General features: G+C 44.4%; 1 protein-coding gene and 1 pseudogene across 3 annotated transcripts; one reads left to right on the top strand and one right to left on the bottom strand.

Moving 5' to 3' along the window:
- Positions 1-1,564: 1,564 nt before the first annotated feature.
- On the bottom strand, positions 1,565-1,981 carry LOC149997262 (large ribosomal subunit protein mL42 pseudogene; annotated as a pseudogene).
- An 83,024-nt stretch (positions 1,982-85,005) lies between these two features.
- Positions 85,006-212,241, top strand: ETS1 (ETS proto-oncogene 1, transcription factor). Of its 3 annotated transcripts, XM_090290785.1 has the most exons (10): positions 85,006-85,068; positions 99,079-99,161; positions 116,506-116,650; positions 182,748-182,867; positions 184,456-184,656; positions 187,399-187,476; positions 188,397-188,645; positions 192,926-193,186; positions 209,812-209,930; positions 210,901-212,241. In XM_090290785.1, the coding sequence occupies exons 2-10, from the start codon at positions 99,093-99,095 to the stop codon at positions 211,114-211,116; spliced, it is 1,458 nt and encodes a 485-aa protein (XP_090146911.1). In that variant the 5' UTR covers positions 85,006-85,068; positions 99,079-99,092; the 3' UTR covers positions 211,117-212,241. The 3 variants fall into 3 exon arrangements, with proteins under 3 accessions (XP_090146911.1, XP_090146913.1, XP_090146912.1); XM_090290786.1 differs by lacking the exons at positions 85,006-85,068; positions 99,079-99,161; positions 116,506-116,650 and adding an exon at positions 150,637-151,100; XM_090290787.1 differs by lacking the exons at positions 85,006-85,068; positions 99,079-99,161; positions 116,506-116,650; positions 192,926-193,186 and adding an exon at positions 150,636-151,100.
- Positions 212,242-283,248: the final 71,007 nt, after the last annotated feature.

Raw genomic sequence — 283,248 nt, 5'->3', positions numbered from 1 at the left:
ATTATGTTGTTACAATACTTCCAATTTTTTCCCCTTTGCTCCCCCCCGCCCAGTACTCCCCCTCCCCCAGCAATCCCATCTCCCTTAGTTCATGTCCATGGGTCGTGTATACAAGTTCTTTGGCTTCACCCTTTCCTATATTCTTCTATTTTTTAAATAATTAATTAATTTTTATAACAATAAAAAATAACAATTCCCCCCTCTCAGACTTAAGTAAAGTTCATTTCTTAAAGCCCTCACCCCAGTACTGTAGAATGGATAGACTCCTTAAAGAGATAAATAAGATACAATGCATGGGCCCTGATGCATTAGGACTGGTGTCCTTTTAAGAAGAGGAGATTGGGATGCAGGTATGTGGCAGCATGAAAGGACACAGTGAGAAGGTGACCAACTGCAAGCCAAAGAGAGGAGCCTTAGGAGAAACCAGCCCTGCTGACCCTTTGATCTTGGGCTTCTAGTCTCCAGAACTGTGAGGCGTAAATTTCTGTTGTTTAAACCACTCGATAATTTCTATTTTATTATGGCAGCCCCAACAAACAAATACATCTGAGATATAATATTTTGCCATGATTTAGTTTCTCCAAGGAAGTAAAGGAAATTGACAATGTTGATCTTCCAGAACCTCCTATGGTGATGAATATGTATCATGTATTCGCAGTGTTTTGGGCCATGTGTGGCCTTGTGTGTAAATCAGCATCCCTGTCTTTGGAGTGCCTTTCACCCCAGATAAAGTCCAACGCCACATTGAGTTTCAGCCCCTCTTGTTTTCCTATTTTTTTGCTGTTAATGATGGGAAAGGAAGGAAGTTGCTTCTTGCTCTTCCAACAAGCAATTTCAGATTTTAAAGGGTAGTCAAAAGATGTCACCATCCTTATCTCTCATTATCTCTGTGGTCATGTAGTCACTGACAGTCTGCAAACCTAGACGGAGCTCCTGGAAATGACAAGGAAGGCGTAGTGGGAAGTCTGCTCAGGGAGATAAATCCAGGAAATAGAGGTGGTGAGTAGAACAGGGTCCGTGAGGAAGAAGAGCTATCAGACTGTGCTCTTGAGATTCCAACACGTGTGTGACCTGGTTAGTTCCTTGATTCCCATCACATCACACACACACACACACACACACACACACACACTTATCCGCATCCTCAGCGCAAAGAGGCTCTCAGGATGGTAGCATGATGTGCAAAATAGGGAACATTCTGATAGACAGTGAAAACTACTGGGGCAAGAGATTTGCAATCTAAACAGGAGTAAGAGAAAGGACCTCTCCCAAGCTAACAGTAACTAAATATATGTAAAAGTTCCCCAGGATTGGGGAGGAAGAGGTAAGGTTATTGGAGATTGAATGAGACTATGCTTAAGGCAAAGAGAAGCTCTTAATACTAAAGATTTTAATGTACTTTGTGTTCATTCTTCCAACTCCCTTAGCAAGTATTTTTTAGATGAAAAGACGTTATCATTTTACTATATAACATACTTGTGAATATACACAATTGCATTTTCTCAAATGGCAAATGAGAGCCACGATATCATTTCTCTTTGATTACTGAAAACCTCAATATTGTCTATCTGTCTTCAGGAAGATTCCATTTTCTGCTACATCTATGATACTGTTCATGAGGATCCCAACAGTGCTTAGTACTTAAGAACATTTTGCTAAGTTGTTCTGTCACGTGTCCTTGATCCAAGTGTTCATTTTTCCCTTCTAATCTGGTTTTCAGCCTTCAATCCTGCATTTTTTCACAGCTCTGAACAGCATCTGGCCAAGGGATAGGTTTTGTGTGTTCATATGGAATGCTCACAGGATGGCAGCAGACTGTCGTCCTGCCTTCAGATGTCAAAGCTTTGCAATTACGGTTATCTGGAAGAGAAAAATATGGGGATCTATGACAAACACAATATAAAGCTCCAGGTTGAATTGGAAATAAATACTTCAAAAGAGTTCTGGTTGATAACACCCATTTTACTGTTGCTACCGCCATGGCCAATCAAGATGTGTATCAGGTGGTATGAAAAAGATGATTCGAAGAGAAAATGCTTTTAAAATTTGCTTCTTGTCCTGGCTGCTGTGGCTCAGTGGATTGAGCTCTGGCCTGAGGACTAAACGGTCTCCAGTTCGATTCCCAGTTAGGACACATGCCTGGGTTGTGGGCCAGGTACCCAGCTGGGGCTGTGCAAGAGGGAACCATTAATATTTCTCACCCTCTCTTTCTCCCTCCTTTCCCCTCTTCCCCAAAAATAAATAAATAAAATATTTTAAAAGCAAAATAAAATTTGTTTCTAAGCATACCTATTTTCATTCCGTCATTTTGCCCCCTTACTGCATCTCCTCGTGAATGTCAATTACTTTTATTTTATTAGGTAATCCTTGAGGCCTATGCTAGCTCAAAGTTTCATAATTCTAAAGAGCATATTACTACTCTCGCCTATGGTTATTTATTTATTTTTCTGGTTAGTGGGAGATATTCCATCTCTGTTCCTGTTTAAAACAGTGCAACTAATCCTTAATGATTCCAGTATGATTCTAGATAAGGCAATGATTTTCTGATCGAATGGAGTAACTTATTCATTTATCCATTCATTCATTTTTTTGCCACAGTTTGGGGAGTGGGTCACGGAAAGAACCTGAGTAATATCACTCTGCTATCTCTGAGAAGGCAAAGGTTTGCAAAGACTATGGTATCTTTGCTTCGTCCATCTAGGCTTATTCAACCCTAGCAAGGAGAAAAGAGAACAGAATTAAAAGAAAGCATCGGGTTCAGGGCCTGCTGCAGAAAAGTTGCCATCACAACCAGAAGGTGAATGACTCAATGACGTTAAAGTATTCTGACGTTATTGCACAGAGCGGGACACTGGTCTGTCCACCACAACTTTGAAGTGGAAGATGATTAAGAAAAACAAACAAAACTCCCCCCAAAACCTTTCAGACTATTGAGAAAAATGCCACAGAAATAAAAGCGTGCTTACTCTGGCAGAGCTGTCCGAAGCAGATATGTTGTATTCTTTGCCTCCTTCCTTCCTTCATGACCCCAATTTGAAAAAAAAAAAGAAAAAAAAAAGCAAATAAAAGTCAAGCCCTGCCAATGCCAGTCACATCTGACCTGAAGGTCTTTGGGGTGTATTTTTTAACAGAGCTGGTAGGAGTAGCGTGAGGTGTGGGAGACGGCTGAGCGAATAGAGGTATAAATGATGTCCCTAATGCAAACGTCTGAGGGGAGCCTTGCAAGAACTGAGATGCTTCTGGCCGAGTGCTTCCAACTTCTAGAGGGAGAAGAAGCTATGCAAATACTTGCCTGGTCAAATACTGGCCTGCTATATTATTATTATTATGTTGTGACCTTCAGTTTTGACAAACAGGGGACAGTCGGGTCCCAGAAAGAGCATGGTCACTCAGTGTCACTTTTCCGTACTTCACAGCCGCACACAAAACAATGCAGCCCGTTTAGCACAAGAAACACCGGGACACACCGCCTTGGGAGTTCCTCTGAGGGAACCTGGCTTCCCAAGATAAGAGATCAAAAGTGCAGGGTATGTTTTTATTTTCTTGGCGCATGTTTTGAAATGAGACTTTGTGAAGTAAGATGGCCCCCAGATATTTGGCTGAGCAAAAGGGAGACACAGATTTATTTCAAATCCTATTTTCCCTTCTTAAAATGTCAGACTTGTGAGTAACACAGAGAGGGGTGGTGTGTTTGACTCTGAACTTGTCACTGCTTCAAAATGACAGATAATGTGAAGATGGGAAGACTGGGACATTGTATGTCACTCTCCATGCAGCCTGCATGTGCCTCTTTGGGTGAGGTTTTGGTTCTGTTTTATAAAAATTGAGTAGAAGAGTAGGGGTGGAATGGAGTGGACTTTGAAGATGTGGTGTTCTCCCTAATGCGTCCCTCCAGCCCCATCACTCCAGCCCCCCGGCGGCCAGACCATTCTTGTTTTAAGTTGAGCTAGTCCTGCTCGTCTTTTATTAACTCAGCTAGGCACCCTGGCTGGCTCTTGTCCTTTTGGGGATCCCATTTTTTACATTCTACTAAACTTTATGTGTAAGTGGCACCAGCAGGGTGACATCAGAACCAAGGGAGGAGTGTTGCCCTGGAAAATGTCACAGGTCAGCTGAGTACCATGAAGTCAAGTGGGAACCATGACTTTGGCAACCACAGGCTCCAGTGTTTTTTATAGCACCCCTAGGTGACGCCAGTGAGCAGCCAAGGTGGAGAGTGGTGTTCTCTTCATTTGTGTAGAAAGTCCCAAGGCGGAATATGCTCCTCATGGTAAAAATTCAGCACGTCGTTTGGAGTGCTTTCCTTGCACAGACTGACAAGTGTGGATGGTTATATTTTTCCGTAGGGGAGTCCCTTCGATGTGGAAGCAACTGAATGTTGGCCTGCAGCTCTAGAAGACAAAGTGGCCATGGCTGTGGGGCCCAGAGCCCTGGAGGTGATAAGCGCTTGCAATCTTGAGCGCTTATCACCTCCTGTATCTGGCCTTCTTGCATGTATAAAGTAAATCGGGAAATCTCACCACAACAGGCTTTCCTGTGAGGAGGCTGGCATTTCCTGCCTGTCCCCAGTGGGGACAGGCAGAGAAGGGACACTGTGCATGGGTCTTCTCATTTCAGCTCCTACACCAGGGCCAGGGCAGGGAAAGCTGATGTGCACCAAGGTCGGCGATGGTGTGAATAACAGTGAAGGATGCAGGTATTTGCCAGCGTGGTTTCCATGCACAGCTTTCTAATACATAAAATATCATAAAAAGAATCTATAGTTGCTTCTTCCAATACATATACACATGCACATATACGCATTGCATGAATACTCTGCAGACATTAATTGATAAAACTGATATGCTTCTGACAAGCTACCATTAAATTGATTATATTAGAATTAGGTCACATTTTAATGTATGAGGACACATTATAAGTTTCATGGTTTAGGATTTTAAAATTTGTGTAAGCAGATTATGCTTTCCTAGAGAGAATTGCCTCTCTCCACCTCTCACATTTATCTTTAGGGTAAATTTTATTTTAATTTTAATACATGTGCTATTGAAAAGGTTATCCATGTTAATAAAAGATTTAACATATTACTTCTATGAAAGGAAGATATTGGACTTATGTACAAAAAACCTAATCTGTTCTATTATTTTATTTATATGACATACTTTATGTAGCACTTAGAATCATATGAGAAATTCATGCTCAATTTCCAGATGAAGAAACAGAATCTGAAACAGAAATTACTTCTTTTTTTTTTCACGGTAAATTTTAAATGTTATTCCATTAAGTGACATGCTTATTGTTATCACCACCTTTTACTTGGTGAAACGGAGTCATACACGAGAAACCTGAGTGTCTTGGAATCATCTTTTATACATTATCTAAGTAATGTGTTTTAGGTATTATCTAAGTAATTACGTAAGCGATTTGTCAAACTTCGCCAGGTGAGCCACGGGCCCTGACTGGAACCCAGGTCCTTTAGCTCCTCACCTCATATTTCATTGAGTTTCTATCAACACAGCCCATGAAACAGGTTAACTTTCCATCTCCTTTAGGTGATGGTGGGGTTGTTCACTAAGAAGGCCAATTCACTGATTTCGTAACTCCCATCTCTCTTTTCATGTTTGAAACATTCCATGATGCTTTCCATTTCCCTTCCTTGCCTCCCAGAGGAGGAGGAGTTGCAACGACAGTAGAGATAGTTCATGCATACCCTTCACCCAGCTTCCCCTAATGTTACCATAGTTTATAACTATGGTATAATTATCAACACTTAGCATTAGTGCAATACTATGAACGAAACTACAGACTATTCGGATTTCACAGGTTTTCCTGCAATGTTTTATTTTGTCCCAGGGTGCAGTGCAAGACCTCGCGTGGCACTTAGCTGTCAGATCTACTCCATCTCTAGTAGTTCCTCAGTCTTTCTTTCTGCTTCATGACCTTGATAGTTTTGACAGGCATTGGTGAAGTGTTACATAGAATGTCTCTCAGTTTAGGTTTGTCTGACGTTTTATCAAGATTAGACTGAGGTTTTGTATTTCAGGGAAGAATACCACGGGGGTAATGTGCCTTTTGCAACACATCACTCCAGAGGGTCCATGACATTAATATGTCTTTTTTTAAAAATAATTTATTTGTTTTTTTGTTTATTTATTTATTTTTAGAGAGAGGGGAAAGGAGAAAGAGAGGGAAAGAAACATCACTGTGTGGTTGCCTCTCACTCGTGCCCCCAACTGGGGACCTGATGTGCAACCTAGTCATGTGCCCTGACTGGGAATCGAACCAGTGACACTTGGCTAGCAGGCTGACGCTCAAACCACTGAACCACAGCAGCCAAGGCTAATATGTCTTATTACTACTGGTGATGTTGACCTCGTGCACTTGATCAAGGTGGTATTGGCCAACGTACTACACTATAAAATTACTGTTTTTCCCCTTTGCAATTGACAAGAATTTGAGGGAAGACACTCTGCAATTGACAAATATTTTGGGAGGAAATACTTGGATGCTATGCAAATACCCTGCTTCTCCTTACTCTTTTGTTCACTCATTTTGGCACTCATTGGTGGATCTCATCTTGAGCAATAATTACTGTGGTGCTTCAGTGATGATTTCACCCATTCCTTCTACATTGAAATTGAAATTATCTTATAGGAAAGAGTTGTCCCTTCTCCTTTCCCCCTTTCCCTTCCTCTCTCCTTCTTCTCCTTCTTCTTCTCCTCCTCTTCCTCCTCCTCCTGCTTCTGCTTCTTCATCTTCTTTTTCTCCTTCTTCTTCTTTCTTCTTCTGCTTCTCCATCTTTTCCTCCTCCTTCTTCTTCTGCTTCTTTTTTTCTCCTTCTTCTTTCTTCTTCTTTTTCTCCATCTTTTCCTCCTCCTCCTCCTCCTTCTGCTTCTGCTTCTTCTTCTTTTTCTCCTTTTTCTTCTTTCTTCTTCTCCATCTTCTCCCTGTCCCCCTCCTCCTCCTCCGCCTTCTTCTTCCTCTGCCTCCTCCTCCTCCTCCTTCTCCTTCTTCTTCTTCTTCTTCTTTTTCTTCTTCTTCTTCTTCTTCTTCTTCTTCTTCTTCTTCTTCTTCTTCTTCTTCTTCTTCTTCTTCTTCTTCTTCTTCTTCTTCTTCTTCTTCTTCTTCTTCTTCTTCTTCTCCTCCTCCTCCTCCTCCTCCTTCTCCTTCTCCTCCTTCTTCTTCTTCTTCTTCGTCTTCTTCTCTCTCTCTCTCATCAGTATAGACTCATGGATATTTATTTTATTCTTTAGATTGTAATCCATTGCTTCAATTTATTTTGTTGCTCAAGTTGTTTCACTTGGGCCAATAAGAGCTTTTCCAGGTTGACTCCTGAATCCTTTTGATATGTCTTATCTCTTTTGATCTATTTCCTGTAGTATCCCCTTACTTTCTTGCACTACATGAAGCTCTAGAATTATCCTGTATCTTCCCTGCCCAGCCTTGGATTCGATGGTTTCTCCAAGGGTCTGTGGCTCCTTACACTGGAGAATAGTATTGAGAAACCAAGATTGAGGAATTAGTTTTTCTTCTCACTACTAGCTGAACTGTGCTTATGCACGGTTCTCTTTGTTTCTAACTTTACTATCTGGTCAACACATGGTTTCCCAAAGTTACCTAGGTAACCTTTTTTCTAAACCCTTCAGTGTGGTGATGCCATTCATTTCTAATGCAGAGTAAGTTATCATCATCTGCATTCTGTCTTGAGTGTCCCGATTTCCAGGGTGGAGTATTAACTTTACATACAACACAATTCACTCTTCGTGGTGTACGGTTCTGTGTCTTTGACAAATGTAGAGCATCACCATAGCACTCTACAACAGTTCCCTCCCCTGCCCCCCCATTCTCTTGTGCTGCCCTTCCTTCTGCCCCCAGCCCCTGACAACCACTGGGATTTGCCTTCCACCCCACAATTTTGCCTGTTTCACAATGCCACATAAATGGACTCATACAATATGTAGCTCTTGGGTTTAGCTTACCAAAATGCATTTAAGATTCATTTATGCTGCTGTGTTAATTAATAGCTTGTTCCAGAGGTGGATTTAAAAGTAGGAGCATCGGACATGTGCCCCGGACCCCAACTTCTGAAGGGCAAACCCCAACTTTACACTTTTTTCTAATGACACCAAGTTTGGTTTCATTAGTATGCTGCAAAAAATATGGTTAACATGTATTTTAATTCTCCCTGTCTCTCTCTTTTTTTAAGGGGCCCAATATTTTCCCCTGCACCTGCGGCCTCAACCGACCTTAATCCGCCTCCACTTGTTCCTTTTCCTTGCTGAGTAGTATTCTATTTGTGAATAGCACTCATTGTACGGTGTCCACTTTTTGATAGATATGAATAAAGCTATAAATATTTGTGTACAGTTTCTGTTAAGTTTTGAATATCCTTGGGTTAATATCTAGGAGAGGGATTTCTGAGCTCTATGATGGGTGAATGTTTAACTTTACAGTAAACTGACAAACTATTTTCCAAAGTGGCTGTGTCTTTTTTTTTTTTCCTACTAGTAAGTTTGAGAGTTCTGCTTCTTTTTAATACTTACCAGCACTTGGTTTTAATTTGCATTTTCCTAATGACTAACGATGCTAAACATCCTTCCATATGTATGCTCGCATCCATACATCTTCTTTGGAGAAGTGTTTTTTCAGATCTTTTGTCCAGTATTTTACGGTTTTGTTCTTATTGTTGAGTTTTGAGAGTTCTTCATATACTCTGGAAACACTCCTTCCAGTCTCTGGTTTGTTTTTTGATTTTCTTAATAATGCGTTTCTTGAAGAAAAACTTAAGTTTTGATAAAGTTCAATTTATATTTTTCTATTATGAATCTTGCTTTTATTGTCCTATTCTAAAAGCTTTTACTACACCCAACGTCATGTGGATATACTCCTATATTTTCCTCAAGAAGTTTGATAGTTTTAATTTTTTACAATTAAGACTATGACCTATTTTAACTTAATTTTTGCATAAGGCACGAGGTATATGTGTTCTTCATTATTGAATTGCTTAAATTTATCTTACATATTGACATTTAAATGTTTTCACCCCATTATGTAAAAACTATTTTTTCTTCATTGGCATGGCTTTGTACCCATGTCGAAAATCAGTTGACTATACTTCACTTGTGTGTCTATTTGCGAGTTCTCTATTCTGTTCAACTGATCTACTCGTCTAACCTTTTGCTAATACCGCATTATCGTGACAATGGCATTATAGTAAGTCTTGAAATCACAGTGTAAAAGGAGAGCACACATCCTGGGAGTGTCCTTTCAGAGGATTGTTCCTTCCATGTACATTTTAGAATCCTCTTGATAGCTTAACAAGCCTGCTGTGCTGTGATTGGGATTATGTGGTATCGATAGATAAAAAGAAGAGAACTGACTGCAACAATATTGAGAAACATACAAATTTGAGTGTGTCTTTTTTTAAATCTTATTTATTTTTAGAGAGAGAGGATATTTATTTTTAGAGAGAGAGGAAGAGAGGGAGAAAGAGAGGGAGAGAAACATCAATGTGAGAGAGAAACATCAATCGGTTGCCTCTCATGCGTGCCCAAGGGGCCAAACCTGCAAACCCAAACATGTGCCCTGACCGGCAGTCAAACTGGTGACCCTTTGCCTCGCACTATGATGCTCACCCAGCTGACCCACACTGGTCAGGGCTTAGTGCATCTTTTAAAGAATTTATATTTACAACACTGCTGTTTATTGCTGCATCTGACCTTATGGTGTTGTTGTTGCTCAAGTTTGTCAGTAGTGGCTGAATCTTAAATATCAATACTTAACATCACATAAATGCTTTAGTACTGAGATACAAAATATAAACATAAATTTATCCTAGTTATTAAGTAATTATGGGTAATAAGTTTCCAAAGTGAGATGTGCATGGTCATGCAATGCTATCCATACACAGAAACTTAGTATACCTATATTTTAATTATATTTGTAATTAAAAAGAAACTCTCATTTTTTTTTCCTACTGGAAAACTCTTTGACAAAGAAAGATAAGTAGAAATTTGTGAATATATTAAGGGTTCGAAAATTTGATTGAAGAGTAGTGCTATCAAGTATGATTTAGAAATTGCTATTAAACTAGCATCACTAACAGTGCATTGAGGCAATAGAGTTTGGGGGTGAAGGTTCCAGGTTTGGGTCAAATAGACATGATTTGTGTAATGGCTGCCTTACATACTGGTTGCATGGCTTTACCAGTTACTTAACTTTCCTAAGCCCCAGTCTCCCCCTCATTAAAGTAAGTACAACAACAGCAAAGGGTTCTAATATCGTAAAGGGTATTTATAAAGATTAAGTTATTTTATGTATTATACTATGCTACTTAGCATAGTGCCTGGAACTTACTTCTCGATAAATATTAGCTATAGTAATAAACAGCTTTTAATCTTAAGTGTTACACATATTTTTATGATATTTGATGAAATTTGGCTACACCAAACCCTAAAGAAAGAATTCAGCAGCTGCAGTTGCCAAAAGTATACCTATTCTAAAATGTAGTAACATGCCCAGAAACACTTGTAATTAAAAAAAATCACTAAACTATTTCCATTGAACTCAGTCTACATATAAAGAATGTATTTACAAATTCTCACTTATCAGAAAAAAACAACTGTACAGTAGTCCCTCTCTATATCGTGGTTCACTTATCGCAGACTCACAGTATCACGGGATTTTTAAAAATATTATATTTAATTATTTATCGTGGATTTTTTGCTATATTGCAGGATTTTGTGGTACTGTATACGTATGTTGTTAAAGTTACATAGGTTTGAGTGTAGAATATGTCTAAGAACATAAGAAGTGTTTATAAAAGTGTGGAAAAGGTTAAAAAGGGACTGGGAACGGTTTATAAGTGTGTGGGAAGGGTTTATAAAGCCTTAAAATATATATAAATACTAAAATAAATGTAAGGTTCCTACTTCGCGGATTTTCACCTATCGCAGGGGGTCTAGAACATAATACCCATGATAAGTGAGGGATCACTGTATAAGTGACTGACTGCTGACTGATTTTTAAACAGACCTGGCAGCAATGTAAGAAAACTGTCTTCAACCCTGACCGGTGTGGGTTGAGAGTTATCCCGCAAACTGTAAGGTCACTGGTTTGATTCCCAGCGAGGACACATACCTGGGTTGTGGGCCAGGTCTCCGGTTGGGGGTGTTCGAGAACTAACTGATCTGTCGATGTTTCTCTTTCACATGGACGTTTCTCTCCCTCTCTTTCTCCCTCCCTTTCTCTCTAAAAATAAATAAATAAAAATTTTTAAATAAAAAAAGACTCTCTTCATTTCAGGCACACACACATACACCCATTGTGGTGGGTTGAAAAGCAAGTTGTGTGTGGCTTTAAGAATTCATCCAGTTCAGTTTATAAACGGTCTTGTCATGCTACTCAAAAACCATCCCTTATACTCTCTCTCTCATTACTGTAGCATGATTGTAGAAAAGCTGCCTCTCCTAAGCCCCAAATCGTCACCACTTGGGTGTTTATGTGTCATCCTACCGCTTCCACACATGTGCAGTATTTGATCAAAGGCAGCACTAGCCACGGAAAAGCATCTTTGCATGTCAGGTGTTGGTGAAAGTAGACTCCATCACCAGCTCCACAGGACGCTCTCTGTACTTGTACTTTGAGATCCATAAATGTCAGTGTTGGTGAAAACTGAGGACAAAGGGAAGCGATGTGCATTCAGAGGTCATCATCTGGTCAGGAGCGAGGCTGGGACCACCCACCGCACCCGAGTTTTGTGCATTATTTGACCCCATGGATCAGTTTTTCAGGAAGCTCAGGACACCCCTTCCAAGGTGACCGGGGAGCACCAGCTAGCTCGTGGGGACACTGACACAGGTGCATGAGGAGATGCAGTGGACCATCTGAGCCCTTGAGGCTTTGTTCAGGTGCAACCCCGCTGGGGGCTCTGGGACCTGAAAGAGCTGGCAGCACCAGGGGCTCTCCATGGTGGGTAAGTTTAAGTCTCTTTTCTCCGATTCCATTTCCTGCCTCTAACTGCCACAGCTTGATCGCTGAGACTTGGCCACCCGTGACTGTTGAGGGAAATGGAAGGAAAATTGAGTGTCTGCTTCCATCTCCGCCCCTGGCACAAGGGGCAGGGCCGGAGACAGCTGAACCCCGGCCGGAGCCTGTCACTCACTGTCGCCCACAATGCTAAAATCATTCTGTGAGGATCCGGAGGAAGGGATTCTGACAAACTTGCAAGTGTGCTGTTTCTACACTTGATTTTTTTCTTTGAGCGTAGAGGTGAGGATCTCAGTTTGGTGATGGAGAAAGACAAAAGTAACATAGAATAAAAGGACAATACTGAATTCTAGGGAGGGAGCCAATGCTGAGAAATGAAGAGCAGGAATGATGGAGGTTAGAGTCTGCCCTAAGAGGTATTGCTATCAAGGGGTTGGCCTGTCTAGACATTCATCTCTGCTCTTCAATCACTGGGAACTTAGGCAAGTCATTCTCCCCAAACGTGGGCCTTCATTTCCCTAGTCTTTTAAGTGGGGATACTATCTACTGTTGGAAACAAGGTGAGGATAGCAGAGGTCCTAAAAAACACACCGTAGGTCCATGTGCAGAGAACCATGCCTTAAAACTTGATTCTAAAAATTCACTGATAGCTAAAAATACCCTGTTGACACAGGCCTGTCTGCACCCTCTGGTTTTTCATTTTACGTGCAAAAATTTATGTTTTTCCATTTTCGTTGGCGAGGGTTCTGTTATTTGAAGGTAAGGTGTGGGAAGTCCTTCAGAGGTTCAATGGGAGACAGGGAATCGGATATAGTTTTTCTCTCTGGAAGGAACTTTCATCGAGACTTAAAAAAATGTTTAGGCTCTGCTTGCTACTGTAACCTCTAGTCTTCTGCCAAATGGCAACACAAGAAAGAAAGCCCCCTTTTCAAGTTTCTGGTTAATAAAACAACACAAGGCAAGACAAATAAACAGAAACAGAAGGCTTGAGCGCGCATAACTTAGTGAGCGCATGTGTGGAGTGAGGAGTCACCGCTTGGCTGGGCTGGGCTGGGCTGGGCAGGCAATGTCTCCGGTGGACTGCCAGGCCTCGGGGCTGGGCCTCAGGTCCCAGACCCGTTGGCAGGTCCCCAGAGGAACTAACCCATGGGCCTGGGACAATCTCACAAACAAGTGGCTTCTTTTTGTTCTTTTGTCCCTCCACCTCATCTCCCACCCCCAACTTTGTTTTTTTTGTTTGTTTGTTTTTTTGCTCCTGGAGATTTGAATAGGTGACTGACTTTCCGGGGGTTGGGACCACAGACCTGCTGGTTGAACAGGTATTAACTTAGTGTGAGAACAAGTGGATGTGACTGGAGGGACGTGGTGACTTAGTCATTCGCAAGAGTTTGGGTAAAACTTAAGGGACAGCCCACTTACTGAAACTCTAGGATCAGCCTTCTCTGGGCTCTGTTCTTTCCTAGTGACATTACCTATGAGGACTCACCTGGGGGTACGTGAGGACTTGGGACCTCACGCTGGAATGAACGGAGGTGGAGGTGGTAGAGCCACCGGCGCGCGCAGCGCCCGGTGTGGGCGCCTGGCGCGGACCCGGAGGGCTCCCAGCGCTCCTGCAGCTGCGCCTTCTGCCAGCGTGGGTCCTGACCCATTCCCTGCTTCTCTCTCTTGTCTTCCTCATCCTGTAGCGACGCTGTCTCCCCTCTGGCTTCCCCTGCATTCCTTCTCCGCGCCCTCCTCTGGGGCGCGCAGACCGTGGCTTTTACCGCAGACTGAACAGACGCCCCAGGTCACGAGGACAGCATTTCTAGCGGTCATTTTTCCTAGGCGGGCAGAGAAGGGTTTCCAGCTCTTCCTCAGGGGACGTGTCCAGGCCAATGCGAAGCAGGATCTGCGGATCAGCTGCTGCTAAAACCTGCAAACAAAGAGTGAACTCAACCCTTGAAGAACTGCTAAGGATTTACGATGTTTCAAGGGAGACACTATTCACACAAAGCCGATGAGCCAACTTCTCTACAACCTGTTAAATCACAAACTGAGGGTGTGGAGCTACTCTGGTCACTCAGAGCACATTAAAAGGCAGGGAGGACCAGGAAGCTGTTGTCTGAGTCCGGGGGAATCAACTAAAGAAATTTTCATCGTTTTGAGGTGCTGTTCTTCATTCGGGCCTGTGGCTTTTCCTGTTTTTGGTAAATGTCTCCAGGAGATCTTCTGGGGTGTAGGATTCCCTCATTTCTCTCAGAACACTCTTCAAATCTCACTTCCTTGTTGGGGGCTTTATTAGATTTATCTAAAACTTTGTGGGGTTTTTTTTATGGTCACCACAAAGAAAGAAGCTGAGTGATACCCCCCCCCCCAATAGGAAGCCTTACATCTTAAACACCAGAAAGGGTGGGATAGCTGCCTACCTGGCTTCCTTTCCCTCCTTTCTGCATGAATCTTTATTTTTATTTTTTTATCCTTACCCGAGGCCATTTTTTCATTGCTTTTTTTTTTTTTTTTTTTTGAGGAGGGGTGGTGGTGGAGGGAGAAAGAGAGAAAAACATTCGTGTGAGAGAGAAACATTGATGGGTTACCTCTCGCATACGCCCCAACTGGAGATCCAACAGGGATCGAATATGCAATGTTTGGGTTTAGGGGACCATGCTCCAGCCTACTGAACCACACAGGCCAGGGCCTTCCTGTCTGAATGCTGGCATGGCGCAAACCACTTTCCTGCACTGCCCGAGTTTCTCGGGGACAGTTGAGCCATCATCAGCTCCAAGGATGGGCCATGATTTGACTACATGAATCAGGGTACTTCCATCTTTCTTGAACACATGTGGTTCAGGAATGGTCATGGGACCTTATTCTGTTTGAGGCAAAGATTGCAGAGACTTCTGGGAATGTTCTTACTTTTAAGAGGAGCAATAAATAGCCAGTTTCTCTCTCTTTCTCTGCCTCTGTTCCTGCTGGTGGTCCTTTTATGACCACGCAGGGAGCTGCTCTGGGAACAAGGCTGATGCTCCAGAGAATCCTGAGGAAATGTAGCCAAAGTCTTGACTGCCTGTGGTTGGAACCCACTCAGCCTCTGGACATCCAATCAGTTGAGCTATACAATCTCCAGTTGGTTTAGCCGTCTACGTCAGCTAAAATCATCCTAACTGATCCAAGGTGTAGGACTCAGCACCGTGCAGGGTGGGCCTGGTGAAAGAGAGCTCAGGTGGGACTCCCAGGATCTCACGGGGAGCCTTAGGCACTCATGCACTAATTACGTGTCCAGGGGCAGGTCTGCTCAGCCTTCCATTCTGACTCCTGCGTTAAACGGGGGTGATGCCCACTGTGTCTCTATCACAAGGATGAGCGAGGATCTGATAAGTCAGGGCTTCACAACGTGTTGTGTAGCCCTGGCCCGGTGGCTCAATTGGTTGGAGCACCATCCTGTACACTGAAAGGTTGTGGGTTTGATTCCTGGTCAGGGCACATACCTGGGTTGTGGGTTCGGTCCTGGGTCAGAGTGTGTACGGGACACAATCGATCCTCGTTCCTCTCTCACATCGATGTTCCTCTCTCTCTCTCTTCCCCTCTTTCTTCTCTCTCTAAAATCAATAAAAATATATCCTAGGGTGAGGATTTAAAAAAAAAAAACAATTGTGTAAAATGTCATTACCATCATTTGTCCCTTCAACCACTATTCTGTTATAATGAAAATGATAGTGGCTAACTTTATGGAGAGATTTTAAAGTGTCAAACCCCGTGCTAATGTTATAATGACTTAGCTCATTTAATCTGTATTGCAACCCTATAAACTATGCTATTATAACCCTATTTTGCAGATGAAGAAAAAAGCATAAGAAAAATTAAGAATTTCTCTTAATATTATATATCTGGAAGTGGGAGAGGGGCTTACTAATAAATATTTGAGGATAATGATGATTGCTCAACATGTGTTCAAAAAATTGTCAATTCTACAAAAATTGCTACCGGGCCCTAATTCTGTATTAGACTTGTTCCCATTTTCAGTTCCTCTTTGAGCACTCTAAGTCTTTAAGCTAGCACAAAATTTCCCTTCACAGCTAACTACTGTACTTATTTACTGCACTCAGAAAAGAAGCTGTTTGTGCTGGCGCTGGTTTATACCACACCTCTCAAAGTTTGTGTCACGTATGTGTGTGACTGTGTTACTGTGTGCTGTGTTGGGGTGTGAGTGGAAGTAGTGGGGGCTTCATATATGTTGAGACTATGGAAATAAATGCAGTTACTGGGATAGTGTCTGAGGTAATGGCCTGCTGGTCACAAACTATAGCCGTAAGGAACCTAATAATGTCTTTCCCTGCCACACTGAAGACAGGTACAGATTCAGTGTAATGAGGGAGGGGCTCCTTGCTGTCTGCCCCAGTATTCTCAGATGGGGACAGCTTTGTAGCCCCGGCCCACAGGGGACTGTTGACCATGAATGGGGACATTCTGAGTGTCACAACTAGGAGGAGGTATGTGTGTTATTGGCGTCTAGTGGGTGGAGTCCAGGGATGCTGCTAAACATCCTCTAATGCACAGGGCAACCCCCACAGCAAAGAATTATCCAGCCTCAAATGGCAACAGTGCTAGGTTGAGACCCTGCCCACAACCAGTGCCGAGCGGGACCATTCCTGCTTGGTTAGGGGCCAGGCAGCCCATCCTGTGCTAGGAGGTCTGTATGAGCATCCTGGAGTGTTCACAAATCCACACCCACGTGGAGGCCCAGCAAAGCTCCACGTGTCTTTCTACTGGAGGTGTCACTGGCCTCTTGCAAGAAACTGAGGAGTTGGGGTCAGCTGGTATGCATCTCTTGATAGGCGTCAGGCGGTCTTCAGGTTTTCATTTCTATGGGGGCCTTCATGCAGTTAGCTGCTGGTGATGCTTGCTCATCTCCATGTGACTCCTCTCTCTCCTCAGGTTCATTTCCATTGTCTCGACCCCTGATAGGTTCCTCTACTGCTACCCAGGTTATCATGACCAAGTCTCTTTAGGATAAAGAGTAGGATCATTTTCTCTCCTTCTTATCCTCGCTCATCTTTGCTCTGGCAGACACACTCTGTAGGGCCTTCCCTTCTGATTCCCAGGCACTTGAGGTAGAATTTTGTAAAGAATAGAAGTTTAGAATGTTTCTTTTAATCGTCTTGCAATAGAGTCAACATTTTTTTCTTACAGCCCTGTGGATGTCTCTGAATAATGAGGAGAGAGTCAGAACATACAACAAAGCAAAAAAAAAAAAAAAAAAAAAAAAAAAAATCACAAAGATGAATATGTCAAGATCTTATTTCACTACATCAGAGATTTCATAAGTTTTTCCCCCTACACTTTGGAGTTAGGAAGGAGGTAGTGGTGGTAGAGGATAGTTTTATGGCTTTAGCCAGATGTTAAGGACATCTGGTGACTGGATGTTTGTTTTCTAAGCATTTCTGAATGTTATACTCAGAGGACGGGAATTGGGAGTTGAACGGCGGTTGCTCTGGCCACTCCAACAGCGTTTGCTTTCAGAGAAGAAATTAGAGGCAGCAGTAGAAGGGGCGGTCCGGGCCTGGCTGTAGGCAGCTTTTCCCTCTCTGTGCCTCCATTTCTTTATTTGAAGATGATGCTTCACCTACCTCTGACATAATAACCATAATGAATCTACCTATAATTGATGGAATCCTTAATGTATGACAAACACCACATTAGACTCTTTACTTATAGTTTCTTATTTCAGTTCTCATGTGCGAGAGTCTGTGAGGCTTTATAGAAATGGCTCCTAACTCTTCTAGCATTTATATCATTTGTTTTCTCGATTGTGTGGGTAGATAATCATTCTTTAGACTTAAACATACTTTTCTCATATTTAGAAATTTTGCTGGTATCAAATGCAGTATAACACTTTTTGTTTGCTTCTTTTCCTCGTGGTGTCAATAGATTATCTTAATTTATCTACATCTGTTAGTCAACTTTCTTGGAGAAGTTGCTAGGTTAATGATACTATTTGTGGCTTTATGTAAAATGAACTTGCCCAACCCAAAGTCAAACCTTGGGAGCTTTGTTTCAAAACTCTAGTCTCTAACCAGCTGAATCAATCAATAGCTTTGAAGAAAGGGTTACATTTTCTGGAGCTATATCTTTTGAACTAGAGTCTTAGTGCCACCAAAGGCAGCCTAACGGAATAGAGGATGGCATTCAGTGCTCTAATTTATTCTTCAGGAAAGGAAATGCCTCTGTGTGAATGTGCTGGATGTGTGTGGATGGTGAATAAAATTCTTTCCATGGCCAACAGCTTTTGACTGCTGTCCGAGCTAAATAAAGGGTTACCTTGTGGAAACTTTCTTGAGTTAGAGTTTATCAGAGGCAGTAGGGAGAAGGTTCTGAGGTCAATAAGGAAGAAGCAAAGGTTTTTTTGTTGAGGGAAACAAAAAATCCAGAGACATTTAAGAAGAAGAATAGTGGGCTGAGTAGGAGTAGGAGGGAAAATATCAAAGATTCAGGAGGCGGAAAAAGATCTTGACCAGTGGTTTAACTAGGGTCTAGAAGAATCTGGGAGATGCAGATCCAAAATAAAACCCTGGTCCAGATCATGTTGGCCTCCCAAATGTACCTCCGCCATCCACTTGGTGCGGCGGTGCAGCCCTGGACAGACTGAGCCCGGAGCCTGCTCTCGGTGGTGGTAAAGGGCTGGGGAGTGATCCAAATGAGCAAGCCTGGAGACTGAGGGCTATCCTTACCTATCTTCCCCAAGAGGATCTGTCCATTGCTCGAAGACTAGTGATTTATCACAGCTCAGGGGATTTGCCAGGGATTTGGCTGCTGCATTTGGAGCAGGAGGCTTATTTGTGCTCAGATGGGCACCAGCAGGCCATGGCATCTTGTTTTTTTAAACTGCAGGGAAGGGTTTGATGCATCAGGAGAGGGCTCAGATTTAGAGTGGATTGGGGAGGGGTAGAGAATGGGGTTAACAGGAATAAGGCAGTGGAAGACAATGTATTTTGAAAATTTCTCTGCACAATGGCGTGTGCATAGGTTCTCTGCTTTTAGAAAAGAAAGGGAGTTTTGATAAAATTTATAAAATAACTTTTTAGATCAAAGAGACCCCAAATAATTCACATCTTACTTCTCTCTTTTTTCTGTGACCCTTGCTTTCAGGTTTGAGCAGCCAGAGATATAGAGAATTGACAGGGAACCAGGCCCTATCCCTTGTCATATCCTATAAAGGGGAAAACTTTTTTAAAATGTGGAAATCCTAAAATAAAAAGAATAGTTTGTGAATAGATCCTTATAATAAACAAAGAAAACAGAATGGTTGCCTTTTACGATATCAAGTTTTATATACAGTTTAAATATTCTTACCACTTAGGATCAACCAAATACTTTCAACTCTATAAAGTTTTCATTATTTTTAGCCAGAGAAATCTGCCAAATAATACTTTACCAAGCTTGAAAAAATTTAACTAGCCATTTCCATATCTATCAAGTTCAAAGATAAGATTTAGTTCATGTATCAATAAAGTTTAGTCCTAAAAATGTGGATTATACTTTCAATATTTATTACAATTTTTTTCTTTGCCTATTGGCTGACTTATTTGAGGCCCATGGGGTTTTGTTTTTATTGAATGGTAGGCTTAATTCATATGCTCAAGCCTAGATGATTCTAACCTAGCCTCTCTCTGTTCATGAAGATCATTTAAGATGAAAGGCATTAAAATAAGGTAGACTTTAGATAGCTAAGCATCTGTTTAATACAATCCCTCTCTATATTACTTATTTCTGGTGCTGGGCATCAAAGAAAAAAATGAAAAGTCGGCACTGTTCTCTTAAAAATACGTCAAGGGCCTCCAACTCTTTAACAACACAGGAAATGTCAAATATTATATGGATATAAATAACTCAGTAAAACAGGGTTACAAGAACATCTGGCTTTGCACAGCTCCACGCACTCGGCTGGCGCAAAGATATTTCAGTAATACTATCCAGTCGCTGGGGTGTGTGAGACTGCGGGGCACAGGAGGGAATTTGAGTGTCAAGTGAAAAATGTGCTTGTAAAAGGGTCTGAGTTGTTATCTGTCTAATCCGTCCTAATCTGTTCAGTCATTTGCTCTGGGGGCTCTTAAGAGGAAATACTGACCCCCTCTGGAAGCTAGTCTCTTCGAGAGATACCCCCAGAGCCCCAGGGTTAGGGCCGGAGGGCAGAAGGTTAACGGCCCCTGAGACACTAGCTGCCCCAATGATAACTGGAGAGATCATTTTTAAAGGGACAGCTCAATTTTCGGAGGGTCTCGCCGCTTTATTTTACTTCTGACACCATGGAAACAATCTGGAGGAAAAATGGTGACGTGCATCCCTTTGTTCTCACCGGTGTTGCCTCTCACCCTCTTCAGTTCCAGTGTTTGGTTTCCCTCCTCTCTCTACGTCATCACGGTCTCCACTGTAGGCTTTAGTTTTGTATTTCAGATGTGACTTTCTTGGGCGTTGGACATTCTACCATTTGGGGAAGGTGATTTATACAATTTGCTGTCTATTTAATTATAAATTGAAATTTTATCTATTTGGCATTCATTTATTTATGCACTTAAAAAATAAAATAAAACCCCCAAAACCAATAAACACAAAAACTTCACACAAGATACTTAAGGGTTATAGTTTTCTCACAAATCACAATGGTCAGCCTTATTGAAGATAATGAAGAGCAACATCATCCACCTCAAAGGAAGGCAAGACCAAGTATAAATAATAGGTACACCTTAGATCCTTTAGGACTTGTTCTCAAATAACTCTCTTACTTATTTACTCTACAAATATTGAGTAACTACTATGTGCCAAGCATTGTGATAGGTAAAAACTCAAGGTCCTTTCTTGTCTTTAAGGAACTTACACTCTAGTGAAGAAGACTACACATGGAAGTGAACAGTACCAGTCCATTCCAATTTGATCCATTCCATTCCAGTCCAATCCAACCCAATCCAATTTGATCCATTCCCTTCCAGTACATTCTAATCCAATCTATTCCAATGGAATCGGGTCCTATCCAATCCATTCCATTTTAATCCAATTCAGTGCAGTTAAGTCCAGTCCAGTCCAGTCCAATCCAAACCATTCCAATCCAATACAGTATAATTCAATCTAAAATAACCCAAACTCTTGACAGAAAGTAAGTACCAGCTAAAAGTAATGCTTAAATATTTCTTATGAACACTTGACTATCTAGTTATACTGGTATCTTTTTATTCCAACAAGAGTCTTTAGAAATCAGCTGATCCTTTGTAAAATCCAAGCTAAGTGGGGAAAGCACAGGGAAATAACAACTGAATGACAATGTTGCCCTGCAATGGAAGAGAAAGTGGAGGTGAAAGCTAATTTCTCTCTGAGGCAGTTGGGGAAATTGTATTGAGGTAGAAGAAAAGCCCTTTTTGTTAGGTAAGCATACATAATAATCTGTTCTTATAGTAGTTCCTGGAGACTCCAAAGTGCTACCCTTATGGCATTTTTGTGTGTGTTCTTCCTCAAATACTTGATTCTTTTCATTCATTCATTGGCTAATTCAATTATTGTGTACCTACTGAGCATCCAAAACAAGGAGTGAATGTCTGTGGCAGATGACAATTCCCTGCTTTCAAGGAGCTCAGTCGGGGGAGGGGGTGGGAAGCCAGGTCAATGGACAATCACAACACAACGTGACAAGCATTGAGAGTTTGTGTGAGAGAGAGAAAGATCTGGTTAGAAGGCAAGCCCCTAAGGTGGATGGGTTCAAAATCATCCAATGGGTCAAAGTAGTCCCACAAATATTTGTATGTTAACTTGTATTTTTATTCAAAATTATCCTTGATTGCATTATTAGGATAATTTTCCAATTTCCTTTCACTGTGTTCTCTGCAGACTTGACTTGAAAGGAATGACCATTGGGTCCCCTGAATTACGGACTCTGCCTGGACTGTGTTTGGGTCTCTAGAACCATGAGAGGGTGGGTGACTTTGCAGGTTTATTTACTAGCAGGGTCTCAGCCCCAGCACCTCCAGCCCCACCCCAGATGGACACTGTTGAGCAACACTTGCCAACCTGCTTTGCCTGCACTTACTTTCTCCTTTCGCTTTTCATTCTATTCCAGGGATTTGACAGAACAAACTGCCCCCAGACACCATTGAGATCGTGACACAGGCAAGTGCATTTCAGGAAATTCAAACTGACAGAAACTCCTGCCTTCTGCTATTGCAAAAGGGCCTTGGTGTAGCAAGACGCCAGCTCCGAGCCATGGGCTGCAGCTAAGGTTCTTGACCCTTTCTGCAGAGATGGGAGGGCCTGGGGAGCTGAAAGCTTTGGCAGGGTTGAGATAAACACTCAGGTTAAGGCATTTTTCATCTGTTTAGGCAGACCTCATTATATTGTCAAACAAGACCGCAGTGCTCACAAGAAACAGCTATGGTATTCTTGTTGAGAGTTGGGTTGAGAGGTAAGAATTTATTTTTTCCACTGAGGTTAATTTCCCTGATGCTCGGATGCCAGACAAAGTTTTTATTGGGATGGAAGTGGGGGTGAGGGGCAAAGAGGATAAACTTGTGGAACCTTTGAAGAAAAGTCTAATGGCACTTCATATAGTCCTGCCCGGCCTGGTATTGGGTAGGAAAGAGGACTTTGGCAACAGTCTTGCCCACATCCTGTGCAGAGGACCCCCTTCTCTAGGTCAGCGATAGCACCTAGCTTAAGTCAAATTTTCTCTTGCTATGTCATTTTCTTACACTCTGTTGACTCCAGGGAAATGCCACTTTGCTTTCTTTAAAAAAATTTTTTTTCTTATCTTTTCTAAATTGAGTTTAATTTAATAATTGCTTTGCCCTGATGATGTTCAAAAGTGTGGTAAGTTACCATGCTACCCAGCCATAAGACCACAATGTATAGGAATTAGTGTTGATCCCTGTGAAAACAGTTATAGTCAGTGCTATAAAGTGGCCCCACTGAAATACAGCATCAGCATTTTAAAAAATCCAAAGCAAACATCTGGTGAGTAAATAGTTTTATTAACCACTCACTTTTATCCTAATCTTATTTTCTATTTGTATCGTGCATTTCACCTTTAATAGCTCGTCGTGTCTTAATCATGAGGTTCCATGATACAACTTAAAATATTTAAAGCATTCTTTATTTATCCAGAAGATATTTACTGAATTACTCGCTTGTGAGGATAACCTTACTCCGTTCTTCCTCCACTTCTGCAACAACCACTTGAAGTCTTCTCCGACCCCCTCACACCTCCAGTTCTCCTGCTGCACCTCCTGCCCCGCGGAGGAGCTTGGGTCCTACTTCCCTGAGAGGAGAGAAGCCACCAGGTGGGAGCCTCTCCAGCTTCCTGCCACCAAAACAGGCATCTTCTATCTGCCTCCGTATTACCCTTCTTCCTTCCTACGACAGTGCAGAGAGTCCCTTGAGTAATGACGTCACAGAGCAGGAAATATGCAGAAGGACCCGCGGAACTGTCCAATCCCGTACACCCAGTGAAGGGCAGCCACAAAATCTGAGCGCAGGTCTTCTGATTCTTGGTCCCAATGCCCTTTTATTTATTTTTCCATTTAAAAAAAATCCTGACCCGAGGATTTTAGAGAAAGAGGAAAGGGCGGGGGCAGGGAGGGAGGAGGGGAGGGGGGGGTGCGTCTATGTGAGAGAGAAAGAGAAACACTGATTGGTTGCCTCCCCCACTTACCTCAACTGAAGGTCGAACCTGCAACCTAGGTATGTGAGACCTTCTGGTGTAGAGGGCGGCCCTCCAACCAACTCAGCTCTTGCTCCAATTTTTATAGATTTTCTTTTTTTAAAAGCAGCTTAAGGTTTACAACAAAGTTGAGAAAAAGGTACAGAGATTTCCTGTACACCCCTTGCCCCCACATGCAGTCGTCCCCATTGTTAACATCACTCACCAGAATAGTACATTTAATTACTTTTTTTTTTTTTTTTTTTTTTTTTTTTTTACCAAGGATGTGCCTTTACTGACACATCATAATTACTCAAAGTGTATACTTTCCCTAAGGGCTTATTCTTAGTCCCGTACGTTCTGTGGGTTTAGTGGGTACATAATGGCATCTCTTCGTCATTATAGCATCGTGCAAAGTGTGATGCTGTCTTCTCTGCCCTGGTGCTCTCTCCAGTCACCTCGCCCTGACCCTGCCTCCTGGCAACCACTGATTTTTTATTGTCTTCGTAGCTTTGTCTTTTCTGGAATGTCACATAGTTGAGAAATCGTAGCATGTAGCCTTCTCGGATTGGCTTCTTTCACTTGGAAGTATCATTTAACTAAGGAGTTAACATGGACTTTGGAGGCCAATAAAGGCCCCTTAGAAAACAGCCTGGTAACTTGGTCCCATGGTTCACAGCTGTCTTTCCAGGTAAGGAGTGAAAGCTGTTTCCTGGGGAGATGACAAATGACATTTTGGGGGGGGGCATGCAGAGAATCTGAGAAATTCGTCATGTCTATAGATATTGCATAGGATGATGACAGCCATGTGACTCGACTTGTTTTATTTATTTTTAGAGAGAGAGGAAAGGAGGGAGAAAGAGAGGGAGAGAAACATCAATGTGCCTCTCACGTGCCTCCAGCTGGGGACCTGGCCCGCAACCCAGGCATGTGCCCTGACTGGGAATCAAACTGGTGCCCTTTGGTGCCCTGAGCCACACCAGCCAGGGCTGTGACTTGACTTCTTAACCCTGAGAGGCTAGATAAGGTTCAACCTGGAGGTGCCTTATGAAATTCCAGCAAAACATTTAAAATAGCCTGTATGATCAATTGCTATTCTTGTCGCACTTATACAACTAACAGGTCAAATTTTTTGAAACTAGACTTATGCCACTAATTAGACTTTAACCTGGCTATCTTTGATAAAATGAGGGTTATTTTAGAGAGATACATTGTTTCAAGGGAGACCATAATGCCCAGTTGTGGATATTAGATTCCAGTTTGGTTTATAGTCTTTAAAGTTTCATTTTTCACCTGTGGACTGGGCTGGATTCTGAATTTTTCTACTGAAAGTGTTTGGCTGTGGCCCTCTGAACTAGTGTTTTATTTTTCTCCCATCCTTGGCCTTGGAATTATTGAAAACTAAAACTGTTTTCTTAATTTTTTTCAGAGACTTGTGATTGCAGACTGCAGCTAGATGACATCATGCAAATTTGGGGGAAATTATTACAACAGCTTATGCTTGGCCAGTTTCAGTGACTGACGAGCTTGCTTGTGCACCCGATGACATCATCAGGAACCATCTGACTGGGAACCAGGGGATTCTGTCAGATTGTCACTGCCTGCATTCATTCCCGCAGAAATGAAGCTCTGAGCCTTTCATCTGGTCTTCTTGACTGGCAGCCTTACAGACACAGGCTGGCTTACGGTTTGCCCTGATCATGACTTAGGGTACAGGTATCCTGGCCAGCTGCTCCTTCCACCATTGCTGTGGTCTCGGCTTGCAAACTGAACACGCACAATGCCTCCTCTAAGGCTCAGGGAATGTCTTGGAAGAGGCGGGCATATGAACTTGTAAGAGGCAGATAAGAAGGGCACTATGGGCAGGCAAATCTGACTCCATCCTACAAGCAGATTCTCCCTCTTGGTTGAACGTGGACCCAGGTGCCTGATATCTCTCACGACTGAGGGGTGAACAGACAGTGACGGATTTAATGGCGGGTGCACTGGGTGCACACCTGGGGCCCCAACTTCTGAAGGGCCCTGCAAAAGCCCAACTTTACACTTTTTTCTAATGAGACCAAGTTTGGCTTCATTAGTACAATGCATAAAATATAGTTAACATGTATCTTTATTTTCCCTCTCTCTCTTTTTTTTGAGGGGGGGCTAATATTTTCTTCTGTGCCCAGGGCCTCAACTGACCTTAATCCGCCTCTGTAACAGAAAAGGGGGAGACATAACAAAGTGAAATGTTTCCTCTTTCTGGTGGCCTCTCCGCCCCTCTCCAGGTCTCCGCTCCTCGTACCCATCTGGATGAATGTGGCTTCCTTAAATCCCTGGTTGTTGGACTTCTATACAGTTCGATTTCCTGACAGTTCTGGGTGTTATTTGTTTTGAGAGTTAGTTGCAATTCTTTCTATGTTTGTGTGAGGGGGCGAAATGTGTCTACTGTGCCTCCATCTTGACCGTAAGTCCCTTTAATTCATTTTGAGTTCATTGTTGCAAAGGGTGGAAGGCCTGTGTTTAAATTTATTTATTTATTTTTGCTTGTGAATGTCCTGTTGTTTCACACCATTTGTTGAAAAGGTTGTCTTTCCTGTATAGTTTTGCTTTTCCTCCTTTTTTCAAAGATCAGTTGACTATACTTATGTGGGTCTATTTCTGGGCTCTTTATTTCATTCCATTAACTAATAGGTCTTTCTTTTGCCAATACCATCCTGTCTTGATTACTGTAGTTTTATAGTAAACCTTGAAGTCAAGTAGTGCCAGGCCTCCAGCTTCGTTTTTCTCCTTCCATTCTGGGTCTTTTACTTCTCTGTATAAACTTTAGGATCCATTTATTGATACTCATAAAATAACTTTGCTGAGATCTCGCCTCTCTTAAGGATTCTGGGATCTCCTATATCACCTAAAATTATTCTTTTCCTTCTAGTAGTGTGTCTTAAAATGTGCTTAAAAATTAGTGCTGCTGGCTAATTATGTGGGAAGAAGTTAAAGGAGAGGCTACTGGCCAATTAAGACTTTTGCGTGGGACGCTGGAAGACAGATGGGTGCTCACCAGACATCGCATAGCCTTCTGGCTCTCTGAGAGCAATACCATGGCCAGCAGAAGGGAAGAGCTTGGAGGTCTTGTTAGAGTATTGGCCAGCGGCACGTAGCGTGTTTGGAAGCCATGGGAGCACGGAGGAGAGGTTCCTCCCCAAGACTTGGGCAGTCAGAAATTATTTCGTAAACAAGTGAAGTTGTAACTGTGATAGAGACCCTTTATGCCTCTCGAGGAAGGTCATCATGGCATCAGATTGTATTTGCTTGAAATAGTGTGGCTCAAAGGGAATATAAATGGGGTGGTGTTCATCTATCTAGATCATTGTCTCAGTGCCCCTGTTTGTGGCGCAAGAGTGACAGCTGCCAAGACCGGGGTCCCCCCTTGCGGAGGCCCGCCACACTCTGTTTCAGGGATCCACTTGGTGACCTGCTTTATTTATCTTAGCCTGTGTCCACCCCGGCACCCTCTCTGGGTTTGCAGGGAATTGATTTATCTTTGGAAACACCCCTTCCTCCTCTGGGCACTTCCTCACGAGGTCCGGTTTCCATCAGCACCTGCGAATCCTGCGAGGCCTCCAGCTGATGGGTGAAGCAAAGCATGTGTAACAGCAGAGTCCGACTCACCGAGCACTCACCCAAGGAGCTCTTTTTCCTCCCTTTCTTCTTCTCCTTATCTCCCCGCGCCGTTCCCCACTTGCCTCCAATCCTCAGACTTCCTCTGTCGGTTCCAAATGAGGATTTTGGAGAAAGTGAGGTCCAGGCCGTGGGAGGGGCAGGGCCAGCAGGGCCCACTGCAGCTTCGTAGGAAGCAGTTATTTCATTGCAATCATACAAACCATAGGAAATTCATAGGCAACTAAAAAGCTCCAAAGTCTCCCTTCTGCCCTAGAAATACACCCCCCAGCAGAATGGACATTTCACAGCCTTCCCTCGTGGACGTTAAGGCAATCAATACTGCTGCCATTTCAGACTGAAATAAGAGGCGGTAAATATCAGTTATGGACACCGAAATATGAATCAGCCTCTCGGCCAGCCCTGGCCCCCTGAAGGCGTGGGACCGAAGCATGTGGTTTTTCTAGGCACTCCTGTGTCTGGAGAAGGGGGCTATCACCTGAGGGACAGAGGTACATGCCGCAGAGGAGGGTCCCTGTGGGCATAACCTTCGCGCATCTGCAAATGGAAACAGCCCAGTTTTCGCTCCGTCTCTCTGTCTCTGTTCTCCCCCGCTCCTATCTCTTTGCTCACCTGTCTACAGTATTCCCTCACTTACCGCGGGGGGTTACGTTCTGGACGCCCCCCACCCCAAGACAGGTGAAAATCCGCGAAGTAGGAACCTCACATTTACTTTAGTATTTATATATATATTAAGGCTTTATAAACCCTTCCCACACACTTATAAATCGTTCCCACTCCCTTATTAATCTTTTCCACACTTTTAGAAACACCACTTATGTTCTTAAACATATTCTACACTCTTAAACCTACGTAACTTTAACAACACATGTATACAGACCACGAAATCCCACGATATAGCAAAAGATCCGTGATAAATAATTAAATATAATATTTTTAAAAATCCCGCGATACAGTGAGGCCGCGATAAGTGAACCGCGGTGTAGAGAAGGACGACTGTATTCGTTAGACAAGGATTGTGAGTGTCTGCCGCAGCCCCGCAGTGCTGTGTCTACATTCTGGGGACTCAAGGTCGAACACTGCCCATGAGGAGCTCTGTGCGGTGGGAAGGACAAAGCAAACAGACAACCCTACTGTACAGCAAAAGGGAGTACGAGAGCTGCAGACACCGCCCAGGACATTTAAACAGGAATTTGAAGGTGAACACAGATTTTTCCAGGCGAACTCGGAGGGGGAAGGAAAGGCAGCTCTGTGGGTGGGGGTGTAGCATGCGGGAGGGAGAGGCAGCGTGAGAAGGGCTCTGTGTGCCACACGGGTCCAGTCACTGTCTTAGGTGGCAGAACCATCTGGGAAGTTAAAGCAGAGAGCCCAGCTGATGTTGTAGTAAACACGCTGCTGTATAGACATCAGGCCAATGGGCGCTCATCATTTTCCTGTAGAAGGGAGTTGTGAATTATCCTTTCAGCTGGGTATCTTGGGAGATGCCACAGCCTGTGGAGGATGGCTCATTGCAGCCTGTGACTGTGTCAACACAGTCACCCAACGGTGAAAATGTGACAAGTAAGGGACACGGTCAATGTGGGAATTAAACTCCAGATCTAATCATTTGGGTTTTAGTTTTCTTGGATTTTCTCGTGTGGCCTTGGACAATGATTGAATGAACCTGCTTGCTCTGTGGACTGCCTGCCCCAACCTTTGCCTCCTCTGCATTCATCCTTTCGCAGGAAAGAGAAGAAAATGAGGCTTAAAGACTCTCCCTGGCTAGCAGCCAGCATTGGTGAGGGGACGCTGCAGTGGGCATGGAGATTTGTCTGTGGCGGCCAGTTCTTAGCAAGTTTATTGCCTTTAAGGCATCACAGCCATTTTTTCGAAGGTCAAAACTGATTTATTTCTTATTTATTTATTTTTTTATTGTTGACACTATTACAGATGTCCCCGTTTCCCCACCTTTGCCCACCTCCACCTACCCCCTACCCCATCCCCAGCCTTCACCATATTATCTGTGTCCATGGGTGATGCATATATGCATATATGTTGTTTGGCAAATCTCTTCCAGGCCCCCCACCCACTGCCCTCTGAGAGCTGTCAGTCTGCTCCATGTGTCCATGATTCTGGTTGTATTTTGTTCATTAGATTCCACATATAAGTGAGAATCCGACTGGCCTATTTAGTTTAGCATAATATTCTGCAGGTCCATTCATGCTGTCACAAAGGGTAAGATTTCCTCCTTTTATACAGCTGCATAGTATTCCATTGTGTAAATAAATGTACCACAGCTTTTTTGTCCACTCATCTTTGATGGGCACTTAGGCTGCTTCCAGATCTTGGCTGTTGTAAATAATGCTGCTATGAACACAGGGGTGCATAAGACATCATCAACTTGTTGCAGGAGAACTCTGAGGGGCTTCCAAGGGTGTGCGTGGAGTGTGCGGGAAGATGACTCAAGTATGCTCCGTTCCTGAGCTTGTGAGTGGTCCTCCCTGGGGCCAGGCAGGGGGTGGGGGAGTCCCTCTGTAAAGCCGCTGTTAAGACTGAAGGTGATGGGGAAAGAATGCAGAGGGAAAGGAAAGAGAAGAAGCAAATGTATTTCCAGTCAGCAGCTCCTGTTGTTTTTGGCACTTTCAAGGTGAGGTTCCCAAGCTGCCTGTGGCATCTCATATGGGCAGGAAGGCCCAGGGAACACTTGGGACAGGTCGGGAGAAAGGAAAAGGAAAGGGAGGCAGTGTAGAGGAGGAGGCTTCAAGGTCTTTCGGAAGCACTCAGCATTTGCACGTGGTTGGGTGGAGGACTGGGATGCTGCAGGCCCAGCATGTGGCCACCAGGCGGCGCTCTCAGTGCAGATGAGGCCAGTGTGCCTGCAAAGGACGGTAGCAAGGGGCCTCAGGATTGACTTGGCACACTGAAAACTTCAGAAACTAAGAACCCTAGAGGCATGATCACGTCTGGCACATGGGAGGTGTTCATAGATGCTTGTTACTGGGGCTAGGAGTAAATTCTAGAGCCCAAGTGGTTGGTGGTTCAGGTTTGCCCATCACTTATAGACATAGCTCCTCTCCTGGACAGAGGAGGACACGTTTGTACCACAGGGATTCTGCCCTTTGGAGTCTGTTCAGTTGTCTTTTATGCGTGTTTCTAAGATCCTGTGGTGTCGTCTGACTGTTCCAAGCTTGGGCAGTGTGTTGGTTTCCTTCATTCTGCATAGACGGAGCACAGATGGTCGTTTTTGCAGGGAAACAGGCAGCAATGACCCAGCTTGCATGTCAGTGACAATGAGTGCTGTTGTGTGTTGCGCCCTGAGCACCTGATTTGCTTCGTCTCCACCCTGGCTTCTCCCCATGGGGAGCTAGCGTACCGGAGTTCGATGCTAGGAGAGAGAGCCTGTGGAAAATGGGGGACACAGGCAGCTGTGACAGCGTTTTTGCTTCCCAGAAGCCAGGCCTAATTCTGTCCTGGACCCTAGGTCGGTTTTGGCTCAAAAATAATTTGAACTAAAGCTCAGGTGTTTAAGGTCAGTGACATTAAACCATGCTGTGTAGCCCTAGGACACTGGGTCACGCAAGAAGGCACCTCTGTCCCCACCCCACTGCCAATTTTCTTTCTTGCCCCTCAGCCTCCTGCTCCTCTGCCAGACGCTTGCATTGCAGCCTCAGGAACCCTCAGTCCAACTTGTCATTATCCGTCTCCATTTTCTATGACATTAAACTGCCCCCCCCCCCCCCCCCCCATTTCACGACTAAAGTACGCGGCGTTCTAACCCAGCTAGAACTCAGAGCTTCCCACCACGTCTCTCCCTTGCTTTCGGTCAGCACCTTCTACAACCCTCGCTGCCTGGCTCAAACCTTCTCCCCTGTTGCTTGAGCTTCCTTGGAATATTTCAGTCCCTGAAGCTCACAGCTGTTCTCATTCCCATTTAATGGAAGAAAAGTGAGAACATCAGGACTGATCCTCCAATGTGCATACTGACCCTGTATATACGTCTCCACGCCTGCCTCGTCCTCTGCTGCCCGGCCCCTACTCTGCTCGGAGCAGCAGCCGGCTGTCCTCCTGTAACACGGGGCTGTCATTCAGCTGCGCCCGGCTCGGTGGCCACCTGGCCCCGGCTGCATTGTCCCGGAGTCACACTCCTCTGGTGTGTCCTGACCACTCCCCCTGCTGCTCGTGCTCCTCCGTGTATAAATGTATAAACTTTGTTCACTTCCTTAGACTCCCTGTCAATGACATGCCCACCCCCGGAGGCCATCAAATTCCTCTTCCTCGTTCACGTCCCCAGGGCAGTTTTCACTTGCTGTCTCCTGACATTTAATCCCTGACCTAGTCCCAACTGTTTTACCCCAATGGATGCACCAAAGGGGAAGTTACTTGACAGATGTGAGCTGAGGCTCAAGAAGTTCATCAAGCAGTAAATGGGGTCTTACTTGTTCTAATTTCTGTGTTTTTCCCGTGGCTTGATGCTGCTGGCAGGGGCTCGCTGTGGGTACCCCGATGTCACGCTGGAGGTCACCTAGAAAGGCAGTCTTTCAGGGTGGGTGGGTGATGGTTGTGGGGAGGGCGAAGTTAGAGGCAAGGAGGCTGGTTAGAATGAGGTTCTGGTAATTTATTCTCACTCTTCCCCATACTCACTCCCTCTCCCCTCTGTAACACACACAGATGCACACCTACAAAGACCCCGACGTGTCCTGTTTACTAAGCATCTCGCCCACCTAGCCGAACCCATTATAAGCATCCAAAGATTATTTGCTAAGTGAACAGAAGACCAGGCAGAAAAGGAAATGTCAACAATATTTATCCCCCCACCCCCACCCCACCGGGCTTGCCAGTGAAGAACCTCCCTCCTGGCCTGGTCACCTGGAAGGAGAGCATTCCTGAGGCACCATTCCAGGGACCACTGAGACCTTGGGTGGGGTGGGTGATGATGGGACTGCCTTTCAGAGGCAGCACGCCTGTGCACGTGTGACAGGACAGTCAGGCCCAGGGTGCAGCCCCACTCTACTGGCCACTGCTGTCACCTGGTAAATGGACGACCATGTGTCCACCTCATGGGGTTGCCAGGGGCTTTAAATGAGCCACAGCAGCACAGTTCCTGGGACACGGGCAGCCAGGGGGACCTTCGGTGCTGTTTTGGTGATGAGGGTGATAATGGTGATAAAGACAATGTCACTCCGCTGCCCACACAGTGCACTCAGGACACAATGATTGAGCGCCTACTGCATGCCTGAGCCGTGCCAGACAAGGGAAGTGGAGGGAGAAACAAGACATGGCCCCTGGCCTTAAGAGGAAGGAGCCTGGACTCGGCGGCCTGAGTGGGCTGGCCCTGCCTGACAAGGGGACACCTCGACTTGGCAAGAGGCTTTGAGGAGGAACTACCCCTGGATCTCAGGGAGCCCCATTTTTCACTTCTTCCCAGAAAGAAGACTGTCAGCAGGGCTTGAGTCTGTCTGCCCCAGGGCAGCCAGGGTTATGAGAAAGCCGTGGGGTGGGCCCCGGGAGAGATCCAGTTACAGACTCGGAGCTCCTGCTGGGGAACCAGAGCCTCTGCGGCCATCACTGTCCTCTGCGGAGCCTGGGGGAGAGGGCAGGCGCTCGGGGCCCCTGTGGGTGAGGCAGCTTCCAAGCCCTCCCTGGGCTCCTAGGCAGTTCAGTGGCCCCAGGAGCCCCAGGGCAATGGTGCTGCTTTCGTGGGGAGAAGACCAATCTTCCCATTTGTGAAAACAGGCTTTTCACTTTTTCTATGCACCCAGGACACCCAGAGGGCAAGAGATGAAGCCCAGAGCCCTGGGCAGCAGGAACAAGCAGCCCCGCGTCTGTCTGGGGCTGGAGACCTGCCAGTGGCCGGGCTCCGTAGGGGCTGGGACTGAGGCTTCTGCCTCCCAGTCAGTGCATCCCATTCGGCTCTTATGGGACCATTGTTTTCGCGGGCATTTTAAAGAGTTACAGGGAGGCCAAAGGCCTGGACCTTTTGGGATATGTGTCATTTCTTTACTGGCTCAGCTGTCACCTTTTGCGTCCCGAGGGTCACCAGCGTGGCTGGGGTGATGTGAATTATTGTACTTAAAACTGTATATTCTCTAATGATGAATTTAGTAACGTTCTTCTTTCTTCACATACTTTTTTTTTTTTTTTTTGTCTCTTCACCTTTATTTTGCTGTAAACTTCCTCTGAGTTGGATTCTAGTTGCCTCGCAAGTTGCACTGGGGGCAGAGGCTTTTCCTTGTGGTGACGGTGATGCTTTAGATCGGGAACGAACACAGGCCCCCATAGCCAGCCCCGCTGCCATTAATGCAGCCTGTTGTCCTCAGAAAAACAGAGATAAGTGACACTTAGACAAAGAATAACCGAGGTTAAGGGAACGTGTCCCAGGCTCCTCGGGGGGGCCACTGCTCTGTCACTTTGTCTCTCTGTCCTTCAACCCTGGAGGAGTTTCCATTTCCCTCGTAAATCGTCATCATCCTCTAAAAGCCAGAGGCTATGGTGACTTATGAGCAAATGGAAAACCTCAGCCCGGCATGCAGGGCCCTTCCTGACCCCCTCATTCTGCCTTTGCAGCCTTGGCTCCTGCCCTTACCACCGCATGTCCTTGCCCAGAAAACCCCCGGCCCCCCCTTCGCCAGACCCCTGCCCCCTTGCCTCCGTGGCTTTGCAATCCCAACTGTGCCCACCTGCTCTTTCTCTGTTCTGTTTGGTGAATTGTCCCTGTTAACAACTCAGATAGCTCCTGTGTGTTCCTTAGACGAGGCATCACTGCCTTACTACGCAACCCCCCCAAGACCCTCCATCCACATTGTAGTCACTCGCCCCCAGCTGTCTCCCCCCGTGGGCCCCCTTGCTGAATAAGGAGGGGTGCCGCCCAGGCCCCGAGGGCTGGGTTTTGGCAGTTCCCCCCGTCCCAGCATCTCCTGTGAGACATCAGCAGCGGGCTGCGTTGCACTGCCACCATCTGAGCAGAAGGGGTCTCTCTAGGCGCAGAACACAAGTTCCCAAGGCTGAGGCCAAGGGAGGCTGCTAAGAGGGGCTTCCTCCAGTGAGAGGCAAGGAGCAGGCTTCCCTGAAAATTCGGCTGGGGCTCATTAACTGCCACGCGGAGAGGAGCTCAGCACCTCTCCTTTCTCAGAAAAAATGCCCCGCAACTCAGGCCTCCTTCTGGAAGGGCTAGTTCAAGATCCCGATAGAAGACTGTTTCTTGCCTCTGCGCTCCCACTCCTAAACCTACCTGTCCTTGTCTTTAAAGCATGCAGAGAAGTGGTTTCTCTTCCTAACAAAGTGTGCACGTGTGTGACACTTGTCACTGGGAAGTCTTCCCTGAGCTGAATTTCTCTCCTATTGTCACAGGTTAATATCCACAATGAGAATATTAAGAACGTGCCCTGACAGGTGTGGCTCACTTGGTTGGGTGTCACCCCGCAAAGTGAAAGTTTGCTGGTTAGATTCCCTGTCAGGACACATGCCTGGGCTGCGAGCTTGGTCCCCAGTCGGGATGGGTACAACAGGCAGCCAATCGATGTTTCTCTCTCACATTGATGTTTCCCTCCCTCTTTCTCTCCCTCCTTTCTTCACTCTCTAAAAATAAATAAATAAAATAAAAAATATATATATATATATATACCAAGAATTTGTATTCAGTAAGAGTTGAGTGAATTTTTGATTTATGCATAATTTTTAAATATGTGGTAGGCCAATTGTCCAGTATTAGTTATTGATGCCTTTACCCATTAATCTGACACTTCATTTTCAGATTTTATTTCTCCACAAGAAGGTGGCACCTCACATCTGTCAGAATAGCTGTTATCAGGAAGACAAGGGACAGCCATTGGTGGGAATGCAAAAGGGTACAACCTCTACAGAACGCCACACGGCGTGGCTCAAACAATGGAACTGCCATATGATCCAGCGATCCCACTTCTGGACACTTATCCCAAAGAATAGTAATCGGGATCTTGAAGACACATGTGCACTCCCACGTTCATGGCAGCACGATTCACAGTTGCCAAGATGTGCGCACAATCTAAATGTCCATTGATGGATGAATGAATAAAGACCATACGGGAATACACACAGTGCAATATTGTTTAGCCTTAAAAAAGGAGATTCTGCCACGTGAAAACACAGGGCAGCCTGAAGACGTTATGCTTAGTGACACACACGCGCTCACAGAAGGTTAAAATGCTGTCAGTGTCCTGTAAACTGTCGCTGCAGGTAGGCTAACATGTGTAGCTGCATTATTTTGAATTCTCTCTCCCACCAGACAGCGGGTAGCAGCACTCAGCCCAGCTAACTGGAGACCCCTTCACACCACACTATGTGCATTGTTCCTTCTTGCGCCACGGCTGCGTGAGTGTGACGGAGAACATAAGCACTGTGTGGCGGGAGGACAGGGGCGCTGAGAGCCTCCGCCCCATCTCCTTGCCCCCCAGCCTGCTCCGAACCAGCCTTCTGGGTGAGAAGGCCCCCAAGCAGCCCAGCAAGGCCAGAGCTGAGGGGAGACCTGCAATCCATGGTGTTCTTTATCTCTCTCAATGGTCAACCGGAAGGAATTAAATGTCCTTCAACCCGAGGTATCCTTACAGATCACCAACCTCTTCTATTCATCCATGAGAAAATGTCCTGAGAGGTGAAGTGATTCGTTTGTCTCATAGATTTAATGAGACTCTTAAGTGAGCAAAAATATGTATGCTAGAAAGTGCCTTGGAAGGCATTTGCACGGACCCATTTTCCAGATGAGGAAACCGAGGCACAAAGACATTAACATCTTTTGCCTACAATCGGGCATATGGAAGTCGTGCCTGAGAATGGAAACCTAATAGTGATGAATGAGCGTCCAGCCTGTGCCAAGCTCAGATGTCGGCAGCTGACGTATTTCTTCTGTGTTTGCCAGGGACTCCGCTGGGGAAAAACGGGAGGCAGTGTGATGTGCCATTGAGCCCAGGCTCCCTACCCCACCACCAGAGTTCAAACCTGGCTCTGCCAGGTATGAGCTGTGGCGGTTTCTACCCCGCCCTCTGGGCCTCAACTTTCTCATTTGTACAAAGTGGGTAATAGCAGCACCTAAATCATAGGGCTTTCATGAGGGTTAAATGGGTTAACACATGCTAAGCATGTTGAGAAGAGCCTGACACACAGCAAGCAGTCCAAAAGCATTACTTTCCGGTAAATATTATATAGAAAGGGAAACTGAGACAGAGAGGTTAAGTAACTCATCTGTGCTGGAGTTCAGTCCGAAGCCTGTTTCATGCCAAAGCCTAATCTTTTTTCAACTATGCAGGCACATCCATAAGCAGCTTGCTGGTAGGTGTCAGAGCTGGAGAGTAGCGCAGCCCCTTGGTTTTGCTGACCCTGCCCTTGGGCTTCTGCTGGTCAGAGGGCGCCTGGGCCCTCATTTTTCCAGTTTTACGGCAGTCCTCCCTGTTGGCCTTCAGGGGGCACCCTTGAGCTGCACACTCACCAAGTTCCAGGCCAAAGGACCTCAATCCGCACAATTGGAAATTACACACGATGAAAAGAAAAGACACACTCGAAGGCTGAAATCCAAACTGCTAAGACTTTTATCTTTCATGACAAAACAGCCCTTAAAAATGAAATTTACTCCCCTGAAGGAATGAGAGGACTTTTCAGAAGTCAGGGTTATTTCAATGTGTGTTGTGTCTTTTCTTTGCTCCATGGACTTGAAAAAGAAAGCTATACAGCTCCGTTAACACACACACACACACACACACACACACACACACACACACTCATGCACACACTCACACCCACAGCTCTGGTGTCAGCCTCTGCAGCCTTCACCTTGTCAGGGCCAGTGTGTCCGCCTACAGGATAAACCAAATGTTTGACTGATTCATGCTCTCAGGAATCTAACCCACCAGAGGAGATGGAAGCCCTGGAAAATAATCGCAACTCGTTTTCCTTTGCTTATTTGCTAGAACCCAGGTTGCAATCTGGGCTACTTCCCCGGAACCTTTCAACAGGAAAGGCCCAGTGTCCTGATGTTTGGCAGGCCGCTGTGCCCGCCTGGGCCGTTGCTCTGTCCTCAGCCCTGCTCCCTGGCCAGACCCTGCCTGTAGCAGCCCCTACAGACAGCCTCTGGCGGTCACGGTCTGTGCTCTTAGAGAACTGTCAGAGGTCCCGTGGTACCTTTCACTCCATGAATAGTGCACACTCAGGTGGTCGCTGTTTCTCTGTCTCTCTCCCCTCTCAGACAGAAGCTAGGTGTGCAAGGGAGTTACCGTGCTCTAAAGAAAATGCTTCCAGTACCCCTGCTTCTGAAGGTCGCCTGGCAAACATTTTCCAACCATCGTTGAGTGGAGGCACCTGGCAATCTCTTGTGGTCATGCCTGCTTTCCAGGGTACAGAGGGAACGGTGGCCTAAATGTCACACAGGTGCTGGAGGGGCTCTCTGGAGGCTCTAGTTCTTGTGATTTAAATCCAGGGGTCTCTCTCTGACCAGATCCCCAGCTTTTGCTGAGCAGCAGCCAAGGCTGAGGTTGGCAGGCGCTTGGCTCCAGCAATTGTTTCTCTTCGCCTTCTGCAGAATTTCCAATGGTGTGTCAGTAAGACCCTCCTCGCTCTGCACAGCCCCCCACCCCCACCGCACCCCTCCACCGCCCAACCCATGCCCAGCTCCTCACTGTCCAAAGTTCATCTTTACCAAAAGGGCCCTCACGGGTAGCAGCAAGATCAGGGCCAGGCTGGTGGGATCTGGGGTGCACTCAGAAGGCCTGTCCAGATCTCCCCAGGGGCCCCACTCTGGTCCTAGCCTCCCTGCAACCCTGGTCGGAGGTCTTCTGCTCCTCAACATGCAAACGTCTCCATAAAAGGAGGGCTAATACAGTTCCTAATGCCTTCACACAACCTAGTTTACAGCTCCTTTCTGTGCTGAAAAAAACAAAAGTAGGTGTAGGAAGCAGATGAAGGCTAGTCAGGGACCAAGACAAGGGATGAGGGCGCTGCCTTTTCGGGCACAGCTGATCATGAGAAAATGGGTTCGGCGGCCGCCCTCAACGACGTGAGCCGCGTTCAGAGGCAGGGCGTCGATGCTGATTTCACAGCAAGCCTCGCCCTCCGCACATACCCGCCCGCGCACGCAGGTCTGCACAGGGCAAGGTGGAGACCTGAGCTGATGGCAGCCTGCACCCCCGCAGCCCCGGGCGGCATCAGTGCGTTCTGTTTTCTGCCACGTGAGGTGGGTGACCGCTCAACACGGCCAGGCGGACAGAACCCGACTCGGCTCCAGGAAACACCCGCTCTTTTTCTCAGAAGGGCCAGTCATGGAAATGGAGGTTTCTGAAAGGAGGCTTCAAAGAAAGAAAAAAAAAAAAAATCTAACCCTTTAATTTATTAAAAACACATCAAGTCCCCCTCTGCTTTTTTGAAATAAACAGCGGTATAGCTAACAGTTTATAAACGTTGGCTGGGGCTTTCCTCTCTCATTTGTACGTGACCTGTTTTTGCTCCTCGTGTTAAGAAGAAATGTCACACCTCCCTCTGAATTTGTCGTTACTTTGATTGCTGAGCTAAAGCTTACATTCAATTCAGCTTGAGGAAGCCTTCCCAGAATGGCAACAAATGCAATCTTCAGAACTCACTGCCGGAGAATCTCCGAAAGGCAAATACCTCGGCCCTGCATCAGGAACCCTAATTCAGAACGGATGCTCCTCCGATGGCCGTGGACGCATGACCACGTTTGAGACATCTGAGCATGTCCAGGGTCACTGGGCAACCCCAAACGCGCTGGGGCTGGCCAGAGGTGGCCTGGTGTCTTTTTTTCCCCCAGGCAGGAGGCTGCTGGATTCTAACTTACTGCAAAACAGGTCCCCTTCGGTGACTTGGAGCACAGACCAGGCGTTACAATGCGAAGTGGCACTTTCCTCCCCACTGTCCCCAGCTCTTCCCTCAGTGCTCAGCTGGGTGGTCCTGATAAGAGCTCTGTTGCCAGCATCAAGTCAGCTCGGTAGGAGGGGTCTCCAAGTTCACTGTGCAGGGCGGGGGTTGGGGGAGGTGGAAGGAGGAAAAGAGACTCCTGGAGGGGGAGGGTGGCCTCCCCCATCATTTGTCTTTTTTCTGCCTTCCTTTCCCACTGCTCCACAGGGCAGCTTGTCTCCTTGGTCCCTTCCCCCATAGGTGATAAACCCCTCCCCCAACATTTCCAACGAATGGGATGAAGGTGAGCTGCTCCTGGTGGTGGTCATGCTTTTCGGGATACCAGCGAAGACTTACTAACATTAGTAAGAAAGGTGGGTTTTCTTTGATCTCTGGGGTGAGCAGGAAAGAATCCGGCCGGCCTTCCAGACCCTGCCAGGCTCACCGTCTCCACCAGGTCCCAAGGGATGCCCAGATCCCTGCAGACCCCACCGTGACCCACCAGTAGCAGCAGCAGCAGCAGCAGCAGCAGCAGCGGAGGGGCCGGGGGTGGGGGGAGAAGCGGAGCATGGGGTAGGGCTGGGGGTGGGGGGCTGGCACACCCCAGCACCTCGCTCTTGCGTTTCTTCTGTCCCATCTGCTAGATTAAAGCCTTGGCAACCAACCCCACCCACTTCACAACAATTCATGGCATCTAATTGCTCTTTTCCTTTTCATTTTATTTAGTAACTGGGCTCAGCCCAGGAAACTCTGGCTTCCAATCCTTGAGTGTTTTGACTCGGGGACCGTAAACTGTCTGATTTCTTGGACAAGCACAATCTTGAGGAATTTTTCTCTTTACACAATGGCTGGGCTCTGTGAATGTCATGGTCCCCCATTCAAGCCCTGGTAGGTTTTTTTTTTTTCCCCTCTCCCCTTCCTACAGACGTCAATCTACTTAAAATAAATATTCCCTTTGGTTTTGGGGACCCTTTCCTTTGCATTACTCACCTTTATATCTGAGATTAGAAAGCAGCTGGGAAGCAGAGATAGGGTTTACAGTGAGACTCACCACAGGGCAGGAGAAATAGACCCTGCTGAGCAACCCAGCTCACAGGGCAGGTTTCAGTGACCCTGGATTTCATGGTGGCCTTTGAAGCTTATTCTCTTTTGCTATGTGGGTTCTCTACTTATTTAATTTTCCCACCCGGAGTGGCTACTAACTTCCTGCTGCCATTTTTCCCTCCTCTGTGAGTCCCACCCACACCCCCACAGCCACCTGAGCCATCTTTCTGGATCAGATCTGCTCAGGAGTCCCCATTCCCCCTGCTGGAAACTTCTGAGGACTCAGATGAAGTCGCACTGCTCAGTCAGGCGCACCGAGCCCTTCGTGACCCTGCCTCACCTGTCTTCTGGGTCTCGTTTCCCCTTGTCTCATGCCCTCCAAGGGGTGGCCACCCAACCCCAGGGCTCTCCCCTCACTGCCTTGGCACATGCCATTCCTTCTGCCTAAGGTGCCTCTACTTTTCCTGGCTGGATTGTCACTTTCCCCTCCTTGACCATAAAGACCTGTTTCAAATTTTACTCAGGGAGGCCCTCCTGCACAGACAGTGTCTCTCCCTCCTTCACAGGCACCTCTGAATTGGCACCTTCAGTGACTTTGTGGTTCACAGCTTTTTCATCCATACAAATAGCTGCTGTCTCCTTGGGGCGGCGCTTCTCACTTTGTTGGAGTGTCATCCCATATACAGAAAGGTCGCGGGTTCGATTCCCAGTCAGGGCCCCTACCTGGGCTGTGGGTTCAATCCTTGGTCAGGCTGCATATGAGAAGGCAACCCATCTCTCTCTCTCTCTCTCTCTCTCTCTCTCTCCATTCTCTTCTCTCTAAAAGCAATGAGAAAAGAAGTAAAAAAATAACAACAACAAATAGCTACTGGCTTTCTAGTATTATTACCATTTCAATCCAAATAGATTGTTAATTCTTAATTCTTAATTCTTCTTTTTCTTTTTCTTCCTTTTCATCTATTCCTCCTCTCTTTTGGTAGCTAATAATGTTATCTTTGAAATCTCTGCTGGGTCTTATATGGTACCTGACATTTTACTGCCCCCCCAAAACAGGAAAAAATGAAAATAAAAAAAATCCAAAGGTTGACATGCTAATTTTTGCATTATCAAATATCTGCAATGCCCAGAGACCTGCCAGGCACCTTATGTTTACTATCTCACTAAAATATCACACTACCTTGTGAGTTAGATATCATTATCTCTTGTTCCCATGTGATAGACTGAGACTGTTACATTTTTAAGGTCCCACTGCTAGCAGATGGCATAATTCATACTCAGGTCTCTCTAACCCCAAAGCCTGGGCTTTTTGGGACTGCCCCTTAGCAGCTGCAGTGACTCTGTGGCTGAGGGGACCTGGGCTCCAGGTCTGAGTGTCCCTATAGCTCACTGTCAGCTCATGAACTTGGTGGCCTCCATCCTCTGGGTATGAGATGCGGTTCTGCAATTGTGAGGAGTGACAAAAAGTGAGATAATGAGGAGTCTTCCAGCTGCCCCATGCCTGTTTCCTATCCCACTCCAAATGTATTGTCCTGGCCCAAGAACTATCCTGGGGAAAGGTGGCTGCGGCTGGCCTGGGTTGCTGGGCATGGGTGAGTCTGGGGGTGGGGACTCCCAGAGACAATGTGGAGACCAGGTAACACTGAGTGTAGAGAGGAAAAGTTACGTGAAGAGTATGAGAGGAAAATGGGAGTCGGTGGGGGAGGGGGAAGTGGCAGCAACACAGTGCGCTCTGCTCTGGAGCAAGAAGAGCCTCAGGCAGGAGATGCGGCAGGTGAACCCCAAGCCCAGGGTCCCAGGGGGTGTGTGTGTCCTTGCCTGCTCAGCAGAAGCCATTGTGGGGCTTCCTGCCCTCTTGTCTCATGTTCTTTATCCCTCCCCTTCCTTCAAGAGATAGAATCCCCTGAATCAGTCCTGCATGTTTATTAGAGCACCTACTGTGCACAAGGCATGAGAGAAGTACAAAATTGTTGGACACAGGCCCTGTCCATAAGAAGCTTAGGCTCTGAGGGAATTAAAAATAAAAGAACCCATACATGGACTCACTCTTCTAACCACTAGCTATTGAGTGTTTCCCTACGTTTCAGGGGGAAGGCGGGGGAAGACCAATAAGTAAACAATATGGTAGGTGGTGATCGTTGCTCTTACTGGGAAAAGGCCAGGTAGAGGGCCAGTGGGAACGGGAAGGGGATGCGTGCTGTTCTCTCTGGAAGGGCCAGAGCAGGCCTCACTCCGTGGGCGGGGCACGCCTGACCCACAGCCAGACCCAGCCAGCCCAACTCGTGCCTTCCGTGGTTACGGGGATGCCACTTCGTCCTTGGAACAGGACATGTGGGCACATCTGGACTGGTGATTTGAACCTGGGTCTTGCCCGGAACATCCCATGTGGGTTGTCATCCTGCTGACCTCATAATGCCCATGAGCCCCACGGCACCGGCCCAGTCACCTCTGCTCCCCATTTGCTCTTTCCTGCGACTGAATGAGGACCATGCCAGAGGCTTGCGTGCATCTCTGCTTCCCGGCTGCCCGCTCTCATGCTGAAGGAAGGTGGCTGAAGCTGGTCACCTGTGAGCTCACTAAGGGCCTGTGCCCAGCGTCTTCAGGCCTCTGGAGCCTAGCCCCCAGGTTGGCAGTCGCCCCTCTCCTAAGCACACGGCCTGCCTCCTCTAAAAACTTGTTTGGAGTAATTCTGTCTCCTTATATCTGCCCAGTTATGCTGAAGTCAGAAGAGGGCTCTTTGTCAAAGCTGACTGGTGCCCAGAATATGTCTCTGAGCTCCTACCCACCTCTTTTCTTCAAAAACAGGAAGCCATCTCAGGCCGGTGTAAATCAGTCCCAGCACCCAGGGGTTTGCGTTAGCAATCAGAAAGTCTGTTTAAAACTTGGCAAGTGAGGTCTCTTGAGGGCCCAGCCATTTTCTGTCTGTCTGTCCTCTTCCAGACTTGCTGAAGTCCCCTGATGCTCTCACCCTCGGATCTTTGGAGTCAGACTCCAGCTTCGGGTGACACCTGGACCACGGGGCAGAGGTGGGCTGGGAGACGCTCCCTCCATGGGAGACGTGGAGCACATTTACAGCTTTGTCCTGGGACATTTGCTAAGTCATGTTTTAAGACACAAATCACATCGGATGCAACGTGAGCCCCCTGCCAGGCAGTGCGAAGCAGAGGTTCTCAGGCTCCGAGACCCTATGGGACATTGTCTATAGGACCTCCCTAGCCTGGGAAACAGGCCTAGTGGCTTAACAGCGTGACTAATGTCCTACAGGGACCAGCTGGGTCCCAGGACTTGTATCAAGGTCAGGAGACCCGCGCCTCTGTGAGCAGCACCCTGGGGATTGTTCATGTCCATCTGGAAGAAACTAGTTTCTGGGTCTGATTTGGGACTTATTTGCTCCCTGCCTCTCACCCCAGCCATGTGATTTACACATCACTTAATGATTTACACATCATTCAATATTTTTTGGTCAGGAAATCCCAAAGCATCTGAAGAGAAGCAGTGGTACTGAAGTTGCAGCCAAAGGTTTATCTGCGTGTCATGTGCTTAAATGTCTAGTCGGCCGTCCTGGACCCAGGACTTGCTCCCCATTGCCCAGCCAAACACGGCACCTGCTTGGTTTTGTTGTCCCGAAGGCAAAGGATCGCCAGTCTCTGATCCGTGTGAGCTCCTCAAACTAATCCCACGTGGCCAGCCTGCATCCCTGGCAAGCGGATAAAGTTGACAAGACCTGGTTGTTATTCCTCTGCAGTAAGAACGGGTAAAGCTTGGAGCTGGAAGGGGCCCAAATGGCCGCATGGTGAAGCCGGAGTACCCAGGACTGCAGAACACGCAGATGAGTTCAAATGCGGACTTGTTGGCTGTATGGCTCTGTTTCCCCCCTCTGAGATTCTGTTCCTCTCCGTGGATAATGTGTCTCTGAGGGCTATAGGTTGCATTGCATGTGGAAATTGCTCACCAGAGAGAAGCCCTTCTTATAACCTAGAATAATGTCTCGTTTTGTCAGGTGAAACTGTAACCCAGACTGGTGCTCCACGCAGAGGAGGGTTCTGGAAATACTTGTTGAGTGAAATTGACAAGCAACTGAGGGCCCCGTAATCCAAGTCTCTGCAGGCATATCCAAGGCTCTTTAGAATCGACTTCACCTTGTTACTCCTTTGAACAGGCTTCTTCTTTGCTTTCAGTCACAGACAGGAGAGGCTCCGCATGGTCCCTTGGCTCGGAAATGGCTCCGTGGAGAATGTGACGTGGACCCAGTGAGTTTAGCTCATGTTGCTTCCTGGGGACCAGCAGGGCAGCTGCTTCTCTGACGAAGAGGCTGAGCTGGGGGTCCCACCCAGAAGAGGAACTGGCAGAGCATGCTCTCTCTCCCCTGCAGGCCTGGCTAGAGGTTGATAAGCGATCTTCAGAGACTTCGAAGGAGCTCTCTGCCCCAGCTTCCTTGCAAAACCATGACTCAGGAATAGTGTTCACATCCTCAGGGTGGCAGAGGGGCTAAAAATAAACCATGACCCAAAAGACCCTGGCGCATGGGATGGAGGCCATGGGGCGTTCGCGAGAGAGCTGAGAGCCGGGAGGGGGAGGGACATCAGTGGAACTGGATGGAGGAGGGAAGGACAGGAAAGAGGGAAAGAGAATGTAAGTTGGACAGGTCACAGGGCTTGTGCAAAAGGAGAGGGAGGGATGGAGCCAGAGCTGTGAAGCGGGAGAGAGGGGAGAGGAAGGAGAGCCCTGGAGGGAAGATATGTCTACTGCACACGGACATGAAATTAACATCTTAAACGGCAAAGCGACCAGCTGGAGGCGTGGCTGAAGGTCACTGCTGCTCTCTTGCCTTGGAATGGAAGTGTCTCTCCAGCTCAGCAGGGGGCTCTGTCTTCCTGAGAGGTGTCACAACTGCCTTATCACTTCTGTGCTGGGGTCCTCGCATCTTCACTCTGACTCTGAGCTCTCATCGAGTTTGGTCGGTTTGGTCGGTCTGGTCGGCTGCTGAGAGCAGTGGGTTTCCACGTAATTCTAGTAACTGTACGAGAAGCAGGGTACCGTGGGATGGGCTCCTGGCACGTCTGGTTTTAAACAGGTGTGTCTCCCTTTTTACTCTGTTTTATGTGTCAGGTTCTTCCTAAGACTTTTTCTACTTACAAAAAGTTTGGCAACCATTGACTTTTAGGTTGAAACTATTTGCTAAAACGTAAAATGTCCTCCCCAGTTCCATGTGTCCCTCCCCCATCTGTTCCCCATCCCCCCACCCTCCTTTCCTTTGGTTTTGCAGCCCTCCTCCCATCACTCAGACTCTCGACCCAGGAGTGCACTGGGGAGGTGATGCCCACCTATGCCTGGGACCTGGATGCTGCCTCAGAAATGCCTCCGAGACTGGGCACCTTCTCATTCCACCTGCCATGACCCTCGAGTTCCCATCCTGATTGGGCCTAGGTTGCTGTGGAATCTAACTAGCTTTTCTCTCCTCCCCTTTTGCACATCACCGTCTGACCATACTTCTTTTATCCACTTATGTTATTCTCTTTTTCTAAAGTTTTTAAATTTATTTTTATTTTTTAGAGTGAGAGCGGATGGGGGGGGATTTGTCATTCCACTTATTAATGCATTCATTGGTTGATTTTTGTATTTGTTTTGACTGGGGATCAAACCCACAACCTTGGTATATCAGGACGATGCTCTAAACAACTGAGCTACCTGGGCCAGGCCCCACCTACGTTATTCTGATGCTCACCTTTCAACCTTCTTCAGTGCTCCCCTGGCCTCTTCAGAACTTGAAAGGCCCTTCTGGCCCTGTGCCTGGCCAGTAGCACCCATTGCTCCTACCCCTCACTCTCTCCATCAGGGCTCCCTCCACGGGGGTGCAGACCTCCTCTGTCTGCTCTCCTCCTCGCTCCTTTCTAAGTCCCTCCATCTTGCCCTTCCTTTGGTTTTCTTCAAGTCCAACCTTCTCTCCTTCCTTCTCCATGACTCCCCTAATGATTTCAGCCCACTCCTTTTCTGACACCTTGCAATCTTTGGCATCTGTGCTGCATAGCTTAGTATTTGTTCACACACAGGTTAACCCGCCGCCGGGCCCAGGGCCTGGCCCATGTCCTAATGCCGCAAATGCTGCTCCCCACCCTCTCACTGGTGGCCCTTGGGCCCCTGGCTCTGTAGAGCTCAACTCCCTTTGCTTAGGCAGGCTCACCTTGCCCCTGAGCCACAGGCATCAGGCGGGGGCAGGCCTCAAGTTCACGTAAGTGCACATCTGTTGCTTTTGATTCCTTTCAACAGTCAGGGCCTTGAGTCTACAGCAAGAGTGTGTTAGTGCCCCAGCCCTTCTATTTTCCTGTCCTCAGAGGAGCTTCCTGGGCGTGTTCTTTGTTGTTTTTTTTTTAAGATTTTATTTATTTATTTTTAGGGAGAGGGGAAGGGAAGGAGAAAGGGAGAGAAACCTCAATGTGTGTTTGCCTCTTGCACGCCCCCAACTGAAAACCTGGCCCACAACTCAGGCATGTGCTCTGCCTGGGAATCGAACCGGCGACCATTTGGTTCTCAGGCTGGCACTCAATCCACTGAGTCACACCAGCCAGGGCCTGGGCGTGTTCTTGCTCGCACGCTGGCCTCTTGGTCCCTTGGGCTGGGCTACTTCCAACCAGGACCTTCGCATGTTGACACTGCTTTCCCCTCTCTTCGACTGGGTTGCTCCTCCTCATCCTTTGCGTCCCAGGGAAGCGCTGACCCTCACTTCCAGGGGACACCTTCCCTGACTGGGTCTGACTGCCCTGAGATCTTCCCTTGGGGCACCCTGGGCTGTCCCTTCATTGTTCTTTGCACAGCTAGAACGGTGCAGTCAGTTCCTGGTTTGCACACTTTCCTCAGTGGTCCATATGCCCCTTTTGGGCCTGGGCCTCGTCTGTGTTACTTTCTGCTTTGTTCCTAGTACCACATACTGGCCAGTGTCTGGCTCAGAGCAGATTGAAAAGCTACAGAAGATGTACTTTGGATTTGACTTGGGAGCCGGGGGCTGGTGATCACAGGGCCCGTGGACTCTGCCTCCCCCACACACTGCTGAGGGCATTTGCCTTTGACTGCCCGTTGAGCCAACAGTCAGCACGCAGAAGACATCCCTGCCCCGCTGCATTTTCTCTCACCCCTGTCAGTACAAAACTGGTCTCTGACTTGACTTCTCTGCTCCTTCAATACCCACAGCAGAGCTCCTTCTCCAGTCCCACCTGTGTCCTCTCTGCACTGCCCGACCCCTGTGCAGATGGGAGGCTGGTAGAGAGGAAGGAGCGTGAAGACAGCATTTCTGCCTGTCCTGCCTGTCTCATCTCCAGGTCAATTTCCTTCTGTGTCCCTGCTCCCGGGGAGACTCCTTGCACTCCTTGTGAAAGAGGCAGTGTTACAGAAACAGGGGAATCCAAAAACAAACCCCAGAGTTTGCGGCTGGGAGATAGGCAGCAGGAAGCAGCTTTCAGGATGCCCTTGCATGCCTGGAGCTAGTGGCTGGAAACATTGTTGCAAAGATCCGCTTTACTTCCAAGACTCAAGAAGATGGGAGGGATCTTGGACTGTGGGCTGGTACGGAAGAAGCAGACAGAGCCTCCGTAGGGTTCTGTGAATGGTCAGAACTCTTTGCAACACCCACTGCTGAGAGGACGCAGGGGGAGAGAGGAGGCAGGGAGGAAGAGAGAAGCAGCGGGGACATTTTGGGCTGGCTCTGGCTCTAGGAGGCTCTCTCTCTCAGGCTCTCTCTGGCCCTCACGCCCTCACTCTCTGGCTCTTGTGGGCTCCCTCCATCTGGCTTGGAGGGGCAGGGGTCTCCATGCGGCTTTAAGAAGAGGCTCTTGCCAGGCTGCTTGGAGAAGGAGAGGAGATCCATGCGGTTTGCAGGAAGAAGGCAGTTTACAAGGAGGCTGAGAATCCAGGCGGTCCTGCATTGAGAGCTGGAGGGCACCACAGCACAGAAAGGACCTCCCCAATCAGAACTGAGTGATTGGCAGCTACCGGTAAAGCTGAACTGTGCCTAGGAAGTAGGGAAACGGTGTTTCTGACTTTCCTAAGACTGGCCAGGTCTGGGAGGGGGAGGCAGGACTATGTGTAAATAAACAATTCTTTTTCTTTTCACCAAACTCTGGTATTCAGAGTTATAATTCTGGCGGCGGGCAATCGGACCCCTAACTAAACAGCCCATGGGTTGTTACAGCAGGGCCAGATTGGAGGCAGAGCTAGAGATCGGGAAGGGGAGGAGCAGTCACCCCAGCAGCTGGGAGCCCAGGGGACAGGCTGGGACCTCTGAGAGAGACCTGCAGAGGATCAGTCAGGCAAAAAGCTCTGTCACGTATCACTCATCCATTCAACCAGTGCTTACCGCACGCCCACTGTCCTTTGTCCTCCAGACCCCCGAAGTGGTCGGCAAACCCCAGCTTACATGTGGGTTTTAGGGTAAGAGGGAACAAACAAGGTGCTGTGTTACCCTTGCTTTGGCCCTGAAGGTCAAGGACAGGAATAAGGCTAGGTGAGCAGATTCCCTTGCTTCCCACGTCCAACCCACTGGTTATTCTGGGCTTCAGTGATGTCTTTCTTCACTCATCTCTGATCTGCTCTCACTTTTCGCATCCCTATTTACTGCTTTCCAAGTTCTCTCTGTGCTGGTCTTTGTCTACCTTTGGTTTCGATTTGTCAGGAAGTCTGAACACCCAAAAACTTTCCCTTTTTTTTCACTCGTCCCCCCCTCCAAAGCCCAAAAGTCCCAAGTTCTGTCAAACCTCAAATCACCAAATCTCACAGACTCAGAGGGTGCAGAGAGACCTTACAAGTCAGTGTGCCCAGTCCTTCTTTCTTCTGGGTCTCTGTCTGTCAGTCTGTCTGTCTGTCTCTCCTCTCCTTCACCATTGCTCCCTCCTTTTCTCGTCTCTGAATCTTTCCTCACCTCCTGGTATGTATTTCTACCCCAGGTGTCCTGAAGGATGCCAAGTGGTCACGAGACAGGAAAGAACCGCTCTCCTAGGGCAGCGTGTCTTTTCCCACCGCCAGTGGAAAGACCTGATCTCCATGATCACCTTGTTGAGGTGGGTCACATTGATCTGCTTCAGTTCCCAGCCTGTCACTTCCTCTTTCCCCCTTCTGTCCTATGTTCTTTGTCTGTCAAACTGACAGGAGAAGAAACTAGGCAATTAACTCTTTCTTTTCTGGAGAAGGGAATGCAGGGATGGAAGGACCCAGAAATGACTGGACTGGGCTCTTGGGTACGTGGTATCTAGCTTTGTTACATCCTCCCTCCCTCCCTTCCTGATGTCAAATACTTTAGGGGTAGAAACGTGCATGTGTGGTTTAAGGGTTCTTTTTCCCCTGGTTATCAAGGAAGCTAGGCTCAGTGGCTCTCTAAGTCGGCAAGCCTAGGAAATTGTATGGGCTGGGTGTGAACCAGTATGGACATTTGTTAGCCGTGCAACCTTCGGAAAATTACTTGGTTTTTCTGAGCCTCATTTTCTCCTCTGTCCAATGCACACAAAATAGTCATTACTTCACAGATCGTGCGTGAGGATTGAATCTATTAAAGTACCTCAGGTACCTGGCAGGATGCCAGACACATACTCCTCATTTCAATTATTAAGCACGAAGTAAGCACCTCACATTTGATTCTGCACATTCTATAGAGCGTGGACCTTGCCTTTGAGGGGTGCAGAGAAGAAGCAGCTGGGACTGGGGAGATCGGGTTACAGACACGGTCCCCTCCCCTGCCTCAGGCCTGGGTCTGAGCTGGGGACGGATGGGAGGGCTTGCAGACAGGCCCTCTCCCCAGGAGCTGGGGCGCACAGGAAAGCCTGTCAGGCCTCAGGAACCGGCCGCTGCGCCAAGCATCTGGATGTCCTTAGATCTCTGTCTGGATTCCTTCTGCTTGTCTTGTAGAATCACTTATCAGCAGCAGGCAGACCAGGGCTTTGGCCTTCCTCTCTGCGGCCCAGCCCTGCTGCCTTCCTCTCCGTAAACACCGTGGAGCGGGGGGCAGCAAGGTGGCCTCGGGGTCGGCAGATGAGAGACCATCCTGTGCTCTTCAACCCCCCAGCCCCCGGGTCTGGCTGCCTGAAGCTCCCCACACCTTGGGTTGAAAGGTGCTTAGGGATCAGACAGAAATTTTGAAATTTTTTGGAAAGTGTTAGTGGTGTGGGCTGTCTCCAGTCTCAGCTGCTCCCATTATTCCCATCAAGTCCACCTGCTACCAACCCCGTCCCTCCGGGTTCAGCTCCACTTCTGAGTTACACCAGCCCTTCTACTCCTGATGTTTGTGAACGTGTGAATGTGCCTAAAGGCTGGTTGTGGCCTTGGAAGCAGACTTGTGTCTGTGGTGTCACCTCGGCCTCTGTGGTTCTGTCCCTGGTTGGTCCTGCAGGCGGGAACACCAGGCTGGGGTGGGGAAGATACTTCCCAGAACAAGAAGTGATTTTGGGGATGAGGCCTTGGGACACCCTTCTCGTCCCTCTGAAATAAGAATGGTTAATTCTCTGTTCTGGTTTTGGATTCTCACTCAAGTGGCCTGCGACACCGTACCTCCGCCCCCCCACTCCCCCCCCCCCGTCCCCCTGTCCCCTGCTTTTCTCCCTGGGCCTTCACTGGGCAGGAGCCTTGGTTCTTGTTCTTTTTATTCTCTCTCCTCCTTGGGAAACTCCGCCAGTCATGACTTTAGAAAGCATCTGAGAGCGGGCAACTCCACATTTATAACTCTAGCCCGAAGTCCCTCCATCACCAGACACCTTGGAATTCAGTGACCACTCCAGATTCCTGGTCTCCTCTGCCCACGCCTGGTCACCTACCTCCCCACACCTACCTCACAGCAGCCTCTGCTCCGACAACCCTGCTGCCGGCTTCCTGGTCCTGATGCCCACCCAGATCTTCACAATTCGGCCCATCTCCCCTACTTCTCATAACCATATCCTCCTTGTCAATAGTTTCTGTGGGTTTTATTTTTAAGCCATGCCCCATACCAGCCACTGTGTCCTCTGCACTGCCACCCGCCCTGCCTGAGCTACATCTGGTCTCACTGAAGGTCTGTGATGGCTTCCTCACCGGCCCCCACTCTGCCCTGGCTCGCCTGCCGGCTGTGTGCCCCAAAGAGAAGCGGGAGTGCACAGACCCTGGCTCTCTTTTTCTCTGTCCTCCCCCAACTCTTTTCCCAAACCTCCCCTCTGCCACACAGGCTGCTCTGACCCTTCAGTCCATAGGAGAGAGCAGCCCCCGCCCCACTGCGTTCCAGCCCAGGCATCACTGTGTCCTCAGAGGGCGCACGTCACTGTTGCTTACACGCTTTGTTCCCCACCTCTCTGCCCTCACCAGGCGTAAGCTCCACTAGGGCAGAGTCCTTTGTCTTTGGGTCCCAGCAGCCTGGTGACGCATCACAGTTTCTCTGTAGCAAAGGTCTGCTTCATGTAAAGGGAAGCCCTTCTCACATGCAGGTTGTGGCCCAAGTGCCACTTCAGGGACCATCCCAGGGAGAGTGGGAGGCTCCACCCCTTCCTATTGCTCTTTGTTGGGACCCTTCTTCAAGAGCTTATGTGACAACCTGTAAGTACGTACTTACTGAGAACTCACCTGTGTGCTGTCTACGTGCCTGGGAGGTGTAGCCTCATCGCAGCGTGTGTTTTATTCCCCGTGGGGCTGCAAGTACTGGGCATAGGCCTGCAAAGGAGGGTGCAGGCTTAATGTTGGTTGAATACACATTACATATTTTTATATATTCTCTTTGAAGCCTACAGCAATCTTGTAAAATAAGTATTATATTATAAAACCTTTTTTTTTTTTTTTTTTTTTGGACAAAGGGATTTGAAGCTCAGAGAGGCTGAGTAATGAATTGGTCTATAGATACAGAGCCAGGTGGGGCAGCCGAACTTGAACCTGGGTCTTTCAGACTGAGTGTGTGGGTGTGAGAGTGTGAGGATCCGTGTTCTTTCTCCAGCATTGCACTGCGGTACCCACAGTGCCTCCTTGTGCTGAGGGCTGGCCTTGGCTCCTTGTCTGGTTACCCAGTCCCGTGAAACGCTGCCATAAGAGACTTCTCTACTCTTTTAGGGTTCCTTATTCTCAAGAAGCCTATTTTGGGAGCCCCAGTGTCCAGCACTGTGAGGTCCCCTGACTGCCTGCTGCCCTATCAGCCCTACCAAGGTCAAGGCTTCCCAGAGGACCACCGGCCCAAAGTCCTGTCTCTCTGTACACAGAGCACACAGCCTTGGGAAACTGAACACTGCCTGGCAGGCACAGCCTCCTGAGCTACCTCCAATGGCACAGTCAGTTCTGTCTGGATCTTGCTGCCTTGCTCAGTACTCTGAGGCCACTGTGGGCACAGCTGAGACCCAACGGTCCTTCCTGTTCCTTTCCACCCACAGCAGGTGTCACGCTCACATCTGCATCCCACAAGGAATACACTGCTCTTTTCTACAGGAAGGCAAAGGGTGAGGCGGAAGCAAAACAGGGGGCTCTTTAAAACAGCTGGGGCTGCACTCCCAAGTCAAGTGGAAAGTGCCCTGAGCATGCTGCCAAGGAAAGACGGGGGCGGGGGAGGAGCGCCCCTCCCAGTGCCCGCAGCCCCGCACAGATGGGCTGGCCGTTCCAGCTGCTTCGCAGGCAGTCGCCCCAGAGCAGCAGCAGCAGCAGTAGCAGCAGCAGCAGCCTTTCCAGATAGGCCCAGGCCTGGCGCTGGGAGGCCAGTCCGCCTGCACCTCCCGCAAGCAGCAGTCACCTGTTTGCTGCAGGACCGGCCTCCCAGGGGCAAGGATGGCAACAGGCACCTGATGGCAGGACTCTGTTGGTCATTGTCCAGCCTTGTTGGTGACGCATGGCCTGAAACACACAGCCGAGGGCATCTCTTTTGTCCACCTGGCAGGCAGGGCGAGACTCCAATGACAAGTTAAACGGAATCAGTTAAAAACTAGTACCTATGATGCTTTGTTCCCCAGTTACAATGTTGAACACAACCAGGGGACCCGTTAGAGGTTACGTGACTGTCTCTTCCCAGTTAAGCACGCTGTCGCCTCACTGGTAGCTGATACGCTTGGCTCATCAGCTGCACCACAGAAGGGCATCCCCAGGTCTGGGCTTCTGCGGCCCAGGGCTGCAACAGAGTGAGGGCCAGCCTTTGAGTGGGTTGGGGACCCAGGAGCTGTGAGCGCAGCCCGAGTTTTGCATTGCTGCTTCCCCGTTTGATGGACAGAAATGAGTGCATGTGTGCACACGCGCACAGGCCATCCCTAAAGCAGCCCATTCAGTGCTATTGCTATTCTATCAAAGAAATGCAGATTTCTAAGTAGACCTCACATTTTGCTTCCAAAGCGGACAAGTGTGCAGAAGCGATTTTTCCAACAAGCTAAAATGTTGGCTGGCTTCAGGCTGGTTGCTCGGATGTGGTAGGCCTGTCCCGGATCATGGGTCTTCAGGCAGGTTCTGTGAGGGTTTGCAGCTTTGCTGGGGTTGCTTCTTCTCCTCAACTGGTGTCTGGCTTCATTGTTGTGGATAAAATAGTAATTGATATACTTTCTTATTAAACTCTCAGAGTGCTACAAATACTAGTTTAGTACCAACTGGCATTGAGAGAGAGGTGGGAGGGAGAGAAAAAGAAAGGAAGGAAGGAAGAAAGAAAAGAGAGGAAGGAAGAAGGAAGGAAAGAAGGAAGGAACGAAGGAAGGAATGGAGGGAGGGAAGAAGGGAGGGAGGAAGGGAGGAAGAGAAAGAAATAAAACAAAGTGAGCCCTGATTTTCTGTTCTCATGCACATGCACCGTCGGGTTACGTCCAGGGCAAGCCCACGAGCAAGGATGAGGCTGCCCCAGCTCTGGCTCCTGTTCTGCTCGCACATCACAGACATGGCACCCACCTAACCACCCACAGCTGAGATGAGCTGGGCTCCACTGCCTTCGATCCAGCCACAAATTACAATGGACAGAAACCTGGAGAAACCAGTTTCTAACCAAACCGGCCATCATCATTCTCTACCGAGAGATGGCACAGCGTCGTAGTGAGCCAAGCCTGGGAGGAGGGTCGTGGCTCATCAAGTCCAGCCACATGGCAGCTGCGCCCTATTGGCTCCTCTCCTCCCCACCTGTCCACACCTGTGCTTACAGGTGGGTCCCAGGGCCATCTCCATTCTGAGCTGATGCTGACAATAGCACTGAGAATGTCGTGGATTTGGTTTCATCACTCATTTTGAGACAGTATTAAGTCGGGGCCAAAAGCATGTGGTGTGTGAGGCCAAAGGCACAGGCTGCAGATGAAGGAACGAACCCTTTGTCCTCTGTGATCTCGGGTCCCCAGTCCCATCACCTACCGCGCCGACCGCTCCTTTGGCACCAAGAGGTTGCCTTGGTTTATCTTGCCTATTCCTCAAGCCGAACACACAGACTGAAAGCCTGTCCTGGAGAGAGGTGGCCCAGGCCTTCTCTCCCCCTGGAGGACCGGATCCAGCTTCCGCGGTTGCCCAGCCCCTGGTGCGGTCTTGTACATGTAGGGTAATGGTGTCGCAGCTCCTGGCACTTCCAGCAAAGCAGGCTCTGCCCAGACTGGTCCCTCAGCCGACCTCCAGTACCACGTGGCGCTGGAAGACCAACAGCTCTGCTGCTGGGCAGACTGGCTCTGGGCAATTTCCCAGACTACATCACTCTACGCCCTGGCTTCCTCCTCCTCCTGCCGTCTGCCTTGGTTGCAAGGCCCAGAAGTTCCTCCATCAATGCTTGCTCACATTAGGGAAGCCTGCAACTCAGAGGCGAGGAAGCTTGGTGTGGACTATACCTGCTGGGTCTTTTGACCTTGTGTATGTGATTTCTTTCTGCCTAGACCAGCAAACTCCCATGTTCCGTACCATGTAAACAAATCGGAGCCCTGGGAATACTCAGACACAGCACAGAAGCCAGCAGAGCAGATACCAGCTGCCTCGCACTTGGGCTCTGCAGAGGGCCGTGTGCAGAGCTCAGAGGTCTGCACTCACCAAGCGGACTTGTCCTGTCCTGCAGGTGGTGATTTGCATGGGGCGGCGAAACCTCCCCCCTGAGGTTTTGCCTATCGAAGTTTCTTTTCTGCTCTGGGGAGATGAACAGCCTCTGTAAAAAGAAAGAAAAACAAGTCACCGGTAAATCTCTGCTCTGACTGAGGCTTAAGGTGTTTTCAGAGCCTCTCAGGGCTATTTCTGGCTCCATTGTCCTGGGGTCTGAGAGGAAGGCCTGGTGGCCATTCTTTGCTTTAAAGGCAGAAACAGAACATTGTTTCTCCTGGCTTTGATTTAATGGCCAAAAACAGTTATAGGAAACTGTTCAGCAGATGTTTTATGAAACTCAGAAAAGATTGGGTCTTTTAGAAAGGCTATTTTTAGACAAATGCTTCCTACCATTGGGGGTTTAGTGCTCACAGAAGGGACAGAAAACGGGTGAGATAGAGACTCGGAGGGCGCTTTGAACATTTTGGTGATCACGTTTATTTTTCCTTCCGTTTTCAGCAGGAGCGAAGGGGGCCTGGGACGCGTTGGAGGACCATGCAGAGGCGGTGTCGGGGGCAGGGGTCACCGCACAGTTTCCAAATGAAGTTTACCGGATGCAAGAAAAATCTTTCTTTTTGGTTCTCCGGCTCCCACTTAATGTTGCAACAATTCAAACTAGTTTTTTTCTTTCACACTTTCTTGCCCCCTGTGTCTGAATTAACCTTCCTTTCTCTGTTCCCTTCCCTGCCTTCCTTCCCCTTTCGCCTCTCCTATCTGTTGCTCTCTGAGCTATCATCACACCCAGGCAGGCGCTTCCTCCCCCAGGGAGCCCTCCGGTGCTTTCCAGGATGAACTACTGCCACTCCTTTGTGACAAACCGGCATGTTGCAAACCCTACATTGACTGCCTGGCTCCACAGTCTGTGATGTGGCTCCTCCCTTGGGCTGCAAGCGCGAGGAAGTTGGGGACCCTGTGTCGATCACCTTCTTGTGCTCAGCATCTAGCCCTGTTCAATATAAAAATGGCACAGGATAAATGTTTATTGAGAGAAAGGATTGATGGAAGAATACATGGAGTGAGCAGCTTAGGGAATTTTATCCAGTTGAAAAGGTTTTACTTCATCAACAGGAGCAGGAATTAAACTTTTTTTTTTTTTTTTAAATCTCTGCTGTGCAAATCAACCCCAAATCTGTTACTATCATACTACAATATAACAAAATAATTACTATACTCCGAGGTAGTTATTATTATTTTCAGGAACCAGAGTTTGGGACAGTAAGTTAATGAGCTGATGTAACAGTATTTAGATTCAGATCTTTAATTCCAAATCTTTTGTTTTCTCCCCTTGACCAGGGAGAATAATGTTCTCAGGGCCGAGCTTTGATACAGCACCAGGTTCTCTGGTAAGATCCCTGCAAGGCAGTGGGCACAGCTGGGGCACATCCAGCTGGAACAAGAGGGCAAGGGGGGCTGCCCCAGGTGAAGACCAGCAAGTGCCCTTCTTTATTCTCACTTGTCCGGAGGCTTCTGGCTGATGTGTCGAAGCCGGGTGAACGGAACAAAGGCCAGTGACCTCCAGCTTGGTGGAAAGTCCTGGAACTGAGTCCAGAAAGAATGAGGCTCTTACTTAATTTCACCCTCACTTATCACGGTCTCCCTGGTTTCTTGAGTCCTTACAAGACACTCGGCAGAGGGTCCCTTTAAATGGCTGAGGTTTAGGCCAGTTCTGATATCTGGAGAAAGAATCATCATCCCTTGTGTGAGAGCCAATGACCACATCACTGTTTTCTGGGCAAAAGTTTTAGAATTTCCTGGAAGCTGAACCTGGGCAGAGCTCCCTTTTATGTTCCAGGGCCCCGTGGTGAAGTTTCCATAGCCATTTTTTTTTTTTTACATCTGTCCTTTATTTATGTATGTTTTGAAGACCTACTATGTTGTAGTTCCTGTGCTAAGTGCACTGGAAAATGACCTCACTTATCGTTAAGACTTTTTTTAAAAGCACATAAGATGCTTCTTTATTATTAAGAAACATTATCTTATGTCCTCAGTAACCCTAAGAACTGACTTACTGTGTTACTCTCGTTTTCCAATGGAAGGAATCGGGTTGGTTAGGAAGGTCGGGTAACGTTGCTCTGAGTGACCAGCGGGTGAACAAAACGCTGCAATTCAAGCTCAGGATTCGCTGACACCAGAGGCCGAGCTTCCAAAAGCTTCACCATTGACTTCAATGTCCCAGTATATATACATATATATATTTATATATATTTAATCATCACCTGAGGACACGTTTTTATTGAATTTGACAGACAGAGAGAGAGAGAGAGACGTGGATGTGAGAGAGAAACATCAATCAGATGCCTCCCGCATGCTGCCCCCATCGGAGATTGAACCCTCAATCCTGGCATATGCCCCGACCGGGAATCAAACTCACAACCTTATGGTGTACGGGATGGCGCTCCAACCAACAGAGCCCCCCAGCCAGGGCTCCCCAGTGGTTTCTGACTGAGGTGCCTGCGAAGCCCTCAGTGAATCTTTCCCTTTCCAGTCTTTACACACTCAATCAGACAATCTCTGTTTCTAACTTTCCCCAAGGTTCTCCACCTCTTTCCGGGACACTTCATGGCATTTCTTATTTTAATTATTAGGTTCTGAGGCAAAGATGGACATTCCCTGCTAAAGAGAAGTGGCTTCGAGTGGAGAGCAATGCTAACATGAAGGGAACGCCAGTGGCTTTGAGTGGTGCTGTTTTAGAAACAGGGACAAGAGCATATTAGGCAGAACTAGCACAGTATTTTCCAGTAGAGGTGGCCTTTGTCCAGGCCATTGCCAACCTAATTTATTGACCTCCTACTTACCTGCCACAAGTAAGCCATTGGGCCAGAGCTCAGCAAATATTCTCCAAGCACTTCGGTCACAATCAGGCTGGGCTAGGTTATGCTGGGGTGACAAGTGCCAAACCTCAGTGTCTTGAAGCAGTTCTTCCTCCTGTTCCAAGAACATCGTGGGTTGTCAGGGTCTTTGGTCCTTGGTGTCTGACTCGCTCTGGGCCCCAGGCTGATAAGCAGCTGTCACCTGACGCGTGCCAAAGAGAAAAACAGAATGGTTGAAACTATTCCCTGGTTCTCTAAGCTTCTGCCAGAAGTGTTCTAATTTCGTCGGTGAAGGCAAGTCCTAAGGCCTCTCCCTAATTTCAAAGACAGGGCTGTGAGATTCTGCCATGTATGCAGACTGAGGTAGAACTGCAATGTTTGGTAAACGAATTTGATGTGCTTAATATTCGGTCAAGTAGCATTGGACAAACAAAATCTACATGGGTCTCAATCCTGCCCTCAAGGAGATTATTTTTACGTAGTTGGGGAACCAAAATTTACCACACATCAAACGGTTAGAGAATATTCTGAGTTGATAAAAAGTAATGTATCCTGTAATGTAATCACAAGGGAAAGAACGGTAGGATTTCAGATGTGTTTCAAGACCTGAGGAGGTAAATGAGGAGAATGTGGTCTGTGAAAAATGCCCTAGACAGTGTGAGATTCAAATACAAAAAGAAATAATGCAAATTTTGGAGATGAAAGGACCCTCAGAGATTATCAGATTTAGTTTCCCTAATCCTTCCCTCATCTAACTCTGTACCAAAGGAGTCTGCACTAAAAACTTAGAGTGCCTTCTCCTTGTTCCCCTGATAAATGACAATATCTAAAAACAGATGTTTATCTTTTATTTTCAGTTCTTATCAAGTATCTGGAACACAGAAGGGCTTATTACATGTTGTTGGATGAGCTAATCCTGCGGAGCCCATTTTGTAACAGGTCTCTGAGGAGAGAGAGCTTGAAGGCCACCCGGGGAGAGTCCCCAGCATCCTCAGCTGGGGTCAAAGGGCTCTTTCCTCAGTGATGGTGACGGTGACAGTGACGGTGAGACTTTCTCAGCATTGTTCCTTCCACAACAGACCAGCTTGCTCTTACTCAGCTCTGCTGTCCACCTTCCGTTCCTCGAACATCTTCTTACCCATACCTTTGCCTGGACCTCCTAGGAATAAAACATCATGGCTTTCTACAATAGTAGCTGTTTAGAACAAATATACTTTCCATTCTCAGATCAGGGTCAGTATAGCCAAGAATGCAAAAAAAAAAATTTTTTTTTAATGTTGGGCTTCATAAGGATCCTCTAGTCCACCATGGTTTTCTTCGCAGAAACTGAAGCCTGAGGAGCTTAGGAGACCCTCCCAGAGCTTTCTAGAATTCAGTAGGAGGTCTGGGGTAGAATCCTGGTCTTTTGACTCCCATTTCACTGCTTTTTATACTCTGTATTTATAGATGCATATTTCTGTTTAGACTTGTTGATAAACTTCACCTTGATACCTACAACCTTACACTTTTCCCCTTTCTACCAAATCAGTGTTCCATGTAGAAACGACTGAAAAGTAAGATTAATGCAGTTTGCGTACAAGGAGGAGAGCAGTCCTACACGCAGCAGAACCTCTGCATCTCCTAGAGCAGCGGTCACCAACCTTTTTGGCACCAGGTACTAGTTTCAGTTTCGTGGAAGACAAGTTTTCCACTGACCTGGGGGCGGGGGTGAAGGTGGGTGGGGATGGGGGGGGTGACAAGAGGTGGAGTTCAGGTGGTAATGCAAGTGAAGCTTTGCTTGCTCACCTGCTGCTCAATTCCTGCTGGGTTGCCTCGTTCCTAACAGGCCACGGACTCGTCCTGGGCCCAGGGGTTGGGGACTCCTGTCCCAGAGCACCTCTGCCCACCAAGCAAACTTCAGGTGCATGAGGGGCATCAGTACTGCAGGGGGTGGATCTGGAAACCCCTGATGGAGCTAGACCATCTCTTTAGAGTGGCGTGGATGAGCAGGCCCTGATTTGCATTAAAGGTTCGTATAGTTTTGTGGAAAACAGACGAGATTGGGAACCAGGTTTGACTCAAATCTCAACTGTATCTGATTTCTGGGCTTCAGTTGTATTATCTGTAAAACAGGTTAATAACCCTGCCTGGTTGAACTTATACGGCTACTTGTACATCAATCAAGACAATAAGAGTCAAGGTGCTGGATGAACGGTGCACAAACACGAATTGGTTCAGATAAGCTGGCACCCACAAGATTATTTCTTCTCCTGAGCTCGGGCAGGCAGGGAAAGAAAGTGGAGCTATTCAAGGCCGTTGAGCACGCCCATGTTTCCTAGCTCACCCACCACTGGGGGTGTCACAGCAAAGAGGCTAAAAAGAGAAAGTAGGGGAGTTGAGCAATGCAAGACACAGCGAGGGGTCAGTTGAGGTGCGAGCAGATTGAGAAAGGAAAACAACTGGGTCTCAGAAATGGGGGTCGAGTTAAAATTATCTGACCAACAACAGCCATGATATTGCTTCTCATTTCTCTTCATGGAAGGCACTTGCTCTCCAAAAATAAACCAAGAGCAGAAGGGCAGTGTAACACTGTATGGCTTTACAGGTCAGACTAATTTGAATTTGGATTCAGATTTACTTGTATACTACCTTAGACAAATTACTTAACCCTTTGTAGCCTGAGTTATATTTTTCTTTCAGAAAAATGGGAATAGTGATAACAACACTCTTAAGGATTTTAAAATGAGATAATACATGTCAACTGGATACTGTTGGTTTTAGCTCATTCATTTAATTTAATTTTTAAAGTATATTTTATTGGTTATACTATTACAGTTGTCCACATTTTTTCCCTTTGCCCCCTTCCACCCAGGGCCCCCTTCCCTCCAGCAATCACACCCTTAGTTCATGTCCATGGGTCATGCATATAGGTTCTTTGGATTCTTCATTATCTACCAATTATACTTCTTAATCCCTGTATCTTTTCCCCCCATTTCTCCCCCTTCCCCCTCCCAGCTGATAACCCTCCAAATGCTCCCCACACCTATGATTCTGTTCCTACTCTGGTTGTTTGCTTAGTTTGTTTTTGTTTTTTAGATTTAGTTGTTGATAGTTGTGAGTTTGTTGTCATTTTAATGTTCATAGTGTTGATCCTCTTTTTCTTAAATAAGTTCCTTTAACATTTCATATAATAATGGCGTGGTGATGATGAACTCCTTTAGCCTTACCTTGTCTGGGAAGCACTATATCTGCCCTTCCATTCTAAATAATGGCTTTTCTGGATAGAGTAATCTAGGTTGCAGGTCCTTGATTTTCATCACATCTTGCCAGTTCCTTCTTGCCTGCAAAGTTTCCTTTGAGAAATAAGTTGATAGTGTTATAGGTACCCCTTTGTAGGTAACTCTCTGCTTTTCTCTTGCTGCTTTTAAGATTTTTCTCTTTATCTTTAACCTTTGGCATTTTAATAATGATGTGTCTTGGTGTGGTCCTCTTTGGATCTAGCCTGTTTGGGAGTCTCTGTGCTTCCTGGACTTGTATGTCTATTTCCTTCACCAAATTAGGGACGTTTTCTTTCATTATTTTTTCAAATAAGTTTTCAATTTCTTGATCTTCCTGTTCTCCTTCTGACATCCCTGTGATTCGGATATTGGCATGTTTAAAGTTGTCCCAGAGGTTCCTAATCCTCTCCTCATTTTTTTTTAATTGTTGTTTCTTCATTCTGTACTGGTTGACTGTTTATTTCTTCCTTATGTTCCAATTCATTGATTTGAACCTGGCTTCCTTCCCATCACTATTGGTTCCCTGTGGATTTTTCTTTATCTCATGTAGTGTAGCCTTCATTTCTTCCCTTATGAGCTTGTTGTACTCAATGAGTTCTTTGAGCATCCTTACCACCAGTGTTTTGAATTCTGCATTTGATAGGTTGGTTATCTCTGTTTCGCTTAGTTGTTTTTCTGGAGTTTTGATCTGTTCTTTCATTTGGGCCATATTTCTTTGTCTCCTCAATTTGGCAGCTTCGCTGTGTTTGTTTCTGTGTATTAGGTAGAGCTGCTTTGACTCCCTGTCTTAGCACACTTGTTACATCTTAAGGGGCAGAGCCTTAGGTATTGGTTAGTGTGGGGCAACCAGTTTTACTGATTCGTGGTGCTGTATGTGGGAGAGGGGTCAGAGAGGGTACAATGCCACTTGCTTGGCACTTGCCCATTTTTCAGTCACTTCACCCACATCCTGTGTAGCTATTTCCCTGGTTGTGGTTCCCAGAAAGGGTGGCCTTGTGGACATTCTAGGACTCTGGGGGCCCTCTAAACAGACTCTCCTGAGAGACAGACAGGTAGTTTCTTCTGCTGCCCCAACCCTTACTGGTTTTCACAGCCAGAAGCTATGAAGCTTTATTTTCCTGATGTGGGAACCCAGGGCTGTGCGGTCTGGCCTGGCACTGGGATCTCTCCCCAGGTGTTCCTCCCGGCCTTTATCTGCCACACGTGAATGTGGGGTTGTCCATTCTGCCGCTGCCACCTTGCCACCACCACACCATGTCCTCGCCACCCTGGCTCCCCATCTCTGCCCCTCTTACCCATCTGGATGGATATTTCTTCTTTAAATCCTTGGTTGTTGGACTTCCATACAGTTAGATTTTCTGGTAGTCCTGGTTATTTTTTGTTTTGAGATAGTTGTGATCCTTCTTATGATTGTGTGAAGAGGCAAAGTGTACTTACCTATACCTCCATCTTGGCCAGAAGTCTAGCTCATTATTTTTAATGATGTAATTAAAAGTAGGGGAGTTGTTTCTTTTCTTCTTAAAAAATTGTTGTTCTATTACAGTTGTCCCAATTTTTCCCCTGTTGCTCAGCCCTACTCCTCTTACCCCTCCTTCCCCTCCCATCCCTGCTCCCACAGTCAATCCTCACCCCGTTGTCCATGTCCATGAGTTCTTTATACATGCTCCTTGACTAGAGCCTTCCCATGGGAATTGCTTCTTGAACTTGAGCTGAAACATTATTCACCTAGACTCACCCCCTACAAATGAACCCAGAATCTTTGTGTACTTTCTCTTTCCTCTCCTTCCTAATAAGCTTGGGCTCCTTTTCAAGCGGTCTTAATTAATAATATTTTATTGAGTGTTTTTGAAGTGTTGGTCACAATTGAAGGCATATGAGACAATCCATTTGCTCATAAGGAGCTCAGTGAATTAGGACCAATTTAGGAACTTTACAAGCTGATATAATTTTCTTTATTACTGATGGCCCCATGGAATATACAATACACTTAGGGTCCCATTAGGATTGTCACAGAGGCACAGTCCAAACCCCAACAGGTGAAGTTCCACCATCTTGTACGGAAATGCCAGCTTTGCTCCAAGAAAGCCTCCACTACATTGTTATAACTGGTATCATAATTAACTAAGATGAGACTCTGTTTCCTGTTTTTCTGAAGCCATGTTTGCTGTAACCTAGGATAAATAAATGCTGAAGTGGTTGTTAGACCAGGAAGCATTTTTCAGGCCCTTATCCTGTCCTGGCAGGGAGTCAGGGTCAGATGAGGTAATGGGTCTTTCCGTAGTTAACTGCTTTGACAGCTGCCATATTCATAATGGCAGGAGCATCACCCATCCAGCTGTCCAGGGAGAGAAAGGTTGAATTTTAGTTGCCATCAGCACAGGGAAATGAGAGATCAAGGCAGCCATGTTTATTCTGCTCATGTAAGAATTAAATTTGTATGATAGTTGAACCCACCTGTTCTAGGATGTGTAGTGGACGCATGACCAGTAACAAAAATAACCAAAATAAAACATCGTCATCATCATCATCATCATCATCATCATCATATTTTAAAAAACTCCTTGAAATTATGTTTTAGATTCGGAGGAAAACCTGTAGTCCAACACCTCCATAGTTTTTGGTGGCCATGCTTCAGTGAGACAGAAGGTCTGAATGTCAGTGAGGCATGATTGAGTGTCTCTGAAAAAGGAAGTAGTCTCAATGTTCAGAGGTAATGTGAGATCTAGTCTTCCAGTTCTGTGTGGGGAAGACAGGCCTCAAGACTCTCCCGCTTTCACAAAGTTCCCCCCTGAACCTTAATTTTCAGCAAAGTGGCTAGAGTTTCTATTGTCAAGCATTTGTCTGCCGGTCGGATAATGACATCTACTGGTAATGTGGTCTGGGGAGAAGGCCACGGACCAGCACGTAGTCCTCCTCACTGCATATTGGTCCTATGGCATATAGTTCATAGCAAATTGCTTATGATCCAAATCGAATCTGAGCTTTGATTTTTTTATTTATAAAATGGAGAAAATACAATTCACCTCACATGAGGCAAATGAGTTAGAAGTGCAAGCGTTTTGAACTTAGAAAAGAATCTACACATGGCTGAAATGATTCACTCTTTCAACCCCACGGTCTTGCCTCCAATCAAACTCCTTTGCTTCCCTGGACTGTCGAATTTTCTGGCTGTCTTCTCAAGCTACATTTTGGCTGCAGGATGACTGGGAAGGGCAGGCTTGGCTTTCAGAGAGAGTATCAAGCCCATGGATGTGGGTGGCATATAACAGAGCCAGGAGAATTATTACTCTTGCTGGCTCCCTTTCCCCCTCCATGGGACCGTTTTCGCACCTTCCTCTCCGTGTTTTTGGGAGTGCGTAGGCACTGCATAGACTTTGCCCCTTTCATAAGCCTGACCACAGCAGATCCAGCTGTGTGGTCACCCTTTCTTACTCCTTCTGGCCCGGTGGGAGGAGAATGGGTGTTGGGTCCATTTTAAAGCCATTTCTATAAAATCGATGTTGCAAGTCAACGAGAAGCCTGCACGCAGCTTTCCAGGCAGGACTTGGCAAAGAACAAAGATCTGATTCATGCTAACTCATTGACTGGCTTATTTGTAATTTCCCCCCTTAATATTATAAATGCAGGCAACCAGGAATGCCGGCTTCCCAGATGAGGATTTGCACAAATCATTTTTGTTTTCTATTTTCTGTGTATTTCCTGCCCACCCCCACCCTTAATCCAAGGCACCCATGGAAACGCCATCACTCCCGGGAGAGAAACTGGAGAGCTCTTTGTTTAGAAGAGAGGAGAGCCATGCACACGTGACGGGGGCACCTTCCACTGTCTTCTCAGAGCGCGATGCAGTCAGATGGGTGGGTGCCCAGAGTCTGCTGCAATGCCTAACACCCAGGTCTTGGAGACAGGAGGAGGAGGAGGCTGGTGGCAGGTCTCTGTGAAGAAACCCGTCCACGCACTGCCTCGTGCCCCCGCAGTGTTTCTGAGGTGTGCTGTGCGCTGCGTGGAAGGCTGGCTGCAGAGTCTTCAGTAAGTCAGTAGCTTCCTGAGAAGATCTTGATGCAGAAATTAGATTCTGCCACAGGGAACACTGGAGCTGTTGACTTAGAAATCACACTGAGCCCTTTCAACGACACCTGGCACATTCGTTTGCGTGCCAGAGGCTCCCCTGCTCTTCTCCGTACCTCCTGGTTCATACAGGCTGAAAGCAAGCACGGGCGCACTTTTCTGGGATGCAGGGTTCCAACTGCTCGTCTCCTTGGGACTCTGAGTGAAGGAGAAAGCATTTTGGGCAAGGACCCTGTGGAAGGGTAGAAAGATTGGCGCATAGGAATTTGTTAAAAGATTTGTCTAGGATTACTGCTTCTTTTTATTCCAAAGTCTAGTCCTTCCACAGCTTCCTTGTAAACTCTAATGGAAAAATAAAGCCAGCATTTCAAGTTTAGATTTTTCTTGGTGAGATTGATCTATTCCGACCCACCAAATATCATAGGGGAAATGATATAGGCCAGCACTTTCCAATAGAAAGAGGTTTCTTCTTTTAAAAACAGAGATTTTAAATGAAAGTATAAAAATAATATATTCACGTAGTAATGAAAAGTCAAACAGAAGAGAACATTATAAAGTGAAATGTGAAAGTTGACAATCCCATCCCCCAACCAGGCACATTCCCAAGAGGTTACCACTTAAACTATTTTTATTTGTATTTTCTACTGTTATGTCCGGATTTAATCACTTAAACTGTATCAGTGGACTAAATGAATACAAAACATAAAATATGTAGCTCAATTACACTACACCCAACCCCATCACTTTTCCAATCTTTAAGTGATTTTTAATTTTTGTTTTAGTTATCATTATAACTTTGAACAATACACCTCAAACTTTTATTTCCTGATTCATCATCTTTAGACAACTTTCATCTTGTGCCACGTGAAATGAGAAATCAGCGTTTCCATGTGTCTTCCACCTTTTCACGTGCTCTTCAGATTCTAATATCACGAGTTATAACATTTGCAATCAATTTTGTGACCATAATTAAGTCATTCCTGCTTTGTCTGTAGATTGATTCCAAAAATTGTAATCCCATTTGTATTAAGATAATTATGTATTCACATTAAGGTGGTTCACCACAGAACCAAATTGTGTAATTAGACTTTATAAAATGAGGTATAATTTATCACTAAACCTGGGTACCAATGACAAATACTTCAAATTTTAAGATTAAATGATTCTTATATTTCATGAGCTGGTTAAAATCAGATCACATTCTATTGATATTTCTCATCATATGACTTTCTTATATAGCCTCCCCCACCCACTGGTGTTTCTGATTGCTTTTTAAAAAATTATTAATTAAAGCAGTTTATGTTTTCACCTACCATCCATCTTTTAAAAATAACTGTATGTTATAAGGAAATCTACTTCCTTTTAAAGACATTCTTCTGTTCTGTGGTTGATTTTCATCGCTACTGTAAACCTACCTATATCCTGGGTTAGCTCCACTGTTTCCTGGGTCTTATTTTCTCCTCTTTCTTTGTTTCTATTTTCATTTTGCTAAAGTACATCTTATTTCTCCAGGAAGACTCCAGGAGGGGTTAGCTTTCTCATTCTTTGCGTGCCTAAATCTGTTTTATTTTGCTATAATATTTGATGGATAGTTTAGGTATAGAATTTCAGGGTGAAAATAACTTTTCTTCAAAAATTGTAAGACATGACTTTATTATGCTTTTGCATGAAGTGCTGCTAATTTGAAAGATGTTGCTAATCGGATTCTCAAGCTTTTGTAGATAACTCTCCACCTTCTTTCCAGAAGCTTTTGTATCTTCTTTTATCTTTGGATGAAACTTCAGTTTTAATATTGCTGACTTTCTTCAGCTCCTAATATTTTTTTCCTCTATATTTTCTCTCTTTTGGGGGAAACCTCATGAGGTAAATGTTGGGCATTCTGGATTGATCTATGTCTCTTAACTTATATTATTTATATTTTGTATATCTTTATAATTTTGCTCTTTATTCCAAGAGACTTCTTTGACTCTCTTTCAGACATGTTATTAAATTTTTATTGGGCAATTATATAGTTTTATTTCCAATAATCCATTAATTAATTCATCATTCACTTGTTTAGAAGTGGTTATTGGGCCTTTTTAATATGGCAGGCAGCTAGGAAGGGATACAGAGCATCTTTCCTCTTGATGAGAGAAGAGGCAAAAATAAAATGAGCAAATAGATATGTAGAATGGCAGATGGTGATAAAGGCTACGGGGAAAAATAAAGCACAGGAAGGTGGGTAAGTGCACTAAGGGTGGGGATGGATGGTTCTATTTTATACAGGATGATCAGACAAGATCTCATTCATATGTTAACATCTTCATGTAACAAGTATGAAGTGAGGAAGGAAGCTATGTAGAACTGCATCAGGAAGATCAAGTGAAAGGCCTAGAGGTAGCAGCTTCCTTGCTCTCTGTCCCTTTCCATAATAACTACAAAAGGCATTTGGGGAGATTTTTTAAAGTATATTTTATTGATTATGATGTTACAGTTGTCCCAATTTTCCCCCTTGCCCCCCCTCTGCCCTGTATCCCCCTTACCTCCAGCAATCCCACCCCCTTAGTTCATGTCCATGAGTCATGCATATAAGTTCATTAACTTTATCTTCTTCTGTACTATTCTTAACATCCCCCTGTCTATTTTGTATCTACCAATTATACTTCTTGATCCCTGTACCCCTTTCCCCATTCTCCTCCTTCCCTATCTCAGCTGATAACCCTCCAAATGCTCCCCACACCTGTGATTCTGTTCCTATTCTGGTTGTTTGCTTAGTTTGTTTTTGTTTATATTTTTTAGATTCTGTTTTTGATAGTTGTGAGTTTGTTGCCCTTTTAATATTTATAGTATTGATTTTCTTTTTCTTAAATAAGTTCCTTTAACATTTCATATAATAATGACTTGGTGATAATAAACTCTTTTAGCTTTACCTTATCTGGGAAGCACTTTATCTGCCCTTCCGTTCTAAATGATAACTTTGCTGGTTAGAGCAATCTTGGTTGTAGGTTCTTGCTTTTCATCACTTTGAATACTTCTTGCCAGGCTCTTCTTTTGAGAAATCATCTGATAGTGTTATAGGCACCACTTTGTAGGTAACTCTCTGCTTTTCTCTTGCTGCTTTTAAGATTCTCTCTTTATCTTTCACCTTTGGCATTTTAATTATGATGTATCTTGGTGTGGTCCTCTTTGGATCTAGCCTGTTTGGGACTCTCTGTGCTTCCTGGACTTGTACATCTATTTCCTTCACCAAATTAAGAAAGTTTTTACTCATTATTTTTTCACATAAGTTTTCAATTTCTTGCTCTTCCTCTACGTCTTCTGGCACCCCTATGATTCAGATGTTGGCATGTTTAAAGTTGTCCCAAAGGTTCCTAAACCTCTCCTCATTTTTTTCAATTCTTGTTTCTTCCTTCTATACTTGTTCACTATTTCTTACTTTCTTGTGTTCCAAATCATTTATTTGAACAGTGGTTTCCTTCCCTTCAGCACTGGTTTCATGTGGGTTTTCTTTCATTTCACTTAGCATAGCCTTCATTTCTTCCCCGATGTGTTTGTCATACTTAATCTTGTCTGTCAAGTCTGTGAGCATCATTATCATCAGTGTTTTGAACTCTACATATGTTAGGTTGGTTATCTCCTCATTGCTCTGTTCTCCCACTGGAACCTTGATCTACTTCCTCTTTTGGGCCATACGTCTCTGCCTCCTTAACTTGAAAGCCTCCTGTGTTTGTATCTTAGGTAGAGCTGTTGCACCTGTTACCTTGTAATGGGTGGAGTCTTAGGTATTCATTGGCGAAGGGCGACCTGTTTCACCACCTTGTGGCATTGTGTGTGGGGGAAGGGTCTGAGAGGGAAAAAAGCCACATGCTCAGCACTCGCCCCTTTTCCAGGCAATTCTCCCGCTTCCCATATGGAACTGGCGCCCCTCTAGCTGTTGTCCTGATTATGGTTCCCAGCGTGTGTGGGTTTATGAACATTCTAGGACTGTGGGGGCCCTTTAAACAAGCAGATTCTGCTGAAAGACCAGCAGTTTCTCCCTCTGCCCCAACCCTCACTGGTTTTCACAGTCAGAAGCAATGAGGCTTTATTTTCCCCCGTGCTGGGACCATGAGCTTCGCGGTCTGGTCTGGAGCTGGGATCGCTCCCCAGGTGTCCCTCCCGACTTTTATAATGTGTGATTGCACTTTCTGCCAGCTGGCCACAGCCACTGCCCTGCTGCCACCGCCGCTGCCACTGCCGCTGCCACCGCCGCTGCCACCCTGCTGCCTCACTGAGTCCTCTCCTGCCCGGGTGAGTATTTCTTCTTTATTTCTTTGTTTGCTAGGCTTCTATGCAGTTTAATTTTGTGGTACTTCTGGTTGTTTATTTATTTATTTATTTATTTATTTATTTATTAGCTTCGAGGTAGCTATATTCCTTCTTCGTTGTGGAGGGAGTTGCAGTGTGTCTACCTACACCTCCATCTTAGATGGAACTCCCCAGGGAGATTCTTAACTGTATTTAAAAGTTTAAGATACTCGTGTTTGGTTGCATTGAAGGCTGTCACATGATCCATAGGCAAGTAACCTTCTAGGCTTGAAAGAAAGATGACAATCTATGAATACTTTCAATTAAATTAACTTAAATAAAAAGAAACTCCTAGGGGCCAGGCACCAAGTAAAATACTGGGGACACAAAGAAAAATGAGTCTTAGTCTTTCCCCTGGAGGTAATTGAATAACTACTTGTGAGGCAGTAAACACTTATTGGATTTATGCTTAGAGTAATTGGGAATGTGAATATCTCATCCCACATTGCTGCTGCTGGTGGTTTTCGGAGAAGGTAGAGTCAGACACAGAAGTTGCACAGAGGAGAGGAATTGAAGACTGAGTAAGATTCTGCTACAAAGGCAAGGTGGAAGAGGACATCCAGATGCTGGTAGCCACACTCTATACCCAGCATCTGAGAGAAAAGTCCAGTCAAGAGTTTTCATTCAATTCGATTTAGTTGCTGAATTTAATATTTTGAGAGAGAGGGGGGGGGGAGGGAGAGAGAGAGGGAGGGAGGGGGAGAGAGAGAGAGAGAGAGAGAGAGAGAGAGAGAGAGAGAGAGAGAGACTAAGAAATAAGACTAGAAGAGGATTCTCAGCAAATGGTCACAACACATGGCTTTCCTCTCATTTTTAAAATATGAGTTTGCCAGGTATGCACAGCCTTGGATTGGAGGAGGCACATGAGATAGGAGACCCAGAACTAGATTAAGAATCAAAGATATGGTGGTTTCAGATCGAACACTGGTGGGTTAGTCTTGGTTAGATTATTATTCAATTGTTATGTCTGCCTGAATTAGATTATATGACATTTCTGAGTGTTAAAATATTGTTCCTGTGTTGTGCCAAAGCCTACCTTCTTATAACGTCTATCAACTCAGTCGAGTTTGACACTTTTGAAAAAAAAAAAAACACTTCCTTTTCTACATTACAGCCCTCTACATATTTGAAAATGACAGTAAAGATCATCAAAATAGTGGATTCCCAGATTCTTATTGCTGGATGGGATGTTAGCTGTTGTCTGGTCCAAAGCAAGAAACTGTATACAGCATCCCTGCTGGGTAGTCTTGCAGCTCTATTGCAGGTTATCCAGTGCTTTTCCAGGCACACACTGCTTTTTTGAATGGCTCTAAATGTTCAAAAGCACTTTATCATTTTGATCTGAAATATGCTTCCCTGTCATGTTTATCTACTGATCCAAGTTCTGTGTCACTTGTCTATTATGAGGCAAATTCAGTTTTAACAATGAAATATTATCACATGCTGCTGCCAGTGTTGAGACAAGGTAAGATTCGTTAGAACTATCATAAACAACCTCTCCACTTCCTTTCACATGCAAGGCATTTTACTTTCAAAGAATTTTCTCTATTATCTCATTTTATTTCTCAACATCTCAATGAGAAAAAACCTGCTAGGAGTGTAGGCAACAGTAGGGAGTGGTGCCTAGTTCAATGGAGATTATTCCTGTGTTTAGTAACATTGACAAGGACAGGAGAGGAAGAGTCAAGAAAGAAATGTCTCAGAAGATGCTCAGTGATCTGATGCCTTGGAATCCTGCTTGCTGATAGGTGGGAGTATCAGCACCTGAAATGTTTCAGGGCTATTTCCCACTCCCCTTCCACTTCACACCAGAATTACAAGTCTCTGGGGTCAGTGGAATCCAGGATAAAAGGAAAACATCAGAACCTTCCTTCTATCTTCTCTGTGGCTGTGCTACAGAAGGCTCTCTGGGGAGATGTTGGCTCTTCTTGAGACACGCAGATTGACAGACTCCAGAGATATACAGAGATAAAATCCAAATCTGTACTTAATCTTCTCGTCTTTGTTAGTCTTGGGCCAGTAACACAAGCAACTTGGTTAGACCTGAGGAGGAGAGGAGGGCATCCTTTCTTTCAGGCGATGAGCATGAAAAACATCTTAAAGAACTTAGTGGTGACGGATTGCCTGTGGAAGTTTCAGGAGACCTGGCAAATCTTTCTATAAACTGCTGTGTCATATCTCAGGGGTTCCTTTAGATCCTAAATTATGGGCACATTGATTCCTCCATCCATTTTCATAGGCAACCATGGAAAAACATGGTCTCTTCCTAGTTTCTCTTTGATGTGCAACACAAAATCCTTACTGGCCTCTTTAAAAGAGGAAGAGATTACCGTTTCTGTTTGTGGTCCAAAGAAGACAAATGCGCCTTTCACATTTTCTCATAGTCTCTCTGGCTGGAGGCTTCAAGGAGGCAGAGACTGACTTGAAGTTCCAGGAGTCCGTTTTCTACGCCAGGGACACAGAGCCCAGACGAGCCCCGTGGCAGGCACAGACACAGAGGTACCTGCCTGTGCCCGCGGCTCCAAGCAGACCTTGCACTTCACAGCAGGAGAGTGGTGCCGAGTTCTCAGACGTGTGGAAGAAGAAGCCAACCATCATCTTCTGAGCAGCAGATCAAAGGCATCACACTTCATTGTTTCAGGAGAAAGGAAATGGAAAAATAAAAGGAAAACAAATCAAAGAATGAAGGAAAAGGGAAATCCCTCTCCTACGGGGGATACATAGTACGCAAAGTGGACCAGCGAAGAAACTGCATTATATGATTTATGTATCAGAAGCCTTCCCCTTGGATTTTCTAGAAATCAGCAATGTAATGTTTACTTTATAGATGAGAAAACCAATGTCCACAGACCTTTCCCCAAAATGAACAACTAGTTAGTAGAAGTGGAAGTTGAATCCAGGTCTCATAGTTCTTTTCATTACTAGAAGACTCAGTATAAAATGAAGATTTAGTTCTATGCTAAATTTCTAGACTTCTTAAGAATACACGTGAGAATTCCAGGCAACTTCAAAAAACACTGTATATAGAATCATTTAATGACATTGAAAGGAGGTTAAAATATATAACTAAAAAAATAGATCAAAATACCTGTGTAATATGATCTATTTTATTTTATATAAAACAAAAAATACCTATCTACATAGAAAGACTGGAAAGAAATTACCCATTGAAATGTTATCACTGGCTATTACTGGATGGAAGATAAAAGATGAATTTAATCTTCTGTTTTTACTCTTTCTCTATTTCTCAAAATTTGAATAATAAATATATTACTTTTTAAATTAAAAAAAATAATGATTATTTGGAATCTTGGGTTCAAAATTAAAGCCCTTGAATTTCAACTGTGGAAAGTGAATTTAGAAGAATTACTGATTTTGTAACTTTCAACATAAATTCCTCACTCTAAGCTTCCTTGAATTTTGATCACCTTTAGAGCTGACCTCTAGAATCTGGAGAAGTACCAGCCCTCCTCTGACCCCTTAGAAGATGTTGTCTTGCTCTAAGCAAAGAGCAACACTTTTTTTCACTATTACACCTTTGTTTCTTTTGGCCCTGTTTAGAAACATCTATTATCCGAACACCCAGAATTTCTAAACACTCCTTTTTGAAATGCCACCAAAATGAGATAAAAGCGCTGTGCTGTATCATGCGGTGCCTTGGCTGGGGAGTTGCAAGAGCAGCCCTAATGGGGAGTACAGTTTCATTAGGTAATGAGCCAGATTCTCTTCCGTCACAAGTCTTTCCCTGGGAACAAGGTCAGCATCTTTGGTTATTTCAGCTGCTTTTGTGGTTGGTGAAAAGGTTGATTTGAAGCTTATGTGATATTTTGAGCTGGCTCTATTTTTTTTTTTTTTAATAGTGCTGCAAGTAACTGATTTAAATGCTTATTGGGAAGTTAAAATACTGGATTGTACAACCCAAGTGTTACTTCCCACACTCTATGTTTGCCCCAAATCACTATTTGGATCTCGTTTCTATATACCTGTACATTGGGAAGGGTTTTCTGCAGCCAATAGCCATTGAAGAGAATGAGTGATGTATTTCAGGGCTTTTCTTCAGGAAAACACACTAGGAGGAATATAAAACCAAGAAGTTTGGTATCAATTCAGAAATCACATGTTAATTGCTTCTATTTAGTGAGGGATGTATTGAGGCAACTCTTCAAGTAGTAAAAAAAAAACAAGAAAAACCCCACTCAGTTGTAGACGAAATTACCCAGAAAACAGACAAATAAAATAAAATTCTGTCTGTGTGCACAGCCTGAATTTCCCAGTTAATTGACAGTTTTCCTTCCTTCCTTCCTTCCTTCCTTCTTTCCTTCCTTCCTTCCTTCCTTCCTTCCTTCCTTCCTTCCTTCCTTCCTTCCTTTCTTTCTTTCTTTCTTTCTTTCTTTCTTTCTTTCTTTCTTTCTTTCTTTCTTTCTTTCTTTCTTTCTTTCTTTCTTTTTCTTTCTTTCAATCTTCATTGTATTCTTTTCCATTACCATTTGGTCCTCTTATACCCCCCTCCCCCCAGCAATCACCACACTGTTCTCCTGTCCATAAGTCCTTTTTCCTTTTTGCTCAGTCCCTCCACCCCCTCAGCTCCCCCCTCCTCAGCTGTAGCGTTATTTACAATCACCAAGATATGGAAGCAGCCCAAGGGTCCAACAGTAGATGACTGGATAAAACAACTATGGGACATTTACACAGTGGAATAATATTTGGCCATAAAAGAAGAAAATTTTATCCTTTGGGACAGTATGGATGGACCTGAAGAACATTATGCCAAGTGAAATAAGCCAGTCAGTTTTTCACTTTACTGTTTACTCGGTAAAAAATACATTATTCCTCTGACAAGTTTGTTTTTGTATTGTTGACTGGGAAAAAGTTTATGCTAAAACAGTGGTTTCATGTGTACTCTAGGGTCAGAATTGGGTGGCATAATTTGGTATCATGCTGTGTGACAACAGAACTATCACTGGGAGAAGGATTAAGAACCAAAGAGCCAGTGTTAAGAAATTATAGGTAAATTAGATAGTATATGGCCAACACTCAAATATCCATCTTTACATTTCTTCATTCATTCAACTCTCTGTCCATTGTATGTCCATCCATCCATTCATCCACTCATTCATCCATCAGATATTTATTTAGCCTTTACTTCAGGTTTCTGGCACAATGGTAAGAGTTGCAGAAACCATGGTAAACAAGGTTGATCCATTTCTTGCCCCCTGTAACTTTACAATAAACAAAGAAAATGGACATACACAAAAAGCTACAATATAATTCTTGCTAGGAAAGAAAAAATAGTACATTACTAAAACATGTAATGAGTGACATAATCTAATGAGAGAGGGAGATGTGGTGGTCGGAAAAAGCCTCCTTGCAGAGGTAGAATTCAGGTTCAAACCAGATGTATATAAATGCCAGAGACATCTGGATCTTCTTAGTTTGTCTCCCTGGTCCCTGAGTTCAGGGATAGTGCTGGCTATGTTGAAAGAAAGGGAAGTATCCAGGATAGCAGCAGACTTGGCACTTGGTTGAAATGTGTTCTAAAAAGGCTCATAACAAACCAACCAACTTCTTTTTTTAATATATCTTATTGATTATACTAGTATAGTTGTCCCAAAATTTCTCCCTTTGCCCCCCTCCACCTAATACTTCCCTTCCCCCCAGTAATCCCTCTGCTTAGTTTATGTCCGTGGGTCGTGCTTATAAGACTTTGGCTTCTCCATTTCCTATACTGTTCTAAATATCCCCCTGTTTATTTTGTACCTACCAGTTATGCTTCTAAATACTTGCACCTTTTCCCCCATTCTCAACCTTCCCTCTCCCAGCTGATAACCGTCCAAATGATCCCCATACCTATGATTCTGTTCCTGTTCTTGTTGTTTGCTTAGTTTGTGTTTTTAGATTCAGTTGTTGATAGTTTTGAATTTGTTGCCCTTTTAATGTTTATAGTTTTACTCTTCTTCTTTTTCTTAAATAAGTTTCTTTAACATTTCATATAATAAGGGCTTGGTGATGATGAATTCCTTCAGCTTTTCCTTGTCTGGGAAGCACTTTATCTGCCCTTCCATTCTAAATGATAGCTTCGCTGGATAGAGTAATCTAGGTTGTATGTCCTAGCTTTTCATGACATTGAATACTTCTTGCCAGCCCTTCTTGCCTACAAAGTTTCTTTTGAAAAATCAGTTGATAGTCTTATGGGAACTCCTTTGTAGGTAAGTCTCTTCTTTTCTCTCGTTGCTTTTAAGATTCTCTCTTTATTTTTCACCTTTGGCATTTTAATAATGATGTGTTTTGGTGCGGTCCTCTTCTGGCTCAACTTGTTAGGGACTCTTTGTGCTTCCTGGACTTGTATGTCTATTTCCTTCACCAAATTAGAGAAGTTTTCTTTCATTATTTTTTCACATAAGTTTTCAATTTCTTGCTCTTCCTCTTCTCCTTCTGGCAGCTCTATGATTTGGATGTTGGTATGTTTAAATTTGTCCGAGAGGTTCCTCAGCCTATCCTCATTTTTTAGAAAATAATTTTTTCCCCTGATGTTCTGATTGAATGCGTTTTCCTTTCTTGTGTTCCGAATCATTGGTTTGATTCTCAGCTTCCTTCTCTTCACTGTTGGTTTCCTGTAGATTTTTCTTTATTTCACTTAGTGTAATTTTATTTCTTCTTTTATGTTTTTGCTGTACTCAATGAATTTTTGAGCATTGTTATTATCAGTGTTTTGAACTCTACATATGATAGGTTGGTTATCTACATTTTGTTAAGTACTTTTTCTGGAGTTTTGTTCTGTTCTTTGACTTGGGCCATATTTCTTCTTCTCCTCAATTTGGCAGCCTCCTGGTGTTTGTTTTTTGTGTATTAGGTAGAGATGCTTTGACTCCCTGTAAAAGGCACCCACCTGGATGAATGTGGCTTCTTTAAATCCTTGGTTGTTGGACCTCCAAACAGCTCAATTTTCTGATGGTTCTGGCTGTTATTAGTTTTGTTAAATAGTTTTAATTCTTTCTATGGTTGTGTGAGGAGGTGAAGCATGCCCACCTATGCCTCCCTATTCCTAACCTACTTCTAATCATTCCTCAGCACCAGGCCAAAATTATGAGTATATTAACAAATAATAAGTGTGGCTTTCTGTGAATCTCTCAATACACTCATGGCTGCAGCTCACTGTGGTTACTGGACCCTGGTCCTATGCATGTTTTGAAACAGCAAAACTCATAATGGTATTTTGTGGTCCATTGGTTTGCTGTTTTCTCTCCTGGTCTACTGGGGACTGGGTTATTCACTGAGTCTGCAGAAATTTGTTGTGAAAATGGAAGAATTACTCCATCAACTGTTCAATTGATTTATATTTTACTTCTTTAGTACTGGTTACTCTAGCTCCAAACACAGCCCTTTGGACTGACTCAGGATGCTCAATATGGAGCTGACAATGGTTTCTACAGGTAGGTAGCCATTTAGCTTTGAAGCGATATGGTAAATTTATTTATCATCTTTCCCTCAAACAAGAAATTAATCTTTCTGATTCTCGTTACTTATCTGGAAGGTGAAAAGATTGCAGAATCCCTAAAGACTCTGCCTAGTTTGCCCACTCATGCCTTCTAGAACTATGAGTTATGATGGTCTGCCTTGAGAAGCATATCTTGTCTGAGTAGATGCTCCAATGTTAGTCCAGGCCTAGGTCACAGGCAGAGAGATATCAGAGGCACAGAGAGAGTGTTTAGTTGGGGCTGCAACAGTGACTTTCTGAGTTTGTTAGAGAAAGCAGAGCTCCCAGAATCCCTGACAGCCTCCCATCAATTATGGGGCCTGTAGGATCCCTTTATCCAGTATGGATCAGGAAATACATAAATGGTCTCAGTGTCCCTTCAATGAAGGTGAGCTGTACCCCAAATCGGGATGAGAGAACATGCTTGGGGAAATTCAAAGTGTTGGCCCTCTTGTATGCCATCTTGGGAGGAAGGCCTGACTCCAAGGCTGGACTTCATGTGAAATCAGTGGACTATTTCAAAAGGAAAAATTAACACAGTCAATATTACTTGGTATGAGCCACAGAGACACAGCTGCAGCTGTCCTTCTCCAGACTCAGCAGGACCCCTTCTCTTGGCCAGCTTGTCCCAACTCCATGACTGGGTGCTGCATCCATCTCTTTACTCATCAAGCCGGCCCTCTGTTGGCGGGAGGATCGGCGTCTGGCTCCTCCTCCTCTGAACATTCATGCAGGGCGGTGGGATGACCCTGGATGGGAAATAGAAGCCTTGGGTCTAGCCCTGGCCTCACCATGGCTAACAACGATTAGTATTGTAGAGTCCCAACTAAGTGAATCACTCAGCACTCACTGCCTCCGTCATCCACACAACAATCCTTGAGGTGTAGTATCATCGTCCTCATGTCACATATGAGGACACTGAAGATTAGGAATCTTAAATAAAATGCCCACGGTTACATGGAAAGAAGCAGGGCTGGGGTTCAAGTTGAGGCAGTTTAACCTCGGAGTCTGTGTGAGAACACTGTGCTCTACTGCAATCTGAATCAAGCCAATAAAACCTCACATTTAAAAATACAATTTGCTTTTCTAGTTACAGGCGGAATACAACGTTGTCTGAAAATCAGAAAACACTAAACATAACAAGAATAAAACAACAACAAAAACTCTCCCCTACTGCCAGAAAGGATCACTCAATACTTGGGAGATTTATACTTTTTATATTTCAAGAAAAATGGTGTCATGCTGTACACACTCTATTTTGGCCTGTTATCTAGACCGTATTAATATGCACTGTGCTTGAGGGAGTGCGGTGGGGAGCACTTTCTGTGACTATTGCTGACGTGAAAAACACCGAGGGGAGATAAGGCAGGAAAGACACAGGAAGGAGATCATGGAAACTCAAGTAGCACATTGTGACGACGTATGAATGACACATGGCTACACGAAAAAGTGCAGGAAAAGAAGCCCGAGGTGTTCGGAGAGATACAGAGGGAAGAGGACTTGAGCTGGGGTTTGTGACACATGGCGGAGGGTCATCACTTAGTTGCTGAAATTAGTGAGGGTGCTCTGACGGGGGCTGACATGGGAAGATGGCACCAGCAAGGGTCCTGCTGAACACTTGATAGTGGCATGCACAACAGTACGTACGGCACTTGGCTGTTGTGAGTAGTGCCGCTGTGAACAGAGCAGTGCATAGGTTCTTCTGAGTTAGTGGTTCAGGGTTCTTAAGGTATACTTCCAGCAGTGGAATCACTGGATCAAAAGGCAGTTCCAGTTTTAATATTTTGAGGAAATCCCATACTGTTTTCCACAGTGGCTGCATCAGTCTGCATTCCCACTAGCATGTGCACTAGGGTTCCCCTTTTCTCCCCATCCTCACCAGCACTTAGTTTGTTGATTTATTAGTGATGGCCATTCTGATAGGTGTGAGGTGATATCTCAGGATGAGTGGATCAAAAAACTGTGGTACGTTTACACAATGGAATACTACGCAGCAGAAAGAAAGAAAGAACTTCTGCCTTTTGTGACTGCATGGGTGGAACTGGAAGGCATTATGCTAAGTGAAATAAGCCAGGCAGTGAAAGACAAATGCCATATGATCTCACTTATAAGAAGAATCGAAGGAACAAAATAAACTAACAAGCAAAATAGAACTAGAAGCATGGAAACAGGCGACAGACTGACAGTGACCAGAGGGAAGAGGGGTGGGGCATAATGGTGGAAAGAAGGGGAAGGGACTAGTCAAAGTCCATGTGTAAATGACCCACGGACATAAACAACAATGTGGGGACTGACTGTGGGAGCTGGGGTGGCCTGGACGAAGGAGGGCAAAGAGGGAAGACTTGAAACAACTGTAATAGAATAACAATAAAAGTTGAAACAAAAATAAATAAAATAGCATACTAAAATTTTTAAAAAAACAGACAAAAGCAATACATGCAACATAAAAAGATGAAAGGAAAAAGCATAGGAAAAAGTCAAAAGCCTGCATATTGAACTTTAAACAGTAGTTAACTTTCTGGTATGAGATTGAATAAAAGGGGGCATGGGTGGTGATTTCAGTTTTTAAAAAAGGTTTTATTTATTTGTTTCTTAGAGAGAGAAGGGAGGAGAAACACATCGTGTGAGAGATACATCGGTTGGTTGCCTCTTGCACTCCCCAATCTGGGGACCTGGCCCGCAATCCAGGAACGTGCCCTGCATAGGAATCGAACCTGCGACTTTTTGGTTTGCAGGCCAGCACTCAATCCACAGAGCCACACCAACCAGGGCTGCTTTTAGCTTTTAAATCAAACTCTTCAGTATTGTTTGACTATGCTATCACCACATATCAATTTTGTAATTAAAAATTGAAATTTAAAAATACTTTGTAGGAGTTAGACTGCCAGAGAAAAGAAGTGATGGTATTTTGAGGGAGGAAGAAATGGGAACCCCCCCCCCGTCAGAGAGGCAAAAATACAGACAAAAACATGAAGTCAGAGAAGGTGGTAGTTAGAGATGGGCTTTCAGCGGGCTGTAATCCCTCCCACAGTGGGCTGCTCTGTTGGCAGGCTTTGAATGTATGGGATCTAAAGGATGCTCAGCAGCCTCCAGAGGACCAGGATGGAGAAGTGTCTTCACCAAGCTTGTCTAAACTACCTTTCAGGGTGGAAACAGCAGAAAGTTGGTCCAAACAATGATGGCGCAGCTCACCGTGGGGTCCCAGGAGACCATGTGAAGAGCTCGAGCATCTCCCTCGGCTCTCTGTCACACACAAGGACCAGCACCTGGGTGCCAGATGTGCATGCACACGTATGTGTGCCACTTCTGATCCATCTGGGGCTCAAGACAAAGGCTTGGCTTTTGATCATGGAAAGGAGATAGATTCATTACAAAGTACAGGATAAGAAGTTCCAGAGCTGGAGCGTGAATAGACAAAGGTTCTTCGCTCCTTGCTTTCCTTTTATCTTATCTTCTGGGGCCTCTCCAACATCTGGTGACGACTGCACTTGTAACAGGATCTGGATTTTATCCCCACTCGGTTTTGGTAATTTGTTTAGATACTGCTTTCCTGCATATATGGCGTCTTCTGAAGCATCAGAAAGAAGAGAGAATATGCGAAACACAATAAGTGGCTGATATTTTGCCTTGTTTCTCATTAAATTTAATGTCATTGTTCAGTTCAGATTTAACTCTTATTGTGTGCTGACAGTGCTTTAAAGAGCATTATAGGTCCCTGAGAAGGCAGCACCTGTATTTTGGGGTTTGGGGTGGGAGTGCAAAAAGGCTGAGTGTGGAAGGGCTCCCCTCCCTTGGGCTAAGATTCTGGAAATTTATCTTCTCCATTTTTTCTCTTAGGAGATATTAACTTGCCATGTATCCTGTTATACAGAGAAAAAGAACCAGATTTCTTCACAGTAAGAACAGCAACTAGTGTGGTGGTCGTTATTCTAGAAATTAATTCAGGCCTGATTCTAACTGTGTCTAAACTCCACTCAAACTATCATTCCCCCTGCTGTGGAGATACTCCTTCAGAGCAGCAAACCACTCTTTGTAACTCGCTCACGTGGGAGCCAAAAGATCACATGTCTCCTAGGCCGCTGGCTTTTAATTTCTTTTCTCCCCGATCTTAGAATATGTGGTCACTTCAATGGAGGTCTTTCTCCGTAGTCTAATATTGCAGAGGATGAAAAAGAACAACCAGTGCTGCCTTTTCAGTTGACTGTGGTCGCAGCCACACAATTATATAGTGATCACAACAGCCTTGTCAAGTTGGGCCGCTATGATTATCCCAGGGACAGAAGGACTCTGTGTGGTGAAGGGAGGCCCCGTCCTCCTTCCTGTGAGTTCACACCCTCTTCTTTCAGATTATCCCTTCCTTTGCCCTGTAAATCCACGCAGGTCAGAAAGCATTCTTTCTGTGGCTTGCCTACGTAACCCCAATGCTGCACAGTTTTTCCTCAGGAAGTGTTTTTTGTCTGTGTGTGGTGTGTAAAATACACATAACTTAAAAGTTATCATTTTAACCATTTTTTCAGGTTTTTGCCATCTCTTATTATTTTTTAAGAGATTTTACTTATTTATTTTTAGAGATAAGGGAAGGGAGGGAGAAAGAGTGGGAGAGAAACATCAATGTGTGGTTACCTCTTGTGTGCCCCCAACTGGGGATCTGGCCCACAACCCAGGCATGTGTCCTGACTGGGAATCAAACTGGGACCCTTTGATTTGCAGGCTGGCACTCAATCCACTGAGCCACACCAGCCAGGGCTCCATTTTAACCATTTTTAACTGTATAGCTCAGTGGCATTCAGTAACTATCACCACCATCCATCTCCATAACTTTTTTTCATCACCTCAAATTGAAACACTGCCCCATTAGACACTAACTTCCCATTCTCTTCTCCCCTCCAGACCCTGGTGACCTCTATTCTACATTCCATCTCTAAGAATTTGACTATTTTAAGTATCTCATATAAGTGGAATTGTACAATACGTGTCCTTTGGCTTATTTCATTTAGTATGCTGTCTTCAAGTTTCCTTCCTGTTGCAGCATGTATCAGAATTTCATTCCTTTTTAAAGTTAAATATTCAGTTGTTTGAAACATAAACATTTTGTTTATCCATTTATCTGTTCATGGGCATTTGGGTTGTTCCTACCTTTTGACTAATGTGAATAATGCTACTATGAACATGGGTGTACAAATACCTTTTTGAGTCCCTGCTTTTCATTCCTTTGGATATATACCTGGAAGTGTAATCTCTGGATCATATATTATTCTGTGTTTAAGTTGATGAGGAACTGCCATACTGTCCTCCAGCGAGGCTGCATCCTTTTACACTTTGCCAGCAATATGAAAGGGTGCCAATTTCTCCACATCCTTGCCAACACTTAGTTTCTCTTTTTTACAAAATAGCCCTCTTAATAGGTGTGAAGTAGTATCTCACTGTAGTTTTGATTTGCATTCCCCTAATGATTAGTGATGCTGACCATCTTTTTATGTGCTTATTGGCCACTTGAATATCTTTGGAGAAAAGTCTATTCATGCTTTTTTCCCCATTTTTTCAAATCAAGTTTTTGTTGTTGTTGAGTTGTAAGAGTTCTTTATATATTCCGAATACTGATCCCTTAACTGATATCTGCTTGGCAAATATGCCTCCCCTTTGCTTTTTTAATAGTGTCCTTTGATGTACGAACGTTTTTAATTTTGATAAAGTTCAGCTTATCTACTTATCCTTTTGTTGTCTGTGCTTTTCATGTCACAGCCAAAAAATCGTTGCCAAATCCAATGTCATGAAGCTTCCTTCTATGTTTTCTTTTATGAATTTTGTGGTTTTAGCACTTATATTTAGATTTTTGGTCCATTTTGACTTGGTCTTTGTATATGTGTAAGGTAAGGGTCCAAATTCATTCTTTTGCATATGGACACCCATTTAATGCTATATTTTTGAAGATACTATTTAAAACAAAATGTACTGCTTTCTTGGGCATTTTCTAGGCAGTTGACACCAGTGGTGGTTTATTTTGCACCATTCACATTTCTAGCTTATGCCTTTTCACACCATGATAGGTAGTAGTAGAGGTCAGAGTCAAGGTCTTCAAAGGTTGCTATTTATATGAACTCTGTGTAGACAATTGCAGATGCTAAGAGCTCCTCACTAATCACACTGTACACCTTTACAGGACAAGAATCCGAGTCTTCTCTAGTTTTTCAACTCTCTTGCAAACATGGCGAATGATGCAATTATAATGAGCTGTGATTGGTTTTATTGACTTGGGCTTTTAAAAATATTTTATTTATTTATTTTTAGAAGGAGGGGAAGGGAGAGAGAAATAGAGGGAAAGAAACAGGAATGTGCGGTTGCCTCTCACACGCCCCCAACAAGGAACCTGGCCTGCAACCCAGGCATGTGTCCTGATTGGGAATCGAACCAGCAACACTTTGGTTCACAGGCTGGTACTCAATCCACTGAGCTACACCAGCCAGGGCTTGACCTGGACCTTTTAAATGGAACTGAGTGACATATAAGGGGACAGATCAAACCTTCCATAGCTTTCCTCACAGACTTCTCTCATAATGTGTGTTGTACTTGATTGAGATGGTTGATTTATGTCTGTCTTCACACTACAGTGTAAACTAGCTATATTCCTAGTGCCTAGCACAGTGCTTGGCACAGACGTTTATTAAACTAAACTGAACCAACAGCACTATCTCTTCCTTTCTTGTAAGCCGTTTTAATTTGCAAAGGCAAAAGATAAGCAGTAAAATCTTGTTTTAATTACAATACCATCTTAAACTGCCCTGCTAGCTCTATACATTAGAGGATGATGATGATGTTGCTCCGAATGACATTTAGCTTTTCATAGACTTTCAACCTCAAACATTTGTGTCTTCATTAGGAAAGGAAAGAAGCCAATTATGGCAAATTGTAACTCCCATCTATTACTTAAAAAAAAAAAAAAGGATCTTTCAGGATAAAAGTCTTAAATTAAGCAACCAAAGAGTGACTTAAAAAAATTCTGTAATGAAATAGCCCTATTACACTATAACATTCTTACCACAGTTCTGACTATGTGAATAGAAGATGCTATCCGTTTTCAGATAGAAAGAACAGATGCAACATTTTCATATTGTTTACATTTTCTCTAAATGAGGAATATATATATATTTCCGCACTTTTATTCCCACACCAGGAACTTTGACTCAGGACCACTAAACTAATCTATTTTAGAAGTGTCCTAGAACCAGGCTTATAAGAAGATCATGTTTTAACTTTATTTTCCAGAAATCACAACTTGTTATTTGGTCAGCTCCGTTCTGTAGAGCTATTTTCTTTTCCTCAAGAAATATCACATTTCACATCAGGTAACTAGAGATACATACACCAGAAGCCTGAGCAGGTGTCTGGGTGGGGGACATCCCCCTTCTGACAGCCTCTCCAGGCCTCTCCCTCCCCTACCTCTTGCCTAGGTTAAATGGGGCTCTACTGAGTGTCAAGAAATGTGAAGCGTAAACATTCGCGCATCCGTAGACAGTGAAACCTAACGCATCAGCAAAGGCAGATGGGGTGCTGTCCCACTGAGCTGCTTCCCCTGTGCTTATGTCCCTCCTCATCACTCCCCTCACCCTTCCCCGGCTGAGTTCTATGTTAATTGAAGGATAATTTGAAGGATAGGAAAAAAGGTGTGATTCGATGTGATCTCAGCCCGTACCATGATCTGCTTTCCCTCCCAGACAGGAAAGCCGGTCGTAGAGGCTGTCTCTGTGATGTCAGAGGCTAGCAAAATCCTGCTTTTTCTTCAGTTTTCCTGGGCGTGACCACACCCCCCAATTCAAGGAGGCAGCTCTATTAGGAAAATTATGGTCTTTGCATCCTCTAGCCACTGAGCCTTGGATTCCTGCAGGTAGTTGGAAAGAGACCACGGACGTTGAGGGAAGCTCACTCAGGACCGATTCATCACCCAGTCTCTCCGGCAAAGTAGTAAGTAAGGTGTGAGTTTCTGCCTAAAACTTTGCAGTCCATTTTCCTTTTCCTTAAAAAAAAATTCTGTGTAATTAAATGGTAAATTGAGGGGACTTTAAGGATACAAGTGGGTTTTCTCTTTTCACATATTCCTGTGTTTTCCATTCAATCATTTAATAACAATTTTCAAAAATATTTTCTTATCTTGTTCAAAGAGTTTAAAATCAAGTCTATGTTTCACTTCTTTTCCTGGTTTGTAAAAGCAAGTCATATACGTTTTAGATACTCACAGACTACATGTCAGAAACTAAGTTTTCCTTGCCTCTTGGAGCATTTCCAAAGCACTAAAGCTGTAGTGAAACATAGAAATTTTTTCATTTTTCCCTCTTTCACTCCTAGTGAGCCTATTGTTTTACAGCTTTTTGTTTTTTTCCTAACAGCTTAATGAGTTGCTTTTATAGAGAGGAAATTGCTGCAGGTTTGAATATTGCAAACCAAACTAGCCTTCTTGGTGATTTTTCCTTGACTTGTGACTCCCGGTGTTCCAAGCTTCTCCCTGTCTGCTGGCTTGTAGCTGAAACAGGGGTCTCTGAGTTGGGGGGCATCTCCCCTCCACGGCAGAGCTGGACTCGAGGGGAGTGTGGATGGCCAGCCCCCCCGCACCCCCCACTCGGTGGTTTTATCCAGCAATTCCACTTTGTGGCATCTCGTCTACTGTTAAAACGTCTCTGCTATCTACTTTAAAAGTAGCGTTTTATGTGGGCGAACTGTTGAAAAAGATCCTGGGTCATGGGTATGGAGATCAAGGCATTCGATTGCAGGTTATCCTTATTATCTTTTAGGTAAACTTATTTATTTTTTAATCTCAAGGCCACTTTCTTCCTCCTTTATACCACTACTGTGCAACTGAAAAGGTAGATATTTGTTAAGCAACCGTAAATACAGATGCTAAAATGATAACCCCAGCAGCTCCACTTGATTTGTAAAATGCCTGACGCTTTGACCCTTTCATCAGTTGTGGTTCTGGATTGCATCGTCTCCTTTTATCTAAACAGAAAAAAACCCTTTTGCTTCTGCAGGCGTGGGCTACTTAGGCATGATGGGGTGCTGGGTGGCCACCAAACGCCACTGAGAGTCTTACTTACCTGTAGTTCCCGAATGGAGGGGAGGGAGAGCTAATGAGTTAATGTCTTCAAAGTGCTTTGAAGATGAAAAGACCGTTTCATGTGTTCAGCATTGTAGTTATTAATATTAATATTTGAAGAAGCATGCTGCTTCTAATTGTAAATCAACCACGTCCCTCCTTGCCAACTCAGTAGTGAAAAAACAAACAGTGGAGGCAGCCACGCAGGCTCTTCCGTCCTAGTTCCGCTGCTGAGGATGTGGGAAGTGAGAGTCTGATTACAGAGAGGGCATCTCTGTCCTACAGGCTCCTTGCACCGAGGTGCTGGTTGGCAGAGGTGCTGGGAAGTCCAAGAGCAGAGCCTGCGGGAGGGTGGGTAGCAGGGTGCGATCCTTCAATGTCTGGTATCTGTGACCTTGGAGAATTGGTTGAGGGCATGAACCTGGGCCCACTTTGCCTGCCTCTGACTGAGTACATTGTAGTTCACAGGCAGTGGGGTCAGCACTGGCACCGGCGCTGGCTTTGGACTCAGGGAGGTGCATCCATGTGCCCTTGGGTTCCATTAGAGGTTGGCTTTGTGACTGAGAACAAGTTATTTGACTTGATTTTACCTTATTTTCTTCATCTCTAAACTGTGAATATTGGTTTGCACCTCACCTATTTCGCACAGATGACAGACTAGAAGTAAATAGCATAGAACTTGGAAGAATAAAAACACCAATGTGGTGGAGAGAGCCTGAAGTAATGCTGTAATAAGTTGGGCGTGTGGATGCTGGTCCCTAGGGGAGATCCAGGCAGAAGACAAACACATGCTCAGAAACAAATACTCAGCGCTGCCCTTTCCCTCCTGGTGGCTTACCAGGACAATGGCCGAATTTCTTACCGGTCATTCAAGTTCTGCTGTATCTCATGCTTTCCTTGTTGAACAGACCTGTTTGTCATGGCAACTCTCTTTTCCTAATTACCATTCAGGACTCCCATTTCTGATCCAATAGCAGAAGGAAGGGTTTCATTCCTGAAGCTGGGGCATTTGTCCTGCATCCTCCCTCCCTCTCTCCATTTTTCCTCTCTCTCTCTCTCTCTCCTTTATGACAATTAAATTAAAAAGTCTTCAGTATTTGAGCAAAATAAGTGTGGTGTACAGCAACTGAGAGTCATTGGAGGCAAATCTTGTGAGTTTCTTTAATCCTGGGGAAACTTAGATGTGAAGACAACTCATTTCTTGCTTTTTCATTACCTTTGTTCTCGCTTTACCGGAAATGTAGCTTCAGAGAGCTCACTTTTTAAAATCCAGAGGATTGTTTGGATATAATACCTGCTTTCCTCCACTTTACCCGAGGAAAGATAACTGTCCCTCATGTTTACTGAGCACATGGTATGTTGCTTGTCCAGGTTGTTCCAGGGACCATGCTAGGTGCTTTGCACAGACAGCTTCATTTAATGTACAATGAAGTCTTTGAGGTGGGCACTCTGATCATTCCCTTAACCAATGAGGACCCTGAGGCCTGCTAATATGGCCAGTTTAGTGGGGGGACCTGCTTAGAACCAAAGGAATGTGAACCCAGGGCTCCTGGCTGCAGCTGTAGCTCCCAGGAGCCTGAGTAGCTTTGAGACACACAAGTTGAGGCTGGATTTTGCAGTTTAGACCCATGATTTCCTTTTTTTCCTGGGAGAATACTGTGAATTAGGCCTATTTTCCAAATAACCTGTGGATTAGTTATTCACTACGGGTTAATTATTCACTGTTAGGAGGATAATGACTCTGAAGAAAGCCTACAAGGTCCAGTCAACAGGATCAGTATATCTCTCCCTCAATCCTCTTGTGATAAATACCAATTACATTTCTGCTCAGGGGCTTAGCCTTGTGTTGGGTGCTGTCATGAATACACAACGAGTGATACGTAAATTCCATTTTTAAAAAATTACCAATTTATTTTGGGAGGCATATTTTTATCTGAAAGAGGTTAAAATTAAACATGATACGATTGTTAAGTGGTTTGATACAGTCTGTGAGTGCTTTGAGAGTTCAGATGGAAAAAGTGGTACCTAGAGCAATAAGGGAAGGGTGTTTGGGGTCAGTTTTGATTCTCAAAGAGGCGGGCAAATTTGACATTTCAGTTGACTAAGTGTGGCGCTGTTTCAAGAACTTAGAAGAGACTGTTTAGGCAATATTTATGAGACTAAAAGTCAAGCAGCAAACTCATAGTGCTGATGTCAAGAAAATATTCTCAATGGGGGAAGTAAAATCAATAGGTTTTCGAGAGCTAGAAAAGTAGAAAACCCCAGAATTTTGATCTTCCATGTTTAAAGCATTTTAAAAAAACCTTTCATTTTGCAATAACTTCAGATACACAGCAAGTTGCAAAACACAGTATAAAGTTTTCAAAAGACTGAAGTCCTTTAAAATTGTGAAAAATCTAATGCAAATGACTCTTAATTATCTTTGGTGCCTCAGATCATCCTTAATCCAAAGGAGTCCTGTCAAGGCGGGGAGAGGGGGGTTGAGGGGGTGGTGGACAGTGATGCCAGTTTCTTGAGGCTAAAGCACTGGAACCAGTTTCCTAAGAAAGGCTAGGAGCTGGGTCAGATGCAGCCCTGTGGCTGGAGGGCGTGGACAGGCCCTGACCTGTGTATCTCCCCGGCTGGCCTTGGGTGGCCTCTAGGAGAAAAATCAAACTTCTGCTCAGCAGGTGGCACAGAAGCCTTCTCACCTGCTCCCCAGTGGGCTCTGCCTTCTAAGCACTTGCCTTGTTCTAATTACTCATGAATTTAATCAAGTTAGGTCAGAGTTCCCCCACCCAGCAGCATCTAGTAGGCACAATGTGGGATCTTGTTAGAAATGCAGACTGTCAGGCGGACCTCAGATTGGATTGGTTGAATGGGGGGCTCTTCTGCATTTAATACGCTTCCCAGATGAGTCTTATGCATAGCAGCTGGGAAAGCACTGCTCTTAAAAAAAAGAAAAGAAACAAAAACAAAAGAAAACAAGCAACAACAACAACAAAAAAAACTACCCGACCAAAAAGCTTTTACAATATTTTCCCCAACAGCTTGATACTTCCTTATCCATATATATACACATATATATAAAATATATATGTGTATATATATATGTGTGTATATATATATATATATATATATATATATATATAGTTGCTAAAGTGTTTCTCTACAAGATTGGCAGCTAAAGTGTTTCTCCACAAGATTGGCATTTATATAAAAAAGATGTTGGTTTAACTCAGGAAGCTGCAGTATTTCCCCATTTGTGCTCTGCAATCTTTTAATGAGCTTGTTCCCCACTGTAAGGAAAGTGCTTACTTCTTGGTTTTACGCATAACAATGATACAAACAGACTACCATTCAACAGAAATTGTGGCTTTTTTCTCCTGTGAAATTCTTGACTAATGCTCCTCAATTTATGGTTATGGAAGAGAATCCTGTCCCTTGATTATTTAAATGTAAGTCCTTTAGAAAAAGCTGTAGGCCACCTGGGTTCTAGCACAATTGCCTAGATAAATAACCTCTGCTGCCATGGGCAGTAAAAACAATGATTAATAAAGACCATGATTATTATTAATTAGTGAATGCTCACCCATGCCAGGCCCTGTGATAAAAATAGCAATAATAATCACCAATATTTATTGACCATTTTATCATCTGTAAAGCACTTTACTAAGTACTTTTATATTATAAAACCCTTCTCAAATCCTGGAAGGGTTGGTATTATTACCTCCTTTTTAGAGCTGAGGTAACTACGACTTTGTGACATTAAGAAATTTGCCCGTGGCCCACGCACTCAGTAAGGAGCTCCAGGTTAACCCAGAACCTGTAACCCCACCATGCTTTATCCCTCTGCTCAGCGCTTAACCTCGATGAGCTCAGTTCATTCAAATAAATGAGGACAGGTTTGATGGATTTTTTCCCAACTCCCAAGTACACTGAATTTGCAAAATCTCTCTCCATATAAGAATGCCAGCAAGTTGTCTGAGAAATGTGAACCTTATAATTTGGGCAATAAAACAAATGAAACTCAACCATGAAAATCACAATCAGACACAGTCTAAGAAGTTGTGTGCTGGATTTGGGAGCTCTAAGGCAGCTGGTGTCCTTTCGTTCAATTTTAAAAGGGTATTATTCAAATGTTCCTGTATCTGTTCATTGTTTTCTCTCTCTCTCTCTCTCTCTATTGATGGTGTCTCTGTTATTTTATTTTTTTCGAGAGTTTCTTAACAGCCTATACCTAAATTATGAATTATATCTCACATGCTTCACACTCTATGAGTTGAAAAGTAATTATTTAAAATTTTAGGGTCTTAAGGGATTTCTTTGGCAGCAGCCATTAGATTACAGTTGACATCTTGAGACCTGCGGCCATTCTTGGGGTTTGATTTGGTCTAGAATCTCATATGTCATGACCTCTGCTGTACCTGTCCTTGTAAAGCAGAGTACTTAACATTTTTCCTCTGTTTCTAGTTTTTTATTAAAAAAAAAATCCTCCTTTATTCAGTTGTTTATGGAGCACCTACTGTGTGCATGGCACTGGAGTACATCTGAAGGCCAGCTGTGACCATTTGCCGAACGCCATGGTTAAATATAGGATTTGAGGTCAAGGACACTTTTTACTATAAACCAGTTTATTGAATGATACCTTTAGTCTTTGTAAGAGGTTCCCACACAAGAAAAAGTAGAGTGTTAGTTTCTGAAAAGTTTCAGAGACTAGGATTGACATTGCACTTCTAACACTCCTGGGCATATTGTAAAGTTCAGCCTTGATGTTTAGGAGAAGCAGCACCATGTTGCCCATCGCTGACAATGCCATTCCAGCGGTGTGATGGTTAGGGGGTTGTTTCTGTAAGCGGGACACGTAAACTCGTCTATGAGGCAGTCCTCACTTCCTAATTGTGATGGTACAGCAGACCAGAACCAGTTTATATTCCGTCTCCTCTTCAGGAGATATTAGTGAGTTACTCCTTGAGGAAGGGCAAGACAATATACCTTTGTGATATTATAATAACACAAGTCCATTTTTAGTATTCCAGGAAAGATCAGTTGAGTATGTCGACTCATACAGAACTTGAAAGTGTTAGGCTTAATCAGAAGATGGGGGCTGTTTAGAGAAACAGGAGATGGATATGAGTCACTTTCTGGCCTCTATTCAAGTAAAGATGGGGGATTATATACCCATAAGTTGGGGAGAAATAAGAGTGAGATGTTCACTGTACTGTGAGTTGCTGCTTTGTGAACTTAGTGAATTTAGTGTAAGACAAGAAGCCAACAGCACATAAATGAGAACATTGCCTTTATTGGTCAGTACTGGCCATTAAAATAAGAAGGAATGTTTACTACTGTACTATTGGAATACTCAGTCAAGAAAACGAGCTTCTTGTAGGTTTAGGAATGAGACAGAGAATTCATTTTCAATTCCTCTAAGCCATTTTTCTTTTCTGCTTATTGTAACCACAAACTTTCCTTGGGGGAGTGAGGAATGTTCAACTCTCTAAACATACTGCTAACCTGATTTAATGCTTCAAGTTGAGTTTTTGGAGAATTGGACTTGGTAGACTTTGTTACACTGCCAGATCAAGGGAGAGATCTACGGAAATGATTTGAAACATATAAATAGACTACTCATGGGAATTAGGATGAGAATAATGAAAAAGAATAGACAAATGCATCAATCTGATACATCCATTAGCTGGAGAGAAATATGATCCTGCTTGTAGTTAACATGAAAGAAGTCTAACCTTGGGTGGCCTATGGACACAGGTCATCACAGGTAATGACTGTTTTTGTTTTTTGTTTTTGGTCCCAGATGTTTTTCACTGTCTCGGATATACTCAGGTACTGACATACCTCTTGCTCATACTAACTCTGTTACATGTACAGACTCTTTCACTTAGTCAGCAGCCTGTAGTGTTGGTACCTTCTGTGGCCCCACGAACAAGACACAGTCCCTACTTTCAAGCAATTCATAACTCAGGAGCAGAAATGGACATATATACAGGAGCTTTGGTAGGCACATTGTGAGGTTAACTACCAAGGAGAATGATCAAGGATACTCATCTGACTGCCAAGGAGGTTCAGGGAAACCCTCTGGAAGGAGCTGATCCTCAGTCTTGTAACCCAACGGGAAGACAGTCCCTCCACCTGAAGCACAGCAGAGCCAACCGCTGGCCTCCAAGAAATGCAGTGGTGGCATTAGAGTCGCTGTATTGCAGGGCACCTGTGCATGGAGAATGGGTAGAAAACCAAAGTCCTTGATGGCTTAGAGTGGGGGTAGGGGTGTAGTTAAAGGGGTCAGGGGAACAGGTACGTGGAAGTGCTGGTGGGGCAGGTTTTCATCCTAGAGCCTTGGAACTTGGCCTTTTTTGGGAAAGGGCTTCTGTACCAGATCTTCCTGGACAGTAGACACTTTGCTTCTGAAAGGGTCCCGGTTTTCCAGTTCTGGTTAGGGTCCTGGTCCTTTGGTTCCAGGGTGGGGAGCTGCAAGGCTTTGGCTCCAGGTGCAGCTGGAGGTCCAGATTCTCCCCTCTGCTCATGCTTCGGCTGCGTGACTAGCAGTTGTGGTTTGTTGTCTCCGAAAGGTAACTCAGGATCTTGTTAAGGACAAGACGGAACCATTTTGAACTGGTTCTGCAGATGTAGTTTGAGTTTTTAAAAACATATTGATATGGCATTTATTTGGAAAGAAGAAATTAAGCCTCAGTCTGCTGTACCTTACGGTGGTCTCCTTGGTGACTTGTGTGACAGTATTGTCTTTAGTTTGGCAAAGGTGCTGGCTTCGGGAGCAAGTTTCCTTTAAACAATTAGTACTTGTGAAAGCCAAATTCTCTTCCTTCTGCATTCCAGGCCGAAAGGATATCCTTTTTGTGTAAATTGATGACGATCTTAACTTGTAAATATTAGGAGAAAGGCTAATTGCGAATCTACTTATATTTTACATTGCCTTCAAAGAAGAAAAAACGTTATCTACATTTTCCGTCCCAACATTATTGCATTTCTGTTGTCCCCATGTGGGACTTTCATACCCAGGATACATGGGAGCCATGATTTTTTACTTATGAAGCTAACTAAAGGGTAAGGTCAAATTTAAAACCCAATGGAGGCTGTGTGATTTTGGCTTCTCTGTTAGGGAAGGCAGTGTGTTGATATGTATGTATTGAAAGGTAGGATGTACACATTCTTTGTCCCAACAGTACCCATTTTAGTCATTTAATGAGAATAGAGAATATTTTAGGACCTTTTACTTAAAACATTATTTAGAGAGAGGGTAAAGGTGGGAGAAGGAAAGAAAGGATGAGAAACATCGATGTGCTAGAAAAACATTGATTGGCTGCCTCCTGCAGTCCCCTAACTGAGGACCTGGCCTGCAGCTCAGGCATGTGATCTGATTGGGAATCGAACTGCGACCCTTTGGTCCGCAGGCTGGCACTCAATTCATGAGTCACACCAGCCGGGGCAGGAACTTTTCTCATGACAAGGAGTTAGGGATAAATTAATTTTACAATCAGAGGCTCATTAAAAAAAGAATACATACATACAAAACTCAGCAATTATATGACTATATTTATTGACGTAGAAAAATGTCCACAGTACATTATCAAACATCAATGAAAAAATTAGATTGCAAAACAGCATATAGGGAATAAAATGTGAATGTAAGATTTAGATCGTATGTGTATGTTATATCTATATTTCTATAAGTGAATTAAAAAATACCCAGAAGAATGCTAAACAAAAATATTAGTACAATAATCTCTAGATGGCCGCATTTCAGGTGATTTTGGGCATTCATTTTAGAATTTCCTGTATTTTTGTAGTTTTTCAATGAATGTATATTATTTTGGCAAAAACAATTATTTTCAAGAGAAAAAGTTAAAGTATAGTGTCCTGAGTTAGTCACCTAAAGGTATAGTCTGTCTCTGAAGAGCACATAATCCAAAATGAAAAACGCTTGCCTGATGCCACAGTTAGTACCTGGAACTGCGGTCCCACAGGGCAGAGTGGGGTGGCCTGGACACCACCTCCAAGAAGGCCCGTCCCTCTGGGGTTTCCTGTCCTGCTGCTGCCTTGGCCAACTGCCCCCGCCACACCAGCCGCTCTTCATTCTGGGCATCACACAGAGGGCCCCCGAAGATGGCTGGGTAAAGGAAGCATCAGCCTGCAGATCCTGGCCTCACGTGGGTGCAACGCTCTCGAAGCTGTAGGTCACATGCACGATGAAGAATAGAGCTCACTCCAGAGGCCCACAGAAAACTAGTTTTATTTTATTTTTTTTAAAGATTTTATTTATGTAATTTTTAGAGAGAGGGGGAAGGGAGGGAGAAAGAGAGGGAGAGAAACATCAGTGTGTGGTTGCCGCTTATATGGCCCCCACTGGTGACCTGGCCTGCAACCCAGAGACCCTTTGGTTCGCAGGATGGTGCTCAATCCACTGAGCCACACCAGCCAGCGCCAAAGCGCTTTATTGAATGTGGGACAGCCACATACACCAGCCATGCTGTTACCTTGTTTGTCCTCTGCGCCTCTCGCCCATTTCTAGCCTGAAATTTCAGAACTGAGAGAAAGAGAGCACAGAACTAGAGTCAGGCCTCTGCGTGGCCAGTCAGTGGCCTTGCGAGTCTTTCACCTCGCCCGTGAAAAGGGGCTTCGGTGACTGAAAGGGTGTGTGCAAGGCTTCTAACTTACACCCCTGTGTTCCGCAGCTCTTTGCGAGACACCAGCCCGCCAGCACTGGCCCAGGATCTCGGGACAGAGGGGGAAGAAATAGGCTAAATCCTTGCCCTGGAGGGGCTGAAACAGTAGCCTCGCAGCCAAGCATCAGAGTTCGGAGTAGGGTGTTGCCCTTTTCATGGAGTGGTGGTGAAGGCTTCCTTGATAAGTGACATTAAATAGGTAGCGAATCAAGGGAAGCAGTTTTCACTTACAAAAACCTATTATTTCAAGTGGATCTTTATCCAGACCTGCAATGTCTTTAGCTTTTCTGATCTGAAAATTAAATATTATTTACATCAGGTCCGTCTCTTACCTTTTCAGTCTTATGAGACTCGATCATTCATTCACTCACTCATTTAAAAAATGAAACAATGTAAAGGATTTTCTTTCTTTATTTTTAAAGGGAGGTGAAGGGAGGGAGAGAGAGAGGGAGGGAAACATCGATGTGAGAGAGAAATATCAATTGGTTGCCTCTCACACATGCCCTGACTGGGGACCTACAACCCAGGCATGTGTCCTGACTGGGAATCGGACCAGTGACCTTCCGCTCTGAGGGACAGTGCCTGACCAACTAGGCCACACTGGTCAGAGCTGAAAAAAATGAATTTTATTATGCTTTGTAGTCTGTCTGAAATTCCAGAGATACAAAAGTGAAAAAGGCAAATAGCTCAGAGTTTAGTGGGAGAGGCAAGCAGAAACAGATGTTTATAAAACAGTGTGTTAAGCAGGATGGTTGAAACACATGTGGGGGAATGCAGAGAAGGGGCAGGTAGTCCTGGCAGGGGTGAGGGATGCTTCAGGAAGAATTCCTGACAGCAAAAACTCGGAGGGCAGCCTGAAACCACGAGGGGCAGGGGGTCGTTAGCCCTGAGGAGCAGCCGGGTAGCCGGCACCACTGTCGGAGGGGGTCCCTGAGAAGGGCAGGGAAGCGAGGAACAGCACAGGGTCCTTAAAGAAGCTCCAGGCGAGGGGACGGCCAAGGTGGGAACACAGATCCTGGAGCCACAACCGGCCAGCCAAGAACGTCCAGAGCACAAAGCCACTGCAGATACATTTATTCTGCCACTCGAGCCTTGGTGCTCTCATGCAAGAAAAATAAACTCAGCTCTTCACGCCTCTGTTACCAAGTGTTCCAGTCATGTCTACTTTGCGACAAGCCTATGGATGCTTCTGGGCTGCGGAGTAAGTCTTAAATCACACAGGTGTCTTGGATTTAGGCAATAAACATTTAGAATGCCAAGACAAAAATGTTGGTCCAGCTGATGTTCAAATAGCTGTCATGTGGGAGGGAATTCTCTGTGGCTAATGAGTCCAAAAAAAAAAAAAAAAAAAAAAAAATCACCCAAACACTCCTTCTGTTTCTTCTGAAAGGGTTTACGTCCCCAGCAGCTGCTCTGTGTCACAATCTACAAGTGGGAAAAGGGCGGGTTCTTTTTTTCTTTCTCCAAAAAATAATAGAGCGGTAATCCATTTCTGTCCCAGAGTTATTTCCTGAGATGTGAGCCCTGGCAACTCCCTCTTTCCAGCTTCCTCCCTGGGTGAAGGGCTTTTCCCCAAGGGAAGTGTCCTTCATAGAACGACTGGCTTCAAGAATACAGCCAGCACAGAACAGTCCACATGCGGAGCTGCAGGTTTCCTGCCCCGCTCTGTCAACTGGGAAGAGAAAACATCTTTCCAGGGAACCTATTTTCCAATTCCGTGAAGTGTGGCTGTGAGGGAAAGGCTGTCTGGCTGGGGCTGAGAGCCTTGGTGCCTTTTAGCTGGGCTTCAGGACAGCCTGCCAATTTCAAAAGTCCTTTCTCTTCCAGCTATGTAAGTAGAGCAGGAATTCAGAGGGTCAAGGTCTTTAAGTGCTTGTGGGGGGCTAGAAAGGACGCCTAGGGCCGGCTGCTCACACCTCGCACTGTGCCATGGCCCTTGCCTTCCTCTTCCCCGCATAGAACCAACAGACTGCTATGTTTGTCCCATATTGTTGGCAGACTGTTCTCCACATTACATCTTCGTTATACGGGTGTCTGTCTTCTCTTTAGTGTCTGAAGATACAGACTCTGCCTTTCTTGGTTTCATCCTGAGTCTGAGAGAATGTAGGGTCTATATGGGGGCAGGGATCTTTGTGTGCCAGTGTGACTCCAGTGCCCAGAACAGTGCCTGGCACATAGCAGGTACACAGTAATTACTTACCGAACGAACACACAAGTTCCCAACAAAGGGAGTTGTCAATGTGCTCATGGAATGAATGAATGGTTTAGGTCAGTGCTGACTCAGGAGCTATATGGGGTGCACGGCGGGGAGCCGGCGAGGAGGGTGCTGGATGGCTGGCAGGAAGCAGCCCTCCCAGATCCCTGCGCATGTCTCAAGGGTATAGCTTGCGCTGTAGGGCCCTGGAGGGATGACTATCTTTTCCCCGGGGAGTCTGGTCATGGTTAAGTCATTCTCACTCAGTATGACAGAATCCACATTAACTTTCAAGTCTCAACCATGAGGGGATCAAAAACATAAAAGTTGGGGTGTATGAGTCATTAGGACTTTAAAAATAAGGAACACCCCATGCTTTGGTACGAGGAAATGTGGGCTCACTGAGCCTGTCCTTAGAATGTATGCTGAGGATGAGCGCATGTTGACCTACACCATACACCCCTCAATCTGATATCATACTCATGCCCAGCACGGAGTCTGTCTGATGTGTGGTAGCTGCTCACTATTTTTAGAAACAAACTCTGAATAGGTGACCACAGATACAGATGTTAATATGTCTTTGAACTGAAGGATTTGGATCTTTTTCTGTTCCTCAGTGTTACCACTGGGAAGTTCCCCCTGGGGGCCATTAAAAACGGGACACAAAATCCTGACTAACACAGTCTCGCTACCCTTAGTTACTTTAACTTTTTTTTTTTTTTTTACTTAGTGCTGCTTTGGCTGCTTTGGGGAGAAAATTCTACTTTTTGGGAAAAAAGACACCATAAAGAGAAAAAGTTCTAGTTAAAAACCATAAACCCAGTGCTGGACTAAGTTATATCACTGAAGGTTTTTAGCTTACTTCTCTCAACTGTATGACGCTCGTGTCTCTGTGATGGTAGCCCATAGTCAGTAGAATTTTATGTCGTGTTGCTGAGATTGTTTAACTGTGTAATTTGAATACATTTTATATGAAAGAAGATGCGTTCATTGGCTAGGTCATTGGCTATCATACTGTATATTGATACAGTGACCCAAAACTACAAATTGAGTATAAGACGCATAGTACTTTTTATTTCTCAAAATGCAAGAATACAGAGAAAGGACAGACGCATACAAACTGGGAAGCAGTTAAGTTGAAACTAAAATGTCACCTCCTAGAATAGGAATTTGTCCTCTGAATGATGTGCCTAGAAATTGAATCTTCTAAATTATTCAAGAAAGACATTTAAAAAGTATATAATATTGAATTTATCAAAGTGTGTGAACTAATGCACATTAGAAGCATTTAGGTCAACAGAAGTGTCTGATATATAAATGATTTTCCTGATAACCCACAGCTAGCTGGAAAATCCCTTCATCCGAGAGACATTCCTTAAGCTTTCTTGTCATTAAGACCTTCAATGTAGATAATAGCTCTCAACAAGAGTTATTTAATAGTCCTTCTCCTTTTTTCAAGATGAATAATGTTTAATCCCTTTTCCAGGTCTTCTCTCCGTTTCTCTTTGTCTTGGATCCTGGCTAATAAGTCTGTATGGTGGAGCTTTTTCATCCTCTCTTATCTTTTCTTTATTTATTTCTCTATCAATTAGTGTATGCGACAACTGTGTACTGAGTGCCAGCTGTGTGCCAGGCCTGGTTGGATGGAGGGAGGGTGATGTATGGATGGCGATGTTACTAAAAAAGACACACAAGACCTAGTTCCTGTCCAGAAATCCCACAAAAGGGTCTTTTTGTACACTCTTCCACTGCTTATTTTTATATCCCTCAGAGGCTATTCATTCTCCATGCTACTTTGCTATCAAGGGACAGGCTCTGTCTGGGGTCTGTCCCACTGTCTGGTTGCTGGGGTTGGTCACTTCATCTTTTGAGTTGTGGGATTTTTCCCCTTCTAACACAAAAAGGTAAATGTGATGGTTCCTAGGGAGACTGCAGTTCTGAGATTCAGACATCTTGTGGTTTCTAGTCCACACATCTGTGCATCCAGGGCTCAGTGAACTCTTTCTCCCGTGCAGGTGCTGAGAACAAGATGAGCTACTTTGTGGATTCCGCAGTGAGTGGCCCCGCCCCTTATTCAGCAATGCGTCCTGCAGTGATGGTAAGTGGGGTACCTTCCAGGCCCTCTTCTTGCCTCCGCTGCCTTCCCTCCTCCCCTTTGCTTCCTGCATCCTGACCTGTCCTAAACCCAGGAGCCGGGGACCCAACTCCAAAGTTAGAGTCAGCTTTGACTCTTGTGGAAGAGCTAGGCTGTGAATATCTGTCTTTTTATCAGCATATAAAGTAATCCATCTCAGACTGATGGATTGGCTGAGAAAGATATTTTAGTGTTTGTGTTTCAGAGACTTTGACTCAAACACGATTAACGGATAAAGCCAGGTGATTATTGTTATTATTTTTACTGCTCAGTTCATGCAGGGAAGGTGTTATACAGATTGCTATACTTTAGACCTATTGTTAGCATAATTAAAATTATTATCTTTACCTCATACATAAAAGCTAAATACCACAAGTTTTCTAATTACAGAGTTAGAAACTAGAAATGCAATGTGATAATAAGTTTATAGGAAGATTTCATAAACTGTATAATCAGAGAGGTAAAAAAAACCTTTAAAATAGGACTACATGAAGTTTCTTGCCCTTGGGGAAGAAGACTCACCCAAACTGCTGATCAGTAGAAATGTTTAGATAAATTTCTTATAAATTCACTGTGTGAGAGATCCCATAATTTTCATTCATCAATTCTGATATGAGGTGAGACTTTAATATCAGCAGATGTATCTATCATTCACTATTCATTCTTAATTCTCTATGTTTTGTACAAAGACAGCCATCATAAATGTTGACCCTTTTTTTTACTTACTCTTGTAATGGATAGACACGTTTATTGTTAACCCTTTCCAGTACATTTATGGGTCTAACTAGGCAACAGTCTACAGGAGCTTTGTTCTGATTCTAGTCTTTGACAGTCTTGCCTGAGGCTCTGCAGAATTTCTAACACTGGTCCCTTTAAGTTAACTATACCATCTCAGCACAACTGTATACTGAAAGACATGATGTGTATGAAAATTATTTTCTGTAGCATTGAAAAAGTAATTCTATGTTTAAGTGATTAGCACATCTCTCTTCCCCGGCAGTTCTGTTACACATTTTTCTTCTTATAAAAAGGCTTCTGTTTTCATATAAACCCCATTTGTTACTCTAAACAAATTAGAATTTATATCAGAAATATATTTTAAAACACATACACATGCACACAACAAATCTAGACCAAAAGTCAGTCAATTTTGCTCAGTAGAAATTGCCTCAGTAGGTTAAGGTCACAAAAGGGGCTGGAGAAGTTGCCAAGGACCAGCTCCACCCATTTCCCCACACAGAGGTTATTGTGTAAGATCAGCGCAAATCACACTAAATTTTTCTTAAAATGATATCGTAGAAATTTGTTAAAATAAATAAGAATATTGTGATGTCAGGGCAAATGTGTCATTGACTTGGAAAAGTAGATTAAACAGCCAGTTTATGTTAATTCTCTTTGCCAGTATTGTAATCAAATTAAAAAAGATTAATAACTTGTCTAAAAAGTCAATGCCACATAAATTGGTATTTATTTTATTTTAGATACTGAAATAAAAACACTTATTATAAGTATACAAATTCAGGTATAATATTAAATTATTTTAGACAAGGTATCTGAAAATGACATGAGATTAAAAACCCACATACTTAAAAGTGCATATATTTAACCAAAGACCGCTTCCCACAACTGACTACACTGTATACTTTTTAATACATTTGCAATGATTTTCTACTGGTTTCAAAACAAAGAACCCATTTACCTCCACCCCCAATAGCTATATATGAAAAACATTACCAATGTGTGGGATACTTTTTCACTACACATTTCAAAGTTGTTGGGCAAAAAGCACAAGGTTGGGTAAGAGAACTGCTAGATGATTGTTCTAGCACTTCCACTCAGAACTTCTCTCTGGGCCTCGCTTTCTCCATCACTAGAACTAGTTAGGCAACATTTAAGAACATAGAGCAAACAGCAAAGTCCTTCAACTTCTTGACATGCACTGTCTATTAAAAACAAATCAGCAAATATCGTTCACTAGTACAAACTCAAGTTCCATAAACTTGCTCCTACAAGATAACATTCAACTTTAGGCTGGGCTATAATAAACAAAGAAATCTGAAAATTGCCTCCAGGATATAACCTTGGACTATTGGCATTAGAGAAACTAACAAATGTCACACTTTTGATCCCAGTTAAAGATTTCCTGGAAGAGCCCAGCTTCACTTACTTTCACAAACAAGGAAGTCAAAGCCCAAAGCAACAAGTCTTCTCAGTTCGGTTGCATCCTCTTTGTCTAGAGCCCAACCTATGATTCTTAATCCAATAATCCAAGTCCTTCTGCCCAGTGCCTTGGTCTCTGATTTAGTTAGTCTGGGCCACCAAGAAGAGAAACTTTGGCCAAGGTCTGGGAAGTCTGAGGGTGAAAGGAAAACCATGAGGACCATGGGTTTTCATCTGTGTAATTTTTCCCCCAGGAGGTTTTGGGTGATATTTTTGGTTGTCAAAACTTGGGAGATGGAGATGCTACTAGAGGAATCTAGAGAGTAGTGCCCAGGGATGTAGCCAAAAGTCCCATAATACACAGTACAGTCTCCCACGACAAAGAATTACCCAGCCCCAGATGCCAGCAGTGGCAAGGTGGAGAAGCCTTGGCCTAGAGTAGCCACAGGCCAAGTTTGAAGGCAGGATGATACTGTGTGTACAGACTGGTTGAAACAGGTCTTTGCTACTTACATATTATTGCTTTAGAAAGAGAAAACTTAAAAACATCAAGCAAACAAAAAATGTGATCGTATTCATGGTATGAGGGATTTTGCTTAGCATACTGCTTTATCTTTTTAAGGAACAATCTTCTGAATCAGGATAAGAATATTTTCTAGTCTTTGGTGATTACTAAATGTTGGATTCTTTCTTTGTAAGTCACAGGTAGTGTTAGCATTATCTATTTATTTGATCTATTGGGAGACTGCTTAAAACAGTCGCAGGAACAGTTGTAAAGTCAATGCCACCGATAGGTAATGGCCATTTCACACGGAACTCAGTATCTACCTCAGGGTCAGCTTGTTCAAACCAGGACATGATTTCCCTCTTGTAAGGTCAGCCCTTCAATGGAGTGATGTCACAGCTGGCGAGGTAGAGAAACAACACATTTGCAAGAGGTCTGACCATTGTGTGGGAGGGGGTAACATGTGCAGGGACTTATATGGGTTGTGTGTCAGGGACCCTTTTATTCAAGGGGAGGAAGCGCCCCTTCCTGTTATGCTATCTCAGCAAGTCTGTGGAGAGCCCTGGAAGTCCCTTACAGTGCCGGTCCCTCGTCCTCTCATGCGTCATCCTCTCCCTCACATCACTGAGCCAGCAGAGCTGGGGGAGGACAGGAATGGGAGGGATGGGACAAACATGTCCCAGTCCTTGGCTACATCACAAGCGAAGAGGACATGTGGAGGAGGTCCTTGGGGATTAATGACCCCTGGGGCCAAGAGAACGTCAGGAAGCACCTTGAACTGTTCACAAGGAAGAAACAACACTGCCCACTTAGCTCCCCAGAGCTCGGGCCCCTGGGGGTACAGCAATATGCTGGGGCCAGAGTGGCTGCTCAGAGTGTCAGGCCGCATGGAAGGTACTGATGCCCAAGAGGTGAAATGACTATTTCAAAATATTAGACTTTCCTAAGATGAGATGCTGGGTTTAGGGAACATCCCTTGAAGTTTGAGGTGGGGTAATTGCATTAAAAACTTACCATTCTTTCTAGATCAAATGCTCTTCTCTTATAAATATGGCATATATATATATATATATATATATATATATATATATATATATTTATTTATTTATTTAAGTGAAAGCAAGGGTTTTAGAAACTGCCCAACAGAGGACATTTTTTTGACTTGTGAATTTATTATATGAAGATTTCCACATTGTATAAATGGGATCACGCTTATTAGACACTTAATTGCTTTGATTGTACAGAGTACAATGACATGAAATCAGGGCTATTTCAGATGTATGATCACTGAATAAATGGGGTTGGAAATATACCAAGTACATGCTGGATGCCTGCTTGGAGGGGACAAAAGGGAGTCTGACAGCTATTGGCAGGTTTTAGGCATTGGTCTTCATTGTCCTTCCTGTGCTGTTCCCTGGGGACCTGAGGGTCTGGTGGGCCTTCTGACTCTTTAGTGTGGTGCTGATGGAGGAGAGTAACTTAGAAGAAGGGAGTAACTGGCCACAGGGCTTAGCCAAATGAGTTGCAAACGTGAGCTCTGCACCCCTGCCCTCAGACACAGCTCCCTGTCACAGAGGTCTTTGAGATTGACTATGGATCTTCCCAGTTGTTTCATGGCTCGAGCAAGTCCTCTTTTGTACATTTTATTTCTTCCTTCCATCATGGATGAATGGCTGGCTGGATGGACACATAACTCTATTTTTCCCTTCTGACTAGTGAGGCAGAAGGGAGACCAGCCTATTCCTGCCTCTTTGGCACCAGGTACTAGACACAGACTGCCTTCAGTCCTGGGCCAGGCAGCTGTGCAATGTAGCCTGGCCAATTATCATGGGAGGCGCTTGGGCTTTGGCGTCAGAAAGACCTGATTTAAATTCTGGTCTGTTATTCCTAGCCATGTGACCTTGGACAAATGACTAAACTTCGTTGAGCCTCCGTGTCTTCATCTTTGAACTAGACAGATGTGAGGTCATTGTGATGGTTAAATGAGAAAATGCTTGTCCAGTGCCTGCCACAAAGGTGACTTCTGTTACTTCCCTTTCCTTCGTTTTCACTGTCTCGACTCCGTTTTTCTCTGGCTTTGTGATTGTTTTAGGTGGATACAGAGATGATTCCACTTACTGTCCATATAAGGGTGTTGCCAGGACAAGATGGGGCTACTGGGGGAACGATGGGGACATTCTCATTGAGAAACCATCTTGCTTCATCACTACCCTGCACTAGAGACAGCGCTCTTGCCACCAGATCAAAGTCCTCTTGTAATGAGCTGATGGTTTACAAACCCATTGTACAAATAGACCTGGTCCTCTTATCTTGAGTAATTGCAGTTTAATTGCGTCTCCTTGGGAAGCAATGTCTTTCTTCCCTTTTCTTTTTCTTTATTTCTTTCTTCCTTTCTTTATTTCTTATTAAATTTGTTGGGATGACATTGGTTAATAAAATTATAAGTTTCAGGTGCACAGTCGTACAATAAGTCATCTGTATATTAAATTATCAGAGAAGGAAAACTCTGATTCCAAAAAACCTCCGCTGCCTTGCGGCATACCTCTTCAGGGGAAAGGCTAAGGGAGTAAACCCCGACAGAAAATCCGGAGCCGGAGTCCCTAAGGCGGTTTGACGTTGTAGTCAACACCGGCAACTCCTGCAGCGCACCTGAAGCCAAGCTGTATTGACTCCGTCTTTCCCTTGGACCCTTCAGCTGCGAAGAGAGAGGGGGTCTGCTGCATGGGCAACAGCAGACCCTCCATATCACCCTGCCCAGGCTCTGTAGCTTCAGCTTCACTGGAGAGGACACTCCAGCGTCATCGCAAGATGTCGATTCAACACGGGAGGAGACAGATACCATGTCACTCCCGAGTCGGACTGCACAGCCATTCTCAGCGGTGCAGATAGACTCTTAAGAAGCTACACCATCGTCTCTCGAGACAGATGGCTGCCGACTATATTAAATTATGTGTTCACCACCCCAAGTCAGGTCTCCTTCCATCACCATTTATCCCCCTTTTACTGTCTTCTACGCCCCCACCCTGCTTTCCCTCTGGTCATCACTATACTGTTGTCTGTGTCTGTAGATATTTTTTGTTTAATCCCTTCACCTTTTCACCCAACCCCCCAAACCCCCTTTCCTCTGACAGCTGTCAAAGTTTTCTCTGTATCTATGAGTCTGTTTCTTTTTTGTTTGTTAGTTTATTTTGTTCATTGGAGTCCACATATGAGTGAGATCATATGGTATTTGCCTTTCTCTGACTGGCTTATTTCAGTTAGCATAATACTCTCCAGGTCCTTCCATGCTGTCACAAAGGGTAAGATTTCCTTCTTTTTTATGGCCAAGTAGTATTCCACTGTGTAAATGTACCACAGCCTTTTATCCACTCATCTACTGATGGGCACTTGGGCTGCTTTCAAATCTTGGCTATTGTAAATAATGCTGCCATGAACATAGGGGTGCGTATATTCTTTCTGATTGGTGTTTCAGGATTCGTAGGATATATTCCCAGAAGTGGAATTTCTGGGTCATAAGGCAGTTCCATTTTTAATTTTTTGAGGTAAATCCATACTGCTTTCCACAGTGGCTATTTTTGCACAGCAAAGGAAACCATCAACAAAATGAAAAGATAACCCACCAAATGGGTGAAAATATTCCCCAATGACACATCCAATAAGGGGTTAATATCCAAAACTTATAAATAACCTATAAATTTTAATACCAAAAAGCCCCCAAACAATCCAATTAAAAAACAGGCAGAGAACCTGAATAGACACTTCTCCAAAAAGGACATGCAGATGGTCAATAGACATGAAAAGATGCTCAACATCATGAATCGTCAGAGAAATGTGAATTAAAATCACAATGCAATATCATCTCACACCTGTTAGAATGGCTGCCATCAATAAACCAATAAACAACAAGTGCTGGAGAGGACTGAAGGAGAGGGGCCCTCGTGCACTGCTGGGGGGAAGCAGTGCCCTCCTCACCCAGAGCTGCGTGCACCTGCTTCCCCTCCGCCCCATCGTGGCTCAGGACCCGAGCCTATGTCTACTCAGAGGAGTCCTGCTGCCCCTGCACTTCTTGGGACCTGCTTGTGTGTGTCACTACTAAGCTTAACACAGTTGCCCTTTCTTGCTTGCTGGGAATCCTGAAAATCAATGGGCAAGGTATCCAGGACCAGAGAGGTGGGAACACACACACACACACACACACACACACACACACACACAAACCCCGAGCCAAACCCAAACAAAACTTGGATGTAAACAAAAACTGAAAAAGACATTTTTTTCCTTGTGGCTTGGGATGGTGATGACTGGACCCCTGGAGAGACTGCTAGAATGTAATGTTTAGGACAATCATGTATGGCCATAACCCTCAGTGGTAGAAAATTTGAAGGAAGAAACAGTGACACTGTATGTTTTTCCAGCGTCTTAGAAAAGGGGCTTTTCTAAGACATTGGGTGCAGCTAGCACAATCTAGAGACTTTGGGAGCCAAACTACAACCCAGAGACCATCTCCCAATGTCACGAAATAAAAGCCTAAAAATTGAACTAAGGTGCCTGAGTTTACAAAGCGGGCAAGAGGTGAAGTGTGGTCCTGATCTCCTGACTCACTACCGAATCCATCTTTACTCACTTTTTAGATATGAGGTGATATGTAAGAATTTAGAACAGACTTTCATTCACACACTTATACGCCTTATTTATGGTGACGTGGTCTGCCCTGATTTAGGGAAACAACAAAACTCTGCTTTGGAATCACTGCCCAGTCTTTTAGCTAGGGTGTGTTCTCCCATGCCTGGGAATGAGAATCACAATCAGCGTCCCCTTCCATCTGCACACAATGGGGTGCTTGATGCTGTCAGCCCTGGAGTTACTGGGGGTCTGAAGGCTCCATGTTAAGAGGGCAGAAGCTGACAAATTACAGCATGTCACCCAAGATCTTTCCACAAGCAGGTGTCGAGTCCAGGCGCCCAGGGGGGTCTAAGGTTCAGAGCCCTTGGCAGTGCCCAGCTCCGACCATCAGCCAGGTTTCACTTGTGCCTGCTGCTATGAGGGGAGGGGGCTGTGGTCTCAGGCCATCAGGAGGAGCAGCAGCGGTGCTGGTCGCATGACCACTGACTTGGTGTGATGATCCTGGGACAGCCTCAGCTGTGGCCTGTGGAGAACCCAAGTGTGGCTTTGCATTTAAGAGCAGAATTGCAGATCCCCATTTCTGTAACACTCTCTTTGTGCTTCAGATTTTTTTCTCTCTCAGCAACCTGCAGGGTGGGGGTCAGTTCTACCCTTTCCCCGTGGCCCAAGCCCATCACTCTTATTGTTTTAAGAAGAATTTCCTGGCCTTGAGGCTAAAATTAACTTGCCCTTTGAGAGTTTCCTATTTTGTCTGTTCCTGCCTCTCCTGGTGGCCGGGCCTCGCTAGGCTCCCTCCTCCTTGCTGGGAGTGCTCAGGCGGGCTGAGCACTAAGCTGTCTGGTCTCCTTCCCTTCTGACTCGCCAGCAATCAGGGTAAAGGTGCCCTCCCGGGGCAGACGTGCCCAATATCCTGCGGATGACCAGAGATGCTCTGCCCTGAACTCTGGATTGCCCACTGAGCCTCTCAGTGACAGGCGGGACAATCCGTGAAAGAGGCTGCTAGCTTGTCTAGCATCTTCTGAGGATGAGCAAGCCCAGATTTAATCAGAAGTCTGCAGAGTCGTTTCGCTCAGTGTGGAGGGGCAACTGCATACTCTGGGATGCAAGGTTTTAAGCTGAGAAGTTGTCCACTTGGTGCATGAACTTTTATTGAACAGCTACTATGCAAGGGCCCCTACAACTGTTCTGTAGCCAGGGCCTCCCAAACCTCACGGCTGTCCACTGAAAACTAGGGGTTGTGGGGTCAAAACAGTGTTTGAGTGTGGTTTTAGGGAAGAATGAAGACACACAAATGAGGGCTTTAATACGTTTTAAGGGGACATTGTAGGTCACGAATCCAGATTTGACTGGGAGAACTTTTGGCTCCATGGGCTTCTCCACCCTAGGGTGGTTCTTTATCAAATGAAGGTTGTCAGTCACAAGGTCAGGAGAAAGAATGTGGATGGATCAGCAAAAAGGAGACTTGAAGTTGGAAAGGAATTTGGAGATCACTGGGGCCAACCTCCTCAGGAAGCAAAAGCTTAAAGAGGTTAAAGGACAGGCTGGAGGTCACGTAGCTCCTTTGGGGCAGAGCGGGACTCGAACCCAGGCTTCCTGATTTCCAATCTCCTGTCTTCCTGCTAGAGCATATGACTATCTGTGACTTGGCTCAGCAGATATCTCTGGGATGGCAAATGTGCATGCCCACCCATCCAGTGTTAACTCAGTTTTGCCTCTGGGTGTACTTTCTTTTTTTTTTTTTTTAAAGCCGCAGCTTCTATAAATACTTACTGTGTCTCATGTTTATGGCTTTGTAGTCAGGGTAAAACCTAGGATTCTGTGATCAATCAAGGAAAGACAGATTTGCTCCTGCAGTCTGTGCACTGAGTAACACACACGGGGTGGAACAACAGTAGGTTTATGTTAGTGAGTACGCAAAACACAGAGTTTATTCTTGTACTATTATTTATTAATTATTGTTTTCCACACAAACAACTGTCTATCACCTACTGTTGCCCTACCCCATACAGAAGAATAGTAAGGATGGAGATCAGAAGCAAACACCTGGGCATTTAAGGCTGTTTGGCTGAAGAGACACAAACTTAGAGAAGGTCGCACGTTCTCTTACAGGCAGGCTCCCAAGGTTTGCGATTCATGTTGCCAAAGTATTTCCCTATTTGCTGTTTTCTCATTTGGGGGACCTCTGGGGGTCCGAGAGAAGGAAGACTGTGAGCAAAGCAATAGATGTGAGGTTTGGCAGGGCGGGGACAGGGAAAGGTGAAGCATCGTCAGAAAGAGAAAGCCACGAGGGAAGCTCGAGGTCCCTGACTCTGCAGCGCTGAGAGGTGGAGCCAGGGAAACGGGAAGCAGACAAGACCGCACCTGGAGGAGGAGTACAGGTGTGGTGCTGGGTCACCTTTAAAGCCGGGCGGGGATAAGCGTGTGCCCATGGTCCTGGGAGCTGCCAAACTTCCAGGGCTTCATTCATCTGTTTCCAGGATCAGAAGGGCTCAGCATCTAGGCCATGGGCTGGTGTCCTCTCATAGCCTCTTTCTGAGAGGACGGGGAGGAGAGCAGTGCTGTCCCCGAGGTAGTTCAGCCCTGGGAGTGAGAGTGGGGCAGAGCCGTGTGCTGTCCTGGATGTCCAGGGACCCTCTGCTGCAAGGCCCTTTTCTTCGCGGCCACTTGCCAACCACCTCTCTGATCCTGAAGCTGCCCTTGGCTCCCAAGACACTGTGCATTTTCTTATTTTCCTTCCTGCGTTCACATGGTCCTTTGCTGCTGTTTTCCCCCAGTTGCTCCTCTTTATCAGAGGCCACTTTACAGACCTGTTTCTGAGCCTTTGTCGTTCGTTCTAACTGCTGTCGCCCCTGACTCAGTAGCTGGACCCTTCCTGCTGCCTGTGCCTAACCCTCTCCTCTTTCCTGTCTTCTCCTAGCACACGGGCACCTTTAGGGACACCTGCACCATGGCGCTCGGCCTTCACTTCCCCTCACTCATGTACCCAAACTCGTCACTTTTTTATTATAAAAGCGAGCAATCTGAGCATTATCTTGGATTTGCCCTCTTCTTTCTTCATCTGTCAGTCGTGAAATCATACAGATTTTTCCTTTGAAACATCGCTTATATTTCTTGTTTCCTCTTCACCTCTACACTCGTGACTCTAATGTGCATCTTTCCTTGTCACTGGATTGCTGCTCAGCGCTGAAACTTGGGTGAGACCAGTGAAGCCATCACATGGGGCACAATTTAAGGGGTGCCCCCAAATTCAGTATTGAGCTAAATCCTATCTTAATGCAATATTTTTTTAAACATTAAAGTTAATGCAAAATTATAAAAAAGGTAAAGTTAAGTTCCGATTAGTAGTGCTGATGCTTCTTTTCTGCCTCGGTTTCCCTTGTGGCCCTGCTGGGCACTGCCCCACCCTGTGTCAGTCTTCCAGACTTCCGCTCCTGCCTAGCCCATCCGAGGAAATTTCTAGAATGTACGGATTCACTTCCTCTCATACAACTTCCAGTGCCATACTCCTGAAGCCAAACTCCTGTCCGGTATTCATAGTGCTCAACACGGTGACCTTCCCTGTCCCTCCGGCTTCTGTCTTTCCCAGTCACCTACATTCGGAGCATCCTCACAGCTCCCAGGGCGCAGCCTCCTTCCCCGTTGGTCACCACCAGAGAGCACAGTCTTCCTCTCTACATCACCTCTCTGAATCGTTCTTCTTCTCCCTTACATAATTGTTGTGTATGATCCTTTTCACTGTTAGGCATGGTGTCTTCTTCTTTCACTCAGCAGGCTCTTGGCCACCTGTTTTAGGCGAGCTATGACTCAGCCTTTCAGTTATCACCTTAATCTGCTTCCTCCAGGAAGTTCACCTGCAGCTGCTCCCCTCCCCCCACGCATCAGCTCTTCGCCCAGCCACATCCCCCTCCGTGTAATTTCCTGTTTAATTGTCTGTAGGCTCCTAAGGATAAAGTTCATTTTTTGCTCCTGTGGTATTCTTAGCATCTAACATAATACTTGGCATGACATGGGATTGTTCCACAAACGCCGATTGCCCGTAATTCATCTACGAGCTGTCATGGGGCCGCAGCCACCCTTCAGCGGTCGCCGCTAGAGCCACACAAGCTTCCCGTCGCACAGATAGGAGAAAAGAGCCTGAAATCGAGCAGACCCGGGTTAGAATTCTATCTCTGTGTGGCCTTTGGAAATGTACTTGCCTCTCAAAGCCTCTGTTCTATAAAATGGAGATAAAAACACTAATCTTGCACAGTTGTGATGGGGATTAAACGCGACCACCTCTGCACTGTGCTTAGCACGTCGATTGGCATGGAGTGGCTGTGGGATGTACATTCGTTTCTTTTGATGATCGCCTGTGGGATGTGTGAGTGAGGACCGGTCAGATGGTCTCCTGAAAACTGTGACGGAGACTGGGAGCGCTGCTTGCCTCTCATGAAGTCGCCTCCAGTTGCAGCCAGGAAAGGAAGGTGTCCACGAAGAGACTGGAACTTGTTTTGGGTGGTGCCTTTTTAAAGCCATGAGGTGGGGGCTGCGTTGCTCAGATTTCTGACGTGTTAATAACTTGCTTCTTTCTCCTCAACTGAGCCAGTTTCATAATGAATTGGAACTGGCTATGTGGTTCTCTTGAGTAAAAATGTCATTTTCACACCTTATGAAATGAGATCAGTTTGTGAAATGTCTTATAATCTGGCAGGTGTGTAGCTGACAAGGGTCACGGTGCTTCCAGGACCATCAGCAAGCAAAGATGTTTGTGGTTCATGGTAGGCTTGGTGCATCGTCTCCTTGTTCTTAAAATATAAAGTCCTCTGGATCCACTGAGGACAGCTAAAAATGAAGTATGTCTTAAAAACAGAGTTCCATTTATAAAATAATAAATGCGCTATCACTGACAACAAAGAGCTTGGTGTGCAGGCAAGGACAGACTATGAAAAAAGCCAACCACATAAAATAAATGCAGGCACATGGTTGTTTGTCAAGGACCGGGAGTTGATGCACCTCACAGCCATGTTGTCATCGCTGGGATCTGCAACCTCACTGCTTTGTCCCTAACCCGCTACCTCCTTCTGCATCCCTCTCCCCCCCGCACACCAATCCAGCTCGTTTTTCCGGTACCTCCTTGCACACTACACCTTGCATCTCGTGGTGTTTCCTTAGCAAGGAAAGCCTAAAACTTTAAAACCTGAATTCAAGTTCTCCTCAGGTTCCCACCACCCTGTCAGGGCCTGTGACAATCTACGCGCCGCCCATCTGCCTGGATCCTACGTGTACAATATTCCCTCCAGCCATCTTACAAAGATCTGGTTTATGCAAGCCATGTACACACTGTCCCCAAAGGAGACAGGGTCAGGCAACTTCGAGTTTTCTTTTATACCATTTGGAATAAAAATTCCTCCTTCAAGACCATATTCCTACAACTCTGATACTTGACATTGAGTTTTGAGAAAGACTCTAGAGAAATATAAAAAGACGAGGATAGATAGCTATCAAGAGGACACAGCTGGTCTAGAAAATGTTTCAAATTGAGTTGTTGCAAAGTACTGTTGGATCTCTACTATTCTTGGGGATTCAAAAGAAAACCTTAATGTTGCTTTAGAAATTTACAACAGTAAAATACAACATCAGCAAGAAGAGCTTTAAGACAGAATTAAGGAAATGGGTTTAATAGAATGTTCTTATTGACAGTCTCCCTAAATCTCTTGGTCACAAACATAAACCACTGGCAGAATTGTCATTGCTTCATTTATATTCTGTGGATCACACAAGAACCTCCTGGTAACAGAAGGCAAAGCAGCTTCTGATATATAGTAACTTAAAGTAACTCCATTCCCCCCCAAGGGTGTTATTATTTACATTCTCAGCAACTTTAGCTCGGTTAGCAGATGAAGAGCCCACCCTAAAGTATACTTCTTCCAGCCCCGGTTTGAGTGATTTTATGAATATTATGAAAAATATGGTTGGAATTAATGCACACAAGTCCTCCTTCTGTATTTTAGGTTTGATTGTCATTTTCTGTATGCTAATATATTCTGTTCTGTTATTTTTACTGAGCTTAAGTGAACGAACAATTGCAAAATGGGGAGGAGAGCGTAGTGAATGATTGACTGCAACATAACAGGGCTGAGTTCTTGTGCTGCAGCTCAAGGGGAGACAGGGCATAGGAGGTTCTCCAGTTAGAGGGTCTAATTAAGGGTCAGCAAGCTACTATTTAGGGATGAGAATACCACCAGAGGAATTACATTTATTAATTAGCACCCTCACATCAATAGATTTAATCCCATCACATTATAGCAGAATTTTTTTTCCTTTTATTAATGTCTTATCGTTCATGCTATTAGAGTTGTCCCAATTTTTCCCTTTTGCACCTCTCCATCCAGCCTGCACCCCACTTCTGTAGTCAATCCCCACACCGTTGTCCATGTCCATGGGTCCTTCATATGTCCTTTCGCCTATTTTCAGTCAGTCCGCACCTCCCTGGTTTTCTTAATTGGAGTTTTATGGAGAAGGAGAAACCTTAAGAGACAAGAGAAAGAATAAAAAAGAGAAGAAAAAAAAAAAAAAAGAAAAATGGTTGAACATCAGCTAGTGTAGATTAGACTCCTAGTCTTAGGAAGTCTTTCCCTGAATCTGATGCTTCTCCATTTGTGTCTTAATTTTTAACCCATTTTCCCAATCTCAGGAATGTTAAGGGTCTTTTGGATTAAAAGAGTATATATCTTGGCTCTGGCCAGGTAGCTAACTAAGTTGGTTAGAGCATAGTCCTGATATACCAAGTTTGCTGGTTTACTTCCTGGTCAGTACACAAACAAGAATCAACCAATGAGTGCCTAAATAAGTGAAATAACAAATTGATATATCTTTCTCTCTTTCTCCCTTCCTTTCTCTCTCTAAAATCAATCAATAAAAACTTTAAAAAAGAATATCTACTTTACATTAGACTTTAAAAAATTTTAAATTATTTTTAAGTATGTTATTGATTACGCTGTTACAGTTGTCCCGATTTTTTTTCCCTTTGCTCCTCTCTGTCCAGCACCCACCTTTGCTCCAGCAACTCCCCCCCCCCCCACTTAGTTCATGTCCATGGGTTGTGCATGTAAGTTCTTTGGCTTCACCATTTCCTATACTATTCTTAACATCTCCCTGTCTATTTTGTACCTACCAATTATGCTTCTTAATCCCTATACCATTACCCCATTTCTCCCCCTTCCCCCTCCCAGCTGATAACTCTCCAAATGGTCCCCATACCTATGATTCTGTTCCTATTCTGGTTGTTTGCTTAGTTTGTTTTTGTTTTTATATTTTTAGATTCTATTGTTGATAGTTGTGAGTTTGTTGTCATTTTTAATGTTCATGGTTTTAATCTTCTTCTTTTCTTAAATAAGTCCCTTTAACATTTCATATAATAATGGCTTGGTGATGATGTACTCCTTTAGCTTTACCTTGTCTGGGAAGCACCTTATCTGCTCTTTTATTCTAAATGATAGCTTTGCTGGATAGAGTAATCTAGGTTGTAGGTCCTTAATTTTTATCGCTTTGAATACTTTTTGCCAGTCCCTTCTTGCCTGCAAAGTTCCTTTTGAGAAATCAGCTGATAGTCTTATAGGCACCCTATTGTAGGTAACTCTTTTCTTTTCTCTTGCTGCTTTTAAGATTCTCTCTTTATCTTTAACCTTTGGCATTTTAATTATGATGTGTCTTGGTGTGGTCCTCTTTGGGTTCAACTTGTTTGGGACTCTGTGCTTCCTGGACTTTATGTCTATTTCCTTTGCTAAATTTGGGAAGTATTCCTTCATTATTTTTTCAAATAAATTTTCAATTTCTTGCTTTTCCTCTTCTTTTGGCACCCTTATGATTCAGATGTTGGTATGTTTCAAGTTGTCCCAAAGGTTCCTAAGCCTCTCAGTTTTTTCAATTCTTTTTCCTTCATTCTGTACTGGTTGGCTGTTTATTTCTTCCTTATGTTACAAATCATTGACTTGAACCCCAGCTTCCTTCCCTTCACCATTGGTTTTGTATGGATTTTCCTTTGTTTCACTTAGTATAGCCCTCACTTTTTCACTTATGCATTTGCCATACTGAAGCACGTTTGTCAAGTCTGTGAGCATTGTTTGTCATCAGTGTTTTGAACTCTGTGTCTATTAGGTTAGCTATCCCCTTATCTGTTAGGTTGGCTATCTCCTCATGGCTTAGTTCTCCCACTGGAACCTTGATCCCTTCCCTCTTTTGGGCCATACTTCTCTGTCTTTTCAACTTGACAGCCTCCTGTGTTTGCCTCTGTGTCTTAGGTAGAGTTGTCGTACCTGTTACGTTGTAAGCGGCAGAGCCTTAGGTATTTGTCAATGTGGGATGACCCATTTCACCATGTTCTGACACTGTATGTGGGGGAGAAGTCTGAGAGGGAAAAATGCAGCTTGCTCAGCACTTGCCCCTTTTCCAGGCACTTCTTTTGCTTCCTGTATGGGACTGGAGCCCCTCTAGCTATTGCCTTGGTTGTGGTTCCCAAGGTGGGTGGGTTTGTAGATGTTCTAGGACTGTGGGGGCCTCTAAACAAATGAACTCTGCTGAGAGATTGGCAGTTTCTTCTGCCACCCCAACCCCCCACTGGTTTTCACAGTTAGAAGCAATGAGGCTTTATTTTTCCGGTGCTGGAACTGTGAGCTGCGTGGTCTGGTCTGGGGCTGGTGTCAATCCTCAGGTGTCCCTCCCAACTTTTATAATGTGTGACTGGGTTATTTTGCTGGGTGACTGTAACCTCTGCTTTGCTGCCACCACCACCACCACTGCGTCTCTGTGTCCTCTCTGCCCCGGCTCTGCCACTTTTACCTGTCTGGATGAGTATTGCTTCTTTATATCTTTCTTTGTTGGACTTCCATTCAGTTCTTCAATTTTCTGGTAGTTTTGGTTGTTTTTAGTTTTCAGGTAGTTGTATTCCTTCTTATGCTTGTGGAAGGAGGCAAAGCATGCCAGATGAGGTGGATGTGCCTCACACACCCTAAGCTTGGTTGGAAGCTGCTCTGTCCAGCAGAGTCTTCATGACCATGGCAGAACAAACTCTTACCCAGGACACTTTATTATGTCTGATAAACAAACTTTTACCCAGCATATTTCATTATATCTGGGGGAAGGAAGGTGGCTGCCTCTCTAGTGGAGAATGGCTCCATCTTGGCCAGAAGTCTCCTATATTAGACTTCTCACGCTGTATATTACATGCATTTCATATAATGCATAATTTCATTACATAAGTTCACATTTTAATTTTCTTTACATATGATTTTCTTACATATATTATTTCATTTAATCTTCCTGCCTTTTTGATAGATTAATCATTTCCATCTTACAACTGAGTAAACTGAGGTTTAGATAAAGGAACAGGTCCAGCTGCCCACTTCCTCCTCTATTAGTAAGTGGTGAAGCTAGGATTTGAATCCACATATATGTGGTTTCAACGACAGGGTCTATAACTCCACAAAACAACCTTTCGCATATCACATTTGTCTTAGAGAGTGCTGGATGGATAGTATATTTTATGGACTTTGTAAAGCTGATAAGAGAGAGGTACAAGTCCCTAAATATTGGGAAAAATTGAAAATCCCTGTCTAGCAATCAATATCATTAAAAGCTATGTACATTGATTACCTGAAAAATGATTTTTATTAGGTAGGTCCATTTTTTTTATTTGTTTCTCCTTGGTACTTATCACCTATTGGTTCTCTGACATTGGATTAAGTCTTATAAGAATATCCTTTCATGGTTCTTCTACAGAGTAAGAAAACATAAAAAAATGAAGAGCCAGGATTATTTAAATTTAAAATGACCAAGATTCTGCCCAGCTGTTAACCACGGGTTCCTATTTCTTGGTGGTGGTTGGAGGGAGGCGGCGTGTGCTCGATAGTTGGTTCTATTCTGCTGTCATATGTGGATGATTCCCACTTACATGTGATTGGGTGATAGGAAGTAATTTTCCATTAGGGCTAAACTATAGAGATTTTCCTCTTAATATATTTCTTTTTCCCCCCCTGGTTGCAGAGGCAAGGAACTTTCAACTCTTATGAAGACCCTCAAATGGCCTATGGTTTCCAGTCCAGTTACCACCCGCAGAGAGCCTGCTATCCTTTCTGGGACGAGATGGCCACCCAAGAGGTTCCTACTGGTCTGGAACACTGTGGCTCAGGTAGGAACCCAAACAGAGGCTGAGAATGAGGCCAGGGTTGAAGGACAATGGAAATTTGATGAAGGCCGTTACATCTTCTGTGCTTCCGGATGCTATTGTTCTCTAGTGGAAAGCCCCGGGTCTTCTCAATAATTTGAGTTAATTTATTCTCTAATGACCGGAAAACTACACTCTAAGAATGAACCCAAGTAAAGAGAGGTGGCTTTAGGTCTTCATTTTGTAAACAGTCTGTCTCCTGTGCATTTCCTGCGACTTGCCCATTTTAGTTAGCCTGGCTGTTGACAAAGGGCCTGGAAGTTTAGCAGTCATAAAGTCTGAACTGGATAAACAGCCTTCTTACAGAACGTAATTCTTTTATTTGTCTTCTCTTTCCATTATTCCCCACCTCGCGGCTCACGCCCACCTGCATCTGGCTTCTTCCTCCACTGCTTTTTGTCTCCCCAGCCTTCTTCGCAGCTGCTGCTCCCTGCTCTCAGCATTCCCAGTGCTCCTGGAGTGCTGGGCACAGTGCTGCCCTCTGGCGCGCGGGACACGCGCGCCTCCCGGGAACCGGAATGGAGAAAAGCTCAAAATCCCTAATCCCGATTCTCTTCGGCGAGACTCACTGTATTTCTCACAAATCAAACATCAGCCTTTGTTTATCTGTTACCGTTTGGGGGATTTATTTTAAATGCAAAGTCTAAAACTTGAATTTGGTGACTCTGAGATGATTGATTCAGAAATTAAGGTCAATTTTTCATGAGGACAGGTTATAATAATATATCCACGCATCAAAGAAACCAGTTAATATCTCTTCTTTTCCCCAAGATAAATTCTTAGCCTAAGAAATTTCATTATTCTCTTACGTACTAAAAATATGTAATTCTGAGGAATTACATAGAAGGAAAGCCACTGGAAATGAACTAAGGTGCAATTTTTTTGTTCAGTGTCTCTTTACCCCACAAAACTGAATGGTAAACTACTTTTATAACAGTGGAGATATAAACTGAATGTTTGCTTTGTTGCCCATGAGTCATCTTTCACCAGGAATGCACACACAGGCACAGAGCAGAATGCTGTGACACTTGGTGGGGGCTGGAGGGGAGGCATGGGAGCTGCTTGCCAGCTGCCTGGTTCTCCTCCAGAGCCGAATGGAACCCATTCCTAGGCATTGGCCTTTGGGGTGTTCTTTGGCATCACCCTGGGTTTGAGACATGATAACATTAATGCTGTGACTTCCTGTTTGGTACCTCAGTTCCTCCAAGGATAAATACAGATGTCTCCACTGTCTACCCACTTCAGGAAGAAGCAGGGAGAATTTTGTACCCGTTCATAGGTTAGACTTAAGGACGTAAAATTGTAAGACTCTTGAAAGAAGTGATCCTTTGAAATTTGTATGAAATGAAGATCAAAATGGTTGTTTTTGTATTAGTATAACTTTTTCTTGAATATTTTTAAATTTATTGATGAGAGAGCGAGAGAAAAACATCAATTTGTTGTTTCACTTATTTATGCATTTATTGGTTGATTCTTGTACATGCCCTGACCGGGGATCAAACCCTCAGCTTTGGTGTTTTGGGACGACTCTCTAACCAAGTGAGCTACCCAGCCAGGGCATAGTCTAACACTTGAGACCTATTAATACCAGTAGGTTTAAGTCTTAGGTCTACCAATTCAAGAGAGATTCAAGTTATCTTGTCTGCATTCTTTCAGTTCAGGATGGTGTTTCTGCTTGCTACAGGTTACATCTTGTGAATAGCGCATATTCCCTCCATATTTGTCCGTAGCCTCAAAATCAGAATGTTTCTTCTTCCTAGCAAAGAGACATGGCTCTCCTCTTCCTTAGCTGAGAAGTCCATCAATTCTCAAGTAAAGATGGCTTTTCATGCCCCTTTGTCAAGGTTCTCAAAGGTAAAAGAGTTTTCATTTCGGGGACAACGAGACAGTGTCTGTGGAGGACCTCTCAGAATAAAGCTGCTTCAATAAGTAAAGACTTATGGCAGAGTATAATGTAGTCTTCTACGTTATACACGGGAATTGGTTCCATTTGGCCCTGGAGGAGAACTAGGCAGCTGGCAAGCAGCTCCCATGCCTTCCTTCCAACCCCCACCAAGAGTCACAGCATTTTGCTCTGTGCCTGTGTGTGTATTTCTGGTAAAAGATGAGTCATGGGCAACAAAGCAAACATTTATTTTATATCTCCACTATTATAAACGTAGTTTACCATACAGTTTTGTGGGGTAAAGAGACACTGAACTTTTTTCCCAAGCCTACTCTCTTGATGCAAGATGAAGGCAGCTGGGGTCACTCAGACTAGTGGCTTGTGAGTAGGATGGGAAGATGGGACACATAGTAATCAGTCCTCAAATGATCTAGGTTGCATCAACTGTAGCTCAGACATGCTCTTAGACCTCCATGGGTGGAGCGGTGCCCCAGTGGCAAATGTGAGAGCTGTAGTTCTCTCTGTCTTGGGCTTCCTCTGATGGAAATAGTTGGCAAAACCCCTGAGTTTTTCCAGCCCCTCCTTTGCCTTTTACGCTGTCCAGATGAAGGAGTTGCAATGATTATTTCTGGGCTGTGGTCCAGCCCTCCTCAGTGATGGTGTCCTCTGGAAGGAAACCATGGGGTTGTAGGGAAGGGAGATGAAGCCATGGACCCACCAATGATTTCTCCAGCTGCAGCACATTTCCTTGGAGTTCTGTGAAGAAGAAAGAGGGGAAAAATACTCTACATATTTTTCATCTTCTTTTATCCTATTTATAACTTCAGTTTTCTTCCCATCCTTCTCATGGCCACGCTCCACCCCCACGTAGTCTCACATTTTATGCTTTCCGAAGGGATGAATGAACTTTTTCTCAATTACTACACATCTGTCAGCGACTGGAATACCCAGCAGGAGGGGCCATCGAGGAAGGATTACATCTCTTCCTCTAAATGTTGCTCCTCTTTACAGAGGGACAGAGGCTAAGAAGGGCAGGAGTAAGGAAAAGAATAAACCTCAGAGAAACCATGAGTAGGGGGAGGGCTTTTCCAGATGAGTGGGAGAGAATACTCAGTAACTATGATGAGTCGAGACTGAATCGATTGTAAAAGGGATGCTGACGAAGAAAGAAAAGATGTGTAGAAATGGACATAAAAGAAGGTGGGTGTTAGTAGGGAGGTGGAGAGTAATGAGAGGAGAAAATGAAAAATGAATGGGTAGCCTAGAAAAAGACGAGGCAAAAAGGGGAGGGGAAGATGACATGAAAGAGAAAAATAGATGAATCGGAGGACATTAACTATACAGCTAAAAAGGGAAGCCACATTTGCATGCAATTGCCTGTGCAGCTGTACATTGCTTCGTGACAATCTTGTAGTCATCATTTTCTTTCATTTCTACCTCCTCCTCCTGTCTGCCTTCCCCCATCTCCTCCCTATCAGCCTGGAGCCATTAGCAAGCTCCAATGGGGACGGAGGGCTGGTGTTCTGCGTGAATGAATGGGCCCTTTCTGTCTTAGCTTCTCATCATCTCTCTGTTGGGGAGCCTTGTGAATCAATGGAGCCCCTTACACAAGACATGGCTAAAATGTCTGTTACTGTTTATAGTCTGACTGGAGTGGAGCCCACTGACCCTGCCTCCTCTCACTCTCTGTTCCATTCCTCTACTTTGTCCCCCAGACTCAGCCCTTGCTCTCAATTATCATTGCAGCATCCATTAAATAAATCTTATTGATTATGCTATTACAGTTGTCCCAGTTTTCCCCCCCTTTACCCCCTTCTGCCCAGTACCCCACTTCTCTCCAGCAATTCACCCCCTTAGTTCATGTCCATGGGTCATGTGTATAAGTTCTTTGGCTTCTCCTTTCCTTATGCTATTCTTAACAACCCCCTGTCTTTTTTGTACTTACCAGTTATGCTTCTTAATCCCTGCACCCTTTCCCGCAATTCTCCCCCTCCCCCTCCCAGCTGATAACCCTTCAAATGATCTCCAAATCTATGACTCTGTTCCTATTCTGGTTGTTTGCTTAGTTTGTTTTATTAGATTCAGTTGGTGATAGTTGTGAATTTATTGCCCTTTTAATGTTCATAGTTTTGCTCTTCTTTTTCTTAAAAAGTCCCTTTAACATTTCATGTAATAATGGCTTGGTGATGATGGTCTCTTAGCTTTACCTTGTCTGGGAAGCACCTTATCTGTCCTTCTATTCTAAATGATAGATTTGCTGGATAGAGTAATCTTAGTTTAGGTCCTTACTTTTCATCACTTTGAATACTTCTGGCCAGTCCCTTCTTGTCTGCAGAGCTTCTTTTGAGAAATCAGCTGATTGGCTAATGGAAACTCCTTTGTAGTTAACTCTCTGCTTTATCTTTAAGCTAGGGCATTTTAATTATGATGTATCTTGGCATGGTCCTCTTTGGGTCTAGCTTGTTTAGGACTCTCTGTGCTTCCTGGACTTGTATGTCTATTTCCTTCACCAAATTTGGGAATTTCTCTTCCATTATTTTTTCAAATAAGTTTTCAATTTCATGCTCTTCCTCTTCTTCTTCTGCTATATTTAAAATTGTCCCAGAGATTCCTAAGCCTATCCTTGTTTTTTGGAATCCTTTTTTTTCTCCTTTCTGATCTGGTTGAATGTTTATTTCTTCCTTATGTTCCAAATCGTTGATTTGAATCCCTGCTTCCTTCCATCACTGGTCACTGTTGGTTCCTTGTAGGTTTTTCTTTATTTCACTTAATGTAAGCTTCATCTCTTCTTTTATGTTGTTGCTGTACTGAATGAGTTCTCTGAGCATCCTGATCACCAGTGTTTTGAACTCTGTATCTCATAGGTCAGCTATCTCCTTTGTGTTTAGTTCTTTTTCTGGGGTTTTGTTCTGTTCTTTCATGTAGGCCCTAGTTCTTTGTTTTTTTTGATTTGGAAGCCTCCGTGTGTTTGTTTCTGTGTGGAGCTGCTTTGACTTCCTATCTTAGTAGCCATTGTGGAAAAGGCGCCTGTAAAGAGTGTGGGGTGGAGTCCTAGGTAATCACCAGGGTGGGGCAACCCTCTTCTCTGCTCTTTGGCTATGCGTTGGGGGAAGGCATGGCGAGGGGACAGTGTTGCTGCTTGGCTTCTGGAGGTTTTGCCAGCATTTGCCCCATTTCTAGTCATTTCACCCATTTCTCGTATGCAACTGGTGTCCTTCCAGCTGTTGTGCTGGTGGTGAATCCCAGAGTTGGTGGGTTTGCATACATTCTAAGTCCATGTGGGCCCTTTAAAGAGAGTCTCCTGAAAATACGACAGTTTCTTCTACTGTCCCAACCTCTACTGGTAGTTACCTTCCTGGTGCTGAAACCTGGGCTATGTGGTCTGGCCTGGGGCGGGGATTGTTCACTCCCAAGGTATCCCTCCTAATTAATTTTTATCCACCATACACGAATATTGGGCTGTTTTTTCCACTGCCACTGCTGCCACCTCTCCATGCCATACTGTGTCTCTGTGCCTCTTTGCACATCTTCACGACTCTGCCCCTCATACCTCTCTGGATGAATGTGGCTTCTTTAAGTCCTTGGTTGTTGGATTCCATACAGTTTGGTTTTCTGATGGTTCTGGGTGTTATTTGTTTGGAGATCTAGTTTAATTCTTTCTGTGGTTGTGCAGGGAGGTGAAGCATGTCTACCTATGCCTCCATCTTGACTGGAAGTCAGCAAGATCCATTTTTTAAGTCAATCTCTTGCTCCTTGTCTCTAAGAACCCACTAACATTTCACAGCCATTAAGTATTATGAGTAGTTCCCATCCACAGCCTTGTTCAAAGGGTGGAGTAGGTGGCAAGTCATTTTTAGATAGAGGCAGTGAGCTCAGAATGGTGCCCAGGCCCAGTTGGAGTCATTCAATGCCTGTTTCCCACTGGGAACTAGAAAACTGACATTAAGAGACTCAACTGAGCATCCAGGCCACAGCACCACAGTCTATCCCATCCACTGTTAGCAGTCCATATTTGATTTTTTAAAAAAGATTTTATTTATTTGTTTTTAGAGAAGGGAAGAGAGAGGGAAATAAATGGAAAGAAACATCAGTTGGTTGCCTCTTGAACTTGCAGTCTTGCCACGTGCCCTGACTGGGAATTGAACCTTTTGCTTTGCATGATGGTGCCCAAGCAACTGAGCTACACTGGTCAGGTATCCATATTTGATTTTAACCAGATAGTTATGATGATCATGAATGACAATAGTGTGTATCAGAAAATATGATGCTTATTTGGCACTCTTCCTGAGTGATACACTGTCAGATTTTTTTTATTTTTACAGGGACGGATTTGTTTTGAATTAGCCAAAGTTATGGATGTGATGTTTTGAGTGAGGTTCACTTTTACAAAGTATGGTAGTTTCTTAGAGCTGGAAAGCGGTCTGCAGCTACAGACCACAGTAAACCCAACTTAAGTCTCAGGGAGTGTGAGCCTATGGTTTCATTACCATGGTCCTTGATTTGAGAAATAAGACAATACTTCTTTTCTTCTTCTATAATGCAACTTGGTATGTTTTTAGTCATCGAACGTAGTAAAAACCTCATCTGCCCTCATTCACATCCTACTCTCCATTTCTCATTTTTCATGAGAAAGGAAGTATGTATTGTATAATGGTAAAGAATTCAGATTCTGGAAACAGGTTGCTTGAGTTTTTTTCCAATTTATTTTAAATTACAGTTCCCATGAAATATTGTATTCGTTTCAGATGCACAACATAGTGATAAAACATTTACATAACTTACAAACTGATCACCCAATAAATCTACTACCCATTCGACACTATCCATAGCTACTAAATATGATTGAGTACATTTCCTATGCTGTACTTCACATCCTGTGACTTTTTATAACTGGCAATTTGTACTTCTTGCACATCAACACTCCCTAACAGTGCGGCCTTAGGCAATTCACTGAATCTCTGAATTCAGTTTCCTCATCTAAACCAGGGCTTCTCAGAGTCACCCGGAGGGCTGGTTAAACCAGAGGCTGTGGGATTCTATCCTGAGAGTTTCTGATTCAGTGAGTCTAGGATATATCTCAGGAATTTGCATTTCTCACCAGCCCTCAGGTGCTGCGGCTGCTGCTACTGGTTCAGAGACCACAGTTTGAGAATCACTAAGTTAATACATGTAAAGCTTAAAGCAGGTCTGTCACTTAACAAGTGTGACACAAACGTTTGCTATTGTAATGCATTGTCCTGAAGTGCCCTACAAAATATGAGTGTCTGGGTAGGGAGTCAGAAAGTGACCCAGTCACTATTGGTTGAACACTTCCGATGGTCAGTGGCAGACACTGGAAACTGAGCAGATATGTGGAGAAAAAGGAAGACATTCCTTGTGTCTGAGCAACTTTTGTTCAAGTGTGTATGTGGGGGTACATTTACATGATAGGAGAAATGGTTCCTGTATGAAATATTACATTTATTTATGAGTTAAAATTTGGCAACGTAAGTGTGTGACTTTGGATCTCACTATTTAGAATTTCTAAAATAAATTTGCTAGTAAAATGGTAGAACTTATGAATGTCTTTCCCAAATAAACTTTGGAAGTTCAAGTGGGAGATATATTGAGAGTCTGAGTTCATGGTCTCTCCTGGGGCTTTCTCAGACGGCCAGGCGGCTGGGAGAGATCAAACCTGGGCCAATGTTTGGAAAAGGCCATGGACAGCCAGGTGGGAAGTTTCAGCGGGAAACGCAGATGCCTCCCATTTGGCTTTTAAGTGTGGAGTACATTGAGGGAATGCCAGAGAGACTTGTTAAATGGAGATCCACCTTGCTGTGACGTGTTTATTCTCATAGCAGGTTTGTTCTTTCAACTGACCATCTCGGATGGCCCTGTGGTTTTTTAAAAATGCTATTTTAAGCCCTATCTGCGGCACATGTCTGTCCCTTCCCCACTCAGGGTGTGCTTTGCTTTATGGGAGGACGTGTTTCAGCTTCTTTGCTTCTTCACAACAGTTTTGATCCTGTTGGCATGTGCGTTTCTGTGATGTTATCATGTGGGCTATTTCAGGAAAAATTGCGATCTACTCAGAACCTGACTTGATCGTTATGGTGCTTGGGAGGGAAAAGGCTGTAACCCCGTGACCATTTCAGAAGACCACGGTTGGGGCTGAGCTGAACCACAAGCCCCTTCCAGGGGACACCCTGAGGGACGGTTAATGCAGGGCACCCTCTGCCCACCAGCATCCCATCTCCGAGAGGACCAAGGGTTTCAAGGAAGGAATGCTGGAGGAGAGAGAGTCAGATCCGTCTTGCTCAAGTAGTACACGAGGAAGAGAATCCATATGCGAAAAACCATCCTGCCTACTGGCTCTAGCGTTTTGTTCTAAGGAGGTTTCTAGGAAAGGAGTGCCTGACCCCTGTTCTCCACAAGTGAAGGATAGCTCTCTGGCTAGGGGCTGGATGTGCTCCTCAATGTCACATTGACCCATCCTTTCTACTTCCACCCTGACTCCCCTGGTAGCTTTCCATCCTGTGCTATTTTGTACTCAGATTAAAAGAACTTTCGATATACATTTCTGAGTATAAGCTCAAAGGCACTGAGTCCAAGCAAAGGGTTTAGAGTGGAGAGAGCAAGAACTCACCTGGGGTCTTGTTCCCTCATCTTTAACAGGATTCTTACACTTATTTCAAAGAGCTCCTGTGCCTATTTAGAAGGGTGATATACTTAAAGGTCATGGCCTACAGCAGGTGATTAATAAATGCTACCTACCTTCTTTTCAGCCTGATTTGAGTGTGAAGTGAACTTAAGTAAGTGGAAAAAACTGGAAGTTCTACCCTTATCTGAGGAGTCTTGCCCACTGTCATCCTGCCCGAGGCTAATTTTCTGATACCTGTCAACTTGATTCTACACTGTGCCTCATTGTACCTGGGAAAGGAGAAGGGAGCCTGGTGAGGACAAGAGAGAGCAGCAGTGGAGACCACAGACCTGTGTCTCCCCAGGGCAGCCAGGGCAGTAAGGAGGGCAAGGCCAGTCCCCTCAGCAGGTCCTGGGCACGATGGTTACCTAGAGGAGATGCTGAGACCAAGGTCAGTTGAGAAGCGCCAATTCAAAGGCAAGCATTTTGTTGGCTGTCCTCTGATTTGTTGCTTCTCAAAACTCCTAGGAAGTAACAGCATTGCACTGGAAATCCCAGGGGGCCACGGAGAAAAAAGTTCTCTTAACTTTTTCAAACCACAAATATTTGGGCCGAGTTGGGAAAAGGTCCCTGGGGCACCGAGTTCTTATTTGACTCAAGCAGTTTGACCCCTCTTCTGGAAGTTCTAGAGCGGGGGCTGGGGACATGGACCTGGGCCTGGCGTCAGCCCCCGCTTGGCTCGGCTCTGTAAATGGAAATCTGGGGGTCGAGAGTGAAGCGGGGGCTGGATGGAGTCCCGCGAGAGGAGGGCTGTGTGAGGGCGGGCAGGGTGGGGGTAGATGCGCAGAGACAGCCTGTTTTTCTCGGTGTCTGGCCGCGGGGAGATTCGTACTCTCTCTCCAGATGTTCACTGTGTTTATAGCTGCTCGAGCCGGGGACCCAACTGCCTCATTACAAAGTTTCCTTCTTGCGCAGCAGCCAGGGATCTGAGCCGGGAAGCAGCTGGAAGAGGCTCGAGGGGGAGGGGTTGGGGGAGGCGTCTGCCCCTCCCCGTCCTCGCGTCTCTAACCCCTACCCCGCCCTCCTCCGCTGCAAGCCTCCCAAAATACACGAGCACACAAAAAGAAAAACACCAGCAGATTTTTTATTTCAGAGCGTAAACACTTGGGCCACGGGGGTCTGGAGGTTATGGGAAAAGAGGAAGCCATCAGGCTAATCAGGCAGGCACACACTTCCCCTGCTGAAATAAAGCAGAAATCTTCATGCGCAGGGCGGGCGAGTTAACCCCGGCGCTGCCAGCACTGCGCGCCCAGAGCTAGGGCGGCCCAGGATCAAGGCTGCACACCCAGAGGCCAGGCAGCGGGAGAGGAAAGAAGAGAGACCGCCTCGGCCTGGCCTGAACGCCTTCCCCTAAGCCTGTACCAGCATGTCTTTCTAGCTAGGCCTTGGAAAGGGACGGTTGGGACACAGATACTGGACTTAGATTCCCTTTTGCAAGAGGTTGGATGGAGTTCTAGATGGTGGGGAGATAGAGAGAGGAAAGGGAGCTGCTTCTACCCAGCGCATAGGTGTGGATTACTACTGTGCAGAAATGCGCAGGAGAGTATAGTGGGGCTGATTTGGTCCAAAGTCTTAGTCCTGCCACCTACCAGCCCTAAAACCGTGGCCAAATCACTGATGCCTTCTGAGCCTCAGTTTCCTCATGTAGAATAGTGCCTACCTCCCAAAATGATGGTGAGGAAGTTAAAACCCTCACAGAAGCTGGAAATGCACAAAAGCATGGCTCTCAATTCATGATTTCATATATTACTTTAAATTAAGCTTCCTTCCTGCTTTCCTTCTTTCCTGCCTTCCTTCCTTCCCTCCCTCCTCGCCTTCTTTTTTCCTTTCCATTTTAAATGCCTTCAGCTTTCATCTTCACACATTTGCTCCCTGGCTGTCTATCTGGAGAGCATATATATTTCATGGGCAAGAGGTCACAGGTCAAACATGAGACCTAATTGCACTGTGAGAGAAATGACCTTTTCACTGATCTATAGAGCCACCTTTGGCTCTTTCCGAGCCTGCCAGTGTGAGTGGGCCATGGGCTTTCAGTTCAGCCTCTGCCCCCATGCCATGATCTAGTCAGCTGACGGCCCCTCCCTCACTGCACTATCTTTTCTAATTGGACAGTGCCTTCTCTACTTCATTCCTGCCCATCCCAGTGAGATTCAGTCACGACCTTCAAAGAAATGTCTCTTTTGGACATTCTTGCTACTTATGAATGCAGACTGTTTGCTCTTTTGGGTGTCATTAAAAAATAAAATAAAAACCAAAAAGCCACCAATTCCTGAAGCTTTTTTAATAGTCTTTTCCATACCTCTGCAGACCTGTGTGGAAATATCCATAGAACCAGGGTTCTGGTTGTCTTTGTGGTTGGTTGTTACTTGGTTTCTTACATGTTTTACAATTAAAAAAATAAAAATTTTGACAACGCTCTGCTGAGTCTTAGACCTGCAGATTCTCATAGAGCAGGGGTGCTTGACCCAGATGAGTTTCAGAAAAGTGTGATGCCTCTAAAATTGTGTGCAAGAATTTTTCTAAGGGTCTGTAGCTTTCTCCTGATTCTAAAACTGGTCTGAGACCCCCCAAGAGGTTAAGAGCTACTGCCCCAAGCAAGGGAAAGGTATTTCTGTGTCCCCTGCAGCACTTAGCATATTGTACTTAGAGAGGTCGCCAAGCATATTCTGTCGAACTGGATTGAATTCACTGGTATTAGCTTCATTCCTATCAATCCCTTCTTACCACTGTGGTCATTCCCAAGAAAGTGTATCTAAACCCAGAAGCTATTCCCATGCCATTGTCTCAGAGACATTGGGCATTGAAGCCTTGCCTGAAATCTAGCCACATCTCTTTTCTTTTTCCACATCTGCTTTTATTTTATGCTCCTTAGAATTATCTCTCCAAATACCCATGAAGGTCACAGACCGTGGCCTCTCCGCTGTGAGGTGGAGGTGGGGAGGGACAGGGTCGAACACTTCACCCCAATTCAGAGCATCAAAGGAGAGTCCAGTGTGCTCTGCTTGTCATAGACTTTCCAGAGAGGGACAGATTTTCCTCAGCGTCCCTATGTCACGTGGGGGGAAAATGAGCGGTAAACACATGCCTCCATTGGGGGCAGAAATCCAGAGTGAATGCCCCTCCAGCAATGGCTACAACAAGGACGTAATACGTAAACCCCTGATGCCACACCCTCCCGGCCGATGTCTCTGACTCTGGGCCATCCTTTAGAGCAGTGGTTCTCAACCTTCCTAATGCCGCGACTCTTTAATACAGTTCCTCATGTTGTGGTGACCCCCAACCATAAAATTATTTTCATTGCTACTTCATAGTTGTAATTTTGCTACTGTTATGGATCATAATGTAAATATCTGATGTACAGGATGTATTTTCATTGTTACAAATTGAACGTAATTAAAGCATAGTGATTAATCACAAAAACAATATGTAATTATATATGTGTTTTCCGAAGGTCTTAAGTGACCCCTGTGAAAGGGTTGTTCGAGCCCCAAAGGGGTCGTGACCCACATGTTGAGAACTACTGCTTTAGAGTCTTGGCCCTCATTTCTGACCTTTGGCTTCACTTGGAACCATTGTTTGTTGTATTTGCTGCCACCAACTAACTTAGACAAAAGGACACCATTTCCAGAGGTTCTCAAACCTAGTAAGAGAGATCCGCCCACCCTGTGTCAGCGCTGGGACCTCTTAGCATCTCCTTCTCTGGTCAATCTGGGCGGACATTCTTAACAGGGTTAAGGGCTTGCATCGTCCTGAAGGCTCACAGGTTGAATGTTGGGTTTAATACCAAAACAGGCTGAAATGACTGTGGGCTGGCGGGCTGCTCTTATAGAGTTGAGGAAAAATTGGAAGTAACAAAGTTGTGGTTGCTTCAACCATATCTGAAATATCCCGGCAGTTCATCTGTACCTTATGCTTTGAAAAATCTAAGTTTAAAGTTCCTGGACAACAAAAACAACCTATCATGATACGAAGTTTGTTTGGCCTTTTCGTTTTTTTAAAACATGGTTCCAATTTCTCTGAATTTCCCATTAGATAGCTTAGCTATACTTATTATTTCTCTTTCTAGCTTGTCTCCCTATTGATCAATTAAAAAAAGAAAAAGAATATAAAGTAAAAACAGTTCAGATCTTATTCTTCTTCAGTTTTAAGTGATCTTCATGTAGAAAAATCCCAGAGAAGGCCTGTCCCTCTAGAACAGCTTGGGGCAGCAGAGTTGCCCATTCATCGAATACTTCCATACGCCGAGGATCCCCGACATGTGATCTCTGTCGTTCTCACACTATTCCTATGAGGGTGATGTCATTCCCATCTTACAAATGAGCTGAATGAGTTCAGAGCGGGGGAGGGGGGTGTGTGAGCCTCATTCACACTGTGTCTTACTCCAAGGCCCCTGTCCCTAACCGTTACATCAACATTGCCTGCTGCTCCAAACCTTCGTTAAAGTCTTCATTGCTTCCTCATCCCTGCTGGCTAATGTCCACCCTCTAGGGTAAGGGAATATAAGCTCTCCTGGCTGTCCCACAGACCAGAGAGCCTTGGGAATCTTCCAGAGATAAAACAGGGAAGATGAGCCATCGTGGCCTGAGTTCGTTCGGACCTGCTCTCTGATTTCTTTTGGCTCAGCGCTGCTGACTGACATGCGCGAAGGAGCCCAGGAAGCCGGGAGGCTGCATCGGAGAATACTGTTGCCTCTTCTGCGGGGCAGCGACTTGGGCTCTGTCCCCTCAAGTGTCACACCCCGTCTGCCCTCTTCCTCCTCCTCCAGCTAGCTTTGTGAGGAGAGTCACTGAGCAGGAGTAAACCCTTTTTGGAAAGTTTCTGAAAGGTTATACCCTTGAAGCTCTCCACAGTGTACACAGCACGTGCTGAGGTTTACACAGACTTCCCAGACCTCTGAATAGGGAGACTAATTGTGGGGAAGCTGCTTTTCAGCGCACAGGATGGGCTGTTCTCAGTGGGTTTTACTCTCAAAAGGCTTTTAAAAGTGCAGTGCAGCCATTGTTGACTCTTCCACAATGAATTAAATACCATTTCTCCCCTCACAGCTGTTCCATATGAGTGAGCGTGGAGTGCTATTTTTCTTTTCCTGGCAGAAGACGTCTGCTGTATAAACCTAAGCGCTGGGGTAATGAGATTATTTGTGTGCGAATTCTTTAGGAAAAGCGGTTCTTTATTTTGGACTCCAATGTGATGCAGCACTGCTGCTCGAAGATGGGAGAGGGGGAATCGTGGAAGAGAATGGAATTGAAATGTGTCTGAGCAGCCGGGCAGGGGTGAGGGTGCGGGCCGAGGCGGTGAGGCTTTAGACTCAGGGCATTTAGCCACAGGGTCCCCTGGCTGCCTGCATCGCTCAGCCCCACCGGCTGGGCTGCGGGCTGCGGGCTGCGGAGGAGGGACATTCCATATATTTTTTTAGTCAACAATTAATCACTTTCCCTTCTGCCCTTTCAGAATTCCTTCCCATCTCACAAGTTTTTAACGGAATTGAAGGAACACTTGTTTTGCTCTCTACCTATTTTTATATCGAAGAGCTTTTAAAAACTTTGGCAAAATATAGAAAATCAGCTCTCTTAGAACATTTAGGGAAGTTTCCAGAATTAGGACTGTTTGACCTCGCTGGGGCTGTACATTAAGTACTGTACCAAGTATCTACTCTTTTTTTTTTTTTTCTTAAATTTCCCTTCCTCCTCAAATTTTTCATTGATTTCCGTAGAAATCAAGCTTCAGGTAAGCAGTGATTAGAACGAAGTATAAAATCAATTAAGATTAAACACTCGTGTAGAGTTAATTCTTCTTTAAGTATCTCAGGGGAGTCACCAGCTGCTCTTTAGATCCTTTGAAGACTAGGAAAAGATGGAATATTGGAGAAAAAAGGGATTTAGATTAGCTATGCTAAGATTTAACTCTGAAGCCCAATAGTAAAGGAGTTTGTGATTTACCTCTCCCCTTAAATAACTTCCAAGATATTTCAGAAGTAGCTTAAGTAATTTTGTTTTATCATTATCCTTCTGCTTCTATCACATAAGATAAAAATTTCAAAACCTTTTAAGGGAACTTCAAGGGAATGTTTTAGGAAATGGTCAGTTGGGAAATAGCAGGTCAGACCTGAAAAGTAAGCTGTTGCTTAAGGAAGAGCCCGCTACTTCTGCTTCAGTGAATGAGGCAGAAGGGGCCTCGGGCTAGGCACAGCGATAGGCAAACTGACTAATAAAATTTGGGGGATAAGGATGGAGAGTTTGAAGTATATTTCTGCACCTCTCCTAATGCTATTGATCATTTTTTCTTTTCACTTCCTGAATTCCCCAATGTTTGGCCGAGTGCGCAAGTGGAAATTAGTCATTCTTCCCTCCCTGGAGCAGAAGTGAAAGGTCTGCAGGAAAGGCAAGAGAGAATCCATGCTGTTTCGGTTGCTTCAAAACACATGACCTTTCTCTTCTTTCTGGCTGTGTAATAGTACTTCGCCATGTGTGTATATGCCACGTTTTGATTGTTTTTTTATAGTCATTATAAAAATAATATATCTCTTTAAAGAAAATTTGTATATTAAAGAATAGTTGCAGGGAAAGGCAGTTCAGTCTCCTCATTTACTGGTTAGCATGTTGAGATCTCTTCTATGGGTAGTTTTCTATGACTAGTTCACTTGAATATCACACAGACATCCCAGAGTTACACCTGAGCTCATCACTTTCCTTCCTCTGTAACCTAGTCTTTACCCTCTAGTCTGTCTTGGTGAATGACACTGTCATCCACCAATCACCAGGCTAGGAAACTGGAAGTTATTATTCACTCCCTCCCTTGTGCCTTAACCCTTATGTGGTTAAGAGTCTTTTTGTTTGGAAGTGGCAGAAATCTGGCTCAACTAGGTCAACTTTAAAAGGAAATTTATCGATTTACAGAACTGAGAAGTCCAGTAGGAGAGCCAGCCTGGGGAATTCTAGGAAATCAAATAATCTTGTCAAATCTCTCTCTTCTCAGCTCCCCTCTCTCTCTCTCTCTCTCTCTCTCTCTCTCTCTCTCTCTCTCTCCACCCCCTACCTACCTACCTACCTACTTCTCTCCCAAGTCTCTTCTTTAGTTAGAAAGGGGTGGGGAGGGGTCCTGTACTGGACGACAAGGGAAAAACTCAAAGGCGATAAAAGCAGCAGGTGAGCACTATGTCCTCATATTTAGTTGGTCACAAGTCTTGTCAACTTTATCTTTTAAATATCTCTCGAATCTATCCCATGTTTTCTATTACTATTGCCAGTACCTTCGTTCAGGCCGTAATTGTGTTCCCCAGTACCGGCGAGTACCTGAGCACTGTGTTGTGATCACTTCTGTCTTCCCCCTTAGTCTACGTGCGTTTTGAGGGCAGGCCTTTTTCCTTGTCCCTAGCAGAAAGCCTGAATGGTCATAGTCATTCATAAACAAACCAGGGTCATTAAATCATCCCTCCAGATGATTGTGATAACTAGCTGGGATTTTAAAATAAGAAAAGAAATTACTAAAATTAAAAACAACGACAACAGCAGCAGCAAAACCTCTCAAATCCTTCGGAGCAAAACTCAAAAATTGGTCAGGAAGGCTCTCTGTGTTCTATTTTCTCTCCCTCTAAGGCCAAGGGACTTCACTGTTTATTTCTATATCCCTAGTGTGTAGGCAGTACTTTCCGCAGAGCAGGGGATGTAATAAATATCTGTATCCTGATTGTTCACATTTGTCATAGTAGTGAAGGGGTGACTGGTCTCTGGGTCCTCAGTTGAATCAGAGGTGATTCAAGGTTTTTGACTAGTTTTAGATTTTGGTTACATTAGAGCACCTTTTTTTCTATCTTCACCAATGGACACATTTATCGAGCCCTTATTCTGCGTGGTATTGGGGTCACAATGTAGGTGTCACATTGGTCCTCAAGGAGCATCAGCATAACCTCGAAGGGAGCTGAGGCGGACGCACCTGTGCTGCGCAGTCAGGAGAGGCCCGAGAGGTGGGAGTGAGAAGGAGAGACCAATACAGAGTGGCTTCTCCGGTGACCTCTCTCCAAAGTGTGTGAAAGTGAAGGTGGAGGGAGTTTGCCTCGTGAGGATTTCATCTGTCCAAACTTGGTCAGTAGAATGACAACAGGGAGTTTGATTTGAACAGCGGTGATTTTCCTGATGTTTAGAATGTGGTTACTTGCTCTGCTTTATGTATCCTTGGTCAATGTTATTCTTTCCTTCTGTACCCTGTGTTGATTTTCACCTCCTTGACCCCAACCTGGCCCCTTCTGGGCCTTCCTGCCTGCCTTTCAGAGAGGAGTGAAGACTTCGCTCATGACTCCCGATCTGAATGAAATGTTCCATCCCCTACGTCTGCTGCTGCTCACTTCATTAGCGCTCCTAATGTTTACAAAGCCAGGAGATAATATTTTTAGGTTCCATTTGGAGTTTCCTGGGCAGCTTCTCCCTAAGCCACTTAGGAAGTTTAGAAAAGAAGGTCATGGAAATGTTAGATGTTTTTCCACTGAACTTTGGTTAAGCAAATGGTCTTGAGATGATGTTCATAGACTCCACTGGGCAGGCTTGACTGGATGATAGGAAATTCTTTCTGTTTAATTTGTTTTGCTTTCACCTCTGAAAAGCAGAGGGCAATTTTTTTTTGTTGTTTAAACAGTTTTACTGAGATAACCTTTATTGAGATATAATTCACATAGTATACAATTCACCCATTTAAAATGTACAATTTAAGGGTTTTAAATATATTCACAGCATTGCATCACCAGAAAGAAATCCCATACCCATTAGCAATCAGTTCCATTCTCTCTCATCCTTCTCACCCCTATGCCATAGTAACCAATGGTTGAAATTTTGTCCTAATAAAATTGCCCATTCTGGATTTCTCTAATAGGTGGACTCAAACATTGTGTTTTTATGACTGACTTCTTTCACTATTTTCCAGGTTCATCCATTTTGCAGCATACATTAGTGCTTCATGCCTTTTTATCACCAAATAAAATTTCATTAAATGGATGTGTCACATTTTATTTATGCATCATTTGATGGATCACCAGTTGTTTTGGTTTGTTATAAATAATGCTGATATCAGCATTCATAGATAGTTTTTGGGTGAACATATGTTTTCATTTTTTTCTTACAGAAGTGGAATTTTTGGGTCATAGGATAACTATCCTTAACTATTGGCGGAAGTGACAAGCCATTTTCCAAAGTGGCTGTATCATTTTAAATTTTCACCAGCAGTGTCGAGGGTCCCAGTTTCTACATATCCTTGCCAATACTTGTCATTGTCTGTCTTTTTGATAGCTCTTGTAGTGAATGTGGAGTAGTATCTCATTGTGGTTTTGATTGACATTTCCTCAATGATGTTGAGCATTTTTCATGTGCTTATCGGCCATTTGTGTATCTTCTCTGGAGAAAAGTCTATTTAAATCTTGGTCCATTTTTAAATTGAGTTGTCTTTTTACTATTGAGTTATAAGAGTTTGTTTCTTAGTCTAGATATAAGTTCCTTATCAGATACATGATTTGCAAATGTATTCTCCCCTAACAGAAATTGCTTTTTACTTTTTTGATGCTATAGTTTGTAGCACAAAAGTTATAGTTTTGATTAACACATTTCATCTATTTTTTTTTCTCTTGTTTCTAGTGCTTTTGGTGTTATAGCTAAGAAATCATTGCTTACCACGAGGCTATAAAGATTTACTCTTGTAAATCATGATTTTTTAAAAAATAAAAGTTTTATAGCTTTAGCTCTTATATTTAGGTCTATGACCTCCTTTGAGTTAATTTTTGTGCATAGTGTGAAGGAATCTAGTTTCTTTCTTTCACATAGGTATGTCTTGTCCCAGCACCATCTGTTAAAAAGATTATTCTTTCCTAATTGTCTTGACACTCTTGTAGACAGATATTTATAATTACATAGGCCACTTATTTTTATGAATTGCCTTGATATAAATAATCATTTGTTTTAAGTGGTTCTTCAATACTGCTCACTGTAATAGATGAATATTTTTTGATGTATAGTGAGCTTAGTGAGTTGAGGACACCTGAATTCTAAACCTAGTTTGGCACAATGTTTTTGAACACCCTCCGCCCCCCCAATTGTCATTTATTCTTTATTTTGAGCCAGGTACTGTTAAATATTTTACATACATTATCTTATTTAAATCTTACCAAAAAATCCTTCAAGTTATTACTAACTCAATTCTATAGACAAGTAAATTGAGCTTTACGTAACTGAAGTAACTTGCCAAAAATTACACCATTAGTAAGTTACAGACTCTGAATTTGAAGTCAGGTTAGCTTGACGCCTGTGCTGGACCTTGAGCAAGTTATATGAAATAACAGTAACCAGGAGAAGGCAACAGAAAGCAACCATTATGTACGCAATTTGTGAAGAATGCAAAATCTAAAAATCTAGTTATGCTAAATGGTTACCAATTTCCTCCTCTCTAAATAGGAACAAATCCCTCCCCCTTACCTCCTGTATTACAATAAACAAAAACAGACTATATTTAATATTTAATTTACTCCAGTGTATTTTAACTCCAAGAAAAAGAAATTTCATCAAGTTTTATGAATTAATTGTACACATCTCATTTAATACAAGTTTGTCTAAGATGTTAACCTTGATAGTTTTTAGTTTCACTGTTTTTTCTCTGATAGGTTTTAAAGAACATCACTAACAGCTGTCTGGCAAACATCCTGAATCTATAGTTTGCCATAAATAAAACACTTATTGAATTAATATATTAGGGCATCTTGAAGAAACAAACAGCTACTCTGAAGCCAATGGAAGCAGAAATACCTCGTACATTGGAGGTGTCAATACACATTCGAGCCAATTCAACCCTGGAAGTCCTCTTCCCATCTTTTTTTCTCTTTCCCCTTCTGTCAGGTGCTCACTTTGCCTTTGGTGGAGAATTTGAAATACGTGACTTTAGAACAATGAGACCCTTCCCAGAATGCATTGCCTGTGCATTTGTAATGCCATGCCCTACTTGTCTGGAAGGCTCTACAGGAACATGTTATTCTATCATCCCAGGATACATATATAGATGGAAAAAAATTAGAAGTCTGTGTTTTGTGACCAGCTGCTCTTATTTGTAATGCTTCCCAACGTCTTCCTGCTGCAGCTGTGAGGGAGATGCGCGGCAGGCGCTGACCCCGCAGAGCGCAGGGTGTACTTCATGTCAGTTTCCCTCGCTCCTCCATTCCCCTGGGAAGGGAGCGGAGTCCTTCCTCCCCTTTCCCTTAATCCCCAATCCTGATTTCATTCCTTCTCTGGTTGCTACTTGAGTTCAGGCAGGAGAATCACTTGGGACCCTGCTGTATCCACCTCCCAATGACAGCTTTGCTTAGTATTCCCTGTTTTGAGTGGAAAGGGGTAAGAATTAACGCATTAATAATTTTTTTCCACCACCATGCTTTCCCTCATCTCCCTCTACACACTTTCTTGGTGGGAAAACAATGACTCAGAAGGTTTACGGTATATAAGTGATAAAAGCTCTAATGAGAATTCCAACAAATGATGACAAAGGACTTTGCAGGAGAAAACCACAGGAAAGGTCTCTCGAGTGGCAGGTGAGAGTGATTTTGGACCTCGGGATATTTTGAAAAAATTGAGCGAATGTGTGCCTTCTGTATTTCCTGCAGCTGCCTCGGATCAGGGCTGCGCAAAGCGGGGGAGAGTCTCCCCGCCGTGCGCAGACCCTGCAGGCTGAGGGCTGGAGCTCTATCAGCCTACACATTTCTCAGAGGTTCTGGAAGGTGATGCTGGTGGAAGTGCTTTGTGACCTTCCTGGCCAGACACGGAAACACATTGCTGTTATTTCAGTCAGAGGAAAGGAGCGGTACTTACTCACCTTTACTTCTGAGGTTTGATACATAAAGGACTTAAAATGACCCAAACAAAAGAACAATATAAATGAACAAACAAAACAGAAACAGACTCATAGACATGGAGAAAAGACTGATGGTTGCCAGCGGGGGAAGGGGGTTTGGGGGACTGGGTAAAAAATGTCAATGGATTGAGAATTAGAAATTGGGCCCTGGCTGGTGTGTCATCGGATTGAGCGCTGGCCTATGAACCAAAAGGCCGTGGGTTTGATTCCCAGTCAGGGCACATGCCTGGGCTGCAGGCCAGGTCCCAGGTTGAAGGCATGGGAAAGGCAACCAATTGATGTATCTCTTGCACATTGATGTTTCTCTCCCTCTCTTTCTCCCTCCTTTCCCCCTCTCTAAAATAAATTCTAAAAATATTTTAAAAATAATTAGGAAAAGAATTACAAATTGGTAGTTACAGAATGGTTACGGGGGTATAAAGTACAACATAGACAATACAGTCAATAATATTGTGTTAACTATGGACGGTGCCAGGTGGGCGCTGTAAAGTATATGATTATCTAGCCACTATGTTCTACACCTGAAACTAAGAGAGAAAAATATCGAATGTAAACTATAATTTTAAAAAATAAAATAAAATAAATTAAAAAATAAAATAACCCTAACCCTATGAAGATAGCATGTAATGGATGTCTCTTAACTACTCTTCTAAGGAATATCATTTGCAGAATTACATGGTCAGTATACCCTGAAGTCGTTGCTTAAATAACCTGTGAACTGGAGTGTATTGATAGGAATTATCAACACACTCCTCCGTATAGTCATTTTCCTGCTCTTTCTCTAACTAATGAGATGTTTTCTGTGTGTCTTGATTTATCTATATTATGTCTTTTGATATTTCTCAAAACGTCAATTGGGTTTAAAAAGCAGTTATTTCTATCCCATGTAAAGCATGCTATTTTCTAAGACCGTCCTAACACTGTGTTTATCCAGTGTATTTAATTCTTTTACCCAATATCTCTATGACAATACTCACATGTACATGTTTTTATCTTATGTTCTTTGATTACAATGCATTAATTATATGCATCTGATATTTTTATTTGATTAATATGGTATTTACACTCATACTCATTTCCAATCATTCTTCTCTTTCCACCATGTTCTCTATTTATCTTTGTTGTAACAGATTATTCCTGCCATGTAGTTTATTTGACCTGTCCTTGATGAATTAACAGGTGTGATTTTTACATGCTTAACGCTCAATGGCTGCTTTGTATTCATACCAAGTGGTATCTTGAGGAGATAGATCTATATAAAAATGCAGATCTATTTGTCTTCATTTATTATCCTATTTCCTACACATCGTAGAGGTCTTGGGTGAGTCTGTTTTAAGGTGGGATATTAAAATGGAAGCGCACCATGGTAAAGGCAAGTAATGAAGAGCTTCTTGCTTGCTAGAATTTAATTTTATAGACTTTAACTCATTATGATCATTGTACAGTGGGCGTTCCACTTTAGCAGTAGGAAGCTTGCCAGAGCCAAGTGATTGGCCAGTGAATGAATGGCAGTGTTTGCTCCCTGGGTCTCAGGTGGGAGGTTATGAACATTTTTGCTGATGCGATTACTTATTATTGTGGTAGCTACTGCATGACCATGAAATCTCCTTTGTGCCTTCATGCCTTGATTTCTCTCTACATTGAAGGCATCCTCAAATATTAGAAAAATAGATCTTATTAAAATTGAGATTGTGGTGGTAAAATAACAAGCAAAGAACTGACCTCAAATGTCATCGTATATAGAAATGAATTTATACAAGAATCATTAGGCAGTGGTTTTTGCTACAAGGCTTTGTGATTTAGGATTTGGAATTATTCAATGACTTTGGCTGTTTTTTAATGTTTGGGGATTTGGCAGAGTTCAAATTCTGTTTTGCCAAGAGTTTTAATGTTTTTAATGCTAATTTTGAGGTCTGTGACTATTTCATGGGAAATTTAAATTGAATGGGATTTCTTTATAATTTAGTCATCCCTCATCTGTATAGAACATCCAAGCAGATTAGTGAGTCTTCTTAAAATCACTTGGAAGGAAAGGTTTGTAGGATCAAAAAATTAAATAAGTTAGATGCCTCAAAGACTGGAGTTGGTTTGAAAAGTTATGCTCTTGAACTGTTAAAATGATTTAAAAAATGGCTGGCCAGGTCTCCTTAACTTTATTATTTAAAAAATTGTATCTAAAAAGTGTGCGTGCATGTGTGTGTAGATGTGCATGACACTGGACAATTTCAAATAGAGAGAACTGTGTCTTAAAATACTAATATTGTTTTCCTAGTACACAGGCCATCTGTAGCAAAGCTGGCAGTAGACCTGATTCTACTATTTCAGATTACATGGAATAGAGAATGGTCATTTTATTCATTCATTATCTTTTTACTCATTATTTCATTTACCTCTTCATTTATTCCATTATCTAGTCTTCCAACATTTATTAAGCAGTTAATTTGTTTCCATGGTTGTCCCTGTGTTTTAAGCTGGAAATGATAATTTGGCTAGAAGATGGGTCCTGCCCTTGAAGGCTGAGATGCTTTTCAGCTATGTAGAGATTGCTCAGTCAGGGCCCGAATGTGCTGATGTGAAGCAATTTGTCCCAAGGACACCAAGGAGGATAGAAGGGACTGTATCCAGGAAGGGCCTGGAAACCTTCATGGGGGTGGGGTGGGTGGTTATGGTGTTTGCCCCCTGCGCCCTGACCGATGAGCGGGGCAGGTGGACCAGGGCTTTCCAGAAAGGGAAAGGCTTGTAAAAGTGCACACAAGGGTGAAGCAGGAGGGTGTGCTCAGGGGACTCGAACAAGTCCTGGATTGTTGGGATACAGGGTTCCTCTGCAGGAAACAGTTGTATGTGGTTGAGAGGTAGGCAGGGGCCAATTTTAGCCTTTTGGGCTACGCTTGGATTCTATCTGGTTAGCAAGAAGAAGTCTTTGAAGGAATTTATTTCTATATCATGTTAAAAAAAATTGTGGCCTCAACGTGTTCTCATATGTCTGCCTTCCAATCTGATTCCTTTCCGAGAAGCCTTACCTTTCACACAAGTCTGAAGACTATGAGTGTAGTGGAGACCTGCCTGCGCTGTCCTGGCTGCGTCTTTCCCAGGCTCTGAGACTCCAGGTGGAAGTCCTTCATAAATGCTCCTCTTCGGGGCAAAGGATCACACTCTCAAACTGTGATGCGGGTGGATTCGCACCAGAGATTTTTATGTGGTGGCGGAAACGTTTCCTTCTCAAATCATTTATTTTTTAAAAAAGATACATTTCATCTCTTCCGAGAAGCGGGAGGTAACTAGTCTGAGCTAGGCATGAATACGCAGCATGAACCAAGGAAATACAGTCAATAAGATGGCTTTTCAAAGGCTACGGGTTAGTGATGGGGGAGCTCGTAAGAAGTGGAGCATTGGCTTGTCTATCTCTAGGCGCTTTGCAGGGGTTTTGGACAGAGGAAAGCTAATCAGGAGACCTGCATGGGGAGAGAGGCGTGTTATTTAATTAGCTTTACAATGGGCTGACTTGAAGGCACGTGGTGGTTCTAATAGAGGGAGATAGATGTCCTTTTTTGCAGGGCTAATTGTTGGGGAAAAGCAGGGTCTTTGTTCGGGCCCAGCATGAGGGCTCTGATCTCTTGGAGCCTAGGGCTGCCCCTGCTTATACTTTTAGACAGAGCTATTCAAGGCTGCTCTGTAGAGAAAAGAAGAACAAGAACGGTATTGTGTGTGCGGGATCAGTGCCCAAACCTCCCCAAAGTCACTAGGAAAAAAAAGAGAGAATGAGAGGACCCGGCCGTGTGCATTTTGGAGTATTTCCCCATCGTTTATTTGCTACGCTTGTTGGAAAGGGCAAAGCTACACTTTAATCAAATTGGAGCTGAGGTGGGGTGACTTAACTAAGTACTCCCAGAAAACCAATTAAGTTCACTTTCCCAATGATATGGCGTTAATCTTGCCAAAACAGAACAAGCAACCAGTGTGGAGATCACATATATTCCATGCTTCCAGCTTGGATGGCTAGGTGCCAGGCACTGGTAGTGCCAGAATACAAATTATGTAGCTGGTGCCCTCTACATAGTGAAATCTGTGTTGCTAGAGGGCAACAGAAGAGCAATGATGTGCTGGCGGCCGACAGGTGGCCCAAGTGGCAACGAGGATACCTTTCCCTAGGGTTCTGTTGGGCACCTGGCCAGCACAGGTAGTTGCCACCAGCAAGTAAAACACTCATCTGAATTCTAGATAGCAAGTCCAAGCTCAGAGAAAGTGCTACATGCCGGCATTCTGTAACTAAATGAATGTGTGTGGCCCAACTAGAGATGGTTAGAGGTTTGGGTTTACAACTTAGGCTGTTAGAAAGCCAAAGGAGTTAGGTAAGGAATATGTAAGATGGGATAATACTGGAAAAGGCTTTCACAAAGCAAATGCAATGGTGTACTGCTTAAAGGGGGCTAGTTTAGAGCCACCTCAGAGCACGCATGGTGTAGGGTATGTGCTGGACAGTGTAGAAGAGTCTGCTACATTACTGACCAGCCAGAGAGCCAAATGGTAAGGCCATTTGCATAAGATCTTGTTTTGCTCAGGTGGTACAAAATCACTGAATGGGTACCAGACCTGCAACCCAGGGTGGAAAAGATCCAATGCTAGAAGGAATCCTAGAGGATGCAAATGTTCGTCTTTGCTGCTAACGTATAATGTGGCTGTGAACAGACGATTAGAACTTCCATAACCACATTTCACATCCACACAATAGGAATTGACCCCCTTTCAGCTGAGGGACATGGTGTCAGGATTTGTGCCTTTTTCAGACTCAGACCTAAAATGATCTTTACCATGATGTCATGATTTTAATAGCACACGCCAAGAGATGCTACTGTGTCCTAATATCTTTGGAGGACACTATGTGCCAGAGTTTGGGTGGACTTCCATAAAAATTTTATTCTCACTGCACCCAAAGTCACAGTCATGTTTTCAAATTAAAAACAGCAGTGAAGTGTCGCTGAGCGCACATTCTGCATCCAACACTGTGTAGGTCACATGGCACACATCCGTTCCACGTGTCCACAGGGCACTGTGATTGGCTCCATTCTACACGTGAAGAAATTGAGGCTTTCAGCTGGAGAATGGCCAGGGTCAAGCCCAAACTGCTATCTTCTATGGAAGCTTGTGCCCTTTCCCAGTCTCCTACATAGCCTCGGCAATTATTTTAGAGTTGAAGTACATTTTCTACAGCCAGAAAACCAAAGCTGGATGGTCCATTTGGCAAGAAGCTGCAGGTCTTTCTATAGGCTATTTGGAAGCATGGACATTTATATGGAAGTATCTCCTTATGGCCACACTATAGTTATTTCAATTAAAAAAGAAAACAAAAACCCATCCACAACAGAACATGTTAGTTCACTGAAAAGGAGGAATGTATGAGGATGCTGGGCCTTTCCTGGATCTGGAACGGTTGTCGCCAGCCATCTGGTCTCTCTCAACGCTACGGAATTCCCTGAAAGAAAAGTCCATCACTTTTTGATTTTTAACAATTCTCTGCGTTATTTAGAATTTTTAATTCCTGGAAAGGGATCTCTCCTGGGAACCTGCCACAAGAGAGCTGCCTGCAGAGTGCGCTTCCCTCCCACAGTCTCCAGCCAGCTCTCCGCCCAGCTGGGCCTCGCCCGCCCCTCCCCAAAGGGTCCCTCGTGGCACTTCCCACCCAAGGCCTTTCTGTGATGAAGTCTTTCAGGATGGTTTCCCAGTCTGGGGAAAACACATGTTTCTGATCAATCCGGGGAAATACATTTCCACGAAGAAGGAACTTCTATACTTTCTACTTTCTTCATTCTCCACGTTACCTATAATTACTTATGATTTCCAGCGCCAAAGGCTTGCAAGCGCTTCCCGGGCCTGACTGATTAAATGGCGCCTCCTTACATGTTACACATGGTCGGGTTTGCTTCTCTCCTCTTCACCGGCTTGAAGGAAGAAAGGATTTTATTGTCTAGGAGCCCATCCAGATAGATGAGACGTGAGCTGGGGTCTGCTCCACCTCAGCGTCATCGCCAGGACCGCGCCACATTCCGGCTCCTTCACGAGGGGGATGCAGGAGGCCGAGTGAGCACAGCTGCCGGTGAATTCAAGGAGGCTTCATCTCTTTTTTTGGCCCTTAAGAACAGAAAATTAAATGTGAGCTGTAATCCGAGGGAAGTTGACATATCCCTTCTTGGGGTTTTTTTTTATCTGTCAACTTTGCATCAGTGACATATTTGGTGCTCCGTAAATTCTAAATATGAATCATTACACCGGACACAGTAGAGTTGTTTTTAGGGATTTATCTGCCTGTGTATTTACAGAACTCAGGTTCTGGGCACATTTTTCAGGATAGTACACTTGCATTTCACTGCCTGTTACAAGAGTCAGCGGTGGCTAAGGCAGGACTTGTATTAATTTTTGGACTCAAGTAATGTTGTGCAGTGAAGAATGCGAAGGGTAAGACAGAAACAGATGCCTATGTGAGACGTTTTAGATGGATGCAGTGACGCACTCAAAGGACGTTAGCTTTACAGCGTGACACATTCCGTGCTTTCCTGGGCCTGTTACATGAATCGAGGTCTGAAGGAAGTGATACAAAATAATGTGTGTCCATGATCCCCAGCACAGCTCAGAGGCAATGGTGAACCCTGACCAAACTCATTATTTCCTTGGTTTCTATGGTTTAGGATCAGTCCGCTTTCCTGTTGACACGTCTCCGTTGCTCGTTAGCAGATATAACTAAGTGTGGAGAGGGGAAAGCTGCCTGGGTCCAGCCAGCAAGAGAGTTCAGACCTTCTTGTGAGCCTTTGCACCGCCTGGGAGGTGGTGGTGGCTTAGCTGACACCTCCTCCCCTCTCCTTCCCCATCCGCACTCCCAGTCCATCCCCTTCCTTATTGTAGGGGAGGCTGACAGTAGGTCCAAAAGATTACGAAGTCACAATGCTTCTGGGGACCTGCCTGGTTATAGTAAATTTGAGAAGGTGGAGGGGATTTATAACAGGCACTGGGCTCCCTATAAAGTGTCTGACAATCTCTTCATGGAGACAATTAGGTTCATTTCATGCATTCTCTCATCTTACAGAGAGTGAGTATAGTGAGTACCTCTTATCTTCATGATCATCAGTAAAATAAAAGTCTCCTCTTAAAGATCAGGAATCCCTGAAGGCTGTTTCTGAGCAGCAGCAGAGACCAGGAGCAGTAGACTAGATGGAAGTTCAGACCAACAGCAGAACAGCTGGAGTGCTTCGTGGCAAGCCAAATGCCATTCTTCACAAACAACTATCCCCATATATACTCGGATGGAAAACAAAGTGAATAGGCAATGTTTTCCTTTGGGGGGATGGGAGGCAGCAGATGAGAAGAACAGAAAAAAAGTTCATAAAGACCTTCTCAGTTGGAAAAGAGTCACTTGGTTATCTCTTTAGTCTTAAACTTAGAGGAAATTTAAGTCACAAAGAAATAAGTTATCGGAGTGAAGGAGCTGTCATTGGGATGTTAGGAAGTTACCTGTTCATTAACTAAACAACCAGCCTAGTTTATTGAGCCCTTGTGTCTTGCGCTGAGCACCTAGGTTATAATGAGGATTGAAACTGGTCCTGCCCTTAAGCAGCCGTGGGAGACAGACACGCGTGTTCAAATAGGCACTAGGGGGGTGCACAGGCTGCTGAGCACAAAGGGAGCACCTTGTGGGGATGGGAAGGGAAATTCTTTGCATACAGCAAACGTTCAGGGGGTGGGGGTGGGGGGGAGACTGAGAAAGCGCCTCTGTGTTCAGTGGAGATTTTTGGCTTGACCTTCCCTTACATCTTCTGTGACCTGCTGAGACCCTGTCACTTCCATTCCACTCTGTATCCTTTGCAACTGCTCCAGACTGAGGACCTCCTATTGATTTGTTTTATTGTCATTCCAGCACTACTGGCCATGCAGGACAATTAAGTTGGCTCTGTGAAGTACTGGATATATCGCCAGGCCTTAACTTCATTTTGGAATCTCAGGGGGTTAAGGTCCTAGAATGATAAGGACATAGGGGTACTGGGACCTGCCACCCCATGTTCCATCTTCTCCTTCCTTCTGGCCTGCGACTTAACCTTCCATTGCTCTCGGAGGAGCTTCCTGCTACTGCTTCTGCCTATACCAAAGTCCCTTTTCCTGTTGCTGATATTTCTTCTTCCTCTAGTGCTACCTGCTTCCTCTGCCTGGCTTCCAGCATCAAGAACAGGGTGCAGACCTTCTCCACCCCATCTCCGCTCCTTCATCTCTAGGGTGGTAAGTGCTAGTCCTTTGGGGCAATTGACTTGGCATTTCAAAATGAAAGGGGGAGAAGAAGGGGGGGAGATTCCACAATAAAATTATCTTAATTTGCGATGCCGACCACAACTGCAGAGAACATCTGTTTTGAAGTCTAGTGTTGTCTTTGTAACCAAGAGCAGGGCAGGGCAAGATCAGAGGAGGGCCTTTGCCTTCCAGCAGATGAAACCACCTGCATCCTGGGGAGGGGCCAGGAGTCTGTTCGCAGGGGTATGGAGCACCTTGCTCCAAGCCTGGTTTTCTTCTTCTGCCGTGTTATTAAAGAACATGGGTTCTCCTGCCATCTATGCTAATGCCATCATCCCTCTACCTCCCCCAGAGGCCAATTTAGGACAACTGAAATTGGAATCCAAATTACATGCTCCCCAAGGCTCACGGGGCAGCAGGCCCTCCGCATTATCCCAGCCCAGGAGGGAGCAACATTCCTGGGAAACGTGCTCAGGCTGCCACTCTGGGTGTGGGGGGAGCCTTGGAACACTGTAGCCTCGACAGGCAGCTGCCCGCCTCTTTCTGTGGGACTGGGTCTGATTTGCTGCAGGAGGAATACGTGATGTCTAAACTGGTGGATTTTAAAATGTCTCCTGGTCTGTGTATGGGGCCAATCCATCCCACATTGTTGGGGCTGCAGATGCAGCTGAATAGTTCATAATTACAGTCTAAAGAAACTGCAGACGGCAATGGAGCAAACCCAGACCTCTTTTCTCCTTCCAGCCCATGCCAAGCTGTCTTGTGCGGGGAATGATAGCGTGGTTATCCTGTAATGTACTTGTCCAAAGACAACACGTTCAGTGCAGAGACAATGATTAGATTTCTAGGAATTGTCTGATCATTTATCCGTTCCTGTGTACAGTGTACCCTGCCTGCTTCGTGTCCCAGGAGGGTCTGGCAAGAGACCACGCTGAATGGCAGTGACTTCTCCAGCAAATGCGGTATCTGTAAATGCGGGGCTGCCATGGGAAGACTTTAGTCAGGTGGTCCTGTTCTAGTCTTGATGCTGCCTTTTTCAGGCTGTGTGGCCTTGGGCAGAGTGCCTTAGTCTCTCAAACTCATGCCCCTCCCCCGCAATAGGAGGGCTAGACTTGACTCTCTCTAAGATACTCATCTCGTTCTAGCCTGTGACTATCCCTGCTTCACACACGGAGCTGAGGTTTAGGATCGTGTGACTTCTGTGTAGTGTGACTCAGCGGGTTCGTTGGTAGCGCAAGAATTCGAACCTGAGTCTTCTTCCGTAGCCTACACTCCGCACTTCCCTCTTGGTTTTATTGTGGAGAGCTTTCCCCAGGCCACCAGGCCCCAAGTCCTCCCCTCGCCCTGCCACCCCTCCGCCGCTTCCCTCCTGACCGCAGCTCCCCTTATCGCTCATTGTTTATTGTACCATCTAAACAATAGCTAATGAGTCGGTATTATTACATGGTGGGGAGGGCCAGGGGAGGTTTTATTCCCTGAAACAAAGATGAGGTTGTGACCCCAAAAAAGGTTAAGTGGCTTTGCTGAGGTCACAGAGCCAGCCTGCATTCAGGGACAGCACAGGGCCAAGTCCCCCACTTGGGTTCTTGAATTGACCCTAAAGCCTTTTGACATGAGAGTTTAATTAACTGACTTATTTTCATTTTTTTTTCCATCTCCGATTTACCGTGTTATTGCTGCCTGATAGTGGTGGACATGGAAGCCCCAGGCATCTTTCTTCCCCTCATGCTTTTTAATCGCTCAACTTATCCCATAGGAACCACTTGCTTTGGCGTTATGCTTTAGCAGCCTGTTCCTGTGACAGAGGCTGCTGCCTTTTCTCAAAGAAAAACAACCACAAACTCAGACAGGTTGTTAATTGAGGAGTTTTCTTCATTAAAAAAAAAAAAATCTTACATTTAAACCAGTACATTAACATCTGTGAGTCATCAGCTTGTTCTGGATCAGCCATTAGTGGTCTGACTGTTTTTGTACTTGACCTCTGATAAAGCATAGGTTAGCCTGAAACTCGGAGAGCCTTTGGTTCGTTCATCAAAGTTTAAAATTCAGGAAATAGACAACTTATTCTAGCACACTTCTGGAGAGGAAGAGTCTTCCGTGACTGTTTGAAATTAGGTGTATTTTAATATTTATTTTTTATTGAATTTGGGGTGGAGTGGAGCGAGGAATATGACTGAGAACTTCTGTTTGCTTGTTTATTTATTTTATACTACTCCGGGGATTCTTATAAAAACGGGACTATTTTCTTTATACACTAAGTCCACGTCCACACCCCTGTACCTCAACTTCTGCGGCCTTTTTTTTTTTAATCCTTATTGGCAGGATGCTCCGGGTTTAGGAGGCTTCAGCACTTACTGGATGTAATTCCCTAAGTCTAAGGAATGTTTAAAAACACAGTTCTGTTTTTTTCCCAAGAGCAGGGGGCACAGAATGCATTATAAGCAAAAGCTAAGAAGTATGTCCTTGGTTGATTTTTCTTGACTGCCTTAAACATCAGATATAATCTAGGAACAACTTGCCAAGTGGAAGGCGAGGCTCAGGTGATCTCGTTTTTGCTGGTGGGTAAACTGAGACCCACATGAAATGGAGTGGCATGAGTGCTGGGGAACCAGAGGTTCTGCTCTGCCATGTAAGAAAAATGGGCAGGCCTACATCTGGGGTTGTTGACACTTTTTAGTTCATCTTTACAAGCCATAGCATATCAAACTCACTTGACCTTTGACTCAGAAAGAGTTGGTGGCAAAGTAGAAGCCTCCATGACAAGGAAGTTGATAGTTCACCATTCAACACACATATATGGACCACCTGCCATGTGTCAAGCACTGGGCTAGGCATTGTTTTTAAAGATATGGTAAGACAGAAACAGCACCTAAAGTCCATAAGGACATTTAGAAAAATCTACTTGTGTCCTAAAGACAATAAAATGTTCATTGATCAAAATCGGTTAATCAAGTTGATACTTGCAATATTTGAACTTGTCCATATTAGTGTTCCTTGTCCTAAGAGAGGTTTCAACCTAAGTTAGGTTAGATGCATAACTTTTGATAACATCAATATTCATGATGAACTCATGTTGATGAAACTTTCCGGGAGGTCTCTGGGGGCTCCTGGCTACCTCCCCAACCTTGCCATGTTGCCAGTCCCATTGCTCGATGGGGACCTTCAAACATTTTGAGCTCCTGTTCTTCAGGACTGGCTGGGTTAGAAAAAGGTGACTGACTTCGTTGAGTTGCCACTATTGAAGAACTGAAGGAATAAATCACCCCACTGCTAGAGTGGGAAGTGTTTATAGTTGAATTAGGGAGGGCTCTTTCATTGTCTAATTTGGGGGTGGGGGAATTGGTATTAGCAGCAAGGTTCATGCTAGCCTGGAAAAGAAAGCTGAGGAGCTGACTGCAGAAGAGAGAAAGGACTTGTTCTGAGGAAGCTGCTTTTGAAAATAGAGAAGTACTCATCCTTGAATGAAAACAAAACCCAACATTTTCTTAAACCAACATCAATGAAACAAAATTTCTCAAAGCAACACTTGATTTGCTCAGTTCTTCTGCTAATGTATTCATAGTGGGTAAGGCAGGATTGGCTGAAGATCCTTTCTTTGTGGCTCATTTGGATGTGTGAATGCACAATTCATTCATCAGCTGTTTCCCCCAGCTTTTCCCAGGATCAGAAATGTCTGTTCTTGTCATCTGGAGGCCGGCATTGTTTTCTCATACCTTTTGGAAACACAGCTGGATTACAACAATCCTTCAAAAATTAGGATTATCCCATGCAAATGTTTTCCTCTGGTTACCTAAGGAGGGGCATCTTTTGATGTTTGAACCAGCACTTCAAGATTTATTATACTTTCTGTTCCTAGTTCTTTCCCTCATTTGCTGTGAAAAGCCTGCAAGTTCGAACACTTCAAGGAGACTAGGCTGGGATATAAGCAGGTGTGCTAAAACTTATCGGAGGCAGAGGTTACAGGTGTACAGGCAAGTGTGGGAGTTCAACATATGTATGCTTAAAAATCAGGAAAAAATACCTGTTTGAAACAGCTTTCTCCCAGGTTGTTCAGAGAAATTCATGTTTAATCTTTTAGCTATGCAAAGATAGCTCTCAGTGTCTGGTCCTAGCTATATATATGAGAAGAGGTATGTACCTCTCTATCTACTGGTTATGTTAATTAAAACCAACTATCTCCACTTATGATAACCAGTGTATCGGCGGCAAGTCATTAATTATTGAGGGATCATGTTGTGGTGTCTGAAGTGTCTAGCGTTCCCAAAGGGAACGGAGGCTGTGTGCTGCCCTTCTGTCATGGATGAAGTACTCCAGAAATTCAAACCCACAGAGCCTCTGCTTTACTTTTTTGGTGATAGTGGTGGTAGGGTCGTCAGTTTTATTCAACGGAGGAGAGAGCCTGTGTAAAGGAAGGGCAAAGCTTTGGCCAATGGGGAGCTCATTAGAGGGACAGAACAATAGCTTCGCCTTCTGCGCCACCGCTGCTCTAGGGGACACTGAAGCTGATGGAAGCCCAAGGACTGATTCTAGTTTGGGGGCCCTGTTCTGGACTCTGCCAATCACGTAACAGAATTTGGGGCTCTGTTTTGGGGTCTCCAGTAGCTGCCTCAGGCTTGATGTTTATCAAGGGCAAGTCCCGCTTTTCTTGATTGCCCTGGTGGATTCTGAAAGGGTCTCCAGAAACACCTTCCCGGTTGCAGTCCAATCCTCCCAAAGCCCTCTGAGGACACTGGCTCGCGAGTCTCCTGCGCCTGCTCGCACGCATAACCCCTTCCTCGCATGCCTCACGTCCTGTGTGTCAGTCTTTGTGAATGAATGATGTACACGCACTTCGAAAACTATGCTGCTACTGGGAGGGGGCCGGAGCGGGTGACCAACCCTTCAAGAATGCGTGAAGAATCAGGGGTACTCTTCCGAAGTGGTGGGGGAGGCTGTGCACGCAGCCTGCTCTGCGCGGCCCTGCCCGTCGGTGCCCAGGACCCCGGCCCGCCCCAGGCGAACCCAGCTCCGCGCCTACACCTCCATGGCTTGGCAGCAGGGCCCTCGGGGAGCAGGCGCGGGCTGCCGGGAGCTCCGCCCACCTTTCTTTCGCTTTGGGCTGCCGCTAGCGATTGGCCCCGATTGGCCGCGGGTCCTGGCCCTGCCGCCACCCGCCCCGCCCCGCGGGCCCCGCCCGCCCCTGTGGAGGTCCTGGGTAGGGGAGGGGGGAGCTGGGGGAAAGAGGCGCAAACCCAGCGCCTGGCTCTGCGCAGAGAGAAACGCCCTAAAGAGGAGGGAAGAGTGCGCGCAGGAGGGAGGGCTCCAGGGAACTGGGACGAGCAGAGGCAGCCGGCAGCCTAGAGAAGGGAGCGGGCGCGGGCAAAGAGGGAGCGGCGCGGCACCAGCAAGCCTGGGACCCGGAGCGCGCCTACTTTCCCGCAAAGTGCCAACTTCGCTGGAGAGTGCCGGGCGCGCACCTTCTGGGCGCGGGGGAAAAGCAGCAGGAATTTGAGGTTTTTAGGGAAGAAAATCGGATAGCCCCCCCGTCCCCTTTCCCCTGTTACGAATCGAATCCCCATTAAAAAGACAAACAACAAGAATAACAGCAAACTTGCTATCGCCCCGTCTGTCCCCCACTCCCGGCACCATGAAGGCGGCCGTCGATCTCAAACCGACTCTCACCATCATCAAGACGGAAAAAGTCGATCTGGAGCTTTTCCCTTCCCCGGGTGAGTGGTGACTGCCCAGGCGCCCACCCCAGCTCTCCGCCGGGGTCTCCTCCACCTCTACCCCCTAGCAATTTCCTTCCAGGCGGTGCGTTTCTGCCTGAGCGGGGGCGATGCTGGTGGCAGCTGGAGAGAGGGAGAGGAGGAGGGCTGTTGGTGGCCCGAGACCCTTGTTTGGGGGGTTGTATTTATTTTCACAGCTGTGTTTTTGCGAGAAGTGGGAAAAGGCTTGTCCAGTGCCCCCAATCCTGTTTCTTTATTTGTCCAAATGAGCAAGAACCCTCTGGCTTTATCCTGAACGTTGGGAGCATGGACACTGTGGCAGAGGACCTCAGTCCCCTGACTCTGCGTCTCCCAGAAATGGACCTGGATGGGCGGCCCTGGGCAATACGAGCAGAAAAGGTGTCTGACTGGCTGGCCCTCAAGGGCATTTTCAAATGTCTTGCCTTCCTGCGCTCCTTGTCACATGTTCCTTTGCTTTCTAGCTCCTCTTTTCTGGATTGAGGACAGGAGATGGGAGGAGAATTGAAATGATCATCTTAACTTCAGGGAACATACTGGTTCTTTTCATGCAGATTACTCACTTTATCCATCTTTCTAACCTACCATAAATTTGCCCTCTGGTACTGAAGATTTGTTAGAAGAGGGAAAACATTCCAACACCCAATGTGACTTTAGGTCTTTGGTTAAGTAGGTGGTGTTATTCTCCTCTTTGATTTGCAGGATTTTTTTAAGAAGAAAGGGATAGGGAAGAAATTTCATTTTGCCTTAGGCACAGTTTTTGGTGTTTAACAGTTTAATGGAGTCTGACACACCATTATTCATGGAATACAGGCAGTTTAAGAAGAAAAGATGATTTCTTTTAGGATAAGGAACTGCCAGCTGTCCTTAGAGATGAGTGATTTTGGAGGTAAAGTTCTATAGGAAGATACAGAGACAAGGCGATGCTTTCTGGAAAATCATTAACTGCAATAACGTGCTGCTGTGTATCAGCTTATCAATAAGTTTAGCCACTGCTGCTCCCTGTGGCTTACATTTAATGCCTCTGCCAATTCTTTGCGTATTTTAACTCTTTCTGAATGGGCTTAAACTTGGAACACAAGCCAGGTCTGTGTTTTGTCATTTGGAGATCCTTCAGAAATGTTAATGAAGACGTGGCCTGCCCTCTCCTCTTAGGTCCCCTAACATTCAACCCCGGTATTGATCACTGGGAAGCACACAAAGAAGACTTCAGCTCCTGGGTTGTCACAAGAATGACAAGGGATGGTCAGAGCACGTAGAGCTATAATTCAAAAGTGATGTCACCAAGACAGTTGTGTTTGGGGGTTCAAAGAGGCCAGAATTAAGTTCTGTTAGTCACAACTGATTCGTACCATACATACAAGACGTGAAGGCATAGTTCCCAGCAGAGATATAAACTCAACTAATAGGCCCTTGCCTTCAGAATGGCTTGTTTATATGTATTTTCACAGATTGGGTCATGTGGGAATATTGTGTAGATATGTCAGTTCACACACCTACAATGGATCCTGTGTGCTGGGAAGGAAACAGTCGCTGGTAATACATGTTTTAGGTCACAGTTAGCAGTGAAGCAATTTTGTCAGTAATTAAATGTTAAATATTAGAGACTTTAAATATATTATGTTGTTATTTTGATTATTGATAAAAAGTAAACCCTGAGTAGGTAATATCCCTTAGTTTTTCCATCTGTACAATGGGTAGAGTGAGGCCGAAGGCTATAGTCACATTCATTATAAGAAATGCCTTTATATGCCTCTCTGTTTCAAAAAAGGTTTACAAGCCACTGATTATGTTTTGTAAGTGGCCTTCAAAACAACAAAATTTCAACTGGTCAAAGAAATTGGGCAGTCTTCTGCCATTCATTATGATGAGATTTGATTTATGGCACTATCTTGGGGAAAATAAAGGAAGAAACTTGAAAATAAATATATAGAATATAATAACCAGGTTTTAGTTAATTTAATTCTGGGTGTTTAGAAACATGTGTGAGTATTGTACCCATACCTTAGAGAGGGAAGAGGGAAATAGAGGCACAGAAAAAGTAAGTCACTTACCTTACAGTATCTAGTGAGCCAGCCACTGAAGGAAAATGAATCTATGATTCTAACTTCTCAGTGTTAAGTTGCCTTGAGTAGTATTGCCAGTTACCTTTGAAACGCTCGGCAAAGAAACTTCAGTTGCAACTTTAACTTGCAGGTGCAAGGATGGAAAAAACATTGGTCAGACTGCCTGCTTTTATTGTGGGAGGAGAAGACCCTGACTAAGTGAGGATTTGCTTTGCCCACCAGACCATACAGGACATGTGTTTAAAGTTTAACTTCTCGCAGCGTGGCTTTGTGTCCACAGCTGTGACTTAAATATTTGTCAGAATGAGTCTGCATTGTTTAGTTTCTTTATGTTGTGGGGACAACTAGTTTGGGGTCTTATCCGGTTTAAATAGTTAAACCAGGTCATCGCACCCTGTCCTCACTCCCATTACGTGAGAGTCAAAGCCAGGCAGTAGGGACGTGGGGTGTAGAAGTGGGAGTCCTGGATTATTTGCCTGTCTTTGTGAGTAGAACTTGATCAAGAACCTTTATGCTAGATTTTTGACATTCTCAGTACCAAATTCACGTGGACATACGTCGGCCTTAAATTTTTCTTGAGTCGTAAGCTATACCGTGTTGATCGCCATGTATGATTGCAGGGTTCTAGAATCTTAAATGTGCTCCACCAAACTGAGCTATCCAGTGTCCATGGAGTTCCCTCCTGGTGTGGGCCTTGCTGTGAAGGGGTGGAGGCTGTCAGCCAAAGCAAACACATTTTTCTCTCCTTCACACTCCACCTTTTTGGCGAGTTGAGCGTAAAGGCCAGAGAAGAGCGGGAGTTTTAATTCTGGCTGTGTGCTGTCTTACAACAATGAGAAAGGTCGGCCCCCTTCCCAGCCCAGCTGAGGACGTCCGTCTGTTAAGGGCCTGTATTGTCCTCAGAGATAGGAAGAAGCTCTGTTCCTCTCCCAGTCTCTTTCATCAGTCTCTGTATCTTCATGAGTGTGGACAAGAAAAGGAGGGCAGAGCTGCTAGGGTGCTAGGCTTGCTTGTTCACTGTGCTTCCACACCCCCAAGGACCACACTCCATTAGTGACTAAAGAGCCTGGCAGTTCAGAGGTGGGAATCTGGAGCCAACCTGTCTGGGTTTGAATCCCAGCTCTGCCTCTTACCAGCTGCATGACTTTGGACGGATCGCTTAATTTGTGTTCCAGCTCCTCCATCTCTAATATGAGTAATAATTGTTCTACTTCATAGGTTGATATGAGAATTAAATCTGTTAGTGTGTGCAGAGTCTTTAAATAGTGCCTGACCCATGATAAATGATATTTAATAGTTAACTGGAAAACAAACCAACAACAGTACAAATGACCCTCATCAGTGTAGAATTTTCAGGGGCCCTTGAATTGCTTAATAGGGGCTATCACCGTATTATGCATCTCTTTACTTATAGGAAGAGCAAAGTTAAAGAGAGTGTATTCACCTGCCTAGTTGAGATCTTATGCCGATGAAGCTCATTCTGTGCTCCAGAGAGCAAACCCTGAGATTGGTAACTTTGAGGCTGTCAGAGTATCTCCAGGTCTCCACTGTCAGAGCCAAAGGCACAAGGGTCAGTTAGTTACTTGGAGCAATGGGCTTTGTCCGTGCTACTTTGGAGCAAAAATGCCCCCGAGACTAGAGGCCATGGGACATTTGCAGGGTTGATGGAAAAGTAGAGTATTTCAATTATGCAGACTTGAGAAATGCATCATGTCCAGTTATTATAAAGTATCTCACATTTTATTTATTTATTTGGTTGGCAGAGCTTGCATTCCTGGCATTTTTGGTTGGTTTGTATTGCTGGTGTGTGCGTGTGCGTGTGTGTGTGTCTGTCTGTGTAACTTTTTTTCTTTCTTAAAGAGACCAGACCACCCTGTAGGAGACAAACCAGCCGTGGTCAGCCTCCCAGAGCCCAGCTTGCTCTGGGCTCCATCAGAATCTCTGCAAACCCGGAGCTGGTTAGCGTAGGTCAGGATTTTTCAAGAAAGTGGGGCTCCCTATTTTCAAGAGCTCAGATAATTCTACAAAGGCTAGAGCAGCAGCACCTTGAGATGCATGTCTGGGTTGTGGAAGAAATGACCCACGGTGGTGGTGGCATTGCAGGAGTTTGCACTGGAGGTAGATTTGTGTGTTCACCAATTACGGGGGTCTTCCTGAAACACATAATTGGCCTGCCTATGTACTCGGCGCTTTAACATAAAATTGCACGTTTACATTCCATGCTAACTCTGGGGTGGGGGAGGCCTCATTTTATCTATTTTTCAGATGAGGGACATGAAATTCAGAGAGGTACATAACTTGCCCAAGGCCACACTGTTAGAAAATTACAAACTGATGAGCTGTTGCAGGCATTTTGGGCCTAAAATAAAAGCACTGTGTTATTCATGGAAACTCAGGACACTGAAAGAAGGGGGCATATGAGAAGGCAGGGGTGGTTGGTGCTTTGGGGGTTGAAGAGGTGCAGGGTCTTCCAACCACCCTGCCCGACTCCTCTGAGCCCCGGGGAAGGGCCTCTCCATGCACTGTCACCAGACCCGGCAGTCAGGTGTGCTGCTTTGGGAAGATGCTGGAAGGTTTGTAGTCCCTCTCACAGGTGGGGAGGTGATTGTGTTCACTTCCAAGGTCACGTCTCTCCCGGAGCCTCCTGATTCTGCTTGTTTACCTCCTGCATCACGGACAGTGCTCTGCATATCATCTCACAGCCCGGGTGACGAGAGACACAGATCAGCAATTAGTTCATTTTCTTTATATGGTTATAGTTTAATTTTTCTGCTGGCAGAGGCCAGAGGTACCTACCTCTGCTGATCTGCTGTTTATACAGCAAATTTTTTTTTTTGTCTGAAATTTAATGTTTTCAAGTCCATTTCATGGGTCAGGGCTCACCGTTTGTAGTTATTCCGGCAAAAGAGGGAAAGTGAGCCCCAGGATTCTCCCTGCAGACCTGCCCGTCCTCCATGGCTCACGGCTAATAGAGAAGCAAACAGACAGCCTGGCTACTGGTCTGAGGGTGAGGTATCGGCTCCTTTATCACTCACGGCCTGATGGGGAGCATTTTCTCCAAATAATTCACATCCTTGGGCCCACAGTCATCGCAGAGGAATTTGTATATAGTTGCCCTGTTTTTATCTGGCTGCTCCAGAATGAAATGTTGGCCCCATGTCTCTGCTTAGACAGAATCTCTGATGGGATTTGTCTCTATGTTAACAACATTCTAGGTCTCTTTGCTTAGAGCTGTTAAGCTCTCAACTCAAGGTTAGGAATGCCAAGGCAATCCTTAAATCTATCATCTTTACTTGCCAAGTGTCTATAGCTAATTTTTGCATTTTTTTTTTTTTTTTAGCTGGGTTGAAGATATCTTTTTTCATACTGTCAGTAGTTGTTTTTCAAATTACATAAACAAGCTGTTCCTTCTTGGCTCCCTTTCTGAAGCCCTGTGTCTATCTGTGTTACCTTTTTAATTTAATTGTGCAGTTTATAGTCTCCATGCAGATACAGAAAGGAATTGGTCTGGACTGTAGGTTGCAGGAGATCCAATTTCATTGGCAGGGGGCCATGCTTACAGATACACTCAAAATATTGCTGTTCAGGCTATAAATATTTATTGATTATTTGGCCAACTTCATTATATTTCCCAGGTTCTTTCCAGTTTCTGCTGCTTGGGTGCAAGCCTGTTACCAGACCTTTCAAATGTGGCTTTGTACTGCCCTATCAACTTTGTTCAATTGTTCTTTTCTGTAGCATTTAGTTTTTTCTCTGAAAATTGTAAAATATTGACCCAGATCATGCTTTAAGACCCAAAGTAGCATTGGAAGGTGTTAGGCTACTGGCTTGCAGATCTTGATGGTGTATAGATTGGGAGATCTCATACTTTAGTATTTAACTGCCCCACTTTTCAGAGTGTGATGGGCACTGTTACTAATTACACCAGAATAATAGACATAAACTGGAATTCTCCCGGCAAACAGGGGTCAGCTACATAGACATGGAACTTGAATGCTGATACTTTTTAAATGTCTACCCTTAGTTGCTAATCTTAGGGTTCAGACCATCCAAAGTAAGCGAAGAGGACCAGATTAAGAATTTGAAGCAATTCAAATACAGTGTGGTTTACCCCTCCCCAACCATGGGTTATATTTTTAAATGTCTTTGACGCATAATATAATATTTCTCAATGCCTGAGAAACAACTAAAGATCAACCTCAAAAGTTCACTTCAAGCATCTGAAACCTCTTGGTAGCTTTGGGTAGCAATGCTGAGCTGTGGATTATTGCTTTGCAGGGTAATGCGGAGGAACTGTAAACTTTCTGCATGGAGGGAGGGACAGAGAAGGGGGAAGGGAGTGAGGGGGAGGCAGAGAGAGGAGAGAGAGAGAGAGAGAGAGAGAGAGAGAGAGAGAGAGAGAGAGAGAGCGAGCTCAGGAGAGAACTTTTGAGTAGGGGGTGTCATCATTGTTATACAAGTGAAGACAATTAAAGTTGTTGTTTTTTGTTTTAATGCTTATCCAAGATGAGAAATTCTGTTGAGATCAAATGGGGCCATAAAAGAGAGTTTTTTCTGTGTCATTAAAGAAGGTAAAATGAAAAAGTAAAAAGCAAGCTTTTAATTCTTTAGGAAGGGAGGAAGGGAATGGTAGATTCAGTTGCAACATCCCTTTTGGCTAAGAAAGGAGAAAGAAAGAATGATACCAGAAGAAGAGTAAGAACTGATAAATGAACTAATGTAACAGCAACATAAAATAATCAAGAAAAGGAATGGAAGATGTAAGTGACAACTCATAGGCTTTTGGAAAGAATCTTCCTGTGGGCCAGCCATTGTAGCTGGGTAGAGTTCCACTCACAGGTGGCCAGGCGGGTCCTCTTGGGTCTGTTGTTCCCACTTTTTGTCCCAGTAATCATTTCTGAGTACTTTTAATCCCTCATGGGTGTATGGCTGATCAGGGAAAATACTCCCCGCGTTCCAGGCGCTTCCATGGCTAAAAGTGTCAGGACCATTGAATTTGTGGAAATGTGTGTGCATCAATAGTTTTTTGTATTTTCTGTGCCTCTTGGGCCCTTTCTTCCAGCAGTTCTAGGCCAGAATAATTTCATGGGTCTGCTTCAGGGAGGACAAGGGTATTTCGGAAGCCTTTGAAGGAGGCGTAAGAAGAGGGCTAGGGTTACTTTAGATGGAGAAAACAGCATGGGGAGAATTGTGAAAGTGCAGAGTGCAAGAGAAGCTTGCGTGGACATGAGGAAAACGCCCTGATTGGAGGGAGGAAAGAGAGAAGGAACCATGAGCCCTGCACCCACGGGAGAGCGTTTGGATTCTCAGGATGAATTCTGCCTTTGAAAGAAGGGAGCAATGGCCGGGCAGAGCAGTGGTATTGAAGAGACTTAAGGGAGAGGTGATTTTCATTTTTTCTTGTTGGGAGGCATTACTTTACCTCCCACTCAAACTGTTAGCTGTTAAAACCTCCCTATCAGTTAATCAGACTGAGCGTTAAACCTCAGAGGAGATGACAGAATCAACCAGGTACATATTTTCAAGGTACAAATGGAAAATAAAGAATCTAGGTCAGGCCAGGGAATTCCTAAATCTGGTAAGGTTTTGAAGTATTTAGGAACTCCTGCTCTCAATTAATGGCATTTTTGTGTAATTACAGTTTTTTTGTGCTAGGATAATTCATTACTTATCATTTATGTTTTAAAATCAGAGTGTGTTGTGGAGTCTGATTTTAAAATACCCTTCAGAAAATGCATTGCAGGAGATTTTTGGCAGCAGAGGTCCCATGTGATGATTTTATACTTCTAGTATTTATACATTTTTTTCCTATTTGATATTCTTTGCCTAAGCTTTCAGTTAATTCTATACATTATGCATAGGTTGTCTTCTATCATTGAAACAGCAATTAAATGCATGGGATGTAATGAGAATTCATGAATGATAAGGGGACACCATTCAGCATAGTAGGAATAAATACGGTGTACAGAATAAATAGAATGACCACTCTGGGGCCCCCGTCACTGTCTGGAGACCTAGATTCTAGCCCTGGCGTTGCAACTGTTTATTTCGGTGACCCTGGATCTCAGGTTCTTCATAATTCAAAAAATTTAACTGGAGAAGATGGCCTGTAAGGTTTCTCTTAACACTGACATTTCATGACTCTAACCTTAAAAATAATTAAGGCTTCCAGAGAGCATAGACTGTCATTCAAGTGTCAGGGAAAGTGGCCTACCTTACCCCCCCCCCCCCAATTCTGTTCATCGCAATTCAGTCCTCACGGGGGGGACTTTTAGCCCATCTGTGAAGGTTACCTTCCATAGAAAGAGGGACTAGAAATTGTCACGGGCCTTGCTTCCAGTTCCAGAAACCAGCACATTGTCTCTGGTGATACTGGACCAGGCGTCATACCTTCCTCTTGGGCTCCCTCCATGAAACAGCTTCCTTTTTCCACGAGCCTCTGCCACAGTTGCAGCGGAAGGGAGCTCTGGTGCGGGGTCTGATCTGGAGGAAGGAGGTGGAGGCTAGGGGTCCGGGAGGTGAAGCAGCCGGCCCCAGCTGCATCCTCAGGGCTGAGTGTGCGGTCTGAGCAGAGACTGATTTCGTCTTCGGTGCCCCTTCTTGGTGCACTGCTCTCCACCCAAACAGCTCCCTCCTGCAGCAGGAGTGTTTCTGCTGAAAGCCCCCTTGGCGCCTCTTCCTGACAGGCCCAGCCAGTCAAGGGCCCTGCCTCCTGTTTGTACGGGGGGTGGGGGGGGGTGGCCCCCTCCATTGTGGCTGCTCACAGAGTGCTGTCTGCGCAGCAGCCGGTGACCCTGCAGAGTTGGGCCAGACAGGATACCCCCTGCCTTGGTTTCCCCAGCCGTCCAGGAAGCTGCAAGTGTGTGTTGGGGTGTGGTAAGCTTTTCAAAGGCTTCTCTTCCAGCAATGGGAGATGATCATCACTTCCACACCGTTGTTACCTGAAAATAATTTTCTTGATGTTATTTCTGCGTTTTGAGAAAGGTCTGTCACAATGACTCTTCTTTCAGAAGCTGGGACCTAAGATCAGCATGACAATTTTGGGAAGAAACAAGAAAAACTGCCCTGGATAATAGGGTAGAAAGAATCTAACTACTGGTACTTACATAGGCACATCTTATATCCAATCATTTTTACCTTTTTGTTTTGTCTTGTTTCTTTCTATTATTGGGTGCTGTCTTATGAATGTGGTAACTTACTGATGTGTCAAAAAGCTTGTTGTTGGACCCTAATCCCTAATAGCTAAGTAGCATTCCCATCTCACAGATGAAGAAACTGACGTTAAACACAGTGCCCAAGGTCACACAGCTGGTGAGCAGAGGAGTTGCGTTTCAAGCCCAGCTGTAACTGTAACTAATTCTAAAGTTCCCTGTCTGCTGCCTTCACAACGCCCAGAAATATGTATTTGCATGCGTGTGGAATTTGGGCCGATATTAAGGCCTGCTGGTGCTGTTTACCAGTTCACGTAACACTTGGCTATAGTCTGGTCGCCTTGGACAAGTTGACAGGTGCCTGTGCCACATTCGAGCCTCAAGGTAATCCTTTGGTTGTCAACATCGGTTGTCAGCATTTTACAGACAGGAAGACTGCAGAGCAGGGAGGCTGTTTGTTTTCCGACGTTACATGGTAAGGGGCAGAGCTAGAGCATGAAGCTAGATTTCTCTACCCCCCCCTGTCATTTCCATTCAGCCACCCACATTTGAAATGTTTCTTTGATTTGATGAGTACATGGTGCATTCACTGTAACAACAACAATAATAAGCATTAGCTTGAGATCAGAAGTGTCAACAAGGCACCATTGGCTCTTTTGCTAGAGACGGCTTCCCCTACTTCTTTTATATGGAGTCGGTCCCACACACATTACCTGAGCTGGGAGTGGGTGGCTCAGATCACTGTGACATAGGACCGGGCAGAGGGGCAGAGCTCTCCGTGATGCCAAGGTACTGGACAACGTTTACATAAGATGGCAAGTTAGTTCCTTCTCAAGAAGTTAAAAAAAAAACATGAGTTACTTCACAGGCTACTAGACAAATATGCAATTTCCCTCTTGTATAGGTTGCCCTTAGACTTTGAGAAATACTTTTTTTTTTTTTTAATCTTAAGAATTTTGGAAAGAATTCCTGTCCTATCCCTGTTTTTTTTTTTTTTTTTTTTTTTTTATGTTGAAAGATAAAGTGCATGGCTCTGGTCTATTGTGCCTCAGTTTACTCTTTTTAGCAAACAAGGGCCACTTTTAATGACCGGTAGGACCTCTAGTAACTAGAGGAGCACTTTAGGGAAAAAACAAAAAATACCAAACCAAAAATCTTGGACTCTCTCTCATACTTCGTGTTATTGGAAGGAAAGAATTGTGCCAAAGGAGCATGTAAGAATTAATTACAGATGAGTGGGGTTTCTCCCCCTGTTAGTTTCTATTTGGACTAGGGGCATTTGCTGTGGCATCAAGTACACACACAGAGTTTAGCAGAGTTATATTAGGATTACCCCCCTAATACAATGTGTCGCTCCTTGGCAATAAATTAAGTCCTTTCCCTCCTTATTTTGTTCATTCTGGAAAGCAGAGCATCCCAAGGCCAAACCACAGATTGTTGCACTGAGAAGTAGTCGGCTAGCATGTCAGTTTCCTGGGGAGTGAATGTCATTCCAAGTGGCCAGCAGTGCCCTTGGGGGCCTCTGGATTATTGGGGAAGAGCAGGTGGGAATAGGAAGGAGAGGGTGTACACCTGATTGCAGCAAAAAACAGAGATAATAGTTTTAAGCTTGACATGTTTGAATCTGGGCCCTAACTTTGATGCCAGGAAAATTCAAGCCTGTGAAGCAAATCTTAGTGTGTCTCCTCAAATGTGTGCTCAGGCCCCTCCTTGTGAACAGTTTGACCGTTTTCTGTGCTGAGAACTGGGCAGGTCCCACCTATAGGTGCTCATCCTTTTACCCTTTATTGCCTGGCTGAGCATCAGGACACCTGCATCTCTTTTGACCCTGAGCTGCCAGATGTTAGCCACGTCTCTGACTCTCCTCTGTATCCTGGAAAAGGAGCGCTCCTAGCGAGGGAGCCGCCTTACATTGTGAGAGATGGGGAGAGCTAATGTGTTCCCATTTAGAAAGTACTCTGGAGTCACTGGTGATGGTGAGAGCATTATTGAATTAGCGAGAGGTGTGATACAGAGAGGCAATGAATACATACCAACTCTCTAGGGTGAGTCACGCGTGTGTGTACAGGAAATGCATCCTTGATTTCACATAAGATCAAGAGTTCAGTCTTACACCTTTCTTGCCTCCTAATGGAAACCAAATGTTCTTCAAAACTGCTGGGTGCTTGTTTTTGGTCTCTGTATATATCTGTATTCAGTTGGGAGGAGTGAGAGAAGTGAAACTCATATTTATAGAGTACCTGCCGTGTGCCAGGGACTGTGCAAGGTACTTTACACAAACAATCGTGTTCTTCAAACAAGCCTATGAAGATGAGAAATTGCATGTGGGAAAGGCTCAGGTAATTTCCCCAAAGTCATAGAGCTTCCCAGTCACAAATTTGAACTGAGGTCTTCCGAATTGCAAAGTCCTACAAACTTAGAATTTGTCTGGAGAGAAAACTTGCTAGTATTCTCATCAGAGACTCTGTTTCTTGGAACATTCTTCTGTGTGGTGTGCTTTCTGGGCTACTCATTATTATCAGGGCAAGAAGGAAAACATGCAGTGTGTATATAAATATCCACCCTTGGGATGTGTAATAGAAAGAAAGCCAAAAACATAGCTCACATAATTTCTACTGTGCATTTTCATACTCAAAGTGGACAAATGAAAAGTGGCTAACTACACTTACTAAACTTGTGTACAGAATTGGCGCTTTGGCCCCCATTTTCCAAATTGGGAAATCAAGGAATGAAGTAAGAGCTCCCCCCACACTTGAGAATTCTCCAGGAAGGGGCACAAGTCTAGGCCTTGAGGCTGCTTGATGCAACAGGAATGTTTGCAGAAAAGTAAACACACACACAGTGAATCAGTATCTGTGGGGAGGACCTGGAGTTAACACTCTGATGTGATTGGGAGATTTCTTTTCATGTATATATGTGTGTATGTATGTATGTATTTATGTATGTATTTATTTCTGGGCTTCTGAAGGCCTTTGTTAGAGGAGCTTCCTGGCTTTTTCATACCCCATCCCATACTGTTCTGTGATGGATGGGCTGATGGGAGGGGTGTGAAATTCCAGGCTGGTCATTGCATTGTCCCCAAAGGGTGATGGGTGCTGGATGAACAACACAGCCACTTGCTTTCTGAGCTGAGTTTGGGCCCTGGCCGCATGCTGTGGGTGCGCAGGGTTTGCTCAGCTGCGCTGCTCAGAGGCGGGCTGCAGACGGCCAGCGAGGAGCAGAGATGAGGTCTGTCCCCAGTTGCCTTGCTTTGGAAGAAAAGAATACTTTTTTTCAGTGTTTTTATGGACAGACCGATTCCAAGGAATTAACATTTTAAGTTTCTAAAAGCTGGTGCAAGGTACACACTAGGCTTCTCCTATACAAACCAGCCACAAATCTATTTGCAAGTCTTTTCAAAAATTCTTGGGCTAATGCAACCTAAATGCAATTCACCATTTTTTAGTAATTGGTACGTGGTTCTTGCATTTGTCTGGTGGATTTGTTCATGCCACAAGTTTCTTACCATAATCTTACAATATAGATAAGAGGAGACCTTTAAGTCAAAGCGAGAGGATTTACTTCTAGGTTGCTCCATAGGACGTAATCCATGTCCCTGAATCACACAACCTCTGCTTTGTTGTTTTGGCTCTAAGATGTCCCTCGCTGCAGGCACCCTGGTGTCCTGGCAGAAGCAGAGCTGGAGGTGAGACAGCCCTGGGAGTGCGTTCAGGGTTTCTGCGAGCTCATTTGTCCTCAGGTAAAGTCAGGAACCTCCCTCAGCCTTCCTTCCCGAATCCTTACAATGGAGGAGGTAATGAAGAGCTTGCAGGTGGTGGGAAGGCTTGATGATCATTCCTGTAAAATACTTTTTCACGGCCACAGGGTACGGTTATTCTATCATTATCTTGTGGGCATCTTATTTTGTACAAATAAATGTTCATGCTGACAGAGCTGTTAGTACTTCAGTGGTTGTTAAAACTGTGGTTACTGTTAACCTGGTTACAGACAGTTCTGCACTTGACACCCTCCTAACCGAGTGGGCCGGAGCAGGCCCTGTGGCCGCTGTCATAATTTCTTGCTCTCACGCACACCAGACCCGAGTTAGAGCTTAGCCCCCACTCCCAGCTCTAAAGCGTCCCTTGCCGAGCCAATGAGGCCTTTTGTTGGAACTGTCCTTATCGGGGTATCCTTGCTGAACTGCTCTTCTTGTTGCCCTGGAATCCTTTCCTTTCTGGGAGTGACTTGGGCACCTGAGGTTTAGGAGGAAAACTACCTGTTGTGTTAATGCAGCAAGTCAGGGTGGAACTTGCATCCTGTCTGCTGTCACCTCCCGAGCTGGGCCGCCTTCCCCGTCCATGTGTTGTGAAGGGCCAGGGCAGTCAATCCAGTTGGCAACCTCCTGAAGACAATAAGCGTTGGGACTGAAAAAGCCCACTGTCTTTTCTTCCCCACACCCCTTCCCCTTCTGTGCTCCAGCCAAGGCCTGCTAGACCTTCCCAGTCCTAGCAGGCCTTCCCTGAAGTGCTTTGCCACTGAGGACGTCTGTAGGATCCGGGCACCTCTGGAGAGTGCCAGTTGCCAATTGCAGTGGTTGATTTACAGCCAGAATCTGGCACCTAGAAAAAGGGGATCCTGTGTCTTTAAACAGCTGCGCGCCAATGTGTGTAAATGTGCTTGCTAATCCGGTGACTAATTCAGTATATTATAAAGCAGCAATGAGCTGGCTGCCAAGGCAGGGCTGTATCCCAACCGGAATGGTGCGTAAGTGAGGCTCAGAGAAATACCTCGCGAATTCTGCCACACCACTGGTCTCCGGAATGGCCTTGACCGTTCATGTGCCTGTTCCCCGAACCGGAGTCAGCACTCTCCTTCTCCCGGTTCCCGTCTCCAAGCCGGCCCCCTCTTCCCCACGCTCTCAGGTCCCTGGGTCAGTGTATTTCCTCATGTGAGGGTGGAGCCGCTCCATCTGAGTCAGGGCCAGCCAGCCAATCACAACTGCTTGGGGGCATTCCAGGGGACAGAACTCATCACCCCTTCTGGACAAGAATTTTCCAAAAGATCCCTTTGGTCACAGTGTGGTGACTGCACCTTTCCTGGTTCATGTCCAGTGAGCCTGGCCGAAGCCCTGTTTGCCGGAGCCCTATTCTATTTGCCCTTGCTTTGTGTACCCCCAAGGGTTGGGAGAGAAACTTCCAGAAAGAGCCAGGTTTGATGGAGACTTGTTTGCCCTGAAAACCTTCAATGTGGAAATTTAAAAATACAATGTCACTGTAAATGAGCGCTTGGGCAGCCTCTGTGGGGGACACCTTTGGGTGAAGGGAGTTTGAGGAGTTCTGCTTGCCTCCCCGGGTCTGTGCCTCTGCCCAGCCCCCACACCTGCGGTCCCAGGAGCTGTAGACACCAGTTGTCTGCCTCCGGAAATGGACCAGCCTTTCCCACAGCCTCCCGTGAGCGGAGGTCCCATCCGCTCCCATCCTTCCCTCTCGCTAGTGCCATCCGCCTGCCACTGGAGTTTTCCTTGACACCTGACTCCTCCTCTCCTCACCCTCTACACTGAGGACATCATCAAGCTCTCTCTTATCCCCTTGCCCGGGGAACCCAGCCACACCACTCGGTCTGCATCGCGAAGCCTCTGTCTTACCGTCAGCACAGTGCTCATCGGGAGGCGTGAGTGTGTGGCTGTTGTCGGTGTGCTTCTGTGGGCTTCGTGTCCCCCACGGGAAGGAACCTCCAGTGAAGGGTCCATGTCTCCCAGTCTCCAACGTATTCACATTGCTAGGCCCAGAGCAGGGGGCTCATTACCCTCTTTTACAGTTTATTTTTTTATTGAGACGTAGTTCACATAACACAAAATCCCCCATTTTGAAGTGTACAAGTCAATGGCTTTCATACATTCTCAGAGTTGTTTCGCCGTCACCAATATCTAATTCCGATACATTTTCATCACTCGGAAGAAGCCCCATACCCACTAGCAGTCAGTGCTCAGTTTAATAAAGGGATGCAGGGGGGTGAGGCTCTCCTGTGGGGGATGTGAGGAAGCGGACCCACGTTTCCTGACAAGAGCCCCCAGCATTCTGCGATGCCCCAAGCCCCTGCCCCAGGGAGCTCCCCGCATCTCCCCTGTCTCTAGGAACCTTTCCCATCCCTCTCCCTCACCAGTCACGCTCAGGCTTATTCTGGTGGCCCACCTGGTTAGGCGCCACTGTGTAGAGAGCTAGCGTAAGGCTGGCAGTGATAATGAGCGCTTTCACCAGCTGCAGGCACGCTCTCCAGTTCGGAGCTTGGGCTGCGGTGGCTGCAGTTTCCTAATGGCTTCCTGCGGAGGCAGAGCCACTTATTAGGGCGGAGGAGGGCTGTGTGTCTCAGGGTCTCCCTTTCCCACCTGGCGCAGGCACGCGGATGGAAAGTGGCTTCTGCTCCCTCCCCCTTTTGCATGGATTACTTTTTCTCTGTTCTGCACCCATTAGCCTATTGTGCCCATTGACCTGGAGATTGGGTTTGCTCAGGTTTGCCACTGGGAGACAAATCTAATGCTATCTGCTCTAGACCAGCGTGGGTGAGGTTCTGGGCCGAGGCGGCATTGTGAGAATGTCCGAGTCTAGGTGTTCGGGGCCATTAGGAGAAGGCCATTCTGAAAGAAGAGGAAAAAAAATCTGCAGAGGCAAAAAGGGATCACAGCTAATATGTCTTGCCTTGAACCCTTAGCTTCCAGAACTCTAATCCATTTGCATTTAGGCCTGGAGCTGCTTGTATTGCTTCGGAACCTGGCCTTTTTGAGTTGCACATATGATCTCTGGTTCAACTTGCAGAACAATGCCACTGATTTTATGTCCCCCCCCACTCTGTCACTGTGTCTTTGTTACCCTCTCTACAGTATCGGTAGGTAGTTATAGAACTTCTGAATGACTGAGGGTGATCTGTTCCCCTTTCAGAGCTTTTTTTAGGAGAGTACCTCAGATTTTAGAGCTGCTGGACACAGTGGTGTCGTGCTGTTGAAGATGGCTTGCTGTGCCGTCCCTGGGGTTCCACTGAGGTCTGCTAAAGACACTCCTGCAGGAGGAGAGCCTGCCCATTGCTATTGAAAACTGGTAACCAGGAGTGGAAATAAGCAATATTGTGGGGCTGAAAAATCTGTCCTGTTTGTTAGATCTTTGGATGGGTTGTTTTTCTGTGGTTCTTATGAACTTGAGGAGGAGGATTATTTGTCCAGAGCAATGATCCAGAGCTTGATAGCGAAGACGTGAATAAGTAAACAGCAACAGTGTAAAGAAAACACTGGACAGGGAGGCAAGAAGTCTAGAATTAGTAACCATGTGACCATGGCCGAGCTCGTGTTCCCTCCCTGAGCTTCATTTTCTCTATTGGTAAAAGAAAGGGTTTGGACTAGATGATGTCTAAGTCCCATTGAATTTGTGTTCTGGGGACAGTGTGGGCCCGATGGCAGAGCCCAGCTCCTCCTCCTCTCCACAGGGAGCCTGCTCTTCATTCATCCTAGTAGCGAGGAAGGAGTGCACCCCTCCAAGGAGTTGTTAATGTTTCATAGACAATTCTGTAAATGCCTCTTTCCTGCTTTGGCCCTGGATAAAGCCTCATGTGTCCTATGGCCGTGGGGAGGGGAGCAGAGAAGAGCAGAGACCAGAAAAAGCATGAACACACGAGTAGGGTGCGCGGGCTGATAGCTCTTGCTCAGGTCCATAAACACAGCCCAAGCTGAAGAGATAAGGGGCCAAAATGACAGATTAGGTAGGTCTAGACAGGCTAGGTAGCCACAGATGATGGGTTTAGCGGTGAACTTAACGGTTTAGGGAGAATACCCATAATCCCTTTGCTGCCATCTCTCGGAGGCCTAAGTACCTCCTTAGCAGCTCAGGAAACTTGAGCTGGGACTCTGAAATTATTACCTAAATCCCTTAAAGCTGGAGGATTTCTGACTCCTCATTAGGGACATGAGTTTGGATTGACTGAACTGAGTGGGGCCTTTATCTCATGAGTTGTTGAGCGTACAGAGCGTGATACTGTGAACTCCAGATGTTCCACGTTAGGGCAGTGCCATTGTTTTTTTGGTGTGCCTAGCTCATGGGCAGGCATTTTTGAGGACCGTGATAGGGGCAGAGAAGGGCTGACGCACGCACTTGTCAAACACACTCCGGGTGGGGGGTGGGAGGTTTTGCATCTTCTGTGACGTCAGCCTGTGGCTCCCTGTGGCTCTCTTGAATCACACTGGGACCATTCAGCAGGGCCACTAGAGAAGAAGGGAGTTAGCCTGCTGGAAGCAGGGCGCAGGGGAGAAACCAAGGGAGCGGTGTTTCAGGGACGTACTAGACCAGGGGAGGCTGCCTTTGCACCCACTCAGATCTTCATAGCTGGGTGTATTTTACGTAGTTGAAAAGGTTTCAGTCTCTACCATCCGCTTGGAACAAAAGATGCACAGGAATGTTTGCTTGTGTGGCCTTGTCCATGTTATCTCAGTTATGCTGGTGATTCAAGTTTATTAGACCACCCTACAGATGGCTGAACCTGAAACATTTCGACTCCTGCACTCTGAAGTCAGCGAAGAGAGTGTGGGGGTGGGGAAGGAACACAGTGCATTATTTGTAACCATTCGTTGGTTGTTCTGCCCCCCCCCCCCCCCTTGTCCAGCCAATGCGTCCTCTGTGCTTCAGCTTTTAAATGATAAAACATTAATGTGCTTGCCTCTGGTTCCCTTGAATGTGGTGACTTTACCTGGGATATTCTTGATGAAACATGACCTAAGCTATCTACCTGAAAAGGAAGATAAGGATCGTTTTTTTAGGTTTCTCTTTACCTACTCAGTGCTGGTTTCCCAGGAGTAAGGAGGGAAGTGGGGTCAGGAATTTTAGACAAGAGTGGAAACTGAAGTTACTCCCCAGGGGGTGTCTGTATTAAGCCCTGAATTGCTTGTCTTGGGGATTCCTGCTTTGCTCTTCAGATGGTAGGGTTGGACTAGATCCAGGGGCTGTACTTGTTGACTCTGTCCGTTGCCGGTTAACGCTGAGGGCTGTTGGTAGGCACCCATCAGGATCTTGCCTGCAGGGTGCACTCCTGTGTCCCTCTGCCTGCTTCCCTGGCCCGGGCTCTGTTCATTTTCTGGTTGGTGTCTGTCAGGCTTCCGTGGCCACTGCTCACCCTCCTCAGTAAGCCTGTAGGAGGATTGAGAGAGAAAGTAACACAGTTGGGAGGGATTAAAATTGGTGGTCACTCCAAAGTTAGGAAGGCACTGTCCAAAGGGACTGAAATAAAGGGGAGGCCAAGATCTTCCCAGAAATATGAAGCGCACAAAGCTGTGAATTTCAAGTCTTAGCCTCTTTATGATAGATCCAAAGGAGGGAGGAGGAGGGCACTTTCCCATGGAAAAGCTCTTTTATAGTGCCCCTAAACACGGGTTATCAACAGACCTGACAGGACTCTTGTTTCAGGGACCATGGAGTTGGCCTCCACCTGCTGACATCCCCACCTTCCTTTGACCTCTGTGGAGAAAGGCCTTAATTGCTTTGGGCTGGGCTGAGCAGTGGTTACTGTTCTGGCCCCCCTATCTTAGCTGTGGCTGTCTTTTAGCATTAGGCAACTTGGCTACAGAGATCCTTTAGGCCAAGAAGAAACTATGTGAGCAAGAAAGGAGCCTATTCCTAAGCAGGCGGCATTCTTGGTGACCTCATCTTCCTCCCAGCCTGAGTCCAGTTGGAGCTGTGTGCACAGGGCAGACTTCCAGTTCCTCCTGTCTGGGACCCACAGTGGCGGATATAAATAGACCAAGACTTTGTGACCATTGTTCTGTAAGTGCCCATTGTTTCTGGAAGCACAGTGGCTGCAGCACTTGAGTGTTAGGCGAGCTCTCTCTCCCCCTCCCCTTCCCTCTTTGTTTCTCTCTGTCTTTCTCTCACTGCAGAGATCTGAATCCCAGCTCCATCGCACTTGTCTGGAGCTTAGTGAGAAAGTGGAGGGGAGGACAGGTTCCAGAATGGGTCGATTAGCTGACTCCTATGAAGCTGTTGTCCATGTCTTTCCATGGTATATTTGTGGTCCAGATGAGGCTACGTGGATCTAATGATAGCGCAGTAAGACGTATTTGTAATTGGTTGAGCGGCTCTTCCCAAAGGGTCTTGATTAATGTGTTGGTGTTGGAATAATGCATGGTGTTCTGTTAGTGGGCTTGCTGCTTGGTCGCTACCTCTTGCATATTTTTGTCAGGGGCTCCGACTGGGGCAGGTTGCCTAAAGCTTATTTAGTAAATTGCAGATGTTGCAAAGCTAATGGGATGAGGACAGACTCCTAATATAGAAAAGATCTCTACACATGGAAACATGGATCAGAACAAGGTGAAGTTTAGTATAAATAAATGCAAAGCTCTGCTTGCTTGAGGTTAATAAGACTCAGTTGGTGGGTGCAGACCTAGCTCCTATGGAGAGTCTTGGGGTGCACTGTGTGGCTTTTGCAGGGTGGCTGTTAGAAAAGTCACAGCTAGTCTGTACCTGCAGCAGTGTGTGGAGCAGGATGGTTACTGCGGTGTCCCCACTTCATCCCTGAGAAGTGTGGCGTTCACCTGCGAATGCTCTTCTTAGGAACGCAGGCCTCCAGGAGCGCCTCTGGGTGGGGGAATGGCCAGCATCAGGCCATTGGGAAGAAATCAGGTAACTTTAAAACCTGGGCAGACATGTTGAAAAAAGGATGAGTGAAAAATTGAAAAGCTGGTCAGTGAAGATTAAAGTTGTACCATGCAGCTTCAACCAATAGAACTAGGGTCACTGCGTGGAAATCATAAGGCCGATTTTTAACTCACTATGTGTCATCATTTAAAAATAATTATCGCAGTCCACAAGTGAAATTCAGTGGCTCGAACATACGCAGCGACGGGATGTTACATGAGGAGTCGTGGGGAAGGACCTCTATTGGCCTTTCCGAAAAGTGTGGTGGTCGGGTCCCAGGTCCTGCCCCGACCTGCTGATTGTCACTGCTCATGAGCAGATAGTCCTTGGTCATCTGGAAAGCTTGGGCGGGTTCTGTTTGTAGACTGTGCTGCCTCAGTGCTTACGGTTGGCATCTTGAGGTTTGTCCCTGTCCTGGGAAAATGGACTTCCATGTTCTTGCTTTTCACTGTGGTTTCCCTGGGCTGCACACAGACAGTGGCCCTGTGCGAATGTGTGTGAGTCCGCTGTTCCTTCTCTGCCCAGATTTATTTATTAAAAGAAAAACACATCTGCATAAAAAAGCCTTAGAACACAGGAAGAATGTCCACTTTGTTTTTCTTTCTGCAGCACCAAGACATGGGGTTTTAACTTCCTCTGAGGGGTTTTTGAAGACTGGCTTTCATCTCAAACAAGGCCTTTTCCCATTGGAAAAAATGCTCCTTTTTTTTTTTGTTAAGAAATGTATTTATATCATGTATAAATAAATACGAAAGTCGAGAGAGAATTTCTCTTCAAAATGTATGGAAAAATGTTGCTTTCTGAACACCGTTAATTGGGAGTAGGTTGCTGGGTCTTCCCAGCCCACAACTCCTCGGCCGCCTGTCCCTTGATTCTGGTTTAAAATTTTCCAGTATTCACTTCCTCTGCTGCTTCCTTTCTTTCCCCAATGTTTCCTGCTTCGCCGTCTGTCCTTCCTTCTCCTGCCCTTCCCGCTGCCTCCTTCCCGTGCCCGTCCCCGCCAGCGGCTCCTGCCCCGCTCGCCCAGGTCCCTGCCCTCAGCCCCCCGAACTGGCTTCCCCCGGGCAGCCTTCAGCAACCGGGGCCCGCTCTGGAAGAGGCCCGCTCTGTGTTTGTTTCCTGCGTGGGAGGGAGAGGCAGGCCTTGAGAAAACAGTTCAAAAGTGCAGAAAAACGTTACCTCTTCCAGCCTAAATAAACGGGCTCCACTCCATTTGTTTGCCCGGATTTTCCCTTCGCCCGTGGAGGATGGCCCTCAGCCTCACCTTGCCCGGCCTGGCCTGCATGCTGGCCCTCAGGAGCACCCTCCCCCCATCCCGTGCCTGCCTTGGCCCCAGACCAAGTGCCCAGGGCACTTGACTTGGCCAAGTTCTGGGTCCCACGTGCGGTGGGGTCTGGTATCTCAGCTGCGGTCTGCAGAGGGTCCCCGGGATTGAGCTGCTTCCCTTCTCTGTAATGAAAATGATGGTGACAATGGAAAGAATGTGCCCATCATTTCTGCTCCCCTGCTTTTATCTCTGCAAAGAGGTGTGGCTAGGAAGCCCCTGGTTTTTAGCATCCGAGGGTCTGGGTTGGTCATACTGGTTACCTCACTAAAGTCACCTTTGTGAGCCTTAATATCCTCACCTTTGTGATGGAGATAATACGAAAAATATAGTTGTTTTCAGGATTATACCAGAACATGGGAGAAAATATCTTCTAAAATATAAAATTCTATTCAGATAGCAGAACTGACAGATAATTGGGAATCCAGTGACATTAAAATGAATTTGGCCAACCCAGTAACCTGTACCTCCCGGGTCTCAGAGAGGGAGGCGTCAGAGCCTGACATGTAAACTAGTGGGAGTGGGAGCTGGGATAAGAACAAGGTGTTAGATGCTGGATATTTTCCATATTCTTCTTGAGTGGGTTATCCTGTGCCATGTTGGTGCCAAAGCCCTTGACTCTGTTGTGAGCGTTCTAGTTGCAGGCCGGGTGGGAGCTTGCCCTCACTCAGAAGCACGGTGGCTTCCTGCCAGGCCTCGGTGGAAAGGGCCCAGCCCGTGTGTTCCTCCTGAGTAATGCCCGGGTTGCGGCTCTGTGCTTTCCTCACGCTGTCCGGGGACACTCAGGACTCGTAACATGCCTGCAGTGGGGGGAGTCACCTCTGATGGTCTCTGGAGCAGTGGTTTAAAGCATGGGAAACATTCTGTAAATGGCTTGGAACGGTCATTTCAGAACTTCAAATTATTCTTTCAGATGCTCTGTTGAAGTGGGCTTTGCACGCAGGAGTCCTAATCTCGGTAGTTAAAACATCCTTTTACATTGTGAGAGGTTATTCATTTAAGGGCACATAAATGACAGGTAAAATGCAGTTTACGCTTTGGCAGGTTCCAGGTGTAGAGAAGAGTTCTGAGCGCAAAATTACAGTTTCGCTTTGTGTCATCTTGACTCTTAACATGGCACTCTTAGGGTGTTTTAAAACCAAAAGCCAGCTTAGGTCCATTGGCTCTTGTAGCTGTGAGCTGTTTTCATGGTGGAACATACATTTGAGATGCTTATTGCTACAAAAAAAAAAAAATTTCCCCATTTGCAGATTGGAGGATGAAGACTTAAGTAAGAAATTAGTTTGTTCTGTTAAAACAAAGACCCAGATTCAGGGGATGTCCATTTCCACGTTTATCTCAGAATCTGGTTTTTGCAGTTGTTTTCACTGTCCCAGTTGTTTAGTTGTACCTGGGGAAATTGCCAGATTCCTTCTTTTTGCTCTCTAAGCATTATGAAATAAAACTTAGATTTTTTAAAAAAGTTTTATTTTACGAGACTCTTTTCAGTTCAGTTCCAGTCACCACGTACTGAGCACGTACTATGTACTGGGCTTTGGCATGTGCACACATACTTAATTTAATCCTCAGTGCAAGGCAGGTAGAGAATCCTAGAGGCGGAAAGAGGGCTGCATCTCACTGATCTGAGGCCTGCCTCCTGCCCCTCCCCTGGCCAGAGCCACTGGGAAAAACGCAGTTAAGAGTCACTCCGGCAGGGCACATTCATTCAGATATTTCCTCTCTCACGCCATTTGCTCAGTGTTTATGGTGGGAGGTTTGAAATGCACTAAGGAAAGAGTAGGATAGTTTAGCTGCAAGACCCAGGGGGCAGTTCTGCTTCCTGGCTCAGATCCTGGAACGGAAGAGCCTCTCTGGGTTTCCCTGAACACCTGGAATTGATTTGGGCTTTGCTCTGACTTCGAAACATTTACTGAGGTGGAGGATGGTGAAGGGGGTAGGAAAGAAATAAATCCAGTGATTAAAAATAGCTTTTGCATGTCAGGTGCCTGAACGCATTTGGGAGCATGCCTGCAATCCCTTTTGTCTGGCAGGTCTGAACCCCGGCGCTGCCGAATTACAACCGCTTTCATTTGTTTTCCCTGCTCCCCTACCATGTAATGGTCAAGGGCTCATTGGAACCATGTGTGAGCCTGGTGAGTCACCCAATCCTCAGGACTTCAGTGGGAATAATGTGTTAAAGCTCCTTTTGGGGGATGGGGCAGGGGGTGGATGAAGGGAAAAAGGGAGCGAGGACTGAAGTCACTTCCTACAGATGTTCCGTGTGCTCAGCCCCGTCTGCAGGCTTCTTTCCCAGGCCTGGCTGCAGGGCCCCGGTGCCGGCTTCCCTGGGCAGTGAGGAGCATGCATCCCCTCCCAGAGGACCATCTCTTTTGTCCTGTGGCGGGTTGCCTCTGAGAAGAGGCCTCTATCTCCGTGTTGGCCCACTGTACCCAAGCAGGGTGCATTCCCCAGTGACAGGGTGTGCTGGTAGCAGAACCAAGATGGTGTGATTGGTCCATTAGTCACTGGAGGGTGAATTGGGGATTTTCTGTGCCATTTTCTATTGGCTGGTGACTTCAAGGGGATTGGGCATTAAGAGAAGGGCAGAAGCCCAGTTGCGTATTTCCCTAACTGATAGGATTGTTTGGAGGCTCAAGGTGCCCCATTACTTGGGGCAATGATGTACCGTTTGGTTAGTCTGAAGAAGGCACTGGGTCATTTCTTGCTGAGTTCTTGCTGGAACCGAGAGTCCTGCTTGTCTCTCATTGCTCTGCCACATAATTAAGTTTATGAAATCAGAGCTAAGGGGGGACACTTATTCTCCTTCTTTGCATAAACCTCAGCCAGAAGCTTTGGATTATTCTGGCTCCCTCAGCTGTAAGTTCTGCCTGCCAAGGTCTAGGGTCTAGGGCCTGTAACAGGATTTGGAATCAGGAATATAGGACACAGAGAGGAACCTTTTGCAGGTCCCTTCATTCCTAGCTCTGATTCACCCTTTCATGAGCGAGAGGGTGAGAGAGACTGTTTTTGAGATTCCCTTTCACGTTCTTCTGAGATATTAGTATTTCCATCGGGTAGGTCCTCTTAGAGACCAGTACCAACTCTCCAGCGACAGTTAACTCTGGAGTCAGAGATCCTAGTCAATGGCCACAGCCCTTTTTCTATTTCTATTGATCGGAAGGAGTAAAGGTACCTTCTCCACTATACTGGGACTTGTACCAGGCAACTGCCCTTGGGGTACTTGCCAGAATTGCAGGGTTTTTTGTTTGTTTGTTTTTTGTTTTGAGGGCATGGACAGTCAGGAAGAATTATCCTTGTAGTCTTCTGCAAGGGGCCAGCTTGCCATCCTGACTTGAAACCATCCTCTGATACAACTTTTCCACTTTCTAGATCATGATAATGTTGCTTTAAAAGAAGTTCTGTTCTTCAAGTGAGCCAGCAAATGAAATGTAGACCTAGATTTAAGCACTGTAGAAAGTAATTGGAAGCCTCATTTTCTTTTTCCGTGAGTTTATCTATCTTTTATAAGCTTCCATATAATGATCCTTCTTTATCTCAAAGGAATCCCCATGACAAGTAAAATATTTTTGGCCAAAATGACATGTTCTCTGGAATTAGCTTTACAGTTCTTCAGTGTGTGGGAGGAGCTGAAATTAAAACTGGTAGTGTTGCTAGAATTTAGAGCTTCATTATATTGTTCTCTCTACTTTGGTATATGTTTGAAAATTGCCATAATGAAAAACTTAAAACTCTTATGAGGGGTACAGACACTACCTATGAACAGACCTCTTTTTAGCAATGTGTTAAGTACCTTACCCAGTGTGATTACATTAGTGGCAAAACTGAGATGAGAACCCATGGATTTTGATCAACAAACCAACTCAAGCCCACTAGGTCTTTTTCTTGTCTTCAGAATCCTCCCTTTCCATTTGCGACAGTTCTTTTTCATCCCTGCATGAACAAGAAGGTTTCTTCTTGATATTCTTTCACTTTAAGAAACATATTTCAGCAAGACTTTATGTAACTAATGAACCTTATATTGTGTGCACAGTTGCCCGTCACGGTGACTTGAGGATGAACACAGACGAGGGAAGGAAGCCAGGTTGTCATTTCACCTGTGTCACTTTGAATAGAAGGAAGGAAGACTCACCCCCCCCCCTTAGTCCCAAGAAAGACAAAGGTTACAGTCGATTCTGTAAATGGCTTTTAATTACGTCTTTATGGGGCTATCCATGTGAAATTCTGGATTTCTTCAACCCAGGAATGGTTTTAAGTTTTCAATTATTTCCTCAAATACATTTATTTTCAAATAAATAAAAAAACCTTTCTTTCCTCTCTCTGCTGTAAACATTTTAGTTTGTTTTGGGTCCCTGATCCATTCCAGCAGTGGAATGGAGTAGGAGGACCTTGGATTTGGGAGTTGAAAGATTGGGTTCCAGACTTGAGGCCAAGCTCTTGATCTCTGAGGGTCTCAGTTCCCTCATCTGTGAGATCGGGATCTTGCAATGCCTTCCCAGCCTCCTCGAAGGTTTCATGTCATGAGGGTATCATGGCATGTCTTGAGGGTATTGTGGCGTGTCGTGAGGGTATTGTGGCGTGTCGTGAGGGTATTGTGGCGTGTCGTGAGGGTATTGTGGCATGTCGTGAGGGTATCATGGCATATGTATATGGGAAGGGTCTTGGCGGACTGCAAAGTAGATGGGAGGCATATATTTATTCTTGGTGTTTCTTTCATGCTGTCATTGATTGGGATGATACCCGCCACATACAGTAGCAGCATCACGGTGACACTAGGGTTTGGCCAGTCCAGCGGTTGCATAACACTGAAGCATGCATCTAGTTCCTGGCTCCATCCTTCTGGGCCTAACCCCTGGATCCCAGATCCTCCAGTGTGATCTGTCACTTATTTGAGAATGGTGAGAGGGGGGCTGTCTCAGGTCACTAAGGCCCTATGTCTTGAACCCCTCCCAGTATAAATGCCACTGTAGGCTGAGATTCATGTAACACTATTGATACGTGAGCTGTTCAGTTTCGAAGAAACTTGAAAGGATGGTATGAAAAGTCACATGAAACGTCCCTGACAGTTTTTTTGGACATTGAACAGGCCTCCACTTTGAGTTACATATAAGTGAATTGAAACCCTTGTTCTACATTTGACTTGAAACAGCCACGGGGTGTATAAGCTTTTGTTCAGGGTTAGGCCACAGTGAAAAAGAAGCAGATGTTTCCCTGCATTCAAAATGCCACTGGCTCATTATCCACCTACTGATTCAAGGAAAGCTACCTGCTCATTTCCGCCTCCAGGCTGCAGTCTTGGTAAGACAGTTTAGGAGTGTTATTTCATTTATTCACTGGCTTTGGTACAACACCTCTCAGAAACTTAGGGTGATTCTTGTAAATATTAACTCAGATTTAGGGTTGTGAGGAATAATAAGCCCATAAGAAATCTAATATACTTGTACTATATTTATGTTTCCAGTTTCTAGCGCACTGTTTTTAGCATTTCCACTATATTGATATGGCGTATTTCCATGTCAGAATTTCAGCATTTTGAGACAAATATGTTCTTGGAACTTAAGATATTGCAATTATAGTGATCCACACAGGCAATTTCAGTCCTTGTCCATAAAATACAATTAGTTGATTTCTTTGGAGGCATAGATTGAGTCTTAGATGCTGTTCCTAAAACTAGAAATATTTAGTACCTAATGCAAAAGTGCTGTAATAGGAAATGAGATAAAAGTATGGTAATAATAATAGAGATGCCAGCTTGGGCTCTCCCATGTCAGAGTCTCTGCCTGTGTAATGATTTCATTATCGTTTTTGATCAATGTAATTAACAGAACTGCCACACTCATACACTAGCAACAGAGGGAATTTTTGCAGTCGTATTTTACATGATAAGAGTTTAATATTTTATATTAATATCCACTTCTGAACATGATTTTTCATCATCATTTAAATGCAGTGCCACTGCTACTAAGACAATCTGGCTGGTATTCATTCACTTATAGAGGATGCTTGACCTTTTTTTAAGCCAAAATTCCGTTTTTTATAAAAATGGTAGCTAAAGTTCTGATTTTCTTGTCTGAATCCTTTGGGTCCCAGCGCCATGATATGCCTCCTCCTGAGCTCAAGTCCAAGTGCAAGGTATCCCAGGCGTGTGGGGGGAGCTTCCACCAGCTGCGCTGTGAGCACTTTTTTGAGAGAACCAACACCGAGTCCTCAGCCAGGGGCAGAGCCAATGGGCACTTGTGCAGCTGCAGCTGGCGGATTGGGGACCAGGCTTTGAAGATGGCATTGAGGTGGACAGACAAAAGTAATTCCAGCTGCTTCTCTTGTAGAGAACAGGTGAGAACTTGGCAAGCCCAGCTCCCTGACAGGAAGCAGAAACCTCTGTGAGCGTGGCCATGGAGCCAGACTATGTGGGGTTATAGGAAGCAGACTCCAGAAAACCTCATTCTCAGGCTTATTGCTCTCGCCCTTGGCCTTCACATCACCCCGGCATCAGCCTGCCCAAGTTGTCCTGTTTTGAAGATGCCTGAGGGCCTCCTGGCCCACCTCATCCTTCAGTTCCGGTTTGCGGCAGAAGCTCTCTGCTTACCCGCTCGGCCCGGCCTGTGTGTCCCACATGTGTTGTCCTGGCCATTTTCTGCCACCAGTAAAGTCCTCCTCATCGCGTCATAAATCTAACGGAGGGAACAAACACAAAACAAAACCCACACGGTTTCAGTTTGTGAATTTGTGTCGGAGGGGAAGGAAGGGAGGGAAAATTGATTCAGGTCTGGGAAACGGTGAATTCACTGGACATTTGTTGATTGACTTCTGTGTCTCACGCTGTGCCAGGCACTGGGGAGGCGACAGCTGTCCTTTCTTCCTGACGCTGCCTTCTCGGGTTAAATCGTCTCTCTTTTTCTAAAGTAAAACTGACTTCTCCTCTAAGGGGAGGCATTTCTGGACCTGCCACTTAGCTGTTCTTGGGCGTGTAGAGTGGGGACGAAGGGGGAGCGTTGATGTCTTTCATAGTGACTCATTTGATGATGACTCCATTGTTTGAAGGGCTGGATGTTACATAATCAACACTATTCCCCCCCCCCCCCCAACAATCTGGGATTTTCCATCATTTTGTCAACCTTCCTGGAGGCATGTTGATTTTTCCACTAGATTTAGTTGGGCACGTCCCAGGGCAACCCCAGCAGCCCACTCTCTGGACCTTGAGGTTCCTGCTCACTGGCAGGGCCCGGGAGCGTGCCTGCAGGGGAGCCTCTCCTTCAGGGCAGGAGCTGCACAGCATTGCCCAAGGCCACCTGGCAGGAAGGTGCTGCCTGCCCTTCTTTCTTGTAACACATTTCCCTACTCATTGACGTTCAGAAGCAATACATTTGCTTCTTTTTTTTTTTTTTCTGTGTGGTTGCCTCTCACTCGTGCCCCTAATTGGGGACCTGACATGCAACCTAGTCATGTGCCCTGACTGGGAATCAAACCAGCGACACTTGGCTCGCAGGCCGATGCTCAATCCACTGAGCCACAGCAGCCAGGGCACATTTGCTTCTTTTTAATGGTAGTCATCTTTCTCCTTGTATGTGTCCATTTCATTCAGCCAGTAGCACATTCTGTATGCCCATGGAATTTTGTGATGAGACGGCTCGTTGAGAAACTTCTACCGTAGCCATAGCTGGAACATGGCCACCCTGTAAGCCAGTTTCGTGGGACTCTGAAGACACAGGCTGAAAAAGAGGGCTCAGGGAGTTGCTACAGTGAGATGTATACCTGGGTGAAGGTCACAGGGTGAATGGCTAGTAGGAATTCTCATATCATTTCCTTGCTTATTCACATTTTGTGGGAAACTATGCCCGAGGGGAAGTCAGAGCCAACTTTATGTATTCTTGCTTTGAACATGGTCTGCAAGTACAAGAAGAATTGCACATGGAGGAGATGAAGAAGGATGCGGGTATGGGGAAGGGTGACACATTTGCAGAATGACACATCTGCAGGTGTTCATACCTCCTTCTTTACTACCTACATAAGTCAGGCTTTACAGATATTACCTCCTATGTGCACTTCAGATTTGTTTACTTACAGTACCTGCATCGCCACCGTCCTCGGCAAAGCCACCTCTTTTCTCGCCACAACTGATGCAATAACTTTTTAACAAGTCTACCCACACCCGTTTATAGTTCTCTTCTAACCAGGGTAGCTAGGTGATCTTCTTTATTTTTTTCCGTTTCTTATATGTGGTAAAAGAAACATAACAAAGTGTAGCATCTTAACCATTTTTAAGTGTACAGTTTTGGGGAATGTTGTATGCCCATCAACAGCATCCATCTCAAGAACTCTTTTCATGTCATGAGGCTGAAACTCTGTCCCCATTAAACACAACAGCCTGCCGTTCCCGTCCGTCCCCCAGGGCCTGGCCACCATACCACTTTTTGCTTCTCTGAATTGGACTATTCTGAGTACCTCATAGAATTTGCCTTTTTGTGACTGGCTTATTTCACGTAGCATAATGTGAAGGTTCACCCATGTTCTGTATGTTAGAATCTCCTTCCCTTTTAAGGAAGGAGATCATACTGTAGTGTATGAATAATACTGTATTGCATGTATATGTGTATACTAAATCTTGCTTATCCATTTGTCTGTTGATGAGTGCTTGGCTTGCTTGCACATTTTATATATTGTGAATAATGTTGCAATGAACGTAAGTGTACAAATATTCTTTTGACACCCCTGCTTTCAACTCTTTTTGGGTATATCGAAAACTCCTAAAACTCACCACCAACAACAGAAAACCCCAAGAACTCTATTAAAAAATGAGAAAAATGCTTGAATAGACATTTGTCCAGAGAAGATACAAAAATGGCCAATAAGCACATAAAATGCCCCGCATCATTAGGGGAATACAAATCAAAACTAGTGTGATACCACTTCAGTTTCATTAGGATGGCTACTATCCTCCCCCCCAAAAAATCCCAGAAAGTAACAAGTGTTGGCAAGGACATGGGATCTATGTACACTGTTGGTGGGAAATTGAAATCAGGCAGCCACTTTGAAAAATTAAAAATAAAATTACCATAAGGTGATCTTCTTAATGGGTCATGTCATTCCTCTGCATAAAACTTTCAATGACTTTGTATTCTACTTAGGATAAAATTATAAATTCCTTAATGTACTCCTTGTTTACCTTTTAAAAAAAATTTACTTATTGATTTTACAGAGAGAGAGAGAGACTGACTTATTTTTTCCACTTATTCATGCATCCATTGGTTGATTCTTGTATATACCCTGACCAGGGATCAAACCCACAACCTTGGGGTATGGGGACAGTGCTCTAACCAACTGAGCTACCTGGCCAGGGTCATCCTTCTTTACTTTTTCAGCCTCATCTCAAGCTAACTGCCCTCCTGTCACTCTGCTGCAGCTTCAGATCTTTTTGATACTAAAATAAGTCAGGTTTTCTCTCCCTCCATCTCGTGGCCTACTTTTGTACTGTTCCCTCTTGCTAGGATTATGGTTCTCTAACTTTAGTGGTCATTAGGATAATCTGAATTCTGTGTTAAAAACACAGCTTCCTGGGCTCCACCCCTGAGAGGTTCTGACTCAGGAGGTCTGGAGAGTGGCTGAGAACTGGCATTTCTAACAATTTTCAGGTGATGCTGACGCACCTGGTCTGGGGACCACAATTTGAGAACCATTGATGTAGGGTTTTTTTTTTTTTTTTTTTTGTATCTTTTAGATATCAAGTCAAACATCTCTTTTCCTAAGGGAAGCCTTCTATGATTTCTTTAGACTGACTAGAATTCCTGTTATATATTAACATTTTATCTTTTATTTCTCATCTGAAGCCCTTATTAATATTTTAAATGTTTAATTGTGTAAATAGGTTTTTAATGACTGTATCTCCTGCCAAAATCTGATAACCAGCTTCATGAGGATAGGGATTATTTTTGCCTATTTATTGATGTCTCTCTGATTCCTTGCGCATAGCACGTGCTAAGTACTTGTTTGTTGAATGAATGAATATTCCTATTTCCTTTTCGTAGGTAACAGGAAGTATGTAGTAACATTAATACTCTCAGTGAATTATGAAGGATAAGTAGGGACTATGAATGAATTAGTAGAGCTATACAGAAAGAATAAATTTAGTTTGTCAAAGGTGGAGGACGTTCTAGGCAATGGTCAGTTTTTTTAAAGGCGCCTAGCCTACAGCGGAACCCTCCCTCTATTATACCTGTCCTTGTGAGGATGTCACTACAACTGTTTTTCAGTTTCCCTTTTTACACCATTCATGCCCTGTTATATTTTATGGGTGATTAAATTATCTATCTAGTTTTTTTTTTAAATTTGAGATATAATTGACATATTATTAGTCTTGGGTATATAATGTAATGGTGTAATATTCGTGTATACTGCAGAATGATCCATCACGTATTGAGTTTTTATCATTCGTATGTTTTTTCTTACAGATATGGAATGTGCGGATGTCCCACTATTAACTCCAAGCAGCAAAGAAATGATGTCTCAAGCGCTGAAAGCTACTTTCAGTGGTTTCTCGAAAGAGCAGCAAAGACTGGGAATTCCGAAAGGTGTGTTTTGTCCTCGGAAAAGAGGGGTTGGGCTCAGCCTTTTAGGTCAGGTTGGTTTTCTCACCTGCAGCGTGAGGGGGACGAGGGGGACATCATGGCTGACCACACTTCATCCAGCAGCCACGGGTCACTGCAGGTGTTGGTTAGAACAGTCCTTAGTCTGCTGCTGGTGCCCCTCCATCCCCCGGCTTCCTCGCTGCCGTCTTGGTCTTAGGGAAGTGGTTCCCGAACTTGTTTGCACATGAGATTTGGGATCTTCAAAAAATTCCCCTGCCCAGGCCATGTCACGGACTCATTAAGTCATAATTAATTGCTGGTAACATCGGAATCTTTGAAGCTCCTCAAGTGATTCCAAAGTACAGAGAGTTTGGAAAAAACACGGGTTTCGTGTCGTTCTGGGCTGTCATTGGGGGAATCAATGGGCTCCGTTTCTTGGAATTGACTGATTGCTCTTTTCTTTTACATGCACTGTGGCGAAATGTGTTTATTCTTGGGTGTTCTCCTCTGAAAGGGTTTATTCAGGAATGTCAGGGGACTAGAGTTGTCAGAAAGGAGAAATGACTGGAGAACACTTAAGCCTTCACCAGGCAGCATTTCCTGAATCGCTGAGAGCAGAGAGAACACTGGGCTATTGAGTAAGAGGGATGCTCTCTGGAGAGCAGTCCTGAGAGGCTCCAGCCCCATCAGGACCGAGCCTGGGCCAGAGCCTGGGGCTGCATCTGCACACCTCTCCCTGGGTACACTGCCCCTCCAACCTCTGCTGCCGGCGGTGCCCACACGCCTCTAGGGTCACAGGCAGGACGAGGTGAATTCTGACCAATCTCTCTCATAAAATCACCTGCTGAATTGACAGAGGTACCCTTGAGAGCAGGTATGACGTGGGCCCTGTGACCTGCCATCCTCTGAGCTCTCTGAGCATCACAGCTGGTGGAGCGATGCTAAAGCTCGCGCCACGGGTGGAGATTACGTAGCGCCTGTGCTATGGGGCTCGCCAGCCTGTGATATGCACGTGCTTTGCATGGTATCTAGGATAATACAGGTACCCGATGACGTTGTTACTACGTACTATTTGCATGACTTACTATAACTAATTGTTATGCTTATTACCAACCCTAATCAGCTGAGATAAAAATAATTAAGAATAATAGCCTCGAGTACTGTACATTATAAGACTTAAGAGCAAGGTGAGGTGAGTGTCATCTCCAGAACAAACTTGACTTGGTTATTATTGCTATTAAAGAAGTCCTTTGTTCCTTGTCCCGAGCTTTAATAAACGGTCTAATGGAAATGGGGCTGTGAGACAGGAGATGGTTTGGAAAAATTGTCGGAATGGAGGGTAGAAAACGCTCATGTATTACTTTTTTGGCTGATGTCTGTTAGAACAATCCAGCTGGCAAGATAGAGAAGGTGGGATGCTGCATACGGGGGAGGGAGGTGCCCACAACATGCCTTTACAAGCCAGCACACCCCAGGTCTTAAAGTCAGAGAACATCCTCAGCTAAGTTTAGTTTTTTTAGGGTCCTCTCCGAGGCCCGGGTCAGAGTTCAAAGCCTGACTCGCTGGATCTTCATTTGGTCTCTTCCCTCAGACCCCCGGCAGTGGACGGAAACCCATGTGCGGGACTGGGTGATGTGGGCTGTGAATGAGTTCAGCCTGAAGGGTGTGGACTTCCAGAAGTTCTGTATGAACGGGGCAGCTCTCTGTGCACTGGGCAAAGACTGCTTTCTCGAGCTGGCGCCAGACTTCGTCGGGGACATCTTGTGGGAGCATCTTGAGATCCTGCAGAAAGGTGAGTGTGTGTGGACAGAGTGAGGAGGAAGCTGGGTGGGGTAGCTGCTAGAGGAGGTTGGTGAATAAGTGTCCCTGATGGTGGGATGTTGGTCCCATCAGCTGGGGGTGTCCTGTCACAGCCTGTATTGTCTAAGGAGATGTGCTGGGACAGGTGCTCGATAAATATTGCTTTCTTTTGCTTCTGTGTTTTGAGGGTTCAGATTTTAATCTTTAGCAAGATGGTACTCCTGAAGCTTCTTTATATGCAACATGGTGATCCCAGTTTTTGTCTTAGACTCATGACTGTTTCAACAAGCGTTGTCCACAGCACCACGTGTGATCGTGGTGCACACTCCCTTTATCCGTGGCAGCGTGATACCTGGCCATATCCATCAGGAAACTTAGCTTTCCAGAGCTCATTAATGAGATGGGCACCTCTGCCCAGCAGCTGGATCGGAACTGCAGGAGGGCGGTGCACCTCCTTCATCTGCAGCAGAGACCGGGGTCACGTCAGGACAGCGTGTTGCAACCTTGTAATGGCATGGCCTCCCCTACTAGTCTCCTCCAACCTTTTTGGATCAAGTGACTCATGTACCACAGTCCTGGCTGAGTATAGAAACAGCAGCAGGCGGCAAACTTGGGTGTTTTTGTGCTTATTTTTCTGAATTTCTTCTTAAAATAAATGGCAGTTACCAGCAGTCAGCAGTGCCCTCCAGCTGACTGTAAGCCTAGAAGCCCGTCGCCCTCCCTGACCCAGGCCCACCCTTTCCCTGCGGTCACCAGCTCCAGCCCTTGGCGCAGGCACCGGGGACAGGCAGCAAAGCTCGGGATTAGCACTTTTATTCCATATAATACCTTCCTTTGTTTAAGGATATTTTCCGTGCTGCCGTGCTCAAGAACGACCCAAATTAGAATTCCTCTGGGCACAGAAGTGTTATCTTTTTTCCTTCTCTTCAGCTTCTCCTGAAAAATAAAGAAATAAACACGGGCAAGAACTAGGTGGCTCACTGTGGCTGCCCTGGCAGGGGACTGGGGGCAGCTCCACAGCCTTCCCCGAAGCACCCACGTGTTCTCCGTGGAGCTGCACAGACTCCCACTCCTAGTGTTGACGTGAATGCCCTGTTTATAGAGGGAGAAGACGCGGCGGTGGGCTCATAACAGGTCTGATGTGACCATGGCTTCTAAACAGAACTCTGGATCCCACCAGACCGTGCAACCCAGATATCTGCCAGTAAATCCGCTGTTTTCTTCTGTTGACCACCAGGGATTGGCCAGGTGTTCTGGAGTGTCTAAACCTGCCTCTGATCGTGGTTAGAATTCATATCTGTACAGCGTCTCCTTTTTTTCGGAGTGCTTTTTCTCTTTAGAGTCTCAACAGTCCTGAGAGATAGGAAGGACAGGTCCTATTCGTGTCCACATCTGTAAAGCGAGGACAGCTTCGGTGTTCCCCTCAACATCACTCATTTTCTTAGACCTACGTCATTTCCATTTAATTTCCTGCCTTGTGTTCTTTGTATAACAACATGGACTCAGGGGAGAGCCTCTGGTCCCCGACACAGGCTGGGCCTACCTTTTTGCAAAAGAATAATTTCAGAGACTTTAGGAGCAGTAGGAAATAATTGAGCATTGGAGAGCAAGGTCATATCATCTCACCCGTTTTCTGTCGAGAGAAGCAGTGAGACTCATCCGTCTTCAGACCCTTGAAGAGCTGAGCAAGATCTTTGTACCGAGGCTCCAGCTTTGGTTCTGTAATTACACTAAAGCAACACAGCACAGAAAGAACATAGCTGTTTGGGGCGGGGTGGAAGGCCAAAGGTACCGGGGATGTTTCAATCTGATAAGCTGCTAAAGCACAGTTTAATCATTTTATCTCACCTGGGAACTGTTTTTCTGTGCAGGCATAAACTTGTTTTCTCAGCAGCCTCTGCTCCCAACAAGCTATCAGATACCTGAGGAAAAAATCCAAACGACACCCTCTCTGTCTGATTGAGACAGTGAAATAGGATCCGACGACTCCATACCTGGGTCAGAGGCCAGACGATTTGGTTCCAGGGTAGCTGGAGGATCTGCAGGCTCCCTTTAGTTCAGCAGAGAGACTTTCTGTGCTCAGTGGCCTCCATCTGCAGCATTCCTTTCTCATTCCTGGAGAAGGTGGCACCTGGACAGACAGCAGCTTAGTTATTGGGCTCTTCTCTGTCTCTGTGCGCATCTGTCCCATTTCACCACGTAGTTACCTTACTGATGTCCTGCTTCCTCTTTGGGCCTGGACTTGAAATGAAAGAGCCACCTAACAGAAAGCAGACATCCGTTAGGAGAAATGGAGTTTTATCAGCTCTACCTGCCCAAAGATTTTAACATATTTCTGAAGTTTTAGAGCTGATCAGTTGGAGCACAGGGGACTTATTTTGGTAACTGCGCAAGCTGTCCGCTAGCCTTTGATGCTGATATGGTCCACACACACACCAGAATGAGGGCGGGATGCTGCCCCAGCCCATAGAAATTGCTCGCTGGTGTTCTTTCCAAGATATTAAACCCCATTTTGCAGCTACTGAAAAAAGTAAACTTAGCCATCCTTTTGTGATCTCATCTCTAGACAAAGCCCCAATCAGGATGGGCTCGCAGACCAACTCCACTAACGAACAAGCAGATTTCTTAGGCGAGGGACTAGGGTCCTTGTGGTCCTTGCATCCAAGATCCTTTCAGGCCGAGCACTTGCGTGTTGACCTCTGCGTTCATTCCTTCCCCTGTCTGTCTGTTGCAGAGGATGTGAAACCATATCAAGTTAATGGAGTCAACCCTACTTACCCAGAATCCCGTTATACCTCGGATTACTTCATTAGTAAGTTCCCCTTCTACTCTCCTTCCCTCCTCTTGCTCATGACAAACTTAGCAAAGGAGCCCTGTCCCAGTTGAACTCAAGCTCCTTCATGGTAATTCTGTGGTAAACAAGATTTTCTTAAATGCAGATTAGTTGTTATTTATCTTTTCCCCAAAGCACAAGGCTTCAGCCTACTTCCATGTTTTATTGACCTGCAAGCTCCTACACACTGGATCTCTCTACTACCTTGGGCTCCCTCCGAGAGCTGCAGCTTGATTCCTATTGGAGCTTGTGCAGTGTGGGGCCATCAAAGGTCTGGGTTAGGGATTTGGTCAGGGCCCTCGTTCTCTTTAGTGGAGGTGACAGCCTTTCTTCTGGAACCCTTCCTCAGGGGTGCACCATGCAGGTTCATATTCTGTTCTAGAAAAGAAAGCCTTCTCCCTTCCAGGCCGCAAAGGACACCTAAATACCCTACAGAGGTGGCCAGAGGAAGAGCCCACTTAGCCTTCTTCTTACCTGATAGTGCTGCTTCCAAAAGGACTCTTAAGCAGCTTGATTTATGTCTTGTTTTTTTCACTTTATTATAATTTTTATTCTAAGAACTATTAGGTAGTAAGAGATTATTTTGTGCCAGAAATGTCGGTGAGCATTTTACCTATATGAGTATGTACTCATTTCATTTTTATCACAATGCTCCGAGGGAGATTACAATCATCCCTATTTTAGAGTCAGAAAAGGGAGGGATTTTGCCAAAGGTCAGAGAAGTTAAGAAGTAGAGCAAGGTTAAACACCCAGGCCCTTGTCGTGGAAGATATTTTCCTTTTAATTCTCTAAGGTAGTCAGCTTGTTTCACGTTGCGGGGCTGTTGTAAATGGGGGAGAACGGCTGGTTTGGGGTACGCGTCCCTCCCTTCCTTAATTTCCCACACTCTCTGTTTCCAGGCTACGGTATCGAGCATGCTCAGTGTGTTCCTCCCTCGGAGTTCTCAGAGCCCAGCTTCATCACGGAGTCCTACCAGACCCTCCACCCCATCAGCTCGGAGGAGCTCCTCTCCCTCAAGTACGAGAGCGACTACCCCTCGGTCATTCTCCGGGACCCTCTGCAGACAGACACCTTGCAGACGGACTACTTCACCATCAAACAAGAAGTCGTCACACCAGACAACATGTGCATGGGGAGGACCAGTCGTGGTAGGTCAGATTTCTTCTCTAGAAGCTCTCGGTTTCCAACAATTGCCTACCTTGGTGCGTTTTCAGGCCTCCTCTTCCCCCTTCACTCTTGCCCTGTGTATTCCTGAGATGGATGCAGCCTCTTCCATCACAGACTGTCTAGACATTAAGAACTTCCTATGAGGAAGTTCGGCCAAGTCCGCCGGGACGATGACCATGGGTTCACAGTGCAATTGAAATCTGGCGGGATAGCCAATCAAATTTTGTATTTGGGTCAAACATTTTACCAAGCAATGACTCTAGCTGAATGTAGTTGTTGTTCTTTATGTTATGCTTTATTTTTATTTATTTATTTTTTGAGAAGACTTTGCTAAAGGAGGACACCGTCAAATAAAAAGTGTTCAGGTGACCCTCCTGGAAAGCTCTTAGTTTCGTACGTGCCCTGATGTGCCCCAGAGCATTCTGGGTCCGACTACAGAATCTGCCTGGGTATTTGCTTGACATCTGCTGCTCAGCCTGGGCTCTTGAGCCTTCTGTGACTTCTTTGGTTTGGGAAGATGCAAGATGGTTAACCAGTAGTTTATTTGGAACTGGTCACAACAGTGTGGTGAGAGTGTGTATTTAGCTAGAGGACCTAGGAAAGAGGTGGCCAGAGGCTTCCAAAAAGAAGGTACTCTTATTGACACGCCTGTGATGACAATGATAAAATATTCACTGACAGTAAAGTAAATGTTTCAAAATAGAGCTTTATAAAGCAACACAAGTTAAATACACTCAGTTTCTAAGATCAGGATGTAAACACCCAGAGAGACAGCCCACCTCGTAACGTGTATAGGTAGTTTCGTTTCTGAGAGAAGTACAGCCCATCATAGGGCAGAGTTGTTCATCCAGGTAGAGCAGGCTGATGTCTAAAAAAGTTGGAAAAGATGACTGTTCCAATAGATAAATGGCAAAGACTTCCAAACAGGAAGAGGAACAGAAGAAAGCCCATCCAGGTGCTCAGAGGACTTTGTCCACAGGAGACAGACTTGGCTGGCCTCCTAGTGACTTCTGCTCAGTGATTACCCCATTACTTTGAGGCACTTGGAGGGGATGGGAAAGCATCTTTACTTTGGAGGATCACCCCCTCAGCATCATGGGCCGTCTACCTTGTTGTCTTCTTCCAGAGTTCTGGTTCACACTTCCTCCCAGTAGGCCTTGGGACAAGGCGTGGACCCAGCCTAGGGAAAGTCCCTATCAAAATCAGAGCCTGCAATCTTGCTGCTTCTGGCCCCAGGGTGTTTATGTTTCATACTGAAGGGGATGGGTGGGATCAGTTTGCCTTCCCCTTTCTGACTTTTTATTTTTGGATGCCTGTCTATTTAAATACATACACAAATGTGCATGTGTATCTTTTAAACCCTCAGGCAGATCAGAGTGCTAGAATGACTTTGTTTCTTACGGGGCTTTCTGTACCTCTGTGTGGTGAGGCTGAGCCTGTGGGTTTGGGGCTCAGCCACGTTGTAATTTTGGGTAGATCTGTCACGTGTTTTTAAATTGCGTCTGGCTTTGCATTTGTGTAATTGTCCCCTCTTCTCCGTCTCTTGGTTCTTGGTTTTTGTCCCCACCACCCCTGCAACCCCAAATTAATAACTGTGGAGCAGATAGTGACCCATACAAGGGACATGAGGCATTTCTCTCTGGCCTCAGCCTCCCTCCCTCACACCAAGCTTCAGACCACACAAGCTTGAGGCGCAGCCTGCTCCGTGCGCGGCTGCTTTCTGCATGTTAGCTGTGCCACCACATGCAGGGCGTGTTTCAAGGGCTGATGGAATTTGACATGGTGTGATTGGTCTAGATAGAAAGCATTACTGTCGGCTGATTATTATTAATAAAATCATATCTGTACACTGCATTATAGCATACAAAGTGTGTCTGTCCCACCTCCTTAGACCCTGTGAACTGTCATTGGACTCATCTGTTCAGGGGGCTGCTGGGGGGCTCCCCATCTGCTGTGTTGAGTGCTCTGAGATCTGCTTGATGGAGTCAGATAGCTTTGGAAGGACCTCGCTGAGACATTTCTCAGCAAAGCTGGCCAGTGGGGATGTTTTCAAGGACATGTGCTTCCCCGCAGGAGCACAGTAGCACAACCGAGCGTCTGATGTAGTTGGATTCAACCCATTTTTGCAGAAAAGGCCCATAAACAAAGGTTCCTAGCTCTAGGATTGTGAAATTGAGCTAAGATGAAAGCAACTTGCTGCTGTAAACCTCAGCTCTCAGCAGAGTTGCATGTGGCTCTCGCTCGGGTGGCTGCCGCAGAGTGGTTAGGCCCAGATAGTGCCCTTGCTCCCTGGGGCTCCCGGGGATGCAGCTGTCCGCTGCGGAAATGCCAGTCTCTATGCCCACGCAGAAAGAAAAATGGCTGATAGAGATAGAGCCATTCCAGAGAGACTTAGGTATAAATACTTCCTCAGTATTGGAGACTTGGTGGGGCGTTCTTTATGAAAATATGAATGTTCTTTCTTAGGGTTTTGGTGTGCTTGTCTCGCAGAGACCTTGAATGACCAAGGCGATGTCTGGCTGGTGTGAGTGAACACCTTTTTCTGCGATGCCATAAAATGTCCTGTTAAAAAGAGGGTATTGCATTCTGGTTGTAGGCTTTTATCTGCAGTCTTTTAATGTGGATTTCTGGGAGGGGCAGTTCCTTCATTTTGAAAGAGTTGTACGTGTGACAGTGGACTGGGTAGTCAGGGCCGATAACTCCATGAAGCTCTTCAATTTGCCTTCTTTGAATGGATGATTGGAGGAAGGGCTGAGAAGAAGATCAATAACTAACTACCTTTCTGCTTATGAAGAATACTGGAGAGGATAAGAGGATTATACAGAAATGACATATTTAACTGAATACTTTTTATTGGGATTTAAAAATCTATGTAAAATTTCAACTTACTAAAATTTGGTTTGGACACCAAAATTAAATATCTGAATTTCATTGTTTTAACCAATCTCTATTATTAAGGAAAGGGAGACCCCACCAAAAACACACTAGTATGGGGTTGTTTGTGTTGGCCAACTTTATTCTGGGATTTAAACCTTCTAGTTGATCAGCCAGCTCTGAACAGTTGAGAGTTGACTTACAGATATTTTTACATAGAGATTGGTCACCTCCTCTCCCTTGTGACTTGTGCTGAACTGGAGTCACCATTTAGTCGCCCAGGGTTTAATTTCGGTTGCCTAGAAAGTACGTGAAAGTAGAACACAGAAAATACTCCTGTGCGCCATGTCAGCTCTCAGATGCATTTTCCTCCAGAAGTTTTGTTTGTTAGCCTCTTTTTCTAATGGCATTTTTGCCAATGGAAATTTCTCTTGGAGCGATTATGCAATGATAGCAGCTGTTTATAACCTGGTTTGGGAAATTAATGAACTTGCATGATCTTGTGGTCAGTTAAGAATGCTTTAAGCAACTCACAGAGTGAAGGGTTTCTGTCATTGCTGTGGACCTTAATAACTCTTCCATCAACTTTTTTTTTTTTTTTTTTTTTATTGCCCACACTTCCCCAATGAAGTATAAATTTCAAGTACAAAATTGTACTTGGAGAGAATAAACAGTATGGACTTCTGTTTAGAGGAGTGATAGTGTTTTGTTTTGTTTTTTAAATAATCTCCTGGAAAAAGCATCTCATAACTTACTTCTTTATTTGAAGAGACATGACATAGAAGCAGTACATGTATTTCATTTTAAAATAGTATTTGGAAAAAATGCTAAAAAATAGCACTTGTGTTCCAAGGTCAAGGGAGGTCAATCTGCTCTTAGTCTAATGGAATTTTTTTCTTATGACCAAAATATTTTGCTAAATTGGGCCTTTGGAAATTATCTCATTGGCTTGAGTTGGATTAGGGAGTTGAGCCTGACACAGCTCCGATTTCTTCATTTATTTATTCGGTCTCATAGATCAGCCAGAAGCCCCACAGTAACATGTACGATTCTCAGCTTTTCGATTTCTGGCTCTGGGATGCTTGAGGTCCCCAGCACTGCTGTCTCCCTCTTGACAGACATGAGCAGCCCTTGGCCTTGAGTCTCTGTCCTAGGAGCCAAAGAACAAGATAGCACAGTGCAGTGGCTCTTAAACGGCAGCCAGCACAGCCCCTCTTTCCCGGAGCAAACCCACGAGCTTCCACTCCCCCCCAAACCCTGGCCACCCCTCCTTCCATGCCTCCTGCGGGTCTGATGAGCAGCCTGTCCTCATGAAGAGGGTTTTTACAGTTGTCTTTTCCCAATCCCTCCTCCCCTGCCCTCTTCCCACCTCCTCCTTTACCTCCAGGTAAACTCGGGGGCCAGGACTCTTTTGAGAGCATAGAGAGCTACGATAGTTGTGACCGCCTCACCCAGTCCTGGAGCAGCCAGTCATCTTTCAACAGCCTGCAGCGTGTCCCCTCCTATGACAGCTTCGACTCTGAGGACTATCCAGCCGCCCTGCCCAACCACAATCCCAAGGGCACCTTCAAGGACTATGTGCGTGACCGTGCTGACCTCAACAAGGACAAGCCTGTCATTCCTGCTGCTGCCCTGGCTGGGTACACAGGTAGGCGCCTGCCCCTGCCTCTGAGCCTCTGTGTGCATGTGGCTGTGGGTGGGCTCTGCAGAAGGCCCTGTGCGCATTTTCCCAAAGACTGAAGGCTGCCTTTTTGTGGGGAGTGGGGCGAAGAAGACTCTAAGAGGTCTGGTCACCCTCTCAAGCCACTCTGTTTATGAATCGCCATTGATTCTTGGAAGCCAACACTATCATTGTATCCGAAGGGATCATTTCCAGAAGTGGTAGGAAAAACTTGTATTTGGGGCCTTTTTCCACTTCTGAGGGAAAGGGAGCTATGTGAACTTGACGTTTCTAGAAATTCTGCCTGGTGGCTGAGCATCAAGGGACTTTTTCTTGCCTGCTCTTTGGAGGCCTTTCTAAACACAAAACGAGCAACAGTCTGTCTCGAAGGCATCACTGAACGGCCTACACCCTGGACTCTTCTGTCGTGTATTCTTTAGCTGGCTGTTCAAATGGGAACTATGTCCTTATCACCCTAAACTCGGTCAGATCCTGGCCTATCCAGGAAACCTCTCTCTTCACTCAGCCTGGTTACTGATTTTCTTCCAGGAGTGATAGTTACAGCAGCAGCAAAAGAAGGAAGGCTGTCGAGGTGTATGTTGAGAGCTTGGGCTTTGATCGAGCATCTGGCAATAGAGCAAAACCATTTATTCTCCAAATGACTTGTAGCACATCCGCTGCCTGACCCTGGAAGCCATTGAAGTCTATTTATGAGAGATATCCAAGAAGCATTATAGTGTTAATTATCAGATCCTTTCTGAAAGATTGTGGTGTTTTCTCAAAAGTAGAGATTGTGTTGTGAGTGCGGCTTGTTTCCGTTGATCACTCACTCACCTGGGGTCTAGGCCTCGATTCTCTTTTAAGGTACTCCACCCGGGACAGGTTGCCAGGTGGGGGACTCCCGCTTTGTGTGGATGAAGAGAAAGAGCAAAATCTGTGTTTCTATGGAGGTATCTGATCTGATCTGAAGAGTCTGCAACATCTTCATTCTTGTGTCAGGGAAGTCCCAGTTTTTACTGGAGAAACCAGCTGACCTTTGAGAATAACTCCAATGCTTACAAAAATTGCTCCTTTTCCAAAGATTGGGAACGCCTCTTTTCTGTTGCAGTCCACGTGCCTCCGAGTGCAGTTCAGAGCATGCGCAGGGGCTTGGGAATTATGTCTGTGTGTTCAGGTCATGACAAGGTCTGTAAATAGAGCCGTGGGCCAGAAAGGAGCTTAAAAATCCCCCCGTCTGTTCTTCCTACACTGTCCTCCATAGTCCTTGCTTGAAAGTCACTAGTGTGTGCGGACTTACTACTTTGGAAGGGACCCCTTTTCCATCTCTGGAAAGCAGAGCTTACCCATTTCTGTTAATGATGTCTGGAATGAGGAAGAAGAAATTAAATCTTATTCAAGATGTTTGGAAGTTCTGGCTTCTGTCATTATGAGTCAGGTTGTAGGTGTTTTAAGAACTGGACTGTGGTTGGATGCACTGATGGAGGAGGGGAGTGCTGCTTAGTTAGGAAGAGGACGGAAAGGCCGAGGGAGCTGTCAGAGGTGGCAGGCACCCCCACCTGGCCATGCTTCTTCTATTCTTGGGGCACAGGCAGAACTACGCCGTGTCTCTTGCCCAAGTGTAAAGGCCAGGTCTTCTACAGCTTCCGCCCTAACTTCCAGTGCCACACCCCCAGCTTAGTTTATCCTCCTTATGTCTCTGTTCTCTCCACGTAATCACCGCCAAAGCCACTGCCCAATCCACAACCATATTCTCTTCCCAGGGCAGTTTTCATCATTCTCTCTTAGCTACGGATGCGATTCTGTACATGCAAGTTAGGGCAGTTTTGTGGATAACAAGATTAAATAAACCGACTCTTAAGTCTTAAAGTTAGAGTTATGGCCAAAGAAAGCCTTATGATTTATGTCAGCCTTCCTGGGACGAGCTTCTGGTAAGGGTCCATGGTGACACTGCCAGGGTTTTGGTGTTTCTAGAAAGGGACAAGCCTAGTTTGCACCTCAAGTAGAAACTTCTCCAAAAGTGTTGCATGTGTTAGCTGTTGGATTTCCTACATGGGAGCATCCTGCAGAGCGGGCAGTCTACCAAAGGGACTTAAAGGGTTTTGTCTAAGATGATTTTAGTACCTTGGCAAGAATTACCTGAGAGTTGGGGGATCTTTCCAAGTGTCCCCGAAAGAGATGAAAGGAATTTTAAGGACTAGGAATGAGTGTGAAGTACAAATTAAGGACAAGAACAGAGGAGGTAGCCAACACCAAAAGCTACCTGTGAGGCTTCCCTGGCAATCAGCCTTGGGCAAACAGGTAAAAGCATCAGAAGTTCTCTTAGCGCAAACACAAACATGTCCTGCAGGCCTGAGCTGTGCTTCATGCCTTATCTGGATATATTGTTCCTCATGCCCCTCCCTCCCCGTCTCCCTCCCTCCCCACTGCTCCCTCTCTCTCTGAATAAACCATGCAGTGAGTGGAAGGAAAGGGAGCATGACTATTCATTACAGGCCTCAAAGACTAAAGTAGTCATTTGAATGAAAAAAAATGTTTTTAAGGATCTTACCATTCAGTCGTTTAGTCTTTATAAATTCTACATTTCACTTTTCTTACTTTCTCAAACCTTGGTGAGAACAATAGCCCAGAAAACGGAAGTCCTCCATGCTCCCTCCCAGCTCTAACACACTGTGTGATTTTAGGCAAATTTACCTTGTACCCTTTTCTACTTTTAGCAGAGTAGAAGTGTTCATCCTTATCTTGGTGGTAGAAGACCTGTGAAAATGTAATTCAGCTAAATCAATTAATTAAATAAGTGCTAGACTTTGTGCTAGACGCAGAGGGGAAGAAGCTCAATTGTAACAAATCAATTATTTCAGCAAATGTTTCCCAGCATGTGTTGGGTGCAGATAAGTGCTAGAAGCTTTTGAGGGTTCAGTATCTTCTCAAATTCAAGATGTTAGCATTGTCTTTAGACTAGAATCTTCTCATTGCTGTGGTTTGAATGAAGGTCAGGATTTGCCAGGCATGTGGGGGGCAGCCCACATTCAGATGGCTTTTTTCCTCTGCTCAGTGCCTGGTGAAATTCTCCTGCCCACACTGCAGACTGATTCTAGGTGGTGGCTCCTTGCTCTGGCACCTGCACTGTGGCCCCTTCACATGTCAGATCCCTGTTCGGGAATGGGGAAGGGGCAGGAACACACCAATCAGCCCCCTCCTCTGCGCAAAGAGCAGGCGGTGACTGGAACACAGGTGGGTCTCTGGCGTTAAGCAGTCATGTGAAGATGAACTGAAGTTTGCAAAGGTACTTTGGAAGGTGGCAGTTGTCGTACAGGTGTTGGCAAAACTTCTTCTTACTCGTAAAAGTCACACCTATTTTTTATCTCAAGTCTTGCCTTCCTTTTTTGTTTTTTTCCTCTTAAAATTCAATTGCTCCAGGGTGTGCATGGCCACACAGTTGGAGCACTTATACCCTGATCTCACTACTAGGCTTGAACGAAAGGGTGGATGTGCAGGTCCTCTGAGCTGGGAACAGAATCCATTTTCCTGCCATTACACTAGGAGTCGAGGTCTTCGCCCACCTCACCGTCAAAGAAACACATTTTATTTCTTCATACAATGTCTCAGTTACTGCACTGTAAGTGTGGAAATCAGTTAGAAACTGAGTTTTCACATTTTCTTGCACAGTTACATTCTTCCTCCAAAGATAAGAAAATTGCATCAACCTTCGCTGGGCTCCCATGGCAACTTGTTAAATTAGGTCAAGATGTGGGGGCAGATAACAGGGCTTGAAAGCCTGCTTGTTAGCTGAGTTAAGAATACATCAAATGCATTGCTGGCTTCCGCCAAAATGTACCTTCTTACCTTACTGTGAACTGCTTATGGTTATCAAACTGATACAATCAGCTCCATTTTCTCTTGTTCGAAGGTGCATTATGAACCCCATCTAATTAAGAAAACACCAAGGCAGGTGGCCCCATGTTTTCTATATATTTGACAGACCTAAGCAAAGTGCTTTCCAGACCCTTGAAAAACACAGGCATCTCTGGCTTTTTTCAGGTTCAGTAGATAGAGAATCATAGACTAGATTGTCAAATAGTATTCTCTCTTTCTCTCTGTCCCTCTAGCCCCATTTTATAGATGCTCAAACTGAGGCAGAAAAAAATGACTTATGTAAGGCCACCTAATTGCAACCTAAGTGCCGGATGTCTTACCTGAATACAAATGTTTTCCTACATATCAAGGAATGAAAATATTCATTGGTTATGATCTCAGTTACCACCGAAGAGCAGATTCGGGGCCTTGTCTCCTGCTGGTCGCTAATGAATGCTGCACGTATGTGAGTTAGCAGGATGGAGGAGGGGCAGGACTCACCTTTGGCTTCAGTCCAGAGCTGTTGGTCTGTAAATCACCTTTATCCCACTTCGTTCCGGATTGCCAAACATGGCCATAGATAAGGAATCCATCCCTACCGCTGCTCTGATTGTTACTGAGCTGGCCTGGTGGGAATGCTTTTGTCAATATCCAGGTGTATCCGCACCCTTTGAGTTGCAATTGTGAACGAATTAAGGTCCCCTTTATATCCTGGAAGCTGAAGAAAGCTAGGCCCACGACCATTCGTGAACTGTAACAGAATTACGTGTTGTAGTGCTGTGCAGATTTGTGACTGGACAGTCCCTCAGTTCCCTAAAGGCTAAATTGGGGACAAACTGGAATTCAACTTCCAACTATTTTGACATGAGACAGAGAAAAGGCACCAGTCTTGCAGAGAAAGAAGCCCCATACATTGCCCGTTAGGCCCTCTCACATTGCTCTTGGCCTGAAATAAATCTTGCCATTTTGTAGGTGGCACTGGAGCCGGCCTAACGGTCCACAGTAAGGAAGTCCCCAGCCCAGAGCCGGGGCGTTCTGGCTTGCAGTTGAGTTTTAGGGGTCAGTAACCCAAAGCTACCACTAAGACACATTCTCAAAAATAAACAACTTTATTGCAAAAGGAAGTACTTCAAAACCCTTCAATTCAGAATAAAAGCTAAGATTTGGCAGCATTACCTGAAATCACAGTTTTCTGAAGGAAAGCTCAATTGCAACAGTCTCAACGTAGGCAGGCACAGATGACAGCTGAGGAAGTGTTGGGCATGCGCCTGAGTTGCTGATGAGGAAGAGGAGAGGGCTCACCAAAGGAAATCAGTACTGCATGTGAATTTGTACAGAAGATTGAAAAGCCTCTAAATCTAAGACAGTATTGTTATTAGGAACAGTGCTGAGCTTTTTTTAACTTGGGGGTTTATTCCCTGAGCCAACCTGGAACATAGTCTCTGTGTAAGTGCCGTTGGTGGAAGATGGTGTGAGTTGACTCCAGTCGAGAAAAACCCACTTGTTGACCGGGTCATAGAGCTCTGATGCCCGTGTTGTGCAGGGCTCCCGGGCCAGGCAGAGCCTGTTGGCTGCATCTGGTGGACGGGAGGAAAAGGGCTTAGGAATGAGAAAGGCAGCAGCACAGAGTGCTCCCCGTTTCGGGCTCAGAGGTCCCTGTCCTTAGCAGATTGCAGGAAGCCAGGCAGACCCCTTAGCCCAGGCAGGTGGAGCATTGCTGCCGGATGTCATCTCAGGAGCGGGAGGGACTCTGACCTCTCTGGGCTGTGATTGATGCAGGTGCTAAGGTGGGGTGTGTGAGGGATCGGGGGTCTCACCAGAGGAATGGGTTACCATGCCTCTCAGTAATGAGATTGGTGGGGAAACTGAGTCATTAGAGAGGAAAACTTCTGGCAAGATCTGGACTGGATGGGAGGAGAAGCTGCTTTCTGTTGCCTGCATAGCAGTTTCTCTGCTTCTGCCTTCCCTGATTCACTTGGTGACAGTATTTCTTAATCATCTGCCACCTGCAGAAAAAGATCACATGGTAGGAGGATTTGGTCTCACTATTAAGTTTTTTTTCTAAATGTCTTTTAAAAATGTGGAAAGCAGAGGTTCCCTGTTTCGTGTGCTGCCTTTGAAGGCCACACCGGCTCAGCCACCTCACTGCCCGGGTTCAGCTGCAGTAGCACTTTGCAAGCTGTCTTCCGGGCAGAAGTGGCCCATTTATACTTCACAAAATATGTCTCACACTCTGGTCTATTTAGGGCACCCTGAGGTCAAGTGGGGGCCTGGATTTTGGGTGGCAGCAGTCTCATGAGTTGACCCATCTGTTCTGAGTACAACCCCCACCCCCTTGCCTGTTTTAGAGGAAATCTCCAAGATTCACACTTTTTTGGTCACTGTTCCTTTAACAAAATCTAACTACAAAGGATGGAACTGGGTGGTGACTGCTCTGGAATTCTACTCTGTTTCCAGTTTGAAGCTCCACCTTTTTGTCTTTGAAGTGAAATGTTTCTAGGGAGCAAAATGCAGTCAGGCTGCTGCTGACAACATCCTCGAGTCCTTGCTGCCTTTCACAACAGGCCCAGGACACTCCGCCCAGCCCAGCTGGGAAAGGCCCTGCCGGACGGACAGACGGACGGACGGACAGAGGTCTGCAAGTTCCTGCCTTTGCCCTTGGCTCCTCCCTCTCTTCCTGGATGGCCTTCACTGTTTGGGGGAAAGAGCACCGGCTCCTCAGTATAGACTCAATTCAAGAGAAGCTCCACCCCTCCCTGTTCTCTGGAAAGTGACTTCCCTTCGACTCCTGCAGGTTGGATGCCTGTCCACACCCAGCGGGGTGCCTGGGTGTGCCCCCCATGCAGGTCCAGGTGACCATGCTGGAGGGTGGCCGCCCCACGCTGTTTAACCGGTTGCATTTCAGGGGCTGGTCATGTACAGGTTAGGAGCAGGGACTGGGCAGCCAGTCACCTGAGTGTGTCCTGGCTTTGTCACACACTGGCCGTGTGACTTTGGACAAGCTGGCATGTCTGTGCTGCAGTTTCCTCATCAGCCAAGTGTCTCATGGGATTGTTGGGAGAATGGCATGAATTAGGTTACGGGAAGGACCCAGAAGTAGTGCTATACAGAGGCAGTATTCTCTAGGTGCTGCTTGGTCCCACTGTTTCATATTATACTCCAACCTGTTGGTCTTCCCAGTGTCATTCGACATGACTAGAGGTCAGGAAACAAGATATTTTACTTAAAGAATTTCAGTAGTTGCTGGCATTGTCTTGGCGTACAGCAGATATTTAATATCAGATTAGGTCACTTCAGCTAGTCGGCTGAACTCACGCGGGTGTTCAATCAACTCCTGCTGTGGGCTAGACTCTCTCATACACATTATTATCATTATTACTATTATTTACCTGTCACCAGTAGCCACATGAGGAAGGTTGTCTTCTCATTGTACAAAGGAGGGAATGGAAGTTCAGAGGGGGAAAGAGGTCCACTCCAAAGTCATACCACAAACGTCACAGAAGATGCCTTTCAAAGCTTTTCACAGTGTGAGAGCGTTAGTAGGAAAATGCCCAATATTCGCTGTGTAAGTGTTCGGGTGTGCTGAGAAGCAGACGTAGGACCAGATTAGCCTGGCAGTAAATGTATTGGGGATGCTTCTGTGAGGGACAAAGTAGGGGACAGCGGGGGAAGGCAGGGGAGCCTTCAGACCTTGCTGCAGGTCTGTTACCTGTGAAAGCAAAGAGGGGAGGAAGCAGACCCGGGTGGTAAGAGCCTCCCATGGGTGGCCCGTGATAGGCTCAGTTCCAGAAAATGTTTGGCCAGGCTGATGGGGTGTCCTCTGGTCAAAGTGGCCCAGAGGAGGGGCTCTGTGTCTCCCAGGGAGGGCCCCGTGCCTCCACCGTGCTCCGACCCTGGCTGGAGCAGACCCTGGGCAGCTCGGCTTCGGTGGGGACATAGTGAGGCTAGTCACTGATGCTCCCCACAGCAGGAGACCCGAGCTGCACATTATCATGGCTGCTCCCCCCACATCATACCTGACTAACAGGTGTAGGTTGTCAAACAGACCAGTGCGGCTTCTCTGTCTGGCTAGTTGTACAGCAGCATTCAAGACCAAGGTCAGTCCCGATGCTCTCGGTGGCCCGTGATAGGCTTTGGAGAACAGCATATTGTTGACTATGACTACCCAGTGGCATTGTCTTTCGGGTGACTCACCTTTCCCTGAGAGATAACGAGAGTGAAAGTCCTCCCAAGGTGAGTGAATGCGAAAGTTTAAACTCTGAAACGAAGACGGACTCGGCTGGAAAGGTGTGCACAGGGCGCGGCTCTGTGGAGGTGTGTGACCTTCAGAGCCGAGGAGGGGGCAGTTTCTTGTGAAGACCTCTCACGGCCAGCTTCTCGGTCCTGTCTCCTTTAAATTTTCAGCACATCCCATGAAGGTGGAACAAAAAAGCCTTTCTTCTGCTGCCTCCACGCTGCTGTTCGTGTTCTGTGTTGCTGTTCAGCCCCACCGGGCTACGATGCCTGATATTTGAGGGGCATTCAGAAATTATTTGCGGGATAACTGCTTACAAGATTCAGTGCTCAAGTGATCATTAGGCTCTAGTTCACCTCCCCAAGAATTGTAAGATGTGTAACCAGTTATTTCTGTCATCCTTGAGATGCAGGCGACACTTGACCCCTTGGATAAAATAAATTCCAGAGGTTGCATTGAGAATATACAGAGAAATGGCACTGGCTTCAGATTTCTCAAGTCCTGTTTTGTAATCCTCATCAGCAAACACACCTTTCTTTCTTCCTGTTACCTAGCTACTTAGGAAGACATTTTCTTTGACCATGGACATTGGTTAGAAAAAGTACTTCCTTGGTGTCTAAGAGAATTTTCATCTTGTACCTTCAAATCCAAACGCAACCCATTTCTGGTGACTTCTTAAAAGAATCAGTACCTAGAAGACATCAGGAGGAAAAAGCTCTAAGGAAACCCACTTCCTGAGTTGAGCATCACTGGCTCCGCTGTCCAAGGCCGTGTCTGAGTGGCAGGTTGGATGTGGTTACATGGAGTTCTTGGGTTTAGAGGGAAGAGGTGGGTGCATTTGCATATAGGCTGCCCCTTTAAGAGAGAAACAGTCCTTTCTCCTGCAGTCACCCCCACCCCCCACCACGTGCACTTGAACACATGCAGGTGTGAGGAACCCAAGCAAAAACAAGGGTCTTTTCTGCACACACTGAAGTGTGTAACTGTCATATTCTCAGGCCCAAAGCTGACTCCCCAGTGAGCATTGCTTATATCTGTCTCAAGTAGGGCAGCGTAGCCAGCCTGTGGCCAACCAACTGGGCTCAGCCTGCGACCATGGACATTGATGGCTAGACAGATTTCCTGCGTCCCCTTCAGTTCATGCTGGTAGGTTCTACCTCTAGGCTCAGCTCCCGACATTTGTGGGAATGCCGCTGAGCGCTCTAGGTCAGCCCTCCATAATAATTAGGTAGAGCATGCTTGGCGAGGAGCATAAATGATTAGGGGGAAAAAAAGCACATTGGAGGAAAGAGGATCTAAGTCTGCCTGTGGCCAAGATTTCCCCAAACCATAAATGTATGCGATACTTTCACTTGCAAAGCAGCTTGCATCTATTCGTCCCTTCTGTGCCTCCTTACTTTGAGCTGAAGTTCTTAACTTCATTTATTCCTAACGCTAACAGATCTCTACTGGTTCTTCTTATCTATAGTGTTGAAAGCATTTCACATTTATATACTTTAATCTTTTGCTCTCTTGCCTCCAACTTTCTACTTCTTCAAAGTTGCCATAAAAAGGCCAACTTAAGTCTTGAAAGAGTAATTGAATTTTATCTAGTGCTTTTGCTATTCTCTTTTTAAGTCCATGTTTTTTCTCATCTTTCTTTGGAAACTCTACTTTTAAAAATATATTTTCTGTTGTTGCATTCTTTTTAAATTTAATTTTATCGTTGTATTTTATATTGTTCCAACTGTTCTGCAGTATAGTAATACACACACACACTTCTTTTATGATTGGGACTACTTAATTTATAGCTCTATAAAGTAGGAAGGAGCAGGGATTACTAATTACAGCTTAGGGATGGGAAAACTAAAGCCCAGAGAAGTTAAGCAAGTTGACTAAGAGCGCAGAGTGAATCAGGGAGAAATTTGGATCAAAACCTTGGACCATTGGCTCCCGTTTTAGGCTTACCCACAGGCATGTAAATATTTTAATTTTATAGGATACTGTCTGCTGTCATCTCTGTCTTCCACTGCTTGGCATGCTTTATTGCTATTTTTAATGTTTTCTCCTATCTTTTAGTCTCATGTGTCAGCAACATGGACTTGACATCAAAGGATGGTTTTAATTGATTGTAGAGCTCTTTTCTAACTTGTTTCCATTGTTAGAAGCTGGTTTGAACATCATTGTGTTCATGTATTCTTCAAGTACCTGTTAGAGTGTGTTTTTGTGGTTCTGAGTTGAATTACTAGAATTTATTGCTGCCCTTGAGTTACTAGCCATTGATAAAGGAACAAATATAAGGAACATATTGACTTCACAGTGATTCATTAAACCAAGGCCAGTTGGCTTGTTATAGAATGTACCTAGATGGATCATGTTGAAGATGAGGTGAGATTGGGTTGGGGTGGGAGCAAAGGAAGGGCACGCATAACTCAGAAGAAATAAGAAAAGGCACCTACAGGCACAAAGCCAAGCCAAAATAGCAAGCAGCCCCTACCCTTTCTTTAAAAAATCTTCCCAGTGCTTTGGTGGCTAAACAATCCAGCCACATGGTCTCTTGACTTTTCTATTCTCAGGCACATAATTTATGCAGCTTCAGGTTGAGTTTGGTCCACAAGGCAAGATACTGTCAGGATGTCTTCTGTTTAATTTGTCATTAAACTTCATGTAACAAGACTTAATGGCGATAGAGAGATTTTGGATTTTTTTTTTTTTTTTTGTGAAGGATCGTTTAGAAGAGGGTTGACAGAAAAGGGGTGATGCTTCGTCTCTGGGGTCCCCCAACCCACCCTCAGAGTTGGGAACTCCTACAGTAGTATGAAAGGAACTTATGAACATATGGGTGGGTCGTTTCTGGATCTGAGTGTTCTGTTTTCACCATCATCGTTTGGCTGTGGGTAAACACCTGCGTGGAAGGGCGGGGCCCGTCAGGCTCGTTCCTCTGTTTCGGGACCACCTGGCAGATGTGTGCTGTTCGCGCACAGTCAGCCCTGCTGCAAGGGCGACCAACCATGAGAGTTTCATAGGTTAAAATAAATGTGTGCTGCCCGCACTGAATGAAGTGTTTGATTTGACGTTTAGAGTTACACTAAAAGAGATTAGCTTCTCAAAGAAGCAAATGAATCCCCAAAGGACGGAAGGTGTGGTAGTTTTTATTTTGGGGACCCTGTTGATGAAACGTAGCCTGGAGTCACCCATGCTGTTTGGTCCCAAATATAGTTTAAGAGAGAGAAGCTGTTTGGGTAGATTTTTAAGTACTTACGCCTTTCCTCAGAGGAGGGTTGTTTTAGACATACAATTCAGGGAATGTTTATTGAGCACCTGTCAGAGAATAGACACCACACCTGGAACTGAGAAGACGGGATCAGTAAGACATAGTCCATGCTTATAGGGAGCCGATCAATGGCACGTAGCTCTGTGATGGTCGGTGTTTGTGGGTGAGGCACTGTTCTCGGCGTTGGGCTTCAGCAGTGAAAGTGCACAGCCCCTGCCCTTGGAGCATATGTTTTAGCGACGAGGGATGGACATAAAGCACCATTGGGTGGGTCTTACACCCAGTGGGAGGCAGCACGTGGGAGTGGCTGCCCGGTCTGGAAGCAGGCTCTCCTTCGTGCACCTCTCCCTAGGACACCGGGGACAGATGAGACCTTGCAGCTGAAGTGGGAAGGAAAAACTGAAGTCGCGCCCCGAATCCACTAGCAGGAAGTCTGTTGACTTGGGTAGGCAACCTCCGGGCCTGGAAAATGAGAGGGAAGAGGCTGACAAATTACCCGATCGAAAGGATTATTACCAAGAGCATCTTACTAAAATGTTGTCCTAGCTCATCGCTGTATATTTATTTAAGTTGCTCACTTCTTAGACTCAGAGTAAGGAAGCAAAAAAGCAGGGGTTTTTTAATAACCAGCTCTCAGTGAGAGAGATCAGCAGGCCTTCCAGTTACTTCACAAGGAGAAGAGACTAAAACATGAACAAAATCCGTAGACATTTACCTAAAGTTTTGTCTTTAGAAATAGAGAGAGAGAGACAGAGACAGAGAGAGATTGGTGATAGTCTTGGATTTGAAGTGTCTTGAGGGTCTTCTCTGGAGGGGAAATTTCTCCTGGGATTTGCTGTGCTGGCCTGGGATGCGTCAGGCTCCCACCTGATATTTCTGCTTCTGAGCTTGGACAGCTCTTCAAATCAGGACTGTCTGTGTGGTACTAGAATTTCCTCCCACCCAGCAGCCGAGAAGAGCAAAGCAGTCAGAGGAAATCCCCCTGCTGCAGCCGAGGGGGAGACGGAGGGAGCGCACTGCAGGGGTGTGGAGGCCCAGGGAGCCGGGGGGGTGGGAGGGAGCAGTGAATGTATGTGGTGCCCTCCCCCCACGTCTTTGGAGAGAGACCTCCTTCTAACAGGGCCCCCTCTGTTGCCGTGGCTCAGAGCTTCGACTTGAGAAGCATAGTCTCCTGGTGATGCCACCGGATTCCTGATGTGTGACACCCAGGGCAGCATGGTGAAGGCTGCCGTTGACTGCCTCGGGGCCCCGGGACAGGGGCGCCATTGTGAGTCACATTTAGTATGGGAGCTCCCCCTTCCCATGACTGGCACTATTCTTAGTACCATTCTCTGCTCCCTGGGACAAGGGTCACTGGGGCCACAGTCTGGTGGGGTGGATGGATGGGGCTGGGTGCAGGCATGAGTGGGGGTGCAGGAAGCAAGGAAGGACAGGCTTTATAATTTTAGGAGGTGTTGGAGCAAAGGCAAGGGATGGAGCCCTTCGGCCCCAGGGACCTGCAGTGAGCAGTACAGACACATCTTCTGCGAGAGCCTGTCACTAGGAGCGCTGGCCTCTTCCAGTGTTGCCGCAAGTCCAGGGCATGAGAAGTCCCCCTGGGCCTAGACTTGGATGTTGCTGGGAAGGCTGCCTAGCTAGCGTGCTTTCCAAGCCCAGAGCTACTGCCAACCTGTGGGCTCCCAGGTGGCCCTGAACTGCCCTCCCACACCTGAGGCTACGGTGGCACATTGCTGTGGAAAGAGGCTCCTGCGTTACTGTCCACGAATCCAGTGAAGGCACGGGCCCTCCTGGAACTGCATTGTTTCTGGGAGAAGATTCCATGCCCTCTCTTTTCTAGGGCTCCCCACCCTGAAGGGCAGGTTAGGAGTCAGCACAGAGGTACCAGAAAGGACCCTGAGAGGAGTCGTGGGTCCCTTTTACTTGGCTCCACAGGGAGGGCTTTCTCAAGGGTGGGCAGCGCCTTGCAGGAAACCCAGGCTGAGAGCGCTGTGTGCTCCGTAGCGCTCGGTGGGCTTGTGGGAGTTTTCTTCAAGAATCAGGGGAAGGAGACTCGAGCTGACATCACCGCTATTTTGATTTTGCTATTGTGAAGTGCACCAGAGACGTTCCTTCCCCTTCCGCTCCTGCGCTTTCTTCAGGCATCTGCTTTTCCTATTAACGCTCCCTCCTCCCTCCTCCGTTTGTTTGGTGTAAATAGGAGGAGAGTTGGAGAGCACCGTGCTCCACGGCCTCGGCTCCCAGTTCCCAAATTTCACATTTGCGTGTTCTTTATGAACAAAGATAAAGTCACAAGGAGGAAAAGCCCGCAGACAGGGCCTCACGCTGCCCCCCGGCCCTGCACACAGACACCAGGGGTCAAAGGTCCAGAACAAGCTGGAGCAGGGCCGTGCGGCCTGTGGTGTGGACATTTCTTTTCAGGACATGGCGCAGGCAGGAAAATCAGCCACCGTCCCTCTGTCTGGGATCCCCTCCTCCAGGAGCTGGCTCCAGAGACAGGACCTGAAGCCCCCTTCTCTGCATCCACGGTTGCCCGTTCTTCGAGGCTGTAGATGGTGTGGTGCGTGGTCCTGGGCTCTGTCCCTGGGATGTACCCAGTATTTCCTTCCCTTTCCTCATCTCAGTATCACTAGCCCTCTACCCCCCTCAGGGATTTTAAGATAAATAGTGTGAGAGAGCTTTCAAGGTAAATAGCAGGAGAGCGAAATAATGAACAGCTACCCCAAGGGGACCTCACTAATTGGGCTGGAAATGTCACCTGTGGAGGTGGACGCCAAGGTCACTAGCTGTCGGAGGGTCGGGAGAACCAAGGGCTGTCCTGTGTCCTGTGGCTGCTGTGACATATGCGGAAGAGAAGACCTTGGATTAGTATGACCAGGCAGGCCGAGTGGAGATCAGCCTTCAGCTTGGTCTTGTCTGGGGCGATGTAGTATTGAGCTGAAGAATTTGGGGGCCACATCATGTGGGTTTCAGTCACGGCCACTGCCCTTCTGATGTGAGTGGTTTTGGCCAACGCCAGTGGACCCAATAGCATAGACCGGTTTTCTCTGCTGTAACACGGTCAGCACAAAGGCAGTAACAGTAGGCACTACCGCGTGGCGTCATGGTGAGCAGTAAGTGAGAAGCGTATAACTACACAGTAATACAGTATCTGATGCGTAGTAGGTGTGCAATACATCATAGCTTTGCTTTGCCAGGGTTCTTAAAAGAACTCTTCTGTCCGTCTTACGTCTGCGGTCTGTGGGCCTAACTCAAAAGAGGACTGCAGACTCCAGGGCTCCTTTACAAGATTTTGGGTAGTGGATCCGTTTGTCTGTCCCCAGGGCTCCTGTTGGGTATAGAGTCATTGTGCATTTCATCAGGAAACTATTATGTCCTAAGGGGTCTTGCAGCTTCTTGTTTCCTTCTGCCTTCTGCCCATCAGGGCGGCTTTTCAATGGCTTCCTCATATAATGTCTCATTTAGTCCCGTGAGCCCAGGCAGGGAGTAGTAGCTGGTGGCTTTAAGTCAACTTACAAGAAACCTGCAGATGTGTCTAGATTGTACACCCAGTGGTTTTTCCTCAGGGGCTGGAAACAGATGAGGATAAGGCTGAAGTCATGTGCACTCAGGGCTGTTTTTTCTAATGTTAATCAGTTTTGTAGGTAGTTTGCTGAATTTATTCTAGGACATGTGTAGGTATTTCCTGCAAGATGGTTTTAAAGGGCTCCAGGTGTGTTTTCTGAAGGGCAGGGTAGTGATACTCCCTTTTCCATATGGCTGAGGGTGTGCAGAGGGGGGAGCGGGGAGCCTCCAAGAGGGGGCAGTTTCTGGAGGAGCACTTCCTCGGTGGTCGGTCAGATCACCATGCACATCCCACTTCTTCCTCATAGGTGTCTGTCGAGCTGGCCCGGTGCTTGGAGTCGAAGGCCTGGACACTGGACCCAGGACCCCCATTTTCTAGCTGTGTTTGGAGCACACCCATAAGCTCCCTTGTCACACCCATAGAGAGCAAACAGTGAGGCCACTGTGCTTTATGCACCGAGAGGAGCGGGCAGTGGGGTCCTGGAGCCAGCGGCGTGATGCACACGGACGTGCCTTGTGGAAGTGTAAGGTAGAAACAGGGATTACCCTGATAGGCTAGAAAGGACATTTATTTTTAGGTGGATGGGGAACCCACCAAAATAAAGCTTGTTCCTTATTGCATCTTGGTTCACTTTGGATCGGACAGATTTGAAACTCAGGTTAAGGGTTAGAACTGTAAGAAGGCAAGTTTTTCTGTATGAGTTAGAGCTTCCCAGGCTTCCTTTGTGGACGTGGACGGGGTATTTCCCAGTTCTGCTCTGTCCAGATTGCTTCTGAGGTGGCACCATAGGCGCAGCGCAGACCCGTCCCAAGCAGCACGGACAGTTGAACCAGTATGTCTCTGCCTGCACCCATGAGTCAGACAGGAATCGCTGGCAGCGTTTTCATTTCTGAATAGAAAGTTATCCTGAAAGGAAATCTGTAGCAGGGATCTTTTAGCAGATGATAAATCGACTATCAGAGTATTGTCAGGCCTTCCAGAACTGAGATTTTGGCAGTGTTGGTGGCCAAGACGAGAGAATGATGTGTGTGCGTGTAAACTAGAATATACTGAACCCAAGAAGAGTTGGAGATAGTCATCAACTGACCTCTGAGGATTTCCTGGGTGGCAAGTTAATTGATTGCAAAGTGATGATTCTTTTCTCTGTTTGGGTGCTTGTCTGTGAGTGACCTGGGAGGACAGGATGGTGGTGGAGTGGAATATTAAGACTCCACTAACTCCTTGTTACATAAGCTTAAGATAGTAACCTCGCTTGCAAATCAGGGGCCAAAGACTCTATATATAGAAGGGCGCTTATGAGGTTTGACTTCTGATTGGAACTGGCAAAGACATTCCTTAGTTAATACTTCTATTACTTCTGGAGGCTAAATGACTTAGTTTTTAAAGGCACAAAAGACTATCTCAGAGGATAGAGCCCCTATTTTCTTTCTAGAGTTTGCTTAGCCATAACAATGGACCAACCCTTAAGCCATTCAAAGGACGGCAATTGATATGTCGCCCTAAGTGGCTTTTCTTTATTCTTTTGGGTGGAACTTCTTCACCGTTTCAGTCTGTGAGCTCTAGCACCTCCTCCAGCAGTTGTGCTACAGGCTGCCTCCCTTTTCTCCTGGCTAGATGGACAGAGGAGGGAAGAGGGAGTGCTGTGTCCTGGGGTCAGTGGCTGAGAGCACTGAACACCTGGTGTAATGATTCACGATGCCTTGTGTTTCCAGGCAGTGGACCGATCCAGCTGTGGCAGTTTCTTCTGGAATTACTCACTGATAAATCCTGTCAGTCTTTTATCAGCTGGACAGGAGATGGCTGGGAGTTCAAGCTTTCTGACCCCGATGAGGTAAGCAGGGAGTGGTCCAAGACTACCGTGTTAGAGAGAAGTCTGGAAAGGGGTTGTGTGAGTCTGATGACATTTTCCAGGATTCCAGTCCCAGCTCTGCCACTTGTTTGTTGTGTTACCTGGAGCGAGTTATACAACCTGTTGGAGCCTCAGTGTCATTATTTGGAAAAGAGAGAAAATATCTGCGTTGCCCGTTTGTTGTCTAGTGTTAACTGCTAGGATGCACATAGCCTGTCGGGCACATAGTAGCCTTTCGTCAATATGAGTTGCCTCCTCTTACTCCGCACTTCTGGCCCCACGGCTCTGTGAGTCTGAAAGGCGTCAGACAATTCAAGAGGCCTTGAAGATTGGTGCAACTTGTTCTTTGACTCATTCTTTGGTCTAACAAATGGCTGTTGAGTTGTTACCCTCTGCCATGCCCGATTCTGAGGATAAAAAAAAAAAAAAATGAAGAGAGGCAACATCTCTGTTGTGGGAGACCCGAGGAAAATCGTGCCCCAGTACAGAAAACATGCTTCCTGTTGATGAAAAGCAGGTGGACTGGAGCTCAGTGCTCTCCCAGTCCCTCATGTGGGATTTCACCCTTTCAAAGCAAGGACGTTCTCTTAATAACATAAGGAGAAAAGAGCGTCTCTAGTGTTCCTTTCTTTTCTTTAACTCCGTTATGTAGAAGTTCAGGGTCACTATGCTTTCATTAACTTATGCGGTGGGGCAAAAAAAAGAGGGAGATGGGGTACGACATTTTGTTTGGGTTGGGGGTGCAGAAATCCAAGGACTGCTTACCTTTATTGCCATCCTTACCCAGCCCTTGGAAATTAGAACTCAGAAGAGATGGGTCAGAAAAACAGTTTCCGTGTACATGAATCTCTTAATGGATTTACTTGCATATCAAGGAGCACCATGAATGGGCATAGACATCTAAACATGACTATTTGGATTATTTTATAGACTTTTACCCTTCAAATTTCAGGTGGCCAGGAGATGGGGAAAAAGGAAAAACAAACCTAAGATGAATTACGAGAAACTGAGCCGTGGCCTGCGCTACTATTACGACAAAAACATCATCCACAAGACGGCGGGTAAACGCTACGTGTACCGCTTTGTGTGTGACCTGCAGAGCCTCCTGGGGTACACGCCCGAGGAGCTCCACGCGATGCTGGACGTCAAGCCTGACGCCGATGAGTGACGGGCGCCAAAGGGACAGGGAAACTGCTGAGACATTTGAAAGAACAACCATGTCGGTTGGACTCTTCATTTTAAACTGTTATTCTATGTTTAATTTTTCAGAACTCAATTTTTTTTTTTTTTTTTTTTTTTACATTCAGGGGTGGGAGCTAAGTGAGCTGCAGCAATAATCTATTGTGCGTGGCTGGGAAAGGAGAGCCAGGACTGGTGGGGTGGGTGGGATAAGAAGTTCTTGAGCAAATTTTCAGGAGAAAGAGAAAAGTCTTCTTAGAAGCTTGAAGAATCTGGCTTAAGGGAGGACGAGACTAACGTGTCTAAGGTTTTTAACAATCATCCATGAAACAAAATATGTCTCGAGTTACCCATTTATCACCAAAAGAAATGGAGACATCAGTAGTCATGAAAATGATGAAAGGCAGTTAGTTTGCTTCTTTTTCTGGGTCGGGGGGGAGGTGCAAAAAAAGAGGGAGGTAGGGTAGGACATTTTGTTTGGGTGGGGGGGTGCACAAAATTCAAGGACTATTTACTTTTTACTATACTTTTAAAACAAAGATTGACTTCAGTGGGGAGGGGCCAAAACTTTTTTTGTGTGTTAAAATTTATTTTATTAAATTTTGTGCCAGTATTTTTTTTTTCTTAAAAATCGTCTTAAGCTCTAAGGTGGTCTCAGTATTGCGATAATCATGCAAGTTTATCTTTATTTGCCGGCTGAAGAGTCTGTCACAGTGAAAGAAAACTGTTTATATAGACCCCACTGGAAACGCAAAGTGCTGTCACTGAGATCAGGGACCTCAAATTCGTGTGGCTTTATAGATGAAGGGAAAACTAATGTTGATTTGGGTACAAGGGGACTGTGCATGTGAGTGTCAACTGTAATTTAAAAATTTTCATCATGCCCCTCTACTTATTTGTCATTAGTGGATTCTTGGTGTTAGACTTAACGTTGAGCTAAGAAGCATTAAGTCTTGAACTGAATGTATTTTGCAGCCCTGATTTGGGACCACAGTAAATGTAGGAGTGCTGTTGACGTCATGGAAAGGTATTGAAGGAGGAATGTTGACTATTCTTTATTGGTTCTATACCTGGAACATAGGATTTGTAATAAAAGCTGTGTGCATGGGCATTACCCCTCAGGTCTTAAGGACTAAGTCCTGAAGGTGTGTCATTCCAAACTAATGCTCTACACTTTCTCCTTTATGTCTACTCTTCCCAGCCTCCCACACTTCTCGCTTCCCCCCACTCTGTTATTTAGTACAGAGAAATGTGCAGCTTTCTGACTGGGGGTGAAAGAGTAACAGCAGACATGACATGAGTTGAAGAGTGCCTGAGAGAGCGATGGAAATTAAGGGAACCTGCCTAAGTCAAACGGGGCTTGGCTGTCTTTGGCAAGAGAAACGCAAGACTTTCCTTTGCAGAACTCGAGCTGGTTGAGTCGGATGTCTGGTGAGACTGTATCTGCCATGTGAATAGTGCAGCTGCTGGTAGAGTCTTGCTCTTGGGTCTGTTACCATGGCACAGGGTAAGAGTGAAGGCAATGATCGCAGAAGAGAGGAATGACTAGAAGGCAAAGGAAACAAAAGAAAAGGAACTTGAGTGAAGACAATAAGATGGTCCATGAGATTTGCATATATTTTAGTTTCCCCGTAATTTAACTATAAACTTCATCAACAGAGGCAGGTATGATGGGTAATTAAAAAGTGGGGTTTTCTGCGGGGGAGAAGGACTGGTATCTCCTAGTCAAGACAAGTTCCTGATTCAATCAGAATCCCCCCACCACTGAAGAGATGCCCGATTGAAAAAGGAGACAGGGGGCTGGCTTTACAGATGACAGAGAGAGAGGTGAAGAAACATTTTAAGATGGGCTTCTCAGGGTTGGCCTTTCCTGGGCTCTAGCTGAGAAACTGGAAGTACAATATGAGCAACCTTCTAGCATATCTTCAAGAAAGGCCATTGTTTACTCCCAGGTCCTTGTGCAGACCCTCAACATCAGTAAGTTAGCTCTGTGGTTCGTGAGTGTCCTCATACTGATAAATCCGAGTGTCTGCTCGGAAAGCAAAGGCAGAATTAGCCCAGCTGGGTATTTTGATCTTCTTCCAGATGCAGGTGCCTTAATGAAGCTCTCAAACTATTTTAGGAGCTGCTCAGGGAGTGTTAGGCGGGACTGTTGGACTACATTATTTTTTCTTAGATTATGTGATCTTAGTTGGGCACTGGCAAAGGTGTGCATGTGCTTGTGTGTGTGTTTGCGAAACTGCAGCTGAGATAATACCTGGGTTTTCCAGGTACATCTTTCCACATCCAGTAATGGGTGAGAGCAGAACCAATGCTGGGCATCAGGCATGACTTGCTCTTTGCAATCAGGCAGAACATCATTTTCTCAACTCATCCACCTTTCCCATGACATTTATGCTGAAAACTCCCCTGTGTGAGTGTCTGGCTCCTGCACCAGTTCCATAGCAGCTAAGAAAGTGCCTCCTCGTGCCCCTCAGCCTGCTTGTCGGCTGAGACGCCTTTCTCTCTAGGTTCACCATTCTCAATATTTATAGATAGTTTATTAGTTAAGACAGCTTTGTCGATCTGGCCAGATGCTCTTTCTCTTTCTGTCCAAAGGCCAGAGACCATCCCAGGAAGAGTGGTGGGTGGTTTATACACTGGAAATGCAGCAGGATCGTTGCATTTATGCTTTTTAAAAATACATGTTAACTTCAGAGGAAGGATGGGCAAATCAGGTTTTGCTGGGGGAAACCCTTATTTTCCTGAAGATGCCTTAACCCATGTCAGTTTTGGCTGTAGGGTTCAGAGTCACTTTTGTCCCCTTCCGTATGCAGGGGATGGGGGACTTCCCTACACGGAGCCCTGGTTTTGTGGGGGTGGGGATTGAAGGTAGCATTCCAAGATCAGATGTGCTTTTCCTCACTTTGGAGATGAACACTCTGGGTTTTAGAGCATTAATCTGCCTAATCTTCATGATGAAAAGGACACCCTCTCTCTTCCAGTCATGCTGTGCATGCCGCTGTCTCTGTTGGGGTCTATATAAATGCGTTAGCTCTTATCTACATTCCAAAGAAGTCTTGAGGAACCGTAAGTATATGTATACATATACATATATAAAATATATATATATTATAATGAAATAATCTCTATCAGGAATACTGCCTCAGTTATTGAACTTTTTTTAAGAATACTTTTTTTTTTAAGCTGAGAAATATAGGAGTAAAAAGATGTTATATTGTGTTTGACTATTTTCCAACTTGTATTTTCATATAATTTATATTTTTTAAAAAGCTGAAAATTTAAAAGCAAGATGAAAAAAAAGGAAAAGCAGGTGCTTTTTAAAAATCAGAACTGAGGTAGCTTAGAGATGTAGCGATATAAGTGTTTATGTGTGTGTTTTTTTTTTAAATGCAAAAAATTTCTTATGGGGGCGTTTTTGTTTGTTTATTTTAGTAGCTGATGCTGGCACATCATTTTGCTGGAAAGTTTTTTATATACTGTAGCCTGATTTCATATTGTATTTTAAAACTGTGTGAAATTAAAAAAAAAAAACAGAGAAATTCATTCATAATGACGTGGGTTTGGCTTGATTCTTTCCTGTCTGGGTCATGTGTGAAAGCGGGACAAGCAAACCAGCCAGGGACAAGCCCAGGAAAGGATGACACTCCCTTTTGCCTATCTCACCAGCTCTAGACTTTGTCAGATAAAAATTTCCCCAATAAAGTGAGAACTGCAATAAGAATACAGGCAAGTAGTGCCCTGGCTGCTGTGGGTTGGTGGATTGAGCGCCAGCTTGCGAACTGAAGGTCACCGGTTCAATTCCCAGTCAGAGTGCATGCCTGGGTTGTGGGCGAGGTCCCTGGTTGAGGGCGTAAAAGAGACAACCAATTGATGTTTCTCTCTCCCTTCCCCTCTCTCTGAAAATAAATAAATAAAATAAAATAAAAAGAATACAGGCAAGTATTACCCTCACCAGCGTGGCTCAGTTGGTTGGGCATCATCCTGCACAGCAAAAGGTCGCCTTTTTGATTCCCAGTCAGGGGCACATGCCTGGGGGTTTCAGGTTCGGTCCCTGGTTGGGATGTGTACAAGAGGTAACCCACTGATGTTTCTCTTCTTCTCTTTCTCCCTTCTTTCTCCTCTCTCTAAAAATAAATAAATAAAATTTAAAAAAGAATATAGGCAAGTATTATCTCATATCCTAATTGTTGAATACACGGTGTCACCCTTTGAGAAATGTCCCCAGCCTTATCACACCTCGTTTTCTTCACGTCTGAAGGTCTAAAGGCAATGTGAAGGAAATTTTTAGTGACTCAGCAGAGAAACATCTGATTTCCACTAGGTAGAGCGCCTGATGCTAACCCAGGAAGTTAAACATCTTCTGATGCTCTGGCCAGGAACAGATTCTTGTTTCTTCTTCTGATACCAGTTTTCTCTGTGCCAAATTGGACCTGTCACATCCGTCTCCTTGACCCCAGTTTTTTTGGGGGGACTGAAAATTAAGAGTGGTGGTGTCTATCAGAACCCCTGCAACTCATGCCACAAATAAAATAATCTCTGTAAGCACTCTGGGGGGAGAGTGCTTAAGAACCCATCCTGTGTGGCGCTTTGCTTTTCTCTTACTGTTTGTTGAAACTGTAGAAGGTGGATGTTTTTAATTAACACCGACATTTGCAACACGAATCCCAACGCACAGCTGGAAAGAGCATTTTTGCTGAATTATTCACAAAGAGAGCTCTGTTTTTGGAAAATCTGTTTCTTCAGGTCTGGAGCTTGAGGTTTGCTGAGTGCACGTTAGGCACCAACTGTGTGGTCTAGTGGTCGGGGAGCCCCATTGGCCATGAGGAGGGCTCTGGTCCGACGTCCTGGTCCAGCCCCCACCACTCACTCAGAGACTTGGGGAAGAGGGCTTGGGGTCCTTTTATGTTTAAGTCCTCAGCTGCGAACCTGGGCAAAGCCATAACTCCTAAGCAAACCTGAGGCCGCATGTGGGCTCTTCTCCCCCTAAATAAACAGTACAATCCTCAGTCATGGATTTGGACTGAGAGCCTTCCTGCACTGCTAAGTTCTGTTATACCCCAAAGTATCTCATTTCATGCTGACCAGGTTAAAAGATGCAAGACATGCTTGAATGAAATCAGCTTAGCTTTCTTATTTCTCAAACCAGGAGTTTAGCTGGGGCGTTCTCAGACAGCTGGGCTTTGGTGATCTCTCTTAATGATGCTGCTGAGGACACTGTGTTGAAGCAGAGGCGGTGGGAGAAAAGAGGAGTCATTCAAAAGAAGCTGGTGGTCAAAAATCTCTAAACTTCACAGGCTTTCAGAAGGCTGTGGGATAAACTAATTGCCCATGCAAATCTGGCTTGTCCCTGTGATGGATTTGGAACAAACTGTAGCATCACGCCGTGCCCCCATCCCTCCCCCTACCCACAAAATTGAACAAAAGGGCTTTCCTGTATAATGAAGTGTAACTGAGTATTTGAGCCAAAAACCTAAAGGATTGTGATTTGTGTTTTGGCTAAAACATGGCAGGCAATGCGGACTAGAGGTTGCACACTGGCTGGCTGTGGGCTCATTCTATGCCATTGAGATGTTTGTGTGACCTTTTAGGGTTGGGACCCACCTGTGCAGCTCAAGGGAACAATGTACTGCAGTAGGGGCCTGGCTGGGTGGTCTCAGATTCTGGCAATCCTCTGTAGCAAACACCCATGGTGCTGAGTGGAGGCTGCCCCCTCGAGATGAACTTGAATCTCCAATTTTGTCTCTCATAGGTCAACCCCACACATTCACATTCCTGAGTTTGTGACCCTGTGAGGTTATCTGCCCACAGTCCATGTTTACTTGGCATGAAGCTCATCTGATACTAGAACCTGCAGCGGAAGAGCATCGGAGGCCCTCAGGTTCATCAGAACTGTCTGACTTGGAAGCTCTGTCTGTTTTTTCCATTATATCATGCTGCCACCCCAGAACTCTTAAAAGGTCTCCTTTGGTGATGCTGGCCCATCCATGGTCACTGTCCTTGGGAGCTGCAGCCCTGGTTAATAAGAAGTACATTTCACATACCAAATATAGGACAAGGCCAGTTTTCTTTCCGTAAGGAAGCCTTTTCACTTCCACGGAGCTTTCTGAACTCCGCTGTTCCCACTGGCTGCTCTTGCACAAAGGCCCTCCTCCAGCCCGGGCACAGGGAGACGAGCCTCCGGGCAGCCGGTCCAGGGACCTGGCCGGGCCATCGCAGGGCCTATTGGCTCAGCTGCTGCTGGTTGTTCACTGTTCTTTGGTATCTCTCATGCTGTAAGAATCTCCACCTAAGAACAGTAAATAACAGAAAAGCACTTTCCTGGCACTTCTTGCAATGAGTCAGAGATTTAAGGAACCTGATGAAAACAGGTGTTGATCAATTGGTGAAAAATTTTAAAGGCCCAAAGTTGAGGGAAAGAAAACTCCTCAATTAGGGGGTAAGGTGTCCCTGGCCTCTCTGTCCCTTGGCCAGTGCCACTTCCTGATTTACTCAAGTCCCAGGCCCCGCCCCTTTCCCCATTTTCCTGGAAAATGACTTCTCTCCTGGGAAAGCCAGTTTCATTCGACTCGGTTGCCTGGTGTTACCCCAATGTGCTGATGCCCTGTGTAACGGTAGTGATGGTCCGCTTCCCATAGCAACGCTAGGGAGTCAACAGCGGGCCTGTCGCAGGACCTGCTGCGAGAGCTGCAAAGCCCGTTGGAGTCTGCAGCCTCGTTTCTAGTCTCACCCCTGCCCTTCAGGCTTTCACGGTCTCTCAGCCACAGCGTTTTTACAGAGCTCTGATGTCGGCTCAGCTCTGGCACTCCACGTGATGCCACATGGAGGAGCAAGGAGGTCCCCAGCACCCCACTGTGGGAATTCCTGAAGGTCAGGAGGTAGCCGTTCTGCCTGTCCCACACTGTCAGCTTGTGCTGCTGGCCCTGGGCAGTAGAGCAGGCGATTCTTTAACCTTCCTACAGGCAAAGCTGGAAACGTCAGCTGTGACTCTTTCCCCGGATGTACCTGAAAGGGCAAATGACTTGAAGAGGTGGCAACACTCCCCAGAAGGCTGGGAAAGGATAATCATGATTAGCTTGCGTTGCCTTTTTGAGTCAATAATATTCCAAAGGTTAGAAGAGATGGGACTGAGAACCTCAAAAAGGCTTTGGGGATTTTGTGGCATTCATACAAACCTGTTGTTGCTCTTACAGATCTCGGGGGAGGGCAAGTTCAAAACCATAAGAATTCTCTCTGCCAATGTATTTCTCAGGTATGCCAGTATTTTCTCTTTTGTTCTGGTTTCCACGCGAGCAGGAAGGTTAATTAGTGCGGCCAATGTACCTTTAATCTGGGATATTTATATATATTAGAAGGTAAGAGTGGTGGGGGAGACCATGACCAGTCTTTGGAGGATAATGGCTATTTCGTTCAGGTGCCTGTTTTTCTCTGGTCCACTTTTCATGATGATATCACAGAGTTGTGCACCTGAACCCAAGGGGATTAAAAGTATATTCTCCACTGACTGACCTTAGACCACTGGGGTGAAGGGTGCAGGCGTTAGAGCGTGGCTGGAAGGTGCATTAACTCTGGGCTCAGGCTTCTTGTCTAGGAGTGGTTAGTGGCGGAGGTGGGCAACCTACGTGATTATGAGGCAACCACGCTGCTCTGGGTATCCGTGGGTGAAACCTCCATAAAATCCCAGATCACAGCCCTGACCACAGATTCCAACTAGCCTTCTCTGCAACCACAACGAACTGAAAACTGAAGCCCAGCTAACAAAGACTGGATTCAGACAAGGGTGGCCACGTATCCTGGTGTACTTGGGACAGTCCCAGTGTCATCTCCTTCTCCTGGCATAATTATTCATAGCCGTCCTTTCCACTTTATAAGGTCTCCATATAAAACCCATCAGTGGCTTAGAAGTTGATGAGTGGGAGAGCAAACCAGAATTCTGAATTCTACAGTTGAGAGTCAAAAGGGACCTTAAAGGTGATTCAGCCCAACCTCTTCAATGAGACATGCATAAACTTGAGGTTCATAGAGGCCAAAGAACTCGCCTGAAGTCACCTTGTTCGTGATGGAACTGGTATCAGAATGTGGAACTGACTCTCCCCATGTCCCCCCAGCCCATTCTTCTTCCTGTACTACATGGAATCTCATCCAATTTATAGGCAACCCATCCCGTTGGAAGTTGACCCTGGTCAATTCAGAATTGATTGTGACCATTCCGTTAGTTCTGATGGATTCCAATAGTCTGCTAAATGCCGATGTTCAGGTTGGGAATGGGAGACTAGGAGAAGTAGACCCCAGGGCGGTGGGAGGTCTCAGATCTCTTAAGTCAGAAGTTGAAATGCAGGGTCTCTGAAATCACAGTTCATGGGACTATCGGGTATTATAGCTGAAAGGCACCCTACAAGATGACACTACCCAATTTTTTCAGGTAACAAACATTCATTGAATGTCTGCTGTGTGGTTGGCATTGGGCTCAGTATGAGGAAAACCATAAGGGAAAAAATAAACACAGCTTTTTCCTCTACTCTGCTTATAGCAAATTAAGAGTTACGGACATGTAAAGGGAGAATTACTATGGACTGTAAAAAGTATGATTTGATGTCTAGGAGGAACACCTAACATGGAAAAATTTCTATCTTAAAGGTGAGTAACTTCCAGCTAGGTGGGAAGGGTAAGGGGTTTAGGTCAAGGCGTATAGGAGAGAAAGTTCATGGGCTGAGAGAGAAACGGGAAGGAGTTTTGTGGGAGCCGAGTACAGGCTGGAGTGGAGCAGCAGCAGGAAGAGGCGAGGAGGGAAGAATAGAGAGGAGATGGTCCCGGGCCTTATGGGCTGGGAAGGGTGAGGTGGGGCCTTACCCTTCCCTGAGTGTCTTGACCCACAGGTTAAGTCACGCGCTCTGCTCTGTGCTCAGGAAAGTCATCCTAGCTGGGGAACAGAGTGGATGTGAGGGGACAAGGATGGGAGCAGGAAGACCAGTTGGGAAACGGTTTCATTGGTTCAGAAGGGCTGCCTCTGAGAGAATCAGCAGTGAGCAGATCAGGAGGGTACTTCCGAGAGGGAATAGCCAGGACTGGGTGAATGGGCGGTGGGCCACTGCACTGGGACCAGGACTTTGGGTGATATGCAAAGATGATGTGCCTGTGGTCCCAATATCACCAGAGTTTGGATTTTTAGACCCGGGAAGACCTTAAAGTCCACCCCTTGTTGTAGAGATAAAGGGTTTAAGGTAAAAAGGTTTAGGTGACTTGTTGGAAATCCCACTGGGAACAGGTGACAGACAAAATGAAGTCTTAAGTCTACTAATACCAAGGCGATCCTGCGTATGGGATAAGGGTTGAGGGCTTGTCCCTCCAAACATAGGCAAGAAATAGTCCATTTCTCCTCTCCATTCTTCCCTCCTTTCCTCTCTCCCTCCTTTCTTTTCTTTCCACTCTTCCTTCCTCTGGGAAACAAGAGCTATTTAGCTTACAAATGGATGTGACAGGCTTCCCTGCCACTGACAAAGGCTGTCTCTTCTCATTAGGCACTCATCTCTCCCTGGATCGCTGGGCACCTGCCTCCACCACAGGCTATAATTGGAAGAGAAAGAGAAGGTGTTCACTTCTCTGCTCCAGCTGCCTGCTCCTCAGCCTCCCCAGGGGCTGCCTCAGCCCCATTTGCTGAGTGATCTCTGGGCATTACCCCCAGAGCCCTGTCTGGGGTGTAGGGGACAGCACGTGACAGACCCATGCTGTTACTATGCCTGTTCCCAACTTAGCATTCCAGATCATCACTCTAGCTTGGCCTTGCCTTTCTTCTAGATTGATGACCTGCTGTTTAAAAAAAAAGAAAAAGAAAAAAATTCTTCCTATTATTCCGGTCCTTGATCATTCTTCCTCTCTTTTTCTTTTCCATTCTCTGTATTCTTTTTCTGAGTTTCCTCTCTTTGTCTCTCATATTTTGTATTCCTGGAGAGGAATAAAAACATTGAAGAGTACAGGCTCTGGCATTAAACTGAATGGTTTTAAATCCCTCCCCATGTCACTTTTGAGCTGTGTGACCTTGGGCAAGTTATTTAGCCTCTCTGTGCCTCAATTTCTTCATCCATGGAATAGGGACAATAGTACTAACTTCACAGATGGAGATGGTGCTTGACACGTAGTTAAGTGTTATGTAAGTGGGGACTATTAGCATCGCTGAAACTACAGCTCAAGGAAGTCTTTCTCTATTCTTCGTAACTGCCCGCGCCCCGCCCCCTTCCCCCCTTATTCCTCGGACAAGGAAAAGACTTCAGCATTCAGGGTAAGGACTCTGGAGGCCTGTCTGCAGAGACAGGAGTGTCTGTTTCCCGCCTCCAGGCCCTGGGACAGGACTCTGGGTGCCAAGGCCTCCTGCCGGCTGTTGCAGCTGCTGGCGGGCACAGCGCTGGCTCCGGGCACGGGCAGACCGATGCCGTTCCGCCAGCTGGAGGACTCAGCATTTTCCACGATTCCTTGCTCTGTTTGTTTTCCTCTCTGGGCTCCCCGCGCTGAGCGGGGCCTTCTGAATGAAGTCCAACAGCAACGCTGAACTGCCCAGAGTCCTCTCCCACTGGCGAGCTGGGCCGTCCTCGCCGGTCTCCTCCCGTTGGCAGGCCAGAGGCTCCCACACAAAGTGCCATTGTATGGGGCCCGTCTCTGGGAGACAAATGAAAGGGGTTTCAAAATCAACGGCGAGTTATTTTTATCGGTGGAAGGGCTAAAATGCCTTTATTTTCCATCTTGGAAACCAAACCTGAAGGGATTCTTGTGCTGCAGAGTATGTTTTCATTTACTCTGGTATTCAGACTTTCAGGAGGGAGGCTTTTCTGAAAGACCTGGACTCAGAAAGGACGGAATCTAGAAATCCAGGTTGTTGCAGCAGATCTGAGCCTCCTCCGCGGTGGGAGCCTGCTGCTATGTGGCCTTCAAGCCCTCCCGCTTGTCTCCTGTAAATCTTCTGAGCTCCCACTTCTGTCTCCCAGACCCAGCACCTTCTCCTTCCGGCACCACCCGCTGACCCCGCGGTTATCTCCTGACTGCTTTTCTCATCCAAACCCTCGGCCTTCTGCACCCTGTACCCGAGCGAGTCCAAATCAGCACTATTGGGCAGGGGTCTTCTGGGGGAAGCCATCTGAACTCCAATTCATGCTTATTTTTTATCTAAACATAGGAGATACGTTTTCACTGACTAATAATGAATATGCATGTTGACGCCGGGGCCTTCATCAGGCGCCCTTGGGTCATTTGCATATATTCAAAGCACTGTGTGGGAAAATTTACTGATAGGTGTGTAGAATCAGAAAAACATCGAGACAACTGCTCTGAAGGTATATTTGCTGTGAGCCAGCCAGGTTTCTGCTTTGAGTGGAGTAAGTTCAACATATGAAATCAGTTAAAATCAGAGCTTCAATTTTGACTATACCACTTAATAAATTAAGTGGCTTTGGCAATATACGTAATTTCTCTGCACTTCAGTTTCCACAAAGTCACACTGATGACAGTTACCTCACAGGTCTATTTTGAAGATCAGTGAAATCCCTTGTGTTAAGTGCACAGAACAGGACTTAATCGTATAGTAATTGCTCAAGACATGTTTTGCCCCTCACATGTTCACCTTGCTTCTGCTGTTAACCTGGAGAAGATGAGCAGGTTTAAGGTGAAGCCATCTCTACGAAATCCTACCACTGACCCTCAGAGAGCATTCCCTTGTGGCTGGAAGGTGAGCCTGTGCTTTTTAACACATCACTGATTGGCTGGCCTTGGCTCTAAGAGAAGAGATTTGAGTGTATGCGCTTAAGAATCTCTCTGGGTAGGCCTATTTGGTGGCTTCCTAACAAGTGTGCAATAAACGACTATATGTTGGTGTTAGTCCAGTTACCTGATGACTGATATTTTTATATCAGAGGGTATAACACAATAGTGCCACAACGAGCAGGAATTAGCCCCACATGATGCAACTCAGCCAACGGTCTCAGGAGTGAATGAGCCATAGAATGGAGGAAGCAGCCCCTGAGGCTGGGGCCCAGGCTTTGGCAGAGGATTGGCACAGCTTAGCTGTGTTATACAAGGCTGCGCGTGCGTGCGTGCGTGTGTGTGTGTGTGTGTGTGTGTGTGTGTGTGTGTGTTTGGGGCAGCGGCTGTGAGTCTTCGTTCTTCTGGGTCCTCTCCCCGGCTCCCCTTTCACACACAGGGCTAAAAGGGGAAGGATGGCAAAGCCGTTCGAGTGTGAGGGCCATACTCTTCCTCTCTACCAACTCTCACCCATGTCTGTTGCTTAAACTAGGATTTAAATTATCTTCTAAAAGTCATGTGCTAACTTTGAGAGAACATCAACCAGCACATACGGAAGCTCTTTAATCATCAGAGCCCCCCATTCCAAAAAGAGCGTCACACACAAGTCAACCCCAGGTTTTCCACCCCCTTGAAAATCAACCCAGGGGAAGTTTTTTGGGAGGCAGAGACTCCATTTATAGCTTTAAGAAAATGATTAATGAATGTTTCATCCACAGTTCTAAGCTGGGGGACACAAGAGAAAGCAAATGAGGTTTTGAAGCCCAGGATTCAAAGTATGTTTTAGATATTAAAAGAGATTCACCTCACAAGCCAACAGCCTCCAACAGATGGTAGAGGGAGTTGGTGTGACCTAAACACAGCTGACAACGAAACTGCTGTGGCCCATTGCTCTCTGGCTGACCTCCCTGGTGTGCTCTCCTGTGGTCCATTCCAGACAGGTGACCAACCTGTGAGTCAGGCTTGCTTGGGCAGGAGGCAGCTGGTACAGCGAATACACCCATTCCCATAACCTGACAGCCTTGACCGTTGGTCGCTGGGGAGTTACTCCACCTGGGGACAAAGCAGCCTTTGTGTTTACACTCTGCCCACAGGTTGAAAGGAATGAACATATTTCTCCCCTTTCCCACCATCTGCCTTGCAGGGTCCTAGATCTCTTGGATATTCTCTGAGCCACCCACTTGTCTTCTTGTCTCAGATCTGTCTTCCTTGTGTTTCAGATGAACTACATTTAATTCATGACTCTGCCTTCACAAATAATTCACTTTGCCTGTTTAAGAGTGAACTCCCAGAGTCCAGTGTGGCAATCCTTCAGCCTGTAGACAGTGATATATTTCTGGGACTTTTTCATCCTGCCAAGCATTCTTTGCTCTCTGAATTCCAAAAGTCCATCTCAGGGCTTAATTTTCTTTTTAGAATCGAAACATGAACTTCAGAAACAGGCAGGCTTAAGATCACGTTGGGGGACCTTGGACACATAACAACCTCTATGAACAATCATTTCCTTTTTTGGAGAATGGAATAATAGCTACTTCATAGAATTGTTATGTTTATCAAATGGGAGAATGTTATAAAGTGCCTTTTAAAGGAGCTGAGATATAGCAGATGCCCGATAAACATTAGTTTCCTTTCCTTCATCCATTCTATAGGAGTTCCCCCAAAATACTTCCACTCTTTTAATATTAGTTTTATGTATTTTAAAAACAGGTTGTATGTTTATTAAAGAATTACATAACACTGAAACACAGTCTGAAGATAATGTTTAAAATTACCGTATATTCCACGCTATTGAAATTTTGGCACAATAAATTTATTCAGAATTTATATATATATTTGATACTACACATGCTTTTTTATTGAGGTAAAATTTACAACAGTGATATTCAGAAGACGAATGTTATGGCTCAAGGCACGGGGACTCCCCCATGCATCACCATCGACGGATACACCCTGGAGGTTGTCAACGACTTCACTTACCTCGGGTCCACCATCTCGAGCTCTCTGTCAGTCGACTTGGAGGTCAACCGGAGAATCGCCAGGGCAGCCACAGTTATGGCCAGACTGAACCGGCGAGCGTGGAACAATTCCAGCCTCACTGAGAAAACCAGACTGCGCATCTACCAAGCCTGCGTACTCAGCACTCTCCTCTATGGCAGCGAGACATGGACCACCTACGCAAGGCACGAAAGGAAACTCAACAGCTTCCACATGAGGTGCCTGCGACGCGTCCTGCATGTCGCCTGGCAGGATAAGGTCCCCAACACCGAGGTGCTGAAGCGAGCCAACATGAGCAGTTTGCATGCAGTTCTTAGCGAGAGACGCCTCAGGTGGCTCGGCCATGTCAAAAGAATGGATGCAGGCCGTATCCCCAAAGACCTCCTCTACGGCGAGCTAGCAGAAGGCAAGAGGATGACAGGGCGCCCAAAACTGCGGTTCAAAGACATCTGCAAAAAGGACATGACACAATGCTCCATCAATCTCAACACATGGGAAGTTCAAGCAGACGACCGCCTAGCCTGGAGGCTCGCGGTCAGGCAAGGTACGTCACGCGCGGAGGCTGCGCGCAATGAGGAGGCGGCCCAGAAAAGATCGAGGCGGAAGCAGCGTCAACAGCAGCAACAACAGCCATCTGCCTTCACCTGTACCAAGTGCGGCAGGGATTGTCACTCCCGAATCGGACTGCACAGCCATTCTCGGCGGTGCAGATAGACTCTCGGGAAGCTACGCCATCGTCTCTCGAGACGGACGGCTGCCGCCGACGACGACGATATTCAGAAGTCTTAATTGTTCATTTTGATAAATCTGTTGTAAGCAACACTCCAGAAAGTTCCACTATCCACCCACTACAATCAATCACTATTCTGATTTCTATTCCAAAAGGTTATTTTTGCCAGTTCTTGAACTTCATAATTCATTGGGGCAATTGGGTAGAGTACCAGGAAAAGTTATGCATCAAGGAATAAAATTATGCCTAGACTGAATGCTGTTTTACTTCTGCCTAATAAAGATTAAAAGCAAGACTCAAAAGGGTCAAACTATTTCCAAATAACTTAGCTCGGGAATATTTTTAGGAATACTAAAATATCCAGCAAATCCACAGTGTCTGGTATCCAATAAAAAATTACCAGGCATTCAAAGAAGCAGAAAATATGATCCATAATAAAGAAAAAAATCAGTTAGTTGGAAATTTCCCAGAACTGATACAAATAATGGAATTAGTACACAATGATATTAAAAGAGGGTAGCAATTTCATATATTCAAATAGCTATAGGAAATACTGAACCTGCTAAGTAGAGATATGGAACACATAAATAAAGATCCAAGTCAAACTCCTAGAGATGAAAACTATAATTTATGGGATGAAAACACACTGGCTGAGATTGATGGCAAATGTAATACTGCCGAAGAAAAAGATTAGTAAACGTGAAGTCATAGCTAGCACCTAGAAAAGAAAGACAGAAAAGGAAATGAGTACAGTGTCAGTAAGCTGTAGGACAATTTTAAGTGCCTGAATAAACATGTATCTGGAGTCCCCAAAGGAGCAGGAAGTGTGTTATATATTTTTTTGAAGAATTATTAATGGCTGAAATCATTCCAAATTTGATTAAAACTGTAGACTCGCAGACCCAAGATGCAGAAACCCAACAAACCCCATGCACATGAAATTCAAAAAAAATTACACCAAAGCACATCATAATCAAATTTCTTAAAACCTTGAAAGTAGCTAGAGGAGAAAGATGCACTGTATACAGAAGACCAAATATAAAAATAACAGCAGATTTCTCATCAGAAACAATTCAAGCAAGAAGACACTAAGCATCTTTAAAGTACAGAGAGAAAAAAAAACTGTCAATCTAGAATTCTATACTTAGTGAAAAAAATCTTTCATAAACAAAGGCAAAACAAGGACTTTTTCAAGTATAAAATGTTGAAAGCATTATCACCAGCAGAACAGCACTATAAGAAACTATAAAGTCTTAAAAGTTGTTATCATAAGAAAAAGTTGTAACTACATGTGACGATGGATGTTAACTAGATTTACTGTGGAGATCACTTTGCAGTATCAAAAATAAAATAATATAAAAGCAATTAAAAAGACATCATAAAGGATTTCATTCAGTCAGATGGAAAACAATACCAGATGGAAATATAGATGTACACAATAGAATTGTCTTGAAAATGGTAATTATGTGGAAAAATATAAAATGTTTATCTTTTATTATTTAAATATCTTTGAAAGAACATTAACTGTTGAAAGCAAACATAAAAGCAGTGTAATATGGGGCTTATTACATATGCAGAAAAATATATGACAATACTAGTACAAAGTTCAGGAGACAGGGAATGGAAGTGCATTGTTGGAAGCTTCTTTTAATATATGTAAAGTGGTACAATATCACCTGAAAGCTGACTGTGATAAGCTGAAGACATATTCTATGAGCTCCAAATTAACCATTAAAATAATACACCAAAAGAGATAAAATAGAGTAATAAAAAACAAGCAGTTAATCCAAAAGAGAGATAAAAAGAGGGAAAAGAAAACAAAAAATATATGGAAGAAATAGAAAAAAATAGGCAGCTGGTAAATTTAAAATTATCCATATACATACTCACATTAAGTAGAAATAGTTTAAACATCCCCAATTAAAAGTCAGAGGTGTCAGAGTTATAAAAAGAAAGACCCAACTATATGTTACCCACAAGAATGCACTGCACCTATAAAGATACAAATGGGTTAATACTAGTTAAAATAAAGCCAGAGTGGCTACACTATTATCAGAAAAAGTAGATTTTAGAACAGAGTATTACCAAGGATAAAGGGGTCATTTAATAATGATAAAGTGGTCAATTTATCAATATGATGTAACAATCCTAACTCTTTACACACCTAGTAACTGAGCTTCACTATTCATGAGACAAAAACCAGCGAACTGAGGGGAGAAACAAAAGAAGCCACTAGTAAAAAATTGCAACAACTGATAGAGCAGAATCTAGCAGGTTCTGGTCAAGATCAAGGCGTAGTTCAACGCTGTGCTTCTCTCTTCCTGTAACCATATGTAAGTTACAACTGAACTACAGAACACCCACCCTTGAGAGCCACCTGCAGACTAGCTGAACAGAAGCCCGATAACTAAGGACCTGCAGAAGAAGCCATGTTGAGACTGCAGTGATTGTGGCTGAGGGAGACCGAGGGCTTCTAGAGTCCCAAGTCTTCCTCTTAAAGGGTCCATGCATAGATTTACTCAGTGGTGGACTCCCTGGCTCTGAGCTCAGCCTGGCAGAGACGGGGGACATATGGAAAGAAATGGAATTTTCTGGCAACAGGATTGGAGCTGAAGGGGCAGCTTTCTCTTAGACGTGCGGGCAGAGGCCATTGTTCCTGTGCTGAGCCCTCCCCCTCCCAGCCTGTGGGTGCAGGGGGGTTTCAAGTCTGAGTCTCCATCAAAGTGGCTAATACCAGTCTTGCCCCACCCTGGTGATTCCTCTTCCCGACTTTTGGGCTCAACCAAGCTGTGGCTTTTCAGTACAAAAGGCCTATCTTGGTTCAGGCTATGGACTTTCCTAAAATCTCTACAAGGTTCACAAACCCCAAACAGGCAGTGCTTGTCCTTGGCATGCCCTGCACCTCTTGCTAAGCAACTCTAAGCCCGGCATGAATGAAAGCTGACCTCCGTTCACAGCCTAGCTTCTTCCAGGTGTCTCCAAGCCCAGCGCAGTGGTGGCCATCTGCAGACCACTTCGTAGCTCATACCAGGTGGCTCTGGGCTGGGCACAGGCAGAAGCTGAAATTGGCCTGCACCAGAGACCCTTCCAAGGGGCCCCAGAACCAACACCCCTGGGGGCCAGCTTTAGACCACCGCAGAGCATCACCCACAATTAGTGCCACAAATGACACAGCCAAAAGATTGACTAAGCAGGCAGCAGAGACCCACTCAAGCAAACCCTGCTTCATGGGGTCAGCCCTTGCGTAACAGCTCCTCCACTGTCATTCCAGCCATTTCTCACAGCCAATCAGTCTGAAGATCAGTCCCTGCCATCAATGTTCGAACAGCAATCAAAGCTCAACTACATGAGGGCACACCCAACCCACATAAGGGAAACATCAGGATCACCAGGTCCAGGTGACGAGGGAGGCTGTGCCACTGGGCTCCACAGGACACCTGCTTCATAAGGCCACTCTAGCAAGACCAGGAGACTGGCAGTGCTACCTGATACATTTTCATTTATACCCATGATTCATTTAAGTTAATTTTTGTGTATATTTGAGTATACATCAACCAATTTTTCCATACAGATATCCAATCACTGCACTACCATTTGTTGAAAAGGGTTGGTTATCCATACAATTTTAGTATATTTTTGAAAAACCCATTACAGTCTATTCTGAACTCTGCATTCTACTCCACTGATTTATATGTTTATTTTATTCATCAATACCAAATTATCTTGTTATTTTTTGTAGTTTTATAGTAAACTTTGAAGTCAGGTAGTTCAGTTCTCCAATGCTGTGTTATTGTTTTTAATAAAACATTGCTTTGATCTTTTTCATTTCCATGTAAACTTTAGAATTACTTGCCAGTTTCTACAAAAGAGCTTGATGGAATTTTGATTGATATTGCATTGAATTTATAAATCAATTTGGGAAGAATTATTATCTTAAAAATATTTAGTCTTCCTACTCATGTGCATAGCATACCATTTATTTTGGTCTTCTTTAATTTCTCTCAGAAAGATTTTATTCTTTTCAATGTAGAGTTCCTGAGATTCTTTTTTTTAAAGTATATTTTATTGATTATGCTATTACAGTTTTCCCAGTTTTTTTCCCTTTGCCCCCCTCTGCCCGGTACCTCCCTTTTCCTCTAGCAATCCCCTCCCCTCCCTTAGTTCATGTCCATGGGTCACGCATATAAGTTCTTTGGTTTCTCCATTTCCTATACTATTCTTAACATCCCCTGTTTATTTTGTACCTACCAGTTATGCTTCTTGATCCCTGCGCCTTTTCCCCAACGCCCCCCTGCCCCCACCACTGACAACCTTCCATATGATTTCCATATCTGTGGTTCTATTCCAGTTCTACTTGTTTGCTTAGTTTGTTTTTGTTTTTAGATTCACTTGTTGATAGTTACGAGTTTCTTGTCATTTTACTGTTCATAGTTTTGATATTCTTTTTCTTAAATGTATCCCTTTAACATTTCATATACTAATGGCTTGGTGATGAAGAATTCTTTTAGCTTTACCTTGTCTGGGAAACAGTTTATCTGCCCTTCCATTCTAAATGTTAGCTTTGCTGGATACAGTAATCTTGGTTGTAGGTCCTTGCTTTACATCACTTTGAATACTTCCTGGCAGTCCCTTCTCATCTGAAAAGATTCTTTTGAGAAATCAGCTGATAGTCTTATGGGAACTCCTTTGTAGGTAACTCTCTTATTTTCTCTTGCTGCTTTTAAGATTCTCCCTTTATCTTTAACCTTTGGCATTTTAATTATAATATGTCTTGGTGTGATTCTCTTTGGGTCCAACTTGTTTGGGACTCTGTGCTTCCTGGACTTATATGTCTATTTCCTTTGCCAAATTAGGGAATTTTTTCTTCATTATTTTTTCAAATAAGTTTTCAATTTCTTGGTCTTCCTCTTCTCCTTCTGGCACTCCTATGATTTAGATGTTGGTACATTTAAAGTCGTCCCAGATGTTCCTAAGCTTTTCCTCATTTTTTTCAATTCTTGTTTCTTTATTCTGTATTGGTTCACTGCTTATTTCTTCCTTATGTTCTAAATCATTGATTTTTAACCCTGGCTTTCTTCCCTTCACCATTGGTTTTGTGTGAATTTTTCTTCATTTCAGTTAGTATATAGCCTTCACTTTTTCCCTTATGTGTTTGTCATACTCAATCATATCTGTCAGGCCTGTGAGCATCTTTATCACCAGTGTTTTGAACTCTGTGTCTGTTAGGTTGGCTATCTCCACATCACTTAGTTCTCCCACTGGAGACTTGATCTGCTCCCTCTTTTGGCCATGCTTCTCTACCTCCTCAACTTGAGAGGCTCCTGTGTTTGCCTGTGTATTAGGTAGAGTTGTTGCACCTGTTATGTTATGAGAGGTGGAGCCTTAGGTATTTGTCAGTGCTGGGAGACCAGTTTCACCACCTTGTGGGGTTGTATGTTGGGGTGGAGTCAGGGAGAGAATAATGCTGCTTGCTTGGCACTTGCCCCTTTTCTGTCACTTTACCAGCTTCCCATATGGGACCAGCACCCCTCTATCTGATGCCCTGGTGATGATTCCCAGAGTAGGTGGGTTTATGGACATACTAGGACCTGGGGGCCTCTAACTGGGCTCTCCTGAGAGATGGTGAAGTTTCTCCCACTGCCCCCACCCCCACTGTTTTTCACAGCCAGAAGCAATGAGGCTTTAGTTTCCAGGTGCTGGAACCATGAGCTGTGCGGTCTGGCCCGGGACTGGAATCACTCCACAGGTGTCACTCCTGGCTTTTATAAAGTGTGATTGCTCTTTCTGATAGCCAGCCTCCACCATTGCCTTGCTGCCACCACCGCTGCTGCCACAGCCACCACACTGTGACCTCTCCACCCTGGCTCCATCCCTCCTACCTGTCTGGATGAGTATTGCTTCTTTTATATCTTTGTTTGTTGGACTTTCTTGCAGCTCAATTTTCTGGTAGTTCTGGTTATTTTTGGTTTTGAGGTAGATGTAATCCTTCTAATGGTTGTGGGAGGAGGCAAAGTGTGTTTATCTATGCCTTCATTTTGGCTGGAAGTCCTGATATTCTTTTATTAGATGTATTAAATATCCTATATTTCATGGCAACACTATAAATGACACTTAAAAATTTTACTTTTCATTATTTGTTGCTAGTGTATGTTTGCCTGTTTCTGTTTGCCATGTATACATAGCCAACAAAGTTCATAATTTGACTGTAACATTTTTGGTAACTTTTTTTTTTGGTAGCTTTTACATGTTATGAACAAAGATACTAGCTTGTAACACTTGATATAAGTTTTCCTATCTGATGCTTGCTGTCAAGACCAATAGTTAGGAAAGGGTACCTATTAAATGCCCCATTCAATATTCAATTTTCATTACATGACTAATTTAATTGAAATAACATCTTTGGAATTTTTGACCATAAAACCTGGACAGCTCTATTTCCTCCTCATCTGTAAAAATTAGAATAATAGCAGCTAGTATTTTTTTTTGAGAACTCCTGCTATATGCAAAGCAATGTGCTAAATACTTCACATGCTTATCTTAAAATAATAGTACCCATCTTTCAAGGTGACTGTGAAGATTAAAATAGATATTATATATAAAGCAAAAAATCCGCCTCCTGGTATAAAAATAGAGCATTAGGTAAATAATTAAGTATTAATTAATAATATTAATCTAATGCTACTATTATGTTTTATTTTACCAAAGTGACATTGAAACTTGTTGGAATCGTTGACCATTTTAATCACAATTACATGCTGTGTTGTGATATTTGCCTTTATGCACACCTGGCAACTATTTCTTAAGGCCAAACTCTCAGAAGTGGAATTACTGGTTTTTTAAAAAAATTAGGTATAATTGACTTATGAAATTATATTTGTTTCAGGTGTCCAACATGATAATTCTTTATTTGTATATACTGTGAAATAATCAACACAATAAGTCTGGCTAATATCCGTCACCATGCAATTACTGTTGAGACTCATTCAGTTGCAAGTAACAGAAGACATCTTGAGCTCTCCTAGGTAAAAAATATATTTTACGGATTTTGAGGTGAATGATGGGCCTCTGTGACTGCTGGAAAGGCGGCTGGAACTGTGAAGGTTCCAGACCAGGGACTGAAAACTCATCAGGACTTCATCCCCATCTCTTTTTCTCCTTGCTATGTTCTGTCTGCAGGCAAGCCTCCACTGTGTGTCTTGTTCTATATGACAGGAAATATGGCCTTGTGAGAATTCTAGAGTTTAGGTGGCATGCATTCAGCCACATAGCAGGAGACCAAATCTTTTTCTTCTTTCACAATGTAAAGACCCCAAGGCAAGGGCTCTGATTAGTCCAGCATTGGTCAAATGCTTTGTCCTGACCAGGTAGCTATGGGAATGATACCTTCCTTCTGGGAGCTTCTTTTGTGGGTAGGGCAGGCAGTGTCCACAGGAGTGCCTGGGCAAGCAACTCACTGTTCCACTCTATGGGGTCAGCATTTATGCATATATCAATTTTAATGTGCATTACCAGGCTTTATTTAAAAATGGTCTACATTCCCATGAATAGTGTGTATGAGCATCTGTTTATAAATCCAAATAACAACTCTTTGGTTTCATTACATCGAAGTTTTTCAAGTGTAATATTCAATTCATATAATTAAAATATTGGAGAGGGAGTATCTAATGTTATGTCTTTTTCCTAAAGTGTAGCATCTCTTCTCTCCTCTATATATAACTTATTCCTGTACTCCTTTACTAGGGTCTCTTTTTTGGGTACCCTGAATTTGAGGTGGCCTCAAAGGATCTAGACTTAGCACTGAGGGAGTGGACTCTTTCAAGGAGGTTACCAATTCTCATTATTTCATTCAGTATTTTTGTAATGCCTATATCCAATATCTACATCCCCTTTCTAACTGCTCTTCTATTCTGTTGTCAGTACCATAGTCTTATATTTATGGTCAGAAGTCAAGGTACCAACCTGAACTGATACTTTCCTCTCCTTTGCTATATTCAATATCTCGCCAGGTTTGTTGGTTATACATGTAGTCCTCTTTCTTTCCTATCTGCTCACCATCAATCTCTGTTATTCATTCCACCTGAAGCCAAAGGACAGCAGAGTCTCAGCTCCCAGGTTTAGATTCTTTTTTAAAAAAGTTTTATTTATTTATTTTTAGAGAGAGGGGAAAGGAGAGAGAAAGAGAGGGAGAGAAACATCAATGTGTGAGATATATGGATCAGTTGCCTCTTGCACACCGCCAGCTGGGGACCTGGCCTGCAACCCAGGCATGTGCCCTGACTGGGAATTGAATCAGCAACCTTTTGGTTCACAGGCCGGCCCTCAATCCACTGACCCACACCAGCCAGGGCAGTTTTGATTTTACAGTTTAGGTCACATACAATGGTGGCCTAACTCTTTCAGCTCAAATCCCAAATGCTTTGCATGGGTCCAACTCATATTTCTGGACCAGATTGGTGTAACTAGGGGTCAGGGTCACACAGCAGATATGAATGGTTATCAGTCCTATGGGTGGGGCATGTTGTTACCAGAAAACAGGCATTGGGAGGAAAATTCTATTGGTGGCCATTACATGAGTCATTGAACTATCATAGAGAGAGTCTCAAGTGTTATCAAAAGACAAAATTTGGGATGTGTTCTACACACTGTTGATGAATTTTAGGTTCAAATGTTGATTTCTTGAGTAAATAACACTTAATTTTATGCTGGAAAATTTAATATAATTATTTCATAAAAAGAATTCTTAAAATCAAAGCAAAGGAAACATCATTCCATTTTCCTGGCTTTTATTTAAATAGAAAAATCACACCACCTTCAACCAATGGCCTTTTCAGACTCTTGTTTTTCATCATCTAGACCTGTAGTATGTGATTCCCTTGCTGCCAAGGTTTGTGGCCTCTAGTTCCCGGTTGCTGCACGCTGCTGGGGTGACATCAGCACTCTGGGCTTCCCCAGATGTGAGCCTGGAGGCTCTCAGTACTCCTAGTACAAGTTGTTTTTGGACTTGGAAGCATAAGCAGACAGATCTAGAAGCAGCTTTTCGATAGCTTAAAATATTGTCCTCATTGTGCTAATGATCAAAATTAAACTTGAAGGAAAAAGAGTGAAATTCAGAGAGTCACTCTTTTGCCCGTTAGATTTTTAGGTATTTCTATTAGGTATTTCAGGATGGAGAAATGCATAAAGCCCTTGCTGCGTCACGTCCCACATTCTATAGCACATTCCCACAGCACTTTTTTTCATCCAGAACTTGCTATACAATCTCATGCGTCTGGGATTATGCAACTGCTGTTGCCTTTGGCTTTTCTGGGTAGTAAGAGTCTCCTAATTTGCCCAAGTCCAGCTCAAATACTTCCTCTTCTATGAAGTCTTTGCCTTATTTTTTTCTTCTCCTCCACATCTGCTGGTAAAGTTGGTTCTTCTTAAGTGAGCCTGCCACACTTTGGCTCTTCACTCTTCAACAACATTTAACAAACAGGTTGAACACATACTTTGTGCCCAGTATAAGCATTGACTTGTACTCATATAGGATAAAAATATAGGATAAAAAGGTACTTTCGGACCTGCAAATATTTTTTAATCTCATGGAGAGACATGAACGGGAAATATCATAGGACATGTTTCAGTGTTATACTGTATGTATGTGCGTGTGAGTGTGTGTGTGTAGGGAAAGACAGAGGCAATTTTCTTCTCTATCCTGGTGTTTCCTTTCATGAGGAAGGAGCTCCATTAATGTAACACTTCTCGTCCTTCTCTGCCCCTTGTTCCGCTCCTAGGAGTAAATATATTTGGTGAGTTTTGAAAGAAGAATTAGCCTTTATCATAAGAAATTAATATTCTTTGAGGCTATGCTATAGACCTTACACTTGTGGGTTTCCCAGTAGGGAAGTTTGACATGGTCCATCTCTGCCTGTGCCTTCAAGAATAAGTTAGCCAAATTCTGGGGGTCATTTCTAGGAAGTTCCTTTGTTCAGTTGCCCATAGGTATAAGCATCTCACTGTTATGTCAGCTTTATCAGTAATAAAGAGTAATAGTTCGGTATCCTTTTCTATCTGCATTTTTGGGGGTCTTTAGTTATTTCAGGGCTCAGGTAAGAAAAAAGGGTGCTATGTTCTCACCCCTCAACTGCCCCCCCCCATAATCATGTAGAGAGGTGCAGAATGAAGGGACTTTAACAAGTGGGACCCAGAGTGGGAGTCAGAGACATTTTTCCAGAGGGGGTGATGTGTCAACTCTTTGGTAAAGTAGTAGAAGTGTGGCAGGTGGGCAGGACAGAGAAACTGTGCCCAATATGGAGCACCTACAGAAAGAGCACAGGGATTTCATGGAAGATTGTGTCACCTGGGTTGAAGGGCTGAGGGCGTCCAGAGATGTGACCAGATAGGTTAAAAATTATGTCACAAAGGGCTCCGTCATGTTAAGGAATTTAGTTATTTTTTCTATAGCCAATGGGGGGAATCTGTTAAGAAATTTTGGATTGAGGAACGCTATGAGGCATGTGGGTGCCCAAACTAGGATTCTAGCAGCCGTGAGATATAGACATGGTAATTACAACTGTATGGGATTGGCATTAAGATAGGAAATATAGACCAATGGAACAAAATAGAGAGCTCAGATATAAAGTCATGAACTTCCATTAGGGTACCGAGCATATGCAACAGGAAAAAAATGGCCTCTTTAGCAGTGATGCTGGGAAAACTGCATATCCACATGCAGCGGCTGGACCCCTATCTCACATCATGCACAAAAAGCGACGCAACATGGATTCAAGATTTGAAAGTCAGATCTGAAACTGTAAAACGCCTAGAAGAGCACATAGGAGAGAGTGTCATGACATTGATCTGAGCAATGATTTCGTGGACACGACACCAAAAACACAGGCAACAGAAGCCAAAATAGACAAGTGGGACTACATGACAATAAAAAGCTCTTGCACAGCAAAAGAAATGGTCAACGGGGTGAAAAGACAACCCACGTAATGAGGGAAAATGTTTGCAAACTCAATATCTTATAAGGGGCTAATTTCCAAAATATGCAAGGAACTTTCACAACTCAGCAGCAAAAATCACAAACGACACAATTGAAAAATGGGCAAAGGACTTGAATAGACATTTCTCCAAGGAAGACAGGCACACGACCAACAGGTGTGTGGAATGGTGTGCAATGTCATGAATCATCCTGTTAGGATGGCAAGTAGTAAAAAAAGGAAAAGATCTGGTGAGGATGTGGAGAAATTGGAACCCTTGTACACTGTTAGTGGGGATGTATAATGGTGCAGCCACTATGGAAGACAGTACAGAGCTTCCTCCGAAGCTTAAAAACAGAACTGTAACATATATGATTCAACAATCTACCACCTAGGTACATATCCAAGAGAATTAAAGTCAGGATCTCAAAGAGACATCTGCACTCCCATGTTCATTATGGCATTATTCACAATAGCCAGGATATGGAAACAATCCAAATGTCTATCAAAAGGCAAATAGATGAAGAAAATATGGTATGGTATATACCTAAAATAAAATATCATTCAGTCTTAAAAGGGAAGAATATCCTGCCATTTGCAACAACATCAGTGTATCTGGAGGACAGGTTAAATGGAATGAGTTGATCACAGGAGGACACATACTGTATGATTTTACTTCCATGAAGTATCTCAAAATAGTCAAATTTAAAGAAGCCAAACATAGGATGGTGGTTGCTAAGGGAAGAGGACCAGGGAAATGGGAAGTTATTATTGAGAAATATAGAGTTATACAACATGCATAAGTTCTAGATTTGCTGTACAACATAGTGCCTATAGTTAATAATATGGTGTTATGCACTTAAAATTTTTCTGAGAAGGAAGATGTCTTGTTATGTATTCTTATTATGAAGAAGGAGAAGAAGAAGAAAGAAGAAGGAGAAGAAGGAGGAGGAAAAGGAGAAGGAGGAACAGAAGGAGGAGGAGGAGAGGAGAAAGAAGAGGGAGGAGGAGGAGGAGAAGATGAAGAAGAAGAAGAAGGAGAAGGAGAAGGAGAAGGAGAAGAAGAAGAGGAGGAGGAGGAGGAGGAGGAAGGAGAGGAAGAAGGCAAAGAGGCACTGGAAAGCTTATGAGGTGATGGACATGTTAGTATCTTGATTATGGTGATAGTGTCACAGGTGCATGCATAGGTCCAAACCCATCAAATTGTGTACATTAAACATTGGCGGAGGTGGAGAAATGTTAGGAGATACAGGAGAGTGGTTTTGGCACTGGTCCTTGTGACAAGTTACGAGGCACCAGAGTAAACAATGGCAACAGGAGAGGAGCGAAGAGAACGGGGTTCAGTAGATAATAATGAAGTAGACTCTAGGATATGGCAATTAAATGTTAGAAATAAGGGGGTGGAAGGGTCTATGCTGGCCCCTAGACTTAAGGTTTAATCATTTCAAAGCGTGAAAAAACCGAGATGCCTGTGATCAATGCCTCCATCTTACCACCTAAAATACTGCATCAAAGTTCATTGGTGATTCCGCCACACTTGTGTGTGACCTCCTGAAAAAGAGGGGCCATGACTTTCATTTCCACATCCAGAGAATCTCACTTGTCACCTGATATATAGTAGACACAAAACACTTCCTCAATTTTTCATTCAACAACCTTGTATATTGCTTACTATGGGCCAGGTACTACTCTAAATGTTTTGCAAATATTATTTCACATCCACCTTGTCATAATCGCTACAGAATAAGTGTCATTATCCTTACTTTAAAAATTAGAAAACTGAGGCACACGGAGAGATTCATTAACTTGTCTAATGTGATAATAAGGTGTTGATCTGGATTTTAAGCTCAAGCAGTCTGGCTTCAAAGATGTTGCTCTTAACCGTTGTGTTACACTGATAACTAAATATATGAGTCTCTTGAAGCTTGCTGAGTTAATACTTCCAAAGTGACTTCTATTCAGTGTCAATTGAATAACATCTTTGAAACTCAGCTGCAGTCTCCACTGACATTCCAGTACTCACCTGAGCCCCAAGGGAGGGTTCAGAGCCCCTCCTGTTTCTATGGCGTTCAGTGCTGACCCCTGTCCTAAGACAGGCCCTAGACTCTTGGAAAGGCCTCTTTATTTCTCTGTCTCCCTCGCTAGCTTGTGTGCTCCTCCATGGCAAAGGGTTATGTCTAATATGTATCTGTGGTCAGAGCACCTAGCATCCATTTATTTTGACTAAAAAAACCGACCCTGTCAAGTAGATATCCATGTGGCGGGGTGCCTGGATGAAACCTTGAGAGGTGGAGTAGGAGTTTGTGGGGGATGAGGGTGAGGTGGTGGGGGTCTGGGAGGAGAAAGGCATGTAGAGAAGGGGTCTGGTCTCAGGGACTAAGCCCTTCTAATCTCATGAAGAGAGGGGGTCGAGTTAGGGAATTCCCTGCCAGTGAAAGCTCCAAACATCTGTTTCTCATCTTACTATCCACTTGTGATTTTCTCTCTTCCTCCCTTGGACTCTTGGGGTTGACTGCAGCTGCAAAGTCTGCGTGGAAGTAGAGTCCTTGGTAAATCACCGAGGAGGCTGCAGGGCTTTGGGGTTCATTTTTCACAGGAAAGAGCCAAACCCAGCAGAGGCTGGTGAGGGCTGGTGAAGAAAGCCCGGACGGAGACGCGTTGGGGTCGTGTTTTCCCTCAGTACAAATGGGGAGACGGGGGCCGGGGTGTGGGGTGTGCGCGTGTGCGGAGTCCAGGCGACGGTCAGACCCTCCATTGCAGCCCTCCTTCAGCTGGGTCAGCGAGTCCACGCCTCTGTGTGGCTGAGCCCGGAGGGTCCTGCCTGCACTCGCCTGCCCATCCCGATAAGAACAAACGTGTCCTTCCATGAGGAAGTCTCTGCAGAGGTCAGGTCTGTGCCAAGCAAGGCTCCTGTCCCTCACTCGCTGCCCACAGACTCCACAGGAAGGTGACCAGGGGCAGCGAGAATACGTTCGAAAGACTGGGGAGCAGCAGCCAGATTGGAACAGAGCAAGGCAGGGGGCCAGGGGGAGCACAACACTTCGGTGACAGGAAATGCCACCTTCTGGAATCTCTGTAGGGCCGGTGGGGAGATTTACTGTTAAAACTAGTACTAAACAACAAGTGATGCCTTTCGTTTAAGCTGCTCTCTACTCAATGAAGCTAATTCACGTTGACATTTGGTGAGAGCCAGGTGAAGGAACAAGGCTCCACGGGCTAAGAAAATTGTAGATGAATGTGTAGGACCGTCGCATTCCAGCCCGAGCACTGCAGCAGACACCGAAGCTTCGTACAGACCTCAGCCTTCAGGTCTTTGCTTCATCAACCATTAAAATTCAGGTGATTGCTATGAAGAACTAGATTTTTCTTTGAGATCTCCAAGAGGTGGTGTTAGTGATAATTCTTTATTATGAATGCCGCCATCATCCTTGGTTTTTCCTGGAAGGTGAAGCACTGGTGGATCTTTCTGAAGGACTTGGAATGATCCGGAACGGGTCTTTGTGGTGCAGTGCTTGGCTGGGGCTATTATCTGTGATCTCCTCCGCTTCTCAGCCCATCAAAGACCCACTGTGACAGCAGAACTGACTCTCAGTCTAGGGTTCTTTCCTTGAATGATTTAACCCACTGTAACTGATGGAATTTGAGACTCACATGGTATATAAAAGGACTTCTTACCACATCCAAGTGTGAGAAAAAGCCTGAGAAATGTCATTTTCAGAAAATGTTGATGTTTATGAGAACAACAGATGAGATTATTTGACAACCCAAGACTAAAGGTTCCCATTGCGCAAGTGCCTTCCCAATTTGCTTTTTAGGATTCCAAGAAAGAACTTCTTGCTTTGCTATCGACTTCTACTTAACCCAGAGAATAAGGTTTTCCTTGCTTCTGTTTTGATGGAGAGCTAATAGTCTGGTGGAATTCATACTAAGAGGTAAATGACTAATATTAGAGCCTGGGGGCAATGCGGGGTGAGGCTGGGTGTCTGAACTGAACTGAAAAGATAACCCCACATTCCCACTATAGCAAAGACGCAGGTACATTTTAGGGGTCTTGAGTGTATTCATAGGAGCACCTGAGAGTCTCCTCACAGCTTTGTTTGACTAAAGCCAAACCTGTACTTACTTCCAACTTTCCTTAGAACGAGTTCTCTCCCAGACACCCCACAGGGCGGATAACGCAAAATATTTTGGATGGACTCAACACTGAGTTTGACGGAAACGCACACACAGATTTGCATCCAGCAGCGCACACAGCTCAGACTGAGTAATACCAGAAACGATAACAACATCTAATATTTGCTGAATCCTCGCTATGTGCCAGGCACTATGCCTGTTATCCTGCATACATTATGATATTTAATTATCACAACAATGCTGAGAGGAAAGTACTCTTATCCGCCCTTCGTTCTGCATGTGAGAAAACTGTGGTATGAGGGAGACAGGTTAAAGAACCTGCCCAACCATGATAAGGGGTTGAGCTTATTTGTACGCGGGTAGATTGACCACCAAGCTTATACTCACCCCAGTGGGGTTTGCTGCTTCTATAGAAACGGAGAACTCTGAGACATAAATCAGCATTTAGCCCAGGACCTCCTTAGGGTGTCACTGAACACACCCTTGCTACGCTAACTTGTAAACGCAACTGATATCTGGAGGACTAAGTGGGTAAGGTCTCCAGGAGTCAGGTGCTCCCCAGCTTTCCTCTTCCAGTTTCCTGGTAACAGCTTTGGGCAAAACCTGTAGTTTTGGCACTCACGTTGATGTCTTCTCAGTGGCTGGATGTGGGTCGAGATGGGAAAGGATGAACTTGGTTATTGTTACCTGCTGAAAACGTGTAAAGGAGTTTGCATATTACTGAAAAAGTCAGGATACAACTTTGAGCAAATCCAAAGGAAAAGTGAGGAGGACAGGGGATTCTATCCCTCTGACTCTTCCCTCCCATTCTGATGTGACGGTAAGAATGAGAAGGCTGAGCGAGACAGAAGACAGTGATAAATGTCCCCAGGTCTGGGCCAGCCATGGAGAGTGTTCCATGGTCGACCAGCTGAGCCACAGGGAACCGGATCCTTTCCCAGTATCCTAAGGCCCAGTGGGGCACCTCTTAGGTGGCCACCCTTGTGCGCGGACATGCCTTCGTGCTTATTATTTTGACTATTCTTATGAACAAATCCCATCCTTCGGAGAAGAGAATGTCCCCTCTCCCCAGTCTTCCCCAGGGCTCTAGCCCCAGGGTTCCTCTCTTTCCCTGGACCCAGTTCTCCACACTTGGGTGGGGAAACCCCTGTTGATGTGTTAGAGGGAAAGAGTGGGTAAACTCTGTGCAAGCTCCACATTCTCAGGGCCCCCAGAGACAGCAGTAGGGTCTTTCAGGCATGTGGTTCGCATGTCTTTTAACTGCCTGAAACAGACAAGAGCCGGAGGAGGAAGGATCTGTGGCTGGGTGCAGTGAACCTGCCTCAGACAACAAGTGCGGGAAGATGTGACAGCCAAGATGACAGGAGTCAGAAAGGACCCTTCACAGAGGTGAGGGGACCTGAGCTATGAAGGTGTTCAGAGGGTCCTCCCACCCGTATCCCACCCCAGGGCCTGGAAGCCCTACCTCACCTCACTCACCAGGGGCTCTGCCAGAGGATGGGCATAACTTTTTCCTGGTCTGAGATATGATGTTATCAGAAGTCTGATCATACGGGTGATTGGAAAGGCACCTGTCTTGGAGTTTGAAGGCCTGGTTTTGAGTCTAGCCATTTTCCAAGTCTCCTCAAGCCCCATCTACAAAAGCAATGCTGGGCCCTGGCTGGTGTGGCTCAGTGGATTGAGCACTCGTCTGCAAACCAAAGGGCCGCTGGTTCAATTCCCAGTCAGAGCACATGCCTGGGTTGTGGGCCAGGTCCCCAGTTGGCGGCACATTAGAGGCAACCACACATTGATGTGTCTCTCCCTCTCTTTCTCCCTCCCTCTCCCTTTCTCTAAAAATAAATAAATAAAATATTAAAAAAAAAGTAATGCTGGCTATCTTGTAGGCTAGCTGTTAAGGCTCAAATACTAAAATGTCCCATAAATCTGTGATGGACAGTTTCCACATGAAAGGTGACTGTTATTTCTACCCAAATAAGGTAATACATTATTAGTTAATAATATATGTTCATTATGTTATTCATGAATAATATAAGCAGTTAATATTTTTAACAGATACTGCATTAACTGTTTTTATTAGTTTAATAGAACAAATATTTATTTAGTGACTATTGTGTGCCAGGCACTGTTCTAGGAACTAGCAATACAGTTGAGAACAAGATCCTGTGCTTACCTTCTCCTGGGTGAGACAGCTCATAAACAACTACATGAAAACAATGAAGATAATTTCAACCCATAATAATAATACTGCGAAGTAAATAATCCAGAAAATGAGACAGAGTCTCTGGGGGTGGGAGCACATCAGCTTTCTGTAGATGATTTCCTTCTGAAGAGGTGGTTTCTGGGCTGAGTCTGGGAGATGTCAAGAGAAGCCACCCGGGCGAGGGGAGGCGATGTCCCTGGTGGAGAGAAGTGCCCGCGTGCAGAAGGTGGGCTGCGGTGGCTGGGGCAGATCCACGAGTGGGACTGGGGCACAAGATGAGCTTTATGGGGCGGCCAGCGGGTGTGGCCTTTGGTCCACAGTAAGACTCTCATTCCTAGAGGAAGCGACGGGAAGGTTTCCAAAGGGAAGCAACATGATCTGATTCACATTTTAACAGGAGCTCTGGGTGTTGGTGGGTAAGAATTGGAATGAGACAAGAATGAAAATCAAGAGAAATGTTGCGGGGGAACTACTTACATATCATAACTGACTATCAACCCACTACAGCCACCAGGCGAGGGATGATATGTTGTGATCTCAACTGGGAGACCGAGGTTTCCAGGAGGGCACACTGCCAGTGAGTAGTGGAGCCAGGACCTGAAGGAGGTGGCTCTGCTCCCAGAGCCTGCGTTCATAAACCTTCAGAATACTGTTTCCCTCCTCAAAAGCCTTCGTAAGGCGCTGCAAGCAATGCTGTTAGTTGTGGCTAACTGGTGGCTGCAGGGAGCCGGATGAGGGGAGGAGAAGAGTCCAGCTTGGGTGGGGTTGGGGTGGGTGCGGGGAGCAGCCAGGCAGCTGTTATTTGCATTACAATCTGGACGGCCGGCCTCTGCTCCACTCTCCCATGGGTTTTCCTGTCCCAGTCACAGGGCCTCCATTCCCACCACATCGTGTCCCAGCAGTTCTGTTTGTGTTGGTACCCAGAGCACTCCACCGAGGCCTGTGGTCACAGAACGGCTCCCCTCTGCATTCTGCTCAGGTCGGGAGCCATGGGGTGAAGGTTGGACAGCTCTGTTTTGCCATAACAGCTGTGTCCATGGTAACAGCATGTGACATCACTGGAAAAGTGATTTGTAGGACTTCCAAACTGGAAAGAGGGGAACTGGGCTGGAGAGGATGGAGCAGGCAACGGAAAGGACAGGTTCTTGCCGGTGATTGAAGGTGTTATACACACAGGTCCCTTTCCTGGTCGTACCATATCTTGGTTTAGGCTCAGAGAATCCAGATGTGCTTCGACTAGCTCATGCATATTGGCCCCGTCATAAACGTCTCTTCATTTTTCAGCCAATCTGGCAAATATTTGTAATAACCTCATTCTGTGATTCTCAGGACACCTCAGGCCGGAAGGGGTTAATGAGAACCAACCCTTCCCTGGTAGTTTCCTTAGGCCAGGCCAAGCCTAGCTCAGCAGGACTTGCTGTGCAAAGGACCTCCTAAGACATCCCAGCAGTCTTTTCTTGGAAACAGGAAATTGTCTTCGGCCAAGTGCAAATGATCTGAAGCACCCAGAAACCTGAGGACTGCTCCAAACTCTCAGACAGGGAGGGCCGAGCTCCTGGCAGGGTCTCCCTGCCTCACTCGTTCATGAATGGGATTGAGTTCCACTGTGGCCTCAGCCATTTTTCATTGCTCTCAGACCGTGATGTAAATGCTAGTAAGAAATTCATTGAAATACAGTGAATTCTTTTTCCACCCTAAAAAGTATACATATATATGTGAGTCAAGATAATATTTATTACCTGTTTATTTTTCATAACCTTTTCATTGAACAGATGCTAATTACTAGCATGATTGGAAAGATGACTGACATGCCTTCTAGGCAGCTAATTTGAATAGAGGAGAATGGAATTAAAAAAAAAGGTTGTGTTTCTTTCTAAATGTAGCAGGAGTAGTAATGGGGGGCACGGTGCAAAGGTTCATATTCTCTGTGTCTTACAAGTCTGTAAACTCTCTTTTCGAGAGGTAAATAAATATTTCTATGCTCCTTGGGGATTGGGAGCATATGTCTAAGTTCGCTGTGGCATCCTAGCTTGATGCTTGAAACTTGGTAGCTACTCAATAAATAGTTATTGGGTAGATGAGTGAATAAATAAGTGAGTAAATCAATGAAATCAGCTTTTGATTCATCAAGGTCATAATAAGCCAGCATTGGAGTGGGAGATATTACTTGTCAGAGGCTGGGGGAAAGAGTAGAAAAGGCAAGAGTTGGCGTGGGGGTGAAGAAGAACTTTCTCCTGGGGTTGATGGCGGGAGTTTAGGGGAAAGAACCTTAGACTGAAAATCAGAAAAGCAAGTAGTAAATCCTGACTCTGTAATTGGGGTAGCGGTGTGACCCCAGAGAAACTGTTCAATGCTTCCGAGCCTCAATTGCTTTATCTCTAAAAGAAGACTTTTAGTACCTACAAATAAGATCACAATTACCTTGAAATTAAATGAGACAACGGTGGGAGAGAGCTTAATGGAGTACCTAGCACATAGCAGGGCACACTTTTGATAAGTCGGCATTTCAGCAGCCTTGGATCTGTGACTCAGTCTCTTCTAAATGGACTATGTACACAATTCCTTTTCCCATCAATGGAGCTCACCATGTGTTTTCACAATCAACCAGCGTCCACCCTCCTCTTTGAGTTCTTTCCTTTGGGCCACACAGTAAAACAGCCTCTTCTTGTCCTGGGTGTGCAGCCTCTCTGTGGCAGGTCACTTGGCCCCTGTGTTTCCCAGCCTTCCCTTTATGGTCACTGTAATTGTCAATGCAACGTCTGAGTGAGCACCTCATAAAAACATCAGAACGCATCCTCATGTGCTTTTAGAGCTGTGGGGTGTCAGTCACCGATGGGATTTTGTGTGTTGTGTATGCTTTCCCCTAAAATCAGGCTCAGGACCAGCATTAATGACTGTGCTGGGCACACCCTTCCTTTACGAGCAAGGTCTCCTGCTGAGAGAGGAGCCACCCCACGGACCAAACCCTGCCCCAGCTCTGCACTTCTCTGCCTATCTCTGCCACCACCTACACATGGGCCTCGATGACAGCTCTTGTGGAGGCAGCGTCCTCCTCCTCCCAAGGCACTTGGGCTTTCCGATGAGCCTGCCAGCTGAGGGAATGGTTTTTGTGGTATGGTCCCCACAGCTCATTTTCCATTAGGGTCACCAGGCAACCACCAGAAAGCGACAACTCCTGACGCAAACTCTCCTTCACCCAGCGACAAGCTCAGGATCCCATTACTAAGCCTGGGCTGGCTCCAGGGCTGGATGTGCCAAAGGCATGCTGTGTGGGAGGGCGGACAGGAGAGTTCCAGGCTGCTCTCTCTGCGGGGCTTGTGCAGCTGGAGGTCGGGCCATGGTGGGGAGGCAGGGTTGGGTCAGTCAGGTAGAGGCAGCAAGGTCCCACATCACACAGTGATCCTGAATGAGGCATTCTCCTCTGTCCCATGCTTACTGGCGCGTTTTGATTTTAGGGTGTGACCCAGGAAATAACCTGCTGCGCTACTTAAAAAATAATGCTAATGTCTCAAAGCAGATATATTTCCACTATTAAACTCTATCCTCCAAAGAGTTGTTTGTGGTGAGGTATGGTGTTATCTCTATTTCAGAGATGGGGAACCGAGGCGCAGAGAGGATTTGCTAGCCCAGTGTCATGTCAGTGAGAAACTAAGTGACTGAGACCGGCCTTCAGACTTCATCCCACATCAAGCTGTGGTGTCCACCTAACTTTCTTTCCCAAGGACCCTGTTCTTCCTTGAAATACTAGTTAATGAATCCAATCATTTACTTAGTCATTCAATAAGCCTCTATAATGTACCTACTGTATGCTAGTGTGAGTAAAGCGGTGAATAAAACATGCAACCCCCTCAAATTTTGAAAGGAGACAGACAAATATGCGTGAAATTTCAGGTGGAGGTAAGAAAACTGGAGAAAGGCTGAGCCCAGTTGGAGGTTAGGGGGAGCTGGTACATGGGTGCGTGGGAGACCAAGGAGGGCCTTCCAATAAGTTGACATTTAATCAGAGCCTGACAGGAGCGAGGCAGTGAGCCCTCAGACATGAAGGCTCTTGAACACAGGCCGGACAACATCCTGGATTAGTCCCTGCCCCTGGCTCTCTAGGGGAGGTCTATTACCCCAGTGAGAGATGGAACACCCTCAGAGAGCAGCGTGCCCAAGTCCCACAGTTACAAATATGGAAAGCGAGTGCTAGCCCTGATCTGTCTCCCAAGCTCTGCTCTTAACCACCCCTGATTTCAGACAGAGGCATCTTATCAGGTAGGGTGATATTTGGGGCAAGGTACTCCCTACTCATATTCCTCAAAAACATCAGCGTTTGCCAGTACCACCACCTAGGCAACTGCAACAGGGCACATGCTGACATCATCAAATCAGTAGTCTGTTTTTATTATTTGACTTTCTTCTTATTTCCTGTTTATATTTCATATCAGGCAAAGGACGAGAGCCAGAGATTAGAGTCAACATCAAGTGTGTTGTAACTAGAGAGAACAGACTCATGATAATAACATTTCTTTAAATATCACGATACAGCCGGCATTAAGTATTTTAATACATGGAATAACTTAATGTGCACAAAAATCCTATGATGCAGATACTACTTTTATGTTTATTTTACAGATGATGAAGTTGCGTTGAGAACCCAGACACAACTAAGTGTCTTCTTGAGATTCAGCTCACCTTTCATACCATAAACTGGGCTCTTGAGGCCTAAGAAATGGGCAAGAGCTGATGGAGAGGAGGTGCAGGGAGAAAGGCAGGGGAGATTGTGGGTCTGCTTTTTTAGGATCACGTCTTTAAGTAATACACTTAAGTGGGGCAAATCAGGATTGGTACTAAATGGAAACTTTTTTCTCCAGAACTGTACTATAGAATTATAACAAGAAATCCATTAGATCACTAAGAACATGAACATGAGAGAAACTCTCAACATACTAACCATCTGATTTTTAAATGTCCATTATTTTTCTGATTATTAAAATTTAGGCTTAATGGCAAAGAAAAAATAAATGACAACAGGCAGTAAAGGATGAAGAAAATTAAAACATCTCTAATCTTGTCACTCGGAGCAATCACCATTACCATTCTGATATCTTAGTGTGTTAACTTCTTTCTAGGCCTCCCCAAAATATGTACTCAGTCACAACGGTTTTTTTTTTTTTTTTCCACATAATGATGCAAGATCACCTCTTAGTTGTAAGTTGAGCTCAACCCCAGCCCCCAGCTCCACACACAGAGAAACTGCTCTGGCTCAGGCTGTGATGCCCCCCTTTTCCTTTGCTCATCACCTTGGAGTTGTGCAGAAGTTGGCGAAGCCGGGCGCCGACCAGGCCTGCTGTCTCTGTAAGGATTTTAGCTGACCTTGGGCTCCAGCACAGTCAAAGGGCGTCCGCCTCTGCTACTGAGCTATACGTTTCCCCTGACAGGAGCTCCTCGTGGTCCTCCCGAGACAGTGAACATTTGTGAGCAGACAGCAAGATTCACGGCTGTCTGGCTCCTCCCGTCCTCCCCCAGATGAAGCAAAGCCAGATGACAGGGCAGGAGACAGATCCAAGGAGGAGCGGCCCGGGGATCGACAACACGCCAGGCAGCAATGAGCACTCTCTGGTCCCGGCCCGGGCTCCGGCTTAATCGCAACCACATGAGCCAAGTCAAGGCTGGGAGCAGAGTTGTGATTAGAATAGAGTTTCCTTTGGGAGACAAATGGGGATCAGCTGTTACTATATGAGGCCCTGTCCAGTTGCAGACATCATCCTTTTAACAGTAACAGTAGCTGACTTTCATTGAGTGCCTATCATTTGCCTGGAAAGGTGTCCAATGCTGTCTGAGGATTAGCACCTCATTAGCTCTCGTAATGCCCTGCAAAGGTGGGAATTATTTCTATCCTTACTGTGGAAATGAAGACACAGAGGCTTAAAGAGGGTAGGTAAGGTGCCCAAGGTCACCCGGCTAGTACGCGCTGCAGGGGTGATTTGAAACAATGCAGTTTAACTGTTGCTCCTGAACCTCTCACGTGAGGTTTAATTTTATTCATTCACTCATTCATTCATTGATTTGCTAAGTAAGCATACTAATTCAAGCTCTTGTCATCTCTCACCAAGACAGCAGCTAATAATAACTTTCTAAATCTTGCCTCTCTCTAACACAGTTTCGACCTTGGCTGCACATTAGAATTGCCTGGGAAAATTTCACTACTACGTGTGCCTAGTCTCGGAGATACTAACTTAACCTGTCTGAGATGTGGTCCAGGCAGAAAAGATGTCTATAACTATTCAATATGTTCATGTCTACATCTGTATCTATATATCTGTACCTATATCTACATGCACCTATACATACATACAGATGTATAAATTCTGATCATGTTCCTCTTCTGGGTAAAACATTTTCCTGGAGAAAGGACCAAATTCTTAACACGACTACACTGCCTGGCTCTGCAACACCCAACCCCCCACCCCACCCCCTTACCAGCCCCCTTTCACACAGCTCACCCTCTCGCGCTCAGCACGCAGCCACAGGCTTCCTTGACCTCCTGGAATGTTCCATGCTTTGTCCTGCCTCAAGGCCTTCACATGCTGTCTACAATCATCTTCCCTGTTTGCCTGATTGGTTTGTACTTTAGGCACAGCAGATTATACAATTGATCAGATTTTTCCACCCCTCCTGGATCTGCACTCTTTGCCATGAGATTTTTCAGCTCTCTCCACAGAGGGGTGGAGTCTCTTTTCTCATCCCTTGAATCTGAGCTGGACTTATGACTTGCCTTGGTCCACAGAAGGGATGTTGTGCCTGTTCTGAGCCTGAGCCCCAGCAGGCCTTGGTACCCAACCATCACCATGTGAACAAAGCTGGTCTGGACACCTGGAAGATCCCAGCAAGGCCATTTCAGATCAGCCAACCCTAGCCAACCTGGCACTGACCACAAACTCATGAGGAAGCCTGGTTGGAATCCAAGCCCGGGCCATGTCAACAGAACCTTTCAATTGATCCATAGACATGTGAGCAGTAATAAATGGCGGTTGTTTTAAGCCACTAAGTTTGGGGTTGATTTGTAATGTAGCAACAGATAGCTGATACACTTTGATATCACTTCTTATTTCTCTTCTAGCCTGGATCTGGTTCTCCCATTTATCCACTCTCATAGCACCTGTATTTGTCAATTGTAGCATTTGTCACAATTTTGCTGAAGCTAAAAATGAAGTAATTGATACTTTTTCCTCTCTCTGATTAGAGTTCAAATTCTATGATATCAGAGACCATATCTGATTTGCTTCCTAAAATATTTCTATCATCTAGCACAGTTTTACATTTTGTAAATGCTAAATAAAATTTTCTTATAAAACAAATGCAAGAATAAATTAATATGTTAATTAAACATTTAAAAAGCACCTTCTCTATATTGGGTAATAAGCAAGATTATGACGATATAAGAATGAATGTGATGCATTTTAAAAGTTGGGATATAACATGTAGATAAAAATTGTAGCCTCAGTTAATAAGCATACTTGAGGATGCTTTTATATTGAAGAGAGCTGGGTAGAGCACTGGGTTGAATACATCTGGAAAGAAGAGGCTTTGGGGAAATGCTTTATGGAGGAAATCTTTAAGATGATGGTTCTATATGTGCTGAGTGTGTTGCAATGAATATTCAAATGCCATAGTCATATTGCCATTGGCAATATGACTTTTCAGAATGATTAACGAAGCTTGTTATATTTCCATGCAAGACAAAATGCAATCTTCCCTTTATTTACATAGCATTTTCATTTATAGATAATTTAAACTGAATGAAACCATGTTTTAAAACTGTACGAAATTAGGTTTCAGGTGTTTATCTGCAACCTAAATTAAATATTAGGCTCAGATCATTATAAATAGGCTTCACCCACATGAACATCTGGAGGGACATTTGAAAACCATGTGGAATGTGGGGTAACTTTTTTGTTGCATGATGTCGTCTGCATTGCAGGATATCTGGCCTCCCTGGGCATTGTCCCCTAAATGCCAGTAACATCCCCTTTCATTATTGTCATAACCTAAAACTCACTTTAAATTTCTAAGGGTGTTTTACCAGCATGTAACCACACCTACATTTAACTACCAACGTGAGAAAAAATGCTTCATCTAACTCGTGTTAATGTTTTATGCAACAGTGTTATTTGAACGAACTTATCCTATTCATACAAATGTTCTCCCACTTTTGAATTACTTTGGTATTATTGCAAAAGATGACTCATCAGATTTTCTTGAAGGAGAAAGAATGGATCTAAATACTACTCCATTTCTATCTCTGGAAGCAAAAACCTTAATAGCTGAGCCATTCATGAGGAGGATGTGGTCAGGAAACACAGCAAACCCTCATTTCCATTATACTGGGAACAACCCAGCTAAAAACTCATTTTATGATTCTGGGTCAATAGCAGCACAAAAACACAAGACATTTCCTGGAGACTTTCTATGAAGAAAGCAAGTCCTCATTAATTTTTTACTGATGGGGGTAGTTTGGATTAGTGAAGAATCCTAGTTGTAAACTTGTAAGCATTAAACAAATCATTTTAAAGGATGTATAAGCAAGTATCTGAACACCTACTTATGTGAAATCACTGTGCTAGTTACTTTGAGCATAAAAAGAATCTTACTAAATACTTCTGCTCTTCATGAAACTGAAAATTGAAATTGGAAGACAGGATAGAATTGCGCAAAATTTACAGACAACACAAACTGGAAATGCCTCATGAGTGGTACAGACAGGGGGTGCTTAAGAAGTTCAAGGGCAAAGAAGTCATTGATAACCCAAGGGATTAGGGAAGTTAGAGAGGCTGGAGCAGGCCCTAAAGAATTGATATGAATCAAGTAGAGAGGACATTCCAGGTGGAAACAGAAAAGAGAAAGGAGGCACAAGTATGAATGTCGCCTTCTAGAGACTATGAGTAGTCTCACCTGGCCAGTCTTACTAGGTATTAGCTAATAAAAAACAAACAAACAAATGAGCAAAATAGAACCAGAGGCATAGAAACAAGGAACAGACTGATAGTGACCAGAGTGGAGGGAGAGGGGAGGAGTGGGGAAAGAAGGGGAAGGGTCTAGTCAAGGAACAGGTATAAATGACCCATGGACTTGGACAGTGGGGTGGGGATTGACTGTGGGAGAAGGGGTGAGTGGGGCAGGGGAGAGCAAAAGGGAAGAAAAATGGGACAACTGTAATAGAATAACAATAAAAAAGAAGAAAAAAGATGACTATCGCAATTCAGAGACAGATGGCTAAGTATCTTTAATACCCAAGACATCAGAATTGGTGTTCTGATATCTTGAAGATTTTGATCAAGAGAATGAAATGATGAAATGTTATTTAGATATTGAAAGAAACCCATTCTTTTCCTCCTTGGTTAATATTTCATTGTGGATAAACTTCTGGAATAGAAATACTTTTTCTGATTGAGAGTTTGGGAGATAAATCCAGGCATGCATTCATCAGCCCCCTACTTATGCCTCTCCTGAGATGTTTCTGCAGAAAGTGTATGCACTTGCTACTTGCACTTTTACAGGTATGGTCCACACGGAGAGGCCTGTGTTCAGGCGTGCTTGTGACGGGGTGAGCAGGTCTGCCTAATTTAGGATGAAGGGTTAGCACACCCACTTGTCTGCAAACCTTAGTTGCCTTCTGCAAAGGAGATTTTCTCTGTAATAAAACTGACATTTTGATCTCCACCTGTCTAACTCCTGTGTTTCTCTTTCAAAGAATTCCAACGTGGGTGGAAGATGGCTGGTGCTTGCTAGCTAGCCTCTGCCACATTGGCGATAGAATATCCACTTAGAGATGGAGGAAAAGCCTCACCAAGCCAAAGGCCGTGTAAAAGATCAAAGAAAACTTGTGCCTGATATACTTTAGACTTGATAATTAGGTTAGTGCTGAAATAGTCAAGGACAGCAAAGAGAGAAATTTGAGGATGCTTCAGACAAGGTGTTGACAAACTACAGCCCACTGGGTCAAACCAGACCTGCCACTTGTTTTTATAAACTGTATTTTATTGGAACACAACCATGTTCATTCATTTGCATATAGTCTATGGGTGCATTACTATTTAGATATGCTCATTACTATTTTTATTTAGATACATGCATCAGAGTTGAGTAGCTGCAACAGAAACCATATGGCTGTAAAGCCTCAAATTGTTTGTGAATTCTGAGTGGACATTGAGAATCAGATACTACTTATACATGTTTAAATTTGGTTTGCAAAAGCATAGTTTACTACATTGAAAGTTTAGGTAGATTCTGAAGGAAAAGAAAGGCACTTTCCCATTATTTCTATGAGGATATTGAGCATTAAGAGATAAATAACCTGTGAAATAAATAATCATAACTAAATATCCCTCATTGATTTATTCTGTCCATGAAATAAATTCTCATGCTGTTAGAGTTTGATATAGCCATCTGCATTCTTAAATTCATCTGGTTTTGAACTAAAGGCTCCTTGAAATTCCTTCTCAGTCCCATGGTACCATCTCACAATTGGCTAAGCATTGTCTGCTTTAAGTTCTGAAGTTCATGCTTACAAATTTCTCCTCCTTGAAATACCAGTAGTTAAAAGTACTCAGTAGAATCCTCTGCATGAGGCTCTGAGATTGTCCTTTGCTGAACACAAAAAGGTCTTCTAGCTTTCAAATAAGCATAAGAGGAAAGCAGAAGATATTTGTGGCTAGAATTAAATTAATCATGGCTTGTGTTGTTAATTTATTACATTCATCAATAACATCCAAACAGAGGAGCACAAAATTCTCTATCAGGCAATAATACATAAAACAACCTCATAAAGGTTTGATCAATGCTTCTTCTGAGGATAAGAACATATTATAGAGAGTGAAGGCATAAATAAGTCTCCAGGTACTTTAAATTCATAAAATGTATAATCTCTGAAACATTTATATTAATGACATTTTCCCTACATAAAATTATGCTTTGATTTAATAAGTCTTCCCATGGAGCTCTGGATGTATCACTGAGCTAATTAAGAAGTACAGAGCATACTAACTATAGTTAATCATTTCTAGTATTTGTCTTTGGATATTTACATGAAGATACTTCTGGGATGACAGTTTCTACTAAAAGGACTTTTTATTCCCTTAAAAATACATTTAAAAGTATAAGATGTTTAGTTTATTTTCTAGGAAAATATTCTGAATTCTGGGAAAATATTAAATGTGTGTAAGCATTTATTCCCTAAAGAAAACATCTTTTTAACTTAAAATGCATTATGATCTAATTTTATAATACACTTCAGAGGTACAAAAATATTTCACATTTATACACTGAGAGGTCAATTCTTTCTCACTCATAGATACACAGAGAGCCCCTGGCTTTGGTTTTATACCTTTAGCCATGGATCAAAGTAAACACAAAAATTCACCAGATTAGATCTCAAAGATTTAGTCTCCTTCTCAGAGGGCAAATAATATTCATGTGAGCTCATAGTGTCTAGAAAGACATTTAAAAGTTAATTAATCAGAGTCTCCACTCTTTTTCATCTTAGAATAAATCTCCATCAAACAATGGTTAGATAGTAACACCTATGGGGAGTAACTCATGAGTTCTGCTCAAAACAGACCTAGACCAAACTCAGTTAAGTATAGGAAAAATAAAAAAACAACAACTTAAAATCAGGAGGAAAAAAAAAAAAAAAAAAAAACCAGAGAAAGAGTCAGTGCAAGTTAAGTTGTAGAACAACTTGAGAATCCCTCCAGAACCAAGAAGAGACATACTCGGACTTAATCCATGAAGTGAGCTTTTAGACAACACAGTTTAATCGGCTCTGGGGGCGTCTCAGGGGGACCTCCAAGAATAATTTTCAAAAGCTAAAAACATGACTCTGATTCAAATATAGAAGGGCTACTTTTCCAACATGATTCATAATTATTCATTATTGAGAGAAAGAGTAAAATGGTAAAGCTGGCTCACAGAGGACAGGTTTGAGGAACTGGGCATTTTACAGGCATTCAAAAAACAAAAAATGAATGTTAGAGTAAAATTCCTAAGATAGATACCAAATCAATTAATGTCCTACAAGGCAATAAAACCATAACCTTTGGGATTATCTTCTTTACCAGACAGAAATATTCTAGTTAACCTGGAACTTTAAAATGTCTAGGCTCTAATCAACTTGTAGTAGAAAAGTCAAACATAAATATTCCAAGCAAATTTAAAAAATCTTTGGGCAGGCCTACTAAACAATGCTTTTGTATGATGTTGAAAGGAAATTCAACCCATCCCACCTTCTTGATTTTTTCTAGGTTTGGGACAATTTTTCTTAATACTTTATTGACCCTGTTTTGTTTATACAACCCCAACATGGTTTGATTTGGGAAATGATTCCAGTTCCTCTTGAACTCTGAGCAGGCTTGATTCCCAGAGAACAAGCATCTTAGGTGTAGGTATTTAAATTTCTCTGTTAGCCTTCAGGATTTAAATCATTTCACTGATGTTTTTTCTCTATATTATTCCAGGATAATGGTATATTCTTGTAATAATAAAAGCTCTCCTTCCTTCTTTTGTTTATTAAAGCAATCTACTCCTCTTCTCCAGAAGAAGCTATAACTTGTGCCTCCAAAGTCTAAGGCTTCCTTCTAAACTTTTGTGATTTACTGAAGTTTTGCAATTTACTCTGGGAGGATTCTTGAACCCTGTGGATAAGCTACGTGAATTCGAATTTCTCTTTCACGTTTCTGTTTTCAAAATAACATAGAAGATAAACAAAATGATGGACAGTTGACCTAGAACTGGTTGGGAAATTTAAAGCTAGCATCTCACATAATCATGATCTGCAGCACAAAGGGGAGGTAGCTACCTTTGAAGTTTCAAGTCTAGACCCACTTTTTGGACTGAGGGACAGACACAGCTGTAGTAGCCAATGTTGTTCTGCAATATTCCTTCCGCTGAGCTACCTCAGCTTCTCCGCAGTGCCAGGAGGGGTGTATTAGCAACCTCTTTTTCCCTTGATCAAATCATTGCCAGAATTGGCACAGCTTACACGTGTTTACTAAGCCCCTCATTTGTTTGGCATTTTGCTAAGGTCTGTGGATGTTAAGAAAAGCTACTCACCTGCACACAAAACTATCATAAACTATAGCGACTTACAAAGGTCAAAACCCCATATGGTTTACTTCTAAAGCCTAAGGCCTAAATCTGCCTTCATAAACTGCACTAGTTAAAAGCCAACAACTATAAAAGCCAACCCATGGCATGAGGTCAAAACCCCACCATACCCATTCAAGCTTGCTGAAATCTGTGGTCTACAGCCTGTCATCTAGGCCCCATGGGGAGCTCTAATCTACTGGTGCTGCTTTTCCAAATTCCAATCCTTTTTTATTTCCAGCCCAAGTAACTAGATGTTGGGGTTCATATGGAAAATAAATAGCATCTAATCTTTTTCTTGCCCCTGTTTAGATACTGAGGTAGCTATAAAGTCAAGAGGCTGAAGACGAACATATCGTCTTTATTACCAATGAAGCTGTTGGAGAATATGGCTTAGTCATGAAGGTCCTGTAGGGTGTCTCTGCTTTGCATGAACACTCCCTCCTCCCACCGCCCTCAAAGAAAGGCAGAGCTCATGGGATTGTGCAGTGGCAGAGAAGTGAGTGCAGGATCTGCCAAGAGACAGAGCTAAGGTGCGCATTGGTAATTTACTCTTCTGGGAACTAAGGAGTGCGTCCTCTAATAGAGGCCTTTCTGCAGCAGAACATGAAGTTCAACAGTAGGCACAGGGAATTAGATTCATTTTTTAGATCAGGGTCTTGGAGCAAAATGCCTGACAGGTTTTAGGATCTCAGAATCCCCTATTCATTCATTAACCATTCCTTCAGTCATTCAAAAAGATTGATAGTGTACTACACGTTCCACATTGTACTAGAAACTAAAAAACAGCAATAAATAAGACTCATACAGTTCCTCATAAAATTTCCTATTTTGTGTGAAAAATTGAAATCGAACAAATGCTTACCCACCTCATGACTGCCAAAATGCAAGAAATCACATTGATTTACACACACACACACAAATTTTTTTTTTTTTTACTCACAGAATTAAAAGGTGAAGTCTTCAGGCATATCAGGCAGTAGGGGTTCCAAAGCCATCTCACTGGTTCGTCTTTCTCCATTTCACAGCTCTGTTTCTGCTGTGTGGGCACTGTTTTCTGACAGCTCTTGTAGATATGGTAGCTCTAGATCTTACACCTCAACTTTAAGCCCAGTGTAAGAGAGTGAGAATCTTTCCTCTGGCATTCTCAGAGAGTCGTCCTATTGAATAATAAACCCGTGTGCATATCAATCACTTTGAAGGAGATCTGAACAAGACATGTGGTCTATGAGGGAGGGAAGCATAGTTCCCCAGAAAGGATGGAGTAGGCTGATTGTTAGAAAGCTGAATGGGTACAGGGCACAAGAGCCATGTTTGTTCACCATGAGTGAATTACTCTGGGGACAACAGAGTAATACTATGGTATTTCTGTGATCTGAAGGATGTGTAGATGTTAATTACCTTTTGGAGAAGGTGAAGAGTATTCCAGGTTGAGGGAATAGCATGTGAAAGATTGCCAGGGAGTGTGGTAGGGAAGAGCACTGTATTTTAGGCCAGCACTGATCAAAAAATGATAAAGAGACTGAGGGACAGGAGGAAAAGTTGAACATGTAATAGTGTTCAGTTATATCAGGTGTTGCAGATTACGGTAGAGACCTTATCCTTTTTGTTTTAATTTGGCCATATGGATCAACAGATGATAGACGATGGACCAATTTTTTTTTAAAAAAAGGAAATTTACCTGGGTGGCTATAAGATTCTACATACAATATTCCAATACACTCTCAAGGGTCTGCTCATTTTAAAAAATGCCCTTGAATGTGTATGTCTAATATTTCTTGAGATAAGTGGTCTCTTAGCTGGACGTTAGAAATCACTGTGTTCACCAGAAATGCTCAATGTAATGGTACTTGGTGCGAATGAGCTATGACAACATAGTGATAAACAATATTGCCATCATTCTCTTCTGATTTAGACTCACTTATCTTTCAAGCAACTTAAAAAAATCTTTTAATGGTTGGAACTGGGCTAGTTATAAGCAATGGTTAAGTATTAATATAAAGAAAAGAAGAATAAGTGTGCAATGTCTTTGCACAGCCGTAATTTCACCCAACAGGAGTCTGGCTGAATCATAGGGTTGACGGTTGGCTCTGTTCATGTCTCCTTGGAGATCAACCTATCTTAGAAGACAGAAAAGTCTTAAGGAACAGAAGCCATAGAAACGTCAGCCAGAGAATTCTTTTCAGTTTGCTGCCAAACATTTCACCTTACCACTCTCCCGATTATTAAGAGATCAAAAGCTACTGTGGAGAAAAGGGGATAGATCAAGAACTGTGGACACTGTACTGAGAAAGCGAATAACTGAAAGATGTCTGTATTCCAATTAAGGTGAGATAAAATAAACACCTTATTTCTAAGGAAAATGGAAGAACCAGAAAGAAGTGTGGTGGAGACAGTCTGGAAGCAGGTTAAATCATGGAGTAGGTCCTCTTGCTAAAGTAAGACCAACAACAGTCACTTGACAATATTTCTCAACTTTTCTTTACTGGAGCAATGGCAGAAAAAAATTAGAGGTGATGCTAAAATTGGTAGAATCTGCCATCCCTCAGCAAAAATAGAATTGTAGCTATGCGAGGCAATGCATGGTAACTAAACGTATCATGTTGATTATTTTGCAATATATGCACATAACAAATCATTGTGTTGTACAGCTTAAACTAATACAATGCTATGTGTCAATTATATTGTGATAAAGCTGGAGTGAAAAAAGGTAGAAAAGGACAAATGAAAAAGTCTTGTTTATGCCACATGCATACAGGTGCTGATTCAGAAACACAGGAAGTCTTGGAGTAAGAAAAGAAGGGAGGAATGTAAAGTCAATGGATAGAAGTCTCTCTTAGGAGTAGGACGATGCTGAATGGAGCCCCAGCTTCTTGAAGACCAAAGTATCAAAAATATAAGTGGAGATCTCAGAGACAGAAGTGTAACCAGACGCATGTGAGAGTTATCCTAGTACTGATATACCCAGAGAAAAGGTAAAGATAAATCTCACTCCTTAGCTCATGTCTGCTAAGGTCTCTGCCATGTTTCTGGCAAGGAAACCATGGATGGTTTTAGAGTTTAGACTTTTGTGCAGAAGTGCCCCAGTTTGGGGACAGGCACACCTAAGTGTATGAAGCGAGTCTCAGCTTCTTGTTGTAAGGCTCCCTCCTCCAACTTGTGAACAAAATAAAGGAACTATTCTACCATCAGGCCAGTTATTTCAAAGCTGCCTAGAAGAAGGGAGAGAAAAAGCATTAGGCTGGACTGAAAGGAAATCAGGCTGTGATGTTTTTGAATTTGGGTCAAATCCCAGAGTTTTAATACTGAACTACTTTGGGCAAGTTCTATCACATATGTCATACTGGCCTGTGTCTAGTGTCAGAGAGACTTGTAAGCATTCTGTGGGCTCACAGCATTGAAAAATTGCTATGAGGTGATTTCAGCCACTCTTTCAAGGATGAGTGCTTCTTTTCACATTTCTTTCTGAGATCCAAAATGCCATGCGAGTGACCAACACTAGTCGCTTCATTGTGTGGGGCCAGATAAAGTCTGGAAGAGCAGCGATGGGCTTTGGTTTTGCAAACTGATGATTGCACAACTTGAGGAATGGGTAACAGTTCTCGCTCAAGGAATGGCTTTCTCAGCATATGGCAACCACAAGAATTAAAGAGGTTTTGAAGCAAACTGGCTGGCAAGAGCCAGATTCCTAGGAATAATATAGTGAATGGCTGGGGATTCTCCTCCCCAAGATCCAGGGTGCATGCCCCAGCTCAAAGAAGCTAATTTACAGTGCTGCTAATCTTTCTTCCACCTCGTCTCAGTCTTGTTCCAAATCAGAAGCGTTGGTCTTTGGTTGCTGGGTCCCTGGAAAAAATAGTTTCCCACCATTCTTTTTGTCTTTATCTGTAGCAGAGATTGAAGGAGGCAGACAGAATGAGGTCTGTCTGCAGTCAGCATGACTGTTTACATCTGTGTGAGTATATGGGAAGGCCACTATTCACTTGGCAGAATGTTTGCTCAGAAACAGCACAGGCAGATGTGGGTGAGAGGTTATGGGAGAGCCATGGGAGAGGAAAGGAAGAGGGCACGGCTGGGTTCTTCTGGTCGTGGTGAAGGAGGGAAGAGCTGCTGGCAGAGCTCAGCCTGTCTTGAGGTTGTCAGTACAGCACGAGATTGCATTCCTTGTCCTGTCCACGTTGGGGAATTCTCTCCCTCTTTCCTTCCATGGCTTGTTTAGTTCGCCATAAATCCTCATGAGCCTTCCTTATGGTCTTTTACCTTTTTCCTCTCTTTTTCCCACAATTGCCCAAGGCAAAGACAGGCTTGTTTAGGGGCCATTTAATGGCCAAGCCAGTCAGGATCAGGCTCTGGGGAGGATAAGAAAATTAGTGATGAAATGGGGGCCACTAGAGGCTTCATGCTTGGTGGTCAACACCAGCTTCTTATTCCTTTCCTTTTGCTCCTCCACCCAGTAGGCTCTTAAATTTCAGTGATTGTTTATTAGATAAATATAGTAGCGCTTTTTACCCATGGGGGTACTTTTCAAGATTCCCAGTGGATGCCTGAAACCGTGGATAGTACCAAACCCTGTTTATACTATATTTTCCCCATACGTAACATCTATGATAAAGTTTATAAATTAGGCACAGTAAGAGGTTAACAATAATAACTAATAATAAAATAGAATAATTATACCAATATACTATAATTAAAGTTATGTGAATGTGGTCTCTTTCTCCAGTAATTTTTATATTTTTTAGTCCAAACCGAATCCTGAATCTGTGTAACCACCCTTATTTGCAGTAAATGGTTTGGTGTCTCATTTCAGGAGACCCCTTGCTAAAGTCTTCATCTGGGCCCAATGTTTTCTGCACAACATGTTGACATCCATTGGACCACATTTTCTGTTCATGTCTTGCACCTGCAAATTTAATGTCTTTTTCTTTTTAACTAAGCGCTTACACATGGTAACTGGGGCAGTTTGAGGTGCAACAGCAAAACTAGCACACATTTTCTTTCCCTTCCTCACAATTTCAGGGATAGATCTGTTCTTACCATAGGTCTCAGTAACCTGAGCATACATTTTTCTTTCTTTCCTTATCAAGTCCATAATTTGCACCTTATCACCTAAAGGAAGCATCACTGCTTTTGCACTTTGGGGCCATTATTAAGCAAACTCAGGTAAGCACAGGGCTTCTGGGATAGTCAATCTGAAAACCGAGATGACTACTACGTGACTGCTGGGCATGGATGGACACTCTGGTCAGAGGGATGATTCACGTCCTGGGTGGAACTGAGTGGAGCAGCAAGAGATTTCATCATGCTACTCAGAATGGTGCCCAATTGAAAACTTATGAATTGTTTATTTCTGGAATTTTCCATTTGATATTTTTGTGCCATGGCTGACTTCAACTGAAACCACAGTAAGGAAAATGGCAAATAATGGGAGCCTCCTGTTTGTGTCTTTTTTTACCTTCAGAGATACACAAAGTTCTCTCTGCAGAGGAATAAAAAATTATTCATGTCTACCAATTGGCTAAGGCATTCCAAAGGTGCATATTCATGGCATATAGTTTACATGTCAATATGTCTAATATGTCCTTAGGTGTTAATATATCTCTATATACATGAGATCATGTGGAGTTGGGCAAATCTGAGCAGCTACTGTTGTTTTCCTTATTTTTTTTTTTCAGAAATGGGTACCATTTCATAGTCTGCTGAGCAAAGGCTTGCTGGGAAATCCAATGCCTTGGCCAAAGATGCTTTGCAGAAATAGTGAGTGAGGCAGCTCTTACCTCTTTTCAAACAACTCCCTGATTCATAAAATGTAACAGTAAAAACTCCTAAAGACCAGTCCTGGCTGGGTAGCTTAGTTGGTTGGAACGTCATCCTGATCGAGACACCAAGGTTGCAGGTTCTACCTCTGGTCAGGGCACATACAAGAAGCAACCAATGAATGCACCAATAAGTGGGACAACAAATCAATGTTTCTCTCTTTCTCTCTCTCTCTCTCTAAAATCAATAATAATAATAATAATAATAATAATAATAATAATAATAATAATAAAAGACTCCTAGAGACCATTGATTCTAAGCCTTTTCGTTTTACAGGAAGAGAAGCTGAGGACCAGAAAAGAAAACTAATTTGCCCAGGACCCCTGTTTATGGTAGACTTGGGACCGGCATTTAGATCTCTGATTCCTTGTCTAGTGCTATTTTTAGTCAACAGCAAAACCCTTAGGGGCCCTTTCCCACTCCCCAAACCCTGGTGCTGTTGAAGGATGGACATGGGGACTTTACTCTGAGTTGTTCAGTTCTCACACTCCTCAGCTTCTACATGGGAGCCTTATCTGAAGTTTCTTCTCCCTGTCTCCTGAGATTCCTGGTCCACAGTCCAAGAGAATGCCTTCCCAGGGGCACGCGGGGGGTATGTCAGCAGTTTTCATCTCGTCTGGGACAAAAGGGGCAGGACCTCAGAACTCTTGCTTCTTAGGACTCAGCTCAATCTCCACCTGACTCAGCAGAGGTTTCTGGACTCTCCTTTCCTTGTGCCGACCAACGCTCAGCTCAACATTTACCAGAAGCAGGAGGCTACCTCCCTGTTTCTGTAATGAGAAGACCAAAAAAGCTGACGGGGACCATTGAGAAAGCAAATCCATGACACATAAACACAGCATTCCCTGCTCTATAAATAACCCTAATTAAAATGAAAACACCCGCCTAGTCTCATCTCGTTTTATTTTTTCTGTTGGACATCATGGGAGGTCCTTGCAGCAGAATCTCTGGTGCTTGCCAACAATAACCAGGCTCTGACAAGGAGAAATTTCTATGCTTCTTCAACTTTTCTGGCTAACTGCAATCTGCCTCTCTCCTGAGATTTAATAGCAGTCCTTCTCTCTTTCCCCTCTTGTGTTTCCGAGGTGACTTTTAGAGCCCTGTCCCTGACTATATTGGCCTCCTGAAGTTTTAAGCAATAGCCAGTTGATTAATGAAACCAGTTCAGCAGGGCTTAATTCATCATGAAATTCAAATAGTGCCAGAAGGGTTTCCCTTCGAGAGAGGAGTGTGGCTCTTCTAGTCCCATTTTTAAAAGGGACCAGATAACCTTAGACATAGCGCAGAAATCTCTTCCTCTTAGAAGCCAGTGGGAGAGGGAGAGACGGCTCAGCTGTCTGAGGGGCTGAGAAGACTCCTGGGCCTCAGAGGGGAGGGCACTGCGGTGGCCTGGTCTCTGTGCACAGAAGGATTTGGAGATGTTACTGCAACTGGGCAGCCTAAGAGCAAACAGAGCGCATGCATAGCGCTTGCCAGGTTCCCTGCCCGGGCCCCTCCCCTGTCTCCTGAAAAAGGGGCTTGAGGTTTTCACACCCTGCCCTGCGGTCCAGAGTGATTATAGGAGGCCACGCTACATAGCTCTAGGGCTCAGGGAAAGGTTCGGGGGCCAGAGAAATCTTGAAATCACCCAACTTAAAATTAGAGTTAATAAAAAGTTTAAACTTAGAAACTATTGTCATTCAATTCCTAATTTTGTAAACAAAAAAAACAGAGTCTGGGAAGGTTTACTTGCTCAAGTTTATGCAGATAATGCATGGCAGAGCCAGGGCCACTCTTAAATGAACTGATTCTAGGTGGTCTCTTTAAAATCACACTCTGCCTTTCTGTGCCTCATGCCAGCTTTACATCTCCAAACACTCCCACACTGTTAGGCCACCAGTATTTATTGTGCATAAATATTTAGTGCCCCTCAGTACTTCCAAGCATCCCGTGAATGACTCTTATCATTTTTCTAATGACAATGGACTCATCTGTTTTGAATTCCAACTCTTCCATTGGTTGTAAAGATTGAAACCATGTCATATTTACCTTCACATTGCTGGCACCCTATGTTTGCCGAAGTTTACTGTTATTTTTTAGATTAAACTCTGTTCTAGATGCCTTAGAAGATATATAATATATAAAGTGTATTCCCTCCATGCCAGCAGCCTACAGGTTGATAGGAGTTGTAAGAAATACATGGCGATCCTTTCACCCTCTTACACAGGAACATCTTCAAAAATCACACATTAAATCAAATCCAAAACCTGTAACATAATATTCAAAGTGATCCTTCCCTTAGTCCTATCATTATCTTACTTCCCCTATTCACCTACATGTGATTCAACCACATGGACAGTTTTAAGTGCCTGGAACAAGTCCCTGCATTCCCCAACTTCCGTCAATTGCCATAGGGAGTGACCGCCTTCCTCAGACACTGTGTTGAAATCCAACTTATTCTTTAGACAAGATTCATGTCAAATGCTACTCTCGCTGGATAACTTTCATCCAGGAGGGCCTTTGACAGTCCTTCAGCATATCATTTCCCCTTTCCCACAACTCTTATTACCTTTCATATCACGGGAGCTGACTGTGTAGTATGAGTTGTACATCTGGTTCCTTCCTCAACATGCAGGTTCCTCACTTCTCACTAGTTTCTGATTCAGAAACTGTCGGTGCCTAGCACTGAAGAGTGTAAACATCATGCCCGACTCACGTTTGTGGAATGGATGACTAAGTCTACCTTAGTAGACTGGAATTACTGTAGATGGGGGATTGTATCTGGCCCTTGCATCCCCACCACATCTAGGTCTTTCTTCCAATAGTATTGGCTTAATCCATGCTTGTGGGTAGAAAGAAGAACTAATGATTACAAATGAGCCCATCAAAATAAAGAGGCAGAAGGTGTTTCTTGTGGGTATTTGCTTAGGAAGGAGAGTTAAGCAGTAGAACACTGAGCTCCCTTGAGAAGGTAGGGGAAGAACATAAGGATGGAGAACATCAGAAAATGATCAATAAAGAATATTCTAAAAATGGATCCAGAAATTTCAGCGGCACTTGCCTTGCTTACATGTCAGGTCTTTAGAGGACAGAAAAGTGAGTGGAAAGATATTGGTCAGAAGACCTTTCATAAGTTATTTACTTCTAACTTCCATTTTCTCCCCTATAGAATAATAATTTGTTCCATGCCTACTGGGTGGATCAAATGAAAAAATATGCAAATATACATTTAAGCTGTTACTCTTTTGACATTTGATGCAGTTCCTGGCATTTCTCCTCTGTGACTTCTCCTCTATTGAATTGATATTTCTTGTTTGTTCCTGCTTTCTGGATGGGGAGACTTTATTTACTAGTAAAAGGAATATCTGTAGGTCAATGTACTAACGGTTGCTGTTCCTTTTAGAAATTCTTAAGTAAATAATCATGGATTTAGCTATAAAATTATTCTGGACAACATTGTTTTGATAACTGAGAACCAGATGCAATCTAAATATCTAGCTATAGAGGACTAAATAAAGTATAAAATACTCATATAATAAAACATCATTTAATATAAATTTCAGTCAATCTATGAAGTAAAAATGATAAATACATTTTTGGTATCCATTTGCTTCTATTTAATAGCTTAAGGAATTGCTGAGAATTTCTTTTGTTTATTGGCTCCATGTTGTGTGTGTAATATATTATATATACCACATATGTTTTATATCTAATATTTACTTTATATTTATATACATATTTTATTTTTTTAGTGTGCAAATGTCTCTAAAACATGGAGGTCAAGTGTGGATGGACATAGCTTTCATCACCCAATCAGGATCCTTTTGAGAGTGAAAATTGGTGCTAGTAATAGTGTAACAGGAAAAGAGCATATGCTCTGATTGCCAGGCCAACAGCAGGCACAGACGCTACTCTCACACATTAAGATGTCCCGCTTTCTCATTCTGTGTTCCTGATTCTTGTCAAAGGTTCACTTAAAAAATGCATTTTTTATTTTGTAATGATTTTAGATTTACAGAAAAAGTTACAAAGATAACAGAGAGTTCCCCTATACCCGCCATCCAGTTTCTCCTAATGCAAACCATCTTCGGGTACAGCTGTCAAGACCTAAAAAAGCAACATTGGTGTATTATTATTAACTAAGCTCCCAACTTTGTCAGTTTTTGCGATAATGATCCCTTTCTCCTCTAGGATCCAATCTGGGCTACCATATTTCATTTAGTCATGATATCTCCTTAGTTGTCCATGGTTTGTGGTAGGTTTTCTTCCTTGCTTTTTTATTATCATTATAGTTTTTTTTCTTGGTTTGTTTGTTTGCTTTTTGAAGAAGCAGGAACTCTTATTTATTGCTGGTGAGAATCCAAAATGGTATAGCCATTTTGGAAGACGGTTGGGCAGTTTCTTACAAAACTAATACACAATTACTATATAATCATTATAGTTTGAGTCATACTGACCAGGTAATTTTTTTTTTTTTCTGCTGTTTTTCTCATGATTAGACAGGCTTTTGGGAAGAAGACCATAAAGGTGAAGTTCCTTCCTTATCACACTGTATTAGGGATACATGTTATTAAAGATGTCTTATCACCAGTGAGGTTAACCTGGATCAGGTGATTAAGGCAGTATTTGTTCTTTTTTTCCATTGTAAAATGACCTTACTTTTTAAAATGGAATTCCAGTCTCAGTGATAAAAAAGTTCAATATTGTTTGGGCTGATGTTTCTCATAGATTTTCTTTGATTTGCAGAATGTCAGGTCTATAGCTCCAGAGCGAAGACTGAGGTTCAATACTGCTTTAGAGACCAAACTCCTTCCCTGAAACTTCTAAGCAATGGTTCCTTAAGTGTAACCTATCCTTCAAAAGGTGGTGCCATCAAAGCTGTAGAAGGAACAGGCTGCAGAGTGGCTGGTCCCGGAAACATGGGCGTGCCCAGGCCAAGTGTTCCATAATGACGTAATCCAAATACAATCCAGACTTAATTAAAAAAATACCCTCTCACAATTCTCAGAGTCACTCCAAGGTAGAGGTTAGGAGAGAATGAGAACATCTGCCTTGTGTGCAGGAAATAAAAGGATACATCTTCTATAAAGAATTTAAAATGATAACGAAACCCACTATAAGTCAATTTTTCGTTTTACAATCACTGTGCACTGACAATTCTAAATAATATGTGGTCAAATATCCTTCCTCACCAGGGTATGGGTCTCCCACCACCCTCATCTTCGGCAAGTCACTGAGCATTCTTGGTTAAGATGTTGGCGGAGTGCTCCAGCCATCTTAAGATATCTTAAAGGCTGTATGGGCATAATGATTAAATGATCCAGCTATAGTGTAGCCTCTGTCATTTCCCAGTTTTGTAATTTTAACAAGTTACTTATCCTAAATGTTTCCTCATTAGTAAAGTGAGACTCATTTAATATAACTGTTGTAAAGAAGAAATGAATTAATTAATGTAAAGTGTTTAATATATGTGGTAGGACTCAATATTTAAAGTAATAGTCCTACTTCAACCACTTCCTCCTGGCAACTGTAGTAGAATATGTCAACTCTGAGGAAAGAAAATCTTGGTCAGTCTAATACTTTCTGGCCTTCAAAATGCCTTTGGCTTTCAAAAATGCATATCATCCTCCAAGGAGGATTAGTTTTCTGGGTCTTCTGGTTGAGTTTCAATATGTCTGTCTTCCTAAAAAGATTAAATTTATTGAAGATCTTTCAGAAACACTACGACATATGAAAAGTGACAGCACAAGGAGTCCTTGGAGTCCTGGCTTAGGAGATATAACTACCTAAGGGAGAACCCTACTTAGGGTACATGGTGAAGTCAAGCCTGAGGTCAGGGAGATCTCTTGAGGACTTGGGGTGGGGGGAGGAAAGGGTTCATATACAAGCCACACTTGGGTTCTTTTATTTTCATCTTCATTATTATTTGTGATTCTGAGCACATTCCAGAGTTGTTCCTGTGTTTTCTCCTTTCCCCTCCCTCCACGCAGGCCCGCCCTCTCCCTACCCTAAGTCTATCGCCATATTGCTGTCTGTGTCCATGGGCTGTACATCAATGTTCTTTAGCTGATTCCTTCCCTGTCTTTCAGCCTGTTCCCCTTCTCCTTTCCAGCAGCTGTCAGTCTGTTTTATGTATTTAAGCTTCTGTTACTGTTTAGTTTGCTGGTTTATTGTGTTCATTAGATTCCACAGAGAAGTAAGATCACGTGGAATTTTTCTTTCATTGACTTGCTTAATTCACTTAACGTAATTTTCTCCAGGTCCATTCATGCTATTGCAAAATGTAGGAGTTTCTGCTGCATAGTGTTCCACTGTGTAAATGTACCACAGCTTTTTTACCCACTCATCTACAGATGGGCACGTAGGCTGTTTCCAAATCTTGGCAATTGTAAATAGTGCTGCTATAAACATAGAGGTGCATATATATTTTGTATTGGTGTTTTGGGACCCTTGTGGTATATTTCCAGAAGTGGAATCACTGGATCAAAAGGGAATTCCAGTTTTAATTTTTTAAGGATATTCCATATTGTTTTCCACAGTGGCTGTACCAGTCTGCATTCTCACCAACAGTGCACTAGGGTCCCCCTTTTTCCACAGCCTCACCAACAGTTGTTTGTTGATTTATTGATGATGGCCGTTCTGATCGGTGTAAGGTAATATCTCATTGAGGTTTTAATTTGCATTTCTCTTATGATTAGTGATGCTGAGCATTTTTCATACGTCATAAGTTGCTCTATATGTCTTCTTTGGAGAAGTGTCTATTCAGGCCTTTTGCCCATTTCTTAATCTGGTTGTTTGTCTTCCTGGCATTGATTTGTATTAGTTCTTTGTATATTTTGGCCATTAAACCCTTGTCAGATGTATCATTGGTGAAAATGTTCTCCCATACAATGGGTTCTCTATTAGTCTTGCTGATGGTTTCTTTAGCTGTAGAGAAGCTTTTTAATTTGATGTAGTCCATTTGTTTATTTTCTGCTTTGTTTCCAGTGCCTTAGAAGATATATTGTCAAAACTATTTCTACATTGAATATCTGAGATCATAAATCCACCTTTAGAATGGACCAAAGGTTCTATATATCAGGTTGACAGTCAACAGCCTTTCTAAGGAACCAAATTCAGAAGCTAATAGTAAACTGACTGAAAACAGTTGACCAAAATTGTCATGTGGAGCAAAGGGCACAAACACCTGTATCTTGCTATCTTCATCCTACAGTGAACTGGAGATGCATGGATCAAAGGTCAAAAGTCATGTAGGTTCAGAATGAAAAGTCTCACATGGGTCACTCGCCTTTCACCGCTCAGTGCTGTGACTATGAACCATATCTCCAAGGAACATCTCGCACTCTGTCAGAGCTGTTACAACCACCCACCTAACTCCATTAAGGTGGGAAGGAAAACTCTTAGATCATCTGTATTACCCTTGGGATGAACCAGTCTTTCCAGGAACCAGCAGATTGTGGAGTCTGCAGTGAATTTTCTGTGGTTTTCTCTTCCCCTGTGAGGACTTTTCCTTCACAGTGACATACCACTCTGGAATTAATACTCCAAAGCATGACTTGGAGACCTGCCATGCTAGATATCCACAAAATTTTCACCACATAAACTGGAGAAATTTTCAAGTGGAAAAATATATTGGTTTTCCCTGAGTAAATTTTTAGGTCAGTGATTATAGGTCTCTGTAGAGATTGTATTTAACCCATTATATATTTTTCTGATTTTGATTATGCCGCATCGAGTCTGTAAGATTAGGATACCTTAACTGGTATCCTTCATAAAAATAAAAAATTGTTGAAAAAATAAGTCAGTATATGTGGTATCAACCGTTTTGGGTCTCAACTGAATCCACAGCCATATCCTTTTTGGTCACCTAACTTTGTGACTTCAGAGAACTTGGCAGGCACTCTGAGGGAAAAGATCTTTCAATCCCAGTTTAAATGAAATGAATAGGAGAAAAGAAGACAAAAAGTAACATCTAAACTCTCTGTAAATAATTAAGAAATGTACTGCTGTTTATCTACTTTTGCCATCACATAGATTGCTACTCTAATTTTTTGGCCATCAAGCATCTCAATAAGTCAAATGGAAAAATTCCAGCAAATGAATAATTTCAATTTTATTGTTACATAGTTTTTTTTTTTTTTTTTTTTTTTTCCTGTTGGAGGTACACAGTGCATGTATGATCAGGGGATAGGGAGAGAATCGACACACATACACAAAAAATAATAGAAAAGAAGTAGATTCTCATAGATAGGTGAAGAAATAAAAAGTGAATTTCCCTACATAAGCAGAGAGGAAAGTCAAAGAGCAATTCAGTACATGACTTCTCTCCTAGAGCCTGAAGTTCCCCCCTCTTCATCACTGATTTGGAGTGTTCTTTTCAGCCCGTGACAGGTCCCTCCCTGATGCCTGTTTACCTGAAGTTGGTAAAAGAGTTGAGCCTTGCTATTTCATGGCAAGGCACAATTGTGGGGCTTAGTACCGAGCAGACTGAGATCCAAAACGTTTCTGCGAAGCTCACGCTCTGGGTATGTGACCCAAACTTAGAGACCATTCCACTGAGTCAGACCATTAGATAATATGCAGTGAACTCCTATTATAAACTATAGAAAAAGAACCAGAAGTAAGGAAAGTGCCATTTATCAACAAGCTCAATTCCTCATTGGTCTTCTGAAGCGGAGATAGTCATAATCCACCAGCTTAGAATCAGACAGATTTTTCATGAAAGGATCCCAGGTAGTGTGCCTGCTTGTCAGACCCCATGGCAGAGATCACCGAGTTCCTCCAAACTAATAGATCTGTTGGGCTTTTTTTTCTTGATGGTTAACTTTTCCAGGAGAATTGAAGAAGAATAATGTGTTAGGGCAGGCGTGTCTCCTTTCCTCTCAAGAAATGCTCATGGGCAGCTAACATGAGCGGTGAGAAGAGGCAGGTGATTGTAGAGGTCAGTTGGATGGTAATGGTCAGACAGTCAGACAGTTGGGCTTTGGAGTCCAACAGTTTGTGTTTAAGTCCTATTTCACCCTTAAAATATGTCTGATCTTAGACACGTTATTAATTTCAATGTCTTGTTTTTCTCATCCACAAATCAGGTGTGCAAAATTAGTACCCACAACAGTGTTGTACAGATTGAATGAAATCATGCACCCAGAGCTCACGATGTATTAGCTTTCGTTATCATAAATACTATGCCAAGTTAGAGCTACTCTTGCCTCATCTTTTCCAAGTACTTCATCTGGGGTTTAGAATTGACATTCATAACTAGGATCTGCAACATCTCACCCGATGGAGAGTTCTGGCATCACAGTGTACTTGTGGTCCTCAGGCTGGCTAAAAACTTAGTCTAGACCCCTTTGAGGAACCTCAAACTGGTTTTTCAGGCACATCTATGGTATGGTTTGGTTGCTGCTGGTTAGTGATGAAAATAGGACCTATTTTCAATTTAGATAAGTAACTTAGCATAACAGGGTTTAAGAAATTAGCTAAGAGTTTCATATGAGTCGGCAGTGAGATGTGATATCAAAAATGGCAATGTAACTCAGATTGTAATAATGGACATCTGAGAACTAGAACAGGAGAAGATGCCTCTGCTATATTTCATGCTCGTCAGAATGCCTCTGGATTATCTTGTTACTTTCTGAGCGTTGAATTTTAAAAGAAACATTGACAAATCAGAACCAGTTCAGAACTTTGGAACCAATTTAGCAAAGGGTCTTGGGATATGTTACTAGAGATAGTTGAAGGAAATGGATAGACAAAAGCAAACAGGGACCATATCTTGTGTTCAAATATTTATAAGGGAGAATAACTAAGCGTTTTATTTTCCTAAGAAAAGGATTCAAATGGTTATAGTAATTCAGTTGGGGAAGAAGTTTAACTAACATTTGACTTAATGCAAGGAAAGTAAAGTCCTTGAGGGTAGGGACTTTTTTGGTTTGTTTACAGCTTTTCTCCAGTGTTTGAAATAGGCTTGGGCATCTAATTGTCACTCAATAAATATTTGTTGAATAAATGAATAATAGTTTTTCAAACAGTCAGAGCTGGCTCAAAATGGACTCGTCTTCTTTATCCTTGGAATTATCCAGATATGATCTTTGGTGAGATGTGATAGAACGTGAAATGTGGGTTGGCCTAGGTGACCTTCAAGGTCTATACCAGCCTTGAGATCGAATCATTCTGTAAACCATTGAAAGGACCAGTACCCATTGAAGAAGCACAAAGTTTGGGGCTCCTTCAAAGCAGTCTCTCAACAATTCATTTATCCTCCAACACCCCATCCCCACTCTGAGTTGCGATTGTAATAAACTCATGGCTGGCAGGGGGGTTTATTCATTAACTAAATGGTGGGGATGGCCTCTCTGATCTTACAAAGACACAGCTTTCAGCTTTGATTTCCATCATCTCCTAAGCATGTCCCTGAATGGAGCCTGGCAGTCATCAAGAACAGGGAAGGGTACACTGTTCACTCAGGATCCAGAATTGGCAAGTCCCTTCTTCCTTGGCCCATCACCTCTCACCCCTACAGCCAGTAAAAGGCCTGCAGTTCTCTGCAAAGCTGCTTGGCCCACTTCTGTCAACACACCCCACCCCCGCACTTTTTTTTTTTATTTATCAGAGCCGGAACCAAATTCCCTGAGCCCCTAACTGGTGTATAGACTTCGAGTATAAACACAATCCCTGGCATTAATCACGGGTAATAGAAACCAGAGATGAAATGTCACGTAGCTGGCTATCCTGCTGCTGAGTCAATGCAACCTTTAAAAAAAAAAAAAAAAAAAGAAAACTCTGAGAAATACAGGCACAAGCTGGGAACAGAGCATGAAAGAAATTCCAAAGAATATTTTGCCCCCCCCTTTTTCTTTTTTAATTGCACAGGAATTCAGTAACCAGAAAAACATAAAGAATTAAAAATAGAATCAGGACTTCTAAGGATCTGTAATAGAGCAGTATGTGGGGAAAAGCTTTTATTACGTATATGCCATTCTTGTAGCAAGAGATTTAACTGTTTCCGCATGAAAAATATACACTGTCCATCTGGTGACTACCTCCTCGTTTTGCTCATTGCTCTCAGGAACTCTGTTGTTGGGCATATGTGATAGTGGACAGACAACTGGTCTTGAAGTTAGATTTGAGTTTAAATGTTATTTCTTTCCTTTAGTATCTTTGTGACTGGGGTCAATTATTTACCTTGCATTTAAGTATTAGTTACCTCACCTGAAAAATAAGAGTAAGAATATCCACCACACAGGATTTAAAAAATAATAGTATATGCATTTATTTTTAGAGAAAAGGGAAGGGAGGGAAAAAGAGAGAGAGAGACATCAGTGTGTGGTTGCCTCTCACATGCCCCTAACTGGGGACTTGGCCCGCAACCCAGCGATGCGCCCTGAGTGGGAATCAAACCAGCGACTCTTTGGTTTGCACACTGGCACTCAATCCACTAAGCCACACCAGCCAAGGCCCACACAGGATTTTAATGAGGATTTTATGACATAATCAACTATCCCATCCAAACTCTAAAATAAAGCAGGCACTAGACAAAGGTTAATTGAATCTAGATCTGGTCTTGGTCACGAAACATCTCAGAAGCACGAAGCCTGACACCACCCAACAACACAATAGCCATTCTTCACCAAACCAGTTTTCCTCCTCCTCCTCCTCCTCCTCCTCCGCGCGCGCACCCCCCCCCCCACAGAGTATCATAATTACAGTTGATTCCATAAATAGTTCTTGTCACCTTGGTCTATATAACTGGAGTCTAGGTTTCTTGAAAGTAATATAGAGACTAATATAAAATAGTCAGTAAATGTCCAGATCATGGCATTTCTTGCTCTGGGGAAAAGGGGCTATTTCTTTCACTTGCAACCATATTTTGAAGAAACTGGTTTCAAGCTTCTGAATCAAACACAGGTTTTCATAAACTATTTACATCTTTAATTTCCTCTTTTAGGTCTTTTGTGAAAGTTTATTTGGTGTCCTTGTAATACTTCAGTAAATTTAGCTCCTTATGTGTGGTTTGAAGTGGACTGTTTAGCATGGTATTTTTGATATAGTGAAAACACCATGAGACCAGAACAGTAATATTTCAATATTTCATGTTTTGATTCAAGTCTGCCATTAAGTTGCTCTTGACTTTGAGTGAGTCACTCAAGCTCTTTAGGTCTCACTGTTTCTCATTCTTTCACTCTGTCTCTATGTCTATGTATGTATATATACACATATCTTTTCATATATAAAATCACACACACACACACACACACAAACTACAACCTAACCCGTAATATTGAATACTCATTCCAGCTTTAAGTGTCTGTGGTGTAATGCTGAATTTTATTTTATTTTTAAAAGAATTTATCTGTTTATTTTTCAGAGGGGGGAAGGGAGGGAGAAAGAGAGGAAGAGAAACATTGATGGATTAGGCTGCCTCTTGCACTTCCCAAGCCTGGGACTGAATCTGAAACCCAGGCATGTGCTCTGACTGGGAATGGAACCGGTGACCTTTCAGTTTGTGGGACAATGCCCAACCCACTGAGCCGCACCGGTCAGGGCATAATGCTGCATTTTATGCTTATTCTGTGAGTATTCTGTGTTAGGTAGTAGAATCTTGGGATACATTTAAGTAACCTGATAGCCTTTTGTTTAGTATAATGTGTCAGGATTTACTCTTAAAAATGATAACTGCAATTTCACTTGTAGGATTCGTCCTTAATAAAATAAACCTAAATTTGATAATAAAACAAAAACAAAATACTTTACCCGAAGATGTCTGTAATATTACTATAAAAATAGTGAAATTTATCATTACCTAAAATAACCAACTAAGTCAGGGTTTCAATGATTCATGGAGTATCTCAATGTTATTTTTATAGTCATAAAAATTAGGCTTTCGAAGAGCATGTACTTAGATAAAAAATATATTTGTTATCATAAGAAAAAAACACAGGTGGAAAAGAATACATAAAATTGGCAATGTTAAAAATATGCTATGTAATGGGAAAAAAACTGAGGGAAAATGTAACAAAATTTATAGTGAGTGTTTCTGGATGGCTAGAACTATAGGTGATTAACAGTAAAATAAGACAAAAAAACATATCTTTATTTTCAAAATATCCTTAATAAACAACATAAATGAATAATTTTCCAAGAGACAAATAGCATCTGTTCTAAAAAATGTTCACTCTATGAGAAATCTATCTTCCTGGGATTGGTATTCAGCTGCCAGGCACTTAACGTAGACATGTGATGGCTTGGGTTTCAGTTCTGAATGCCTGGAATCTGCCTGATTGGTTGGTGACTGTTTGAATATTTGCATTGCTTTTTATTCAAGATGATATAGATAGACTAGAGGAGCTATGGTTGAGACCTGCAACTGCATCATCAAGGCTGACCAAAATGAGAGGTAAGGCAATGAAGAGCTGGGTTCTTTGGTTGCTTGGGAGAGCAGGAGGGGGGACAGTATCATGCTTATTTGTGGTGACTCCATGATTATTTCTTTATTGATTGAGCTGTACTTAAATATTCTATTCTATTCTATTCTATTCTATTCTATTCTATTGCCATTAGCTATTCTTATTTTTTACATCACAACGCACTTCTAGCTTATTTTTAAAGTGTATAATTTAACAGTTTTCATTATATTTACAGAATTACGCAGCCATCATCTTAATCAATTTTAAAGCATTTTAAAAATCACTCTCCCAAAGTAACTCTGTACCCATTTCCCTCCATACTCCTCTCCCCTCAGGCTAGGCCCTCATCTTTTGGTCTCTATAAATTTGCTTATCCTGGGCATTTCATGTACATGGAATGATATTAAGTCTTTCCTGACTGGCTTCGTCCACTTAGCATAACGTTTTCAAGGTTCATCCATGTTGCAACATGTATCAGTACTTTGCTTTTTTATACCTGTATAATATTCCACTTTATATGTATGTCGTCGTCGTCGTCGGCAGCCGTCCGTCTCGAGAGACGATGGTGTAGCTTCTTAAGTGTCTATCTGCACCGCCGAGAATGGCTGTGCAGTCCGACTCGGGAGTGACACGGCATCTGTCTCCTCCCGTGTTGAATTGACATCTTGCGATGACGCTGGAGTGTCCTCTCCAGTGGAGCTGAAGCTACAGAGCCTGGGCAGGGTGATATGGAGGGTCTGCTGTTGCCCATGCAGCAGACCCCCCCTCTCTTCGCAGCTGAAGGGTCCAAGGGAAAGACGGAGTCGATACAGCTTGGCTTCAGGTGCGCCGCAGGAGTTGCCGGTGTTGACTACAATGTCAAACCGCCTTAGGGACTCCGGCTCCGGATTTTCTGTCGGGGTTTACTCCCTTAGCCTTTCCCCAGAAGAGGTATGCCGCAAGGCAGCGGAGGTTTTTTGGAGTCAGAGTTTTCCTTCTCTGATGTACCCTGACTGGAAGATCGAACCAGCGACACTTAGCTCGCAGGCCGACGCTCAATCCACTGAGCTAAACCAGCCAGGGCTTTATATGTATGTACTCATCAGTTTATAGACATATGGGTTGTTTCTACATTTTGGCTATTATGCCTGATGCTGTTATGGATATATTTGTACAAGGTTTTTTTCTTTGTGTGTGTGTGTGTGTATGTGTGTTTGTGTAAACATATAGGTTTTTATTTCTCATGGGTATGTACCTAGGGATTTCTGGGTCATTTAGTAACAATGTTTAAACTTCTGAGGACCTCTTAGTCTTTTTCAATCTAGTTGTACCATTTACACTCTCATCAGCAATGTTTAAAAGTCTCAACATATCTACAGCCTCACCAACACTTGCATTATCTGTAGTTTTGATTCTAAACATCCTAGTGAGTGTGAACTAGTACCTAATTGTAGTTTTGACTTGAATTTCTCTGATGGTTCCTGAAACTATTATACTATTAAAAAATAAACTGAGGTTATTAAAAATTTCAAGACTTTTTTGAGCAACTGTAGATTAAAATCAAACAGCACCAAACCAAAGTGCCCCACTGATAGGAGCTAGGGGCGAGGCTTCGTGGAGCAGACACAGAGGCAAAGCGAGACAGTGATTTGATTGCCTATAGCTTACATGATTGCCTTGTTTGGGAAAGCCCTAGGTGGCTCTCTGTGATTCATTGTCCTTAAATTTTGTTTTCTTGGATGAGAGCATTTATAGAAATTGGCTCTGGCATAGGCTTTGGTTTAGGCAACCAAAGCATTAGAACCACCTAAGTTTAATGACATCCTTGTTTAATTACTTTAATAATGCTCATACAATCATTCATCCTGTTTGAAGTTAAGAATTATGGAATATTGCTAATATATCAGACATTCCTAAATGTGGGTCAGGGTGGACAAGTGGCAATCGGTGATATGTTAAGAGTTTCACTTTAACTTACGGAGGACAGTTTGATTAGCTGGGTCCTTGACTCTACTCGATGCCAGCGGTTTCCATTGAGGAAGGCTTGAGTGTAAGGTACTCCCTTCAGACCGGAGCCTTTCCCTGCCAGCTGGCTGATGTCTGTCAGTGATCAGCACATTAGCAGACTGTGCCTGGTCCAACACCTCTGCACTTGCCCCGATGGTTTGTTTGTCTAATGATTCTTTACCAGCACAAGAGGGAGAATCACATCTCCCTTGAACAAGCATCCGTCTTTCAGTTCCCAAGATAACATCTGCTGCTCTGGCCTTGGCAGGCCGTCTCGTGCAGCCTCTTCATATATCAAATGGGTTGTGTTAAAACCTAGTTTGAGAATAAAAAGAGAGCAAGACTTGAAACCCATCATTTTAAAGTAACTAACGCATCAGTGAAGACAAATGATAGGACAGTGGCTTCAGAGATCACGTGTCCTTGTGGGCCCAGTCTGCTGAAGTAGGTCTCAATTATTGTGCACATTGTAATTACCTGTGGAGGGATTGTTTTTTTTTTTTTTTTTTTTTTGAAGCATGCACTCCTGCATTCCAATGTCTGTTAGTCTGAGACGAGGCAAAGCCTATGCAATTTGTTTTTTTTTTTTTGTTGTTGTTGCTGGCTTAAAATACAAACAAACTAAAACTCCATCAATAACCAGGCTTGTGCAACTAGAAATATGAAATATCAAAACCAGTGAATAATCCAAAATTGTATCTATTTCAGGATAACATACTGCCTGTTTGTCTTACACAAGATTTACTTCTCACATTGTGTTGTGGGTATTAGGACACCATTGGAATGATCTTATATGTACGCGCTGGCAGGGAGACAGTAAGGCATACATTCTCCATGGCGTGCCTACTGGGTGAAATGCAAACTTCCTCTATTTATATCCAAAGTCTTCCATAATCTACTCCATACCTAGTTTTTCAACTTCATCTCTTTCTACTTTACCACTTGATAATCTATGCCCCAGTCACATTATGATATTTAACAGTTCTTTGAATGTATGCTTTCTTTCTTTATGACTTTGAATTTACTCTTGCCCTTGCCTGGAAAGTTTCTTTTGTAAACTTGTCATTCTGGTGATTTTATGTTAATTCTTTAAGATTCAGCTCAATAGCCTTCTCTGTGACCTATCCGCACCCGTACTCCAAAGTTGACCACATTCTCGATTGTGCTATATTTATGCCTATTATTAATTTACTAATACATTAATAATTATTAAAAATAAATTATTAATGCGTTCTTTCCATATTTATTGCGCCCCTATTCTGTGCTGGACATCTTTCTAGGCACCAAAACAGTTGTAACATTACCCATTTCCCTCTTAGCTTTCTTGATATACTAGAAGGGAAAGAAAAATACACAGAAAAATGCAAAGTGAAATATGTAAAGCGTTTGTGAGGGCCGTTTTGGGATGCTCTGGGGACAGGTGGGAGGGACATCAAACTTATGGGGAGAAGGCAGCATTGATGGCTGTTGAGTCAATTGATATCTGAGCTGAACCTTGGAGGATGAGTAAGAATGAACTGGGAAAAGAGGGCAGGGGAGCAGGCTCACAGCAAGAGTAGAAACAGCAGGTGCATCTGGATGGCAAGAGAAGGCAGGGCACGTTGGTGAGGCTGCAAGTCATCAGGACGGTTGGAGAACAGAGTGTGAGCGCACTGCGGGGGGAAGGAAGGAGGGCAGGAGGGGCTGAGGGCCAAAGTGGCGAAAGTCAAAGCTGCAGAGGGAGGCGAAGAGTCATTCCAACATAATTATTTGTTTATATCTCTTATCCTGTCCTTTCTTTAAGAAAGGGGGTCTTGTTTTATTCAGTTTATATTTCAGTGATTAGTGCACTATAAATTTATGGAGGACATTTCATAAATGTTTATTGAATGAGTGAATAAACGAATGAATGAATGAATGAATGAAAGGCAGATGGGCTATCAGGGCCGGGATGATAACTGTGTGAACAGTTCACATGAAGGAAACATGCATTTTTTCACAAACCATTTGGTTGACTTTGAGAAAGGATGTTGATATCATTCTTTTTACTCCCCATTTCATCTATTTTATTACCATATATTTCCTAAAGAGAAGGTCTGGCCAATATCAAAACAAAGCAGATTACTCTGTTTTTAATTACCTTTTCCAAGGCTGCGCTAGCCATGCCAATGGTGCCGGGTCTAACTAGGGCAGCAAAGAGAAACATTTTGTCTGTTTTCCTTGAAAGTGCTGAATGGAGTGCATGAAGCTTCTATTGATAAGGGTTGAATTTTAGGTTTTATCTTTTAATAGGGGTGATAAGATTCTAATGCCTCAGCCCTCTCTGCTATCTGGATGCTGATGGTGGGAACAGTCAGCAGAGTAATGCTCTGGGCGGTGGGGGGCCCTAGGTTAACCTCAGAGAAACACAAATATGAGTGGGTGGAGTGGTGGCTGTCCATGAGAATCTCTCTCCCTCTCTTTCACAGCCTGGCCCACATGATCGGGCCTTTTGCCAGTAAGCAAAGCATTGCATTATTTTTTCCATTGGTCATAGGAAGTTTTCTTTCTTTCTTTCTTTTTATTCTTTTTGTGAATGGAGAGAAAAATCTTTCATTTTAAAGGAAAACAATAGGAATTTCATGTTAGTAAAATGAAAGACTGCTCAGCTTCCCAGAACATCTTGGGGAAGGTGCAGAGCCCCAGGCAACAGGGGCCCTTGGAGTCCTGCAGATGTGAGTGTGAGTCTTGTTCTGACCACAGAGCAGCTGGGCAGCCTTTAAAGTTGCTTTAGCTTTTTGAGACTCAGTTTTCCTGACTGTAATATGGGGAAAATTGTAGGTAGATAAAACGAAATGAATGGAAGTAAAATACTTAGAAGATACAAATATTTGTTAGTTTCCTTCTTTTGCTCTTGAACTAAGACAATGGGTCACACCCACTTCCCTCCCGTCTTCTGTGTGTTTGGGAGCAAAGTCATAAACACAAAGTTAAAAAGCCTAAGGGGAAGCTTTGCATATACAATGTCCTATCTTGCCAGCTGATCTCATTCACTTCAACTCACCAAATATTTATTAAGTGTATGCTTATGCTTAAAACTGCTAGAGACTGTGGAGTTTACAGTTGGATGAAAGATGGTTACTGACGTTTGTCCTTAAAAGTCTTGTTTTTTACTATAATGACAAAACTTTATATGTAGGACAGGTTAATAGTACAAGGCAATATATGTGCACGTGTTTGTACATATGTGCATGTGTGCACTTATGTGAGATTATGCACATAAATAGTTTGGTGGGGTGAGAAAGCAGCAAGGAGACATGAAAGGAGCTACTTAACTTTTGTTTCCTGAGGTAGGAAAGGCAATATAAGGAGTAAAAATGTCACCCATAAACTGTTCTTCCTTAGGGGCCATGGTCTGGCCAAAGACAGAAGTCTTTGGATTTCACAAATACCCGGTTAATTTCCCTCTTAATACTGCTCACTTTGTCTTTAAACCTTGGAGCCCTTATGTCTCCAGACACCTATTTCTCTGGCTGTAATTTCCTCCTCCAGCGATAGAAATCTGACTCATTCTTCCAGGCCCAGATGAAAGTGTCTCTATTAACCCTTCTCGCCTTTTATACATCTATCACCTAATGTAAATGTGAGACACATGTGAGGGGTGAATGAAATCAGTCTTATAAATGGTTTTGAAAGTTAATTTCTGCCAAAAATAGTCTACTGACCCCAATCTGCTCTGGGACCTCAAAAAACTTGTCAATACTTGCCTCTCAGTTCTTCTTATCTTCAGCTTCTCCCACAAAAGCACAAAGTCCCCTTTGCTATTAGCTTCCCTTGAATGGCAACTCAACAGTCAGAAAGAAAAGCAGTGCACTGGTGTTTGGTGACACATGGACCCCTCTGAACCAACCCACTGATGCCATAGGGATCAGTGGTACAGGTGGGGCACAGTTACATAGGTTAAAGAAGGATACAAAGAACATCAAGTGTTAAAATACTGTGGCTCATGTCATTTGTCTGTTTCAATTAGATGTGACATGTGAAAATTCACTCAGTCTGTACAGCAAACTGAAAAAACTAAAACCAGAAAAATACCCACTGCAATTATTCTGTCAGATAATTAATCTCGCCAATTTTCTCTTCTGATGTTGGTGAATTGATTGAAAGGGTTTTGATAGTCCGGAGACACTGAAAAGACCCGTTGAGGAGGGAATGTTCCATGAATATTCTTCCTCTTAGTTTTCTCCTCTCTAAATGGAAATGAACTGTAAAATATAAATAGTGATCATCTAAGAGTGACTCATGGCCTGGCAAGGCCTTAGGGCCTTAGGGCCTCAGTGAATGAATCTTTCAAAATATCCTAAAAAATAACTGAGTCCAACTAAAGTTCTGTAGGAAGCCATGGAGTCTTCCAATACTTATTGAGAATGTTCATGAGACAAACTTTCTTGGGTTCCTAAGAGTATGGCTCAAATTCTTGTTCCGTTCTGAGGGAGTTGAGTTCTACTCATGCCATGCCCGGCTCCCCACCTGGCCCCAGCTCACCCTGTGCACTTCTGTGAGGTAGACAGGAAGCTGAGCAGGACGGCCTTGCGGCAGAAGAGACATGGTGGCAGGCCTGTTCTCAGCGCGGCAGTCACACGTGCTTCAGCTGCTTTCTCTGGGATTTCAGTTCCTATCGAGACTTGTTTTTAGCCCTTTATCAAAAAAGAGTTCCCTTACTTCTCATGCAATTTATCAGAAAGGGGGTAATTTATTTTCTTTCTTTTCTCCTTCCCTTCTTCCCTCCTTCCCTCCCTCTCTCCCTCCCTCTCTTCCTTCCTTCCTTCCTTCCTTCCTTCCTCCCTCTCTTTTTGCCTCCTTCATCCCATTCTTCTTTCTTTCTTCATCATTTTCTTCTTTCTTTCTTTCTTTCTTTCTTTCTTTCTTTCTTTCTTTCTTTCTTTCTTTCTTTCTTTCTTTCTGTCTTTCTCTCTTTCTTTCTTTCCTTCTTTTCTTCTTTCTTTCTTCCTTCTCTTCTCCTTTCTTCCAGCAGCTCTAAAGAGCTTCCAGGGCATCAAATTGCTGGTTTTTACCAATTTGCTGACTGTGTACATAGCATTTCTTTGTCTCGTCCCCAACCCCCAAATTGAATGGAAACTCGTTGGCAATGATATGAAACATTTATGTTTTTCCACCTCTTTTTTATCTGGGAAAACATTGGAAAAACAGACTGCATGCCCAGGCTGTTGGCTCTTGAAATTCCCTCCCTCTTCAGACCTATTATCTCAGTAACAAGACCAGTTTAGATAACAGAAATCTAAGCAGCTTTCACTTCAGTTTGTCTGGGGGACGAGTAGGCTGAACACATCCTCCTCTTTTGGGACAGAAACAGGGCTTTTTCAGGAACTAAATTCCATCAGAAATGGAGTAGGAATTTGAGCCATACCGTGTCAATCATTTCCAAGTGAAATGGACTTCTTTTGGATACAAATTCAAGAGATGGGGGAGTCAGCACTACCCCACTGTAGGTAACAAAACCTGTTTTAAAGTGCCCTGCCCTGAGTCCTTACCTGGACATCATACCACCACTTCTAGGTTGTGCTCAGGGTACTTATAGCCCTGGAATTTCTTGTCCAAATGGCTTTTAACCTGCTTCTCAGGCTTCCTGGGCCTCTTGCTTGGCTGTATTCTCTGGGAGGGAGATCATGTGTACCTCTTAAGCATGAAAGGTGACCAAGTGGCAGCTCTCTCAGAGGGTGCAGATGGAGACTGAGCACTAACCAAATCTTAATGATTGTTAAAAGTGAGGCTTTGGGTCTGGGTCCTTCTAAGTCTCAGCTGGGGAATACTTCTGGATTTTGGTATGAGAATTGGGATGTCTTTGGGGGGTGGGTGTCCTGTTGGGATGCATCCTGGGAAAAACCATAGCAATATCTGATCTTTCTGATGGAAGTAACATTGGGTGCAGGGTGGGCCAGCTAGGATTGGTGCATGGGAAGAACTCAGGACCAGAAGGGCTGCATTCTTCTTTTCTTAGAGGTAAGCCAATGCTTTACTA

This window comes from Furipterus horrens, unplaced genomic scaffold (assembly GCF_987537825.1).
Source record: "Furipterus horrens unplaced genomic scaffold, mFurHor1.1.pri manual_scaffold_11, whole genome shotgun sequence".
Lineage (NCBI taxonomy): Eukaryota > Metazoa > Chordata > Mammalia > Chiroptera > Furipteridae > Furipterus > Furipterus horrens.
The sequence above is the reverse complement of the archived record's forward strand: the minus strand, read 5'-3'. Positions and strand labels throughout refer to the sequence as shown.

Excerpts from the sequence above, each read along its gene's own strand:
- ETS1 (XM_090290785.1), top strand. The coding sequence starts at position 99,093 with ATGAGCTACTTTGTGGATTCCGCAGTGAGTGGCCCCGCCCCTTATTCA. Across the intron at positions 99,162-116,505 it reads CAATGCGTCCTGCAGTGATG|AGGCAAGGAACTTTCAACTC; the intron begins GTAAGTGGGGTA and ends CCCTGGTTGCAG. Across the intron at positions 209,931-210,900 it reads AGCTTTCTGACCCCGATGAG|GTGGCCAGGAGATGGGGAAA; the intron begins GTAAGCAGGGAG and ends TTCAAATTTCAG.